This window comes from Camelus bactrianus, chromosome 9, assembly GCF_048773025.1.
Source record: "Camelus bactrianus isolate YW-2024 breed Bactrian camel chromosome 9, ASM4877302v1, whole genome shotgun sequence".
Lineage (NCBI taxonomy): Eukaryota > Metazoa > Chordata > Mammalia > Artiodactyla > Camelidae > Camelus > Camelus bactrianus.
This window is the reverse complement of record NC_133547.1, coordinates 8,087,266-8,366,492: the sequence shown is the minus strand read 5'-3', so window position 1 is coordinate 8,366,492 and position 279,227 is coordinate 8,087,266. Positions and strand designations below refer to the sequence as shown.

At 47.6% G+C, this 279,227-nt stretch overlaps 10 protein-coding genes, 1 non-coding gene and 1 pseudogene across 23 annotated transcripts; 4 read left to right on the top strand and 8 right to left on the bottom strand.

Moving 5' to 3' along the window:
- Positions 1–4,713: 4,713 nt before the first annotated feature.
- On the bottom strand, positions 4,714–8,209 carry PTGIR (prostaglandin I2 receptor). Its single transcript, XM_010946851.3, has 3 exons — positions 8,092–8,209; positions 6,923–7,802; positions 4,714–5,881 (listed from the first exon to the last, which is right to left on the bottom strand). Exons 2-3 carry the CDS (start codon positions 7,688–7,690, stop codon positions 5,495–5,497), a joined length of 1,155 nt encoding a protein of 384 aa, XP_010945153.1. The 5' UTR covers positions 7,691–7,802; positions 8,092–8,209; the 3' UTR covers positions 4,714–5,494.
- Positions 8,210–14,408: 6,199 nt separating this feature from the next.
- Positions 14,409–18,558, bottom strand: GNG8 (G protein subunit gamma 8). 8 transcript variants are annotated; one of them, XM_045510615.2, is made up of 4 exons: positions 16,334–18,558; positions 15,451–15,536; positions 14,922–15,007; positions 14,409–14,598 (listed from the first exon to the last, which is right to left on the bottom strand). In XM_045510615.2, the coding sequence occupies exons 3-4, from the start codon at positions 15,003–15,005 to the stop codon at positions 14,470–14,472; spliced, it is 213 nt and encodes a 70-aa protein (XP_045366571.1). In that variant the 5' UTR covers positions 15,006–15,007; positions 15,451–15,536; positions 16,334–18,558; the 3' UTR covers positions 14,409–14,469. The 8 variants fall into 8 exon arrangements, with proteins under 8 accessions (XP_045366571.1, XP_045366568.1, XP_074225474.1 ...); XM_045510612.2 differs by having other exon boundaries at positions 14,922–15,010; positions 16,334–18,554; XM_074369373.1 differs by having other exon boundaries at positions 17,818–18,419.
- Positions 18,559–23,849: 5,291 nt separating this feature from the next.
- On the bottom strand, positions 23,850–32,819 carry DACT3 (dishevelled binding antagonist of beta catenin 3). The gene is made up of 4 exons (XM_074369369.1): positions 32,470–32,819; positions 27,370–27,466; positions 27,054–27,206; positions 23,850–26,108 (listed from the first exon to the last, which is right to left on the bottom strand). Exons 1-4 carry the CDS (start codon positions 32,716–32,718, stop codon positions 24,712–24,714), a joined length of 1,896 nt encoding a protein of 631 aa, XP_074225470.1. The 5' UTR covers positions 32,719–32,819; the 3' UTR covers positions 23,850–24,711.
- A 5,990-nt stretch (positions 32,820–38,809) lies between these two features.
- Positions 38,810–68,634, bottom strand: PRKD2 (protein kinase D2). Of its 2 annotated transcripts, XM_074369366.1 has the most exons (19): positions 68,352–68,634; positions 67,648–68,063; positions 65,208–65,346; positions 62,032–62,163; positions 58,999–59,153; positions 58,662–58,884; positions 56,870–56,947; positions 56,641–56,794; positions 53,446–53,563; positions 53,099–53,176; positions 51,475–51,733; positions 49,906–49,958; positions 49,687–49,759; positions 48,948–49,054; positions 47,959–48,120; positions 44,295–44,393; positions 40,882–41,149; positions 39,578–39,663; positions 38,810–39,272 (listed from the first exon to the last, which is right to left on the bottom strand). In XM_074369366.1, the coding sequence occupies exons 2-19, from the start codon at positions 67,885–67,887 to the stop codon at positions 39,060–39,062; spliced, it is 2,637 nt and encodes an 878-aa protein (XP_074225467.1). In that variant the 5' UTR covers positions 67,888–68,063; positions 68,352–68,634; the 3' UTR covers positions 38,810–39,059. The 2 variants fall into 2 exon arrangements, with proteins under 2 accessions (XP_074225467.1, XP_074225466.1); XM_074369365.1 differs by having other exon boundaries at positions 67,648–68,634.
- On the top strand, positions 66,591–66,663 carry TRNAT-AGU (transfer RNA threonine (anticodon AGU)). The gene has a single exon. It is a non-coding gene; the product is annotated as a tRNA-Thr (tRNA).
- A 2,418-nt stretch (positions 68,635–71,052) lies between the features above and the next one.
- On the bottom strand, positions 71,053–95,783 carry STRN4 (striatin 4). Of its 2 annotated transcripts, none has more exons than XM_074369367.1 (18): positions 95,463–95,783; positions 88,612–88,715; positions 88,036–88,109; positions 87,008–87,086; positions 85,009–85,206; positions 83,555–83,696; positions 80,087–80,246; positions 79,407–79,520; positions 78,960–79,075; positions 76,935–77,110; positions 76,783–76,830; positions 76,310–76,431; positions 74,961–75,131; positions 74,668–74,808; positions 74,121–74,219; positions 73,845–73,931; positions 72,253–72,488; positions 71,053–71,982 (listed from the first exon to the last, which is right to left on the bottom strand). In XM_074369367.1, the coding sequence occupies exons 1-17, from the start codon at positions 95,742–95,744 to the stop codon at positions 72,319–72,321; spliced, it is 2,283 nt and encodes a 760-aa protein (XP_074225468.1). In that variant the 5' UTR covers positions 95,745–95,783; the 3' UTR covers positions 71,053–71,982; positions 72,253–72,318. The 2 variants fall into 2 exon arrangements, with proteins under 2 accessions (XP_074225468.1, XP_074225469.1); XM_074369368.1 differs by having other exon boundaries at positions 78,960–79,054.
- Positions 95,374–104,939, top strand: FKRP (fukutin related protein). Of its 3 annotated transcripts, none has more exons than XM_074369370.1 (3): positions 95,374–95,409; positions 96,907–97,037; positions 101,267–104,939. In XM_074369370.1, the coding sequence occupies exon 3, from the start codon at positions 101,306–101,308 to the stop codon at positions 102,791–102,793; it is 1,488 nt and encodes a 495-aa protein (XP_074225471.1). In that variant the 5' UTR covers positions 95,374–95,409; positions 96,907–97,037; positions 101,267–101,305; the 3' UTR covers positions 102,794–104,939. The 3 variants fall into 3 exon arrangements, with proteins under 3 accessions (XP_074225471.1, XP_074225472.1, XP_074225473.1); XM_074369371.1 differs by having other exon boundaries at positions 95,376–95,409; positions 96,976–97,037; XM_074369372.1 differs by lacking the exon at positions 95,374–95,409 and adding an exon at positions 95,915–96,173 and having other exon boundaries at positions 96,976–97,037.
- A 2,550-nt stretch (positions 104,940–107,489) lies between these two features.
- SLC1A5 (solute carrier family 1 member 5) lies at positions 107,490–120,303 on the bottom strand. Its single transcript, XM_010946858.3, is given in 9 exon segments — positions 107,490–110,108; positions 110,110–110,278; positions 111,843–111,977; positions 112,129–112,323; positions 113,122–113,355; positions 115,149–115,315; positions 116,245–116,292; positions 116,716–116,758; positions 119,012–120,303. Coding segments are annotated over 9 exon segments (1,626 nt in total). The 5' UTR covers positions 119,581–120,303; the 3' UTR covers positions 107,490–110,042.
- A 13,859-nt stretch (positions 120,304–134,162) lies between these two features.
- LOC141578699 (small ribosomal subunit protein uS8-like) lies at positions 134,163–134,864 on the top strand (annotated as a pseudogene).
- A 14,388-nt stretch (positions 134,865–149,252) lies between these two features.
- On the bottom strand, positions 149,253–157,205 carry AP2S1 (adaptor related protein complex 2 subunit sigma 1). The gene is made up of 6 exons (XM_010946859.3): positions 157,191–157,205; positions 156,571–156,756; positions 153,932–154,081; positions 150,162–150,275; positions 149,845–149,904; positions 149,253–149,637 (listed from the first exon to the last, which is right to left on the bottom strand). Exons 2-6 carry the CDS (start codon positions 156,571–156,573, stop codon positions 149,536–149,538), a joined length of 429 nt encoding a protein of 142 aa, XP_010945161.1. The 5' UTR covers positions 156,574–156,756; positions 157,191–157,205; the 3' UTR covers positions 149,253–149,535.
- Positions 157,206–164,300: 7,095 nt separating this feature from the next.
- On the top strand, positions 164,301–273,898 carry ARHGAP35 (Rho GTPase activating protein 35). 2 transcript variants are annotated; one of them, XM_074369362.1, is made up of 7 exons: positions 164,347–165,182; positions 201,217–205,092; positions 216,557–216,701; positions 259,128–259,205; positions 261,009–261,140; positions 267,735–267,840; positions 268,707–273,898. In XM_074369362.1, exons 2-7 carry the CDS (start codon positions 201,409–201,411, stop codon positions 269,062–269,064), a joined length of 4,503 nt encoding a protein of 1,500 aa, XP_074225463.1. In that variant the 5' UTR covers positions 164,347–165,182; positions 201,217–201,408; the 3' UTR covers positions 269,065–273,898. The 2 variants fall into 2 exon arrangements, with proteins under 2 accessions (XP_074225464.1, XP_074225463.1); XM_074369363.1 differs by lacking the exons at positions 259,128–259,205; positions 261,009–261,140; positions 267,735–267,840; positions 268,707–273,898 and adding an exon at positions 221,624–255,909 and having other exon boundaries at positions 164,301–165,182.
- A 134-nt stretch (positions 273,899–274,032) lies between these two features.
- On the bottom strand, positions 274,033–276,714 carry LOC105062556 (thymosin beta-4-like). Its single transcript, XM_074369364.1, has one exon. The coding sequence runs from the start codon at positions 276,001–276,003 to the stop codon at positions 275,794–275,796; it is 210 nt and encodes a 69-aa protein (XP_074225465.1). The 5' UTR covers positions 276,004–276,714; the 3' UTR covers positions 274,033–275,793.
- Positions 276,715–279,227: the final 2,513 nt, after the last annotated feature.

The following is a 279,227-nucleotide window of genomic DNA, read 5'->3' as shown; positions in this document are numbered from 1 at the left end:
AGAGACAGTCCAGTGGAATAAAAATGCTATATTCAGTATCTTGTAATAACCTTTAGTGAAAAAGGAATATGAAGACAAATATATTTATATATATACATGACTGGAACATTATGCTGTACACCAGAAATTGACATTGTAACTGACTGTACTTCAATTAAAAAAAAAGGCTGCTTACCTTCACCTGGCCTTGGAAAGATGGAGAACCTGGCAGGACCCAGCCCCAGGGGCCTTCCCCTGGCAGAGAGGAGATGGGTCTCGGCTGGATCTTCCTGGTGTGGGCCGGTCACCAGACCCCAGCGCTGGGGGAGGGGAAGTTGAGACCAGCAAGCCATTTTCCAAAGCCCCAGCTTTGGTGCCCTCTTCTGCCATCTGGTTGTAGCTTGGCATTGGTACAGTAGAGATGGGAAGGTGTCACAGGTAAGAGCTTGGGGTCTGGGGCCGACCATTGTCTCCAGCACTTAACTGTATGCGTGGCCTTGGGTACATGGCTCTCTGCCCTTGTCTGTAAAATGGAGCTGTGACAACACTGACTTCCAGGGTGAGCCCAGTGCCCACCGAGTGCCCAGTGAGCAGGAGCCGTTCTTTGTTGGGTGCTTCCTACTCCACAGGCTGTTCTCTAAGCTCTGAACCCACGATCTCATTGACTCATTCAAGCAACCGTTTGGGCTGGATGTTATCAGTCCCCATTTTGCAGACTAGGTAACTGAGGCCTAGAGAAGGGAAGACACTACTCCAAGGTGATGAAGCAGAAAGTGGCACAGCTTGAATTTTAACCAGATCTGGCCCAAGGAGTCCATGCTCTCAGCTGCCTGCCTTTAGAGGAAATGGTCTTTTTTAAAAAATTTTCCCCTTCAAAAAAGATGACTTCAGGTAGGCCAGAGAGAGCAGTGGGAAGGCCTGGCTGAGGCTGGGGTCACCGTGGTGGGGTCCGAGATGGAAGTGGCCCTCTTAGCAGCCAGGAAGCAGCCAGGATACCTGTGGAAAGTTCTGGTCTTCTAGTTGAGAAGAAGACAGATTTTGGTGACTCAGAATCGGGCTCCAAACCCAGTGTGACCACTCTCTGCCCTGTCTGTACATTTCCTGAGCCTCAGGTCCCACCTCTGTCACTTCCCACCTGGTAATATTGAAGCAGTGACTGCACTTCTTTGTGCCTCAGTTTACCAGTCTACAAAATGGAGAATAATAATCGTCTCTAAAAGGAGAATCATAAAAATATCCCCCTCAGAGGGTTGCACCAGGCACTTTCTAGACATCATCCAATTTAATTCTCACCCAGGCCAGTGTGAAGTCCTAATAAAATTCAATCCCCATTTATGACGTGTGTGCGCCCTGGTGGGCAGGTGAGCACGAGATAAATTATCAAGAGCTGACAAGAAAGGAATGGAGGCCCGGGCAGGTAAAGCCTCTTACACCATGCTTCTTGGAAGTGGCTGGGCTGGGACTGGGAACCCCAGATTATTTGCATCCCAAATGCCCACTCTTAACCACCGCATTGAATTTCCTGCACTTGGCTACTGCTCCTCGTTTATTTCCCTCCTTGGGCCCCATCTTTTGAAAGACGACTACTCCCAGACAGTCTGCATTATTTAAAAAATCATGACTTCTCTTTCACATTCTTTAAAATCAAAGACACATAGAAGGCACTCTGAGCTTCTAATGGACACGGGGCAGGCACTGGGAGGGGGCTGACGGAGAGGAAGTCATTTCCAATTCAGGCTCACAGATCTGCGGGGTCAGCTCAGAGCCTGTTCTAAGAAAGTGGCTAGACCAGGGAACACGTCAGGAATTGCCCAACCAGGGCCCACGGGAGGGAAATCCAGGTACCCCTCACTTCCTCCAGCGGAGTGGGATGCTGTCGAAGGCAGTGGCTCTGGGACCACTTCTAATTGTCATTCCCAGTGTGGCCAGCAGGTGGGGCAGTAACTATAGACGGCCCAAGAAGATCTGAGACTCCTAGAGACCCGCCAGGGTGTGTACAGGTGTGTGTGCTTCATCTATGGGCCAAGCCTGGTGCTCCAAAGTCAGAAGTGAGTGAAGAAATGAAGTCAAAAGTACATAAAGTCTCAAGGGAGACAGACCTGTTTCCAATGTGTCACTTCTTGACCCCAACCCCAGACTAGGGCAGGCGCCTCCCTTACACTGTGTTCTTGGTATATTTCACAGCTTGTAAATTTGTATTTTTGCTCCTTATTATAATACATCTTCTGTGATTATTAAATTGTCACCCCACTGGATTGTGAGCGAGGTAGGGCTAAGGCGGTGTCTGTTACTGCTATCTTCCCAGCAAGCACTGAGCAGTCTTGAGCCCAGAGCAGGCTCAAGGGAATGGCTGTTGAATTAAGGAATGAACAAGAGGCAAAGGAAAAAAGTCATCAGAGGCCAGAGTCGAAGCTGTAAGCACAACAGAAACCCTCTTCTTTACTTGGCTCACTTTCTTCCAATCCTTAGGTCCTGGCTCAGGCATCTCCTCCTCCAAGAAGCCCTCCCTGATGTCCCCCTAGACTCCACCAACCCCCAGCCCTGCCTACTCTGAACTGTGAGCCCCAGGAAAGCAAGGCCAATGCCCTGTCCCCACCATCACGGGGACTAACCTGATATACAATAAGCCCTCAATAAGAATGAACAAAAAAGTCTGAGCTACAGCAGACTGCAGGGACGGCCATCATGGAGCCCCACTGAGGGCACCAAAGAAAGGAGTGATTAAGTCTTCAAGGAGGAGGAAGAGCCTAAGCAGGCCCTTGAAGGGCAAGGGTGTTTTGACAGATGGAGAAGAGGAAATACTCTTACAGGAAGGGTGAGCTCAGTGAGCAAAGAAGTGGAGGCCCGAAAGGTCATCAACTGTTTGGGGAAACCTCAGCTGAGCAGGGAGCATGGGAATTGGCCCTTAGCCTCCAGGCAGTAGGAGCCCTTGGAGCTCGGCGACAGGACCTCCAGACAGAACCATGGCAGACAGAGGAGAGGCTACGTGGGCAGTCAGGGATCCAGAACCAGCTGGGAGAGAGAGGAGCTCTCCAATCAGCCTGCAGGGGGTGTGGGCAGAGGGGGCGAGAGTTGTGTGAAAACCCCCGCCCTAGCAAGCGGTGTAGACCTCCAGGCCAGAGCTGGTGGGAATCTGAGAAAAACAGTGGGATGCAGAGGAGGGGGCAGGCCCCTGAGATGTGAGGCCCAGTGGGGAAAAGCCAGCAGAAAACCAGCTTAATCCTTGATAGGACTGATAATGACCTCCACCTCAAATGAGGATGCTGTGGGTTCCAAAGCCCAGCCAGCGAGTGCTAACAGGCTAGAACCCACCCACCTTCTGGGGCAGCGCCCCCGGGTCCTGCCTGGACAGGCAGCCCCGCCCCTAGCTCTCTGGACTCCTGCCCAAAATGCAGCCCCTCCACCTGCTCTGTGCACCATCCTCCAGGAGTACCTCAGGCCGGTTGCCACTGAGGCTGGGCTGGGTATGGTAACAAAGGCCGGACCCCACCTGATGTTTCTTGATCTCTCTCTTTTTTTTTCAGTCTTGTCTTAATATACAAGTCAACATTCTCCTTCTTAAATTCAAACAATATAGTATTATTCTGACAAGTCTGCTATAAAAATTTCCCAACTTCCTCAATTGTTTTCCATAACGACATGAGTTTTTTTTTCCTTTTTATTGTGGTAAAATACCCATAACATAAAATTTACCATTTCAACCATTTTAAAGGGTACAAGTCAGTGACATTTAGTCCATGCACAATGCTGTGAACCACCACTATCTAGTTCCAGAACATTTTCATCACCCCAAAAGGAAACCCCATGCCCATGAAGCAGTCATCTTGACCTATTTTTAATTCTTGCAGACACCCCTTCAAATGAAACATAGTGACTGGAAGGAAAAACAAATGTCAAAACAATGGAGAAAGGTGTTGTTTTGTTTTCAAACCACTTTTGCCCAGATGCCAAAGACACAGTCGCAACAACAACAAGGGCAATAACAGTAACGTGTCTCGTGGGCTTTACCCTGGGCCCTGCGCCACACTGCTTTCCAGGGGAATCGTTTCATCCTTGGCACAACCTCGTAAACTAAGCGTGAAATTCTGATCACCATTCTAAGCAACGGGAGACCAAGTCACAGAAAGGAAAATTCACCTGCCCCACAGTGATCTGGGTCAAGGAAGCAGAAAGACAGACCTGCTCCACCCGGCAGGCTGCGCTTTCTCCTCGCTGTGTGACCTGGCAGCGCGTGACCAAGGCCCTCTCTGGACTTTGATTCCAGCCTTGCAGTGGAGAAGGACTCACTTTGGCCACTGCTATTGTCTTTACAGGGAGCTCAAGCCTCACCTACTTCTCTGCCTGTCCCCAGGGGCAGATTTCTTGTTTTAACCCTGAAGCAAGTGAGAAAGGGGAATTGGGGCTGGGAGGAGTCTGGGGGCTTTCCCTTTCTCTACCACCCACCAACCACCTGAAGAAGCAAGTCTTCCTTTACCCCGCTCACTCTCAAAAACCCTTGGCTCTGTGCCTGAGGGCAGAGGATGGCAAGGAGAAGTGGGGAGGTGTGGGTGGCTGGAAATCACCCCAGCAGTCAGAAGGGAAGATTGAAGGCTAGAAATCCCCCAAGGAATCCAGGGTAGGGCTGAGACTGGTCTGAGTCCCCTACACCTGGTAGAGTCAGCACCCACTATTTGTTGAATGAATGAATGAGATTTTTGTGAGGGCTCTAAGGACACAAGAGGTGAGGTCAGGCTCTATGAGGAGGCAGTTATTTATTGAGGGACAGACACAGGACTTAGGTCTGAGTTCTTGGGCCATCCCTGGGTTCCATACCTCCCATTCAGTCATCCTCCAGCTTCTCCAGCTCCCCAGCCACCCATGGCCCCACCAGCCACATCTTGCAACCCACCAAGCCATGTAGTTTCCTTTCCCAGGCATCTGTCCAGTGGTGTCATCCACAATGCAAGTCTCCCCTTCCTCCCAGCTCCCCTGGGGGGAACAGGGCTCCCCAGTCCGATGGGGAATCAGAAGTAAGAGGAGGAGGGAGCTTGTCAGGGAATCCCTGGTACCCAGGAGGCGGAGAAAGGGTGGCTCTGGGAGTGGGCTGGGGGAGGGCAGCCACTCCCCCAGGGGAGTGGTGGTGGGTGACCAGGGCACCTTGAATGAATGAGGATCAGAGCCAGAACTCTAACCAGAGCAGACCTGAGCACACAGAAGCTGCTGGGAACTGTTCTGCCTTCTAAATATTTAGACAGTGAGATGGATGGGCTAACAAGGGCCAGTCCAGGCCGGCCAGGCCACTGGATATTTTGAGAGAACTGTTCTTTTTATTGTTCCCTATCCCTCTCCCACATCGTGGCCACCCTGAAGGAGGAGAAATAGCAGCTGATCACCCCCTGAATCCAGGGGGTCAGGGTTCTGGCAGGCAGGACTCCAGGATCCATCTCTTGGCTTGTTCACTCACAGCCATCAGTCATGTCCCTGAATTTCTGGCTCCTGCTCCCGGAAGACAGGGCAGGAGATCATGGGGCAGATGTCAGCAGAGGGAGCAGGCAGCCTTGGACCCCACTTTGGACGGCATTCCCACGGTGCTGCTGGATGGCTGTGCAACTGGCAAGGGTGGCCCCTGCCCCTCACCCCAAGCTGACAAAGGCACCCAGCTCCCCTCCTTCCCACCGAGAGTCGTGGGGGCCCTTGAGTCCTTCCTTCCCAAGGCAGGCTGGGAGACAGCTGCCTGTGAGGGATCTTGAGCAGGCCTCAGGGCCAGACAACAGAACCAGAGCTTGAGCCGCTGGAAGACAGCCTTGCGGAAAATGATGAAGACCCAGGGGTCGAGGATGGGGTTGAAGGCATTGAAGCGGAAGGCGCGGAGGTCCCACGTCTCACTGCTGTCTGGGGCAATGGCCTGGGTGAAGCCGCGGATCTGAGGACAAGAGGATGGCATCAAGAAGCACCCAGGAGTCTGCCCCCACCCACACGCCTCTCCCCACTCTTGCTCCCCTCCCCTCACTTGCACACTGGCAGAAATGGGGTGGGGGTGGCCTGTCGGAAAGGGAAGGAAATAAGATGAAAACTAAGTACCAAGTGCATCCTGGGAGCAGAGGGAGAGAAAGCCCCAGGAAACAGTCAGCAGAGCCCTAGAAGGAAAGAGATGGGGCTTTGGGGCCGAGTCCCAGGGCTGTGCCTGCGTGCGTCCAGTCTCTGAGTCATCCATAACCCCCAAAAGTTTGCTGACCCTCAAACCTAGCCCAGCGCTTGCATTTTCCAGGAAGAGAAAATGAGGCCCAGAGCAAAGACAGGATAACTGGATACCAGGGTACCAGGGCTGGTCCTGCCACAATTTGGGAGAGGCAGGTCAAGAGTTCCTACAGGAAAGGGGCGAGGCCAGGAGATTCCAAGGGCAGATACATGGATGGGGAAGTGGGGACTGTGGTCAGTCGTGGGGAGATCAGACTCGAATCAGAGGAGCACAGGGTTCAGACCTGCCTCTGTGAAATCATGGGCAAGAGACATCTTCACCCTTCACCTGTAAAATGACAGGAAATTTGTCCCCATTTCTTGCTAAATGCTGGTGGAATGGATGTATAAGGTCATTCTGGAAATTATGGGAGAAAGAATATCTAAATCATTTCTAAACCATTGAGGGTGGACAGAGAGCAAGTGCTCAGTGAATGGTGACCTTATTATCACTACAGGGGTAGGGGAGGTTGGTGGGGGGTTGAATTGGAGGGGGTGGGCTGAAGATGAGAAAGCGGGGAGACAAGGGTCAGGAAGAATCAAACGGGGGCAGAAGCAAGTGGGGAGAGACTTCTCAGGAAAGTCTGGAGTTGTCTGACCCTGGACAAAGCCTCTGACCTCTTTAAGCCTCAGTTTCCCCATCTGTGAAATGGGCAAAACTGATGGAGGACAGAGCCAGAACCCACCCTGCTCCCCACTGCCCACCCGAGCTGCAGAGGGGACTCACCGTGAGAGGCAGGGAGCACACAGTCATGATGCCGGTCATGAGGGCCAGCAGAATCAGGTGATCAACCTCATCCTCGCCAGTCCGGGGACCTGGGACCAGCGAACCCTGGTGGCGCCTCTGCTGGCGGTACATGCGGCAGAGGCTGAGGGTGACGGAGCCGTTGCAGAGGATGATGGCGGCCACCAGCAGGGCCACGAGGCTGGCATAGGCCAGAGAGAAGGCACAGCCACCCAGCTCGGCCGAGCGCATGCGGATGAAGCACCAGCTTCCCGGGCAGTACTGCTGGTGTTGGCCCAGGCCCAGCAGGGGCAGCGAGCAGAAGACAGTGCAGAAGGCGTAGATGGCCGGCAGCGCCAGGCGGGCGCGGCGCGGCCCGTCCAGCTGGGCGTAGAGGTAGGGGTGGCTGAGGGCCAGGCAGCGCTCCACGGCCATGGCGAAGAGGATGAGCGTGGAGGCCAGGCCGAAGAAGGTCATGGCGAAGGCGAAGGCGTCGCACAGCGTCGGGCGGCCCAGGGCCAGGCCCAGCAGTGAGCTGTTGCGGGCGTAGGCCACGAACACTGCCGGGCTCAGGAAGCACGTGCCCAGCAGGTCAGTGACCGCCAGCCCAGTGACCAGCACCGCGAAAGCCGAGGGGCGTGATCGCCGTCGCGCCCCCAAAATGCCCAGCGCCAGCCCATTGCCCACCACGCCCGCCACAAACATCAGGGTGCTGGTGGCCGGGCCCGCCGAGTCCTGCACGTACGTGAGGTTCCGGCACGAATCCGCCATCCCCAGCCTCTGCGGCCGGGACTGGAAGGGTCCCTGGGGTTGGAGTAGGGGGAGGAGGAGCCCGGTCTGCCCCTGTGACGCCCACCACCGCCGTCCTGGGTCCTCGTTGCAGCTGGGGTAGGGGTAGGCGGTGTCTCAGTCAAACTGCAGTTCTGGTATGTGCGTCTATTTCTGTCTATTTCTCTCCCCTCTGCCTTCTTCAGTCTCAATCTCCCCTACTTCTTTCCTTGCTCACATCTGTCTCTCTGTTCCGTCCCTGCGTCCCTAGTTCTTTCCTTCTCTGTCTCTGTTCGTTCCCTTGCCCAGCCCCTCTGCCTCTCCCTCCCTCTCTCTCTCTCCCCACTCACAGCCTGCTACACTCTTCTCTGCATTTCGGCTTTCCCAACCCCTCCTCACCGCACCTCTGCAGCCTCTCTTACTCCCTCCTCTGTCCCCTTGCTCCTTCTCTGGAGTCTTGCTCTCTGGGTCCGTCTCAGTGTGTCAGCTTCTCCCTACTTCCCTCCCTCTCCCTCCCTCCCCACCCATCTAGCCCCGGCTTTTTCATTTCCTCTCTGCCCCGCCTTCCCTCCCCCCTGCTTTCTCCAGAGGCCCCTTGGCGCCCTCCCTCCTTCCCTGGCGCTCTCCCTCCATCCCCCTTGCCCAGTTCATCCATCTCTCGCCTCTGCCTCCCCTCCCTGTGTCCTGAACCACCTGCCACCTCCCCACACTCAGATCTCTGCCGCCCTCCTCCCTTCCCAGAATCACCCAGTGGCCCAGGGTGGAGATCACCTGAGTCATCATACTCCCTCACCAGTGGGGACCCAGACAGGACCTGAGGGACATAGCCGACCAGTCCGTAAGGCTGTCTGGGGTGGCCTCTGGCATCTATTCTGGGCGCAGACCCCAGGGTTAGGACATTGCCCAGAGATTGAGAAATGACCAGGAAATTCCTCCCTGATGTAGTGTTTTCCAGGCACAACTGAGATTTCTGTTCCCTGGACACAATTCACTTGTTCCACAAGCCTGGGGGAAGAGGTGGCTTTGCCCAAGAAAAGAATGCCAGTCCTTGGGCTCCCAGCTCTCACGCTTACCCAACTGGCAGAGCCCTGGGAAGGGAGTGAGGTGAGGAAAGAGGGATTTGGCATCCCCTGGTAGGGAACAGCATCCCCAGGACTTGCTTTTCGAAGGGGAGCCCCGTCTGGCCCTCTTGCCTCTCACCCAGCACTCCCAGGCTCCAGGCCAAGCTCTTGTGATCTTGACTTCAAAGAATAATATTTTGGCCACAGACAGCCATCCAGGGCTCCAACATCACTGTTCTTTAATTTTTCCCACCCCTCCACAAACATACCCCTAGCCACGTGGCTGCTACCCTCCGGCCAGTGTGGCTGACCTGTATTTCCCAGCTGCCAGCACAGAGGTTACCGACCCTTGTTCCTTCTGAGTCGATGGCTTCCCATGTGGCCTCTCCACCCCTAAGGCTCAGATGAGAACTTGGGGACCCTCTCAGACACCCCTTAGGTTTCAGGAAGGCAGTTTAATTATAAAGTCAGGGTCTCACTCCATTTGACTGGAGTTTCTGTCCCAATTTGACCACCTCCTTGGTGTGTGATGGTCCCAGGCCAGGGTGGGAAGCCAGTGGACCTCAGTTTCCTCATCTGTCTATTGGGATGATATCGGCTTCCTGGGCCTGGTGGCTGACCATGGCCAGTGACCCATCCCAGAGCCCTCTTTATACCAAGGAGAGAGCCTGTGCTGATGTTGGATCACATCCAAGGCCAGGAAGGATGCTCCCAACCCCAAGGGATGGACATTGGGCAGCTTTAGGCTTTCCCTCTCCATACCCATTCTCCTCCCTCATGACCACAATTCCCTCATCCTCTCACCTTTCCCGTCTCCCTATCAGTCATGCCCAGCTGGCATTGCCAGCTTCCACCAGGATGGATGCCCCAGCTCCAGCCACACCAAGTATTCCGAGAGCGACCACTCAGCCCTGCTCTGGGGGCTGCCTGTGTGAGGATCTCAGGCCTCCTGACCACGTGGTCTCCCCCTCATGCTCTGCAGTCCCCAGGCAGACCAGAGGGAACTCAGGAAGTTCTATCATATTAATGAATGATGATGCCTGGCAGGCGTGTGTCCTGTCTCAGCATCAGGGGAGTTGCTAGGGTGTGTAGAGGGCGGGGAGCTCTGGTTCCCAGAGCCTCCCTCCCACTGGCTTCCTGTCCCCACCAGGCACTGTAAAGCACTGAGGAAGTCCATGCTGGGCGTGCTGCTCATGTGCCTAGTGGGGCCTCAGACATGCACCTTCCCCCCACCACACACACAAGGCCTCAGTTGCCCCACCTTTGCCCCTGGGGGCTGGGAGCCCTTGCAACCCTGACATTGATTCTGTGCTCCAGAACAGGTCAGAGAGGTGGTGACTGTTACTCATTCTTTATGAGAAAACTAAGGGTCCCGGGGTCTATGCCAGTGTTGGACACTCTCACCTTCTGGGGATTCCACCCCCTCAGCCTCCTTCCCATGGGCCGAGCCCACTGCAGGGGTCACCAAGGGTTCTGCTTCCACCCAGGTGCCCTGGGGTGAAAGGTCACCCTGACTTGGCTGGGCTAGGGGGTGGGGTGGCTTCCAGGGCTGGGAAGAGCTGGGGGAAGGAACAGCTCTGGGTGGGTGAGTCAGCACCTTCCCCCTGCCGCGCACCGCTAAAAAACAGGACTTGGGCCTCTTCCCCAGAGGGACCCTGGGGCGGTGAACAGAAGAGGCAGGACAGCCCAGAGGTGACTGGAAATGGACATACAGCACCAGAGGGCGAGGGGAAATGGGCACCCAGGATGGGGTAGGCTAGGGCCTGCGGATGTGTGAACTTCAGATGTGGGTTTGTATGACCTAAGTGAGCATCGTATTAGCATGATGAGCGTGTGTGTGTGTGTGTGTGTGTGTGTGTGTGCACCAGTGGGTGGTCATTCTTTCCTCTTAAGTCTCTTTGTGCATCTGTATCTATTGGTGTGTTCGTGTGTGTCTGTTGGGGGCCCACATGTTTCTTTGGGGCTGTGACTGCCCACATGTGTCTGTATGTGGAGGGGTGGCCCGGTGCAGTGGAAAGAGAGTGGGTCTGGAAGCTCACATCCACCACTCACCAGCCACTGGCCGTGTGACGCTGGGAAAATGACTTCCCCTGTCAAAGCCCTGATAGTCTTCATCACGTGACTGCCTTGCCCTTGTTGGGATGTTATGTGAAGGTTAGAGATAAAATTCACCCTGCCTGCCTCCAGAAAGCCCTCAAATTGCTGTTGGGGTTGTTGAATAACCCCAGCAAGGAGCCCTCATCCATTCAAGGTGTTTGGAGGGCTGGGGGTGCAGAGGGGCTGGGAGGGCACCATCCAGTGGGGCATGGTCCCAAGTGGCCTGCGACCTGTGATGGGAGTGGAAGGTTCTAACTGGAGTCTGGGCAGGCCCTCTGCTGAGTCATTCCATCTGCGTGGGTGTCCTCAAGAGGGCAAGTACCAAGCAGGCCAGGAAATGGGACCTGGATGGCCTGCCAGCCAGTGCCTCCAACCACCAGCCCAGGCCTGCATCTGGATGTGCTGCTGACATAAGATGCCAGCCTGCCCTGGGCCTGACCCTCTGCTGACTCCCTGGTTTCCGTCCTGATCCTGCCTTGGGAGGAAGATGGCCCCACCTCATATCCCACACATGCGCCACCAGCTGCTCATGCCTGACAGGCCTGCCTGTCATCTGTGCCCACTCCCTGCTGTGAAAAGCCGCTGTTTATCCATCCTGACCCATTCCTCCTTAGCAGGTCCCAGCCCCCTGAAGCTGGAGGCCAGTTTTCTCTGCCCACCTCCCTTTTCTCCACCCCAAAATGGCCCTTGCCTCCCTCTGGCCATTGGGTGGTGCCCTCTGAGCCCCTCTGCATCCCCAGCCCTCTGCACACCTTGAGTGGATGAGGGCTCCTTGAACGAATAACAACCCCAACAGCAATTTGAGGGCTTCCTGGAGGCAGGGTGAATTCCGTCTCTAACCTTCATGCAGCATCCCAACAAGGGCAAGGCAGCTATGTGATGAAGACCATCAGGGCTTCGATAGGGGAAGTCATTTTCCTAGAGTCACACAGCCAGTGACTGGTGAGTGGTGGAAGTGAGCTTCCCTCGCCTGCTCCTGGTGTCCCTTCTCTGTCAACTCTGCCCTGCCTTTGCCTGGGCTATGCCCTTCACCTGGGATACCCTCACTTCTGTCCTTCAACACCTCCAGCCCCTCCTGAATAGTCATCCTTTGGCTCCTCCCACTCTGACCTCAAGCCCCAACTGGCCAGGTGACATCACCTCTTTGTGCCAGTTTTCTGTGCCTGGAAAATGGGGGTAAGTGGAGCCCTTTCAAGGGCTACCATGAGAATTAAGGGAGATGGGACTTGTGAAACCCAACTCCTGAGCACTGGGATGCAGAGGGAAGACAGCTGGGGGGGCAGCCCCCAGCCCTGGGGTTTGGGGTGAAGGGGGAGGGAACTGCTGGGAGCAAGCATTTCCCCAGGGGTCCACCTCTCTGCTGACTCCAGCCTGGGTCTGACCCCAGCTGGGGGTGGCAGGAAAGAGCAGCGGGGAACCAGAAGCTGGTGCTGCAGAGTCATATCCGCTAATGAGATTAAGCCAGTTTGGAGGCTGGTCACCAGGGACCTGCTCTGTCCCTTCTGGCTTCTGCTCCCTCCCAGCCTCAGTCTGAGTGCACGCTCACCCAGCCCCCTTCCTCCTCCAGGCAGACATTTCCTCCCACCCCTTGTCACCCACCAGGCCAGCCAGTCCCATTTGCTTCTCTCCAGCTTCCATTCCCCAAGACGAGCTCTAAGATCCCAGGGCTGAAGAGTCTAAATCCCAACAGTCCAGGCTCAAGAAAACCTTATACTCCTGAAGTGCTGGACTCCAGAATCCTAGCTGGACAATCGGGCAGGACCCCAGCATCCTGGCCCCATGGGGTTCCAGACTGCAGAATCCCAGCCCTCTGAGGTCCAGAGATTCTAGATTCCTTGGTATTTCAGGGTTCTAAGATGCAAGGATGCTGGATCTCTGAAATTCTGGAATCTTTCTGGCAACTTCCCTTGCAGCATCCCTCCTCCTGCCCCCCCACAGCTCATCCTTGGCTCTCTCTGTCCCCCAACTCCCCAGGGGCTCCCACAGACATGATGCAACCAGGCCGGAGCCAACTGAGAGGTGGGAGGCAGGAGGGAGATGTAATTACAGCTTCTCCTGCCTCAATTCAACAGGAAGCTCAGAGTTGGAGCCCAGGGGACCCTAATCCAGTGCAAATAATGGGGCACTTGCCAGGACAAAGACACAGCCCCGCTCTGGGGAGGCGAGGCCCAGTGAGCCATCTCCATACAGATCCAGGGGTGCAGGCCCAAGACAAGAGGGAGCAAGGAGAGAGAAGGGGTCGTAAACTCAGTGGCCCTCAGACCGACCAGGAAAAGTAATTAACCAAATCCGCATTCACTCAGTCTGCATTCTTTATTTTCAGCAGAGACACAGGTTCAAGATATTTAACCTTTCTCTTCATTCCACTGTAAGAAGCCCCTGGCACAGCTGTGATAAGTAGCAACTAATCCTGAGCCTCCTTAACCAGGTGACAATAGGGTTTGGTGGGGACTTTGGCAAGCTGGAAAGCCCAGGGCCCATCTCACAGCTCTGGTCACCCTGCGGGGTTGGACAAGTCTGAGGACACCCAGACCTTCCAATCCGGAAGAAGCCAGAAACATGTATTTTTATGTCAAGCACTCAAGTACTCCTATTTAACTGCAGGCTATATATGTCATGCAGACCACCTGTGTATGATGTGGGAAAACAGGACAGGAAGCAGGGCTGCCACAGTCACCCACATCCCCAGAACAAAGAAAATAATTGTTGAAGGAAGGAATGTACACACTAATTTGTCTCCTCTCCCTCCCTGTAGCCACACTTCTTTCTTCTCTGGGTCCCCAAGTTTTATTACCACCATGTCACATCCCATCTCAGATGTCCTCCCCCTCCAGGAAGCCCTCCCTGACCCTCAAGCTGAGTCAAGCACTCTCTCTGAACTCTCCCATCCCAGCCCTGCCCACTCCGAATTCTCACTATCTGGGGACAGGTCTGTTTCCCGCCCTGGATTCCGAGCCCCAGGAGCCCAGGGCCAGGGCTGTCTCAGTCATGGCTGTGTCCCCACTTTCATCCAGCACAGAGCCAGGAGTGTTTGGGAAAACGAATAAGAACAGAGAAAAAGTTCAATGCTTCAGGATAGAAGTGGGCCTGTGGCAGGGAGGATCAGAGGTGAAAAAAGGGAGGGGAATCATTCAGGGGATGAGAAAGGTGGACACTGGGGATTCAAAGAACCTCCAAACCAGGCAGGAGGAGAGAAGGGATGCCAACTTAGAGGTTCAGGGGGTGCCAGAGTCCAGACTTCACCCCGTTATCTCCTAGCTTGTGACTTTGAGTAAGGGACCTCCTTTGGCTCAGTTTCCTCATCTGTAAAATGCATGTCATACAAGTAGCCAGCTGGGGCTGTTGGGACGATTAAATAAATTCAGGATCGTGGAACATTCTTTTGAGGCCAGAGCTCAGAGTGCTCATATCCAGGGTACCCCATCCCCATCCCCATCCACACACCCAACACCCCACCCCGACACTACACACACACTTAGAAGAGATGAGAAGGGACACAGGCTCCCAGACGGTGGCCCCAAGCTCCACGCGTATCTCAGTTTCCCCGAAAGCACAGGCACCACCACAGTCACCACGTTTATTGGGTTCATACTTTGGCAGGGGAGGGTATACTGTCGGGAGGGCTCAGAGAAGGACGCAGAAGAGGCGCTTGTCACGGAAAGGGTTCTCTGCGGCAGGTACCGGCGTCATCAGCGGGTCGTCTTTGGCGTGAGTCTCGCAGAAGGCCAGGAGCTCTGCCGCAGCCTGCGACACCTGCGGGCATCCGGTGAAGTCCACGCCCAGCCCCTTGCCTGCCCCTCCATTACCCGGACCCGCCCCGGGTCGGGCCCCCGCCCATTACCAGACCCTGCCCCTTTGTCCAGGCCCCTTCCGTTACCCAGCCTGGCCACGCCCCACCCCTTATTCGGTTCCGCCCCCTTGTCTAGGCACCCCAGCTCTCCGGGTCCAGTCTGTTTCCTAAGAGGATCTAAGGGGATCTCCTCATCACCTCTCAGCTCCCGGCCCCACTCCCAACACTGCCCAGTCCAGACCCCAATCCCGGGGCCCCTGCCTTCCTCCCTACGCCGACCCAGCACCTTCATGCGGTCGATGTTCACCTCCAGCTTCAGCTGTTCCACCGTCTTCCGGGCCTCCGCGATCTTGGCCATGTTGTTGGACATGGCTGCTGCGGGGAAAGGGTTAAAAGCTGGGAGTCGGGGCTGAGGGGTAGGCTAGGGCAAAGCTGATTCCCTAGATAGAGGTGGCGTTGGTGGTGGGACCCAGTAACAGGGGCGTGCGTAGAAGGGCCCACGAATGGGGTGCCCAGAAACAGGTGGAGGGAGGGACAGGAAAACAGAAGAAAAGGGGAGAGATGAAGACTCGCACAGACGGGGAACCAAAAAGCCGGCTGAAAGGGAGGCAGATGAACAGGGAGGAGAGGGGCAAGAGGAGGGATGGAGGGGTGCACTGATGGGGTACCTCGAGGTAGGTAGGAGGAGGAACAGAGAGAGGAGAGGGAAGGCAGGAGGAAAGCACAGATGGAAGGCTGAGAGACAGGTGAAGGGAGGGACAGAAGGACAGGGCCACAGGTGTTGGATCAGGATCCAGGGATCCAGGTGTCCTCACCTCCCAGGGATAGAGCATGAGGCAGGAGGGGGCCCCTCCCAAGGCCAATTAGCGGTGGCTCCAGGGAGAACAAGGAATTAAGATCGCTGCGGGAGGGGCGCAGAGGGGGCCTCATTAGGGCTTTGGCAGCAGCTGCCCCCTCCGCCCCCCTCAGGGAGCCCCCCACCCCAGCCCTGGCCACCTCAAAGGCTCCTCCGCTCATTAACAGCCGGAGAGAGCACTGGAGAGGGGGGCCACCCAGCCATGACTGGGAGTAGGGCAGAGGATGGAGAGAGGGACAAACAGAGGGGCAGAGGAAAAGACGAAGGGACAGAGAGACAGGCACAGAGGGAAATAAAGAGACTGAGGAAGGATAGAAAGATGGAGAGATGGGGAAGGGATGACATGATGGAGGGGGCAGAGAGAGGGAAACAGAGGGGTAAAGAATTGTACAGAGTGATTCAGGAGGAGAGAAGCACAGAAGAGACAAAGGGACAGAGGGAGGATAGAGAAGGGAAGATGGAAAAAAAAGAAGGGAAGATGGAAGAGTTGGGGAGGGATGGAGTGATGGAGGTGGTAGAGGATAGACAGAAGGAAAAAGGGAGCGGTAGAGGGAGGGGCAGTGACGGAGGAGAGAGAGGCACAAAGGGGATAAATGGACAGAGGACAGAAGGAACAGAGAGAAGGAAATGGAGGGGCAGGAGAGATGGAGTGATGAAGGGAGACAGAGATGGGTAAATGGAAGGACAGAGGGAGAGACAGGCTGATGGAGATGCAGAAGTAGAAAGTCATTCATTCACTCACTCACTCACTCATTCATTCATTCCCAGGCAGACGGACTGTGACAGGATGGGGCAGAGGGATAATTTGTCGAGCTGTTGGGGCCAGGACCAGAGCCTCCTACCTGTTGCTGCTCAGAGCTGGGATGGCGGGCCAGTGGCAGAGGCTGGGAGGCAGCGTCTGGGTCCCCTGCAGCCCCGCCCCACCCCCTCTCCCGGGGCACAGCCCCTGAGGACCCGCCTCCTCCTGCCACTGCCACCACCATCTCCATCACCCTGACCGCCTCGGGTCTGTCTAGGTCCTCTCATCATATCTGTCTGTCCCCCTTTGTCTTTCTGTTTCTGTGTCTCTCTCCTTGTGTCTATGTCACTCCTGTTCTCTGTGTCTCTCTCCTTTCCTCTGTCTCTCTCGGTCTCCCCTCTCAATCTCTGTCTCTGTCTATATCTCTGTCTCTCTCTCTCACACACACACATACTCACACACACTCAAAGGTAAAGACAGTCTCTAAAGATGTGCCCAATGCTCTGCTGTATTTATTCCACAGTGACACAAATCTCTGTGTGTCCCACACAGCCTCTCACTCCATGACATGCCCTGCCACCCTGTCACACCCACCACCTCACTGTCACCCCATCACAAACGACACTCTCAGCACACAGACTCACCCTCACAGTCCCTTGCACAGAGAAGCACCAAATCTCGCTGTGTCACCCTATGCTGCCACACTGTTTTCTGAACCACCTGTGTTTAACACACAACCTCCCACAGCACCATAGTCACACGGTCTCTCAAAATGCCACACGGTCCCTCACAATCTCTCCGAGTGTGGCCCATCATCACCCACGACATCTCACACAACCAGTCAGACAGACTGTCTCTGAGTGTCAAGCACACACAGTTCTGCACAGTGTCAAACACAGATCTCATGGTGTCTTGCCGAGCTCACATCGTCTGTATCACCCACCACTGTCACCCTCACACCACAACCTTCCAGTGTTACACACTACTTACTTGAGATCTCTCTCGTATACCCATCCGGGTGCTCTGGACAGTTGCACACTCTCACGCATTGTCATGACCTTGGGTCAGTCTCTCAATGTCCCACGTGATCTGTGTTACACACACTCAGTTTCTTACCCATCATCAGTGTGACGGACATATCCTGTCTCACACTCACACGGTCACTCTGTCACTCCCAGTCCTCCCCCCCCCCAGGCCTCTCACACCTCCTTCTCATGCCATTTCTTGGTGGATCACACCCATTCATTCTCACCCTCGCTCACACATCATCTGCCCATGTGACACGCATAACTCTCCTGGTCTCGCCGTGTCACACACTGTCAAACACAACCTCTCACCCACACATAGTCTCTTGATGTCACAAACAGTCCCCCAAATAGTGTCTCAGGCATACCCAACCTCACGGTGTCACACGCAGTCGCCTACAGGTCATCTGTCATTTCACATACACAGTCATACACAACCTCTTGGTGTTAACATTTCACACAGTTGCACCCAGTTTCTGGTTGTCACATAAAATCTCACAAGGTCACACAGTCACACGCAACCTTTGGCGTCACGCGCGATATCGCAGTAGTACACACTCACATAGTGAGTCTCGGCGTCACACCATCTCCTAGTGTCACCCATGGACACCCACAGTGTCTGCAATAGCTACGCACACACTCAGCCCGCTGTTCTCTCCTGACAGTCCCCTGCCGGCCACACGGGGGTGCCCGTGCTCCGCCAAGCCGCCCACCCAGCCGGCTCCAAAGTCGTAGGAGGAGGTGGAAACCAGGAGGGCAAGGCGCCCCCGCGGCGGGGATGCAGACTAGGGAAAGACACGGAAGATGAAATGGGACACAAAAATCAGAAACACGAGGAGGGAGACTCAGGGAGAGACTGAGAGAGGCAGAGAGAGAGATAGGGACACAGACGGCAATTTGGAGAGATAGCGACCTAGGGACTAAAAGAGGCCGAAACAGGCAGACGGTTGCAGAGAGAGACAGGGACATAATGACATGTAGGTACAGGAGAGACACACAGACAGAAAAGTACAGAGTCAGAGAGAGGGAACGAGAAACACAAACACTCAGAGACACAGAGCCGGGTGGAGAGACAGACACCGCAGACCGCGCCCTCTGCCGGGGACCCGACGGCGGAGGCGGGTCCTGCAGAGGCGGGTCCCGCAGAGGCGGGTCCCAGGGGCGTGAGCTCGGGGCGGCCAAGGGGGCGTGGCGGCTCGGGGCGGAGTTTAGGGGGGCGTGTCGGGCGGGTTGCTAGGGGCGTGGCACGGGCAGGGCTTGCCGTGAGGGGCGGGTCTTGGGACTCTCTCAGGACCTCGCCACAAGAGAGGGCTGCGGGAGGGGCGGAGCCCGAGCCCTGGGAAGAAGACGAGGTGGAGAGAGGAGCATCTCTACCGCAGTCAGCCCATTCCAATTCGATTTTTACCGCCTGGACAGGGAAACAAGACACCGGCCTGGGTCCCTGGTCGCGATTTGATGGGGCATATCGGACCCTGGCTCCCCTTCCCCCTATCCGGCGGGAACCACTGGGCCAGGTGGGGGAGGGAAACCAGGCTCACATCTGGAAAGCATCAGGCGCGCCGGACGTGCCAGGGCCCGGGGCCCGGCTGCGGAAGAGCAGAGGGGAGCTAGGGCGCCCCAGTCCCCCTCCCTTAGCGGGGTCGGCCGGCGCCGGGGAGGGGCCTGGGCGTACGCCGAACCTCGGCGCCTCCCGCAGCTGGTTTCCATCAGCATTTTTGGCGCAGGCAGCCCCCAAGGAGGAAACACAGCTTAGAGCGGGGGAAGACAGGGTGACGACCCAATCGCCCCTCCCTCTCTGACGGCTGCCAGAGGCTGGGGGCGGGGGAGATGGACAGGCGGACACTGCTTGAACCCAGAGTAACCTCCATTTCTCTTCCGAGTTGCGGATCTCAGCCGTCTTTCTACCCTAGCATAACCTTAGTCTCCGGATGTTCAATCCTGCCCTGTGCTGCACAGGAATCCACTAGCCTCATGGCGATGGTCCCCATTGATTCAGTTCTGACTTTAATTATTCAAGAAACGTCCAATGAGCGCCAACAATAATTCTAGAACGGAATACCCAATCTCTACTGGACATTTCCACATGAATGTCTGGCGTATCTCAAAGTCAGTGGTCCAAAACTGAGCCCCTGACTGCACCCACCAAACCCACTCCTACCGCAGTCTCCTTACCACTCCATCTCAGTTGATAGTAAATCTTTGGGGTCAGTCTTGCCTCCTTCTACCTTTCTCACACCCCACAGTTGATCTAGCAACAAATCCCATTTACTCCATCTTCAGAGTCTGTCCACAATCCAGCCACTTCTCACTTCCCCTGCTGCCCCCACTCTGGTCCAGGCATCATGCTCTCCAGCTCGGACTATTACAGTCGTTCCTCACTGGGTTTCCAGCCTCTACCTCTGTCTCCCTCAGCCTATTCCCCACAGAACAGCCAGAGGGAGCTTGTTTAAAACAAAGTCCCCGGGTAATAATAGTAAGTGTTAGCGAGAAGGTGGAGAAACCAGAACCCTCATACACTGCTGATGGAAGTGTTAAATGGTGCTGCCACTTTAGAAAACAGTCTGGTAGCTCCTCAAAAGATTAAACTGAGTTACCAGATGACCCAGCAATTCCACTCTTAACTATCTACCTAAGAGGAAAACAACAACAACAACAACAACAACAACAACAACAACAACAAATGTTCACACAAAACCTTGTAAGTGAATTTTCACAGCAGCAGCATTATTTGCAATAGAACCAAAGTGGAAACAACCCAATTGTCCATCAGCTGATGAATGGATAAACTTAATGTGGTCTATCCAAACAGTGGAATAGCATTGGGCAGTAAAAAGAAATCAAGTGCTGACCCAAGCTACAACATGGATGAACTTTGAAAACATGTTAAGTGAAAGAAGCAGTTACAAAAGACCACATACTGCATGATTTCATTTATATGTCTAGAACAGGCAACTTATAGAGACAAAAGTAGATTAGTGGTTGCCAGGAGTTGAGGAGGCTGGAAGATGACAGGTAAGGGGTGCAGAGTTTCTACATGGAGTGATAGAAACGTTCTGAAATTTACTGTAGTGATAGTATAGTCACATTGATAATACACTGATGGGTGGGAGGGTATAGCTCAGTGGTAGAGTGCATGCCTAGCAAGTATGAGGTCCTTGGTTCAATCCTCAGTACCTCCTTTAAATAAATAAGTACAACCTAATTACCCCCCCCAATGAAAGACATTGAAGAAGACATAAATAAATGGAAAAACATCCTATGTTCATAAATTAGTAGAATTAATATTGTTTAAATGTCCATACTATCCAAAGAAATCTACAGATTCAGTGCAATTCCTATTAAAATTGCAAAGGCATTTTTCACAGAAGGAGAACAAATAGTCCTAAAATTTGTATGGAACCACAAAAGACCCTGAATATTACATACATTACAAAGCTATAGTAATTAAAACAGTCTGGTACAGGTGCAAAAACAGACACAGATCAATGGAACAGAATAGAGAACCCAACATAAACCTACACATGTGTGGTCAATTAATTCACAACAAAGGAGCTATGAATATACAATAGAGGAAAGATAGTCTCTTCAATAAATGGTGTTTGGAAAACTGGACAGCGACATACAAAAGAATGAAACTGGATCTCTATCTCACACCATTCACAAAAATTAACTCAGAATGGTTTAAATACTTGAACCTAAGACCTGAAACCATAAAAATCCCAGAAGAAAACATAGGTGGTAAGCTCCTTGACATGGGTCTTGGAGATGATTTTTTGGATTTGACACTAAAAGCAAAGGCAACAAAAGTGATAATAAACAAGTGGGACTACCCAAATTAAAAGCTTCTGCACAACAAAGTAAACCAGCAACAAAATTAAAGGGCAACATACAGAATGGGAGAAAATATTTGCCAGCCATATACAGGATAAGAAATTAATATCCCAAATATATAAAGAGAGCCATAGCAAAAAAAAAAAAAAAACAAAACTGATAACAAAATGGGCAGAGGATCTAAATAGACATTTTTTCAAAGAAGACATACAGATGGCCAATAGGTACGTGAAAAGGTGCTCAACATCACTAATCACCAGGAAAATGTAAATCAAAACAACAGTGAATTATCACCTCACCCCTGTTAGAATGGCTATTATCAAAAAGACAGGACATAACAAGTGTTTGCAAGGATGTGGAGAAAAAGGAACCCTCATGCACTATTGGTAGGAATGTAAATTGGTGCAGCCATTATGGAAAACAGTAAGGAGTTTCCTCAAAAAATTAAAAACAGAACTACCCTAAGATCCAGCAATTCCACTACTGAGCATTTATCTGAAGAGAATGAAAACACTAATTTGAAAGGATATATATAACCTTATGTTCATTGAAGCATTATTTACAATAGCCAAGATACAGAAGCAACTTAAGTGCCCATCGATAGTGAATAAAGAAAATTTAAATATAATGGAATATTATTCAGCTGTAAAGAAGAAGGAAATCTTGCCTTGCAACAACATGGATGGACAAGTGAAATAAGTCAGCCACAGAAAGACAAATATTGTACGGTCTCACTTATATGTAGAATCTAAAAACAAAACCAAAATTGAAGTCATAGGTGCAGAGAACAGATTGATGGTTGCCAGGGGGTTTGGGGGGGATGGGCAAAATGGGTGACAGGGGTCAAAAGCAAATTTCCAGTTATAAAATAAGGCATAGGGTGTAATGTACAACATGGTGACTATAGTTGTCACTACCGCATTGCACATTTGAAAGCTGCTAAGAGAGTAAATCTTAAAAGTTCTCATTACAAGGAAAAAAATTTTTTTGAAACGAAAGTCATTGAACTGTATGTTTTGTTTGGGTGAATTTTATGGTAGGGAATTATATTTCAATAGAGCTGTTAACCCCCTCATCCTCCCAAAACACCTAAGTCCTTTTTCTGCTCAGAATTCTCCCTAGAAGTAAAATCACCTCTCTAGGAGTAAAAATGAAATTCCTCATCATGGCTCACGAGGCCCCATGTAATGTAGGGGTCCCAACGGCCCTCTGCCCCCGTCACCCCCTCTCTCCCCCTCACTCACTGCTCCAGATATGCTGGCTTCTAGCTATTTTGCCAACACATCAGGCACCATTTAGGCCTCAGGGCCTTTGCACTAGCTGACCTCTCTACCTGGGGTGTTCTCCCCCATGATATCCACAAGCTTCACTCTCCCACTTCGTCCAAGTCTCTGTTCAGATGTCACCCAAGCAGTCTTTTTTAACGTAACTTCTGTTTATTGTTACTCTAAAGGAAAATGTATGTTTATTCACACACACCACCACCCACATCTACCAGAATGGGAGCTCCACAGAGCAGGGACTTTTTTTCTGTTTTGTTCCTTACTGTAACCCCAGTGCCTTAGTGGGCACTAGAGACACGGATGAGTACAGCAGAACTGGTCCCTGCTCCCTCAGAGCTCAAAGGGACAGAGAGGTGGACCCACCCATGTAGAAACACAGGTCAAAGCAGCAGTAACAAATACCCATTCTTCAGACTGTAGAGTCAGGTGGGGGTTGGGTCCTAGTATGGGCTTCCTCTTGCTGTGTGACCAGGGCAAACAATAGTCCTTCTCTGAGTCTCTATTTACCCAACTATGAAGTTAGTATAATGATTGGGCTTCCCCAATCGAAAAATGGGCAAAAGGTGTGAACAGGCAATTACAAGTGGGCCAATAAGCATCCAAAATGTTGTGTCACCACAAGAAAATAGGGAGAGAGACATGCTAATTAAAACGGAACACCGTTTTCCCCCCTAGATTGGCAAAATGAAAATGATTCATAGCATCTGTTGTTTGGTGAAGGGGTGGAAAAATGGGCATCTCAGAAATTGCTGTTGGAAATGTCAGCTGAGGGTAGTCTTAGTGGAAGGAAGTGTGACTGTGTCAATTAAAAAAAATTTTTAATGATCGTATTATAATGACCAAGCCATTCTATTTCTAGGAGAGGATCCTACAGAAATATATACATGCACAAAGAGGCATGTACAAGGACATAACTGCAGTAAGGTCTGAAATAGCAAAGGAATTGAAGAGCTGACTATAGGGTTAGATCATGGGTCTCCCCCATCCCATGGAATCTTACACAGCTACTACAGTGATAGGAAAATATATCATCTAAATTTAGATGAAATGAACAAAGTCCTCAAAGAATTCGACTTAGTAAAATGGACATAAGAAGAAATAGAAAAGCTAAATAGTAGTAAACCCTCAAAAAAAGTCAATTCTTAATGAAAATCCTTTCCATAAAGAAATCTCCAGGCACAGATACCAACAACAGAAACTAAAAAACAACATGTACATATAGTTCAAATTATGTAAATATATAGTTTCACATATACAGAGTATAACTATATGCATATGCATATATATAGTTCTGTATATTTATATAGTTACTAAGATTAATATATGTATGCAAACACATGGTAAGAAATGCTACTGAGACCCACCCTGGGATCCGCCATCTGGTTCTGGACACCACCATATCCAAAGCAAACAGTAGTTGCTCAATAAATATTAGTCCCAAGGAAAAGCCCATTTGAGTACAGAAGGAGAGTCCACCACATATGTAACACTGTGCATTTATTTACAAAGAGGCTAGAGAAACACACAGATTCTGGCCCCCCTGTGCACTGGGGAGTCACCATCGTCATAATAAATACAGTAATTTTAAAAAAAGAAAAAATACTTAACTGGAACAGCTGAGGGTCATCCTGGGCTCCCCCTACTCCCTCTCACAGTGGGTGCCACGAGATAGAAGCCATCTTACTGCCCGTCTTCTACCTCCCAATCATCCATAATTGTCCAGGGACGGAGGTGAAAGCGTCTTTCTAGGTGTTACCAATTCCTACTTGACCCTCAGAACCCCAAAGTCAGTGCTCCTTCCCTTCCCAGGGCACTCCGCAGGCACCATCTGGGTCAGACAGAGTCTTCTACTGCGGTGCCAAGGGGATTTCCTAAGGGTCCAGGGACATGGAAGGGGGCACTTTGTGAATGAGGAGGGGGGCCATATCTGCGCAAGGAAAGGAGGAATAAGAGGGCTCAGTGAGAGAAATGAAGGGGAAAAAAACAGACTAAGTGTCTAAAAAAACAAAAATGGGGAAATTCAAACTGAATTATCCCTTCTGCATACCATAGTACACCCACAGTACAGATGAAGAAAGTGAGGCCCACAGAGAGGGAGCTTTCTTGCCCAAGAGCCGCACACCCAGCAGCTGAACTGGGTCAAACAGGGCTCCTCCCCCATTCCTCCCTGTGGTGGAGGGGGAGCCTTTTTAACTAAGACTGCAGTGGATGGGGCAGTGAGAAAGGGTCTTTGGAAGCAGAGAAAATGGTGGTCTTTGGAAAAGGGAGGTGTAGAAGGGTCAGTGATTGAGGGTGTGGTGGTGCAGAGGCCATGAAGGAGGAGCCCAAGCAAACCTCTAAACTCACACTGTAGTCATGACCTTGAGAGAACCCGAACGGAAACGTAGTATCTTTTTCTTGAGCGCATGGGAAGCCTTGATCTTCACAAAGACTTTGGCAGGACCCGCGGGCGCCCCTCCACCTGCACCAGCCGCTGGCCCAGAGGCCGCGGTGGCTGCCACTAGCTGCTGCGGCCACACGAGGCCACCGCTGCCATCAGAGTCGCTGGATGCGGAGCTGAAGGCAGGAGACTCCGCCTCACTGGCGCTCGATTCACTCTCCCCGTAGCCGCCTCCGACGCCGCCTGTCGGCCCCCGGCGTCCGAGGGGCCCCAGACGCCCAGCCGAGCACTCCGAGTCGCTGCCTGCGCAGCCGTAGAGCAGACGGCGCTGAGGAGCTGACGGGGATGGGCCAGGGGCCGGGGCTCGGGCGGTGGGGCCGCGGGGACGGCCTCGGCGCCCATCGGCGGCGTCGATCTCGGCCGTGGAGCGCCAGCGGCGGCAGGACCCTGCAGCCTGAGCCGCGAGCGTGGGTGCCGGACCACGGCGAGGCCGCGGCGGCCGAGGCTCTTCTCGTTCAGCTGTGGGGTACTTGGGGGGGCCTGGAGGAACCGCGGCGGCGCGGCCTAAAAGGCTGGTCTCAGACTGGGAGCGCGCGGCCTTGCGAGCCCTGGGCGAGCCCCGGCGGCCTGTGGCCTCGGTCATGCGTCCGCGGCGGCCCGCGGCTCGGGGACGCTCCCGGGGTGGGGACTGCTCCACACTGCGGCCCCGGGTCAGTGGGGGCGCTTTGCGGCGCGCCGCGCGGCCCGGGAGGCCGCGTGTGGCGGCCTGAGCTCCCGGGATGTACTGCGCCTTCACCAGGCGGCCCTCGACCGGGCTGTCGGGGGGTGAGGGGATAGCGGGCGGCGCGGAGGGCTCGGGGGCCACCTCCGACTCCCACGGCGAGGCCCAAGAGCGGCCCAAAGGAGCCGGGCTGGCGGAACGGACCCCCGCGCGCTCCACCGGGGGCTCGGGCGCGGGCCGCGCGCCTCCGGGGGGCGGGGACGCGTCGGGTGGCCGCTGGCGCACGCTGTTCTGGCGCCGCGGGCCCCCGTCCGCGCCCCCGGGACTGGTCCGGGGCTGGCCCGCCCCCCGGCGGCGGCGCCTGCGCAGGAGCGCCGAGATGTAGCCGTCCAGGGGCCGCCCCACGCCCGCTGCGTCTGGCGAGTCCGCGGGAGGACGGCCGCACGGCCGCGGGCTGCGCAGCGCCACGGCGTGCAGGGGGCTGGGCGTCAGGAAGGGCCCCGCACGGGCCCGTCGCTCCGCCGAGGAGCAGGCCTCCGGGCCCGCAGACCCCGCTGCTGTTGGGTAGGGCGCAGAGAAGGACCGCGGCACAGCTGCCCGAGCGCCCACCGCTTCGTGTGCGCTGGGACTGGCGTCTCCTAGGGGAGGAAGGCAAAAAAAGGAAGAGAGTGGAGAAGCTCTCAAAGCCCTTTCTCAATGAGCCTAGGAAGGGCAGACTGCCTACCGCCTCCTCTACTCTCCCACTCCCATCAAAACCCTGCTCTCACCCCTTCCCTCATACCAGGTTCATGACAGAACTTCACAGTGGCCCACAGGACCCTGCATGGTCCTTCCTGCCTCTGCGTCTCTGACCTCCAACACTAACCCTTCTCCTCTATGTTCATAGGTCTCTAGCTACACCGACCTCCCGATGCACAAGCCAGTCACACTCCAGCCTCAGGGCCTTTGTACTTGCGGTTCTCATTGCTTGGACCGCTCTTCCCTCAGGATACCTGCTTGGCCCACTCCCTTACCTGCTTCAGAGCACCACTCAAATGTTACAGTCTCAGTGACGCCCTCCCTGGCCGGATTTTATAAAAGTGCAATTCTCTCTCCAACTCAAAGGGGCACACCCTTGTCCCTTTCCCTAATTTTCTTTTCATGGTACATGTCGGTATCTAATATCCTATATATTTTACTTACTTATCTTGTATATTATCTATTTCTCCCACTAGAATGTCAGCTTCCTGAAGTCAGGGATTTCTTTACTGCTGTATCCCTCTCCCTAGGATATGTGCTAGGATAGCACATGGAAGGGACTCAGAAACAGCAACTTCTGTTTACTGAATGGCTACCATATGCCAAGTTCAGTGCCTTAGGGCAGAGTCAAAACTTCCCTGTGAAGTAAGTATTGTTCTTAATCCCATTTTAATAGACACAGAAACAAAGGCGCAAAAAAGAAGCAACATGCTCAAAATCACAGAAAAAGGGACTGTCACAGCCAGAATTCGAATCCAGGTCGGTCTGACTCAGCTGCTTGTGCTCAAAAGCATCCTCTTACTGTCCATTCCCTGGCTCTCGGGGTCCAACACCACCCACCTTACCTAGGGACTTGGGCCTCTCGCTGGCATAGATGCCCCGGGGTTCAGAGGGACCCAAGCGTCCATAGGAGCCAGATCCAGAGAAGCCACTGTCCCCACAGAAGGTCGAGGGTGGTGAGTCTGGACCTCCTGTAGAGCTGGGGTCTTCATAGAAGCCTAGATTCCAAAGAAAAGGGGAGACAATCAGAGGGGCCTGGAAGGGGAAACCAGGTGTGCGGAAAGGAGATCAAGAGGCAGAGAGAGGAGAGCCTGAGACACAGGAGACAGTGGGAAAAATTGGGATGTCCAGGCAGACCCCACTACCTGTAACCATGCTCACCTGAGCTGCGCCCGCTCTCCTGTTCCAGGCCTCCAGACTCCAGGCTCAGGTCTCCCAGCTGCTGGCCCAGGTCCCAGATGAGCCCAGGCAAGGCCTCCTGAGGAGATGGGGAGAGCAAGATGGTCAGAAGACACCTCCCCACCCCCGCCCAGTCATCTGCCAACTGGTCCCTTATTCTAGGAGTTCATGGGCAGAGCTTTGCTTTGACAGTGAGGTTCTGATTTTGAAAAGGTAAAAGCAGTACCCTAGTACTGCTTCCAGGATCTGCCTCAAGTTCTCTGTTCCTTCACCCTTTAGAAAGTCCTTCTGGCTGTCTAACTCCAGTCCCTCGTGCTGCAGCCACCTCATTCCCTCTTAGGTGTGAGCGATAAGGCTTCGGAAGGCCCTATCACTTGTTCCCTCCCCATCAGCTGTTCCCTCCATCTGGTGCTTATGGCCCCATAACCCCTATGAGAATGTCCTGCTTTAAGTGTCACTTCAGGTCTTCTTGCTGTAAGGGCAGTTCACTGCTAAAAATTGGTGTTCAGGACTAGCAGATCTCTTAGCCATCCATTGGTCTGCCTTCTACTGGTCCTTGGTTCTCCCTTCGCAGATGCTCCCATCTCTCCCCTCTGCCCCTTATCATCAAGGGAAGGTCCTTTTGCAAATATCCCACAAGTCTTTCCTGCTACAGACTGACTCTTTCCCTCATTTGGATAAAATAGGCTGACCATAACTCATATAAGTCTTTGTTCCTCCTCTCAAAGAAAGAATCCCCTGGTGCCTACTGGAAAGTCCTTCTTTGAGTCTAGCCTTAGTGGTACTGCAGCAGCGAGCCCCAGGAGGTTCCTTTGCCCCAAGCAGGGATCACATCCTCCTCCTGCCCTTGCTCCATTCCCACCCAGAAGTCCCCAGCATCTGCCACAGCCCCTCTTTCCCGTAAGAAATTTCTCTTGAGTCTACACTGGATCCTTCTTGCTGCAGGGAAAGACCATTTCCTATCAGGTGTGAATAAATGAGGGTGAAAACCCTTTAAGGGGAGTGGCTGGTGGTGGGAGTAGGGGCTGAAACAACAAGATGGGGTCTCCAAGACACTAGGACTTGGATCCTAGTCTCACATGGATCTGGGTGAGGCCAGAGGTGGCGGCAGCCTCAGGCTGACGGTTGACCCTCAGACAAAAGCGGCTTGTCTGGACGGCAGGCGGCGAGAGGGAGGGAGGGGAGGAGGGGGGAGGGGCTGAGAGGGCAGACGCCCAGCCTTGCCTATTTAGGGCAGAAAGACTGGCCGGCTCCCCCGCAGACACTCCCCCTACCCTCAGCTTCCTACTCCCGTGGCTGCTCTCCTGAGCCCCAGTCCTCACCCCTCCCCCCAGAACAGAAGCCCCCATCTGGGCTTGTTTACGGGAGGAAAGTCAACAAATTCTCCACCCTGGGCGCCTGCCCTGGGTGTACAGAGATGCTCAGGGTGGTGTCATCTTTGAGCAGAGCCCAGGAATGCAGCCAAACTGCAGCATCAGGGGTGGCTAAAAAACATCAAGGGTCACCCATATACCCCACGTCCTGTCCCCCACTAATCCGTGCCCTTGCTCTGCTTTAGCCACACTAGCCTCCTGGTTGTTTGCTGTTTCCTGAACCTGCCGCGCATGCTCCTTCCTCTGTAGGATGTTTCCCGACATATCCTCCTGGCTCACTCCCTTGCTTCATTCAGATCTTTACATGCTCCCTTCCCTGACCACTCTTTCCAAAATAGCTCTCGATCATTCTGCACTTGGGTTGCCCCGCTTTCTTCCTTACATAGCAGTAATGACCTCCTGACTTAAAAGGACCTATCAGGCTGTCATTTATTTATTATCTTTCTCACTAGAATGTCAGCTCCAGCCCCAGGAGGGCAGAGATTTTTGTCTGTTTTGTACACGGCTGTGCCATCCCTTACCCCCACCCCACCCCCACCCCACCCCAGTGCCTAGAAAATCACCTCGCACAAAGTAGGTGTTCAGGAAGTGTCAAAGGAAGGAAGGAAGGAAGGAATACAGTAGAATACAATACAGCGGTTAAAATGGAGTGAGGCAATTTCTATATAGAACCATCACCAAGATATATCGCCAAGTGGAAAAAGAAAAGTGCCAAATGTGTAAAGGTGAGTCAGCACTACCTGGGGGCCGTGTTAAGACCTAAATTACTGGGTCCGGCCTCCAGAGCTTCTGATTCCAGGTGGGAGCCTGAGAATTTGCATTTCTAACAAGTTCCCATGAGATGCTGCTAATCCAGTGGGTCACAATTTGAGAACCACTGCCACGGTCTCTGGGACCTCATCCAAGAAACTGGAATTTGTCAAAAGTAAAACTCTACATTTCTTGGTGTGTAAACTGTTTCTGCAGATAGATGCAGGACTCACACCAGGGTGACAACGGTGGTGATCACAGGGGAGAGTGTGCATTTAGGGGGTCAAGGAGGAATGAGGGGACTAGATGGTAGGATGAAGTGTTTAGGGAGGCCTGGCTTGGAGTCAAATTGTTAAGGTTCACACAGCCACTTCCCAGTTGTGTCACCTTAAGCAGGTTACTTCAACTCCCTGGGCCTCGATTTCCTCATCTGTAACATGGGCATCATTCAACTCCCTCTGCTAAGGGGTTGCTGTGAGGATTAAATGAGTTTAAACAGCAGTTCCTTTTAAGCACTTAATAAATGCTGGCTTTTATCATTACATGAAAGCCACGAATTTCTAACAAGGAAAATAGAAAATCATGTTTTACTTGTGTAATTAAAAGTAAATGTAAAAACATGGGTTTTCCGGTAAGTTCTCCTGGTCTAATCTCAGTTCCTCCACTGCAGGGAAGAGCAGGAGTTGGGGAGAGAGACAACAGAGGCCTCCTCCTCCCCTGTGCCTGGAACCCCCAACACCCCTCCAGTCTACAACCCCCAGTTTGTAAGTCTGACCTCATTCCTTCCAGCTGTAAGGGGATGAATCTTTAAAAGACCAGAAGATACTTGGCCTGAATCTGGCTCCCTGCCTACCCACAATGCCCCTCATCCTTTTTTTTTTGCAAGCCCTTCTGCAAGTGGGTCTGAGGCCATCCAGCTCAGGCAGGTTTAACATGAATGTGGTTCAGACTCCTGGAGACCTCTGTGCCCAGACTTTCCCAGACCTTTGCTCCCCCCATTCACATACTCCTTGTCTGTATCCATTTCCCTTTATCTCTGTAGGAAATTCCTCCACAAGTCTAACTTAAGTCCTTCTTGCTGGAAAGGGACCATTTTCCTTGGTGGAAGAGAACACGATTCCTACCCTCATTCAGGATTCTTGCTGCTTTTCTCCGAGATACCCCAATCTTTACCTGCATCCCCATCTTTCCTATTAGAAACTAATCAACTCTGGCTTCAGTCTTTCTTGCTTCAAAGGGAGTGTATTCCTGGGTGGGGGCGGGTGGAGGAGTGAGAGGGGTAAGCATCACACGACAGAGGCTCAGGGATTAGAGAAGGCCCCCACCCCCAATTCGGAAGGACCCAGGAACCCTCAACACCAGAGGAGTTTATATTTAGCGCTTCTCTGCTCCTCCCTCAGTGGCGCTGTCTCCCTCCCGTTGCCTGCCACCGCCTCCTCCCTGACGCTGGGACGGAGCTTTGCCTGGAGATTGTGGGGGAAAGAGGCCTCTCCACTACCACCTCATGGCGGGGATACTGAGGACTAGGGGGTAGACAGAGGGGCAGAGAAGGGGAAGACTGAGGCAGAGAGAGGGAGAGGCTGAGGGACAGGGAGGCAGGACACTGCTGGCCCATTCCAGTGCCTTCTCCCTTTCCTCCGAGGGGTGGGAGGTGCCTTCCTAAGCCTGGCCAGCTTGGGGTGGGGTGAGCTGGTGAAGTCCCCCACAATGCGTCTCTAACTTTGGGAGGGGGTGGGGCCTCCCACAGCTGTTTCTGTTTCCAGAGAAGAATGTGCAGGGTCCCTCTCCCGGCCGGGGGGAGGGGCTGGGCATGCAGCCCCAGAGTCTGGCTTCAGCCTTTCTCCCCATTCCCCATCTGGGGAGGGGGCAGTTGAGGTCAGCGGCAGGGAGAGCCCCCTTCCCCCAACCTCGGCTCAGGTTTCCCCAAACGGGAAGCTCTGGCCACACACAGGCTTGGGGATGGGATCAGCCAGTGGAGCCAGGGTCTGGGGCCTGGCAGGCTAGGGGGATGGGAAGAGAGAGGGACAGAGACTTGGGGCAGAATGAGAGAGATGCAGAAATGCAAAGGAAGACCAGGGAGACAGAGGGTTGAAAAAGCCAGAGACACACACAGAAAGTCACAGAGCTGTGGCAGTAGGGGGAAAGAATGTAGGAGAAAAGACCCAAGAAGAGGTTGGGAGAATTAAGAAATGACATAGAGAGGGGTGATGCTCCTTAAGTTATTCTGGAGACCTCTGCCTCATCTTCCACCACCAGAGCTCCCAGGGAGTCTAGAAGTCAGACCCCCATACTCCCTCAGTCTGCCACCTCTTGGGTGAGGCCAGGGCTGGGGCCAGGTAGGAAAGGAGGGAAAGTGTCACCAGACGGTCAAGATCACCGTGGGGTCCTAAGGGACAGTGAGTCTCCTCTCAGCAGTAATCCCTCCCTCAGGAGGCCCCAGGATCCCCTCCCCCCACCCCGCCCCCTCTTGAGATCTCCAAGCACACCAGGACTTAGGGAAGACAGGAGCCTTGGTATGGAGGCCCGAAGGGGGAGATGTGTGGATTCCGCTGTGTGACCTTGGGTGAGTCGCTTGCCCTCCCTGAGCCTCAGGTTTTTTCTCTGTGAAATGGGAACTATCACCCTCTAGCCCCCAAGCTGCAAGAAGACAACGCCTGCCAAATACTCAGCGCGGGCTTGACACATACTTGGCGCCCAGATGGATTTTCTTTGGGGAAGGGGTGTATGGAATGGGCCTGTGCATCACACCAGCGTCTGGCGGAGGCGACGCAGTCCCCTTCCCCAGTTTGGGGGCGGGGAGGCCTGATCCCTCCCGCCGCCCAGACTCTCCAGCCCCACCCCCTCTCCTTTCCCCCGCCTCCCTCCCCCACCCGGACGGGTGTCTGAGCATCCAACCGAGACAGACAGACAGACAGACACAGAGGCGGGCAGAGGGACGGACGGACAGGCGGCCCCTCACCAGCTGCTCTTCCAGAGCCGCTGCGGCCCGGCGCGCCGCCGCCGCATCTTCGTCCTCGTCGGCGTCCTCCTCGTCCTCGGCCTCTGCGCCCCCCATTCCGGGCTGGGCCAGCCGCAGCGCCTGCTGCACGCGGTACTCCTGCCTCTCTCGGAGCCAGTGTAACTCGCAGAGCCCGGCCAGGCTGCCCTCTAGCCAGCCCCGTAGCCTACCCCGCTCGGGGCTCACCGGGAACGAGAAGGCCCGGATCATGGCTGCGGCCCCCCGCCCCAGCCCGGCCGGGCCCCGCGGCCACCCCTCTCCCGGTCCCACCTCCCCGCCCCAACAACCCGCCTGCCCGCCCGCCCGCTGGCCCGGCTGTCACCGTCTCATCTGCATAGGAGCCCGCCCATTGGGCCGCCCACCCGAGCCTTATCTGCATGGCCACGCCCCCGGCGACAGAGCAACCGTCGTCTATTGGCTGGTACGCTCCCTTACGAAGACACTTGCTGTGCACCCGCGCCCCCAACGCTACGCATGCTCACAACTGCCTACTCGCCCGGCTGACTGGCCGCCTCGCCACGCCCCCTCTCACACTGTCCTTTGGGTCCTGGCCACGCCCCCACGCGTCACAATGAAACAAGTCCGCCCTTTCCCCAATGTCATTGGTCCATGTCTCCCAGCTCCAGCAGATGGTTCCGCCCCCTTCGGGAGAGCTCTGACTACTATTGGACTGTCCCGTGAGAGGGGCAGGGGTAATCTATAAATAGAGAATGGGTCCACGTGACGTTTTGGCAGCTGCTCCTTCCCCTCACCCTTCGTAACTCTCAGCTTCGGAGGCTGCGCCGGGGGCAGAAGGGATAAGAGAGAGTTCTGATTTTGCCTCCTCTTCCACGAAGCCTTCCTAGATACTCAACTGTAAAACTAGAGGGCCAGGCCAACTAAGACCGACATCCTCCCCTAAAATTATTTTTCTAAGTGGGGCCGGCTTCGCTGACATACGACCTGCTAGAAGGGTCACCGAGCTTGGTTTAACACTCTGATGTTATTGTCTTGAAATTCTTATTTTGTGAACAAGGTGCCCTGCATTTTCATGTTGCACTGGGCCTTTCAAATTAGATAGCCAATCTTACTTCTAAGAGTCTAAGATCGATCATGTCCCAAATTCTGGAATTACAAGACCCTGGGTGTAAGATTTTATGATTCCACCGGAACAGAATCTAAGCTTCTTTTGTCTCTCAGATGCTGCGAGGCTTTGCGCTCACCGTTCTACGATTCCAGAGGCCTTTGTTCTACGTTCTAAGAGGCTTTGTTCTCTGGCTTCTAAGATGCTCTGTTCTCAACGTTCTGTGGTTCATAAGAGTCTGAGCCTGACATTCGTTTCCAAGGTTCCGTCCTCCCTCTCCGGGCTCCGCGAGCGGGGCTGGCGCCCCCTCAGGCGGCCAGCCTGTGTCACTACGCCGAGCGTACGTCCCTACAATTTTCAAGATCTAGCGCCAATATTCATATCATTGTCTCATATAGACCTTGACTCCCTGAAAACCAGAGCCCAGAAGACGAGGACCCTCCGTTTTTTATGATCCTCCGTGCACCAAGTGACCTTCTGGCCCTGAGTTGGAAAAACAGCTTTAGTGACTGAGAGCAGATTCCGGAACCAGAATGCCTGGGGTGAGCCCCAGGTTTGCCACTTTCTAGCTGTGTGACCTTGGGAAACGTGCTTAACCTCTCTATGCCTTAATTTCCTTAGCTGTATAAAGGAGGTCGCATTATTGCCTGTCTCAGAGTTGTTACGACGATTAAGTGAGATGTTTGTCAAGTGCTTGAAGCAGTGCCTTCCATGTATAAAGAGCCAGAGAAGGGTCTAATAAATAAGTAAAAAATCATTTAAAGAGTCCTAAGGAGAATAATGAGCTGGATTTTAGTAGAGACAAACTTTACTCAATCTTCCTCTTGTTTAAGATGGACTGAGACTGTCCTTAAACTGCCTTAATTTACCAACAATAATGAAAGCGGATATGGAGAGCTCTCTCTCAAACAAGATTTTCTTAGTAGTTAGTGTCTGGGGTGATGTCAGGATTGGTTTTGATCCCTGCTGTTTGTGCAAGACCCACAGAACCATTTGTTATGTAAAATGCTGGATCTGGAGCTGATTTAGGGTTCTGGTCACCAGCCATTTGAAGATGAATATTCCTAGGAAGATAAATAAAGAGAGAATTATTAATAGTTGAATAAGGGAATAAAATCAAGATTTGAGACCAGAGGGCAGCTAGTTGAGAGTTCCAAGTAGGAGGTGAGGAGAGATCCTTGGCTGGTGAAGTCAGAACAGCGGTAGCAATTTTGTGGATTTCCTTGTTGGCCTGTTGATGTGGATGACGATGGTGTCTGGAGAGTTCCACAACCCACAAGTCTCTCCCCTGGAAGCCCCTAACCTGGGTCCAAGAGTTGCCCAAACATGGTCAGGGTCCATATTAAATACTTGGAGTTTACTCCCCAGCATTTGGTTTCCTGTTCCAAGGTTTCTGTGGGTTCTAATGAAAAAAGGAGATCACGGGCATCCTGAATCTTGTGTTCTCATGATTGTCAGCCTCTGCAGGATTTGACAGGTCTCTTATGTTTATGAGGAGTCAGGGCTGGACAGGAGAAAGCATGAAGTTTAGGTATTGACAAAAGGGAAATTGAAATGCTGATCAGGACTGCAAAGTCTCCACATGTAAATTATCCATCATCAGGGGACAATTCAAGACTCATGGAAGTAATTGCCTTGTTTATTTGAGTGATCAGAAAACAAAGGTTGATTAAAGGTGGAAAATCAAGGAGAAGATGCAGGATCATGAGATGAGTCACAAGAGGCACGATGCCACTGATACAAAGAGAAATTCTTGGTGGCATCAGTTGACTTGGGATTAATAATATTTTGATCTCTGGAAAACCCTGGTTGAGTTCAATGAGGAGGTGGTTCCTGCCATTAGAGTTGTTACGGTGTCATTTATTGCGTAGAAGTTCAGTGATTACAGAGACTGAGTCCCATGAAGGGGCCATTATGGAAGCTGAGGAAGAAGCATGTGAATCCTGATTCATAGATGGTGAGATAGGGAGAGCTTCCTATAACAATCGAGCACTGAGTTGGGAGGGGTCTTGGAGAGGGGTATGTGGAACAACGCTGAATCCATCTGCAACAATCCTATTTCCAAAATCCGGTCACATTCCCAGATACTAGTGGATAAGTCATATATGTATATATTGGAGGGGAACACAATTCAACCCACAACAGACCCAGAAACCATTGGAATTGCGTATTAGTCTTGGGTGAAGATGAAATTAATGATGGGGTAAATGCATTCTGCCGATAAGGTTTTACCTTCAGGTGCAACGTCATACCCTAAATAGTGTACTTGTGACTGTCAAAGCTTTAATTTGTCCCTAGATACCTTGCATCCCTCTGAGCCAGGACCTGGAGTAGATATTGCGTGTCAGGGAGTGAGCTGTTGGATGAAGAGGGCAGACGGGAAGGTGATTAGAGAGGAAGCGCGAGGGAAAACCAAAGTTCTGGTTTACACTGAAAGTCTGAGAAAAGTACACAGGAGCTTCAGGGAATCCTTGAGACATACCTGTCCCTGAGTAGTGTTGACTTTCCCAGGTGAAAACCAAAAGGGATTGTGAATCACAGTAGAGGCATGTGAAAGAAGGTGGAGATGTGGGTTCACACAGTACAGTAGATGGTGTTGGAAGGTAGAGAGAGGCCAGGATGGTGTTTGGAGTGGAACTCTCAGGAACCAAGGTTTGACTGTTTTATTTATGGCCTAGAGGTCTTGGACTAGCCAGTACCCCAGCAGTAAGTTTGGGGTTCTTGACAGACAATATGGAAGTGTTGCAGGGGCTGGAGGGGGGTGTCCGGAGGCCTTGAATAGTGAATGGGTTGAGGCCTTAGTGGGCCTCTGGTGTCAGACTTGTTGAGGTGGTTTCAGGAGGGGCGCATGGGAAAAATCGCTTTCCACTTTCAGAGGCTCAGCCTCCAAGATGCACCCTATGTATGTTGAGTTGGAGGCCCAAAGAGAATCGGGAACTTGGGTCAGCATATCTTGAATCTATGGCCCTAGGGGAGAGGTTGATGGTTATTTTAGAGGGCTGGGGGTGAGGAAGATGAATGATCTAAGATGGACAGTTGTTGCAGTCAGGGACTGTGAGAGACAGGCTCACCTGTGAATCTGAAATCTTAATGTTCCCAACTGACAGAATATCCCTTGCTGAAAGATTTATTGGAGTAGTTTGAGGAAGAAACTGCTTAGTAAGGGGCCTAATGAGATGGAGAGTGGCTTAGACAAGGGTAAACAGTGTGGCATCTCATGGAAATCATTGCTGGGTACTGAGGGAGGAGAGGACTGGGAGGACTGTAAGATACTTAAGAGGGTGGGAGTGGCCCCTGTATCTACAAAACTGGTGGTAGATTGCCCATCAGTGAGGATGGGCATTTCCCTCTGTGGGTTGAGGGGTATTTCTGGACACAAAGGAGAAAGTCTGCTGGGAGTCACTGGGGAGACCAAATCTCAGGCTCAAATTCCTTTTTGTATTTTAAAGCTGGGCAGTCTCAAGTCCAATGTCCCTTTTCTTTACAGTATCTATAGATGTCTCTATCAAGATTAGGTTTTGTGGTTTTTTGACGGCGATAGGATGGATTTTTAAAAATTCCTTTTGGCGGGGGGTTAATTAAGTTATCTATCTATCTATCTGTCTATCTATCTATCTGTCTGTCTATCTATCTATTTAGATGGAGGTACTGGGAATAGAACCCAGGACCTTGTGAATGCTTAGCACACATTCTACCACCAAGCTATCCCCTCTCCCTCTAGGATTTTCTTTTTCTTTTTCTTTTTCTTTTTCTTTTTCTTTTTTTCCTTTTGGTCTCTAATTGTTTAAGTAGTAGGACCTTAAATTGGGTTGTGTAGATTTGGTTTTATCTGCATCCTCATGATGTTGGGCTCTTTTGGAATTTGTAATCAAAGCATTTTGCCAGTTAACATTATGTTTTTGATCTTGTCTCTAATTTCTGGTCTCGGGATGTTAACCAAACTAGTGGCCAAGATAGAAGCAATGTGATTGTCAAGGATTGGGCCTGAGTAGTCTACACTCCTGGACTTCAGACCAATCTTTTTTGTTGTCGTTGTTGTTGTTAATGGAGGTACTGGGGATTAAGCCCAGGACCTCATGCATGCTAAGCCTACGCTCTACCCCTGAGCTATACGTTCCCCCTCCCAAGACCAGCTTTAGAAGGAGAGGCATTCAGGATGGAGTCTAAGACATTCCCCAATAGCGTTGTCTCAGATGATGCCTCGGAGGTGTTCTGGCTCATTTGGAGATCCTCATTGACTGAGGTTCATTTAGCTTTTTCCAATTAAAAGCTGCAACTCTGGAACCGACCAGCAGATGGTCTAATTGATAATAAATTGAGAAGACAGGGAGAGTAAGCTCCCGGTACCTAGCCTAAATTGGCTGCTAAATACCGCCGTATTTTTATGGGGCTCAGGAAAATCTTTAACTGTAATGTATAAGTCCGAGCATAACCAGGATGTAAACAGAACTTGTTCAAGTGCATGCTTTCATCACTTGCCTTCAGCTGCAGGGCCAAAAGTCCAGGAACAACGGGGAGCTAGGGAACTGGAGGGCAGGGGTCAAAGGAAAGAGGTTCCCTCTGCCTATAACCTCAGGGCCAAGGTGAAGCATAAGAAGCCAGCACAGAAGAGCTGCCTCCACAGACCCCCAGGCTTGCTCTAGGCTGCCCCACCCTCTTGGGCTCTCCCATTCCAGCCGGCTCCACTCTGGATCATGTCTGTCTCCCAACTGGACAGTGAACCCCCTGAAGATGGGACCTAGGCTGTCTCCATCACCACCGTGTCCCCAGCAACACCTGTGCCATGTGACAAATGGATGAACCAGCAAATGAGTGCATTCACTGTGTAGAGAAGATACCACATCAATTTAAGACAATACTATTAACTATCAGCTTTCTACTGTGGACCAGACTTGTGCTAACTGCCTTGTTATTATTATTAATAGTGGTGGTTAGTAGCAACAACACCAAATAAAAAATAAGCCATTAAGCTATGAGATCGTTTGCTTTTCTCTAAATCCCTCACCCTGCAATCGTACTCTTTCCATCTCTCCTCCATTACTCTTCCCTCTCTTCGTTATGCTCTCCATACTGCTCCCCTTTCTAGTCTTCACTCCTGGCAGTCCTCCCTCTCTATATATGTTTAACCCGGGTAGTCCTCCTTCCAATACTCCTCTTCCTTCAATGCCCCCCATCCCTCCTCCATCCCATCTTCTTTCCAGGTGAACTCCATCTTGTTGAACAACAAACTAAGGAGAGTACAGTGTGGCCAAAGAACAAGGCCATGGGGCCAGAGATGAGCCCATTTTAATTGCTGGGGAATTAATTTTGTAAATTAACCCCGGCCCCGACACCACCCCGCCATGCCCCTCCCTCGAGGCGTGTCCCATCCAGTTTGGGCAGGAAGCTGCTTCCCCTAGAACAGTTCATCGCTGGGATGGTGAGAAGGGCCGCTCTTCGAGGGCGGGAGGACAGCACCACAAGGCAGCTGGGGCGGGATCACCAGGCCTCAGAGGAGGCTGATGCGCTCCGTTAGCCCCTGCATCTCGTGGTCCTGGGGTGGGAAGATCCCACCAAGCTCCCCGTCGGCTGGCAGCCCCGGCCCGGGCAGTGGGTGCTCTGCCACAAACTGCTCCCAGCGCGTGTCGTCACTCTCATGCGTGATGTACCGCTCGCCCATCTTCCCCTCCAGCTCTCGGAGGTCCAGCCACGTCTGGTATTCCTGGGCCCAGGAGAACAGGGGTTAGTTCTGTGCCGCACCAAGGTAGCCAATAGTGCGCTGCCAGTGAGAAGCCGGGTACCAAGGAAGATGAAGCCACACCCTTCACAACCCATCCCTCCAATTAGTTCCACCCCCTTCTACAGCCAGCCAATGGGAGGCTCAGCCACGATCCCTATCTTCGGAAAATGTACCTACATCCATCACTACCTGCGCAGCCAATAAGAGATCTGGTTCCACCTCTTCCTCTAACCCAGCCAATGGGCCAGCCCCTCCCGCTTCGCTCTCAGCCCCGCCCCCTGCATCACCTGTAACCAGGGGTGGCTGAGAGACTTGTCCACGCTGTAGCGCTTGCGCATCTTCACCTGCAGCAGGTTGTTGATGAGGTCGATGGCTGCACAGAAAGGAGACAGCTCAAGACCTGCAGGGTGAGGGACCACCCCTCCTCCAACAGACCACCCCAGCCTACCTGCCTGTTTTCCAGGCGTCCTTCTGCACTGACCCAGGTGGACTGGAAGCCTCACCTGCACTAATCACTCACCCATCCATTTCCTCATTAAATTACATTTATCTACCCGCTCCCTCGCGCGGCACACACATGAGATCCTACATCTCTTCACCAAGTCTCTACCTCAGTTTCTTCATTCCTATGTCACCTTCCTAAGTTTTGTCACACACAGGTACACACAGGTAAACCTGTGCTATTCTTCACTTAGTATTTTTCTTTAAGCCAACTCATTTACCCAAGCTTACTGGGATATGGACAAAGGAAGTTGGAAAACATTGTGTATAATATGCTGCCATCTATGTAAAAGGGGAAATAAGAAAATATATGCCCACATATCAGCTCACATGTATATAAAAAGAGACTCGTAATAGTCATTGCCTTTGGGAAGAATGGCAGAAAAAAGAGTAAGAGAGAATTTTCACTTTAGACACTTTTGTATATACAAAAATTTGAACTATGTACATAAACCCTGTAAAAATTGGTACATTTTTGTTTTAAATCAATTCACTCTTTTTATCCAATTTACTTTTTTTTTTTTTAAGTGGAGGTGCTGGGGATTGAACCCATGACTTCATGCATGCTAAGCATGTACTCTGTCACTAAGCTATTACCGCCCCCTCCAATATAATTTTAAGGTGAAAATGAATTACATAAAATGGTAACTTTACATCACCCTAGTCAAGGGAAATTCAAACATCACTTGCCATATCCACAAAAATAAAATGGGTCAAAACAATAAGATGCCAGTCACCGGTTCCCTGCAGAAGGCTCAAAGATGGAGGCCTGTTCTTTACGAAAAGGAGGCTCATCGAGTGTCAGGCATTCAAGACAAACCAGCATTCATCCAAGGCTCCCTCCTTGATCATAAGCCGCGAAAGAAGGCCTCACTGTGTAAACCCCTCTGAGGACAGGCCTTCTCCACACAGGCTCCCTCACATACATCCATCCACGTTCAAAGTCACTCATGTCCCGGCCCCATCACTAGACTCCACCCATGCTCCAGGCTTTTTCAGAGCCCATCCTCCTGCGGCTCCGCCCACTTCCCACCCCACCCCCACCACAGGCCCAGCCTCTGTGCACAGGAGTAAACGGAGTCCCACACACCTCCCGCGGAGATGAGGCTCCAAGGGCAGGCAGGGTACATGAAGGCAGCATTCTGGATCTGGTCCTTGATGTCCTCGTCCTCATTGAAGGGGAACGTGCCGCTTAAGCTCACGTACATGATCACGCCCACTGACCACATGTCCAGCGAGCGGTTGTAGCCCTGGTTGAGCAGCACCTCGGGCGCCAGGTAGGCCGGCGTGCCCACCACCGAGCGCCGGAACGACTTCTCACCGATGATGCGTGCGAAGCCAAAGTCACACAGCTTCACCTGCAGAGGCGAGGGGTGGAGGGTCTGAGTGGGTGTAGGGGCCGCCCCTTCCACCCCTCCCCAAGTGTGTCCCCACCACGATATTCCAGACAAAATCACAGGCGGGTTCGAATCCAGGCTCCTCTTCTCACTAGCTGGGTGGCTCTGGGCAAGTGACTTCCTCTCTCTGTGCCTCTGTTTCCTCATCTTTGAGGAGGAGAAGCATACTAGCGCCTATCTCATAGGGCTGTAGTGAGGACTGCATGAGTCCATCTGTCTAAAGCTCACAGGACAATAAATGCCTGGCATGCAGTGAGGGCTCCCTGCCACTATACCTCTGTTACGTGGAACAAGTCTCAACCTCCTCTTGCCTCTGTTTCCTTTTTTGCATAATGGAGACATGCTAAAGTCCCTACCTTAAAGGGAAGCTATATGGATTGAAAGAGCAAATACGTGGAAAGTGTCAGGAGCAGCGGTGGGCACACAGCAAGCCTTGGTGATCTCAGTGGAGGGACCTAACTTCTCCCAGCCCCAGTTTTGTTATCTGGATTGGGGATGTTAACAACAGCTGCCTCTCAGGTTTCCCTGGGGGTTAAATGGGACCCAGCTTGTAAAACACTGACCATGGTATCCAGACAGTAACGGGTGTGAAAGTACCTTGCCTTTGTTGGAGGCAGTCTAGGGTCATGAAGAGGTTTTAGAGCTGGCAAGACAAGACCTGGGTTCAAGGTCCTGTCTGCGGCCTAGCAGCCCACAGGCAGCTGCCACTTCTATTCACATACTATCCCTCCCCTACTCAAAACACTTCTACCGACCTTACAATGAATAGTATTCAACCATAAGAAGACATGAAATACTGACACATGCTACAACATAAATGAACCTTGAAAACATTAACTCAAAGAAGCCAGTTACAAAGGACCACACATCATATTATTGCATACGCCATTTATATGTATTGTTTATTCCGTTTATATGAAATGCCCAGAATAGGCAAATCCACAGAAAGTAGATTAGTGGTTGGGGGTGGGGGGATGGTGAGATTGGAGGATGATGGCTAAGAGGGATGAGGTTTCCTTTGCAGTGATGAAAATGTTCTAAAATTGATTGTTGTTACACAACTCTGAATACACTAAAAGCTACTAAACTGTATACTCTAAATTGGTGAATTGTATAATAATATGTGAATTATATCTCAAAAAAGCTGTTAAAAAAACCAGAAGTACAGTTCTTTCCATCACAGGGCCTTTGCATAGGGTGTTCCAACTGCCTGGAACACTTATCCCTCCCCAAAACTACTCTTTCTTCAGATTGGTTTTTTCTGACTCTCCAACTGGGTTATACAGTTACATGAGCTCATGGAACTGTGTCACAGAACTCATCACAGATATACTTACATTTCCGTGACAAATTTGATCAACACTTGCTCTTCCCTCTATGATCTGTGCTGTCTAATATGGTGGTCACTGGCCACATGTGGTTGCTGAGCTCTTGAATGTGGCAAGTGCAACTGAGCAACTATTATTTATTTATTTTATTATTATTATTATTATTTATTATTATTATTATTATTTTATTATTATTATATTTTTAAATTATTATTATTTTGTTTTTGGGGGGAATTATTAGGTTTGTTTATTTCTTTATTTTAATGGAAGTAGGTACTGGGGATTAAACCCATGACCTTTTGCATGCCAAGCACACACTCTACCATTGAGCTACACCCTCCCCACTATTTTTTATTTAATTTTAATTAATTTGCATTTTAAAAGGGATCCTGGATTTATTTATTGGAAAACTTGTGAATATGCTTGGAATAACTCGAGTGTGTCAGTTTTCTTTTCTGACTGTTAATTTTATAAACTCTAAGTACAAAATTAAGTATTTCTGATGGAAATTTTATACCTGAATTAAAGAATATTTTATTAATGTTTATGTTGATTACATGTTAGAAAGGTATTATTTAGATATACTAGGATAAAGTATATTATTAAAATTAATTTCACCAGTTTCTTTTTACTTTTTAAAATGTGGCTATCAGAAAATGTAAAATTGTAGATATGGTTCATATTATATTTCTAGTTGGGTATTATTGCTCTAAATTAGGATTTCTCATGCCCAGCACTATTGACATTGGGGAAAGATAATCCTTTGTTATGGGGCTGTCCTGTGCACTATAGGATGTTCAGCATTCCGAAATGCCAGTAGCAACCCCCCACCACCAAAGAGTTGTGACAACCAAAAATATCTCCAACATTGTCAAATGTCCCCTGGGGGGCCAAATCACCCTCAGCTGTAAACTGTGGGCAGAGAAATGGGGATGTCTTTACTTACCACAGTTCCAAATGCCCTAGCATGGATCTTGGCACATAGTAGGCACATAATAATTTTTAGTTGATGACTAAAATGAACTTTTAAAATGGAATGAACGAAATGATTGAAAAACACAGATAATAAAGAAAAAATTTCACAGGGATGTGGATAGTCTAAATGAGAAGCTGTAACTAAAGGCCCTTAAACACAGTAGGCAAGTAATAAATTGTAGCTGTGATAATCATCTGCCTTGCTCATCTGGCTCTGCCCCAAAGGGGTTCTCATCAAAACTGTTTTCCTAACCAACCCACAGAAGAAACCACCAGTTGCCCCCCAATATCTGTTCTCTGCTTCTCCCCTTAATAAAAATCCTGACTTTAACAGGCCGCATGACCACCCAGAATGAAACTACATTTCCCAGATTCCCTTGCTGCCAGCCATGACCACATAATCAAGCCCCAGCCAATGAGATGTGAGAAGTGCCCTGTGCAACTTGAAAGTATTGCCTCAGGGAAGGAAAGAGGTGTGTCAATTTCCTCTCCCTCGTTTCCTTCCTCCCTCCCCTCTATCCTTTCTCCCCTATTATCTTTTCACGATGGAAGGACATCCTGGACCATGAAGACCAGGCAACACCATGGAGAGGCCAGAACAAGACAGCAGGAGCTGTGGTCCCCAGCACCCTGGAACTGCTTTTTCAGCCTCAAAATGCTTATGCTGGACCCTACACGAGTGAAAAACAAGGCACTGTTATCTTGAGTCTCTGTGTTTGATTAAGCATCTTGATTAATACAATCCCCACCCCCCCCACCAGTGTTGGATGGATTTCCCCACATCAGGAGGGGACATATCTGACCTGAGGAAATGGGTCGGCTGATGCCAGTAACACGTTTTCCGGTTTCAAGTCACAGTGGACAATGTTCTTGAAGTGAAGGTGTCTCAAAGCCACCAAGATCTGAGGGGAGGAAATGGTTCTGGTAAGAAAGTTTGAAAGGTCCCCACCCCAGATTCCACCTTCAGCAGCCAGCCCTCCGAAACCCATCCATGCCCCTCTCAGTATCCTAAAGATGTCCACCAGTGCTAGGAAAGGCACTGGAGCACCAAAGAAGAATCTCAAAACCCCAGGACCATTTCCACCAGAGATAGCAGTTGGATATATGATTTTAGGAAGGCTGAACTGGAAGATCCTGAGGGTTTGGGAAGATCCTGAGACCCTCTGGCATGTGGATCCTAATGAAAAAGAGCTATGATCATGGAGGTACTATTGTGCGATTCGATTTTTTTAAAATGTATTTTTCATCCATTAAAACACTGAAATATGAAACAATACAAACAATACCCATACGACATGTTATAAATCAAATGTAACACCCTTAAGAGCTGGGGGATTCTAGAGCCAGCCTACCAGGGTAGCAACTCTGGCTCCCCACTTCCCAGCCTGCTGCCTTGGGCAAGTCACTTTACCTCTCTGGGTCTGTTTACTCACCTGTAAAATGGGGGTAATAACTCCTCATGGGTGGAAGTGAGCTTTAAATGAATTGAGGCATATAAAGTGCTTCAGGCAGTGTCTGGCACAGAGCAAGCACTCCATGTGAGCTATTATTGTTGCTGTTTTTGGTTAGTAATTTTGTGATAGCCTGTTGGTGAATATATTTCTGTGTGTGTTTCAAATAAAGCTTTTCCTGCTGTATCTGTTAGTTCAAGAGTATTCTATGACAGCAAGGTGAGCTGATTTAAAAAAAAAAAAACTATTGGGGAGAGGGTATAGCTCAAGCGGTAGAGTGCATGCTTAACATGTATGAGGTCCTGGGTTCAATCCCCAGTACCTCCTCTATAAATAAATAAATAGACCTAACTACCTCTCCTGCCACAAAATTAATTAATTAATTAATTTTAAAAAAACTATTATCATTTGTAGCCACTTATCTGTGGGAACCATGATTTTCCTCAATTCTGTGTCACCTAAACAAAATATCAAATGTACTGCACATACAGACAGATGGAAGCATGAAGCTGTAATCTGTATCTTAGAACTGCAATATATGTGTTTCTCATTGTTTTCTCTGGGTGACTTTCAAGTATGGAAATGCTATTAGAAAGCTTCTGCTGAGGTCCAAGTTCCTCATTCTACAGACAGGGAGACTGAGATCCAAAGATGTGTATGGACATCCTCTACACATCTTCCGTTTTTTGTTTGTTTGTTTTGTTGTTGTTATTGTTGTTGGATGGGGGAGGCAATTAGGTTGGTTAATTAATTAATTAATTAATTAAATTAATTAATTAATCAATTAATTAATTAAATGGAGGTACTGGGGATTGAACCCAGGACCTTGTGCATGTTAAGCATGTGCTCTATCACCGAGCTATGCCCCACCCCCAGATCTTCATTTTGTTGATTTTCCCAATGCTAAGTAAATAGGGTGAAGAAAGAGGGCAGATTAGAAGCCAGACAGATCCAGAAGCAAACCTCAGTTAAATCGCTGCCATGCTGTGTGATGGATGAGACCCGGGAACCTCCCTCCACCTCAGTTTTCCTCCTCTGTAAGATGGGGGTTAGAGTAATACCTACCTCACAGGTGCTTGTGGAGCCTACACAGGTTTATGAGGTAAAGGGCTTAGCACAGGACTTGGGGTGAGGCAGGCAAGAGGCAGAAAGCAGACATCTGCAGAGAGAAAGACAGAAGAACACAGGCAAAAAAGAGAGGAAGAGATGAAAGATAAGGGAAAAAAAGGAACCACCTCGGTTGCTGAAGGCAGGCAGTTTTTCCCTCTCCACCTGAAGTCTGGATGAGCCTGCCTCAGTGGGTTTCTGTCCCCACACCGCAAGCCAGCCTGACAAAGGCACACAGCTTGGGAGAGCAAGGGTACTGGGCCTGAGAAAGGAAGCCAACACAGGGGACTTTGCAACCAACAGAGAACACATCCCGGAATCAGGTGTGGTACCAGCCAAGTAAGAAGGTCTTTCTAGGAAGGCTGTGAAACCCAGAAAATGCAATGCCATGAAGAAAATGAAGAGGAACACAAATACTGGGATAAAAGACCTGAACGACACAAGTGACAAAGATCCAGTGTCCTTCACATACAAATGGCACTCACAATTAAATAAGAATAATCCAATTGAAAAATGGGCAAAAATTACATAAAGCAGAGGCCAATAAACATGTGAAAAGAGGCTCAACATCATCCACGGTTTTTCAACCACCAAATGAAGCCACATGAAATAATCTTTTTCCACCTATAAGACTGATGGGTATATTATCCATGGTTAGTAAGGAGTGAGAAAATCGACACCCTCAAACTCAGTTGGTGAGAACAAAGACTGAAAGGGGTTTTAGAGAATAACTAAGCAACATCTTTTTTAAAAAAATGTAAAGTACATTTCCTTTAACTCGGGAGTCTACTATTTGAAACATGTTCTACTGAAATTCTCCCACCAGGGACTGTCAAATGTTCACAGGATGTGGTTTGTAGTAGTGGAATAGTAAAAACTACTTATATGCTCAGCAACTGGGGAATTTGGTAATATCTGCCATGCGATGCAATTAAGAAAAAGAGGAAGTTCTGCTAACTATATACTGAAATAGAAAAGTCTTCCAGAAGCACTATTAAAGTGAAGGAAGTAAGAAGCGGAACAACATACAGTGTTCTATGTGATGCGAAACCAAGTAAAATGCACTCACGTGCGCACATACACAGGTAACACAAGTTAGTTTGACTTTACTAGTTAAAAGCACAGTTCTGAGGCTTAAATCCCACCCGCTGTGGGACTCTGGGCGAGTTACTTAGTCTCTGAGCCTCAGTACAATGGGAGTAATAATGGCCACCACCACATAGGGTGCTATGAAGACTAAATGAACTACAGCAGTGAGGCACACAGTAAGCGCTCACTAAAGGTTAGTGATCACATTATTTATCATTATTATCAGCAGCCCCCATCCCAGCCCTGCCCACTCTGAGTGATCACTGTCCAGGGCTGGGCCTATCTCAGTCACCACTGTGTCCTTGGCACTGTCCAGTATGGGGCCAGGCACGGGCAGGGGTTCAGGCAGTGTTTGCTGAACAATCTAATAAGTGAATAAATGAATGCACTCCCCAGAGAAAGGCCTCTCTCCCCTCCTCTTTTTCTACATGAATAAAGCAGGCCCCAGGAGGCTGACTCACTATACAAAGTAATAAAAAATATAAAATAATAATCATTTATTATTTTCCTATAATAAGTTATTACTGTTACTTTTCTACTTATTATCCTATTCTGTTTCTATTGTTATTACTCTACTATTATTACTCTTAACTGTTCTATTATTGCTCTATTATTATTTTAAAGTTATTACTCTAATTCTTTTCTGATTGTTATTATTACTCTATTATTACGTTTTCTATTATCTGCTATTATGAGTACCAGCCAGAGTCTGCCTGACTTTCAGGGCACACAGGCCCTCTTGCAGGGCAGGTGGGCTGCGAGGAGTGGAGGCTGGTAGTGGGCGGGAAGGTGGGCAGGGTGATGGGCAGGGCGGGCTCACCTGGGTGATGAGGAACTTGGTGAGGCGCTCAGGCAGCCGGCCCTTCTCACTGGAGAGGATCATCTCCAGCATGTCCCCATGCAGCTTCTCCATCACCACGAACACTTTCTCCGGCGTCTCAAACATGCACTCCAGGTTGACGATCCCCGGGTGCCGCAGACTCTGAGGTGGGTGGGGTGGGGTCAGGACCCAGGTCACCCATGAACTTGAGACCCCAGAGGCAAGCCACGGGAGCAGATGGATGACAAACAGGAAGAAGGATTTCCCCGGAGGGTAGCCTGCTCCTTCCCTGGGGGTGGCATTGGGGGAGGGGAAGAGGCTTCCACAAGCCCAGACAGAAGCACCCCTCCTGCACCGCCCAGTGAACATAAAGATCTTTTTATCATGAAATGCTGGTAAAACCCCAGGGTCGAGGGAGCGAGAGGGCAAGCGTGGAGAAATGGGAAGGAGCTTCGTATATCTCTAGCTTTTAAATCTGGGCCTCCTTCCTCTTCTCCCAGCCCTTTCCTAGCTGAACCAAATCTCTCCCACCCAAGTCCCCATTCAGCCTCCTCCCTACCCTCCAAAGGCAGCCAGAGGGATAGTTCTAAAGTGCAAACATGACTCTGTTCCTTCCTTGCTCACAATCCTTCATGGCTCCCCAGTACCCTCAGGAGAAAGCCCACAGGGTATGGCCCCACTCTGTTCCCTAGCCTAGCTGCCATCACCTATCTACACATAAACCATCTAATAATCTTGAACGCCTTCAAGTTCCTAGAAGATGTCACATTCCCTCTCACCTCCAGACCTTTGCATGGGCTGCTCGCTCTGCTCAGAACACCTTCCCCACCCCTTCATTCTCAACATGCACACTGCCTCCTCTAGGAAGCCTTCCCTGACCACCCCTAGACTGGATCAGTTGGCCCCTCAAAGGAGGAAGTGGGAAAGGAAGGCCTCTACTGGGATTGGGGTGGTGGGGAACAGAGCTGGGCCACAGACCCCGGGGTCACCTGCAGAATGGCCACTTCATTCCGGAGTTGGCTCTCCTGCTTGGTGGGGAAACGCAGTTTGTCGATGACCTTTACTGCTACATCCCGGCCTGTCTTCCGGTGCTTTCCTGGGCAGGGGATACAGGAGGTAGGGGGTAAGGGGAGTAGAACCTTCTAGTCCTGGCAAGAGGAACCCCCACCACCACCACCACAGCCAGAGCTGGGTAGAGGTGGGTGAAAAGCCATCTAATGGGCCCCAGGAGAGATGTGAGGGGTGGGGGGCCCTGGGAATAAAGGGGGAATGAAAGAAAGGAAAGACAGAGCTCCTAGGAGAGGAATCTTAAACATGGGAAACTAGATTTGTAACAAATCAGAATCTAGCACCCCGCTCTGTGGCCAAAAGGTGCAGAATCCACCCTCCCTATCAAAAGCAGGAGAAAGTCACTGGCCTTTCCCAGGGAGAAAAGCTGAGCCTGCAACCACCTGCCCCCAGGATCTCGCTTTCTAATCACTAGAAAAGGAGGTAAGCATGTGGCCAAACGGAAGGGAAGGTCCAGAGCCCAGAAATCCCCAAGACCCCTTTCTGAGTTAGCTCTTTTTTTGTTTGTTTTGTTTTGGGGGGGGGGTAGGTAATTAGGTTCATTTTTTTTTAATGGAGGTACTGGGGATTGAACCCAGGATCTTGTGTGTGCTAGGCATGTACTCTACCACTGAGTTCTACCCTCCTCCACCCCTGGGTTAGCTCTTGATGTGTTCTTACCGCCATAGACCACTCCAAACTGGCCTGAGCCCAGCACCTCGTCCGGGAAGATCTGGTAGACAGTGGCGATGTCCTGAAGGGTGGGGATAGGAAGGGTCAGGGGTGCAAATGGAGATGGGAGCGGTCAAGGAGACTGGGGAGGGCAGGAGAGCTGGGAGGCTGTTTGGGAGGGGGAGAGGGAGTACATCCTTGGGGGCGTGGGTGTGGGTGGGGTCTCACCACATTCTCTTGGATCTGGCTGTTAGACACAGAGATACTCAGAGAAGCTTGTCCTGGGGAGAGGTAGAGGTGGAGGTAAGCGGATCCCAGGCTCAGGATCACTTTCACCCTTAACTCCAGAGGCAGCCTCTGGAGCCAGACCAACGTGCAACTTCAGGCTACTGAGTGACTTGTCCACTATGAACCTCAGTTTTCTCATCAAGAAAAATGAGAACAATAAAAGCACCTCCCTCCTCAGTCCAGTGAGGAGAGGAAACGAGATGTGCTGAGGGGGCTCAAAAAGCGATGTCCTAAAGGAGTTCACAGGGCATTTCACTCTGTGATCTTAGCACCAAGGGAGGTGTGATGATCCCATTTTCCAGAGGAGGAAATTGAGGCTCAGTGGGAAACTCCAAACTGACCCCAGCATCTTACCTGAATGTGCCCCAACCAGAGCCAGGCATTCCCAAAATCTTGATCCTTCTGTCATTTGAACATCTGTCCCCTCCCTGAGGAACTTCTGGGTGGTCCTTGCCCCTCAGCCTCCTCCATGGTCACCCTGCTGCACTCCATTCTCTTCTATTTACCCTCCACAGGGAAGCCAGAGGGACCCTGCACAACCCAGACCCCCATCCGTCCCTTGCTCAAAATCCTGCCATGGCTCCCCAGCGCCCTCTGGAGGAAGCTCAAACCCCTTACATGGCTTAACAGGCAGGGTCTGGCCCCTGACCTCTTTGACTTTACCCCTGTCATGTTCTTGGGTATTCCCGCCACGCTGGCCTCCCTGCGGGGCCTCGGATACTCCTATCTCTGGGTCTCTGCTCTGCCCTTCCCCTTATTCTGGACTTAGTTATATCCTCCTCATCACTCAGTCTCAGCTCAAATGTCACTCCTGGGGCCATGTCAGTTTCCTCCACCACATTTCTATGTCCCACTTGTCATTCGCCCAGGATGATCTGATGAATGTCTGTCACTCACCCAAGATTATGAGCTCCACAAGGCAGGAACCTGAGACTCTGATCATCCTTTGCCTCTGCCTGAAAGGATTTCCCATTTCCTTTCCCTTCATTTCACCTCTCCTCAGCTTCCAGGTCTCAGCTCCAATGTTGCCTCCTCCAGGAAGCCCTCCTGGACACCCAGGCTGGGACCCCCTCTGAGTTCCCAGAGTCCTCGGCTCTCCTGTCCCAGCCCTGCCTACTCTGTTACTGTCTGGGGACAGGTCTGCCTCCCTTACTAGACTGTGAGCCCCATAAGGGCAGGTCCTGGGTTGTCTTGGTCACAGCTGTGCCCCCAGCATTATCTAGCACAGGCCAGGCACAGAGGAGCATGAGTTAAAAAGTCTGAACTCACAATTCAGAGGCATCATTACCACTCAGGACAAGCAAGATTCAGAAAAGAGAAGTGACATGCTCAAGGCCACGTCAGGTCTGGGGGCTTCATGATTTGGACCCTGGCCTGCTGAGTCCAGAAGCCACATTCTCATTCTCCACTCTGCCATTCCCTACCTTCCCCCTGGCTCTTCCCTTCCCCAGGACCCCACCCAAGCCCTCCGAGACCCATCCTCCCAGGGACTGGGGCTGGGGGACTTACTGTGGGGTGCATGGCCTGGGGCGCTGGGTGCATCCTGGAGGATGACGGGCATCAGGGCCTGACGGATGGCTGTTTCCCAGCCCCGGGTGGCCTCAGCCCCATGCCCGCTGGGCCCTCCTGGGGCCCCTCCAGGAGTTTCGCCCACAAAGTAGGTGGCATTGGCAGTGACAATCTCGAAGCAGTGTGGGTTGGTGCCTGGTGGCACGAGGCTGAAGTTCTGGGCAGGCTCCACAGTGAGGATTTCGGACAGTGGAATTTCCTGGCAGGACACAGAGCCAGTACAGGTGAGGGCTCAGGCAGATCCTGGGGCTCCCCACTTACTCAGAAGAGCACACATAATCCAGTGTCAGTGGGAAAGGCCTGCTTTGAATGGAGTGATCAGGAAAAGGCTCCTGGCAGAAGCTACATTGAAGCAGAAATCAGAAAGGTAAGAAGCCAGCTGGTGGAGGAATAAGGCGGTTGGGAGGAGCACATGCAAAGGCCCTGAGGTAGAAAAGGCTTGTGTTCATGGGACATGCCATATTCCCATTACATGGATAGTGCCTAGCACACAGTAGGTGTGTCACATTTGATGAATAAATAAAGGCATCAGGCTACAGCCAGGCCATGCAGGGCCTCATGGACCACAGGGAGGAGCCTGGGCTTTGTCTCCAGGGCCCTGGGGAACCATGGAAGGATATGGAGCAAGGAGGGGAGCAGGTCTTTCTGGCTGTGCATGGAGGGCAGATGGAAGAGGATGGGACTGACACAGGAGACCAGGAAGGAGGCAGAGGGGGCCTGGGTAGGAGAGAAGGTACATGGGGAGGAAAAAGAGTGAGCCTGGAAAAGTGTTGAAAGGAAAAGGAAGGGAGGAAGAAAAATGAAAGAATGAGAAAGGGAAACTCATGTAGCAAATAAAACCTGGAGGCAGAGATGACTTAATGGGATGCTACTTTAGACAGCATGGTGTGAGGAAGATGGGAAGGATGAGAAGGAAGCAGCCATAGGAAGTGTAAGGAAGATGCTCAAGAGCAGGTGAACAAGCAAGGCAGGCACCTGGATTTTATTCTAAGGGCAGTGGGAGCCATTGGAATGTTGCAACGGTTTTAATCGACTCTTTTGGCTGTTACATTGGAAAAGATTCTGAGGGCGAGGGCAGAAGCAAAGGCCCAAGGAGACTGGCTGGAACACAGCGCTGGTGTGGGAGGTGGTGACGAATACAAAGAAATAATTTAATAAGTGAATTATAAAGTAATAGTGCTAACACGCTTATAATTATTGGGAGTTGAATGGAGCTTAACATATGCCTGGCCCTAAACTAATCCCTTTGTGTAGATTATCTCTTTGAATTCTGGCAACAGCCCTGAGGCGAGGATTATTCTTTGAAGCTTTTTACAAGATGCGGGGTGCAGAGAAGTGAGGAAACTTGCCTGGGTCCCCCAGCTAGAAAGTGATGGAGCCAGGATCAAACACAGGGTAGGGCGTCCGGGTGGGTGGCACTTGCTGATGGGATGGAAGCGGGGAAGCAGGGGGTGGGCAGAGGGTGTGATTCGCAGGTATTTGGCCGAAGCAACTGGGAGAGGAGGGGAGAAGACAGTGGACCAAGACAGGAGGTCTGGGGGAATCTGGGAGCCAGAAGACCTACCTTGTAGTATCTGTTGGTCGTGTTGTTCTGGAAGAGCGTGATGCACTTGCAGTCTAGACGCCAATAGTGCCGTTTCCTCTGTTGGGAGAGGTACTTGAGAGAGTGAGTCCACCCTCCAACACCGTTGCCCCCCAACACCGTTAGGGCTCCAGTTCTAATCCCACCCAAGCCCCGCCCCAACCCTAATCCTGCCCCTCCCTTTAAATCCTGCCCTGCCTCCTTCATTGCCATATTCAACCCCTCTAATTCTAGCTCTGCCTCCAGCATGACCCCACCCATCCCTGACTCCAACCAGCCCCGCCTCAATTTTAGCTCCGCCCCCGCGTGGCCCCGCCCCACCTACTCACCAGTGTGTCCTTGTTGCTGTAATGAACCACCCAACCCTCGCGCAGCGTTGTGCTGGATTTCCGTGTTGTGTGTCGCACCGACTGCACCACCCTCATTAGGGGGATGTACCCCAGGGAGCTAAGGGTTGGGGAGAGGGAGGTGTAAGAGATTACAAGCAGAGAATAACCATAGCGCCTGGGGCCACGGGGTTGGGGTGGGGCACAGGGAGCATCTCTGAGCAGCCAGGGGTTTTTGGCCACACTCTTTCCCCCTGTGGTTTCCAGATTTCTCATAATGAGGAAGGGGACTCTTGGGAGGCCCACATTAAGAGGCTAGGTTCCGAAGTCAGGCTCCCTGGCAAATTACCCAATCTCTTCATGCCTTAGTTTCTCCAGCACTAAGGGGGTTGCTGTCAGAGGGGAAACATTTCTTAGCTTAGCACAGTGCTTGGCACACAGTGGGCCTCCAATAAGTGCTAATTAGTATTGAGCCCATCAATTGTGGAGTCAGCTGTGACACTGGGCAAGTGGCTCAACCTCTCTGTGCCTCATTTGTCTCACCAGTGCACATGCTATTACTACAGTGAGGAAATGAAGGCCAAGAGAAATTAGGTGACTTGACCAACTCCAGAACCAGCAACCTCTTGATCCTATGCTAGACCTGGACTTGGGTGGCCCTGGCCACTTCTCTTTGCCTGAGACTCAGTTTCCTCATCTGTGAAATAGTCCACCTCTCCCAACAGCCTTCCCCTCCAAGTCCCTGTCCCTCAAGGTCCAACTCTGAAAGCCTACAATTCTGTTACTAAACACTCTCAGGAAAGACCTGGGAGAACCTCTGAGGTTCTAGGAGGCTAGGGTCAGGTGGCACTAGTAAGAAAGTTTCGGTGACTATTGTGACCTGCACACCTATACTCCCTCTGACCTCATCTCCCATCCTTTTCCCCTCACAGTCACTGCTTCAGCCACACCAGGCTCCTTGTTATTCCTGGAACATGCTTGATCCTACCTCAGGGTCTTTGCACTTGCTATTCCCTCTACTTGGTAGGTTCTGTCCCCAGATATTTTCCACATGGCTCCTTCCCTCCCCTCCCTCAGATCTCTTCAAATATACCTCCTCACAGAAGGTGCTTTAATGACCCTAAGATAACATGTCCCCCTTCTCTATCCCCTCTCAACTTTTAAAATTTTATTTTTGATAGCAGTTATCAAAATCTCCCATCCAAGTCCTAACCAGGCCCTACCCTGCTTTGCTTTCAAGATCAGATGAGATGGGGCGGTATGGACGCAGACAGTGGTTATCAATAGCTGATGCTATGGATGCACTTTTTGTTTGTTTCGTTTTTTTCCCCTTATCTGAGGCACTGGGGATTGAATCTAGGACCTCGTGCATGCCAAGCATGCACTCTACCGCTGAGCCAAACCCCCATCCCTATATGAATGCATTTGTTAGCTGTCTCCCCAACTAAAGTGTCTGCTCTAGGAGGCCAGAGTTTTACCTGTTTTGTTCACAGCTGTGTGCTTGGAGTCTAGTACCATTGTGCTCATTAAATATTTATCGATGTCCCCCAGAAGTGGCAGAACCTCTGCCCCATGTTTACACTGCCCTGGCCCCCTGGGGCGAAGTCTCAGCTCCTCTCCTTTATTAATTATTGGCCAAAGCCCATGAGCCTCAGTCTTCTAACCTAGAAATGGGTATAATGATCCTTATGGTCCTTATGAAAAGAATTTACTTCCAAAACAAATTTAGTTTAAATTGATGGTTGTTGAATTCCACAGGTTACAGTCCACACATGTATGTCTATTTCTACATGTATTACTGTATTAATACAATGTATTAATTAATACTGTATTAACATTTTTCTAGGGGGAGAGATAAATTAGGAATTAAGATTAATAAATACACACTACTATATATAATGTAGATAAACAACAAGGACCTACAGTATAGCATCCTGTGCTTTTACCCCTGCTGCCTTCCTGCCTCCTCGGTACAGTGATCTCACACTCACAGAGGAAGCGGGGCTTTGTCCTAGGCACTTGGAAGACAGATGAATTTCCTTGTCCTCAAGCACCTGAACTCACATTCTCATGGAGTTGGATATGAATTCCAGTTCTAATTTAAAATGTGTAATCAGGGGGAAGGTATAGCTCAGTGGTAGAGCGCATGCTTAGAGTGTACGAGGTCCTGGATTCAATCGCCAATACCTCCATTAAAAAAAAAATGTGTGGGAACTATATTCAATTTCTTGTAATAAACTATAAGGGAAAAGAGTCTGAAAATATATGTATATTTTCTATATACATATATAACTGACTATATATATTCAGATATATAAATGAATCACTTTGCTGTACATCTGAAACTAACATTGTAAATCAACTATACTTCGATGAAAAATAAAATTTAAAAAAAAAGTGTAATTAAGTAAAAATGATTATTTTTCTGAGCTTCCATGCCAGAAGAAAGCCACTGCCTGTCAGGTCTTTGGGGATATTTTCCTTTTCCTATTTTACAGATGGGTAGACTGTGGCACCCAAAGGAGAAGGGCCTTACTTAAGGCCACACAAGTCAATCCGAGGCTAAAGTGATTGAAATAAAATGGATATTTTGCCTTCCTTTTTAAGATTTTAGTGCTCTGAAATGAGAGTTAAAAACTGTATCACTCACTGCGTACCAGCCACTGTTTTAGGTACTTGATTTGTATTCATTCATTCCATCCTCACAACAACCCTATAAGGTAGATACTACTTTATCCCCGTTTTACTGATGAGGAAACTGAGGCCAGTGAGGTTAATCTCTTGCCTAAGGCCATACAGTCATCTGGGTCCAGAGTCCACATTTCTGCTCACTCTTTGTACTGTCACTTTGCCATACAGACTGTTTTTGGAAGGACCCACCAGGACCCAATCTCAGTGGTATCCTCTGGGGACAGGGGGCTGGGCAGCTGGGAGACAGGGAAGTGGAAGAGGTTAACAACATACCTTTTGAATGACTGTATTACCAGTTCCAAAAAAAGAAGTACAATATAAATTAAAATACGGTTCTATTAAAACTTTTTGAAAAGGTCAATCAGGAAGACCAGTTCAATTAAACAAGTAAAGTTTGGGTACTTGAAAAGGTTCGCCTCAGGAATCTGGGGAAATTTCTCAGTACTGGGTGACATCAAGCCATCGTGGGGATGGGGGAGGGCCTTCGCCAGAGGGGGCCCTGGGTACCTCTGCGCCTTGCCTCCCTCGCCTTCTTCCTCCTCACTGGCATGGAGGGCATTTTCTGAGTGGGAGCCTGGGACGAAACCGGAGTCATCTGACTCATCGGTCAGGGAGCTCTTGTCCGCCTCGCTGAAATCGCTGGCCTCCTCCATCGGCACATCTGGGGGGACCGGGGCATCAGAGGGGCCTCCGCCCAGCCCTGCCCGCCTTTCCCGCTCAGCCCCCAGCCTCTTACCTCCGTTGATGAGTGCCTCCCCCAGACAGTCATTAGGGACGCGGGTGGCGCAGCGTTTGTGACAGTTGAACTTGCAGTCTGGCAGGAGGACAGGGAAAAGGGAGACAGGTGGGAGAGGGAAGAAAGAGGTCACCTCTAAGGGCTGACTCGACCCCTAGCCCCCCTAGTCTCAAAAGAGTTTGCTCTGGCTGTTTGGGGCAGGAAAGCTAAGTGACCCTTCCCTGGTTGTTCCTCTCTTGAAATCATAGTTCCCAGCTATGGGGAGGCTCAATTAAATAGAAGCCAAATGCAGTGTCTGTGATTTACACCCCTATGACCCTAAGGGTCTAGAGTTCTGACAGTGTAAATGTCCATCACCTTAGACTTCTACAATTCTAGAATGTAATAGCACCTAACATGCTATGATTCTAGACTTTAGACTCCTGAGGGCAGGTTTCCCAACCTTTGGCACTATGACAATTTTTTTATTGTGGGAGGCTGTTCTCTACTTCACAGGACTTTGAGCTGCGTCTTTGACCTCTAAGCACCAGATGTCCATAGCACCAGCCCCATCTGACAAACAAAAGTGTTTCCAAGCATTGCCAAACATTCCTTCCTTGGGCAAAATTGTCCTTGGTTGAGAACCATTGCTTTATATTTTGATGATTCCAAAGTTTTGGGATGCTATACATCAAAGATCTGAGACTAATTATGTGAAAACTTATTTTTCTAAGGTCCTATGATTCTAGATTTCCAAGACTACAGAGTTTGATGTTCAAGTTTCTAGAACTCTACACATCTGTGATTCTACAGTTCTATGATTCTAGATTGCTAAGATTCTTTGATATCTGAGATTTTAAAATATATCTAAACTCTAGTATTTGGTGACTCTACAGTTCTTTGATTGTAGACTTTGAATCAGCCTCTAGAATCTGATAGTTCCAAAGTTTTAGGATTCTGTATATCCAAGATTCTAGAAGTTTATGTTTCTATGACTCTTTAGCTCTAAACATCTACAATTCTAGAATTTGATTTTTCTGATGAATTCTTGAATTTGATGACTCTAACTTTTTATGGATCTAGACTTCTGGTATTCCAGAATTCGATCATTCAAAGTTCTGGGATCATAGATTTCTAGGACTCTAGGATTCGATGGTTCCAAGGCTATATGATTCTAGACTTCTAAGACTCAATTTTGTTGCTTTTAGGTTTCTATTACTCTCAAATCCTATGATTTTAAAGTTCTAATATTCTGAGAATCTATAGTTTGATAGTTCTAAGATTTATGAAAGTAAAGTTCTGATTCTTCTTGCTGAATCCTGTGATCCAGAATTCTTGAAACTTATGTTTCCAAGGTTCTCTGACTCAAGAATTCTCAAGTTCTACAGTTTAAGAATTCCATCCTAAGTGACATATGAATCTAGATTGCTTGCTTGCTTGCTTCCTTCCTTCCTTCCTTATCTAGGTACTGGAGATTGAACCCATACTAAGCATGCATTCCACCACTGAGCTATATCCATTCCCAGAATCTAGATTTCTAAGGTGCCAGGATTCCAAGGTGCTAGGATTCCAGAATTCCAAAGGTTCTAGAATGCCAGGATTCTGGACGCACCCCCTTCTGAGGCCCTGTGCTTCTAAGGATCAGAACATAAATTCTGTGTCCTGCCACAAGCCCAGCTGAGACCCTAAGCCTGTGTGTGTGTGTGTGTGTGTGTGTGTGTGTGTGTGTGTGTGTGTGGCTGTGGGTGGGGTTCTGGTGTTCTGACTCTGTCCCTTCCCACCCCAGCCCCCAACGTGGGGGCTCCCCGCCTACCTTTGCACTGCAGGCCCTGGCGAAAGAGGCCTTTGAGGAGTTTCTTGCAAGCCTGGCAGACGGTGGGCCGCGTGTAGCTGTGGATGAGGAAGGTGTGTGGCACCTTGACCTTGGAGAGCAGCATCTTGTCCAGCTCGATGGGGCGACCCGTGTAGGATGAGGCAGAAGAGGAAGAGGACGATGAGGGTGGGCGGCGAGGGATGAGTTCGGTGGTGCTACGGCTCTATCAGACAGTGAGGGAGAAAGGAACACCTCAGAGCATTGCCCTGGTCCCTGGGCCCCGCCACTCCCCAGCCTCCAACCCTCCCCAACCCTCCCCACTCCCCCAGCTCCTCACCAGCTCATCAGCCATGCAGGGCAGGGACTCAGAGGTGCTGAGGCGCACCGAATGGCCACTGGCCAATGACGTGGACGACAGGCGTCGCTTGCGGGCCCCACTACAGTTGTTGGGGATGCTGAAGGCGCAGCGCTTGTGGTAGTTCAGTCCGCAGCCTGTAGGGGGCGCCAGAGACGGTCAGAGACATAGCCTCCAATTTGGGCGCCAAAGCTCTACCCACCTCTCCTTTTCTGAGGAACTGGAACAGATCCCTCAGGATGCCTCTTCATAGTGTGATTAATGTTAACAAAAACCTGCAAAACCCAATTCAGGCAGATCTGCTAAATGGCCAAGAGCCTTCGGGAATGAAGGTTTGGGCCACCCCACCAGGCAAAGCACCACAAGAGGGTGAGATGCTGGCTGAGGGCAAAGGGAATATGGATCCGGTGGTGGCAGGAAGGAAGCCACAACCATGTGCCAGCTGCAGACATGAGGACTGTCCTAGTTATAAGTATTTCTTCCTTACGCTGTTATGAACATGTGTCTACTAAATATTTTTATTTTCTTCCTTTTTTTACCCTCTTATCACCTAACATACGATATTAACAATAACTTACATCATGATTTTTAAGTTACAGGAGATCAAAGGAGAAGAATGAACATCGCCCAAGGACATCATCTTCTGGGGAAAGGGTTAGCGCATTTTTGGTGGTACTCAGGGCTGCAGTATCATATTAGGTAAAACTGTGACTTTGTTATTTCTTTTCTTTTCTATTTTTAATCCTTGAATGACAGAGCCAGGATAAGCTTGTCATTTCCTGCTGGACTTCCTGAACGCTTCTCCAATACATCTCCGGTGATTTCAAATGATTCCAAGATGGCTCTCTGTTCTGGAGTACAGAATGTTGCTCTAGCCTTTGGAAGCTTCTCTTGGACACCTCATGAAGCCTGTCTTCTGGCAGACCACCTGTTAGAGACTTTCTATCACAGTAGTTCATCTTAGGCACCGTCTCAATTGCATGATGGGCCATTGCAGAGACAAACTTGGGGAACGCTGTTGGTGAGATGAGAAGAGTTTCAGAACTGCAAAGAGCCTTTGCGTCCAGGAAAACCATTTCCCAGTTTTGAGTCACTCATATGCTTCACAGAACTTCAGAATCTCATCTCTGACTCCTGGTATGAGTATCAGGGTAGAATCAAACTCCTGTAGGAAGGCATCAGTGGCATTAAGGACAGGTATTTGGGCCTCTTTTGGAACCATATGAACTTGGACCATCCTCTGTGAGGCTGAGCCAATGAAGTCCATTTGGAGAATGGCCATTAGAACTTGAGGACACCGGGGTTGCGCCATGACAAAGGTTACATATACCAAGACATCAAGAGTTGGTTATGGCATGTGGACGATGGCCATAGTGATAGCAGCTTTGAATGTACTAAGTTGGGTTTCTTTTGCAGGCCTGATATAGCTATTATCGCTAGAGTTCTTAAATAATGCCACAAGTATATTTAAATAATGCCTTAAATAATGACACAAGGGCCACATGATAACAATCGTAGATGATGCTGTGGGTCATCCGGAACAAAGGGTATCAGAGACTCTGAATTTCTATATGAGCCTGACAGCCACAAAACTGGAGATCCTGAGACAATGGAACATCTGAGAATATGCCTCTAAGAGAGGGGTGCACTGAACAAACAATGGGGGTGCCAATCGTCATTGTAGAACAGATGGTTCTCATTTGCTGTAGGTAGAGCTGAGCTGAGGTGGGTGTGCGGCTTTCATCCACAGGGGAGGTGTGATCTCAGTGTTCACGCTCAGAAGCATTAAAGACGGAAACAGTTAACCTGCAGATGCTGACACTTGGGCTTAACCCTGAGACATCTTGCCTCAAAGGAACACAATGTGTTCCTTTATTTTCCAAAGAATTTAGGGAGATGTGCATGGATGCTTGTTATGGACTGAATATCTGTGTTCTCCCCAAACCCATACGCTGAAGCCCTAATCCTCAATGTGACTGTATTTGGAGATGGGGCCCTTAAGGAGGTCATTAAGGTTAAATGAGACCGTAAGGATGGGGCCTGATCAACGGGGCTGGGGTCCTTATAAAAGAGACATGAAAGATCATGCTCACTCCATGCACCACATGAGCACACAATCAGATGTCAGCCATCTGTAAGCTATGGAGAGGGCCCTCACCAGGAACCACACCCTATGAGAACCCAGATCTTGGACTTTCCAGCCTCCAGAACCATGAGAAATAAATTTCCATTGTTTACACCACCCAGCCTGTGGGTACTTTGTTCTGACAGCCCTAGCCAACAGAAGTGCCGAGCTGACAAGAGGTGGACTCTGATGGTCAGCTTCACGTGTCGCTTGGCTAGGCTAGCAACCCCAGGTATTCAAATATTAATCTACGTGTTACTGCAAAAGTATCTGGAGATGTGATTCAAACCCACAATTAGTGACTCTAAGTGAGGGGCGATTATCGTAGTTAATCAGAGTGGGTTTGTTTCAATCAATTCAAAGGTTTAAAGAGCAGAGTTGAGGTTTCCCAGATGGAGAAATCCACCTGTGGGTGGCAGCTTCCAGCTTCCGCTCCTGCCTGAGAGTTCCAGCCTGCCTTTCCTGACTGGCTGCCCTGAGGATTTCAGAGTTGCCAGTGCCCACAATCCTGTAAGCCAGTTCCTTCCAAAAATCCCTTAATATATGCCTCCCTGCTGGCTTTGTTTCTCTGGTTGATTCCTGACTGATACAGGCTCCGCCCTCTTCCCCATCACCCCTTTTCTCCAAGCTCTGCCCCTTACCTCTCGGTCGGAGGTCCACCCCAAAGCCTCCACCCCGAACTGAGCCCCACCCAGACCCCGCCCTCCACCCTAGCCCTGCCACTTGTTCCCACCTCCAGTTCCTCCCCCAAGCCCTGCCTCTGGGCGGTCACCTCTCTCCCAGAGCCCCACCTCCTGGCCCTGAGCTCCACCCCGGCCCCGCCCTCATGCCCGCGTCCTACGTCTTGGCCCCGCCCCCAGCCCCCCCACTCCAGCCTCCCCGCTTCTCACCATCACACTTGAGGCCCTGGCGCACTAGGCCGAAGAGCATCTCCCCGCAGTGGTCGCAGAAGGCAGGCGCTCGGTAGGAGTGCACCGTGAGGGCGTGCGGGCGGATCTGGAAGTCCTCGAACGTGGCCGAGGCTGCAGGCAGCAGAGAGGGGCGGATGGTGAAGCCCGGGCCCGCGGAGGCTATTTGAGCCTCCGCCTTCCCAGGTTCCTCACAGTCCTCCCAGCTACAAGGTTTCATCTTTCCTTCAATCCTTTACTCACATACTACGTTCTACCTGGGTTCAAATCCCTGCTCTACCACTGGGCAAAACATTTAGGTGCTTATGCCAGGTACTGGGGGGAGGAGGAATGGGGAGTTGTTTAATGGGTACAGAGTTCCAGTTTTGCAAGATGAAAACAGTTCTGGAGGTTGGTTGCACAACAATGTGAACGTAATTAACCCTCCTGAACAGTAGACTTAAAAATGGTTAAGATCGTAATTTTATGTTACAAATATTTCATCACAATTAAAAACAAAAAACAACCCACAGATGCTTGCGTCCGACCCTCAGTTTCTGATCTACCTGGACCTGGGGAAGAGCCGAGTCATCAAGAGAAAAAAACAAACACCTATGTATCTCGCTTTTCTCACCCTTAAAAGTGAATCCAACAAATATTTACTGGGCATTGTTCTAAGGGGTAAGGACACCATATAGAACAAAACAGACAAAATCTCTGCCTGGCCTTTAGTGAGGGAGATAGAAAAAAAAAAAAAAAGATTCCTATTTAACAATCACCCAGTGTAGCAGTTACTCTGTGCCAGGCACTGCTCTGAGTACTTTTTGATATTAACAAATTTAGCCCGCTCAAGAGTGAAGTACATCCTATTATTATCCCCATTTTCAAGACTGCAGCACGGAGAGTTTAGGCATTTTGCCCAAGGTGTCACAGCTAGCAACTCGGAATTGAACCCAGGTCAGTGTGGCTAGAGAGTGCGTGTTTTTAGCATGGTACTTACTGCCTCTCTGAAATTGTTGAGTAAGAAAATATACTGTAGGTGAGAAGTCAGTAAGTGCTTAGGAGAACAAATAAGCACGGAAAGGAGATAGGGAAGATGCAAGAGGTACAGTTTTAAATAGGTGGTTAGGGAAGGCCTCGTTGAGAAGGTGCCATTAAGACAAAGGCCTTAAAAAGGTAAGGGTATGAGCCAGGCAGGAATCTAAGAAATGCCTAGTATGATAATATCCCTTTATAGTTCTTTCTTACAGGTTAAATGAATAAATGGAAAGTTCTTAAAACAGTACCTGGTACATAGAAAATGCTCAATAAATGTTAGCTATTATTTTAAAAGTTTCATCTTTGGACTAACTCTCGTTCCTCTCCTCACCCCCAACTCCCCGCCCAAATTTCAGTCTAGTGTTAACCATTTTCCTTGGTATTATGCAACGTTCTTCTATGTACCAAGCACTGTTTACACACTCAGGATAAAGCTCTGCACAAGATAGATTTATAGCCCACTCTCAGAGAGCTGACATTCTACTGGGGAGAGAAACAAGAAACATAAAAACATAAAGAAACAAGGAAATTTCAGGCTATGGAGGAAATGGCATTCAAGCTGAGATCCAAATAACAAGAAGGTCCTAGCTATGAAAATCTGGGATTGGGTCAGGGGTGGAGAGAACAGCAAGTGCAAAGGCCCTGTGGTGGGAGGGAGCTCAGAGACAGACAAGATGGCTGGGACAAAGAAAGTAAGAAGGGCAGTGTTAAGAGGTGAATTCGGGGAATTTGGCAGGAGCCAGGTTCAGAACAGCCTTGAGACCATGTTGAGGAGTTTGCATTTTGTTCCAAGGGTAATGGGGAGCCACGGGAGGATTCTGAGCAGTGGCGTGGCATGATCTGACTTACGTGCTACTGCAATAGTCTAGGCAGGATGTGATGGTGGCTTGGACCTGTGGAGGTCGTAAGAAATGGATAAAGGTAAACCCAGTAGGTTTGATGAAGGACCAAGTGAAGGGGTGAAAGAAACAGAGCCGTCAAGAATGGCCCAAGGTTTGGGGCATGAGCACCTGGGTGAATGGTGATACCCTTCACCAAGCTTGGGAAGACTGTAGGAAGAGCAGACTGAGAAAGGGAAAAATCAAGATTTCTGTCTTGGACAGGCCATCTCTGAGATGCCTAGAGGTGCCCAGTAAAAGTGTCAGGGAGATAGCTACATGAACCAGACTTGGATCTAGGGGAGAGATCAGGATGAAGATAAAAATCCAAGGATCACAAGCCTCTAAGACAGTATTTAAAACCTGAAAATAAGTTCACCAGGGACGTAAATCCAAACTTCTAATTGTCATCCATCCATTCAACAAATTTTACATTGCAGTAGTCAGGGTAGGGGCAGGAGGCAGGGGGAAGGGGAGGGAGGCAAGGGGAAGGGGAGGACATACAGCCATGAATAAGGCAGGTACCTCCCACCCCCCACCCTCCTGAAGGAACCAAGGGCTATAGATTCCTCTAAGTGCTGAGAGCTTGCCCATCAATAAAATGGGAAAGGCCAGTTGAGGGGGCTAGATTCTGGTTGAAAATACAGGTGCCCAGGTTTCATCACAGGCGGCAGAGTCTTATTTAATTTAGCATTTCATCGAGAGGAGACACAGGCAGCAGAATACTTTTAACTGTATATCAAAGTGTAACATAGGTCTAGAAAAGAACACATCAGAAGTGCACAGCTCAAAGAATGGTCGAACTGTATACACTGTGTTACTAGCTCTGATGGGTAAAGGGAAGTTTAGATCACTGTGCCCACCCCCATCCGTCCAACCAGCTTCTTCAAAGGCACCCATTCTAGTGGCTTCTAACAAAATAGCGTAATTGTATCCATCTTCATGCTTCATATATGGATACAGTATGCAGTCTGATGTCTAGCTTGTCTCTCAGCATTAGGTGTGTGAGATTTATCCACGTTGTCCTGGACTGTTTACCTTCAGGGCTGTGTAAATCCCACGATGCGCATGATCACAATACATCTGCCCATTCCAGAGCAAAAAGCTCCCGAGGTGATTCTAATTTGCAGCCAGGGCTTACAGCCGCTGGCCCCTACCTTTAAGAACCAAGTTTCTGGGCTCACCTCCCCTCCCCTCCCTCTCCTCCCGATGCCCTCCACCAGGCCCCCTTCCCTTCACCCCTAGGTGGCCTGGGCCTCTCACCCGACAGCACCACCTCCACCAGGTCGCCCTCCTGGATGTCGCTGGCGGATCTCACCAACTGCAGAAGGTTGGCCGACGTGGGATCATGTTTGAAGAGCAGGATCTTGTCATAAAGGCCATAGAAGCCACACTCGGGGAACTGAGGGGCGGGAGAGGGAGGTGGTGACGGAAAAGCTCAAAGCTGCCTTAGGCAGCGGTCTGGAACCCTCCTGGGGCAGAGCCGCTGTTTCCCCCGGAAACTCAGAGACCCCGCAGCCCCTCGCTTCCTGCCTGCTTCCTCCCAAGCCCAGCTAGAGTGGGCTAGGGTGCCAGGGCCCCAGGTGTGCTGGGACAGAACACTGGCTGGAGTTCGTCGGCTTTGGTAGCAGGACTAGAGAACTGGGTGGGTGGAGGGAGAGTGGCTCCAGGAGCGTGGGCACCTAGAATCTTCTGGGGGTGGGGGGAGCTGAGTGAGCACCCCTTCCATCATCTGCCCCCACCTCTCACTCCCCCCAGCTTCTTTCCTAGATCTATTGTTGTCCCTGTTACCTGGCTCCAGGCCCAGCAGTGGGGCTGGGCCAGCTGGAAGGAGAGGATTTAGGACTCCTGGTTGGGGGGTGGGGGGTGCTTACGGAAAGGCTAGAACTCAAGGGAGCTGAAGGTAGGCAGGGTGCCCCCCACCCAAGGTCCCGAGGACCCAGGTGTCCCTGTCCCCAACTTGGGGACGAAAGGCAGGAAATGAAACCTGGTAGAACAGAAAGTGAAACCGCCCAGGTGGAGCATCTGGAAGGAAGGAAAGGGGCCCGACCACACCTGGACAAGGAGGGCAGAAAATAAAACTGGGGTGAGGCCTGAGGGGGAAGGCTGAGGATTTGAGCATCGAACAAAGAATTTCACCCAGGGGACAATCTCCCCTCCTCCTCAGCCTGTTTTCCCAAGGAGCAGGTTGAGTTGGGTGTGGGAGCTGGGCCTGCTGGTTTTGAGGTTTGGGGGGATGGCACAGAAAGCTCTGTCTGCTTTTGTTGCGGGGAGAGGGTCCACAGGTGCCCAGGACTGCCTGGGAGGTCTTTCTCTAAGCAGTTTCCTTGTCTGTAAAATGGGGGAGTTGGCCCAGTTCCTAGTGTTTCCTCTGAAGCCCAAAGAACTCATTTCCAGGAGTCTGAGAAGATTCTAGAATTTGGATATTTGGGGATTCCAACACGTTCACATTATAGAATTATATCGTCTAGATTCCAAGAAATTGTCATCATCCATTTGTTTTAGGATTTTAACAACCTAAATTAGCAGTAATTTAATATTTTTAATGTTCTAGGAATCTGACAAACTAGGATTCTAATATCTGAACATCTTACCATTAAGGGGTTTCAACAACCCAGCATTCCAAAATGCTAACATGTTAGGGGAGGAGGGTATAGCTCAATGGCAGAGCATGTGCTTAGTATGCACAAGGTCCTGGGTTCAATCCCCAGTACCTCCATCAAAAAAAAACCCCCACAAAACCCAATTACCCCCCAAAAAACACCCCAAAACAAACAAAAAAACTAACATTTTAATGCTCTAGAATTCCAACAATGAGGGAATCTAATACTGCAACATGTTTCTGTTTTAGAATTTCAACAGCCTAGGTTCTAACATTTGAACATTTTAATATCAGAGGAGTTCAATTACCTAGCAGTTGCATAGTCCAACAATTTTTACAGTTCAAAATTCCTACAATAGAAAAGCCCACTATTGTAATTTTTAACATTCTAGGATTCAAGCACTGAGTCCCACCTGATTCCCCCTTGCCATGACCCCCAGGCCCCCGATGACCCTGGCACCCAAAGCTAAGAGTGGGGCGGGGTTGGAGAAGGCCCGTTTTCACAGGCCAGCATCAGAACTGAAGGGTGGGGACACTCTGATCAGAAGAGGGGACATAGACCTCAGAACCTCTGGGGATTGCGAAGAGGTACCGGCCCCTCCACACACACCTCAGGCCTGGAGGAGGACAGAGACTGGACTCTGAGACCTCACTTGCCCCCGGCAGCTAATGCAGGCACCCACAGCTACACATGTCACCCAATCGCCATGGCCAACCCGGCTTCAATTTCTACTGTTTCCACCAAATGGGAGGCAGCGGATGGGCCTGGGTGGGGAGGTTCCCCCACTTCTGCCGCCCCCACCTGCCCCCTCCTCTCGGCTTCTACACCTGCCCAGCCCCTCCCTTCCTCCCTGCAGTCTGCAGGAAACAAAACATGCAGGGACATGCAATTTGGGGAGGACTCTGGGGCACCCCACCCCGACCAGGCCTCCTGAAACGAGTAGTGAGGTGAGGAGGCAACTGCGGGCCAGTGCCCCACCTCCACCCACCAGTTGCCCAAGGCTTAGGCTCTCTCTCCCCCCACCATCATGCCGCGCTGGAGGTCACCTCTGCCAGAGCCTCCCACCTCCAGACCTCTCCCCAAGCTGGATGTGTCCTCACCTTCTGGTCCACGATGGAGCAAGCCAGCTGCTTCACATGGGCCAGCTCGGAGGCGGTGGGCAACAGCACAAACTCGCGAGTTAGCCCTATCTGGATGTGGAAGGAGACGCCCGAGCCCGGAGCCGGGACATGGGGCAGCAGCGGTGGTGGCGACTGAAGTTCCAAGCCGCCAGAGGGTGGAGGAGACCCCGGCCCGGGAGAGCCCGGGAGCCCGGCGCCATGGGAGGGGGCCGCGGCCATAGGGCGAGGCCCAGGACCGGCCGCCCGGCGCCCACCCGGGATCCGGCTGGAGGAGCCTGGGCAGGGAGGCTCGGATCACTGGTGGTGGATTGTAAGCTGGTGGTGGGATCGCGGGGATCCCGGGGATCCGAGAAGAGAAACCTGGCAGGCTGAGGGGACTCAAGGATGGTGGGACCCTGGGAAATTAGAGAAAAGGAATCTAGTAGATCAGACGCCCACCCAGGAATCAGGGATCACAGAGGATCAGAAAGGAGAAATCTAATAGTTTAGGGGACCCAGCGAATGGGAGATTCCAAGATATCAAAGAAAACCTAGTAGGTGGGGGTCACAGGGCTCAGAAGAGCCCAGGATCCACAGGACTCCTGGAGAAAGACGGGATAGGAAAGGGAGCAGGGGGAGCCAAGAATCTAGTGGCTCTAAGAAGAGGATCCATTTAAGAAAGGGGCCCGAGGTATTCACCAGACCTTGGGGGTGGAGAGCAGCAGTCTTTGAGTCGGGTATCGAGTGGGTGGATCCTGGGGATCGAGTGGATGGATCCCGGGGATCAGACGGCGGGCCCGGGGATGGGCAAAGGGATTCCGAGGCCGGGGTGCTAAGGAGGGAATCTCACGGGTCTCGGAAGTTGGAGAAAAATTCGGTCGGGGGCCGCGGAGAAGGGGGTGTTACCGGCGGTAGTGGGGTGGCGGGGGGTCAAGGGAGGGTGGCCGGGCGCCTGGCACCCGCGGCTATTTTTTCCCCCTCCAAAGTTTAACTCGGCGGCAGCGGCCCAGGAGGAAGTGTCCGGAGCGACGGCGCCGTCGGCCAATCGGCGCCGGCCTCGGTGACGTCAGAGAGGGCGGAGCCTGCTGAGGGGCCGGGGGCGGAAGACCCGGGCCGGCCCAGTGCCTTCGAGTAGAGGGCGGCACCTCCCTGGCCCGGGTTTGGGGACCTGGGATAGGAGATGCGGGGTAGGGAGGCTAGACAGATTTCTCCCCCCAGTACACCCAAGTCGGGAAAGTTGACGTTTCCCTGAGCTGGAGAGGGACGGGCGAGCCACCCTCTCCCCCACTACAGGTCGCGAGGCCGGGGCTGAGGAGGTGCCTGGCCCTTTAAGGAGGGGGGCCGTCTCCCCGGGCCTGCATCCGGCGCCCACCGCAGGGGAAAGGGTGGGAGATGGTGTCAGGTCCGGCCTGGTCTCTGGGCTGGGCCTCCCCCTCTTCCCAGAGCGTAGTCCTGGCTTCGCACCCGCCTGCCCCACGCCCCAGCCCATTCCACAGGTGGGAAGACCGAGGGATCCAGATGGGTAGAGGTCCTAGCCTCGGGTCTGTCTTCAGCAACCTTGGCCAAAGTGCGAGGAGAAAACTGGAGGGGCCAGGGCTGGGTTACTTGTACTGGGAGAGCCAGGCACAGGGCAGTTGGAGAAGGGCTGTAGTGTCCATCAGCTCCTCACTCCACCCCAGTCCTTAGGATGGTGAAGCGCCAAAGAAAGAAAGGCCTGGGGGTGAAGGGAAGGGCCATAGCAACCAGGCAGGACCACACACCCACACCACTTCATAGACGGAGAGCACGTTTTTCTCCTGGGGAAGTGGGCACGTGTTTCTCTGTGTGACTTTAGGTTGGTGGCTTCCCTCTCTGAGCATGTTTCTCTAGCTATCAGATGGGACGATAATAGGACTGACCCCAGAAGGCCTTTGTGGGGATTAATGAGATTGTGGAAGGGTGCCTGGGACACAGCAGAAGTTCAGTAATGGCTGTTCAGTTGTGACTATAATGTGCTGAGATAAAGGGGTGGGCACCTCAAGCACTCAGGTGTTTATGGGTAGGTATGGTCATTCAGTAGGTATTGACTGAGGGCCTACTATGTGCCAGACCTGTCATAAAATATCTCTTCCAGCCCATTCAGGAGCAATTCAAACTTGATTTCTCCTCCCCAGTTGATAAGAGAGTGGCTACCATTTAGTTTACATACAGGAAGCTGAACCCTCAGAGAGGCAAAGTGACTTGTCCAAGTCACCAAGGGAGTTGCTGCCACCCACCCTGCTTTGAGAGGCCAAGGCCTGGTTGAGCCCCAAAGGCATCCCAATAGCGATATGCCATGGCCACCTGGGCTCCAGACAAGCAGGACTTGTTGAAGATGAGGACCTCAAGATGAACCCCCCCTTCCTGGTGAAGGGCTGTTGGGGGCAGCTGAGGTCGGTACAGTAGCGATTCCGTCACCACATCCGGGGGCTGACTGGGGCTGGGGAAGGAAGTCTGAGGCTGGAGTGAAAACCTAAACCACCACCTGGGGAAGCTGCGCAGAGCCCAGAAGGATGAGGGGGGAGCGAGGCAGGGTGGTGCCCGTAGCTGGGCCCCTGTTGGTGGTTGATGGCCATCAGCCCACCCACACCCTTTGTCCAGACGAGTGGACAACCATCCAGCCCTCGACAACCTAGGAGGTGGGCAATGCTGTCACACCTGTTTTACAGAGGATGCTGAGGCCCAGGGAGGGACACCTGAAGCAAATTCACAAGGGGCTGGGAACAAAGTCTGATGACCTGCTGGGCTTTGAGCAAGCTCCTCGAGCCCCCGCCTCCCATCCTCCATAACACATGCGTAATGCTCCACTCCCCACTTCTGAGGTGGTGAGGACCTAGTGAGGCGGCATGTGAAGAACTCAGCACAGGGGTCTGGCTCTTGCTAAGTGCACAGCTGACCACTGCGATTCAGCCACCTTGGAGCAGGAAGGGGATGGAGTCCTCAGGGTGCCTGCAGTGAGGGGTCAGCTATTTGCATCCACTCTCCCTGCAGGCACAGGTGTGGGGAGGGGAGGAAGGGAGTGACAAGGACTCTAGGTTGGAACTCTGGCCTCACCACCAATCATCACAAGTGGCAGAGCGGGGGATCAACGAGTCTTGAGCTGAACTGTCACATCACATCATCTGCTAGTCAGGGCTCTGCTGCTGTATCCCCTGGGGAGGGAGCGCTTAGGGACAGAAAGGAGGGGCACAGGGAGATTCGGTCCTGTGCCCTCACTTCCGTCCCTCCACCCACACTCCACCCGAGCTCTGGGCCCTTCTGGTCCCTGCACCCTACCACAAAACCCCAACCCATCATATCCCCTCTCCAAGCTCCACCCACCCTGGCAGAGCCAGCTACTCCTCCCCGAAAGTCCCCAGTCCCCTCGACAGTCAGCACTGCCACCCATCTTACTCCAAAGGGTTTATTAAGACAAGTTTCACATACAAGTCCAGGGCAGAGGGGATGGGGCTTATAAACAGGAACCTGGAAGGGGGCCAGAGGGCACAGGGTGGAACCAAAAAAGAGTGAAATAAATAGAGGAAGAGAGTGGAGGGCCTGGAGGGGAGACTGACAGACTATCACACAGTGATAACAACATGGGTAGGGGTGGGGCTCCATTAAAATCCCATTTATTTATACAGATATACAGGGAGTTATGGGGGACTGGGGGGACCCCACTCCACCCTCCATGCCCCAGGGAGGGACAAGAGAAGTCCATCTCTCCCCATGGGTGACCCCATGGGGGTCTGGGGGGCTGCCCTTGGAGAAGTGTTTGGGGAGGTAGGGGTGGGCTCCTCCCCCAAGGGCATCACCTGCTCCTCAGGCAGTTACTGGCCCTGGAGATGTTGGGTAGTGTCTGGAAAGCTGCATTGAGGGAACTGGAGGGGAGGGGAGTTCACTGGGCACACTTCTGGGGTGGGCGAGGCCCAGCACTCCCACTGATGATGACCCGGCTCCCACTGGCTCCAGGGCCCCTCCCAGCACGGCTCCCACCCAGGTCCCTGGAGGTGGAGAGGAGGGGTCAGGGGTTCAAAGAGAGAACCTGGCACCTTCTGGCGTCTTGGAAAAGCTGATCCCCAAGGACACCCAGCCCTGGTTGTGTGGCCCCCGAGAAGGTAACTCAGAGACCTGGAGTGAGTGTCAGGGTGAAGAGAAAATTCCCAGAGGCCATCCTGGAGGAAGATTCCTGAAGGAGGCCACTCCCTGGCTGGGTGCTCGGGGAAGGGCAGGCCATGGGGAGGGCCTCCTGAGGAAAGGGCCGTTAGCACCACCAGGCTCCAAGGCAGGCAGGGAGAGGCCGGGCCTCCGGGCCTCCAGACTGAGGCTGGGAGTCACCTATGGGAGACAGAAGGGAGGGGAGACTGGACCACGACCTCCAGGGTGCAAAAGGTCAGGCAGCTCTGGGCCCCTCCAGGCCTCAGCCCCTCCTCTGAATGCCCAGGGGCTACCCTGGCAATTCTCACAGGGCATCCCAACTAGGATTTCAGGACATGGAGTCCTCTGGAAATGCAGGCGAAGGGGTGTATTTGAGGGCCCCATCAGGGGTGAGAATGCAGGGGGTTTCCTCCTTCCGAGGCCAAGCCTCCCTCCTGTCTGGCCACTCACCTCAGTCCCACCTGCCTGGCCCCACTTCCCAGCCAGCGTGGCGGCCTGGGCGGGGCCAGGTGGGCATCATACGAAGACCTTGGCCAGGGCATCAGCACCCGCGCTGGCAATGAGGGCCTTGCTGGGGTGGCAGGCAACAGCGTGGATGGCCTCCTCGTGCTTTTTGCGGTGGGCCGTGATCTCCTGAACGCATGTTTTGTTGTCCAGGCTCCAGAGACGCAGGGAGCAGTCATGGCCTGTGCAGGTGTGGGAGCAGAAGGGGCTGTCACCCAGCAGCACCGGGTCCCCCGGCTCCTTACTCAGACCTGTGCCCCTAACCCGGCCTCACCCAAAGGACTCAGAGGCAGGTGGGGGCTCGATCTTCTGCCAGGTCACCTCCAGACGCCCAACAGGAAGGACAGCCCTTCTGTCCAGGCTATCATGCAGCCACCTAGTATTTACTAAGCTCCTGCTGTGTGCTGGGTGCGGGGGCAGTGAACAAAACAGGCGAATCTCCCTGCCCCTGTGGTGCTGACACTCCAGTGTGGGAGACAGAGTAAACAAGACAGACCCAACAAGTGCTGTGAGCACAAGTCAGTCAGTGAGAGGACCGTGTGGCCATGGGGGTACGGCAGGGGAAGAGCCTTCCAGGCAGCAGGGACAGCCAGGGGAAAGTCCTGAGGATGGGCAGCCTGGTGGGGGCGGGAGGAAGGAGGTGAGAGTGGGGAGCAGACTGGGCGGGGCCCAGGGCCACGAGCCACTATGGGGAGGTGGCCTGACACGCATTACCAGGATCCAGCAGGCTGCGAGGGAGGCTGGTTCTATTTGTCCCTTTCTGGGGGGACCTGGGCCCTGTCCTGAGTCTTCTCTGCTTGGGCTTGACCTCACCACCATCTGCTCGCTGGGCTGTCCTCCTCGGAGGCAGCCGCTAATGTCCTGGGGGCCCACACCCTCTACCACCACTGCCACGCCTCTGTGTGCTCGTGAGCTGGCTGGCTGACACCCCAAGCAAAGTATGACGCTGGGCAGCAGAAGTGAGAGAAAGCTCTACCCAACGGCAGGCTCAGCTGGTCAGGCCTCTGTGACTGCCAGTGCACGCCCTTCACCCCCAGGGGAGCTGCAGCCCCTTTTCCACCTGCCCAAGTCCCACCCCATCCCTCTGAGAAGTAGTCACTGGGGCTCAGTGCCTTTATCCACAGAGAGCAGGTGGCGCCAAAAGCTAAAATCCCTTGTGGTGATTGAGTTAGATATTCAATATCACTTTGCTGACCAAGTGAAGTGACTTCTCTAGCCTCAGTTTCCACATCTGTACAATGAGGATGACAGCACCAACCTCATAGGATTATTCAAATTAAATGAGATACTGTAGGCAAGGGCCTCGGGGCACTCTGAGTGCACAGTGCTTTGCTGTCCCCACTATGACGACCAGTTATTCCAGCCATGGAGAGGCTCCCAGCCCTGCTGTGACAACACTCCCACCAACTCCCCAACTCAGGAGGCCCCCAGGACACTCCCTCGGGACCAGGGCCCAAGTCTCTTCTTCCTCTCCCCAGCAGGAGAGGAAGGCACATGCCCTTGCTTGCTCCTTAGGAGCCAGGAAGCTCCCGACTTACTTCCTGACATCAGGAACACGCCACTGGGGTCCACAGCTAGGCAGGTGACTGCATCCAGGTGGGCAACCATTGAGTGCACAGATTTCCCTGCAGGGAGAGAGGGTGGGCGGCAGGTTACTTCCCAACTCTGCACCTTGCCTGGGAAGGTGAAGGGAGGACTCGGGGGGACACCGAGAGCCTCCAATGTGGACACCAGGAGTTGTGCTTCGGAGCCTGGTCTACCCCTGCCCCTCACGAACACAAGTGAGTGGGGGCACCAGGAACGCTGGGTCTCACCTGTCCGGTTGTCCAGGAAGCGGATGCCTCTGTCATCATGGGCGGTGATGGTGAGGGGCTGGTTCGGGTGACTCACCACCTGGTTGATCTGGGTTGGGCCTGGGAGGAAAAAGAGGGAGGGGAAGAGGTCAAGGGTGAGGAGGTCAGAGAGACCAGGACAAAGACAAGAGGAGAACCACGGTCCCACATCTATCCTCTGCCTAGATGTTGCACAGGGCTGGGCACCCCAGCCGCTGCCTTCCCTAGGCCCCGCACTTCATCTGTGCAGTAGACACCGGGCGCTGCCTTGGGTGGAACAGAGGGATAGCAAACATGAAGACGGCCTATCTGCTCCCCCAAGCAGTCCCTCAGAGTGTCTCCCTGCAGCCCTTGTGAGTGCCTCGTGCTATTCGTAAGGGCAGTGACCGAGACCCTAACTCCTTTCTGCTCAGAGTCCCCAAAGGGGAGCCACCTTCTGCTGACGGGGCATCAGGTCACCAAAGCCACAGGAGGAACTGGGACCCTGGAGACATTCAGACCCGAGCCCCTGGCCCCAAGGACCCCTTACCGCTGTTCCCCCGGGAGTCCAGTGTGAGGAGGGCATTGCCAGCTTCCACGTCATACAGGACGGTGTCGCCAGAGCGGAAGGATGCCACGATGTGGGCAGACTCGGTGCTGGTAAAGGCCACTGAGGTTGGGATCCCGTGATCTGAAGGCAGAGAGGAGGGAAGGCTACCTGACAGCCCCAGTCCTACCCTGGGGGTGGGGGACAGGAGCTGTCCCTCCCCTGCGGCCTCCAGCTCTGGATGGCCCCCGTGCGAGGTATCAGGGTCCCCACTACCTCCTCGTCCCTCTACTCACCACTGGCTGTGGAGAAGGTACAGAGGCAGGTTGGGCTGCCGCTGCTGGGGTCCCAGATGCGGACTGTGCCATCGGCAGAGCAGGAGGCCAAGCGCTGGGAGGTGGGACTGAAGGCCAGGCCCCACACAGCATCCCCATGGCCCTCCAGGACGTGGCTCAACACGCTCGGGTCTGGATCCGCCGGAGGGAGGAAAGGGCTGCGTCAGAGCTGCTGGCCCCAGGGTTGACAGCCTGGGGCCACCGGCTCTGCACTCAAGTCACCTCTTCACCCAGGTTCGCACCAAATCCTCACGCCCCAGAGGCGCTCCCGCTCCGACCACAGGCTGGGCCGCAAGGGTGTCAGGGCTCTGAAGGCGCCCAGAGTGGAAGCTACAGAAGGCAGGACCCTGTTCCCTGTCATCCCCCCGGCCTGAGACAGTGCCTGGCACAAAGCCGCTGTTCCATAGAATTTTTAGGACTTACTTAAGGGGACAAGAAACAAAGGTAGCTCTGTGGCCCTGAGACCCTTTGCAGCCTGGCCCTTGCAGGTGGCCCCACCCTTGGTCCCCACACTTTTCTGCTCAAGTGCACAGCCTTGCCCAGTCTCTCCAAAGCCCTTGGTCATTCCCCTCCCGGGTCACTCGAGTCCACACAGAGTACTCTGGTCTGGCCCTGCTGACACCCGAGGTGTGACAGCTTGCTTGGCCCAGAGCAGATACTGCCTGGCACTGACCCATGACTTCTGACAGGGTGTGACTATTCCTCAGAAAACAGTATACAGTCCCTGAAGGGAGATGCAGACCTCTAAACTCTGCCATGACAGGCCGCAGCACAGACACAGAGCCATGTTTGTGACCAAAGGGGTCATCAAAAGAAGTGTCAGAGGTCGGGGTGGGGGCAGACACTGAACAGAAGCAGCGAGTCTGGTCACTTCTCTACCTAATCTTCAAGTATGAAGCACAAACTCCCTACAACGTGGCTCAGATAACTGCTCCCGTCCCCTCTGTTCCACCTCCCCCTAACCCGCATCTCTGCTCAGCCATGTAGACACAGGCGGAGCAGAGCACCAAGCACCACCGGGCTCACCACGCCTCTGCCTGGGCTGGTCCATGGCCCCAAAGCCCAACCCCAATCAGCTCCTCTGGGAAACCCTCCCTCTCTGCCACCTCCTGCCTCATTTTGTCCGACCTCAGTCATGCACTGAATCACGCTGTCCCACACATCACCAGGCTGGGAGCCCTCGACATCCCCGCCCCAGCACCCGCAGTGTCAGGCCTGGGCAAATGCCAGAGGTGTTGGCGGAACCACTGGTGGGATGATGGGATGGATGGTGGGGGAAAAGGAAGGCCAGGGGAGGGAGCTGTCCTCACCGTAACCATCATAGGGGTCCATGTTGAGGTCTGGAATCTTCCAGCTGTGGATGCGGGCATCTGCCCCACCACTGTAACAGTACTCACTGTTGCTGCCCACAGCTACTGCCAACACGGGGCCCCTGGAGGACATCGAGGTGGGTGAAGAGGGCAGATAAACGGCTCCGGGCTCGCCCCTCCCCCAGCCCCTCCAAGGGACCTTGAAGTGCTCCACTGGCATTTTTCAAGAATGGCCAAAAGGAATTCAGCCTGAGGACCTCTGGTTGTGCCCCTGGGGCAAATGGCCTGTTCCTGTCCTCCTCCGAGGGCTGTGCTGAGAACCAGCTCCAGGAGCACGGCAGGGGAGTGTACAGAGGGTCACGGGGATTCGGAGCCCTCCTGCTGCCTGGCCTCCTGCCTTGGCCCCCTGCCTTGGCCCCCTGGGATGGCTGTGAGAGGGCCAGGGGTCAGTCCACCTTGGGGCACTTGCCTACCTGTGAGCCCGGAAGGCATGGATAGGTTCCACGTCCAACGCGGCATTCCTGTGGGGAGGCAGAGGAGCCGATGTCACCGGGAGCCCTTTGTCACCCTGACCCCCTGCGCCCAGAAGCCCCCACCCTCCCTACACTGGGGCTGTGGCTCTCACTTCTTGGCCGTGACCGCCTTCTGCAGGTTCCAGAGCTTGAGCGTGCCGTCCTCAGAAGCGGTGAGCAACGCCGACTGGCTGTGGTGGAAAGCCAGGGAGCGGATGCCATCGTAGTGTGAGCGCAGGGTGAATTTGGGGTTCCAGGTCTTCTTAAAGGCATCTTTGCTGTCAGACAGCTGGGGTAGGGGAGCTGCCTCAGTGTCTGCTCTCCACAGACAACAATACCCAGGGCTGTGAGCTCTCGCTCCACATCCAGCTCCACACCCAGCTCCACACGGAGCCCCTTACAGACTGGCCCCCAGCCCAGGCCCTCTCCCACTTCCTCCTTGCCTGAAGCATCCTCCCCCTCCCTCAGCAAGTTCCTGCCGTGTATAGGGACTGTGCTAGCTTCTGGGGATCTCACAACTCAGAGGAAGCCTGGGGGAGACGATCAGATCATCTTGATAGTGCAGAGGATTACAAACTATAAACTAGGAGCAGCGCCGTGAATTACAAATGTGCTGAGAGGCACCAGGTGCCCACCCTCCTCTGCAGGGGTCTGAAACACTTTCCTGAGTAAGTGACAAGCCAGTAAGACTTAACCAGATAAGGGGAGGGGATTGAGGACAAATACTGCATGTGCAAAGTCCCTGAGGCCAAGGCAGCAAGAGTGGATCCCGAGCCTGAGAGGAGGCCTGGGATTCAGGAAGCAAGGGATAGAATGGCAGGAGGAGAGGCCCGGAAAGTCAGCCAGAGCCACATGGTGGCCCACACTAAGAATGTGCATCCTTCCTCAACAACAGGGTAGCCAGGGAAGGGTTTAGAGCAGGGAAATGACACTGCTTGTTCTGGCCACCCCATGAGGGGGCCGGAACAGGAAAGACAGAAGTGGCTGCAGACAGAGAGGTGGGAAGAGGTCCCGAGGGAAGTCTCTCAGGGACAGGTCAGACACTGAGACCAGACGCTGGGGAGTGGAGAGGGGGACAAGCGCACACAGTAGGGAGAAGCTGGGGAGTAGAATCAACCCCAGAGATGCCACACAGATTCTGGTGGGTGTCGCTCCCCAGGTGGGGGACTCGGGGAGGGCCACTCAGGAGAGGAGAGGAGCAGATGGCCAGGCAAGCCTCAGGGCCCTGCCCCAAGGCAGGGAGCACTCCTGAGGAACCCCTTCATTTGGGCTGTCCACCAAGGTCCTCACTTCTGCCACAGCTGTTTAGGGCCAGAGGATCTACCCTCACACCCACACACTGCCCCCCAGGTGTCATGTCTCTGGGAGAGCAGAGGGGACTACAGCACACTCCCTGCTCAAACCCTCCGCCCAGCCTCACTTCCCAGCACCCCGCAGCAGCGCCCCAACCCTGCTAGGAACACCAACCACCTGCAATCCCGCTAGAAGCTGTGGTAAGTGCTCCACCAGAGGAAAACGCTCATATACGCCTCTTTCAGATTCCCAGATAGCCAGAGGCCTGGCCACGGGTTCCAGGCTCAGGACACTGGCCTGAAGGTCTCCCTTCATTCCAGCCCAATTGCCCCACCAGCCTCCATGCATATCAGATTGGCCCAACTTTTTGTTTTATTTTGTGGCTTGAGGTCGCCTTCCCTTCAACAGTTGGCTCAATGCCCACCTCCTACACAGACTTTCTTACTGGCCCAGCTGCTGACCCAGCACCCCCTCCTCTGATACTGTATTTTGACTCAGCGCCCCCTTCATCCCTGCCTCCTACCCATGTCGGGTCCTGAGCTCAAGGTGCATGTAAGCCCCAGGTGGGAGGGAGCATCGCCTAGAGAAGGAGCCTGGCAGCGTGATTAAAACACAGGCTCCGGAGTCTTCTAGGCCAGGCACCTCAGTGACCCAGGCCAAGTCCCACCATCTGTCTGCGTCGCACCCCTATGTGACACAGGCTGAGCTGTCAGATGATCTCACGTCGTCCTCATGTGTGAGGGGCTGAGCACAGGCCAGGCACACAACCAGAGCCGAGCCAGTCCTGGCACTGTGCAGGGCACCCAGTGGGGGCCTGTTGGGGATGGGGCACCCCAAGAACTTACATCACAGCTGAGGTCGTTGTCGTTGGTGACGGTGAGATCTGCCAAGTCCCCCAGGCTCACCTCCCCGCCCCCGATAGTGTCCATGATGAAAACGTCTGAGGAGAAGCCAAAGGAACCTGGTAGGGGGAGGGGAGGGGGGAGCAGAGAGGGGCAGGGAGAGAGAGAGAAAGACAGAGAGAGGCAGAGAGAGAGATAAGGAGTGAGAAAGAGACAGGGAGAGAACAAGATCAAGAATCACAGCTGGAAAGAAAGAGAGAGAGACAGACAGACAGACAGGGCAGGACAGACAAAAAGAGAGGGAGACAGACAGACGAACTTTTGGGACAGGGAGGCTGCAGACTAGAGGCTGGGCCTCGACCTGAGGACACAGAAGCCCTGGGCTTAGCTCTGCAGCCTCCCTCTGCCATGGGCCCCTCAGGACTGGACCAGGATGGAGGGGCCTCTTACCTTCGTGTGGCCGGGGCTGTGGTGTGCCAGGAGGCGGGCCAGTCACTTTGGGTGGCAGCCCATCCACATCCCGAAGGTCGGCCAAAATTCCCTGGAGTTTGACCCGCCGGCTTTCTGCAGGGACAAAGAACAGGGCAACAGTCACCAGTTCAACTCAGCCACGTGCAGGATGCCTTCCCCACCACCGAAAGCCTCTCCTGCAACTGTGGGGAGGCTGGGAAGCCCTGGGCCAGGGGTTGGGGTGGGGGACAGGCAGAGGAGACAGACCGAAATGAGACCCTCCATGGGCTGCCCCTGGTGGGGCCTCAGTCCCCAGCCATCCTACGTGACCTCTGAGGGCCTCGGACCTCAGAGTCACAGGACAGGAAGAAGCAGCAGTCCTGCCCCATCGGCCTCCCCGCTCTGCATCCTGTTACCTCCCTGAGGTCCACCAAGAACTGGCCACTCGACTGGAGGGCTGGAGGCCCTGTCTCAGGAAGAGCTGGGCCTGCCTGTGTCCCCACAGGGACTTTCCAGGGAAGGGGAGAGGGCCTGGCCACCATGGCGCAGGCCTCCTACTCTCCCCAGCCACCCTCCTCTCAGGAAGCGTATCCGTCCGGTGGAGACCCTGGGGCAGGAAGCAGCTGCAGGCAGCTGTGTGCCCGCGATGAGGAAGGCTGGCCAGAAAGCCCTCAACTCACCCAGTTCATGGTGGGTCCCCTCCCCAGCGCACCGCCGAGGGTCTGGAGAGCCCTCCCCATCTTCTCCTGAGCCCAGAAAATCAAATTCGTTGATGGCATCCTCTGAGTCGTCCTCCTCATCTTCGTCCTCCATTTCAGGCACCAGGGCCTTGGAGGGCAGCTGGGGCATGAAGAAAACCAGATAGAGGTCAGGGGCTCCTGCCAAGAGCCCATGCCTGCCAGGTGTCCACGAACAGAGGTGGGATTCCTGACCTCCGCCCCTCCACAGCGTCGGGCCCCAAGCCCGAACTTTGACGCCGAGCTCCCCCTGCTGGGCGCCTCTGGGGCTGCTCCTCACTAGGGAGGGGGCAGTGCCGGGCTCCAGTCCCATTCCACTTCCTCCACCTCCAGCTGTGACCCCCACAGGCAAGGGCCCTCCTCCTGGCTTTTGCTTAGGCTGTTCTGGCTCCTGCCCCAACCCCCATCCCCCAAACCCACCACAGCACTTCTCATGAAAGAACATCAGATAAGGCAACAGCCTGACTCAGGGGCAAGGGAAGATATATCTGTGTTTATGGGTGTACATGAGCGTAGGGAGTCACACAATTAAAGTAAGAACAGACTCACAGGTATAACAGTAATAATAAACGCCCTGTGCCCACCTCTACGCGTTATTCAGTGCACTGAATTAGCGTCACACATGATTTCATGACCCCCTGAATAGTTCTCATTACAAATGAGGAAACTGAGGCTGAGCAGAGGGCAACCCCTTGCCCCTTATACCAGGTTCAAGCCGTTCCATATACACTAAGACAGCTCTAGGCCATGAGGTTCTCTGGGGTTTTCTAAGTCTTCCTTGTAACTTCCTATATCAGCTGAGTTTTTGTTTTCTTATATAACAAGCAGCAGCTACTTTTAGAATGAGAGACGACACCTCGGTTCCTCCATTCTGAGAAACAGAATGCTGGGCAAGTGAATGCTGTGTTTGCCGAGTTTCCCACGGTTGGTCTTCACCAGGGGTAAGAGCCAAATAAGGCATCTTGTTTTCCTCAGTTCACAAGCCGGGACCCCATCCCAGACATGTGAACTCAGGAGCAGCCTCGCATCTGCGTTTCCCCACTCGGACACCTTTGATACCCACCCTTATGAAGTGACACTGTTCACCCCTCGTGGTGTAAGCACCACTGCATTTTACAGTGTCATCAGGGTGCTGTGTCTTTGGAACCACAAAGACTGCACTTAAATGGCTTAAGGGAGTTCTGAAATTTTCAGACAGTTTTGATGTCTGACTTCTGCCTTAAGTGCTGGCTTAAGACTGGGACTCTCAGCACTGGGATTCTGAGACCAGTGGACAAAAGTACCACCTCTTCCAGGAAGCCCTCTCCCTCTTAAGTGTTCCCTGCCTGGGCCCAGCCTCAGTCAGCCTGTGAATTCCTCAAGGGTGGGGCTGACCCCCTCCCACAGGCTCCCGAGCTGGGTCTGGAGGGTCCAAATTTGAAGACAACCCCACTAAGACATCCTTGAAGGGACAGCCTCTGGCCTGCATGGGAGGCCCAGAGGGATGGGACGTGGGTGTCTTTCTCTTCCTTTCCTGGAGAAGACCTAGGTCAAGGTTTAGACAGCATGCCCAGAGAGGCAAAGGCGGGGGTCAGAGCTCTACAGGGGTGTGGAACTGTATCAGGTGCTCTGAAGGGTCCATGAGGCAGGCCTTGTGCGGGGCTGTTCCACCATCACTGTCCAGGCTGTTAGTGCCAGGCCACCGCCATGCACTGCTCACGCTGCCACTGCCGAGCACCCAGAGTGGCAGCCACGGGCTCTCCATGTGCAAACTCATTTTAATTAATTAATTTCTCAACAACTCAGAGACAGGGACTATTAGCCCTGAGACTGAAAACAAGACAAAATCATGGGCCCAAAGTTACACAGCCAGGCCAGCGGCCACTCTGGGAGTCACAGTCTGGTCACTGAAGGCCAGATGTGTGGAGACAGAGGGCCTGGGGAGATGTGAGACCCCTATATAATGAGCCACCTCACAGGGCACGTGGGGCAGACGCAGTGACAGATGCAAAGGCCTAGAGGGTCGTGATAATTTCTAACAGGAGGAGCAGAGGAGTAGGAAGGTTTCCCATAGAAGGCTGAGGTGAGACCCGAAAAAGGAGTGACAATCCCAACAGGGGGCAGAGGAACCAGGTGTTCTGGACCAGGGACAGCATCAGAAACTCCAGACTCAGAGACACCCCGCATTTCCTGTAACCCCAATTCCAGTGTTCTGGCTCTGTGTTCCACTCCACTCGGTGTGTTCACTGAGAACCTAATCTTCCTGGGACCCTGTGCTGAGCCACGTTGGGGACACTGGAGACAGAATGGAGGCCGGGACTGACCTGATCCCTCACGGGCAGACCTTACACCAGACAGGAAGGACCCTGAGTGGTCTGGGTCAGGATGGGGGAGCCCGCAGGGGGCTCCTGTCCCTGTTGAGGGGAGGGGAGCAAGGACGAGTCAGAGATGGCTTCCTGGAGGAGGGAGTGTGTGAAGTGAGTCTGAGGAGGGAGGGACAAAGTTTGGGGGGGAAGGCTGGCTTAAGGAAAGCTCCTGAGGCCGCCTCCCACAGGCCCTCCTACATGGGCACAAGTCCCTGCCTCCTCTGTGGCACATCTCTCTGCCTGTGACTCCCTTTAAGCCCACCGCTGGCCACAAGCCCCTCCACGTCGGTACCGGACTCTATGTTTCTATATCCTTGCGGCCAGCAGAGAGCTTGGCCCACGAAGGCCAAGACTGATGTTCACTAGCCAGAAGAGACCACGCCATGCCTAAGGACAGCACAGTGGCTCTGGCAGTTAAGAAGCGGGGTGAGATGTGGTGGGAGCCAGGTCTCAGGCCCAGTTGAGGAGATCTGGACTCTATAGTCAGTGGGCAGTGTCCCTGGGCCTGGGTCCTGACACCAACAGCAGACCAGACACTTACATCCTATGAAGTCCCCCACCAAGCCCTACAACCTGCTCCAGGCTGAGCCGTAGCCCCTACTCAGGCTGAATTCAGGGTGCTGGGGAGAGAACAGTAAAAGACCCACATCGCCTCTGCCTCACAGAGCTCATAATCTACTTCGGGAGACAGAGAGCCAGAGCTATGTCAAAAAATTTCCAAGTGTGACTGTGGTCAGGCTAGCCTGAAGGAGAAAGCACTGTGGGAGGGCTGGCCTAGCTTAGAACGGCCTCTCGGGAACATCTGAGTCGAAGACGGGAGGATGGAGAGAGTGACAGGTGCAGGTGGAGAAGAGGTGGCCCTGACAGGATAGTTCTAGGCACCTCTGAAGGTTACTAAGGCAACGGCGTGGCTGGATAGGAGATGGGGACTCTGGGAAGAGATGTGATCAGGCCATGGACAGACCAGGCCCTAGAGTAGCCCCGACAGCGCTCGCAGGAGCGCTCTGGTGCTGGTTCACTCCTCGGAGCAGGGCTAGGAGGGCGCCCCGCTGGCTCCCGAGCTCACCTTCACACGCTGCTTCTTGTGCTGCACGCCATCCAACTCGTCATCCTCGTCACTGTCCTCATCCTCGCAGTTCTGCAGGAAGGGGATCTGCTCCAGCACCGAGCCGCCCAAGCGCTCTTTGCAGTCTTTGCCTGCCGCATTCCTGCCCACGACAGGGGTGCAGAGGGAGCGTTAGTCCTGCCAGGTGACAAAGCTCAGATGGGAGGGTGCCAAGGCTTGGTGGCCAGAGCCTGGACACAGCTCTGAGAGGAGGGGCAGAGCCACCTGGACCCCAGAGGAGCCTCGACTCTGATCATACCCAAGGCTCCAAGCCCAGCCTCTGGCTGACAGATGCTCCCTACAGCCTGAACCCTCACTGGGACCCCAGACTGCACCTAACTCCCTACTGAGCTCTGACCCACCCCCCGAGTTCCAGAGGATGAGCCCCCAGCCCTGACTACAAGTCTCCCCGCTTGTGCTGAGTCAGAAGGGGAGCCAGGCGAGAAAGTGCCCCTGACTCAGCCGCCCCATTCCCACAGCCCGGTCAAACCACAGCGCAGGCCAGGCGAGCGGCAGGGAAACACTCAGCAGGAAAGAGGAACCGGTCCCTTTATGAACACTCGGGCCCCTGACCACCTGCCCGGCCATGGGTGAGCCCACACCCGCCCCGCTGACAGCCAGCGCTCCAGTGTCCACGTCCACACTACTGTCCACACTACTGGCTCCTACGAGATGACAGGTTTTAGCCAAGGAGGTATTTGCCAAACCTGACACCAGGATAGAAAGGGGAACAGAATTCGAAGTTCAGATAAATGCAAACATCCTCCTTTTCTGCCACTGGCTGATGCTCTAGAGAGTTGTCAACTGCGCAGGTGTATGGTTGCAGCCCCGGGAGAGAGAGTTTTCCTCCGAGTTGCCAATACAGTTCTCACTTCCCGGCCTCCTATTTGTGCAGTGTCCCAGCTCAGTGGCCGGACACTATTCCCTGCATTTCCTCTCACAACACTAGCTGCCTCGGACAGGCCTCCAGTGCTGCTCCCCTCCCGGGCCCCTAGATGGGCTCAGCCCTCAGACCTCCTCTCTGCACCATCTATACTCCCTGCCCCAGTGACTGCCGAGTCCCAGGTGCTAGTGAACTAGAGGTATGCCCCCTCTACCACGCATGTCCATCCTCTCTTCCCTGACATTTGCAAGAGTCTCCTAACCAGCCTCCCTGGCCCTCCATCAGCCCTACTTCTCGAAGGAGACCAAGTATATCAGGTGATGTCGCACCCCTGCTCAAAACCACTGGCTTCCCACAATTCTTAGAGAGTAGAATTCCAGCTCCTTATCGTGGCCCATGAGGCCCTATTTAATGTGACTCCTGCCATTTCAGCCTCACCAGACCACAGCCCCAAATGCTGACTTTCTGACACCAGCCTTTATCAGGAGGGAAGAGGCACAGAGGGGTGCACCCACCAGGCCCCAGGGCTCACCTCTTGATCTGCTCCTCGATCTGTTTCACGAGCAGCGACTCGCCACCACTGAGTCCCCCGGGGCCCGGCGTGGCCCTGGGGCCCCCTTCACTGGGCTCCACAGCCCCGTTGAGTTCCAGCGATCGGCCCAGTAGGGACCGCACACGCTTGGACCGCATGTCCAGGATGGTGTCCGTGTAGCCTACCTCTTCCAGGTACCTGCAGGGAGGCAGAACCAGTGCGAGTTAGGTGCCTCCCGGCTTCCTGATACACTGCGGGGGCAGATGCAAACTGTGACAGTCCTTTTGGAGAAGCAACTTAAGACTATACACCAAAACTTTAAATAAGCATTTTCCGGACCCTGCCGTTTCACTTCCGAGACTATTTCCAGTGGGAGCCTTTATACACAGGCACCTTGCTGTCACAGATGCTTGTAGACATACCGTACGGGAGAGCCAAAACCCAGGGGCCAACCTACATGGCCACTGACAAGGACTATGGAAGCAAATTACTGATGGGACACTAAGCACAAGATAAATGAGGCAGAGTGCCAAGGAGAGATGGCTATGATAAACATCTTACCGAAGACTGTTATGTGTTCCTTACAGTTCAGGTATTTTAAAAAAAAACATGCATTAAGTATAGAGTGCACACACACACACACACATTTGTACTCTGCTCCCATCAGGCCTAGAAGGATACACACTACACGTTTAACAGCAGTGACCTCTGGAGAATGGGATTAGGGATATTAACAGGAACTTTTGCAATTTCCTCTACTCTTACAAATGAGCATTTATTACTCCTGCAATTTAAAAACCCAAAGCCAGCTGGGACTAGTCTAAAAGCTAAAAAAAAGGAAAAAAAAATCAACAATCGGTATCTTTGGCTTCAAAGGACTAGGGGACAAGAGTCCCTTGCTGGTCCTCAGGAGGCACCGCTAGAGTCTTTTTTGTTGACCCTGTCCTCATCCCTCTGGGGGCCCAGGCAGCAGACGGCATCTGCCTTTGCCTGCCTGCCATGTCTGGTGCCTGTGTGTGTCCGAGGCCTCCCCGCCGCCGATTAGCTGTGACCTGACAGATCACAGATACCCTCTCTGCACCTCGGTTGTTCATCTGTGAAAATGAGGGAAATGCTAGCAGCCATACCACATGGGGATCGATGTGAGGAACCCCCATGTGCAAAATGTTTAGCACGCTGCCCGGCACATACCTGGAACCTGGCAAAGGCAGCCTATGGCGATTATTCTTGGCGGGGGGTGGGGTGAGTGGTCACTGTTTGCACACACTGAATCTAGTGATTGCACTTCCAGATATTTAGCTTAAGGAAAGCAAGCATATGGACAGGTAACTTCCTGGTGTTTGTCACACTATTAAAAACACTTTCAGTGAAATACAAAAGAAGAGACTGACCGTAGGAAGTTATGATTATGATTACAGTGACAGACTTCATACAGGTCTTTCAATGATGCAACATAACTAATTTACGTGGAAAGATGTTCACAACACTTAGCAAAAGCAATGCATTACAAAACACTGTGAAGGGGAAGCCCCTGCTCTATAAAATACACACACACTCACGCACACACACACACTCACTCACGCATGCACGCACAAATACATATCCACAAACGAGATAACCTATGTGCCAAAATGTTTACAGGGGCATGAAATTCCTGTGTGATGGAATTATGAGTGATTTTTATTTTTTATGTGTTTCCCAAGTTTTCTAAAACACCCAAGTCTCTTTAATAAAAAGTAATTTCACATTACCCTTGGGGAAAAATGGCATGGAGGCATTTGGAGTTGCTTTCCGAGAGTGGGGGCCCCACATCTGCCTCCCTCACTCCCCCAGGCAGGGCTCCCCCTACAGGGTGACAGGTCATCTCAGCTGTAGCCAGCAGGGATCCTGATAGGTCAGGGTTCCCAGTGGGGACAGGAAGCACTGGAGTCTTCGGGCTTATCTCCCAAGCCAAATGCGTCTCCCCTCCCCCTCCCGCCCCCCTCCCCTGTACACTCACTGCCGGAGAAGCTGCCGCCCCTCCTTCCACACCAGCGGGCTGTTCTCCAGGGTGACTGACTCTACAGGGCCATTGGAGACTGGAGGGTGGAGAGAAGGAAGGCAGGCTTAGAGCGCCACCACGCACCACCACCTCCCCCATCCTCCTCACCCTCAAACCCCAGTCAGTCACTGTCACAGGTCCTACAGAGTCACTTCTTGAGAGTGTTTGAAGCCTACCCTCTCCCCTCTGTACACCTCCCCAAACCAGTCCCAGACTATCTTCAGACCCAGATCTAGTTCTGTTATTTCCCCACACAGGAAACAGGCTCAGTTCTAAGAGAATGGGCAGACTCACTAGGTTCAAGTCTGGCTCAGCGACTCCCAGCTGTGTGACCCTGAGCAGGTTAGGTGACCTATCTGAGCTTTAGTTTCCTCTTCTGAGAAATGAAGTTAATCATCATAGCCCCTACTCTTGGGACTGTTGTGAGGATTAAATGAGATAATCTATTTATTTTATTCATTGAATATTTATGGGGCATCTATTACATGCCCAGTCAATAAAGATCCCTGCCCGTGTGGAACTCACAGTCTGGCAGGAGAAGTCCGACATGAAGAACAGTGATCACAGGTCACCCAGGCCCTCACCTGGCTCACACCCCCCCCCAAGTCCTGGTGCTCTGGGACACTCCTCCCCGGACCTGGAAAGCCTTCCCTGCCTCCTGCGGTGAACTAATGCCTCCTTCAAGGAGCTTAGACTGTCAGGGACCTCATGTGTCTATGTCTATGTCACAGAGGGACAGCAGGCAGGACTTCCAGGATTCTTCACCCACCCTCTCTGTCCCCTGAGCACCCAGCAGTATCTGGTAGAGCAGCCCACAGGAAGGGCCCTGAGAGTGAGACCCCGCCCTGCCCCAGCCCGGCCCACCCTGCTTTCTGGGGAGCAGAGAGAAAGAGGTGGCCCATCTCCGCTCTCCTGTAACACATTTGGTTCTGTTCGGGGCGGGGGAGGGGGGCGGTAGGCAAGCAGGGAGGATGAGGGGTGAGTACCTTGTTCTGACAGTTCTGGTTTCTTCTCCCCTGGGTTCAGATCTGTCCCGAATTTCAATTTATGATATTTGGCCCTAAAAGAACAAACAATTAACAAATGAGAAACACAGGAGAGTAGACAGGGCCAGCCCTTGTCTCAGGAATCCCAAATCCCAGGTTTGCCCTCTTATCCGCTCTCCTGCCTCTGACGCTGAGCTGCCCGATTAGGAAGCAGCCCCAGCGGAGGAGGCGTCACAGATGGCACTGCGAAGAGCCCACTCCTTGGAGTCAGGCAAACTGGGCTGCCATCCCAGCTCCAGAGCCCTTGAAGAAGTTCTCGCCCTCACCCTACTGGAAGGGACAAGTGAGACAAGGAATGTCCGGTATTTGGTGTTATGAATACAGTTACTAGTTGTTTACCCTGAATCCCACCTACTACGTCTTGCTGTGTCCTCCTCTCCTAGAGCCATGCAGAACTGGATGATGGGGAAGAGAATGCTTGATCCCAAGTCTCCCTCAGCTGGAAGGTAGTACTGCCAGCTCCAAACCTCCCATTGGCCCTGCCTTGAAGGCAGGACCACGGACAGCAGGGCTCACCTCTCCTGCTTCAGTGCGTATTCTAACATCTTGATCCGGCGCACCAGGTCGGTCTTGAGATTCTCTTGCCCCTTCCTTTCTCCCTGGAGGAAGGCCACCTGAGCCTGCGGGGGGGGGGGGGGGGCGGGACGGGACAGAAGGAGACAAGAAGACAGCAGGGCTCAGGCTCACTGATGTGTGTCCCTCTCTCACTCAGGGACAATAAACTGCAGCCCCACCCCTGCAATGACATGCGGAGCTACTTCAGGCATGAAGACCCAGAGCTGGGGTTAATGGAGCGGTGAGAAGATGTGCTGGATCTGTTTCCATGCCGCCCACAATGGGAGAGCTGAAGAGAAGGCCTTAAGCCCTGAAATTAAATGAGGACAGCTTGGGCCTAACTTGGTCCCCGCCTTTTCGGGGGAAGTCGGATCAGGGATGAAGGCAGGGGAGGTAGGCATTAACAGCCCTGGGTTCCTCCTCCCCCAGCCCCAGGCAGGTGCTATCCCTGAGGTTGCTGGTGGAGGTGGCATCGCACTATTCCTACCAGAGCATCTGTCTCTGGGAGGCGTAGGAAGCTACTTCTGGAGTTTAGGGACAAGAGTGGGTGGCTCGGCTCAGCTCCCGCTGCATGCAAAGGCTTTACTGCCCGACCCCCACGGTGGGACCAACCGTCCCACTGGAGTCTGTCCAGGGTGAGGGAGATGTGCCACAGACATGACCCAGGACCCCTGCCAACCACTTCACACTGTCTGCTGGCATGCACTGCCCCAGTCTGCTCTGGTTTCTCAACAGGTCTTTCGGAGACACCGGGCCAACTGCCTTCGAGGCAGGATCTTGGACTCTGACCATGTTCTGAAAGTCCTGTGCCAAAGCCCTGAGTGCAGGGCTCATCCTTGGCTTCTCCCCAAGTGCGCCTCTGTTCCAGGCTGGGACTGCCTAAGCTCCAGGCCTGGCCACTTATGCGCTGCACATTCTTAGGCAGGTCTCTGGCCTTCTCCTCACCTGTTTCCTCTTCTAGAAAATGGGGCTCATCAGAGCACCTGCCCCTCATGTGTTAAGTCCTTTTCAGTCCAAGGCCTAGCACAGAAGAAGAGCTAATAAAGGCCACCTCCTATTTCTTAGACTCATCGAGCAGAGATGCCTTCTGACCCACCAGCAGCTGCGTCTTCCTGGAGCCAACCCTACCATGTCATGTGCTTACTGAAGAACTTCAATAGCTCCACCAGAAGCCCCCAGTCACCCTAGACACCTTGTCCAGGCTGTGCCCCTTCCCAAAGGCTTACTCCAGAACTGTCCATCATTGGTGGCCTCTCAGATGCCCACAAACATGCCTCTCCCTGTCCTTGGGGCTCAAAGGGCCCTGACCTATCTGCCCCTGGCACTCAGAGCACACCATGGCCCGCTGCCCACAGGCCTACCATCAACTCTGTCCTGCTCCAGGGACCAGGTCTCTCCCTCAGGTCAGCAGAGAACCAAACGTGTGCTAAGTAATGACGAGCACTGGCCAGGGCCGGGGACCAGGAAACAGGCGCACTCAAGACATGGTCGGTGGAGCCATAAACTGACAAACCCTTCCAGTGGGCAATCTGGCCACATCCACAAAAATATTAACCACACATTCCTTTTGTCCCAGCAGCTCCACTTCTAGGAATTTAACCTATGGGCATAATGGCAATGGTAGGCCTCCTTTTGAAAAAATAAAAAGGGATATACATACGTTAACGTATGACAAAAGGATCATTCATTCATTCATTTACTCCACAAATATTTACTGAGCCCCAACTATGTATCAGATGGACAGAGGATACACCACTGAATACGATGAGTTTATTATATTCTAGAGAGTGTGGGACAAACAACAAACAACATACATACCACAGTTATGCTTTGGGAAACAAACCCCATCTGTCCATTGAGAAAAAGGGACTCCCCCTGCCCAAGATGTTTTTCTCTCTCCACTTTAAATCAACCCATATGTACATAAATACCTAAGGCCAGACAGGTGGACTCACATGTGATCAACATCTCAGAAGTTTGAATTTCTGTCCTTCGTGTGCCTTCTCAGTCACCCCAATCTACTCTGCCTGTGAGTCATTTTAGGTCGGGGGAGCGGGGAAGCGGCGGGGAAGAAAAGGTGGATCACTAAACACAAGCCCCAAGTTACCACCTTCCTGTGATCCTGCCCTCTGGGCTTCTCTGTTAGTGAGCGTCTGCTTCTCAGCCCCTGTACAGCCTGCTGAGCGACATTCATTCAACATCCAACACCGGTGACTGCCTGTGACAGGCCAGGAACTGCCTGAGGCACTGGGGAAGTAATAGAGAAGACGAGTGCCTCCTGTCCCCACAGAGCTCTCAGTCCAGTGCAGGCAAGAGCAGAGTAGGCGACAACTAACATATATGGTGACCAGGGCCCTGGGGAGGGAGCACAGGATGTTATGGAAGGAGGGACCAGCCACAGGGATGGAGTGTAGCTGGCAGAAGACAGAGATAAGAGTTGCATGGTGGCGGGCTTAAAGAACTCTAAAAAGGCCAGCATGGCCACATTAGAATGTGTAAAAGGGTTAGTGAGGAAAGTCAAAGAAGCTTGTAGGCCTGATAAAGGATCGCAGACTCTGTGAGCAAGTTTGAAATTTATCCCAAGAGCAGAGGGGAAGCTATGGCAGGGTTCTTTCCAAGCTAAGGCGAGATGTAATCAGAGTCACATGTTACAGAGGTAATTCCACAAACTACAACGTGGAGAACTGATAGCTGGGGTGGGGGAATGAGAGCTAAACCAGCAGAGAAACCAGTCACAAAGGAGGCAATTCCAGAAATCCCAGGGAGAAATGACAGTGGCCCAAACTAGGATTAGGCAGTGAGGGGGCTAAGTGGGTTAAGGTGATGAGGAGGTGGGACTGATAATACCCGGTGACCCTCATCTGTTGAATCCAGGATCACGCCCAGCCCTCGCACTGGCTCGGCCTCTCCGCTTCATCTCCCTACCCCCACATTAAGCCCTGATCTCCCCTCTCCTGATGACTATGTGAGGCTCACACTCGGCCCATTCTGCTCTGTGGTCCCCTTCCCAGTTCCTCTGGCAAAGAAGGGAGAAAAGAGAACCAGAAACATGGGGGTGGTTGAAGTGTCCTGAGCTGGTGGAATACCACAGAAAGGGGAAGTGTCGGTGACCAGTCCCTCCCACCCTGCAAACACCAGCAGCCACCGCTGCCCAATCTGCCAGTACGTGGTGGGCCAGCAGGTAAGGCTGCGATCTGGAAGTTCTCTACCCACCATCTCCACCACTGCCATTCCCTCTGGCCAGACTGTTGGAATACACACGCCCCCGGAACCACTCCAAGACAGGGCTGCCGCCTCTCCTCCGGCTGTTCCTTTTCCACCTAGGCGACATTGGAAAACCTTTCCCGAGGGGCCTCAGCATCTCAGTCCTCCAGGACTGCTGACTCTCTGCATCCCAACCTTCTGTCCCAGCCCCCTCCCTGGGCGGGCTTCGGTCCCATCTGGCCCTGCATGTCCTGTACTCCTCCTTCCCAAGCTCTGGTGGCTCCGGGCAGGGCTGAGTCCCCATGGACCCCTCAGGGCCCCTTGTGAGGCTGCAGGTGGGAGGTGCCAGCTCTGTACCTTCTCCACTGGCAGCTCACTTGCTGCATCTCCAGATTCTGTCCCCCACCCCCCACCCCAGGTTCCTCTTGTCCTCAAAGAACTCGCTCCCCTTCCCAGAAGTGCCGCAAATCGTGGGCAGAGCCACACAATGGAAAACTCAACTGCATGTGAACGTGTAGCATTCTCTGTCGCCTCCTGTGCAGACCAGCCTCCTCTATTAGCCTGGAAGTTTCTGAAGGGCGGAAACCGCATCATCTCCTTCTCGCAATACACCAACCTGGCAAAGTCCTGCTTACCATCAGGCTGCGTCTATGCCACCTCCCCGCTCCAATCTTTGGGCATCTCCTGGCAGGACCTCATGGGAGGCTGTCTCTCCTGCCATTCCCACACACTTATTGAGCACTGACTGCAGAGCCACAGTGGGTCCTGTGCCAGGAACAGCTGAAGGCGGCTATTTGGAGAAAAGGTATTCAGAGTTCATCAGGAAAATCTGACACAGTCCAGGCCTTAAAGGATGTCACAGAAGTCACACCTCTCTAAGTGATAAGTGTTTGAGTAAAGGTGCATAAAAAGAGGTGCTGCTGGGAGTGTAAATGTGGAGCAATTTGGCAGAACTAATCACCATTTTATAAATACATCTATTCTACCATTCCACCCATCTAATCTGCTGTATACTCACATGGGAATATACAGATATTCACTGCAGCCATTTGACGGGCAAAAATTGGAAACAACCTAAAAATCCACCAAGAGGGCTCAAACTAAATGAGCTATGGTACAAACAACGGCAGAATGTAGTTTTCGAAAATAATGAGAAAGAGCTCTCATGCTGATATGAAAGGAACATAAAGACACATGAGAATGTGAAAAGTCACAAAATGATGCATGAAATATGATTTTGTATATTATGCACATAGAGCTGAACTACTTTTAAAGCAATAACAATTAGGGAGGAGAGAAGGGGAGGAAACGGACGAAGCAGGGTGGCGGGGCTTTCCTTTTTTACTTATACCCACAGACACCTCAGAGATCTTTGAATTTTTACTATGGTAAAAAGAAAACAGAAGTACAAAGTAAGTGATGCTGGAGCCTGGACAAGGGAGAGCATAACTAGGTGCTATCCACAACTTCCTCTCAGACTCCAAGAAGGGCCACTAAGTGTGGGAACAGACACGTTTTTTCTCTTGCTTGTCTCAAAAATGAGGAGGTGGGGTGGTGGGTGCTGTAGGGTGCACTGGCATGAAGTCCCAGAGACCAAGATTCAATCCCTGCTCTGCTCTGATTACTTGGATGATCCTGGGGAGGCCACTGAGTTTCCTTCCAACAGGCATCTCATTTGTCCTGGGCATCGGAGAGGTATAGAGCATGGGCTTGAAAGCCCACAGACCACCCCTGCCGCCCACAGGCTGTGATCCTAGATAAATCACTGACCTTCTCAAAGTCTCCATTTCCTCTGCTGATTATTAAAAAAGGGGGGTGGGGTGGGAGAATAATATCACTCACCCTCCCGAATGCTGCAAGGATTAAATGATACCATGTATGTGAAGTGCCTAATACAGTCCCTGGCACATAATATGTGCTCAATAAACAGCAGCTGCTATCACGATTGCAGAATGAGGGCAATGACATTGGCCCTGCCTACACGATGGAGTACTGAGAAGATTTAATAAGATGTCCCCTGAGAAAGACCTCCAGAAGCAGAGATGGGACACAAAAGCGAGAGGTACTTACATAAGGATTTCTCCCACTCCAACACAAGCCTCAGCTATCATGTAGCTAAGATCCCTATTGGCAAGGGAGAATTGTAGGCTGCTTTCTTTATTCATCCTAAGGACAAAATTCTAATCAGATATTTTATTTGGGTTCCCACTTCAACTAGATAGGAACCAGCAGATCAGAAGGGGAAAGATGGGCTGCTAGAAGCAGGTACTGACTTCTGCTAATAATACCTCAGCCTGGGGAACCCTCAGACTCCTCGCAGCCCATGCCTGGACCCCTTTAAATCCTCACAACTCTGCTATCCAGGCTCCCCAGGACATTCTGCAAGCTGACCCACACTTCTCAAGGTCACAAAACCCAGCCCACCTCCTCAGCTTCTTTCAAACATCATCCCAGAGCACAAATCCTCTCCGAAGCAACCAAACCATAGGGTCCCTTCCCAAAAACTTCCACAAACGCATCCCACCCTCCCTCCACCCCCCACCCCCGCCAGAATCCTTCCTCTGGGTGCCTTCCTGCTTTATAAAATGCTTCCCCTGCCATCCTCCAGGTACCCCCATTCCTCCGCACTATCTTCATCCACCTCCCATCTCCACAGTTGGACATGTCTGGCTGCCACTTCTGACTCCAGTTAGGGGTTCTCCACCTGACATCCCACACATTTCCCATCTCAGGGCAGTAGCCCCCACTCCTTCACACCCTTAAAGAGTTTCGGCTCTCAAGCGCTTCCAACACAGCCTCCGAGTGCCCGTCCTGGCCCCGTCCATGCTTCCACCCGAGACCCCTTCCCTGCACTCGATAGCCACGCATGCTAGGGCTCCCCAAAGTTTCCTCCTCAGAGGTTAGGGCACACACTTTCAACTGGCGCCCATCCCCGCCCCCAGACCTTGCTCTCTTCCCCAGAGTCCTCACAGAGCCATCTTTCAGTCCCTCCGGTCCAAACGCTCCGAAACACACCCGTCCCGAGCTCCCCGACTTCCTCTCCCTACTCACACGGGTTCCCCGCCCCAACCCGCTCGCTCCCAGCGGGTCCCAAGTACCCCCACCCCTCGAAGCCCCCTCTCCCACCCAGTGTCCATCCGGTTCTACCTCCAACTCGCACCTGGTCGGGGACGAAACGGGAGTCCCTGGGCACCCTCCGGGTTTTTTGCTCACTCCCATACAAGACTTCTCCAACCCCTCTCATCACCCTTTGCTGACTTCTCTTGGGGGCCCCTCGGGGCCTCGAGGCCACTCTCTCAGCAACCCTTCGGCCGGTCGGATCACTCCCACTCCCCACTTCCAGCCGGTTCTGGTCCCTGCGTCCCTTCTCTCGGCAGCCGCGATCGGGCCCTCCTGCCCCGGGGTCTCCCTCCAGCCACGAGCCGCCCGGGTGCCCTTAGGACCCCCCTCGGACGGCCCCTCACTCTCGCTCCGGGCCGGTCGCGGTCCCCTCCCGCCCCCCCGGCCGTCCCGGCGGCCATTGCTCCAAGATGGCGGCGGCGGCGGCGGCGGCGGGTGAGGCCGGGCCGGGCCGGGCTGGGGGTCTGGGGTCCCGGGGCGGCGCTCACCTGCAACTCGGCGCGCTCGGCCTCCCAGCGGGCCTTCTCTGCTTCGAAGCGCGCCCACTCGTGCTGGATAAAGTGTAGGATCCCGGGTAGGCTCAGGGGCTCTGGTCCCGCCGTGGGACCGGGGCTGCCTCCGCCGCCGCCTCCTTTAGCAGCCGGGCCGGGCCCAGGGGTAGGAGCAGAGACCGGGGCCGCCCCCGTCGGGCCGGGACCCGCGCCGGAGCCGAGCGGGCGGCAGGAGGAGGCGGCGGCGGCGGCGACGGCGGCCGCTCGCTCCTCCATCATGGAGGCCCCGGGGCCGGCCCGCGCGCCCGCTGTGCCTCGCGCGCCTGCGCGGCCGCGCCAACACTCGCGCGCGCGCTCGGCGGGGACCGGGGCGGTCGGTGACGGGAACGAAGTCGGGCGCGCGCCTCGCCCACCCGGGTCGGCCCCGAAAGCGCGCGCGGGATGGGCTGAAAGGGGCGGGGCGGGAGCGCCCGCCCCAGGGAGGGCAAACGCGACCCAGGCCCGGAGAGAGGGTCGCCCCTGGAAAGCGCGGGACTTTGGGAGGGGAGGCCTTCGGTCCTCCTCCTCCGGCTTCGCCCCAAAGAAAGATTCTAGCCCTCTCCAGACCCAAATACCTCCTCTCGACAGTCACTATCATTCTTTGAGAGAAAGGGCGACCACCAGGGATGGTTTCAGCAATGGCCTCATCCTTTCTGATTCCTGGCCCAGGTCGGTTGTCATGGTAACCTTCCCCAGTCTGGAACACCCTTAGCCCCCCCTTCCCCCATCTTTGTGGTTATGGAGCTCCAAACCTCTCCTGGCCGAGCACCAGGAGGAGGTTGCCAAGGTAACCCAAGTCCCTGGGTTGTCCTTTCTGCCCCTCCTCTCATTGGTTACTATGGCAACTCCACCTAGCACTCAGGTAGAAAGGAACCCAGCCCCAAGGACACTGATTGCTGAGGGAAACCTCTTTCCCAACCCCTCCCCCAGCCACCCAGTTGGCATTACCATGGTAACTATCTCCCCCTTTCCCATCGTGGGAGGTCCAGGGACCAAACCAACCAGGTGTTTTTATTTAGAGGAGGAGATGCTCTGCTGAGGAGTAGTTACTATGGTTACAAGGCCTGGACCATCCCCAGGTTGATGAGAAACAGGCAAGGCAAAGTCCTGGTTGCTCTGGTGATGGGGGCAGTCCCCTTTCCAGTGACCCTAGGAACCAGGCTCACCAAGGTTGAAGACATTTTAGGATTGTTTCAGGATGGAGTGTGTCTAGGCAAGAGGTTGTCATGGTAACACCTTCTGTCACTTCTAGCCCTACCTTTCTGTACACATTTATGAAAGAAGGGATGGTTATATCCCTATGACATCCTTACCTCCCATTCATAAGATGCTTCAGGTGGTGCCTGAGCGTATGGGACTTAAAGAGAAATGATTCCCTGACCTTCTCATTCCCACTTTGTAGGTAAGATGAAATGGTGCTCTATTGTGTGAAATTGGCTGATTTGGAGTTTTCTGGTTCTCCTTTCCTCAGAAGTGCAGCTGAGCTGGGCTGGGACTGTCCCCCTGGAGCTCCTTCAGCCTGCAACCTAGGAGGTAAGAAGCCCCTCAGTGTCACCAGCACTCATGTGGAAACTGCCCTTGTCCCCAAAAGGTTTTTCCACATATCACTCACTTTCTCTACCCGTCACATTCCCATTCTACAGATGCAGCAACTGAGACTCAGGCCAGGTGAACTCTGGCCTGAAATGAATCGGGGTGAACTTAACATGGTTTTGTGGGCAATAGAGAGACAGTCTCAGCTTAACTACCCTCTCCTCCCCTGACCACCTTTTTTCTCTCACGCCCCCTGCTGGTTTTCTGCCGTATCTGTAAGTTGTTTGGGTGGTTTTTGTCTGTCTTCCCACCTCTGGAAGGCCTGCCCAATGACTGCCCGGGTCATCCTGGGTCCCCAGAACACAGAATCTGGCACAGAGGGCACACAATAAATATCTGTTTGTTGAGTTAATGAGTTGAATTAATTAATCAGTGTGCGGTATTCCAGTCTGAAAGCACCTGTCAGGTTAGGGCTGGGGAAAGGGCTTGTCTCACTGAAGATGGGCTGGGAGTTGGGCTGTCTTTGTGTACCCAAGAGAGACAGCAGAGTTTACTGGTTGAAAGCACAACTCTGGTGCCAGCTTGCAGGGTCAACTCCTGGGGCCACCAGTTCCCAGCTATGTGACCTTGAGCAAGTGACTTCACCTTTCTGTTCCTCAGTTTCCTCATCTTTAAAGGTGCTCACAATGTGAAGATTAAACAAGTTAATATTGGCAAAGTGCTTAGAACAGGGTCTGGCACGTCATGAGTGGCTAGAATTGTTGACATTATCCTATTACTATCCTTCAAAATCATCATTTCATCCACTTTGTCCCAATGAAGGAGTTTTGCCCCTTACAGCTGGGAAAGCCAAGACTGACCTTGTCAGTGTACCGGATGATTCCTCACTCTTCCTTCTCTGGTCCCCCCACCTCCTCATCTGGTTCTGATACCTGCTGATCTTTGAGAAACTGGTTTCTGCCCTCTGTCCTGTCGGTTACCTCCTGGCCCAGAATTGGCCAGACAGCATGTGGGGAGAGCCAGGGCCTGGGGGTGGAGACCTGGCTTCTGCTTCCTTTCTCTCTCTGAGCCCCAGGATCCCCCTCTGAATAATGGGAGTCAATCATTCATCCCACACAAATTTACTGAGCCCCTGCTGAGTGCCAGGTAGTGTGCTGTGTTCTGGATATATGGCAGGGAACAAAAGAGACCAAACAATAAATAGAACAAGTGAAATCTACATGATAACTACTAAGGGAGGAAAACAACACAGGGACGGGGCATAGGAAGTATGTGAGTGATGGGGAGATGCAGTTTTAAGGAAGGTGGCCAAAGGAAGGGCGTAGTGGCCAGGTGACATTTGAGCAAAGACCTGGAGGCCAAGGAAGGATCCATACAGATAACCTGGGGGGAGAGTGTCCAGGCAGAGGGAACAGCAGTCTCTCAGGTGTTTGGTCGCCCATGTGGCTGCTGCTGAGTGAGTGAGCACAGGAACATGGGGGATCATGTGGGGCCTTGTGGGTCACAGTGAAGACTTTGGCCTGTCCTTTGAGTGAGTCTTGAGCCACAGAAGGTTTGAGCAGATGCAGGACGGGATCTAATTCAGGGTTTAACAGGATCCCGCTGGGCTCTGAGTGGGGAACAGACTGTAAGGAACAAAGGTGAAGCAGGAGGATGGTCCTTTTAGAATCTAAGGGTCTCTTCTGTGCTTCTGTGTACCTAAGCACTAAGGTTCTAAGATTTTTAAGACCCAGAAGATTCTGTGGTTCTAAAGTTCCTCCCCCCACAGTAACGTGAGTTGCATGGGGGGTCAGGGGAATTGTTGATCTCTGTGTTATGTGTCTACTGTCGTGTCTCCCATGCCTAGGACAGTGCCTGGTATGTTGTAGGAGTTCCCCAAATAGATGTTGAAGGACAGAAGGGAGGAGGGATCAATCTACAGTCCAGAAGGCAATCCCAAGGCACTAAAGAATAAGAAGTCGCCCTCAAAGTGCAACTCAGGTTCTTAGGTGACATCTGAGTTGGGTCAGAGAAGGGCAAGCAGGCCTGGGATGGGTGAAGAGGGGTGGCAGTGCATTCTTGGTGGGAGAGAGAGAGGAGACAGGCAGACCGGGGCAGGGCCCCAGGCTCACAGCCTCAGCAAAGAATTTGGCTCTGGGGACCTGAGTGGGCTTTACAGAAGCCTTGCCTCTGGTCACCATCTTTTCACCAAGTGCATTTTCAGTGCCCAGCCATGTACTGGGAACACAGTGATAATAAAGACAGCCTGGATCTCCCCTCTTGGGTCTCACAGTCCAGTGGAGCAGACAGCCCCAGCCCCAGACAGTGCCAAATAAGAACAGGCAGCGCAGGGACTCCAGGAGTCCAGAGGGGACTTCTGACCCAGCCTGCAGTTCAGGGAGGGCTTCCTGGAGGAGGGGCCGTCTGAGCTGAAGACTGAGCATGAGTAGGAGTTCTCCAGGAGAAAAGAGGCATAAATAGAAGGGATGTTCAAGAGGAGACTCTTCCAGGCAGAAGGAACAGAATATGCAAAGGCTTAGAAATAAAACCTGTTTGAAGAAAAGTCCAAGATGGCTGAGGCATAGAGTTCGAGGAGGCATGGCAGGAGATGGGGCTGGAATGGTGGGCAGGCAAGGGCCAGGTCACACAAGGCCTTGTGGGATGTTGTAAGAAACTTACACTTTTCTCCCCGGGGCACTGGGGAGCCATGGCAGATTCTGAGCAGGGAGGGAGATGTCAGATTTGTACTTTATGAAGACCCCTCTGGCTGCCATGAAGGAGACCAGGGGGAGGCTAAGTGGGGATCTGGGTGGATCCAGGTTGAAGGGGGAAGTTTGGAGATGGGGGTCAGAATATTTAGGAGGTAGGAGGATTAGCTGGGTCTCTGATGTCCCCCTCTCAGGGAGAGGCGGAACCTATGAAGATCCTTCATGGGGAAACTTTTTCTGAGTATCTGCTTAGAACCCAAGGTTAGTGATTCCTTCCGTACTGGAGACCAGCCAAATCTTTAAATTCTGCTGGGGACAGGGAGATAGCGCCATCTGGGGGTTGTTTAGGAGTGTAGCCAATGAATAGAGGTGGGGGGGCACCCTACTGATAACAGCCTCTTTTGATGCTGCAGCCCACAAGACTTTAATAAAAATGAGCTTTTAACTGTTATAAAATACACATAACAAAATTTTGTCATCTTAACAGTTTTTAGGGGTATAGTTCAGTAGTGTTAAGTATATTCGTGTTACTGTGCAATCTCCAAAACTTTTTCATCTTGCAAAACCGAAACGCTATACTGATTCAACAACTCCCCATTTCTCCCTCCCCACAGCCCCTGTTTTTATGAATTTGACCCTTCCCATTAAAAAAAAAAAAGATTAACTAGCAGCCAACATTAAAAATTGGAATAATTCTAGGGGGGAGGGCATAGTACAGGGGTAGAGGACATGCTTAGCATGCACGAGATCCTGGGTTCAATTCCCAGTACCTCCATTTAAAAATAAATAAATAAACCTAATTACCTCCCCCCCAAAACAAAACAGAACAAAATTGGAATAATTCCAGCTTAAAAAAAAAACATTTCTAGCTTTTCTTGCAAAACCAAAACCATCTGGCTGGCCACCAGGAAAGACATGGCTAGATGGTCCAGGATTTGAGGAATTGAAAAGGAGGCAGCAAGGAGGGTCCTGGTGACCAAGGCTCTGACCCAGGGCCAGGGTATGGGAGGGAGAGATCAGGGGTGGCTTCCTGGAGCAGGGAATGGTCAAGAAGGTGCAAGTTGGTCTTGGGAATGGGGTCCTTGCATTTATAACTGAATTTGAGTCTGAATGAGAAGTTGACAGTGAATAGAAGGGTGGTATTGAACAAGGAAGAAGGGAAGATGATTCGTTTGATAAAAACTTCCTGAGCATCTAATGTGTGCCTGGCTTTGTGCTGGGTGGCCTTGGGGAACCAACAGTGACCAAGATAGGCTCAGGACCTGCCCTCATGGGTCTCACAGTCCAGTGGGAGGACACAGACTGGTCCCTACTCAGTAATGAATTAGAATGGTAGGCTAGACCCGCGGGACCCAGAGGGCTGAAGGAGCCCTGAGGGGGCTGCATGACCCAGCCTGGGATTAAGGAGGGCTTCCCAGAGGAGGAAGAGTCAGAACTGAAACCAAATAAGGAAAGGGCTAGGAGAGGGAGGCAAGGCTGAGGATGGGTCGGGGAGTTTCTGACAACCAGCTCCAGCCTCCCCTTTCCTTCCCCCCTCCCCAGGATACCCGCGAAGCCCAGCTAGGGCCTGACTACAGCCCCATGCGGCTCACCCGCTGCCAGGCTGCTCTGGCAGCCGCCATCACCCTCAACCTCTTGGTGCTGTTCTATGTCTCGTGGCTGCAACACCTGCCCAGGAATTCCCGGACCCGGGGCTCCCGCCGTGTATCTGCCTCGGGCCCCCGCGTCACCGTCCTGGTGCGAGAGTTCGAAGCCTTTGACAACGCGGTGCCAGAGCTGGTGGACTCCTTCCTGCAGCTGGACCCTGCCCAGCCGGTAGTGGTGGTAGCCGACACGCTCCCTTACCCGCCCCTGGCCCTGCCCCGCATCCCCAACGTTCGCCTGGCGCTGCTCCAGCCTGCCCTAGACCGGCCGGCCGCAGCCTCGCGCCCCGAGACCTACGTGGCCACAGAGTACGTGGCCCTGGTGCCCGACGGGGCGAGGGCCGAGGCGCCTGGCCAGCTAGAGCGCATGGTGGAGGTGCTCCGAGCCGGAGGCTCACGCCTGGTAGCCGCCCCCGTCGCCTCGGCCAACCCTGCCCGGTGCCTGGCCCTGAACGTCAGCCTGCGGGAGTGGACCGCCCGCTACGGCCCGGCGCCCTCTGCATCCCGCTGCGATGCCCTGGAAGGAGACGCCGTGCTTCTCCTGCGCGCCCGGGACCTCTTCAACCTCTCAGCACCCCTGGCCCGGCCGGTGGGTACCGGCCTCTTCCTACAGACCGCGCTTCGCGGCTGGACCATGCAGCTGCTGGACCTGCCCTTCGCGGCGGCGCGCCAGCCCCCTCTGGCCACGGCCCACGCGCGCTGGAAGGCGGAGCGCGAGGGGCGGGCGCGGCGGACCGCGCTGCTGCGGGCGCTGGGCATCCGCCTGGTGAGCTGGGAGAGTGGGCGGCTCGAGTGGTTCGGCTGCAGCAAGGAGACCCCACGCTGTTTCGGGACAGTGGTGGGCGACACGCCGGCCTACCTGTACGAGGAGCGTTGGACACCCCCGTGCTGCCTGCGCGCGCTGCGCGAGACCGCCCGCTACGTGGTGGGCGTGCTGGAGGCCGCCGGCGTGCGCTACTGGCTGGAGGGCGGCTCGCTGCTGGGGGCGGCCCGCCACGGGGACATCATCCCGTGGGACTACGACGTGGACCTGGGCATCTACCTGGAGGACGTGGGCAACTGCGAGCAGCTGCGGGGCGCCGAGGCGGGCTCCGTGGTGGACGAGCGCGGCTTCGTGTGGGAGAAGGCGGTAGAGGGCGACTTCTTCCGCGTGCAGTACAGCGAGAGCAACCACTTGCACGTGGACCTGTGGCCCTTCTACCCCCGAAACGGGGTCATGACCAAGGATACGTGGCTGGACCACCGGCAGGATGTCGAGTTCCCCGAACACTTCCTGCAGCCTCTCGTGCCCCTGCCCTTTGCCGGCTTCGTGGCGCAGGCGCCTAACAACTACCGCCGCTTCCTGGAGCTCAAGTTCGGCCCCGGGGTCATTGAGAACCCAGAGTACCCCAATCCGGCTCTCCTGAGTTTAACGGGAAGCAGCTGAAGCTCCAGCGCCTGCTCCTGGGGTCGGGAGAACATTCGAGCACAGGGAACTGTCCTTTGTCTTGGTGCCGCTGGCATTTGGTGGACGGGCTAGGGATGCCAAGCCGCCTTGCAGGGCCCAGCACAGTCCTGGACATCAAAGACGCGCCGTGCTCAAGCGTTCCAGAACTGGGACTGCGGGGCTGGGACAGAGTTTTGGAAAGAGAGGGAGAACGAGGGTAGGTTATGGGGTCAGACTGTCGCGATTCAGGCCACGGCTCTTCCACTTACTAGGTAGGTGGGCCTGGGCAAGTGTCCCAATTTCTCTGTGCCTCGGTTTCCTCCAGAATTCAGTGTGGGCCGTCAGTGTCTAGCACACAAAGAGCCCCAGGACACTTGGCTGTTGGTGTTGATTCTACCACTAGAGGGCGTCTTTGCCCTAGTTTGAGGCCCAGGTGACGGTTACCCGGGACCGCTGCTTTACGGCTTTCGCAGTCTCTTGAGCCTCTGGTCTTCTCTCTAGTCTCCTGCGCCTGGCCAGACAGGATGACTATCTTCCCTTCGTTCAGAGAACCTCCTTCCCTCCTGGGAGAGCCCTGTGAGGTGCATGCTGCTCTTAACCCCACCTGCAGAAAAGGAAACAAGCTCAAAGCTCTGAGATGCCAATGTGGTTAAGTATCAGATTCTGGATCCCAGCCCGACTCCATTTAACTGTTGTACCTCATTATTTGAGGTCTCTGCACCTGTTGGCCCACTCACAAGGTGGGCTAAACGCTAACCCTAGCTCACACTTACTGTGCACTTACTGTGTATCACGCATCGTCTCAGTGTTTCACATGGTGTAACTGACATCCCTCGCCTGGACCCTCCGAGGTGAGAGCTGCTGTTATTTTCATTTGACAGATAGGGAAACTGAGGCCAGGATGGTAAAGTCACCAGTCCAAGGTCAGACAGCTTGGAGAGTGTCAGAGCAGGGACTTGAACCCAGGCTGCCAGTCTAGAGCCTGCACTGAAGTTGTCCACTATGCCCCTCCCTAGTCATGGTAGACGGGCTTTGGGAAGCCAAACCACTTAGCAGGTAAAGCGATGGCCTTCCTCTTGTGATCTTGCACCTAAGAGAAAATACTGTTTGGGCATGTACCTCCAATATATGTATTTATTTATAAACTATATCCAGGTACTACTCTTTCTGTATATTAGTAATAAGGGTTAAATTATTCCATTTTAAAATTAAAAAGAAATAGAGAGGTCTTCATTTAGCTGCCTCATCTCAATGACTTCTGGCACACAGCCCTTGGGTCTATGCACCTGGCTTTGAGACCACAGGCTCTGAAGTGGGAGAGGCCTGGGTTCAAATCCCAGCGCTGCCACTTCCTCCCACTGAGGCTCAGACATTCAATCCTGACTTCTTATAACACAGACTCTGTTCTTAACCACTGAACCTACCAATGGCTTGCAGTCTGTTAGGTTCCCAGGGAGCATTCTGGAAACATGGAGATGATTTGGGTTATCACTGTGATCAGACAGTGCTCTCAGAATGCATGGCCCAAGGATGGAGATGTCTTACAATACATACAGGGCACCTCCACAATGAAGCAGTGTCCCTTGTCACGTACAGTTTTAAAATGTCCCATTGAATATTCATGAAGGATAAGTGATGTTCAAAATATTTTCCCACTGGTATGGTAATATAAATACATATATCAATGTATGCATCACTTTAAAAAATACTTTTAAATTCTCAAAATAATCAAAATTATCTATCTATACATATTTAAGTTGTTGCCAAGAACATAACTTGAAGCTCAAATCATTCTTTTTTTTCTTTTAATGGAGGTACTGGGGATTGAACCCAGGGCCTCGTGCATGCTAAGCATGTGCTCTGCCACTGACCTATGCCCCTAACCCCCTCAAATCATTCTTCAATTATTGTAATGGTTTTGTTTCATTTAGAAATTGTTGGTGTGATTTCTTGATTGAAACAGCTGTATATGTATATACATAAATAACATTATCTATATATATGTTTGTATATTTATTTAAAATAACCTTGTCTTAGCTGTGATTTCATAAGGGAACCACATCAAATACTTCTGGCAACTTCCTATTAAATTGAAAATCATTAGGGACTTGAGACTAAATAGATAAAAAATTTCTCTTGGCATCAACCACAGTGTTTTGGTGTTTTCTTCTCTCTGCTGTTCCTGAACTAACAGCAATTATGTTAAAACTTTTCCAGCCCTTATAATATTGACTGACAGTTTTGTATATTCAATATTATCAACTAAGTAATGAGATGACAGGAAACCCAGCACAATTAACTTGAGCTAATTAGTTTGTTACAGTAGTATTATTGACTTTCACCATTTTAAAATGACTCTTGTTCTATTAACCAGCCAGAAGTATTTCAATATTTTAACCAGCACATCCATAACTAGTGCAAACTGGCGAAATTTTAGCCTTAGTTGGAAAAACCTGGTTAAGAATGATCTGAGCCCAGAACTTAACTCTCTCCTCGTGCAAACACAAAGTCCTTTTTGTAAGGTTTTCATAGGTTCTCAATTTTCTAGGAAGTGCAACTACCATGTAAAACGAGGGACGCTTGTACTGTATTTTGTTCAAACCTTGGCCCAGGATTGTCAACAGTTTCAGAAAACTTCATTCCGCCTGGTTCTTGGTAATCCGACACCTCCTCCCACCACATGTTTACAGCGTTGCCAGGAGCTGCCAGCACTAGAGGTGTAAATGTTTGGCTGCCTCCTTGGGTTCAGGGTAGGTGGCCTCACACATCTGCATTTTGAAATGCGTATTATAAATTGCTATCCTTTTACTTCTCCTTTTTCTTTCAGTTCGGACAGTAAGGGACCATTTTTAATATCATGTGCAAGTGGGTTATATTACCCATGAACTTCATTTTGAGAGAGTCAAGAGGACTTTCCCAGAGCTGACATTCAAGCCAGCACATGCACTGGTGTGGCCACGCCTGTGCTCTAGACACAAAAATATTAAATTACAGTTATTAATCCGTTGGTAATGGTCACTACCAGGAGTCCCCTGTTAGTACCCTCCTGGCTCTCCCTGGGGACCTCCTGATCCTCCCCCTGACCCAGCAGCCCAGGGGTTAACACTAGGCACAGTGGGAGGGAAAGGGGCTCCATGTCCCATAGGCTGTTGCATGGGCTGATGCGCTTACCAAGTAGTAAATATTTTGCAGACATTGTAAAATATTTGTTGCGAAAAGTGGATGGCGTGCAAAGACATGTTGACAGATGCACCTTTATGCACGATACCTCCAAACTGGAAACCACCCAAGGTCCATTAACACATGACATGAACTGTATGTCTTGCACATCCAGACCGGGGAATTCTCCCCAGAGATTAAGGGGGGAGGGGGAGGAATGAACTGCTGATACATGTAAAAACATGACTAAATCTCAAAAGCATTATGCTGAGTAAAAGCTGACACAAAAAGCTATACACTGTGAGGGAGGGTATAGCTCAGTTGTAGAGTCCATGCTTAGCATACATGAGGTCCTGGGTTCAATCCCCAGTACCTCCATTAAAAACAGTTTAAAATAAATAAATAAACCTAATTACCTTTCCCTACCAAAAGAAAGGGGGAAAAAAAAACTACATTACTATATGATTCCACAAAAGTGAAATTCTAGAAGAGAGAGAATGACTTGTGTATTTTGATTGCGGTAGTGGTTTTTCACAAGTCTACGTATCTGTCAAAAGTCATCCTGTCTGCTTTTTTCCATTTTGTTTTTGGGGGTTTTTTGGTTTTTTGGATTTTTTTTTACTTAAAAATTTTTTTAAAATTTTTAACTTTTTCCCCATCATCTGCTTTGATGGATGCAGTCTATTGTATGTAAATGAACACCTCAATAAGGTTGACTCCCAAAAAGCAGAAGAGAGGGTCCCACAGGCCTAGAAACACTAATCTGTCACTCGAAGACAAAGCTGAGTCCTTACCCTGCCTCCCCCTCATCCCATCACTCTGAGCTTGAACCCAGGCCCAAGCCCAATCCAAGGCCAGCCCCAGCCCTCCCTCCCCAGCCTGGCTCCTTCAAAAGAGTAAGCAGGGTGTCCCAGTAATAGGAGTGGATGGGGCAGGGAGAAAGGGAGAGATAGGTAGGGGCTGGGCTCCAGGCAGTGGCCGCCCAGGTGCTTTTTCTTCTGCTCTTATCAGTGGCCTTTGGGTGAGGTGTAACAGAGCCATTGTTGCCAGAGGGGACATCTGGCAGCACCCGCCCAAAGTCACACAGCTGGTAGGTAGCAGAAGCAGGATCTGCACCAGGGTAACAGCCTTTTATAACGAGACAGCTCTGTAGCTGGAGTCCAATTCATTCATTCTGTAAATGTTGAGTACCTACTATGTGCCAGGCCTGAGGCCATGCTCCGGGCGTATAGCGGTGAACAGGACAAAGCTGGCTCCCTCATGGAGGGCACAGCCTAGTAGGGACCAGGTCTGGGAGCCCCTTAAGGCCCTATGCACACCAAGGAGGTTTAAGATGGTTCCGGTCTTTCTATACGACCTAGGCCAGCATTATAGGCACTAGTGGCATGTGCTCAGCACATTTTAAAAGTAGAAAAAAATTGGGTAAGTACTGTTTGGTGGAATTTGGACCAGTTACCTATTCTTTGTACGTACAACGTCTCTACAGATTGTACGTGCAAAATAGTGTGGATGTAATACATACCTCTTTAAACAGATATCTCATAATCTAAATTTAATTCATTCCCCCAGAAAAGCATTAAATAGGAAATTGAGGATACACCATTTCAAGCGGGGAAAATAATGTACACCAACTCCATCCTAAAACTCCAACCGATTTCCCCAAATATCATTCAACACTCTTATTAAACACTTACATAACAACCTACCAGGTTCTGGCATAATAGAAAGCATGGAAAACACCAATTACTTAATTTTCCAACACTTAACGAACTCATTAGTGGCTGTGTGTGCAATGCCCAAGAACTTTGCCCAGAATCAGATATGAATTCTATTTCTCTGCCACACAGCCACCGTGAGTGGTAACTAAATAAACCCCCCAAAAAGATGCTAGAGCTACAAGATAGCATCTCTAATTGGCCCCAGATTGGTGGTGCTTCCAGGCACCTGGCGGAAGTCAACAGAGACCTAGGGAGGGGGACATAGTATCAGTAACATGTAACACACTTCAACTGCATGCAAGACACGAACCTGTTAGGACAGGTGAGCTGTAGCGGGTGTCGGCCGCATCCATGATGCACTCAAGGCTGAAAACAATTGCAGGGAATTTTTCTTGGGAGGGGAGGCAATTAGGTTAATTTATTTGGGGGTAATAGTAATTAGGTTTATTTTTTTAATAGAGGTACTGGGGATTGACCCCAGCGCCTTGTGCATAGTAGGCATGCGCTCTACCACTGAGCTATACCCTCCCCCTTAGGCTTATTTATTTTTCGATGGGGGGGTAATTAGGTTTATTTATTTATCTATTTTTAATGGAGGTACTGGCGATTGAACCCATAACCTTGTGCATGCTAAGCACTCACTCTACCACTGAGCTCTACCCTCCCCTCCCAATTATTTATGTATTTACTTATTGGGTGGGGGCAGGTAATTAGGCTCTTACTTATCTTGACAGAGATGCTGGGGATTGAACCCAGGACCTTGTGCACGCTAAGCACACACTACCACCGAGCTATCTCCCCGCCCTCCATGGCAGGTTTTTGATTCAAACAACAAACTTGGGAGTTAAAAAAAAGAGCAAGTCATTACTGGGGCTACTAGGATAGGGAGAGTTAAACTATCAAGGGATCCTTCCTGCGGAAGTGGTTACAGTGGGAAATGAATTTGTCATGGATTGTACAAAATTTTTTACTGGAAGATCACATGCATAGGGTATATTGTGCACACATCTTATGTACCCCAGTTAATTGAATGTTTACATCTGGGTCAGCAGCAGCTCTATTGAAACAGAACATTTGCTGCTGTGGAAAGTTCCCTTGTGCCCTCTCCCAGTCTATAAATCCTCACAGGTCACCATGGTTCTGATTTCCCTCACCATAGACCAGCTTCGCCTGTTCTAGACCTTCATATAAATAGAATTATCCTGCTTGTACTGTTTCCGGCTCCTTTCACTCAAAATACTATCTGTGAGCTACATCCAAGTTGAGTATATCCATACTTTTTCTTTCTTTTTTTGTCAAGCAGTCTTCCATCAAATGAATGAATTATACCAGCTAATCCAATTGATTCACTTATAAATTTTGGCAATTACAGAGAGCAGCTATAAACACTTATGGACCACTTTTTGTGTGAACAGAATGTCTCATTTCTCTTGGATAAATACTCAGGAGCAGGACTCCTGAGCACCATGGTAAGTAGATACTTTAATGTACACTTTGATGTTAAAGTGCCCAGCTCTTATAAACTACCCAGTGATTTCCAAAGTGACTGGACCATTTTGCATTCCCACTAGCAGTGCATGAGCTCGGCCCGATTCCACGATTCCACATCCTCATCCCTACATTGTATTGTTTTTGTTTGTTACCATTCCAATAAGTGAGTGCCATCTCATGGTGGTTCCCAATGGTGTTTTTTGATGAACAGATATTTTATTTCAGTGAAGTCCAATTGATCACGTTTTTTGGGTTGTTGTTTGTTGTTTTCTGCATGGCTAGCCCTTGTAGTTGAATTCTTAAACACATCTGATTAGATATACGTGACCATTTTATTGCTAAAAATGTCCTCTGGAGTAACCAGTATTTGTCCTCAGTTTCCTAGGAGTGTTTCTGTTACTGTGGAGGGAACAGATGGCCTGGGGACAAGGTGGAATGTACCATGGAGAGCCACAGAACACACACATACAGAGCTAGAGCTACAGCCACCAAAATAACCAGCAAAGGAACCAGCAACCTGTCAAAACATCCTTCTGCTCAAAGAGGGCAGAATTTCCCATGATGCCCTGAGCCCCGAGACAGGGAGGCCAGGCAGGTTCACAAGGTGGGATGGGGAGGACACTACTCCATCTTACTGTTTCCTAGCCTCAGGTGGGGACAGGAGTCGAAGATTGGGGAGATTTGGGGACAGACTCACACATACATGCATATGCTTAGACCCCAGCAGCGAGGCCCCTCACATCGGATGTCAGGGAGAGAGGCTGAGGCTGGTGGCTCCCCAAGTGTGTGTGCAGGGCTCCCCCAAGAGGCCCTGTTTGTCTGTTCACCCACCCTGTATGATTCCAATGTCCAAAGCACCTCCTGTCAGAGCAGGGACGGTCCTACTGGGATTTACATGACTGATTCCTTCTCACAGGGGTCAGCATCCCCAGCAGGTCCCGGATAGTGTTTGAGGAGAGGGTTGCCTTCCTCGGCGGGGACAGGCAGGGGCGTCTCACTCTTCACCTGGATCAGCTCGGGCACTGAGCTACGACACTCTGTACGATCCACGTAATTTTGAAGGAGTCCCGCCCCAAAGGCATCACCTTCCACATTGAGGACAGTACAGGACCGGTCCCTGAAGGGGAAAGAGAAGGAAATAAATGGGAAAGGAGGGGTCAGGCCCCTGTGCTACTCCTCCTAGACCCAGAAACTCACCCCTCCATTCTCCTAGGATCCCAAATATCCCTTCGTCTAGAACCTCAAAAGATCTTTTTCTCTAGAATCCCAGAAGTCCCCTAACCACTGTCTTTTCCCTGAAATCCCAAAGTGTCCCATTAGGTTTTCTCTGACTTAGAACCCCAAAGGTCTTCTCCTCGCCTGGATCCCTTAATGATCCTTCTTCCAACAAAACACAAGATTTGTTCCTTCTAGAACCTCAAAATTCATCCCTCCCTTTTCTTGGAGCCCCAGAAAACCCATTGGTGCCTCCTATTCCTTCTGAAATACTAAATTCTCGTCTACAGCCGTACTACCCAGAATGTGCCTGATCTTGTCTGAAATACTAAGTTCTCCCTCAGGCCTTTCTCCTCCCTGGAACCCTAAGGATTTTCCTTCCTCTTTATACTTTTTGTGGGGATGTGTTTGTGTGTCATTTATAAAAAATCATGCTGTAACTCACATACTGTAAAATTCACCTTTAAAAGCATACAACCTAGTGATTTTTCATTTATTCAGAGTTGTGCAGCCATCCCCACTATTTAATTCCAGAAGACTTCATCACTCCAGAAAGAAACCCTCGTCCCCCTTAAGCAGTCATCCCTCATTTTCTCCCATCCTCCCAGCCCTAGGCAACCACTAATCTACTTTCTGTCTATAGATTTGCCTATTCTGAACAGTTATAAATGGAATCATATACAGTGTGTTCCTTTGTGTCTGGCTTCTTTCACTCAGCATGTTTTCAAGGATCATCCATGTTACAGGATGTATGTATCACTGCTTTATTCCATTTAATTGTAGAATAATATTCCTTTGGATGGAGAGATGACATTTTGTTTATGCATTCATCAGCTGATGTGGGCATTTGAGTTGATTCCACCTGTTTGCTATTATGAATAGTGCTGCTGTGAATCTTCATACACAAGTCTTAGTGGACCGTTTTTTTATTCTCTTGGGTTTATACCTAGGCATTGTATTGCTGAGACACACGGTAACTTTCTACTTAACTTCTGAAACCAAACTTTTCCAATTATTTATGTTCTTAGCAGCTTCATCATAATAGCTAACAATTATGTAGCACTTAATACGTACTGTTCTGAGTAGTTGTTCTAAGAGAACTGCATGGATTAAGTCATCTAATCCTAAAGGAGAAACTATTCTCTCCATTTTACAGGTGGAGAAACTGAGACACAGGAGTACTTGCCCGAGGTCATAATAGCTAGCAACAGTAGCTCTGGGATTTGAGCCTGGCCTAAGAGTCTGCTGTTAACCACTGGGACATGCTACCTTTCTGGGGTTCCTCTTAGAACCCCAAAGATTCCTGCCTTCCCTCTGATTGGAACACTCAAGGTCCTATCTCCTTTCTTCTAGAACTCCTTCTTTCCTTTCCTATTCTGCCCAGAGATTCTCAGTGACTCTCTTGTTCATCCTCTTTCTCCCAGGAGTACCCCTGAGCCCCACTGAAGCCCCGAACCCCTACTCACACTAGCCAATCCACAGCCAAGATCAAGGAGATGTCATGAACCGGCAAGTTGACTGCCTCAAGGATGATGGCTAAAGTGAGGACACCTCCAGCTGGGATGCCCGCTGCACCCACACTGGATGCTGTGGCAGTGACCCTAGGGGAGGAGAAAGAAGGTCAGGTGAGGCCCTTCAGGAGTGGGAGAAGCTATCAGGAGGGAGAGGGACCTGCTCCTCCCAGCATGTGTCCATTCTCAGGGGAGGGGTCAGGTAGATCGAGCGTCCTAGCCTTAGCCACCCCACACTCACAGGATGGTGATAATTTTCACGAAGTCCAATGACTGCTGGTTGAGCTGTGCAATGAACACTGCAGCCACACACTGGAAGAGCGCAGCTCCGTCCATGTTGACAGTGGCACCGATGGGAAGAATGAAGCGGCTGATGTGCTTGGCCACGCCATTCTTCTCCTCTACGCACTTCATCATCAGCGGCAGAGTGGCTGAGCTGCAAGGAACCAGAAGTCCCAGTTAGCTCTAGCTCTCACTGGCTCCACTCACCACTCAAGCCACGCCCCCATCTATCCCCACCCCCACCCCCGTCATTCCCTGGTCCTGGCCCTGCCCACACAGCGCCACAACCCTCTGCAAGCTCCGCCCATCAGTCTAGACCCCGCCCCCTTCCCACATCCCTAGGCCTCCCCTCCCCCACCCCTTGGCCCTCAGCCCTCCCCAGCTCTCCGTGCCCTTCTCTTCCTGGAGCCAGAGTGATCCCACAAAATGGAGGCATTCTAAAATGTCTGGCGTTTTGAACCCTCGGGAGAGTACTGACTGCTACTCCTCAAAATGCACACAAAAATTCATACCTAAATTCCAGAACGTCTGAGGTCTCACTGACGACCTCCCAATCTCTACTAATAATAGACCTCGACTAAGATGACTATATTCTTGGGGATGTTGCCATAGGGAGGGTGGGGTTCTGAGGGGACAGGGCCAGCAGAGATGAACAAAATACCCAGGAGAGGTGGAAGGAGCTTTGAGTGACTGGATCCAGGGTAAAGCACTAGAGTCCCCCAAGGCCAGGCCTTGGGGCGGGGAGGGGTGTCTCAGGAAGGGAGAAATAGATCTCTAAGGCAGTGGTTTCCTAACAGCGGGAGGGGGTCCAGGGCCTTATGAGAAACTTATGAAAGTACATATGGCCCCAACCCAGATTCAATGTCCCCAAAGACAACATTTCAGGGGTCTTTAGACATCTGATGCCTGCTCCAGGTCCCTTAAATTTAAAAACTCTGCCCCAAGGCCCCACCTGGAGGAGGTCCCGAAGGCAGTGGCGAGCGGCGTCATGATGCCCCAGAGGAAGCGGTAGGGGTTTTTGCGAGTGAAGAGGAAGTAGATGAAGGGCAGCACCAGGAACCCGTGGATGGTGTGGCCGAGCAGGCAGCAGAGGATGTATTTGCCAAGACTGGTGAAGAGCATCCCCACGTCCTCCATCTCTACGATCTTGCCGGCCACCAGGAACATGATACCCACAGGAGCATACCTAATTCCCCAAGAGACAGTGCCACCACTGATCACAGGGGCACCCAGGGCCAGGCACGGTGCTTAGCACATGACCTGACCACATTTCTCAGCCTCCCTTGAAGTTAGGAGGCGCCCACAGCACTTCCTTGAAGATAGTGCAGCTGGGAGATCAAAGAAGCCTGGGTGCTTCCGTAGCCACACGGAATAGTACTCACCCACCAGACTGGGACCTAACACATGATCAGGAAATAAACACCCACCATGCATATCATGTACGTTTTCTGGGTTTGTTTGTTATAGCAGCTAGTGTGACTTAAATCCATACAGTCTCTCACTGTATCATGAAAAATAAAGACCATGGCTCATGTCTTGAGGACAACTCCCAGGTATGAAGCTGAGCCTGACTGTGACTTCACCACAACCCTATGAGGGAGCTCCTATTTTGAGCCTCTTGGCAGGCATTGCTGAATTAAACAAAATTGAATAGGCTTGTAAAACAGAGACCATAATGCTCCCAACCTCATAGGAATGCTGGGAGGATGAAATGAGATGCCAGTTGAAAGGAGTTGAAAGCCTTTTGTACACAATAAGCAATCTATAGACTTCAGCTGGAATTATTATCATCTTCTCCTGGAGTAAAGATCTCAAGGGTCCCAGCCAGGAGGGCTCCCAACACCACCTCCTTGACTGCCTGATCGCTACGGCGACTTGTCTTCAAATCCATTCTCCTCTTTAGTAACAGAAGGAAGGTACCATTTCCCAGCCACCTGTGCAGCTAGGTCTGGCCAAACGCCCAAGTTCTGGCCAGTGTGACGTGCCCAGAAATGATACAAGTACTTGATAAATATTAGCTAAGTCTGTTTACTGTAGGCATGCTATAGGTCAGGCATTGTCCCGAGAACTTTACACATATTAACTCGCCTGTACCTGGTACTATCAACGTCATTTTCCAGATGGGGACACCAAGGTCCAGCGGGAAAGCCACTTGTCGTAGGCACACAGCTAGGATGTGGCAGCGCCGGGATGGGAACCCAGGCTGCCCAGTGGCACAGCCTGGTCTTCCCCACACACCACCCCGCCTCTGCGACAAAGTGCTCCTGTTCTACCCAGCAAGTTATCAGACGTCAGCTACACCAGAATCCGGGATTATACCAGATGAGGGGTGAGATTTGTGAAAAACACAGCAGCCCTAACCCATCTCCTGATTTCTGACCTGCGAGACCCAGGATGGGTCCTGAGAATCAGTGTGACACCATGTGGAGATGAGACAGGCAGAGTTGCCAAGGGTGAAGCCAGAGGCTTCTGTACCTGTTTTTTTTTTCTTTCTCGTCTTATCTGAGGTTATTTAAGAAAGCTCATACATGATGGTAATAATCATAGCTAACATTAAGTGAATGCCTAGTAGGTGCTAGACATTTAAAGCACTTTCTAAGTGCTCTACCTGTGCCTTAGTCACTCGTCTCATTTGCATGATAACCCTATAAAGCAGGCAATATTTTTAATCGTCAATCCAAAGGCAAACATTTGATGACACTGAAATCTCGAAAACAGATGCGTTAGCCAGGCTGTGGCCACAACTCAGCTGTCCTACCTTCCCATAGGATCAAGAAGCTTCCAAGTTCAGTCTTAGCTCTCATGGAATACAGTTCTCATTTTATAGACGAGGAAATGGAGGCACAGAGAGAGTTAAGTCACTTGTCCAAAGTCACACAGCCAAGGAAGAGTCGACGCAGGGTTTGAATTTAGGCCATCTGGCTCCAAGGAGCAGACAGAGGGTCGCCCCACCCCACACCCCCAGACCCCGCCACCTACCACATGATCCAGGAGACCAGCACCATAGTGGCGTCATTGAAGGAGTTGAAGAAACGGATGAGCAGCTCTCCTTCAGGCCCCAGCTTCCGCAGGGCCACGCCGAAGACGATGGCAAACACCACCAGTCCTAGGATGTTCATACCCTCCACTTCACCCCCCACAGGCACCTTTGGGCAAGAACAGATGGGGACGGGAGGGGCCGATCAGTCAACCAATACAGTCACCGAGGGCCTGTCCTGGGCACTGCTGGGACCCAGCAGTGATAAGACAGTTCTTCGGGCTCCTTCCTCCCAGGTCCAGGTCCAGGAGAAATAGACCTGTCACCAAGGACCACCCAGAGTGGGAAGGGCTAGAATGGGAGAACCCAAGGGAATGTAGGAACTGAGGAGGGTGGTACTGCCAAGCTTGGAGGGAAATCAGGGAGGGCTTCCGGAGGCAGGGGCTGAGACCTGGAGAACAGTAAGAGTAAATCAGATAAAAAGAGGGGTCTAGAAGATTCTAGAGAGAGGTAACAATATGCGACAACCTAGAAATGACTCTAACTTAGGTGCTCAAAGAACAGAAATTCACAGTGGCTGGAGTGGAATGGGCCGAGCAAAGTCACAAGATGAGGCTGGGTGGGCAGCTGGGCAGGGCCGGACCTCATAGGGCCCTGTGGACTGTGGCGAGGAGCCTGGGCTTTCTTCCAAGGGCACCAGGGAGCATGTCAGGGCTTTAGGCGTGAGAGGGGCCGGGTCAGGTCCGTGCTTTGAAAAGACCACTGGAGCTGCCAGGCTGAAGTAGGGGTTGGGGCGGGGGGGGGGGGGCCTGGAGCAGATCAGGAAGGAGGCCAGGGCAAGTTAGGGTCGGGGAAAAGGGGAAAAGAAGAGTCTGGACCCAGGCGTGGCTGTGGGGAGGGAGAAGAGAGAGCAAAATGGAGATTCTAGAAAGGAAGAAAAGATAGGAATTGGGGAGGGGCTGCAGAGAGTTTAAAACAAATAGCACAGCAAATGTCAGAATACCCCAAGGGCAGATAAGACTGGGATAAGAACAAAATGAAAAAATCAAGAGGATGGGCCATAGGGTGGGGCCCCCACCACCCATCCGCTGCTCTTACCTTCACCAGGGTTTCATCAAATGGTATCTCCTTATAGGAGGTAGCATACTGCAGAGGGGAGGAGGGGTTGGAAAGAGTCAGTATCAACTGTCTTCAAGGCTCCCCCAACTCCATCCTGGCACTGATGATGCTCCAAGTCTGCCCTAAGCATCCCTTAAATGTGACCTCATTCTATCCCGCTGGCAACCCTGCTGTGGTAGGATAATTCATACCCCCATTTTCTAGAGGCGGAAGCTGAGGCACACAGTGGTAAAGGCATTTGCTAAGGGTCACACAGCTAGAATTAGAACTCCAGAGGGGCGTGGATGGGTTTCATTCAGAAGTCACCCAGGAACCCTGCAATATTGCCCATAAATATCTGGGCCTGTGTGTTTTTCCAGGTACTGCCCCAAATCAGGCACCGAGGGGCTGCAACTGGCCGTCTCCCTCCCTGCCCACCCTCCACCCTGAGGGACACCCCCAAGGACTCACTGAGCGAAAGGCTGCGGACACCAGGTTGGAGGGGAAGATATTTCTGCAGAGATAGACATGGGGGGAGTATTAGATACCACAGGAGGAGGTCAGGGGGGTCAGGGGGGCTGGGTTTGCCTCTGGTTGGGGAGAAACTTGAAGGCCCCATTTGTACCCAAATGTGTCTCCCCCTAATGCCTCAGCCAGGTTCGGCCTGGCAGAGATGGACCTGGATCTGCACCTCTTTCCAGGTGTGGGGAGTCTGAGCTGGACTCCTAGGGTCCCAGGAGGCTCGTGTTCTAGCCTCAAGGGAAGGTTGATTGAGGGTGAGGAATGTTAGCTTCCCAAGGTAGGCCGGGGCAGGGCTACGGGGCCTCAGCTCCACCCCAGCAGCACACTTAACACCCTGGACATCTTGCATCAGCTACTTCCCCCTGGAGGCGTCAGAAAAGGGCTGGCTGGTGGCTGGCGGGGTGTGGGGAAGATCTGAGTGTGCCAGGAAGGGGTAGTAAGAAAGCCACAAGTATGGCTGTGTTGTCATGAATGTGCGTCTGTGTTTACGCGGCTTTCGTATGAGGGTGTCTGAGTGTGACTACGTGTGCAGTGGCGTGCATTCATCCCCACTGAGCGACAAGGACCCCGTGTGTCTCGGGGTGAGACAAAAATAACAGCAAAGGTATCTCCCGGCGCTGTGCTAAGTGCTTTAAATAAATCAACTCATTGAATCCCCGCAACAGCCCTCAGGACCATGTACCATTATCCCCATTTCACAGGAAAGGAAACTGAAGCACCGAAGGTGAAGAAAACTGCCTGGCTAGGAAGTGGCAGAGCTGGGACTTGAACCCAGCCAGCTGGCTCTATAATCCTAACCTCAACACCCTGCTCGACCAATGTGGCGGGTGTACAGCTGTCAGTGGTGGTTGGTTAACAGTTTGTCAAGGGTTGGTATCTGGTTGGGGGGATGCGGTTTAGTGTCCAGATATGTGCAACCCTGTGGTGTGTGGCCTGGTTGGTGTGTATGTGAGTATGTATGTGCCCATCTATGAGTGGCTATTTGTGCTAAAGAGGTGTTAGTTTCCTGTGTGTGTGTGTTAGTATAAGCTCGCGAGTCAGTGTGAGATGCCACAGCTGTCGCTGAGTGTGTCCAGCTGCGTGTCAGCTGCTTATAAAGCTGTGTGGCTCTGAGGGATGTTCCAGCTAAGTCATTAAGTGGCTGGCCAAGAGAATGACATCTCTTTTGGCACAAGGGGATAGCCTGTACACACAAACAGCCTTCGAGAGGGTGTGCCTGTCTGCCCTGTAACCCCCTAGGACAACCAGGGCTGGGTCAGGACCCAGCTAATCTCCCTCATCCAGGAGGTGCCCACCCACTGTAACTTCTGGACACCAAGCCTCCCTGGAGTCTTCCATCTCAGCCTGCACTGGTGCCCCAAGAGGCTGGGGGAACCCTGTTCCATGACATATCATTTCCTTCCCCTACTTTCAGGAAGTCCCCAACCCACCTGGAGACACTGAATCAGTAAGCCTCAAAGGAAAGGCCATCTGGACCCAGCAGAATGCCCTCCTTAGAAGCGGGGAGAGCCATTTTGGCGGAGGGGAGCAGAAGCCAGAAGGAAAAGTATCTACCCCCATTCTGGGCAGCCTAGTGTGGGGGAGGGTGGCCGGGGACCAGACAGAGTCGGAAATGGGATGAAAAGTTTGCAGAGGTGGACAGACTACCAGGGACATATAAAGGGTCCAGCCCAGCTGAACTGGGTGAGGAAAGGAGGCTGAGAAAAGGACCTGGCTTTGTCAGGGTGACACGTGGTGTCGGGAACCCTGAGACTGGGAAGAGTGTCTGGGAGTTGCTCCTCATCCAGGGCTCCCCAAATTTTATCTAGACACTGGACTTAAATCTTTATCCAGAAGCCCCAACCTGGGGCTCTTAGCCACCCCAGATCCCCTTCCAAGTTCCCCTCTGGATCCTCTCCCCTCACAGGAGTGACCCTCTTATGTACCCCCAACCCCTCAAGCCTTATTCCTTCTCCCTCTATAAGACTTCCTTGCCTATCGCCCTCCTGTGGGGTCCCAATTATGTAGCAAGATCCTGCCTTAAGAAGCCTCCTCTAGGAGTCTGTCTCACCCTCTGCATCCTGACCCTCAAGGGGCCAGACCTCCCCCAACTATTCCACCCCGTTTTCCTGAGGCCCTGAGGAATATCCCCAAACCTCGCTCCAGTCCACTTGGAGACTCCCGCCAACTCTAACACACGTCCCCTCCCCACGTGGCTGAAGCACCCCCTTCCCCCTATTCCTCCGCGGAGGGGGCAGGGTCTGACCTCACAAGATCCAGGAACGAATCGAGCACCTCCTTGCTGGGGGCTTCTTGCACCGAGCCGAAGGCTCCAACCGAGGCGTTGATAGCTGCGAAAGCGGCTCCCGGCTGCAGCGCGAGCGCCAAACCCACGCCGAGCGCAGAAGCTAGTATTGTGGTGACCAAGAAAAATAGCAGCGCCCAGGCGCCCAGACGGCCGAGCGCGCTCGGGTCCAGGCTGGCGGCGCCACCGATCAGGCTGCACACCACCAACGGCAAGATGATCATCCTTAGGAGGCGCAGCAGCAACTCGCCAGGGAAGGCGAAGGCAGCCAGGCGCGCGGGGCCCAGCGCTAGTGCGCCGCCGGCCCCCGACACCCCCAGCCCCAGCGCCACGCCCAAGACCACCGCCACCACCGTCAGCAGCACCAGCAGGTTGGCTCGAAGGCAGCGGCACACCTGGTTCCGGGAGCCGCAGCTGCCGCCTTTTGCTGCGCCTGGGTCCTCTAGAGGAACCAACGCCGAGGCACCGTTGGCGGTGGGCGCCGCCGCCGCGTACGCTTTGGAGTCTCCTTTAGGTGAATCGGCCACCATGATGATCGCCCCGGGGTTCCTTAGCGCCTGGAAGCTGGGAGCGCTTAGGAGCGCTTAAGGCTCCTTCCCGGGACGCTGACTTTCCCTAGAACTGAGTTAACGGAGCCTGGAGGCTGGAACTTCGGAGGGTTCCTTGGAGTTGTGAGTTCACAGAGCCTAGGTTCCTTGGCTCTCGGAAGCTGGAGTGTTTGAAATTCACTAGGCTGGACGCTGGGGCTCCTCTACTCTTCCAGGCTGTGTTTGGCGCTCAAAAGCTGGGAGGTGGGAGTACCTGGGGTTCTTGGCACTCGGGGTTAAGTTTCTCAAGCTGGAACCTGGGGTCCTTGGCACCGGAAGGCTGAAGACGTCAAGGAGGCGGAGGTCTTCAAGAGGCTAGTTATGTCTCGGTGGCGCAGATCCGGGACTCCTTGATCCGGGCGTCGGGGACCCGGGGTGCCTGGGTCCTGGAAACCGAAGGCTGGGGAGCCTGTCTGGGGGCCGGAGGACAGAGCTCCAGGAAGAGCGGAGCCAGGCTTCTGGGCCGGGGAGGGAAGAACCAGTCCCCTGGGTGCCGAAGGCGGCGGCGGTCCGGGATCCCGAGAGGTAACAGCTGTTAGCCAAGAACGGACCTCATGGAGCGCCGCGTGGCTCTGAGGCGTTTTGGCGGAAGCTGCCTGGATAAAGAGCCCGGGGGCGAGGCTTGAGAGATCAGGGACATACCCGCCCACGCCGATTGGTTCAGAGCCCTCCAGCGGCAGGGCTTAGGCCGAGATAGGGCCAAGTCACCCCGACTGAAGGCAGAATAAGAATGGCTCTGTCCAGGGGCGGGGCCAGCGGGGCGGGTACTAAGGGAGCGGGGCGTTGAGGTTGAGGGTTGGTGTGCGTAAACTACAAAAGTTCCGGCGCGAGAATCGCCAAGAAAGTGCGGGTGATCCGCGGGTGGCTCATCTGCAAATCAGTTTAGCCTGGAACTCTTTTCCTGCCCTAAATTCTGGTCTTTTGTCCCTTCTCAGAACTTCAATTCTCGAATGTAAAATGCAGATCCCTCACGTGACTGGTGTAAGATTTAAATGAGATGGAGTGATTTATTTAATCATGCTAATCATTTTTAAAATAAATGTTCACAGTTCAGAACCCCACATGCATCAATTACTGGCTATTATTATATTAAGATTGTAATCCACTTCCCCTTAGATATGCAATTTGCAATTCATCCATTAAGAATTATAATTCCGTTTAATGACTGTGCTAATGATTTTGCTTTCACCAAATATTTCCCTTTAACTATGAAAAATTTCAAACATAAAAAAAAGTTTACAGTGGACATCCATATGTCCACCACCTAGAACTTACAATGATTTCACCATATTTCTACATCATACTTCTATCCATTTATCTCTCTATCCAGCCACCCATTCACTGTCTTTTAACATATAAGTCAGTTGCAGATATCAGTGCACTTTGCCTCCAAACACTTCATTATGCATTTATGAATCGGAAGTTCAATATTTGTATGTGGGGTCCTCTTTTTCTCACAAAATGCACAAGCCTTGAGTGACATTTGCTGGGTTTTGACAAATACATATGCCTGATTTCACTGGAATCCTCATAACTGCTTGGTGAGGTTGGTCCCTGCTATTATACCCAGTCTCCAGATGTGCAAAACTGGAGCTTATGGCGACCAGGGGAAGTCTCATGGCTTGAGGCCCGACCTGGGGAGGCCAGGTGTTGCAAGCCTGCCTCTCAAGGGCCTAACCAGACTTCCTCTGCTGCTTCCTTAAAGGGAATCAGTTATGATTCCCTACTCCTGTTGGCTGTATTAAAATTCTAATTCTTTCTCCACCTGGCCTGTTCTCTGACAACATTATCAGGTGTTCACACTTGCTCAAAGACTACAGATAGTGATCATCGAAGAAGCTTCCTTCTGAAGCAGCTGTGGGGCCTGAGGCAAGTCACAGCCTCCATGAGCTTGTCTCCACATCTATAAAAATCTATAAAATGGGAAGAATAATAAAAGCTCAGAGCTCAGACCTCCTTGGGTGCTGAAGATCAAATGAGATCTTATGTTCAAAGTTAACTACTATCATTAATGTTGTTATTGTCATTTTCTTTTTTTTTAAACACCTTTATTATGGTACGATTCCTGTACAGTAAATGACATACATTTCAGATGTACAATTTGGTGAATTTTGATAGATGTATACACCAATGAAACCACCACCACAATCAAGATAGCTAACATTTCCTTCACTCCCCAAGAGGTGCAAATTTCGAATTCCTGATTTATCCCTTCCCACCCCCTTCCTCCCCCTGTAGCCATAAGTTTGTTCTCTATGTCTGTAAGTCTGTTTCTGTTTTGTAATTTGTTTCCTTTTTTTAGATTCCACATATAAGCAGTATCATATGGTATTTTTCTTTCTCTTTCTAACTGACTTCACTTAGAATGATATGTCATTTTCTTTCTTAAAGATTGAACGGGAGGTTGTACTGGAGATGGAACCCAGGACCTCCTGCATGCTAAGCATGTGCTCTACCACTGAGCTGTACCTCCCGCCCCTCTACTATTGTTGAAGAGCATGATTTGGGCCCCAGACCAGCTCCAGATGCTGCTGGCCCCTGATGGTGAGCTATTCCTCATCATTCCATCACTGCGAGCTCTAGCCCTAGACCTGCTTGGAAAGGAGCTTTGAGAGCTTGTGATGATATTTTGCAGGACCTGAGGCATTGGGACCAGGCCAAGCTGGACATTATTTACCCAGGATCTGAAAGACCTACTACCCAGGCATGAGTGTCCTTGCGGACCTCCTTCCTGGGTCTCTTGGAAACTCTCCTTTCTCAAATCCTCCCAGCCTTCACACCACCTACTTCAGAAAGCATTGCACCCTCCCACCCTTCTAGTCTGAAGTCCTATTCATGCCACAAACTCATGTTAAACTCCTACATTTGGTCCTAGACACTGAGAGCATGGACACTCAAGCCACACAGATATTGGTTAAAATCCTGACTCCACCACTTACCAGCTAAGCATCCATTTCCTTATTTTCCCTAGAGACCGTTGGAGCATAAATTTGATGGTGTACACAGTGACCCTCAATACAAAACACAAGGCAACAATTCCCAAGCATGCTCTTCATTCCACAAATATCCCTGAAGCCCTTACAAAGGGCCAAGTACTGTTTAAGGTGCTGGAGATTCCACAGTGAAAAACAAAAATTAAAAAAAAAAAAAAAAACAAAAAAACAGACAAAACTCCTTGCCAGGACGGAGGAGGGACAAGAAAATGAATTTGGGGGCTGTCAGGTGGGAATAAGGGAGTTAGTGAGACCAGCTCATGGCAGAGAGAGATGGAGCAGTGGGGATGGACCACTCTGAGGAGGCGACATTTGTAATGAGAAGGAGTCCACTGGGACAATATGCAAAGAACATTCTAGTGAAAAAGAAGAGCGGTACAAAGCCCTGAAACAGCAGGAAAGGCTTTGGGCCTATTTGATGTTATCTAATCTCTAATAGCCTTTGAGACCTCTCCTGTTTTACTGATTTGGAAGCAGACGGTATAATGAGGTTTGTTGTGGCCCAAACTCCTTGCCTTCGGAGGGGTATTTGAACTCAGATGTCTCCAACCCCAGATGGCACCCTCAACCCTTACCTGACACCCCGGCTACCCCTGCAGTAGGTTCCTCCCCAGGTAGAGAGACTTTCTTCAAAGGACCATCATTTATTCCGAGCACAAAGTTGGGCCCCATGGTGCTAGGGACCCAGCAATGACCAAGACAGTCCTGGCCCTAATCTGCAGGGAAGCACAATCCAGAAGGGAGACAGACCCATCCCCAGACAATGACAACATAGAGAGAGCAGAGCTGGGATGGGGGAGTCCAGAAGGAATGCTTGACCTGGACTGGGGGTCATGGAGGGCTCCCTGGAGGAGGAGGAATCCCAGCTACGACAGGAAAGAATTAGATCAAGCCCAGGAAAAGAGTGTTCAGGGTAAAGGGAATAGTATGTGCACAGCCTCAGAATTTAAAAGAGCCTGGAATGTTCAAAAGCAGGGATCTAATCTAGTCACCCCAGTGGCTTCCCTCGGGATAAAGTTCAAACTCTTTAGCCAGGCTTCTGTCTATTCAGTAATTCATTCCTTCAATCATTCAACAAACCACATCCACTGAATGGAACACTGAGCGGCATTGAATATAATGAGACAGGTGGGGAACTGGATGGAGGGCAGATTTTCGTAACAAATCAAGCGGTCAAGAAATATTGCTAAGGAGGTAAAGGCAAGGTGGGGGTATATAGGACAGGGCATCATATCATCTACGGGGGAAAAAAAACAAATATAAACAGCCTCTGTGTCAAATGCATTGACTGTCTCTGCAAGAATTCACACAAACTGCTCAGAGCCGGGAGATTTCAGGAAGGAAAGCTGTGACACTGTAAAACTGTTTTCTCATCTCACTGCTTAGCAGCTGAATGACTTCAGGCAAGTCACTCAATCCTCCAGCCTCAGTTTGCTCGATAGTAAAATAGGGTTAAGAGTAGTACCTGCCTCTGAGGTCATGGAGGGATGAGCCAAGTTCATGTGTAGAAAGTGTTTTGGATGGTATCTGGCAAACCACCATCTCATAGTATTTTAAGCTGTGTTGATTCTATCTAAGGGTCAAAGTTAAAAAGGCCTCTTGTGTGAGCCTCAAACACAGACTCACAGGCTGGTGCTTCCTCTGCCAGGAATGTTTAGTTCCGGTTGGGGCCCAGCAGCTGGGTTTCAGATGCTGCGGCAGCCAGCAAGCTCCTGGCAGCCCTCCTGGTAACCAGGGCCCCCGGGTCTAGGCAGGGGGCCCCCAGGCAGTTAGGTAACAGGGGAGTGGCCGGGCTTAGCCTAGTCACTGCTCACCTACTCTAAGCATAAGGGTGCTAGATGGGGCCAAGAGGGAGGGAGGAGGCTCCAGGACTCAGGGGACCCAAGCATCCCAGAACCTTTGGGAAGTGCGGTCTGGGTCCTGGCCAAGAGGGCAAGGTTTGAGGGTTTGGTTCAGTATTGGCCAGGAGTGACCCACCCCTTGCCCTCCTCAGGCTTGGAGAGGAAAATATACCAACTGGTCTCAGCTAGCTTTCCTCCTATTCAGCCAGACCTCCTACCCAGATTCAGATTTCATCATCAGGCGGAAAAAAAAAAAAAAAGGCTGCAGGAAGGAGGTGAGAGGGTCCAGGAGGAGGCTGGGCTGAGCAGTGGGAATCTGGACCCCACCAAGCAGGAAAGCCCTTCTTGGCCTCAGTTTGCCTCCTGTGAAATGGGTATTGTTCTGAACAGTGCTCTCCCTGAGAGGAGGTGTCACACCAGGAGGGACTGAGTAAACTCCAAGGCTTCAACTTTCTCCATCATACCTGTGATCAGGCCTCTCCGCCTTCCTTAGATTTGCTTTCCTGTATTCATTCAGCAAACCATTTCTTTTTTTTTTTTTAAACCATTTCTGTTTACCTATTGTGTGCCCAGCCCTGTGCTGAGTGGTACTGGGGACCCAGCAGTGGCTGAGACAGGCCAAGCTCCTGTCCTCTGGGGCTCACAGTCCAGTGGGAGAGACAGACAGTAATGACCCACAGTGAGTAGGGCTGGAATGGAGGGGCCCGGGGGGAAGCCCAGCTTGGGAAGTGGGGTCAGGGAAGGCTTCCTGGAGGAGGAGACCTCTAAGCTGAATTTTATTGTATTTTATTTATTTATTTTTAATAGACTTTATTCTTTTAGAGCAGTTTCAGATTCACAATAGAATTGAGCAGGAAATACAGAGAGTGTACACATAGCCCTCCCCACCCACACATATATGCTCCCCTACGCTCAACATCCCTCATCAGTGTGGCATATTTGGTACAATCGATGAACCAGCATGGGCACATTATTATCAACCAAAGTCCATAGTTTATATTAGGGTTCACTCTTGATGTTGTACATTCTATGGGTTTTGACAAATGCATAAACACATGTAGCCACCCTCTGAGCTGAATTTTAAAGGATCTCAGAGCCGGCCAGTGAAGGGAGGAGGAAAAGGGTGCAGGCACAGGACACAGCAAGGGTGAAGACTTGGAGGTGAGACATCTATGAAGCCATGAATAGTTCTGTTTGGTCAGAGTGGAAATTTCAAGGGGAAATGTGCTGAGAAATGAAACTGGAGTGGTGAGCTAGATCAGGCAGGCAGAAATAAAAAGCTGCAGGTGTAGCTCAGTCGTAGAGTACCTGCTCTGCATGCATGAGGTTCAATCCCCAGTACCTCCATTAAAATAAATAATACATAAATAAACCTAATTAACCCCCCAAAAAAGAAATAAAAAGGCTGAAGTTAAAATCATTCATTTAACACATCTTACCTAAGTACCCAGCCCTTTGCTGGGTCCCAGCTCGGGTCTGTGTAGGGTGGCCAAGGTGGGTTCTGCCCTGTCTTATCTTATTGTTTCTTAAACTTACCAAGTCTCATAGGGTCCATGGTGCGTTAAAATGCAGATTCCTGGGCTCCGGGGCTAACTTTGAAAGGCAGGAAGGAAAATCCCCCACCTGCCCAGAAGGAGAGGAGAATGAGCCAATCAGTGAACAGCACTAAAGACATCACACCTGCTGATTCCAGAATTCTGCTCCTTTGATTGGAATCTGAGGGCTCTTAGCACGGCCTGTACATCTATGTAATCTGTATTTTCTTTTTTTTTTTAATTTTTAAAATTTTATTTTTTGTTGAAGTGCAGTTGATTTGCAATCTTAGTTTCAGGTGTACAGCAAAGTGATTCAGTTATACATATATATACATATTTTTTTCTCAGATTCTTTTCCATTATATGGTATTACAAGAAACTGAATATAGTTCCCTGTGCTATACAGTAGGACCTTGTTTATCTATTTTATATATAGTACTGTATATCTATTAATTCCAAACTCCTAATTTATCCCACCCCTATATTTTCTATATTTTCAAACCTCAACCTCGGGCATCAACCTATTCGTTGGGCATGAAATAAAGGAATGAATCCTGAGTAGTTAATTTTTTAAAATATTAGCTAGAGCATGCAGATACTAATATACATAAAACAGATAAACAGGTTTATACTGTATAGCACAGGGAACTATATTCAATATCTTGTACTAACTGATGGTGAAAAAGAACATGAAAATGAATATATGTATGTTCCTGTATGACTGAAGCATTGTGTTGTACACCAGAAACTGACACAACATTGTAAACTGACTATACTTCAATAAAAATATATGTGAAAAAAATTAACTAAAGCATATTGTAAAGTAATTATTTTTTCATGAAATTATAACGTACCTGTGTGTGTGCACACCTGTACAGCCACATACTGCATTGCAAGCAAAATATACATTCTCTTGTTTGTATCAAGTGTCTCAAATTCGAAATAGTTTGAAAAAAATATTCCTACATGATCTGCCCTCTCCTCAACTTTCCCATCCTATTTCCCCACCTCTTTTTCTCATATGCCTTTCTCTTCACTTAAGATCTTCAGATCCCCTGAGTCTTCAAGACCCTGAGGCTGGCTCAGGTATCCCTCCAGGTTCTTCCAGCGCCCTGGCCTCCCCTCAGACCATCCCTGCTCACTCTGAGTGGTCACTGTCTGGGGAGGTATCGGTCCCCTCCATTGGGCTGGGCAGTGGGGACCATCTCAACCAGCGCTGAGTCCCCAGCCTTGCCCGGCATGGGGCCAGGCGCATAGTAGGGACACCAGGAATGTGGGTTGAGTCTCTTGGAGGAGACAGAAACGTTGGGTCCATCAAGGCCAAGAGTCAGGGGAGTTTCATGCACTCTGGCCTGGCTGGGCAGCTGCAGTCAGGGAGACTGGAAATTGGCCCAGACCATCTCTTCCTATCTTTCTAATTATTTATTTAAAAGCTGGCTTGTCTGGGCTGCTCTGCCCCGCCTCCCCCAGCTGCAGGCTGTCAGGCCCCTGTGGCCTGTGGTACAGTGGTGTAACTCAGGTTTCCGAGCCCTTTGCAAGCAAAGGCCCAGAGCAGGGGTGTCTGCTGCTGCCTTCCCCACTTCCCCTCCAGATTTCTCCAAGGCCATACGAGCTGTTTTCCAGGGCAGCTGCCCCTGCCACCACTCCAGGCCCTGCCCTGGGACCCCCCAGTTGTCAGGAGACCTGGAGAGAAAGACATCTGATGCTTCCAGGGAGGCAGGATAGGAAAATGGTCCAAGTTGCAGTGGGTTGGGGCAAGAGGTGAGCCCTCTTGCTTCTTAGCGGTCCTTGGATAAGGGATTCCATCCCTGAGCCTCCTGTCCTTTGGTCTGAAACAGGATGGAAGTAGTTTCTACCCCAGAGGCAGCAGGAGAATTAAACAAAGCCATGTGGCATAAGCCCTTAGCATAGGCCTGGACAGTGTAATAAGAGAAAAGTATGCTGGAGAGGCTTTTATTTCTGTGATTATTAGCTTTTCCCTTTAGAGAGCCCTGGTCAGAGGCGAGCTAGGCCACACACTGAGGAGTATGAGGGGCTACAGGCCTATCCTTAGGGGTGTGAGGGGACCCCGTCCTGTCAGGAGTCAGTCCTGAGGGCAGATAACCACACAGTGTGTTTTTGTGACTGTGTAAGCGCCATTTCTGAGGGCGGTTGGCCCAAGGGACCAGGACATTTTGAGTCTGGAGACATTGCCACCCAGAGAAGGGAGAGGCAGGAGCTAATCAGAGTGGGTAGGAACATGGCCCATTTCAGGGGACAGATAGCAGATTATCAAAGTGGCTGCGATGTGGAATTTACGAGGGGTCATGGTGCAAACTTTCTCTTGCAAGAAGAAAGAGACAAGGCCTGACTACAAGGGGTGCAGGCCTTGGGAGAACCTGAAGGCTTCATCCTGCAAGCAGCAGGAGTCATCAAAGGTATAAGTAGCAGAGTGACACAATCAAGCTGGCATCCTTAGAAGAAGCCTCTGCCCTCTGCCCCATTTGCTGGTGGCTCCATGGAAAGGCATTAGGCAACAGGCATTAATGTTAGAAGGTCCCATGACTTTTGACACAGCAGTTCTTCGAGGGATGGATTCCTCAGTTATAGCTGCGCATGTGGGAAATCACAGCAGTGATTTGTGTTGGCAAGAGACGATGCCAGCCTAGCACTCATCAAGAAGGGACCAGCATAATCCATCATGGTCCATCCATGCATTGGAATACAAAAGAACGAGCCATTTCTGTATGCATTTCAGTGATGTGCTGCTAAATGTTTAACCGCCTGCTCTCTGGGAGAGGAAACAGTCCTGATTTGTAGCGTTTGCCAATGTCTATGGTGTAAATACTCCTACCATGGCTGATTCTAAGCTACTAACATTACATCATTGAATGCAGAATTAGAAGATATCCTCAGTTCTTCACCATTGTGTGGTTTTCATAATGTCTAGACCAGAAAGCAGTAAAATGTAGAATAATAATTAGGAAGTGATAAATTGTGACTACTTACCATCGTTATGTATATGGAATTTATTTAGTTGTAAGTGTGTATAATTTAAGTTTTAGTAATGGCTATGTTTAACAACAGGCTTGCATATACAACAAGTTTCTTCTGTATAGCACAGGGAACTGTATTCAATATCTTATAGTAAACTATAATGAAAAAGAATATGAAGGGGAGTGTATAGCTCAAGTGATAGAGCATCAGGTACAAGGTCCTGGGTTCAATCCCCAGTACCTCCATTAAAAAAGAGAAATTAAAATTAATAAACCTAATTACTCCCCTCTGCCAAAAGAGAAAAAGAATATGAAAGCAAATATATGTATGTATATGTATGACAAACATTATGCTGTACACACAAAATTGACATAACATTCAAACTGATTATACTTCAGTTTAAAAAATTAATTAATTAAGAAAAAACCAGGCTTGCAAAATTCCCAGAAGTTTAGCAATCAGCCCTTACAAACTGTTACAAGCCAGCCCCAGCACACCATTGAGACATCTCCAAGATGAGACAGCAAAACCAATTTGTGGCCAAGACTCTAACAGGATTGTATGTCACCCCGCACAGACAGACTGTCCCTCTTACTCCTCTCCAGCCTGGTCTGGAACACTTCAGGCTCACTTCTACCTCAGGACCTTTGCACTTGCCATTCCCCTCCTTGCTGTTCCACACTTACCCCACGTAAACACATGACCCACAGTCTTTCCTCCTCCAGGCCTTTGCTTGAATGTCACATTTATGAAGACCTTCTCTGACCAGCCTGTAAAAAAAAATAGAAACTTTCCTGGCTCCTCAACACTTCAGCTTCTTTGCCTGCTGTATGTTTTATCAACAGCACTTACTGTGCCATCTGACCTACTATGCAATGTTAAAATGTACCGGTCGGCGGGTGGTATAACTCAGTGGTAGAGCACATGCTTAGTTAGCATGCATGAGGTCCTGGGTTCAGTCCCCAGCACCTCCATCAAAAAAAAAAAAGCACTTGTCACTTTAGACAGTATCTACTGTCTGTCTCCCCTACTAGAATGTCAGTTCGATGAGGGCAGGAATTTTATCTGTTTTCTTCTCTGCTGTGTCCCCATTGCCTAGAACCGTGCCTGGCACATAGTAGGTGCTCAATAAATACCTGTTGAATAAATGAATATGCTCTTTTTAATTTTTTATACGATTTTGAAGTTCCTTTCCATTTACAGTTATTACAAAATATGGGCTACATTCTCTGTGTTGTGCAATATATCCTTATAATCGTACACCCAATAGTTTCTACCTCCTACTCCCCGCCTCCTCAAAATGAATATGCTCTTTTTTGTGTGTGTGTGTGGGGGGGTAATTAGGCTTACTTTTTTTCTTTCTTTCTTGATGGAGGTACTGGGAATTAAACCCAAGCCCTTGTGCATGCATGCTGAGCTGGCACTCTACCACTGAGCTGTACCCTCCGCACCACTGCCCTGCCATGAAAGCACATGTTTTTGCTTGTTTTTTTTTTTTTTTATGAGGGGGAGGTAATTAGGTTTATTTATTGACTTCCACTTGGAGGAGGTACTGGGGATTGAACCCGGGACCTCTTGGGTGCTGAGCATGCGCTCTATCACTTGAGCTATACCCTTCCCCCACAGTGAATACACTCTTAAGTAAAATATCAGGTGCAGAATCATGTGAATAGTCCCTCATCTGTACTTACATATGACAGACTGGCTCTGGGAGAAAATTCAAGAAACTGGTGGCTCCAGTGCCTCACAGGAAGGGCCCCGGGGGGAGATGAAGAGATGGCTTTCACAGTATCCCCTCGTGTACCCTTAGAAATCTGTGCCATGTGCCTTTAATTACCTATTAATTTTTTTTCAAGTGTTCTATTAAAAGTACTGCCTTGGGCTGCTGTGGGGAGCTGGGACGTGGAGGAGGGGGAGCCTGGGCCAGGAGGAGGCCGGGGCACTGACCCAGGACCGGGGACCAGCTGGGGCTGCCAAGATTTCATGTCCTGTTCCAGAAGGTCCGGTTCTGGAATGTTCTGCACAAAGCCCTTAGAAGGCTCTGGGAGGTGAGGCCTGTCCCTCAGGCCTGGCTTTTGCAAGCCAGACAGGCGGGTCTTCCAGAAAGGCATCTTGCCCAATTCCGCCCCCACATAAAAAGAGCCCAGCAAGACCCCGCCTTCTCCAACAGGCCCCTGGATAAAAGCTTCCCTTTCTTCCTCTCCTTCTTCCTTCCCACTGATCTTCTGCCCTCCTCCTGTCTCTTCTCCTTCCCGCTTCCTCTACCCTCCATCTCCCCCTCCCTCCAGTCACGTATGGCACGGCCTCCCCCAGCGCCTCTGAAACTCCAGCTCTCTCTGTATCATGCCTTTGCCTGTGTTGTTCCCTCTGCCTGGAACTCCTTCCCTCTTCCTCTTCACCTGACTCTGGTTTCTCCCGGAGATCTTAGCTTGCTTTGTGTCACAAAGATTTACCAGGAATCAACTTTTTAGCAGGCGCCCTGCGAGGGATTAGGGGGCAGGTGCTGAGAGGTCACATCCTAGCTGGGAAGGGCAGGAAGCAGAGGGGTCAACAGAAACTAGAAACAAGGGGATTCTTAAAAAGAGCTAAATGCTCCAAGAATTAGTGGTCTGCTGGCTGAGTGAGGAGAAGGAGCCTGCCTGGTGAGGAACTGGCAAGAGAGAGCCAGGAGGAGGGAACAGCAAGTGCAATGGCTCAGAGGGTGAGACCGAGCTTGGAGAGTTCAGGAATCAGAGAAGACCAGTGTGGGCCTGATTTGAGGGAGTGAAGGAAGGTATCATCAGATGTTGCTGAAAAGGTAGGTTTCCATGAGGGATGTCATGTCTGAGGAGCTTGGCATCTCCTCCTCCAGGAAGCCCACCTTGACTGCATCAGGCACCACCCCCTCCAACCCTAACCCTGTTCACTCTAGGTTGTAGCTCTCTGGTCACTGGCCTGTCTCCCTCACTGCCCTGTGAGGACAGGGCCAGTCACAATTTTGTCCCCAGCCATGCCCAGCACATGCCTGAGTACACTACAGCTGCTCAGTAAGTGCCCTGGTTATCCCCAGGAAGGCTTGCCTTCTCTGCCTCCTTGCATCCCCTCTCCCTACGCCTCTCCCTGACCCAGCGCTGACACTAATGAGCTCCACACCCAGCCCAGCCTCTTTCATCAAAGGCTCATGTGGGGAGGATGCCCAGCCTCTTTTATTCGATCCTCAAAGGCCCATCTGGGGAGAGGCCCAGCTCCAGTCACCTCTGACGGGCTGCAGGCTTGAGCTGAAGGCTCTGAAGTGGTCAGATCAAACACCTCTAGAACTGACCCTGGGCTGGGCCAGTGTAGGGGAGGCTCAGAGGAGATGCCAACTCCCAGACAGGAGCCTTCCAGGATGGAGAACAGAGCGGACGCTGGGCAGCATGTGGAACCAGCCAGGGGGCCCATTTGTTTCCCATCATCATAATCACACAGCTCCCAGTTGCTGACTCAATTTGTGCCAAGTACTGGGCTAATTTTTAAAAAATAATGTCACTTATTAATTTAAACAGATAAGATCTGGTAAGGGGACAAAATTCAGAAGACTCAAAAGGCCTCTGGGAGAAAGTAAGTATCTCTATTCACAATTTTCAAAGGCTGGGGGAAAAGCGCCCCTCACACTGGGTGGGGGCAGCTCTAATTTTTCAACAACGTGTATCTGCTATCTCCCTAGTTCTCCTTCTTGGAGGCAATTATCATTACCAGTTTCACCAAAAATGTTTGTTCAAAAAATATTTATTGAAGAAAAAAGAAAAAAATTTATTGGGCACCTGTTACATGCCAGGCACTATTGTATGGGCTGAAGCCATAGTAGGGAACAAAAGAGACTGAAGTCCCAGTGCTCATGGAGCTGGAATACTTATGAAATAGACAGATTGACAGACAAGGAGAATATGGGGTGTGTCAAATGGTGAGATATTCTGTACAGTAAAATTAAGTACAGGTGGGCAATAGGGGCTGGGGAGTCCACTTTTTTTTTTTTTTTTTTTGGTTTTCTTTTATAGAAAGGCCAGAGGAAATCAAACAGCAGTTTTGTGTGCTGGCAGGGATGATCTAGATTTTTAGTTCTAGAGGAGAAGCCGAGGAGAGAGGAGAAAATAGCTGGAAGATTGTCATTGAATTGGCAAGAGAAGGCTCCCTGGGCCCTACAATACATTCATCATTCATAGGCAAAGTCTGTTTTCCAAAGATGGCCACAGCAATCTCTCCATCCCACATACTCTTACAGTGTGACCTTACAGTCTCATGGAGTGTGTCTTATGTAAGATTATGTTCCCTCCCTTTGAACCTGGGCAGAACTTTGTGACTGCCCTGACCAATGAAGTATGGTGGAGGTGAGGCTTCCAAGGATACGTCATCAAATGCCAGGCACTTGCCACGTGCTCTTAGGGCATTTATTCTTGGAACCCATCTGCCATGCTGTGAGGAAGCTCAACTAGCCCACAAAGAGAGACCAGACGGAGAGGTTCTGAGAAGATGCTCTGGCCAACAGCTCAGTTGTCATCCAGCAACAGCCAGTGTCATCTGCCCAGACATGAGTGGTGACTCTTCCAGCTGATTCTAGCTCCTAGACATCAAGTAACCCCCAGTCAGCAAGTCTTGCCAGCTGGAGCTCTAGATATCAGGGAACAGAGACAAGCTGTCTTTGTTGTGCCTTGTTCAAAGTCCTGACCTACAGAATCCATGACTGTAATACATAGGTTGTTTTAGACCCCAGAGTTTTGGGGTTGTTTGTGATACAGCAGCAGATAACTGATACACCAAGTAATAAGAGGAAATGTGGGTAGATGAGTGGTAGGAGTCTGGGGAAGTTTTCTTCTGATGGGTTTTCTTTTCTCAGTGAAGTAGGAAGCAAGGTCCCCACTGAAAATGGGCAGAAGGGGAGGAAGTGGAAAAGTTTGAGGAGACAGGATAAGTTATTAAAAAGTCTAGGAGAGGGGTGAGTATAGCTCAGTGGTAGAGCACATACTTAGCATGCACGATGTCCTAGGTTCAATCCCCAGTAAATCCATTTAAAAAAAAAACTAATAATAAATAAATAAATAAATAGACATGATGACCTACCTCTCCCCCCAAAAAAATTTTTCTTAAAAAGAGAGAAGTCTAGGAAACAACACAAGCATCCATCAAAGAATGAAGGGACAAACAAAATGCAGTCTATCCACACAATGGAATATTCAGCCACCATCTTTTTCTGTCACCATAATGTCCCAGCCAATGTTCTCAAGAGCATTCATAATGCCAAGGAGAGAGGCACACGCCAAGTTCTTGTTAGGCTACACTCCAAAGTCATTTTCCAGTTTCTAATTATGATGATGAAGCATGGTTACATTGGTGAATTTGAAATCATTGATGATCACAGAGCTGGGGAAATTCTTGTTGTTCTCACAGGCCTGTCCCATTAGTTTGGATTCGTTGTACCAACGACCACAGCTGGCATCGTGGACCAAGAGGAAGCAAGACAAAAAACACATAGGAGGGAAAGTCCTGAGACTCTTTTTTTTCCCTCGGAATGGGACACATACAAATAAAATACCTCAATGGAGGAAAAAAATGAAGTGAAATTCTGACACCTGCTGCAACACAGATGAATCTTGAAAGTCTTATGCTGAGTGAAATAAGCCAGACACAAAAGCACAAATACTGTGTGATTCCAGTTACATGAAGTAACTAGAATAGGCAAATTCACAGAGACAGAAAGTCAAATAAAGGTAACCAGGCTCTGGGAGGAAGAGGGTGTGGGAAGTTGTCGTTTAATGGGTACAGAGTGTCTGTTGGGAATGATGAAAAAGATCTGGAAATGGATAGCAGTGATGGTAGCATTATATTGTGAACGTGCTTAATGACACTGAATTGCACATTTTAAAATGGTTTTTAAAATGGAGAATTTTATGTTACGTGTCTTCTACCACAATTAAAAAAAAAATTAAGGGTACTGGAAGAGCAAGTGGGCTGGGGTGAATTGCCAGGCAACACGACCGCCCCCTGGAGGTTCATGATCCTGAAGTAAAAGTGAGACCCGACCTCTGTGGTTCTCCAGCCTCCAGCAAGTGCAGCCCACTGTAGGCAGAGAGTTGGGGGTCTTCTCTCTGAGACTGTTGAGTTAGAGGGACCAAAAGGGTTGAGGGCGGTGCAAGTAAAGAATTGCAACGATTAGTCGCAGGCTCTGTGGTGGGTGAGGGTGGAGTAGGCACGGCGTGGGGTGGGGGTGGGGGGGACGGGGAGGCCGAGACAGTGGAAAGGGGTCCAGTTAATGGAATGGAGGTCCTGGGGAGTTTTTCAGTCGGTCACCTGATGGATGAGCTGGGAAAGTCCAAATGGTGGGGCTGGTGGGGGGTGCTTGATGTTGAGATTGTGGAGGGAGCCAATGTGGTTGTTAGTTGTGACAAGTTGTCTTCTCTGATCCCAAAAGGGAGGGAGGGGCTGAGGAAGAGGGGAAGGCAAGGTCTATGGGGGAGAAGAGGCCAGGGTACTGAGGAGCCAGTGTGCTGGAACTGTCATCTTTGTGCATTTTGAAATGCCCAAGAATTAGGACAGGAAAGAGTGGCAAAAACTGGAGACTGAGGGCCAGACAGCTGGGGGGTCCAGTTATTGTAACCAGCCAGCCCAGCAGGGTGACTCCCCTGAGCTATTTCTCTCTCACATCACTCTAATTCCACCCAAAGGGCATCTGGCTGGAACAGACCTCGCCATCCTAAGGATGTGGGGTCGCCATGGCAACACTATCTCCATTACTTAGGGCCAGTAGGGTGGGATCTGGCATCCATCTCCACGGAAACAGCCAGGCTCACATCCTGGAAGGAGAGTGTCATTATCCGGAAGACCTTTACTGGTCTGGGATTCTTTCTCTTACCAGCCTTACTTCTTCCTCTAAGAAGCCTTCCAGGATTCTTCCAAATCTCTCCACTCCCCCTCCCTGCCCGCTTCCTGTCCAATCTGGCTTCCACCCTGGATCCCTGATTTTGGGAGAGGAGGAAGCTGTAAGAGCGGAGTGGGTGTAAGAGGTGTCAGAGAGTTCATGGGAGAGATAGTTCATCAGGAAAACATCCAGAATATTTATTCACTCAGTAAATTTTTTTTTCACTCAATAAATATTAATTGAAGACCCACTAGCCAGAAACTGCGCTAGCGCTAGGGACGTAGTGGTTAAAAAAAAAATGAAATCTCAATCTTCTTGGAGCGGACATTCTATTAGTAGAAGGGAGACAGATAACAAGTAGACTAGCAAAATACAGAGAGAAGCGCTGTCAAGTAGAAATAGAAATAGAAATAGAAATAATAGAAATAGAACGGTCGGGGGAGGGTCTAGCTCAGTGGCAGAGCGCATGCGTAACATGCACACAAGCGGTCCTGGTTCAATCCCCAGAACCTCCATTAAAAAAAAAAAAAAAAGAATGGAAGCCCCATAGACAATTTTTACTTTTCTGATAGCCACATAAAAAAGGTTAAAAGTAACAGAAATTAATTTTAATAATACATTTTATTTCACCAATGAAAGTAAGCAGAATAGTGGCCCCAAAATATATTCATGTCCTAATTCTCTGGACCTATGAATGTGTTACCTTACAGGACAGGCGGACCTGCAGCTGTGACTATTTAAGGATGCTTGAGATGGGGAGATTATTCTGGATCATCTGGGTAGACCCCTTGTAATCAAGGGTCCTTATAAGGGAAAGAGGAAGGCAGCAGAGACAGAGAGAGGGAGATGGGATAACAGAAGCAAAGGTTGGAGAGAGGCAAGGGAGTAGAGCCCCGACGAATGTGGGTAGCTTCTAGAAGCTGGAGAAAGGAAGGGAACAGATTCCTCCCAAGAGCCTCCAGGAGCAAGGCAGCCTTGCCAACACCTTGCTTTTTAGCCCTGTAAGACTCATTTCGGACCTCCGGAAGTGTAAGAGAAAAATGTGTCTTCAATTGAGCCTTCCCATTGAAGAAGATCCAGAAAAAAATAAAGTGCATGGCAACCATTTTTCTGCTCAGGAAAGAGAAATCCCATAATGTGAAAATTAACGATTGAAATTAACCTTCGATGACAGCCTTTGGTCCTGATGCAAAGTAAAATCTTTCAGATGATGCATCTCCAGATACATAACAATAGAATGGTTAAAATTGAACCAAATAACAGAAATCACAGAAAACTTTGTCACTGTTGTAATTGCCATATAATGCCCCACTAATATTGAAACTACTCTCTCCCTAGACAGTGAAAAGGAAGATGGATTCACAATTTGAGTTGGGAGATTACTACTGTTGGTTTTCCTTCTCCAAATCCTCAATATAAAACTTTACATTATGTTATTTGTGACAAAAAAGAAAAAATGAACTGATGTGAAATTCACTTGAATTAAAATGGAAGTAAACTTGTAAGGGGAGGGGCGCGGATTTTTATAGAGCTTTAATCTCCAATGCCCTCTTCCCCGACTTCCCAGAGGTGGGTGAGTGGGGCTGAAAGTTCCAATCTCCTAATCACTTGATTTTTCTGGCGACCAGCTCCATTTTGAGGCTATAAGGTGACCCCACACTAAGTCACACATTAGCATAAACTCGGGGATGATCAAAGGGGCTCCTTACGGATAATAAAAGACACTTCTGTTACTCAGGAAATTTCAAGGGTTTTAGAGCTCTGTGCCAGAACCAGGGACAAAGATCAAATACATTTCTTATTATAGCACAATCTCCTCCCTTCAAGTCAAGGACCTCAACCCACTTCTATTCGAGTGTGAGCTGATTTTAGTAACTGGACTTGCAATGAATAGAATATAGCAGAACCAAAGGCATGTCACTCCCCAGATTGGGTTATAAAAAGATTGCAGTTTCCATATTGGGTCCTCTCTCTCTCACACATTATTGTCTGCTCTAGAGAAATTCAGCTGCCGTGTGTTAAAAGATAAATTGAGGCATATACAACATGTTAACAGCTTAATCAAGTACAACTCAAATTCAACCAGGCAGTGCCAAACTCAAAGTGGTTAGGAACACTCTACCTACAGGAGCCAGGAAAGACTTTCTGTAGAGAAGACATGAAAACAAAGCAAGGAGATTATTTGATTGGCTATAGCTTAAGCATTCGCCTTATTTGGGAAAGACTTGTTGGCTGTGATTTGTTGTCCTTGGGTTTTGTTTAGTGTTTTCTTCCTTCCTTCCTTCCTTCTTTCCTCCTTCCCTCCCTTCCTTTCTTTTTTTTTGTCCTTGGATTTTGATTCTTACTGTGGACAAAAAAATGTTGCCTGCCATTTCAGTAAACAACGAATGTCACCCACCATCAATCCATCAGTCATGGCAGCCACGCAGACAGTGAGCCCTGTAGGGAATTCAGGATGGAGGGAAAGAAGACACTGGTCTTAGATAGTTAAGACGTGTGGGAGAGGATGTAACTCAGCGGTAGAGCGCATGCTCATCATGCACCAGATCCTGAGTTCAATTCCCAGTATCTCTATTATGAAAAAAATAAACAACAACAAACAAAATAAAACCTAATTACCTCCCCCCACCCAAAAAAAAAAAAAGACATGAAGACTGAATAGATAAGGAATAATTTCAGTGAGCCAGTCTCTTGTATCTTCCCATACAAAGAGAAGCACTAAAATCATTAACCTAAGCTGCCTGCATTTTATGATTAGCAGTAATCTTTTGATCTTTGACTTTTTTTTTTTCAGCAAAAACTCCTATATAGCCTGGCTTCTTCCATACCTCTTCAAAGTAGGCCCTCAGAGCTATCTGAAAGTCAGTGTCCTGAGCTGTGGTCTCAGGAAGGCTCCCGAATAAAACATACCTCGCGACTTTTATGTTGTACATTTTCCTTCAGTGGACGTTACCTTGAGGCATTTGAGGGCATGTCTGGGTTTGCTTAGGTAGTTTGCACTAGAGCCACCCCAGTCTAACAGCTTCCTTTTTTAATTAATTAAACACACATCATGAGGACTCTCAGGAGAGGCTCACAGGCCCAGCCACAGCCCATGAGGAACTGACATCCCCTGCCATTAATCACCTGAGTGGCCTTGGGAGCCAATCTCCAGCCCCACTTGAGTCTTCGAATGACTCTGGTCCCAGCAAACAGCGTAACCGCAGTCTCTTGAGGGACCCTGAGCCACAGCTGCCCAGCTCAGTTGCTCCTGGATTCCTTACATCCAGAAACTGTATGAGATAATAAACATTTGTTGTTTCAAGTTGATAATGTGGGGGTAATTTGTTATGAAGCAATGGATAATGAATACATAACCTCAATAACAGTTGAGAAGAAAAAAACCTTCCATGGCTCCCCAGTACCCTTGGGACAAAGCTCAAACTGCTTGCCATGGCCTATGACTCCACCTCCTCCCTTCATCCACCCCTGCCGCCCCCCTTTCCCTAGGCCTTTTGCACTTTCTGAAGTATAACATCAGGGTTAAAGGCCAGACTCAGAGTCAGACTGCCTGCAAGCGATTCCTGCCTGCAATAGATCCACTGCTTACCAGTGATGAGACCTTGGGGAAATCAGTCACCCTTCCCTGTGTGTCTGGGTGTGGTGTAGTGATTATAAAAGCTGTTTTCAGTATTCCAGGCTAGTACGCATTTTTAAAAATTGAAGTATAGTTGACTTACAATGTTGTGTTAGTTTTGGTGTACAGCATAGTGGTTCAGTTATATATATATTCTTTTTCAGATTCTTTTCCATTATAGGTTATTAGAAGATATGAATATAGTTCCCTTTGCTGTACAGTAAGTCCTTGTTATTTATATATAGTAGTGTGTAGCATGCTGTTTTTAATCACCAAAATACTCATATTTTCTGCTGTAATATTTCTTGGTAATGTCACAAGGGCATCAGTGCCTTGAGCTGCATGTAGACTGTTGCAGACGACCTTATAATTCCAGAGAAACTAAACTTACTCATTTAGAAAGTCTGACCACATACATTGTGGTGAAAAACCTTACGAGAATCTGTTGAAAGACCACTTTTCGTGGTTCCCCAGAGGGGCCAAACAGTGCTTCCTCTTTTTTTAAATTAAACTTTTTAATTTTGAGTTAATTGTAGATTCATATGCAGTTTTGAGAAATAGGAGGGAGAGTGTAGCTCAGTGGTAGAGCATGTGCCTAGCATGCACGATGTCCTGGGTTCAATCCCCAGTACTTCTGTTAAAATAAATAAATAAATAAACCTAAATACCTCCCCCCCAAAAAAATTTTTTTTAAAAAATTTAGAGAGCACGTGGAGAAATACAAAGCAAAATGCCAAAATGTTAGCAAGGGTTACATCTAACTGGAGGATACATGAGTGCTAATTGTATTAGTCTTTCAACTTTTCTAGTATCTGTGAAATTTTCCATAATAAAAAATTGGGGTGTCGGGGAGGGTATAACTCAAGTGGTAAAGCACATGCTTAGCATGGGCGAGGTCTTGGGTTCAATCCCCAGTACCTCCTCCAAATAGAAATAAATAAATAAACCTAATTACCTCCCCCTCATAAAACAAACCAAAAAATATTGGGGGAAAAAGTTTTTTTTAAAGAAATAATACAGAAAGATTTTGTGTGCCTTATACCCAGTCTCCCCCATGGGAACATCGTATAAAACTATAGAGCAGTTCTCCTTATTCAAGTTATGTTCTATAAAGTTACTGCAACCCTGAGTTAGCAGACGCTGAACCACTGCTCCCGGGCCAACACAGGGGTAGGTTCCTGTGAAATTTCGGCCAGGACATTTCATGAACCTGCCAATATATAACTTTACTGTGTGTGTTTCTGTTTGAAGATACTTCCTGCAATGTACAATGTTGATTCTCTCATATTGAACTCAGGCCAACAGCACTATGACTAGTGCCTGAAGGAAGTTTACTTAACACATATAAAAGTCCTAAGGGTAACAGAGAGGGTATAGCTCAATGGTAGAGTGCATGCTTAACATGCATTAAAAAAATAAGTAAATAAACCTAATTACCTCCCTCGTCCCCCCACAAAAATTAAACAAAAATCTTATTTGGGGATGGGAGGGATAAACTAGGAGTTGGGGATTAACCTATACATAGCACTATATATAATAGATAACCAACATGGACTTACTGCACAGCACAGGGAACTGTACTCAGTATCTTGTAATAACCGCTAATGGAAAAGACTGAAAAAGAATATATGTATGTATATATATCTGAATCACTTTTCTGTACACCTGAAACTAATACAACATTGTAAATTATCTAGACTTCAATTTTTTAAAAAGTTAGCAGTTAAAAAATAAACAAATGGGGGGGTATAGCTCAATGGTAGGGCGCATACTTAGTATGCAGGAGGTCCTGAGTTCAATCCCCAGTACCTCCAATTAAAACAATAAATTAAAAGAAATAAAGGCAATCTGTTTTTTATCTGTTTAAAAAAAAAAATCTTCTGTATTTTCTTCTCAAGGCACATCACAGCCTGCTTAGGAAAACAGGACAATTCCTCACCACTATGGGTTGGGAGTCATTTTAAACTGCAAAATCACCAAAAGAAAAAAAAAGGCACAAAAATGTGAAAAACGTGGCACCAAATAGACCGTGAAAGGGATGCTTGTTTACAGTGTGAGAGCTGAAAGGAACAGGCAGAGCTTTGCCTCGGTCGACCTCAGCTGGGAATGTGTGTGTTGGGCGACTCAACTTTTTTGGCTTCTCTGCTCATGTCTGGAAATGACCTCGAAAGCACCGGGAGCGCTGATTTGGGTATTTTTCCGGATCTGCATTCAAAAATGGGGAATCTGCAAATAATGAGGATCCACTGGCTGTTCAGTACCACATCCAGGACGCTGAAACTGATGTGGTCTGGAAATAGGCATTTCCCTCGCCAGGATTCCCCCAACCCCCAGCTCTTTTATAGCCACACCCACTTTCTCTAGTTCCACCCTCTCCTTAACCCCTGGGGACCACTAATCTAGTCTCCATTTCTAGAATTTTGTCATGTTAAGAATTTTAGCTGGGGGTGGGGGGTGTAGCTCAGTGGTAGAGTGAGTGCTTAGCTTGCAGGAGGTCCTAGGTTCAATCTCCAGGACCTCCATTAAAGATAAATTTAAAAAAAATTTTAAATAAGAAAATAAATAAACCTAATTACCTCCCCCCCTCAAACAAACAACATAAATAAATAAAAATTTTAAAAAGAATTTTATATAATTCCATTTATGGAATCACATAGCATATAACTTTAGGGGGGTCCTTTTAAAGTGTACAATTCAATGGTTTTGGTTTTTTTTAATTTACTGTTTTTTAACACATTCACTGAGGTAGGCAATCATCACCACCATTAATTCTAGAACATTTTCTTTACCTCCCAAAAGAAACCTCGTACTTCTTAGCTGTCATTTCTCTCTCTCTCCATCCTTCCCAGCCCTTGGTAACCACTAATCTACTTTCTGGGTCTATGGATTTGCCTATACTGGAGATTTCATAGAAATGGAATCATAGGCTATGCGATCTTTTGTGTCTGGCTTCTTTCACTTAACATAATGTTCTCAAATTTCATCCATGTTGCAGCAGGGATCGGTACTTCATTCCTTTTCAAGTCTGAACAATATTGCATTGTTTGGACCTATCACATTTCTTTTGTCCATCAGCTGATGGGTTGAACTTGATTCTTTTTTTTTTTTTTTTTTTAACAGAGGCACTGGGGATTGAACCCAGGACATCATGCATGCTAAGCACCCACCCTACCACTGAGCTATACCCACCCCTAGAGCATACTCTTAAGGTCTGAAACCCACGGAGAAGATGGAGATCAAACACCATCTTTCCTTTTTTTCATTCCAATAAAAAAAAATATTCGTGTTACTAATAGCATTTTTCAAAATATGTGCAGAAATACTGGTTGAATCTCCTTCACTGACAATGCCACAGGCAATTGTGTTCTGGTGTTTGTTTTGGATGATTGCTGGGAATTTGATGGCTCAAGGAAGCAAGGATTCGAAATCTTAAAGGTAAATATTTTCTCTCACTCAATGCAGCTGCTGTTCTAAGTGCTCGGTGCCTATTCACTCACTTAAACCCCCCAATAGTCCTGTGAAGGAGAGGTTGTTATTATCCCCCCCATTTGACAGATGAGAAAACTGAGGCTCTCTCCTGAGCCCACACAGCCAGTGAGTGGAGAGGCTGGGTTTGAACCCAGGCCATCTGGCTTGAGTGGCTTTACTGTTGGTCACAGCTCTAACAAATTGCACAAAGTAAATCAGCATTGAGGAGGTCCTGGCATCACCTCCAGAGGCTGACCAGCCTGTCATTTTGTGACTCTCACGTTCAAAGATTCAGCGATTCTAAGGCTGCCTGGACACCAGGGAGTGGGTGGATGGATGTTAGGACTCTTGGGATTTGCTTCCAAAAAAATGCAGGGGTGGGCACTGGATGGGGTAGGGAAGGCACAGGGTGAGCCAACGAGTTAATAATGGAAAACAAACAGTCAAAACAACATCAGGTGAAATGAGGATGCTCAATCTTTCAACGAAGGCTTTGGCACAGAGACTCTCCAGCACCAAAGGTGAGAGGATGGCCCTGGCTGCAGACAGACCACCTTCAATCCCAGATCTTCCTGGCTGTGTGGCTCCAGCTAAATAACTTCACATCTCTGATCCTCAGGCCCCTCCCCTGCCCAGCTGGGGAGACGATCCTGACCTCATTCAAGAGCCTGCACCTCCAGGGCTGACCTGCAGCAAGAACTTGACCAGTGGGGTGGTCTTAGGTGAGTGACTGCCCCCCGATCCCGTCTCCTCATTTGCAAAATGGGACAGTCATAGCACCTAGCTTTTATTGAGAAGATTCATTTGTTCATTCATTTATTTACTACTTATTGAGCATCTACTAAGCCTGATCTTTGAACATCTGCCCTTTAAGGCATGGGAGTAGACCAGTGAACAGGGCCCAACTGAGAAGGTGATGTTTGAGCAGAGACCTGGAGATGAGGGAATAAGCCACACAAAAATCTGAGGGAAGAGTCTTCTAGGCAGAGGAACTGCTAATGCAAAGGCCCTGAGGCAGGACTGTGCCTGGTAAGGTCAAAGAAGAGCAGTGAGACCAGTGTACCCAGTATAGAGTGAATGAGGGGGAGAGGGAGGGTGATGATGTCAGAGAGCAGACTGGGACCTTGTGGGTCCTGCTGAGTAAGACAGAAGCTACAGGAGGGGTTTGAGGAGGGAAGTGACATCATTCATTTCCTGTAAAAGGATTCCTCTAGCTAGCTAGTTGGGGCCAAGGGTAGAAGCAGCAAGGAGGCAACTGCAATAGTCCAGCTGGGAGATGCTGGCGGCTGGACCAGGGTGGGAGCTTGGGAGACATACTTTGGATACGTATTGAAGGTCAAGCCAACAGAATTTCCTGCTGGCTGGGATATATGGGGTGAGAAGCAGAGAAGAGGCATGAATCTCTTCAAAGTTTCCAGCCTGTGTACCTGAAACACGGTGGTTTTTATGCCATTCAAGGAAATAGGCTACTCAAAGCGCTCAGTGCGGTCACATACCGGAAAGTGCCTGACCTGTGCTGTGTCAATTAAAGATGTTGTCAGCCAAGGGCAGAATTGCATCACCAGGAAGGAAAGGCAAGTCTTACCTGGTCAACTTTGACAAGACTCTGGCAGGTGTCAGGCATGGAGCCAGGCTTCCACCTCATATCTCCCTCTGGGCAAGGCTGGCCTCTCCCTTCCCCAGGTCAGAAAGAAAGAATCTCTCCCATTTCCACCTTGAATTCACTCTCAGCCAGATTACTGAGGCTCCCAAATTCTTCTGCCAGGCCTGTCTTCCCTCAGATTGCAGACAACTAATATGCCACATCTCAGCTGTTCTGTGTATGGTGTGAGGTAGAGGGCCAATCTACCCCCATGTGCATAACCTGCCTCCTTTCTCCATCTTCCAGGACTTCTGATGTTGTTTTCCCCTCCCTCTTTTGTACATTTTCTTATTCGGTTGTTTGTCTTTTTCTTATTGGTTTGTAGGAGTTTTTCGTATATTATGAATATGAATCCCTCTGTCAGTTACATGTGTTGTAAATATCTTCTCACAACTTGTGGCTCACCTTTTCATTTTGTTCATGGTATCTTTTGATGCCCAGAGGTTTTACTTTTAATACAGTCTTTTCTTTTATGGTTAGTAGTTTGTGTATCCTAAGAAATCTTTCTCTCCAATATGGCCACAAAAAGGAATAACGAGGTTCTGTAGGTACTTCTTTGGAATCACCTCCAAGGTGAAGAAATTGTGTGATCAATATGCCATCATTTGCATTGAAAGACTGGGGGGGGGGATGCTCATATTGCTTCCCCAGGCATAATGTGTATGTGGAAGGATAATTCTTGGTTATGCCAGCGGACTCCAAGGAGGGGAACAAGGTGGTTGGGGGAGAAAGTTTGAGGGGCACATTTTTTTTTCTCACTGTATCCATTTTTGACCTATCAAATTTTGAAACAGGAATGTATCCTTTCAAAATCGAACTAATGAAGATTTTTACTGCAACAATCCTTAACCTCAAGGTCACAAAACTATCCTCTCCTAATTTCTTCTAAACATTTTGTTTTGCAACCCACTGGGAATGACTTTAGTGTATGAGGTGAGGTAGAGCTCTGACGTCCCACCCTATATGGATAACCCACACCTTTCCCCCATGACCTGAAAGGCGACTATCAGATCTCCACGGTCTGTTTCTGGGCTCTCTTTTTTGTTAATCTGCTCATCTAATGTTATGCAAAACCATGGTCTCTTAGTTGCTAAGGCTGAATAATAATGATCTCGATTACTGGTTAGGCAAGCCCTTTCATATTCCTCCTCAACATTATCTTGCCTTTTCTTGTAGCTTTGTTTTCCAACATGAATTGGTTTCCTAGGGCTGCTTTAAGAAAGTCCCACAAACTGGGAGTGTTGAACGACAGAAATTTATTGTCTCCTGGTATTTCTCTCTGGAGGCTAGAAGTCCAAGATCAGGGTATTGCAGGGTTGGTTCCTTCTGAGGAAAAAAAGGAACTTTCTTCTGTTCTGTTCCCCACCTTTCTCCTTGGTTTGCAGATGGCCATCTTCTCCCTGTGTCTATTCACTTTATCTTTCCTCTGAGCCTGTCTGTGTCTAAATTTCCCCTTCTTAAAGGACACCAGTCCTACTGGATTAGGACTCACCCTACTGTCCTCATCTTAACTTGATTGATCACCTCTGTAAAGACCCTATTTCCAAATGAGGTCACATTCTGAGGGGGTGGGGGTGGATTCTTTTGCCAGGGGGAGGGACGCAATTCAACCCACAACACAACATAAACTTGATCATCATTTTTTTAAGTATGGAGAGATTTGGGGGGGGTGACTACTGAGTGGAATTACATTAAATATAAGATAAATCTCCATCTCTGAAAATCTTTCCTTCTTCTTTTCTTACGTTTGGGGGGGATCTCTTTCAAACATCTGTCCCCTGAAAGGGAACAGAAACATCCTGCCTCCAGCATTCTAGAAATCTAGGTTCCAGTCTCATCTTATTGTGTGTCTTGAGGCAAACGGAATTCCCTCTCAGAACCCACATTTCCTTGTCTTCAAAGAGAAGAGAATTTTCGCTGTGGCAGTGATAATGCTGATAGCTACTTCAAAGCCTCATTCTGCAAATTAAGTGGGGTTAAGCCTTTAAAAACCTTAGAACCTGTGGGTCCTGGTTTGAAGGAAAAGCCGGGCTGGGCTAACAAGATAACTCACAAATCTAAGTATTGGAATACTGATCTGAGTTCTGCTGGACTAACTCATAAATCTAAGTTAATTAGTGTTGGTTTGCTGATTCCCTGTTCATGTTTTTGTTTTTGCTAGCCAGCTGGATTTTCAAAGAGATAGATCTGGCTTTGGAATGTTCGTTTGCTGCCTCCCTGCCTCCTCTTTTGTGATAATGATGCTGCTAAAGCTGTTCCCTGTCTACTGGCCGAATACCCCAAGCTTGTATTTAACCCTATAAAACCTCATGCACACATCTTGGAGGTGCTCAGAGCTTCAGAGCAGAAGCCCCTCTGAGCCCGCCGGCGTAATACATCTGAGTACTCCAACCCTCCGAGTGGGGCTTGTTTCTTGGCTGGCCTGTCGTTTCCATAACACTGGAGCAGACTGGAGTCAGTAACAAGCTTCTTTGTTCGGTGGCTGTCTCAGGTTTCTCTCTGTCTCCTCCTTCAACACTGAATTTTCTTAAAAGCTCAGCACTGAGTCTTGCTGGTGCTTAGCCCATATGCACCCAGGATTGCAAATGCGTGGTTTAATCTGACAGCTAGACATGTTTTCTTTGACCCCGTATTTAAAAAAAATTTTGTTTCTAAGCAGACATTGAAACATGAGAAGATGTCACATTCAAAAACCTCTTGATGGTCAATGTCTCTTGAAAAATCAGATCCAGCCATACTGGGCCCACATTTCCCCAAGGCAACAGAGAGCTGAAGTGGAGTAGAAGCCACAGGTGGGCTCCAGCTCACAGGCTCCTTCAGGGAAGGAGTGGGAGTTTGGGATTAACACTACTATATACAAAATACATAAACAACAAGGTCCTACCATATAGCACAGGGAACTATATGCAATATCTTGTAATAACCTATAATGGAAAAGATTCTGAGAAAAAACAAATATATGACTGAATCACTATGCTGTACACCAGAAACTAAAACATTGTAAATTGACTTACTTCAATTAAAAAAAATTTGGTTTTAAAAAGATGCAGGCAGAGATTGTCAAGATGTAGCCACAAGCCAAGGAATGTCAGGAGCCACAAGAAGCTGGAGGAAATAAGGAAGCATCCTCCCCCAGCGCCTTCACAGGGAGCATGGCCCTGCTGACGACCTGATTTGACTTCTGGCCTCTAGATCCACGAGAAAATCAATTTCTCTTGTTCTAAGTTACCCAGTTTGGCGTCATGTGTTAGAGTGGCCATAGAAAGCTAATAGTCTCCACGTCCTCATGACCTCAGCACCCTCCTCCAACCTGCTCTGTCCCTGTCCCAGGAATGACCTCGCCTCCCACCCCATCCCCCAGCCACAGATCCAAACCTCAGCCTAGATGCCCCACCCCGACCCTCACCCAACCAGGGTGGTCAGTCTCTAAGTCTTGTTATTTTAAGCCCCTAGGTTTGTGACCATTTGTGATAGCAGCAGTAAGAATCGCATACACTCTTGTACTGATTGTGTCTGTAAAGGAATTCACCTCCCCAAGCCTCAGTGTCTCACGTGTGAAATGATGATGATGACAGCTGGGGCTCACTGTCCACCTGTGTAAATGTCCCATGTCTCCTGTCTCTCACCGGTCCTGGCACACAGCAGGCACTTAATGTCTGTGCATGTTCACTGATGCTATGCACGACCCTAGATTGTCCCAGGGTTACCTTATTCACTCCTCGGGCATATCGCGTGAGATTAAAAACCATAGTGGGCCCATTTTCCAGATGAAGAAACAGAGGCAAGACAGAATAAGTGACTTACCCAAAGGTTACACAGTGTCTGTGTGGCTGAGCTGGGATGGGCCTACCTCCTGCAGCCAGGAGACCGACGTGAAGCTATGTCACTTTAATAAGAGTGGATGTGGCATGCCTGGTGTTGTCCTCAGCTCTGCTGAGGGAGCTGCTCCCCGTGCAGCCAGCAGTCATCACTCTGCTCTCAGTGGGCATGGGGGAGGGGGATATGGCCACTCCAGGGGCACTAGAAACACACAGGGGTGTTTTCTGCTGTCACCATGGCTGAGGGCCACTAGGTGCTGCCATTTGGCAGATGGATGCAGACAGTGTGGCCCCATCTGGTACAGTCTTATACTGGGAGGAATCATCCCACCCTGAGTGCTGGCACTGCTGTTGCCAAGAACCACCGAACACTAGGCCCAGGGCCCGCACTGACCACAACCTAGGGTCTAGTGGTTAAAAACGAGGACTCTGGAGCCACCTGCCTGGGCTCAAAACAAACCTGGTCCGGCAGCAGACCAGCTATGTGACCCTGGGCAAGTCTTTTAACCTTCTCTGAGCCCAGTGATCTCACCTGGAAAATGGAGCTACTCACAGTCCCCTCTTCATGATCTCATGAGGATTAAGTAAGGTCACAAGTGACAAGGCTTAGAACAACGCCTGAGACATTGGTGTTGGCTGTGAGCATTGTTATTTTCGCAAGTGCCTGGTGTCTAAATCTGTCACCCTTACAGTCTCGGGGGGCTCTCTGCGGGCAGAAGCAGGTGTGAATGCACCTGCCCCTCCCCTCTGCCTCACTGAGCACGAGGAGTGTTTGTTGACTGCCTGGCGCACTGATGGTGGGGCATGCGGAGTTGCCCATGGTTTCTAGGGAAGACAGGTAAGGGCTCGAGGACATAAGGCCAGGCGGGGACCACAGGTTTATTGGGGGCTCCACGCACGCACTCACAGCATCACACGATGACAGTATGGTTACTCAGTACACACAAGATGGCCTCCGCCCACATCTGGGGCCCAGAGGCCATGGGGTGCAGCCTCCTCCCTTGTGGCCCAGACCCAGCTGGGTGCCTTCCTCCTGGGCAGCTGAGGGAGAGGGCGGCTGGGGTGGGCCCCCGGCCTGGGAAGGGGAAGCGAGCAGGCTAGTCCAGGGAAGGATCGGGGCAGGAGGGATGGCCCACCCTCACTCCAGGGACTGCAGCATCAGCAGCTGTTTGAGCACCTTCGTTTGGCTGGTCTCGCGGATCTCACCGGCCAGGAACATCTCGTCCACGACTGTGTAAACCTGAGCGAAGGGAGGTCAAGGGGAGACCCTGGTGTGAGAGGGGGACCCACCTAGGATGCTGGTCTGAATCTTTGAAGATGGGGAGCTCTGATGCCCGAAAGCCAGGGGACAGACCTCAGTGGAGGCACTGGGGTGGCTGTGGGGTTCTGGCCCACTCCTCCTTCCCCTCCCCTGGCTCCCTCATCCTCATCTTCACCAGGGACCCACCTTGTAGAAGTTGAACACCAGGTCCAGTTCACAGACATTGTGGAAATACTCATTTAAGACCTGGGAGAGGGAGACAGAGGTGGTAAGAGACTGGCAGGAAAGACACACACACATACACACATAGGAATAAAGGGCATCAGAGAGAAATGGCAAAGACAAGTCAGAGCAACACAGAGGAAGGTGGGGAAGACAGAGACCAGAGGAAACAGTGAGGTGGGCAGAGAAAGACAGAGTCCCCCATCCCGCTGCCAACGGGAGGGCACAGAGGGCCGGTGCATCCCAAGGAGACTAGACACGGCCCCCGCCCGCCCGCGCACCTCCACGAAGTTGTGGATGGCCTCCAAGTAGGCCAGGTTGTTGTCGTTGACGTCGACACAGATGCAGAAGTAGAGGCCGGCGTAGCGTCGGTAAATGATCTTGAAGTTCCGGAACTGTGGGGCAGAGAGGCGGTCAGCAACAGGGCGTGCCCAGGACCCGATGCCAAACCATCTAGTCCTTCGTTCCCTGTGTGGACCCTGCTCTGGGTCTGGCCCTGTGCTGGGGACGCAGTGGTGGCCTGGTCGTCCCTGTCTGGGGCTCACAGTCCCGTGGAGAGAAAGAGATTCACCCACAGTCATCCTTTGAGTGAGCAGGGCTGGGCTGTGGGAGCCAAGAGGAGGCGGGTAGCGAACCCAACCTGGGGGTCTGGGAGGACTTCCTGGAGGAGGGGGCATCTAGACTGAGAGCTGGAGGATGAGTAGGAGTGGATGGGCAGGAGTGCTTTAGGCAGAGGAAACAGCCTGTGCAAAAGGCCCAGGGCTGAAAGAGAGAGGCTAAGGTATCCACAGCATCCAGCCCCCTTTCCTTGGCTCCTTGTTGCCTGTGGAGAGAGTCAAATTCCTTAGCCTGGAATTAATCTAGACAATCATTCCACAAACAATGCCCAAGTACCTGCTGTGTGGCAGGCTCTGTGCTGGGCGGTGCAGACTCATGCCTTGTAACCAAGGCAATCCCAGCCCTGCCTTTAACTGAACTGTAATATACATATAAATATTACTACAGTAACACATAAATGCAACATATAAATATTACTACAGTAACACATAAATGCAGGAATAAATAAGCATGAACCAGTGATGCAGACTCAAATTTCATATGCATGTGTAAGTAGACCCAGCAATAGACAGAGATAGAGCTATGCAGACTGGCTAGGAAAGCATGTCTTTGGCCAAAATCTGAAAAACTCAGTCTGGCATATGTGTGTGTCGCCACCTGGTGGCAACCGCAAAAGCCAACACAAGTGCCTGGTTTTTATCCTTTTTTTCCTAGCTTATCCTAGCTTTGTTAATTTCTATACTTGGAGTATGTTTTCTAATTCTGTTACAGTAGTTCCTGCACATAGTCTATGGGTTAGTAGTATATATCAGGATGCTAACTCTACTTTTTTTTTTTTTAAACTGATACAGATACATGATCAAATGTTTGAAGGCCTCTGCTCTGGAGGGGGTGGTTCAAGACAGGAAGCCTAGAGGGCAGGAAAACTTTATCTGGAGGCATTACCAAATGACAGTCATAGCTGGTGTGGCCCCAGCAGGATCTGCCCCTGAGCAGCACTCCTCTTTTGTTGAAATTCTCCCTTTCCTTCTGTCACCCTCCTGGTTCTGTCCTCTGTCACCACTGTGTCCCCAACACTGCCCTGCACAGGAATAGACATTGGAATGGGCTTCAATTTGGAGGAACCTAATATCTGAGGGCCAGGCACTCTCACCTGAGCAGCTGGCCTTTCTGGCTGCTCCTGTCTATTGGGGCCTCACTACCCCACCTCCAGGTCCCTCAGGTGCTGTGACTTTCAGCACTCAGTGTGGGACCTGTACTGTGCCACAGCAGGACACCCCAGGGGAGAGGACCTCCCTTATGTCCCCACTCCCTTTTCCTCACTCCTCCAGGCATCTCAGCTGGGATGTGAACAGACACCTCACTGCTGATCTTCACTTCAATCTGCTGTCCCGAGTACCGCTGAGATGACGACAGCGCCCCCTACTGACAGCCCTGTTTTCTTTCACACTCCTTATCCAATCCTTGGCTCTGCAGTTGGCTCTACTTACAAAAAGCTTGTCGCCACCCTCACTGCTTCCACGCAGGTTCCAGTCACCAGTGTCTCTCACCTGGACCACAGCGATCCCCTTTTGAGTGGTCCCCTGAGAGGGGCCCCTAAAGCCTAAGTCAAGTCAGCTTATGTTCCCCCTTAGCTCAAAACCCTCCTGTGCTTTCTGTCTCACTCAGAGTAAGAGACCAAGTCACCACCACTGCCCACAAGGCCCTGAACCTTCTGCTTCTGTCATCTCTTTTATCTCATCTGCTCCTACCATCCTCCCAGGCTCACTCCACCTCAGACACTCTGGCCTTCTTGCTATTCCAGGAATGCCCCTGTATGTTCCTGCCTCAGGGCCTTTGCACTTACAGTTCCCTAGGCTTGGAATGTCTTGCTCTCAGATACCATTTTCTTTCACTCCTCAAAGCCTTCAGGTCTAGGCTCAAATGTCCCCTCTTCAATGAAGACTTCCTGCCCAAACCATTTAAACCTGCATCCCACCCCACCCCTCCACCATGCTGCACACACCCCAGCAATTCCATCCCCAGTAGCTGCTTCTTTTTTCTCCCTGGCACCTATTACCACCTGATATACTATATCTTCACTAACAGTCTCCTACCGACTAGGAACTGTCAGCTCTCCGAGGGCAGGGACTCATGTCTGTTATGTCCCCTGCTGTATCCCCAGTGCCTAGAACAGTGCCCGGCACACAGCAGGCCCTCAATAAATATTGGTTGAATTCTATCAGATGGTCAGCCTGGTCTCTTGAACAGGTTAATACCTCGAGACTTAAAGGTGAAGGCATCTCAACTAAAAGAGACAAAGAGACAAAGAGACAACCAAAAGCAATGCAAGATCCTTGACTGGCTTTCAACAATCAGCTTTGATGATGATCATGAAATTTAAATATTGCTTGGGTATTAAAGCAGTAATATTAAGGAAGTATGATTCATTTTATCAGGCCTGATGATGCTGTTTTAATGTAAGGAAGTGTTTATTTTCTGAGATGTTTCCTGAAATATTTAGGGATGAAATATCATGATCTCTGTAACTTAATTTAAAACACTACAGCAAGACCTAAATGTTCACTGACAGATGACTGGATAAAGAAGATGTGGTATATATATATACACAAAGGAATACTATGCAGCCATAAAAAGAAGGAAATAATGCCATTCACAGCAACATGGATGGACCTAGAGGTTGTCATACTAAGTGAAGTAAGTTTGACAGAGAAAAACAAACATTATATGGTATCACTTATATGTGGAATCTAAAAAAATGATACAAATGAACTTATTTACCAAACAGACTCACAGACACAGAAAACTTATGGTTATCAAACGGGAAAGGTAGAGAGGGATAAATTGGGAGTTTGGGATTAGCAGATACAAACTACTATATACAAAATGCATAAACAACAAGGTCCTACTGTATAGCACAGAGAACTACATTCAATATCTTGTAATAACTATAATAAAAAAAGAAAAAGAATATATATATATATATACGTATAACTGAATCACTATGCTGTAAACCAGAAATTAACACAACATTGTAAATCAACTACATTTCAATTAGAAAATAAATAAATAAAAACACCACAGCAAGTGATGGTTCGTTATACCATTCTCTACACTTACGTGTTTGAGTATTTTTATAGTAAGTTTTCAAACGGCACCAGCAAAAAATAATTCTTGGGCCAAAAAGAGAGGAAAAGCTAGAGCAAAAATGCAAACTCTTAATACTGATGATATCTGGGTAGTTGGGTGTATGGGTCTCCAGTTGACTTCTCTCTCATTGTAGTAACCTGTATGTTAGAAATTTTTCACAATGAGAAGTACCCGCAGAAGGAAGAAAGACAGAAAGCTAAAAGCCTTTGAGTGAATGAATGTGGGGAGGAAGGAGTATCTGAGGAGTTACTTCAATCAGAGGTTGGGCAGGAGGCTGGGAAGGAGGGGTCAAAAGCAAGCAGGGGTGGAGGAGTGGGAGGCACTGTGAGGGGGCATCTGTCACCTCAACGAAGTTGGTGTGTTTGGCATCGCGGACAGTGACCACGGCGTGCACCTCCTCAATCAGCTTCTGTTTCTCATCGTCATCAAACTGCATGTACCACTTGGCCAGGCGCGTCTTGCCTGCCCGGTTCTGGATGAGGATGAAGCGGATCTGGGGATAGCACAGGGACGAGGAATTGAGAGCGAGAGCGGTAGGGAGGGTGGCCCAGGGCTGGATGGCCCTGCCCAACAGCTCCCCCTATCCCCACAGGGGAGAAAGGGTCCCCATGTCCCTGCTGCCTGCCTTCCTAGGGTCTTGGCCACTCCTCAGAGCCCAGCCAGGCTGGCCTGGCTACATGCTTCCACCGCAGGTCCCTGTAGTGCCCCAGGGGAGTGATTTCTCTTCCACCAACCAACTCTGCAGTCAGTTCTAGGGCGCTGAGTCTCAGTCTCCACTAACTCTTGTTGGCCTGGCCTTAAACTAAAGATCCGCCCCTGTCAGCCTCAGATTCCCCACTGGCAAAACAAATTTCCTTACAAGACCTATCTTGTCTGGATGTTTTTTTTGGGGGGGGGAGGTAGGAAACTAAGTCTATTTGTTTATTTATTTATTTATTTATTGAGGGGATTGAGTTTGTTTATTTGTTTGTTTGTTTATTTTAATGGAGGTACTGGGGATGTCTGGGGGTTTTTAAGGTTAAATAAGTTTAGAAATTTATGATTCTGAAAAGCCAGCTCAACTGTCTTAGAGCTACTATGAACACTGAACAAGTTGATCCCAGAAGTGCTTAGCATAGTACCATGCAGCAATCAATAAAATTAGCTATTATGACAGAGAGGTGTTTGACCAAGTGTCTAAGAACACAGACTCTAGAGCCCAAATGAATCCTGGCACTGCCAACTGTGTGTCTGTGGGCAAGTCACTTAACTTCTCTGGACCTGTTTCCCCTTCTGTATAATGGACATAATGAAAGTACTTCCCTCATAAGACTATTGCATGAGTTAATAAACATAGAGAGGGGAGGGTATAGCTCAGTAGTAGAGCGCATGCTTAGCATGCATGATGTCCTGGGTTCAATCCCCAGTACCTCCATTAAAAAATTAAAATTAAAAAAAATTTTAAAGATTACCAGGCATGCCAATGAATAAATAAATAAACAAACAAATTCACCTAGCTAGGAGGCCTACCTTTGGGCCCAGTTCTGTTTGAGACAGGTGTGCTTGTACTCATTTTATAGATGAAGAAACTGAGGCTCAAAGAGAGGAAGTCACACAGCCAGAAAGCAGAGCTGGGAGTCCAAAGGCTTATCTCTAAACCCCTTTACCCTGAAGTATCTGAGCCTCCGCCTTTTCATGAGAGTCCACCCTCTTTCCTAAGCCTTATTCTCCACACACTCCATCCCTCCTCCCCCAACCAATCAAGCTGGACGGGAACAGGATATTACACTCTCCTTCCAAGAACCCCTTCTGCTGAGCCAAGGAAAACCACTTCCTAGCAGGGCAGGGGTCCCGGCAGGAAGAGACAGGGCATGTGGTGGGGGTGGGGGTACTCACACCAGGCAGCCACAGCCTGTGGGCGAAGCCTGGGATATATGGGGCATAGAGGGAGCAGGGAGCAGAGCTAGAAGCAAGCCTACAGAGCTGAGGGAGAGCTCTGCCTCTTACCCCCAGATTTCCACATACACTTCTTCCTGTTTCTCCTCCCAATTAGAATCTCTCCACCTCAGGGAATTCATCCCGAGAAGTCTCTTCCCGCCTTAATCGTTGCCCCTCTGATGCCCCCCAGCCTTCTCTGTCTCCAAGCCCCCTATCCTGGAGTTGTTCCCTTTTGACTTCCGCTCTCTGGGTTTCAGTGCCCTCTGTCAGGTCTCCTCGCGCTCTGTCGGGTCTCTTCATCCCCCGAGAGGAATACCAAATCCAATGCCCAGTTCTTGCTCCAGAAGTCCCAACCCCATCTCTCAAACTTCCATGCCTATTCCTTATCCTCCAAGACCCCTCTTCTTGCAAAGACCTATTTCATAGCTCCCCACTCATTTCTAGTATCCTCTCCCTACTCCAAGACTTCTCCCTTTTATAGTACACTCTCCCTTAATCTGAAGCCCCATTCCCTACAGTTGCCTACTTCCAGTGTCCAGTCTCTTCTTGAGATTCTCTCTCATCAGCAGTATCCCGCCGAGTTCCAGCACCCCCTCTCCGCCTGCAATGTCAGCTTCCTGCCTCAAGAGACCCCCTCTCCTATTCCAACGTCCCCCATTCTTCTCCAACTATCCTGCCACACTCCCAGAGAGCTTTTCTCTTGGGACACCCCCTCCCCCATCCAATTTCTTTTTCCCTCCTCTGAGATCCTGCCTCGTGAGTTGCCTCCCTGTTTCAAAACCTTCCAGCCATCTCCAGTGTCTCCGTCCCAAACAGCCCTCTCCCCTTGCCACCTGGTCTCCAGAGACCCCCTAGCCTGGAGAGCCCCAGTACACTCCCATGCCCAGGATTACCGCCCAAATCCCCCCTTCCCCGGCCTCTCATCGGCCCCAATCCCGAGAGCCCGCGCTCGGCCCAGACCATCGCACCGAGGCAGGGGGGGCTTGTCAGTATCCCACCAAGCCTCGAGAACCTGCACGTGGACCCACCCTTTGCCCCTCCCCAGCGTGGGCGCGCCCCCGTTACCATGACGACGCCCGTCCAGACCCCGGCGGCCCCGGTCCCGCGGCTTCTGGGTGGCTTGGGCTCTGGCAGCTGTTGGGGGACCGAGGGCTAGAGCGGACTTCCGGCAGAAGAATTCGCCCGCCCTCTAGCGCACAGCCCGCTGGGAATTGTAGTCCAAAGAAAGGTTTCGCTCGTCTGGGCGGCCTGCTGGGGAAAAAGGACGGTCCCCTTTCCCAGCATGCTGTACGACAGTCCTTTTCCTACCACACCATTCAGACTCCAAGTGTATGCTGGGTGCTATGGGAGAATATCTCCTCGGAAGACTACAATTCCTGGCATGCTCGACAGCCAGCTAGGAGAGAGTTGCATTTTGGGAAATACAGTTCCATTGGTCCTCCTTCTACTCCCCTTCCAAGACGAGAAGGACAGGCTGGGAATTGCTGTTTGAAATAAGATACTGCATTGGGGGTGCTAGAAATGTAACTGTCTTTCTCTGCTCACCCAGTGCTTTGTTTAAAATATGTTGAGTGTTTTCTGTGGGAAACGGACAGTGGTTTAAGAGCATGAATTTGGAAATCGGAACTGTGTGCATACCCCGCTGTTGCATTTCTTAGTTGTGTGACTTTGGATCAGCAACTCACCTCTTAACTTAGTTTCTTCATCTGTAAAAGAGGAATGATCAAAGGGTCACCTCAGTAGGGTTGTTTAAAACATCCGTAAGTTTCGAAAGTACTTGCACAATGCTCGGCACAAAGTAATTGCTCAATAAATATTAGTTAACATCATGAATGTTCACTGTTAACATACATCAGATATTAGGGGTCTTCTTACTTCCTATCCAGAGGACACTTGTCTTCTATCAGTTACTCAGACAGATCAAGTGCTTTCCCACCTCCGCTCCTTTTCTTTGCACTTGCTGTTTCCTGGAAGTCCTTCCCCCATTTATTTGATGGCTGTCCTCTTCCTTTAGTTTAAACACCACCTCCATAGACCGATATAGAGGACCTAATATACAAAAGTTCCCCTCTCCCACCCCTAAAATCCTCTAAATCGGCAGTTAGAATGAGTTTTTAAGCCCTTTTATAACTGTTAATGATTTTATTTTGTGTGTATGTGTATGTGTGTCTTATCTGGATCTCCCATTAGGAGATAAGCTGTTGAGGGCAGGGACCCTGTCTATTGACTGTATATACATCCCCTAGAACACAGTGGCACATAGTAAGCCCTCAGTAAAGGTACTGATACTGAGGGGAGACTTATCCTACTAAAAACAAAGCATCATAGAACAATGTAAATTAAAAGTGTAGTATTGTTAGAAGAACCAACACATAGCTATTGAATAACTGTAGGGGCAAAAAGAGGTCAGAGATCATTTCTGTCTTGTGTGCTGATCCATCTCCAACAGGACTGGGACCAGGACCAGGTAAGCAAGGTGCCCAGGGTGCAAAATTTTAAAAGGCACTCACTCTTAGATGCTAACCCAGCTCTTGAATGAGCCTGAAAGTGAGAACCTGGCTTGCCTCTCCTGGGTCCCAGTCCTGATCTCCATGCTCAACTTAGTGCCTGGCAGAAGTCTGGTGTTCAACAAACATTTGCTGAATGAATGAATGAACAGTTACCAAGAAAACAGACACTGTTTCCAACCTGACAGCCTTCGTGTTCTAGCGAGGGAAACAGACGTAAATGACATATGCAAATAAATAAAAATTACTGAGCAAACAACAATAAGTATTTCTGATTTCACACAGCTTCTATGAGTCGGGAATTTGGGAGCAGCTTACCTGGGTGATTCTAACTTGATGTCTCTCATGAGGCTGCAGTCAAGATGTCAGCTGGGAATGCAATCATTTGAAGGCTTGACTAGGGCTGAAAGACCTCCCTCCCCAGGTGGCTCACTCATAGGGTTGGTTGATGAATGCTGGCTGTAGGCAGGGCCTCAGTTCCTTACCAGGTGGCCCTCTCCACAAGGACATGTGAGTGTCATGTGGCAGCTGTTTTCCCTCAGAATGAATGACCCAAGAATGGGCAGGGCAGAAGCTGTAATGTGTTTTATGAGCTGGCCTGAAAAGTCACACCCTGTCATTTCTACAGTATCTTATCGGTACACAGAACCGCCTTATCCAAGGTGGGAGGAGGGGATCTGAATCTATCAGGCAAGAATCAGTGTGATCCATCTTGGAGAACTGGCTACCATCATTCTAATAGCAGAGGCAGCTGGCCTCACTAAAGAATTGGGGACAGCATTAGGCAAAGTGCGCAAGCAGGGAACAGACTTTGTGTCTGTTGTCAAGAATCTTACGGCCTGGGTGGTTTGGAGTCTGAGGCGATATTCTGCAGATTTAGACAGAAAGGACCAGTTCCAGCACTTTCACTTTAGTATGGACCATGGAAAGACTCTCTCCTTTAGGATGTCATTACAGCATGCTCATCATAGGGACAAATTGGAAAGAGGCAAAATATGCATCAGTAGGGGAAAAGCTAACTAGTTCAAATGCAGTCACATAAAATATGATGTAGGAGTTTAGATGAATGAAAGAGATCTCTATGAGTTGATATGGACAATCACTAAGACATGTTGTTGGAGAAACAAAGGAAGCTGCATAGTGATACCTACACATTGTATCATTTGATTTTTCTTTTTATTTCTCTCCAATTTTTTATATAGAAAACTTCCATATCTACGAAAAAGCTATAATGGGGGTGGGGCTAGCTCAGGGATAGAGCACATACTTAGCATGCATGAGGTCCTAGGTTCAAACCCCAATACCTCCATTAAAAAATAGATAAATACACAACATTGTAAAATAACTATTACTCAATAAAAAAATGTAAAAAAAATAGATAAATAAATAAACCTAATAACCTCCACTCACACACACAAAAAAAATGAGCAAAGGACTTGAATGGATATTCTCCAAAGAAGATATACAAATGGCCAATAAGCACACAAAAAGATGCTCAACATCACTAGTCCTTAGGGAAATGCAAGTCAAAACCACAATGAGTCACTACTTCACAACCATTAGGATAGCTATCATCAAAATCAAAACAACAACAACAACAAAGAAAATAACAAGTGTTGGCAAGAAGTTGGAGAAATTGGAACCCTCATTTATTGCTGGTGGAAAGTGAGATGGTGCAGCCATTGTGGAAAACAGTTTGGTGGCTCCTCAAAAAAGTTAAACATAGAATTCCCATATAATTCAGCAATTTTATTTCTAGGTATATATACCCAAAGAATGGAAAACAAGAACTCAAAGACATACTTGTGCACCAATGTTCACAGTAGCATTGTTCACAATAGCCAAAACCCCAAATGCCCACCAATAGCTAAATGGATAAGCAAAATACAGTATATACAAAATATGATATATTATCCAACATTAAAAAGGAATTAAGTTCTGATACATGCTACAACATGGATGAATCTTGAAAATATTATGTTAAATGAAACAAGTCAGACATGAAAGTACATGAGTTATCTGGAACAGACAAGTTTACAGAGGTCGAAGCAGTATATGGGTTGTGTGGGGAAGGGAAATGTCTCAGTAGTAGAGCGCATGCTCAGCATGTACAACTCCTGGGTTCAATCCCCAGTACCTCCATTAAAAAAAATATATGGGCTGCTAGGGGTGGGGGGCATGGGAGAGAGGCCAAAAGGGGAGTTGTTGTTTGATATGTACAGAGCTTCAGTTTGGTATAATGTAAAAGTTTTGAAAATGGTTAGTGGTAATAGTTGAACAACAGTATGAATGTACTGAATGCCACTGAATTGTATACATAAAAGTGGTTAAAGTGATGTTTCATGTTAATTTTACTACAATAAAAAGTTATATGATTTATGTTAAAAAACAAACAACTTTACAACTCAATAGGCCCTATCAGCACCGTGGTACTATGTTCTAAGAATTTTTCTAAGAAATTCATTTATTGAAACCTCAAAATAACACTGTGAGGTAGGTACCAATATTATATACTCCATTTTACAGATAAGGAAATTGAGGTACAGAGGAGTAACTTGTCCAAGGTCACACAGCTTGGAATTTGTGAAGCTGAGATTCTAGTTCAGACATTTTGGCTCCAGAGTTAATGCCTCTGGCCACTATACTATACTGCATTAGTGCAAGTGTATAGAGAGGTCTGGAAGAAAACACACTTCTGGAGAGACCAGGGTATATGGTTGGGTTGTCCAAGGAGACTGCATCTTATCTGGGGTATTTTAAATTTTTTGTGAGGAGAAGAAATTCATATATTATTGGTAATTAAAAATAATTAAAATAAAATATAGAAAAATGGGCAAAAGATTCAAATAGCATTTTCACAAAAAATGCTATTCAATGGCATGTATATATACATACGAAACAATGCTTAACCTCATTAATTCATTTATCACTGGGGAAAGACAAATTAAGACCACAGTGGGATACCACTACACCACTATTAGAATGGCCAAAATTAAAAAGATGGACAGTACACGTGTTTGGGAAACTGTGGAGCAAGCGGCTGAAATTCTTGTGCACGTCTCCAGGGATGGAAGTAGGTATATCCTCTTTGGGAACCTGGTTGAAAAAGGAGAACACATGCACATCCTGTGACCAGTAATTTCACTCTGAGTTACATACCTAGCAGAAATGAGCGCAAATATTTACCAAAAGTCACGTTCTGGACTGTTCAGAGCTGCACTATTCACAATAGCCAAAAAGTGGAAACTACCCAGATGCTCACCAACAGTAGAATGGATAAACATATCGTAGTTCCGTCACACCGTGGAATACTTCACAGCGCTGAGAATGAATGATCTACATCTCTACAAAGTAACGTGGATGAATGCAACAAACTATGTTGATAAAAAGAGGCCACTTATTGTACAATCCCCTTTATAAAAAGTATTAAAGCAGGCAAAAGTAAACTAAAACAGGCATGGAAATTAGGATAGAGGGTCTCTTGTGCGGGAGGGGAGTGAGTGAAAGGGGACACAGGGGGGCTTCTCAGAGACTGGTCACATTTTTTCTTTATCTGGGTTCTGGTTACAGGGATGTGTTCTCTTGTGACTGTTCATCGAGCTGTACACATGTGTGACTTGTGCATTTCTCAGTATGCATGTTATAATTCTACTTTTAAAATTCATGGAAGTTGGGAGGTTCATCATCTATCCATCCATCCATCCGACATATGGTGCGTGTCCACTAAGTGTCAAGCACTGGCCAAACCCTGGGATTCTGCAGGGAATCCAGGCATCCCCGCCTTCCTTGTGATTGGCTGATCTTGCGGCCAATGGCAGAAGAGTTCACTTCTCTAGGACATCCCCTGCAGCAACAGCTAGCAGAAGCTTCCTCAGCTCGGTTTGTAGGCGGCGCTGTGAGCTCACTGACTCCTTGGCTAAGCGCAGATCTGGTCCCCACCCTCTCTCTGATTTCTGACTCTGAGGAATGGAGAGAGAATATGCTCCAGCACCTTTACCCTCTTTTCAAAAACTCTTCTGTGGATTTTTCTGCCTGTGCATCTCCCCGATTCGGGTCCAGTTCCCGCCTCGTATCTACTCCAGCTCCACGGTTCGTGTGACCCCCAGTCCTAGCTATTCGGCCCTCCAGGGCCATGCTTGGAAATTTTGACAGTGTCCCAGGCCGGCAGTCGGCACTTCACTCTGTCGGCTAATTGTTTACTCGCTTGTCTATTTATCCTGCAATGGAGGTTAGCCGGGTTCGCGGAGGCGGCTGCCCCCAGGGAAGCCTGCTTCCTGTGGTTGGCTTGCTCAGCTAACACCCGCCCTCCTGTGCATTGGAAAGAAATGCAGTTAGGAAGGCCCTCCTTGATGGTTCTGTTCCTCCAGCCAGGGAAACTCTGCCTGAGTCCCTGCTTTGTGCCTGGACCCGTGCTAGGAGCATCAACGGTGACTGAGCCAGCCCCTACCCTGTCCTCAAGAGACTCAGTCCAGTGAGAGAGAAAGACTTACCACGAATTAGGGACAACCCAGGGTGGCCTGGGCTTGGTTGGAGGACCTAAAAGGGCCGTAGCAGCCTGGAGGAGGTGCCTAATCAGGCTAGCAGATCAGGGAGGGCCTCTCAGAAGAAGGGACAGCTAAGCTAATATCTGAAAGAGGGGTAGGGATTAGTCATTGAACAAGGAATTTGTCTTGGCTACCATGCCCCAGTGCCAGTTATCATCTCCTTTGTTTAGCATTGGATTCACTCATTTATTCATTAACAAGTATTTAGTGTGGGCCATTTGCCAGACTGAGGAACTAGCCAAAGTCTCTGCCTTCAGAGGACTCACACATAAGATAATGATGTCAGTACAGAACTTCAACCCCTGATGGAGTGCTATGAAGAAGTACTTGATGCATAGTTATCTGACCCTGGTTGTTTAGGTTTGAGTCTCCTATCAGCCACTCACTAGCTGTGTAACCTCTCTGTGCCTTAATTAAGTATAATAATACCTTTAACCTATTTGTAAGGTGTTGTAAGGATTAAGTGAGTGCTTTAGAATGTTGCCTAGCAGAAAGTGCCCATTTTTTATCAAAGTATGAGGCGTCAGGCCAAATCTGGGAGACCACGCTGAGGAAGTGACTTCAATTGAGAGTTAAATGAATAAGGCAGAACTGACTTGCTCCAGAATAAGGAGAGATGAGTATCTGAATCGAGTGAGCCCAGTCTTCTCTCTTCTCTAGGTGCTGGCAGTTCACAAATTTTCCTAAGCTTGGAAGGACCTAGAACACTGCATTGGAGTTATAAACACATATTAATCTGAAGTAGGGGAATCCAATGTCCTTTCTTCTGTCTTTCTGGTGTTCTCAAGTGGTAGATCTCAAAATCACTTACAAACCAGGGTTTGCAGTGGCAGCCTAAAGAAAATCTGGCCCACACACTGGATTTGTTTAGCCCACAGTGCTAAAAACAAACTTTAAAAAACATGAACGTCTAAAAATCAAATTTCATGCATTAAAGTGTTAAGTTTAAAAAAAGGTGTGTGTGTGAATGAAACCAATCCTAATCAGTAATTAGAAAAACTTTATTTAACGGGATGCTTTAAACTTGAGTGCGTGTAATTTATCAGCGTTTATAGAGCAAGGCATGATTTTCAGCACTTTACAAACGTAACTCATTAAATTCTCACAACAAACCTTACTAAACAGGTAAGATCATCACTCCACTTTTTAGATGGAGGGACTGAGTAAAGAAACTAAAAATGCAATTAGCAGCATAGACTTTCTTCATGCATTCCTTAAATATTGACTAGGGTTCCCAGAACGTTCATCTTTCACGGTTCCTACTTCCGGAGGGGTCCCAGAGGAACCCCTCTTCAATTCACAGGAACTCAAGGGTTACAGCGATGCTCCTTCCCATCACTACTGTTTCCCCTCCGGGGACCCGAACTGACATTTGATTTGCAGTCATTTGCACAATGCTGACTTGGAGGCCAGGGCTACACAAGGGACCAGGCCCTCGCCCCTCTCCCGGGATCAGGTGATCACAGAACCCAGAGCAAGTTGTAATAACGCGCGTAATGCCTGCAGATTTTCTTCACTGCCAGGGAAAAGAGCACGCGCTCCTCAGCCCCGCCCATTCTTCCGGAACGACGAATTGCGAGGCTTGGATTGGTCTAAGGCGGGCCACGCCTCCTCGTGTTCCCCAATCAACTCCCTCACTGGGTGCGCTCCCTCCTCCTCAGCCCCTCCCCACCGCCCCACGTTACGTCGCTCCCTCTCTCGTCCTCCGTTATCCCGGGGGCTGCGGCTCGCGCGGCAAACCCACCTCCCCTTGCCTTTCATTGGCTGGTCAGGTCCCGCGCGAGCGGGATCGCGCCCTTCGCCTCCGCCCTCAAAGCTGGGCCATGCCTTTCCCTTTCTGGTTTCTCCAAGAGCCAGCGCGAGGTGGGCATCGGCTGCTTCAGGCGCGCGCAAACACGGGCGCGCCCGCCTGCCGCGGGCCACTCCCTCCGCCTCGCGCGAGTAGCTGCGGCGGCTGGCAGCCCCTCCTGCGCACGCGCACTTGCCCACCCAATTCCCTCTGCTCGGTCGCGGGTCCCCTCGCGCTTAGTCTCGCGCCGCAGCTATCGCAGTAGCAGCACCTTCTTGGGGCGCACGCGCACTGCATCCCCCGCGCCCGTTCCCTGGACGCAGGAGGACGCAGGCCGCCGCGGTGGCAGTGAGCCTTTGGGGCGCGCACGCGCTTTCGCTTCTCCCTTGCCTCGCGCCAGTTATCCCCTCGCAGCGCGCGCTCGGGGGCCGTTATCCCCCTTCAACGGTCCCCGCGCCACGCACGCGCAGTAGCAACGGGCGCGCGCACGGGAGCGGCGGCCGCAGGAAGGAGGCGCCGCCGCCGCCGCCGCCGCCATTGCGAAAGAGGGAGGGAGCGAGAGAGCGAGGCTGGTCCGCCCTCCCCCTGGTTCCCGCCCCTCCCCCCTTCCCCTCCCCGCCCCCCGCCCCGAGGGAGAGCAGCGGAGCGGCGGGAGGAGGAGGTGGAGGAGGCGGAGGAGGGAGCCCGCGAGGGAGGGTCCGCCCGGCCCCCCGCCGCCGGAGCTGCCGCCGCCGCCTCAGCCGCCGCTGGACGAAGAGCAGCAGAACATGGCGCCGGGGCCGCCGTCGTCGCTGCTGGGATCCCGGAGGCCGGGGCCGCGCTGAGGGCGCCCAGCTGGTGAGTGCGCGAGCTCGCGGGCCCCGGCGGCGAGGCCGGGCGCCGCCCCGCTGTGGGGTCCAGGGGGAGGCGGGGACCGCGGGGCCCGGAGCCCGCGAACAATGGAGGAGCCGGAGGGGGAGGGGAGGGAGGGCCCCCCAGTCCCCTGGGCCCCGGCGCCCCCGCCGCTTCGCGCTGCGGCCCGGCCCGCCGGGGCCCGCCTGCCCTTCGGACTTGCCCCTGCCCGCCCCAGCCCTGCCGTCGCCGCGTCTGCCCCCACCTTCCAACCCATTGGGATCTCGGTGTCTGCCTTGGTCCCCCACCCCCTCACTTCAGCCACTCTGCTCCCAATTCTGCGTCTCTTCCGCCCCTCAGTAATGCCCTTCGCCCCTCTTGGACTCTGCAGTGCTCATGGGACCCACCTTCTTCGTGACTCTTCCGCATCTCTTAATTCTAGACCCCCACTTTGATATTCGTGACCCTTTTGCCTTATACGATTCTACTCTCACCACCCTGGATTTGTCCCCTTCTTTGACCCATCTAGTGTTACCCTCCTCTGTTGCACCCTCAGGAGCTGTCCCTTTAGGACCTGCGATTCCACCTCCTTGGAGATCCATACGAGACCTTGTTCGTCTTGACACTGCTGCCCTCATGTCTTTTTCTTGGACTTAATTCCACCTCCCTCTTGGGCCCTACTGCCCAGTCACAAGACCTGCTGCACCCCTGGGCTCTCTGACCCTTGTCTGCCTCACTTCAGTCCCCTGCCCCCTCTCGGACTCGGCTGCACCTTGCTTGCCTCCTCCCGTACTCAGATCTTGCTCCCGTTTGCCATTCAGAGCCTTTCCTCCCTTCCAGACCTTTCTGCCTCTCCACTTTACCCCTCGTCCAATCTCAGATCTCGCTGAGCCCTCCAACCTGCTTGCTTTCCGACTTTGCCTTCCACGAAGCAGCCTCCTCCCCCTTCTCTGACTCTGCAGCTCTCTCATTTCTACCACTCACTTCTCTGACCTTTCTCCCTAACTCAGTCTCTCCGCAGTCTCATGCCATGCAGTTGCCAGTTGTGCTCCAATATTCTCCTTGCGGTTTCTTCTTCTCTCCACCTCCTTATTGGCCAGCTTATAAGCTGTTCCATTCATTTGCGCCCCCTTCTTTTGACTTGTCTCTGTTTCAGTTCTTAACAGCTTAAGACCTGCTTACAGCCTCCTCTGTTGCCGAATCCTGTTCTCTCCATTTTGGTCCTTCTTGGATTTGCCTTTTACTTCACCAAACCATTGGTAATTTCTGTCTGATCCGTAGCTCCTTTCCTTCCCATACTGCATCTCATACCTGCCCCAAATGCTTTTTGCACCTGCCCTTTCATTTGTTCTGTTTTGCCCCATTCTCTCTATTTAATGTTTTCCTCTCAGCTCTGCCCCTTTCGGAGCTGTCCATTTGTTCACCAATTTTTTGGACCCATTTCAACTTTCCTACTGCTGTCCCCTCTTGGAACCATCCTCTTTTACCCTGGTTATCTTGTAGCTGCCTCGCACCTCTATTGCCTCTCAATTCTAAGTTTTCCACCTTATCTTCTCTTTCCCCACTATTTTGATTCAGCTACCCCTCTCCTTTCTCGTATTTGTCCTTTTTTTTTTTTTGCCCTGCCTCTTAACCTGTTTTTTGAGTCTCTTTTCCAACTCTGCCTAGTATAGAGATGTTTTCTCAACCATTCCTACCTGTCATTACCCCAGTTCCCTCTTGGAGCTGCCTCAGTTCTTGGCTAGAGTCTCCCTTTTGGTGTCCCTCTCCCAGTTCTGTACTTCATTGCCTTGTTTTCTTCCTTGTTTTTTCTTTCTTCTTGTATCCTGCTAGACTCCTTCCCGTTTAGTTCCAATCAGACTTGTTTCTCCCAGCTCCCCCCTCCTTGACCCGCCCATTCTCCACTGAGTGCTTTCCCTCTTCAGATGTGCCTTTCTCTAGTCTCCATCCCTCAGCTTTGAAGAAGGGACTCGGTTGGGCCTCGGACTCTCCAGGCTCTGATTTAGACTGCAGATTCTCTCAGCATGCTGACCCTGAGGGTTTTATCTCAAGGGATCCTGTGAGATCTGGATAAATAGGTGAAGGTTGGTTGACTGGTTACTGCTCTCTGGAGTCTGGGAGTGTCTTCCCTATTTCCCCCACTTCTACCAAGGTTATGGTGATGGGAGTGGATCTCTTCCCATTGCCCAGTTTTCTTTCCCACTCCCATTTTGTTCCCCAGACCCTTTGGATCCCTGGGCTTTGTAGCTTTGTGTCCTTCAAAAAAGGAGAGTGCGGCTGCTCACAGGTCTGTCATCTCTTTCTCACTTTCCCTCCCTCCTCTGAGCTATTATAAAGAGACAGTTATACCGTCTTCCACCTCCAAGCCAGCACCGCTTGGGAGAACTTTGGAGTGTGCTTTTTGTTTTTTGTTTTCCAGCTGACAAGTATATTTTTGTTTTATCCTTGGCTGAGGAAATGCCAGTTCTCAAGTATTTCCCAATCCCACCAGAGGTTATGGCCGCACTTAGGGTTTACTGCTCTAGGTCTGCAGAAGCTGCCTTCCCTAATGGTCTCTGGTTTGCTGTGTGACCTCCGGGAAGGGTTGGGGAGGGTGGGCTTATTTTTTTTCACCTCTGCTCCCGGAAGAATTCAGCTTCCTGGTCTTCAGAATAGTGAGGGCCTGGGTTTGGAAAGGCCTTTGTGATTGTTTGTTGAAAGAGAGAGTGCCAAGTGTCACTCAGATTTCTGCCCTCTGGTATTGCTGGCGTTCCCAGCCACAGGAGCGGAATGCCTCTAGGCAGATCCACGCTGAATTTGGGAAAGGGAGAAGGTTCATTGCTGTATCAGGAGTATGTGGGTGGGCCCTGGCACTACCCAGGCCATTTGATAGAGTGAGAAATGGGTGTCAGGAAATGGCCGATATGGTTGGGGTTTTGGTTTATTTCCTGGGAAATGTACCTTAGCCACCTTTCCTTCAGCTGCTTTCTTCAATGATCTTATGTTGGGGGTGGGGATTAGGAAATTCATTCAGAGGAAGAGGTGGTTTTTACAGAAAATCATCCAACTATTTTCCTTCCTTAACTTGGGAGAGAGAACCTTTTGCATGTTCTAGGTTTATTTATTTTATTTCTTAAGTAAATCAACCTCCTGATTTTTTTCCCCCTGTGGCCCAGGTCAATTGCATATTAAAACAGCCGTCCAGCTGTGAAGGAGAATTTACTGGAAGGACTTTCTTAACTGAGCTATGATCAAACTTTGTTTACTTCAGCACTTATTTAGAAGTAGTTCTCTGTGAACACATTTGAAATAAAGAACATGCACTATCATCTACAGAAATGGACCATTGACTCATCAAATATTAGGGCATTTGTACATAAGACAGTGAAGGAGGCTGGATAGTAGATCTGTATGGCTCCTTTACCTTCTGAGTTCTTAGGACTTTAAATTTTGTGACAAGCAGAGTCTGATAATTTTAATTATCAATGGCATTTGCTTTCACCATTATTGACTTTAAGAATTTTGGTTCATTTCTGTTAATTTCTGAATTTTGGCCTTGTGATGATCATGATTAATTCTCTGAATTTATTTGAGTTTATGTCTCCCATGTTGGTATAAATAGTTGTTTTTATTCATAACTTGGAAGTGCCATCTAATTAAGAATAAAAACAATTGTGTATGCAGAACCACTTAAATTTGTGTTCCAGAGTTTTAATACTGCTGACAGCATAGAAAGTTTCTGCATGCTGAAAGCCTAAGTTTATTTTACATAATAGGAAGAGAGGAAACATAAGAACAAAGAGCTGTTTTTTTCTTCCTAAACTGGTAACTGATATTCCAAAGACTGTCAGATTTCTCTGATAGTAGCAGAGTCTCCAGCTCCTGTATCAACATTTGCTTTCATGATGGAATTGGGTGCAACAGAAATCTAAGGTGGTAGCCTTGGCCTTCTGGAACAATTAATATGCCAGTTGGGGGTGGGGTGTGGAGCAGGCGATGGTGACAGACAACTGTTTTTAACCTAGTAACATGTCTTCAGTTGTTCCTTGCCCTGCCTAGAAAATCTCCATGTAACTGGTCTGATTAAAGTTCCTATCTTTTTATACTAACCTTTCTTTTTGACTGTGTCCCCTCTTCCTTCCCTATTGCCCCTTTTTTTTCTTGGTATGATGAAGGTCAAAGCATTTGGGACAATAAAAAATCAAAATAGTCATTCCTGTTGATACTGGACACATGGAAGAAGTTTTCTATGTGCAGATCCATGGGCCTGATGGTGACTTTTGGCAAAGACAGTGTGGGAGGAGTGAGGGTTGCACAGATGATTGATTGTAAACTGTAGCCTCGTAGGTATTTGGTCAGTATGTGATGTGATGAGGAAACACATCAGGTTGATACATTGGAGACTGAAAAGGTGAGAGTGGTTGTTCATGTCCCTCTGGTCTTGTCTGCTTTCCCCTCTTTGGTCTGCTGTGGTGTTCCGAGAGGTGTTAGGTCTCTTGTAGGGCCTTCCTGTGATCTGCTTCAACTATTGTCATTCACCAAGTAGCAGTCTAAACAGTGTGTTAGTATATCCAGTCAGTGTGACATTTTATTGATCATCTAGTTCAGTTGTTTAAAATTTCTTTTTCACGGTTTATGAAATAGATTAACTTGGAGATTCTCTGCTTAAAGAGGGACGGTAACTAGCAGAAATCCTTTGGGTTTCAAGCAATAGTTTGAAGATCTGTACCTAGTCTAGTCTTCTCATTTACAGATGGGGAAATGGAAGGCTTGCTAGTAGCATGGTGACAGGCTTCCTGTCGTAGTTGAAAGAGTCCAGGGCGTACAGGCAGGAGACTTTCTGGCCTTAACCTAATTAGATGGAACCTTGGACAAAGCGCATTCACCTCTCTGGGCTTCACATTCCTAGCCTGAAGTCTTGTGTGCCATCCAGTTCTGATTGTAGATCCTTGTCCTGGATCACATACCATGTTAGAGCTGGGAGTGGGACCAGACTCCTGGTGCTACTTTTAACCGCTGCCCCCCACCTCAATCAAATCCTGTAACACAGAATTGGCCCAGAGTAGGGAAGGGGGCTCTTTCCCTGGGAGATGCAGTAGAATGAATTGCATTACCTTTGTTGCATGCTTTTTCAAATATAAAATGAACTCTTGCCTCTTTTTCAGCTATTTGGTTGAAGATTAGTTTGTAATTTGGGGAGAAAGGAGCATCCAGAGTGTATCAGCTACATAACTAAAACCATGTATCTCTTAAAAACAATGTGGAATTTTTCAGGCTGAGTCACTGTTGACATAGGCTCTCTCAAATAGCAATGGCAGTAGCGCTTCAGTTGCTGGTATTAAGAAATGCAAACAAATCATTTATGTTCATCTTCCTGAAAATTAATTTGTTTCATTTTTGATACAGTGCTTTATTGGGCTTCATCTGTGAAAAATTCTTAAAAATAATATTTGGCATCTGTCAGTCTAGTTTTCATTTACTTGCTTCTCTGATATTAAGAAACACCATGAAGTTGTTATATTAGCAGAGAACCAGGTCCTTTCAGCCATGAAGCATCATCATAGGAAAGTAATATTTATTTTAGTTGAAAATAGCCAGATTTGCCTGTCTCATTCCTTTATTGATTGAACATTTTCATTTTATGAATTTGTGGCAGTTGTGACAATTGCATTATGCATCTATATAGTATAGGTATTTCATACTTTTTTCGCTCTCCTAGTGTCTCTGCATTCTTATTTGGAAAATGTTCTCTTACTCATCACTATTATAATATTTGCACTTGGTAATCAAAGTTGAACAATTGAGAGACAGCTTCCTATGGTATAAAGAATGTTGAATTGATAATAAGAAAATCTAGGTTCTACAGCTTACTGCTGTGTGACTTTGGCCAAATCATTTTCACCTCTCTTGACTGCATTTTCTTCTTTAGAAAAACAAAGGGGTTATACTCGTTATTTCCAATGATTTCCCACCATACCTTGTACATAGTAGGCCCCCACTACATACATGCTAATTGAAGCCAAGCTGGTGCCAAAGCATTTTTCCATTTTTTTAGGGGGGGGGGCACAGTGGGGGAGATGTGTGCACTGACTATAATGGCCATTTTTAGGCTTGAAACTCTTAGATGGCATGCCCTCCTGGTCAGCATTTAATCCCTATACATACATACACGCATATTTCCTAAGTGTCTTGAGCAGGGCCACACAGCTAATAAGTGGTAGGGCTGTGTTATAAATCCATGTCTGTCTAATTCAGAAATTTATGTTTATTTTATTAGATAGTCTTGTCTCACTGGGATATAAGAATAACCTATAGTTCCGTCCCCTGAGGAATTGGTAGTCAGTTATAAATAATTAACTATACATATAATATGGAATGGGGTGAGGGAGGTAAATGTTGAATAGACTATTCTGATTAGTTTCTGGCTCCTTGGGAGTCAGTCCTGTATTAATCTTAAAGATATTCATATTCAGAGACTGAGCACACATTAGGTTCCATTCTTTTCAAAAGAATCTACAGCCACATATACCAGCTTGTCTTTCTAGTCAGTACAGTATATTGAAAAAGCTGAGCATTTCATTTCTGACCTGGATTCAGACCCAGGTATAACAGAACTGTAAGTAAATTTGTCCAACAGAAAGAAGAAAGAAATGTTTGGTCATATAATGATCTTAAATCTGTATTTTCTTTGGCAAATAGAAAAGTATCTGAACAGGTCCTAATTTCTCAGATTTTCTTCTGAGAAAACTTTCTAAGCACGTAGAAATGTACAGATTAAAAATACGCTTGCCTCTTGACTTATTTGTGTAGAGCTCCCTATAATGCTTTTTTTAAAAATTGCAATTCAAAAAGTTATTAAATAATGTTGGGGTGCAAGAATGTTGGCCAGCTACAGCTAATAGCCTCCTGAAGTGTAAAAAAAAAATTGTTGCATGGTACTTCTCTCCATCTCTATTTAAAAAAAAGGTCGAAACCCAGGCTTCATCTATTACAGCCTGCACTACTTAGGAATAAGACAAAGGAAAATGATTATCGTTAATTGCCACTGGCAATTAAAAAGGATTCTTTGTTCAGTAACAAATTGATTGTGTACAAATGAAAGTCAGCACTGCATTAATACAAGATTATTAGATTCTTGAAATCAGCATCTTCAGCTAGAGTGGCTTTCACTTCAAGGGAATTGTTTCACTGGGAATAGTGTACCTAAATGCTTGGGGATAAAAGATATCACTAGGTCTTTATTTTTCAAAAATGCTTGTTAAGTTTGTAGGTGGAAGGCTGGTGGATGCTGCTTTTGTGGTATCTTTCTTTTTTGGACGGGAGGGGTGGGTAATTAGGCTTGTTTGTTTGTTTAATGGAGGTGCGGGGGATTGAACCCAGGACCTGGGGCATGCTAAGCACACACTCTACTACTTCAGCCTCCCCCATTTTTCCACACAATTCTTAATACATTGGAGACTATTTAAGAGTCTATCTGTAAGGCACTTAAGTCATGACTTTAATATATGAATGTGAATGTGTAGGATGATATTTATAACTTTTCCAAATTTATTCAAGATAACATGTCTGATAACATGTCTGATATCAAATGGGATAACGGTGATCTCATACAAATTACAACTGTCAAAAGCTTTGTGTAGTAACAGATATTCCCTATTTGTGTTGTAACTCCAGATTTTTGGGGGTCTCTCTGTTTACTGGGAATTAAAAGGAAATAGGTAGTGGTCACTGCTGTGACATGATGGGCCTGTCAGGCACGCAAACTGATGTGAACTTTCTGGAAATGGTGTGGCAATGTTTTAAGAGACAAACAATCCTTGATCTAGTTATAGGTATTTATGGACCAAGAACTACAGATGAGGACTGAGGTTTTATACAAAAATGTTAATTATAGTGGTGTGTATTAAAAAGGAAAGAAACAATCTCAATGTTTTAACCTTAAGGGGATAGTCACTTTATGGAAAAGTCTGGAGTCATGAAAAAAGGATGTTTTTGGAGAATTCTTGACATGGGAAGGTGCACACAAAATAAAATTAAGTATGAGAAAAAAGCAGGGTATACATCTATAAACAGCATGGTTCCAGTTATTTTAAAATACATATGGAAAAAAGTGGAAGAAATATACTGAAGTGTTAGTATTTATCTCTATGTTGTAGAATTTTGAATGATTAATTTTTTTTCAGAGTTTTCCCAAATTTTCCACAGTGATTTCACTATTTTTGATTTGGAGAAAAAAGGTTAAACTATTCTTTTTGTTTTTTTTTTTTCCAGTGTGGTTGTATTATGTTTGTTTTTTCTTGTAAACATATGAAGGAAAAATTGAGCTGAGAAGCAAGAAATTAGTAGTAGGGAGATCTGTTGGACTTTAGTACCTTTGAAGGTAAGGCAGTCGCCCTTTCTTAGAACAATAATTGAATTAATTATAGCAGTTAATTTAACAACAATATTCTTATTGAGTACCAGGAGACTCCTGAGTGTTCCCTCATATCCTCCTCATGATAATCCTCTGCTCTGAGGAAGGTGGTGCTTCATTTTCTAGCTGGGGAACAGAGGCTTCCTGAGGGAGCCTGCCCGAGGCCACAGGGCTAGTAGGTCCCTGCAGCAGCCAGGTTCAGAGCCTTTGTTCTGAGCTGCTGCTCCCTACACCTTCTCTGGTATACTTTACACTTAGCAGAACTGATTTCACCCCAGAGATGAGGAGAACTAAAGTCAACGGCTGATAGCTGTAGCTAAACCCTCAGTTCTCTCTTCAGCAGGGTGTTTCCCTGGCCCTCAGCTATGCATGTTTTGAAGGAGCCATCAGTATATTAATTAATTTTCCTTTTCTTGGTCAAAATCAGGAATGGCCATGAAACTAGTTATATCATCCCTTTATGGGCCAAAAATCTTTAAATAAGGTTTAAATATTTTAATATATTAAATATATGTGATTACTTTTACTTTAATATTTAATAATTAAGGACTGTTAAGCAGAAGAGGGAACAAACTAGTTCTCTGTAACTCTGGAGGATAGAGGTATAGAGAGACAAGTTTTATTTTTCCTTTTTCCTCCCCATTCAACCAATGTTTAGGTGTGTATACTGTTTAGAGTACCAGTTATACAAAACATGCCTCCTCCTCTTTCAGAGAGCTTATATGCCATTCATAAAACAAAAGCAATTCTTCCGTTCAGGTAACACAAGAAACACCCTATTTCTGTACCTACCAGAAAGTAAAACAATTTAGGGGGCCAGTGGCCTGGTTTTTTTTGTTTTTTTGTTTTTTCCTGATCTTATCTGAAAGAATTAAGCGTGACTAAACATTTCAGTGTAAGAATGTGTTGACTAGGAAGATAGATTTCATCTTACTGTAACAAAGAACTTTTTAAGAAAGTGGTCCAGGTTCATGTTTTGCCTTGAATAAGGAATAATTTGGAGATTTAAAAATTTACTTTCTTTGTTTTTATTGTTATTATTTAACGAGATATTTGCATACACACATACCTATGTATTTACTGGTTATTCTTTTCATGAGGGAGAGTACTTGCCCGAGGTAGCAGCCAGTTTTGGGGTCTTACTGGTGTCCCACACATGTCAGTGTTGTAGGTCATAGGCCAAATAGCCATTGTTGAGGTCTGTTTGCTATTCATGGTGTTAGGACTGAGGCCTCGGTTGAGCTTTCTCTCATTATGACATATGGCCTCAGTTTGAGCCCCAGTCCCACCTCTTGTCAGCTCTATACCCTTAGACAAGACATTTAAACTTAAGTGCCCTCAGGCACCTCATCTATAAAAAGGGGAATGTAGTAGTGTCTATTCAGAGGGTCACTGTGCACATTACAATGGGTAGTGTATTTAAGAAGCTTAAGATCATGCCTGGGTCATGCTCTGTAAATGTCATTATTAGTGCAGTGGTTCCAGATTTGGCTTTTACAGACCAGCTGAACAGTGTAGTGGTGGGGAAATAAATATTAGTTTACCAATTTTTAGTTTTGCCAAGAAGAACATTTTAAAAGATATTCACTATTTTGTTAAAGAAAAAGGAACTAATATCAGAATAAAAGATAGCCATTCTCAAGGAAGTTGGCGGCTTTACATGGATATATGTAGATATGTGTTTCTAATTCTCATTTTTACATAGACTGGGGAAGACATTGCCAAAGGCCGGCACCTGTGTGATATTCGGATAGGTATTAAATAGACAGATTAGTGTCCCAGTTCCTCCATTTATTCTGTCACTTTAGGCAAGCTTTGATTTTTCTGAGCCTTAGTTTTCTGATGCATAAAATAAAGACATTAATATCTGTCTCACAGGGTTTTGTGAGAAAATGTATGAAAATGTTTGGCATATAGTAAGAGGTCAATTGATAGGATCTGTTTTTCTGAAATGGTAAGTTAAGTGTTAAGCTAGTTAAGTGAAACCCACTGTGCTGCGTGCACTGGGAATTCCAAGAAGTAGGGTATTGTGCTTGATTGCAGAAGTCTCCTACAAAGGTAGCTTTCTCTTCATTCTTCCCTCTCTCATTTATTCTCAACAAGTCACTGGAGGCACTAGACAAAAACCTGACTGTTGTTCCCCTTTAGTGCTTTTCTATAAGATTAAGCTCAGATCACTAGTGTGGTCTGTAGAATCCTTTACATTTTGGCCCTTCCTATCTTCCCAGCCTCATACTTCTCGGTCTCCAGGACACACTGTTCTTTTTCTACCTCTGTGTTTTTGATGAAGCTGGTTCCTCCTGAGAAGTTCTTTACCAATCCTTCTCTGATTGGTGAATTCCTGCTCATCCTTCAGCATCCTCTCGTGTCCACTGTTTTGAGACCGTTCTTCTTGGGAGCTCTGTACTGTTAGCACTTTGCTGGTGATACTATACATATCACTTGTTTTTGTGTAGTGATATGTTTGTATGGTTCTGTATCAGCAGTCACAAAACACCCATACTGTTCCCTCATCCCTGTCCCCCAGCCACCCAGTTGTCCCCTTCAGAGACATCAGTCTTTACCAGAGATACTCTGTGTACATATAAATAAGCAAATAGAAATATGTATGAGCTCCCCCACCCCTTTACATGAATAGTAGCATACTATAATTACTGTTCTACATCTTTTTTTCACTTAATATTTTGGGAGATTTTTAGTGTTAACATAAAGGAAGCTTCCTTGTTCTTACAGCCTCATAGTATTCCACTACACAGATACACTGTAATTAACCAGCCTTCTTTGATGGGCATTTGATTTGTTTCCAGTTCTTTGCTTTTGTAGTCAATGCTGTAGGGAAAACCTGAATATATGTCATTTTGCACGTGTGAGATTATACCTGTGGGAGAAATTCCTAGAAGTAGAACTTCTTGAAGCTAGGAATTTGTTCTTTTTTGTTTTCCACTTTTTCTAATAATGTGCCTGACTGGTCATGGGTGCCTAATTAATGCCTGAATGAAGAACAGAATAGTCCAGCTGGTAAGCCAAGATGGATTTTTGAAAAAAAGTTGAACACTGATACCCTAAGTCCTGATATCAGGGGTCTACAGCTAAATCCTAAAGCTTGCTGAAGTCCTGGCAGCTGTTCCCCCCATGGCTTTGGGCGTTATAATAGTCCAGAGGACATAGTTGGAGGATGTCTGTGTAGCTCACTCAGCTTGGGACAGATTAGACTTTTCAAACAGCCCTCCCAATATGACAGTCAATACAATATCCCTTTCCACTGTGAGCTCACCCCTGGGGAAATCGTTATACTCTCCAAGTGAAACTAGGTCTTCAGAGACTCCTGCATTAATATTAGCCAATCCTTCCTTAGTCTTTTCTATACACCAGGCACATTTTATGCACTCTACATGTATTAACTGAAAGGAATCCGTGTAATAGACCTCAGAAATAGGTGTTATCCTGTGCCCATTTTACAGATGAAGGAACTGAGGCAGCACATATTTAGGTAATGCAGGTAGATTCAGGGAAAGGAGAGTAACCATACACCCCCACCCCCGTCCCTTAGAAAGTACCAAATTGTTATACAGTTCTATCAGGCTGGTTTTGTGTGTGTGCTCTCTTTTCTCTCTGTGGGGTTAATCACCTACGATTTCACATATTGACCTTGATTATTGGGAAATGTTTCTCCCACTGAAAGGTATTTGGGTGAGCATAGTGTGTTCTTTGGTTTGTCCCCTTGATCCCTAGTTTAGCTTACCTGTTAAAGATTTCCAGAGTAACCTAGCAGTTTATTCTAGTTCCGTTTTCCACTTCTTTTTAGTGAATTCCTAATTGGACTTTATAATCTAGTCTTTTCATCTAAGCTTATTATAGCAAAACACAATCAGAGCCTGTTACCCAGTTCATTTCTATAATGCTTCCTTGAAACATTCTGCTTTTGGTTTTGGGGAAATGGCTCTGGAAATTTTGGTATTGCATGATTCTGAAGGGAAGGGCCAGTGGCATGTGTTTCGTGTCATCAGCCAGCCTGGAATGCTCGCTTTAATAACTAGTTCAAGTGCCTATCTTCCCAGAAGCCTTCCCTAGATCCTTCCTCTGTTTCTGAGGTCTGAATTAGCATCAGGGCTTCTTTTAGATCAGCCTTGTCTAATAGAACTTTCCGCAATGTCCTTTACAACAGCCACTAGCCACGTGTTTCTACTTGAAATGTAACTAGTGGGACTGAGAAACTGAATTTTAAATTTTATTTAATTTTTATTAAACCTTCAGTGGCCAGGGTATTGGGGAGTGCAGATGTAGACTGTATCCTCCACAAGAGAGAGGTTTTTCTTTTTCCTACCTCTCCTAATTGTGACACACAGCCACACTTCTTATGTATTTGATGAATGTTGGGTAAATAGCTCTCAGTGGCTGAATTATATCAGGAAAGTTAAAATATTCCTTAAAATTCTACTTCCTAGGGATGACCACTGTTAACAATTATGGATTTATTTTTTTCAAACAATTGTGTTTTAATTGTAGAAAAAAATCGGCAGTTTTCATTGACATTTCAGTGATTTCTGCACAGGATTCATCCTTGATTCTAGAAATCAACATTAATCAAGGTTTTCGGTTGGGGAATTTTAGGAGTTGGAGGCTTAGAATGTGGGTCATAAATGTAATAGAAAGAAGTATGACTGATATTGTCCAAGTACCTTTAAGAAGATTGTTGTGACATAATGGAATTCTGTCCTAATGATTAGAGTCCTTAGTGAAAATTGAAGAAAGAGGATGAATCATCTTTCTTTCCTCTTCTGTGTCCCAGATGATTTTGCTGGCATTTTGTTACAAGGATGAGTTGAGTGTTTCAGGTGATTTTGGCTTGACTCCTTCTTGGGGTGAATGGGGTGTTTGAAGAGAGAAAGATTAAAGGCGATTTATTACTTGCTCTCAAGACTGAAGAAGTATAAACAGATCTGCTTGAATTTTTCTCTTCCATAGTAGAAGCAGCGTCATAGGCCAAGTTCTTTTTGTAAATGTAGGTGGGAGAAGGGAGGTGGGTGTGTGCACATGTGTGCTCATGTGCACACACATCTTTCCCATGTAAATATGTCAGTTATTTAATTTTATTAAATTCCCTTGAATCTTTAATAGTTCTCCCTACTCCATATCATCTGTTTTGGAGAACTTCCTTTCTGTTCTGAAATGGTGTAGTATTTACATTGAGTGGGCTGGTGATGTTGGGGCAAAGAGAGACATAGATGGAGAGAGAGATAATAAATGATAAAACTGGTGCTCAGAAGTAAAGGAAGGAATTTTTTAAAGTCTTTGAATTAAGTGGAATGTGGCATTGGATCCTGGAACAGAAAAAAGAATGAATGGAAAAACTGTGAAATCCGAATAAAGTCTGTAAATTTAGGGTTTTGTACCAAAGATAATTTCTTTGTTTTTACATGTGTACTGTGGTTATGTTAACATAGGGGAAGTTGGGTGAAGGGCATATGGGAACTCTGTGATATCTGAAATTTTTCTGCAAATTAAAATTATTCCCAAGTAAGGTAAAAAAAAAAAAGCCAGGAGGAGCAAGAGCATTTAAGGGCTGTGACTTCATCTAGGGGGAGTGGGGTCTATATAAATTTCGATTATGTAAGGGCCTTCCAGAAGCTCTGCCTTCTCTGTTCACTTCCCTCCTTAAACTCAGTGTTCCAGCCATGTTGGGTGACAGTAGCTCTCCCAGAGATCCTTGCTTTTGGACCTTTTTGTATACTGTTTCCTTTTTTATGGTATATTCTGCCACCCCCTACCCCCAACTAAATCAAACCAAAAAAAAACAACTTAACTAATTCCTTTTAATTCTTTTTTTTTTCTTCCTTTTTTGAGGAGGAGGTATTAGGTTTGTTTGTTTGTTTGTTTGTTTGTTTATTTAATGGAGGTACTGGGGATTGAACCCAGGACCTTGTGCATGCTAAGCAGGAACTCTATCATTGAGTTATAACCTCCCACTTCCTTAATTCTTTAGGTCTGCCTTAGATTTTATTTCCCTCAGAAAACTTTCCCTGCCTACAGTGGTCAGCCCCTTACCTGACCTCCTGAGTTTAGCCCTAACAGCTGTGTTCTGATTGCCTGCTTTCTTTTCTCCTTATCCAGTTGCATTTTAAACTTCTTGAAGTCAGGGGCTGTACTTTTCATCATTGTATCTCTAAGCATATAACCCAGGAATCTAGGCAGCATTGATGTTCAGCAAATGTTTCTTAAATATCTTCACAGTAAGAAGCAAGACTCCTGCTCACAGCCTCTCAGGCCCCACTGGCAGTTTTCCTCATCCCCTTAGGGCTGCTGTATGCTGGCATATATGCTATTGATGGCCAGATCTGTGCCATAGAGGGAAATCAGGACTATAGAGATGAGAAAGTACATTTTTAACAGACTTACTCTTGTATTTCAAGCTCCCAGGGGTTCAATTTAGGAAAATACTTTGTTTTAAGATCTGCTAGTTATGTACCAGATTACCTTTTCCTGTACTACATTAATTTATACCTCTCTTTACAATAAAAGATAATGAATAGGTTGTTTTAAATCTGTTCTTTAAGTAAACCGTTATCTAGATAATTAATTCGTCAGCTATGACCCCTGCTTGTGAATTTCTTACCTTCTAGTTGGGGGAGCAAAACATGCTTACCCCATAGTTTGTTACTGTGGCTTAATAATATGAATCTGGTAGTGAGGGGAGCAGGGGCTGTTTGTTGTGGTGGCAATGAGACATGGCTAGTACTGGGTCTGCTGCCCCTGTCTTCATTTTCCCTTACTGACTGCTAACAAACAGAAAGGTTGATGAATTTGGGTTGCCTCTAGTTAGGGCTAAAATGCAGATTCTAAGGAAAGGTTATGAACTCAAGGGTCTGTGGAGCCTTAAGAGATTGAGATGGGGGAGTGTCCACGCTGCTGTCAGGAGTATGTGCTGAATTTTGGTTCTGTTTATTTCTGTGGAGAGAGGATCTGTAACTTTCATTTAATTCTCAAAGGAATTCATGACCCCAAAAAAGATTAGAACCACTGGTTTAGAGTAACACTGAGGCCCATGGCCTCATTTTGTCTCCCCTTTATTTCACCGTTTTAGATTGGGCACTGCCTTTTATTTTTCTCTGATACTTATTTGGAGGAGTCTAATGTTGAACATCTAAGTGAGGAGTGTGGAAGTTTTCTTTTTGGAAGCTTGGTATTATGGCTCTTAAGCCTTATCTGTTTTCTCACTGTTTAGTAAAAATGTCATTTATATTTGAAATACTGATTATTGCTTTCCTAGGTCCAAGTAGCTGAGACAGTGGTCATATAAAGATGAGAATGACTAGGTCCTGGCCTTAAATAGACTTTCAGTGATATACAATGTAAGTGCTCAGAAATGGTAGCTAATAGTTTCATGGGAACATGTATCATTTAGTATCATGGCTACAGTCTTGGAGGGTATACAGGGTAGAATAGAACTTTACATTTTATTGAAATTTCACTGTTGATTTATCTCATTACCTCACTGATATGTTGTAAACCTTTGCATGCGAGGGTGTAACAAATGAGGTGCTTGGGGGCCACTGCCAAGCTGGAGAGGCCCAGTTGGAAATACAGCAGTGACTGATGTCCAAGCTGTGACACATGCATTTACATGGAACTCTTTTTAAAGACTGTTGATGCCATTTCCCTCCTTCTGTGGACAAGGTTCTCTTTGCCCTTAGTCACTCAGCAACTATTTATTGGACACCCATAGGGTGTGTAATACTGGACTGGACCCTTGGACTGGACTATTTACTTTCTAGGAGATGGCAATATCTTTTGATCTCTCCCCATAATCAATATGGTGACAAGGTCCCCTCTGCTGGGAGGCACTATAGATGGGCATTGGAAGTCAAAATGCCAGAGTTTCAAACCCAGCTCTGCCATTTTCCAGCTGGGTAGCCTTGAGTCAGTTCAGTTGACTCCTCTGAGCTTCAGTTTCCTCATGTGTATAATGGAGATATAACTACTATACAGGACTTTTGCATTATATTTTGCATATCAACTGCTTTGCAGAGGGCCTGTCACATAGTCAGGCCCAGCAAGTGGAAGCTGTATTGTTACTAGCTGATGGGGGTTATAAATCTTAGAGAAATTTCTTTATTTATTCACTAAGGATTATTTTTTTGTCACTCTGAAGAAAGAGATTCTACATATGTGAGTGGGGGAATTGGGTACTCCTGGTTAGTATAGAAACAATGGTTATGTGTTTTTATTTGTTTGTTTTGGTTCTGTTTGTTCCACAATTTTTGCTAAGGGTAAGTTCTTTATCTGGGTTCCTAAATTTTTTTTGTGTGTAAGTGCGTTTTTCTGAGGGAGGGGGTCCATATTTTCATCACATAGTCAAAGGAATCCTTAAGTTCCAAAAAATTAAGAATTGGTTAATTGACCTATTAGGTTGGTATAATGTCACAGTTGGTACCTTCGATCCTGAAATTATCCATTAGAGTAAAATATTACTGAGAGAACTTTTCCAAATACAAAGAACGTAGTAAGGATATAGAGTGAATACTCAAAAGCTTTTGTGTGCTACACTTTTTTTTAAGCTGAGAGGAAGTGGGACAAGTAGGAAAGGAAGAGAGGTATCAGGAGGGAGTAAGAAACTGTCTGAAGAATTAAATGCTTGCTTCTTGCCCACATATTTCACAGATTGATTCCAGGTAATTAATTAATGAGCCTCCTTTTCCCTGTACTATAGCTTCCAATCAGACTGGATCACTTGTTTTCTCCTGAACATATGTTAGGGTTTCTTAGCTCATTTTGGTCTCTCTGTCTAGACTCTCCCTTCTCCCACAATTTGCAGGTCCAGTTCTCTGTGCTTCAGAGCTCCTTCCTGATGCTGTCTTTCTTAATTATCATCAGCTTATAAATCCCTTGAAAGCACTCAGTCTCATTCATCTTTTATCCTTCAGAGGCACAGTCCTTTTAAATAGAGTTAGGCACTAAATGAAGGGTGTGGAACTAAAGTGAAGAATGATGCATAAGAAGGAACTAAATCTTTCCTTAAGGGAGGAGGAGGATGTAAGTTAAAATTATTGAAAACAGAAAAAATGATCAGTTGCCAGTGTGGATTCTGAGTTCTGGGAGAGAGTTTGGGAAACCCGTTTATAGCCTGAGTGACAGTCTAGGTAGGGAGAAGCCACCCTGAGTTAGGAAGTATGAGTGTGGGGAATGGGTAGCCAGCATTACAGCCTTGGCCAGATCATATCACTTCTGGACTGGGGTTATCCTCTCTGGAAAATGGATTGGACTTTTTGAACAAGTAAGAGCAGTGGTGGTGCTGAGCACCTGCTATGTGCCAAGTACTATGAGAATATGATAGAGGACAACCAGATAAGACCCCCTGCTTCTATTCCAGTGGGATAAATTGGGTGGGTTAGTCCCTCCACCAGCCTTAAAATAATGTGATCTGGAGAATGGGGCACCAACCTCTGCTTGGGACTGTTGTGAGAATTAAATGAGAAAGTGCTTTGAAGATTATAAAGTGCTCTTATTTATTTTGAGTACCCTCCACCCCTCCCTTTGAGCTATAACTTAAACAGATTAGAAATGTTTAAAATGTGTGTGAAGGTCACTGCCAGCATTTTTACATTAGCCAATCCTCAGTGAAGTTTTCATGCATTATTGTAAGCACATTAGCATAGGAAGATTGGATAGAAGCTTTTTGCACCAATAGGAGTATGAACTAATGATCACAGGGTTTAGGTAGATTCAGGCACTTAATTCTTTCCATTATAAGTGAATCCATTAACAGGATTGGGATATAGATTTGTAATACCATCTTCACCAACTAAAAATGTACACTTACTTATGAAGAGTGCATTTACTTATGAATATTTTTTCAGTTTTTCTCCATTGAGTTTGTTTATACCTTCCCCTTCCCCCTTTTCTGCCCTAAAGATTTTAGGCTGACTGGCTTTTAAATTCTTAAATACAATTTCACATTTGTGAAGGCTACATGTTGGGGAAAACCAAAACTCTACTGATTTGGGGCTTTTTTGACCATAAATTCAGGATATTGTTGTTCTTCAAGTGCTTCCATTTTGTGATTAGGATGAGAATTTTGAAGTACAACTCCCTTGCCCTTAAAATTGTCCCCAGATCCTCAAAACAAAGAGCTAATGATGCAGTTAGGGTGCAATCCATTCCCTGTGGACTTCAAGGAAAATTACTTTCCACACAACTCAGAAGCTCATGGAAAAAGTCAAGCTTCCTTTCAGATCTGGTGAAATTTGTCAAAAATGACCTGATAAAGTGGGATTCTTAACCTCAAGTTTAGAGTTTTTGAGTGTTAAGCAATAATATGAAATTTCTAAGGTAGCTTTGATTTGTGAATGTCACTTCTGTGTCATTCTTTGAGCTTTTTTTTTTTTTTCCTTTGAAACTTTAAATGGAAGTGACTTTGTGCAGTATTCTGGTGTTTTTTACTTTTAGTGAAAGGAAAGACTTGGGTCTTCTCTCGCTGTCTCCTGTGTTACATCTAACCTCTACTGTTTTGTGAGTTCTTGGGATTGAGATAAAAGAGATGGAGTTTCACCTACCCACTGATTTTTAGTATGTCTATTTTAATTCTTCTAAATTTGAGACATTTTCTTTGCATATAATTGAATTTTATGTTTGTCCTTACTGGGGGTCAAACCCCTTAGAATTCATATGAACACTGCTGTCCAGTCAGTAAGGAAGAGATACTTTTTCAGCCTTGAAAGAGTATTTCCAAAATAGTGGAGTCATATACCTATTTTTGGTGACTTTTCAGGTGTATTTTCTGTGTGAGTAGAAATGAAGTTTTGCAATTGGTTGAGAAAAAAAAATGAGGTTAAATTTAAGGGAAGAAATTAATAGCGTCCTGTCCCTTCCTTGGTTTGAGAAATGAAGAAAGGTGTGTTTTCTCATAATTTAATGCTCAGATGACTGAAGTCATGTTACTTTTTAATTGTGAATTACTGAAGTTTAAAGACAACCATTTTCCATCAAGTCTCATTTTGGAAATGGTCTTTGTGGTTCAACCGTGGGAGACATTCTGTTTCTTCTGAGTCTTGGGTGACATCAGTGTGCTCATTGAAGAGACAGCATATTGAATCCTTCTGACCTTAGATGAGTCATTTAATCTCCAGTCTCAGTGTTTTTAGGTTTGGAATGAAGAGAATACCTTCCCTTCCCAAGTGGGTTTAAGAAGCCGTAAGACAGGGTATGTAATAGTACTTTGAGCACATACACATTTTTATGGGGAGTGTATTATTAAAGTTTTGCCTCTAGGTAGATAAGAGGCTGTCCCCCTTACAGTAGAGAGCTCTGCTGAAAGAGCAAATGGGTTATAGCAGTCACAGCTTCTATTTTCTCCAGAAAGCTCAAGCTGCACAACTGGTTTTGTCCATTCTGTCTTTGTACCAGTGCAGTGTTGGGGTTAAGCCATGTGCATAGGTTTCAGAAGCAGGCATCTAGGGCCACACAAAGCTAGGTGATCTAGAATGAGTCACTTGATATCCTTGAGTCTGTTTTCTCATCTGTAAATTGGGGATTATAATAGTACCTAACTTGTTGGGTTATTGTGAAAAATGAAATGAAATCACATATGCATATTGTTTATTTGGTACTGTGCCCGGCTTATGAACATTTGCTATTATTATACAAAAGAGATGACTAAATGGGAAAACAACTGGTGTAGGCCTGTGTGTGTGTATTTATAAAGCTAGTTCTAGGGCATCTTCTGTTCCGTCATTTACCCCACTTAACTGTGCAGTGGGAAGACTTCACATTGGCGTGGGACTCCTACTCTTACTGTCTTTTTATTTTTCGCCTGGCCCCAAGAAGGTCCTCAGTAAATGTTAAATAAGTGATGAACCTGAAGACACTCATTGTGAAGTGCTAGGTTAATTATCAGAGAAAGATGTGATTGTCAGTGGTAACTGCTAGATATATTTTTGTATATTCCAGTTTGTTGAGAGTTGAATATCTATGAAGCATTCAGGAAATCCCATTTTATCATACCTTTTCATTTTCCAGTCTGAAAGGAATTTATTGTGCCTAATACTCGGAAAATGCTTTTATTGGGTTGTACAGCATGTTTTCCTATGGCAAGGTTGTTAGAAGTAATAACGGACTAGCTAAAAATGTTCAAGCATTTATCTCTTAGGTATGTTAGCAAATGAAGTATGAAAATGACAGTAGTTGATGGCCCAGTTTCATCAGTCAGCCTGGAAATCAACAAGAATCAAGCTCTTTGTGCTCTGGTTGAAATTTACATCTTCTCTAAGGTTTCCATTTCATGAATTTTTTGTTAATGGAAAACTGGGTCAGCAGATGATGTGATAAAGGGCCATAGGTGTGGTTTTAATAGTTGTTAACCTCTGGAGTTATCAGGTTTTTATTTAGTCTTTTGAAAAATTTACACTCTCCAGCACGTCTTACCCTTATCTAGGTTTAATGTAATGCCTGAAAATGAATTTAAGTTAAGACTTAGAGATGTCTAAGTGATCTCTGAGCAGATTGGAAACACACGTTTGCACCTGTTCTAGATTGAATCAGTTCTTCGTCCTTCTAAGAAAAGTAAACTGTGTTCTGGGCAGTTTTTTGTATTGGGGTTTTCAGGCTAGATCTCCAACCAAAAAACAGAGGCCCTCATCAGAAGTACAGGTTCAAAGGCGGCTTTGGAAGAGGTGAAAATCCCTGTGCTGATTGAACTCTGCCTTTTCTCCTCAGTGGCTGCATCTCAGGACTTGAAAGAGCTTTGGAATCCTTTGTTGAGCGCTTTGGATGAAATTTGTATTCAGGTTGCTTTTTAAAACTAGACTGACTATTTGCTTGGCCTTCACTCCCAATCTCTGTGAATTCCAAAGCTGTATAACAGACATCAGTCAGATACCTAAGAAGTACCTCCTGTTTATGAGGTTCTGGGGAAACATAGAAGGAAACACATAGAAGGATTCTTTCTATTCCCTAGAAACTCGATGAGTCAAAGAGGGAAGTGATAATTGACTTCCTTTAAAAAAAAAAAAAAGTATGGCTAAACTATGCTACAAATGTACACCTACATTTTAATCTTTAAAACTCAAAAATTACATTGTAATATACCTAGGGAGACAGTTTCTCAGATTTCATTTTATTGGATTAAAAAATTCATTCTTTTGCCACTTTATATTTCATTTTCCATCTTAGTTCATATTGCTATTTTTATTTCCTCATTATCAGCTATAGTATCAGTTAACTGTCCAATCAGCAAAGTGGGAACCACTCTAGACACTTCAAGAAGAGAGGGATTTAAATGCAAGGGATTTGTACAGAGGTATTGGAAGGGCTGGAGGAGCAAAAGGAGGAAAGGAGGTGTGTGTGGAGGAGTACAAGGGAGAAGGGTGTTCTTACTCAAAGGTCGGAAAGCTGCCTTTGGGCTGGAGCCCAGGAGTCTGCACTTACAGATTTGCACTTATAGGTGAGCTCCTGACTTGCTGCCTCTGTTGGAGCCATGTTGCCACAGCTCAGCAGAAATCCAGAAGCCAGCACTCCACTGATGCTGTTAGAGCTTGTGGCGTGTGCAGTTGCCTAAAATCCTCTGCAGTTGCTTCACTGCTGCTGCTGCAGACATACCAGAAGCAGGAAAAAGTGTATCCCTCTTCCTGCCAGCCAGTCTCCAGCCTTTGACAGAAACTTGCCAGGTAGCAAAGGAGTCTGGGAAATGTAGTTTGCAGGCTTTTAGTTCTGGTGATACAGAGAAGAGTACAGGAAGTGCAGGTGTGGCCAGATGAACGCTATCATTGCTTGAGGATGATAAAGTCGTCATAATGGGCCTGAGCAAAGAAGCATTATTTTAAACTGATAACATCCAGATAGGTGGAGAAGTGTGGTGACAGTCCAGATAAAGGGTATAGCCTGGGTGGAAATGTGAAAGCAGGAATGTACAAGGCATATTCAGGGAACAGTTTTTCTGGAGCTTGGAATTCTTATTGAAGGATATTTGGAAATAAGTTTGGAAAGGTAGGTTGGAGTCAAACTGGGGTGGAAGTATTGCAACAAAACTGTTTTAAAGGAGCAGTGGGAGAGACCAGTGAGGAAACTCACATGATAGTCCAAGCTTTGGAATGAAAAGGACACAACGGTGGAGTTGGAGAGGAACGGTACAATCCAAGATAAGCTTTTTAGTGGTGTGTGTCAGTGGGTTGGGGCAAGCCATTGGAATAAATAATGAATTCTGGTTTTCTGTTGGTTTTTCTACATAAATTTAATGTATTGATTACTTCATGATCTTTGAAAATCTCTTCTCTTACTTTTTATGCTTTTTACCTCTCTCTGGGATGATGCCTTAGTGAGGTAAGACTAATATTGTGTGAATCTCTCTCGAAGTGGCACTAAATTCATTTTGATCATAAACTGTATTGGTAAATCTGAAACCTGTGTAACCTCTGCAGGGGCCTTGATAACTTCAGGTGACACTTTTGTTACTTGGGGATACCTTTTTGGCTTTTTCTTTAGACACTAATTCACTCATCCCATTTAATAAGTAATTAGGGAGCCAGGGACTATGTACAGTGCTGAAGTTGAACGGGGAATGGAATAGATATGACACTAGGCCTCCATATTCTTGGAGGTAACAATTTAACAAGAAACAAACTAAAGGAAAAATGTTACTGGGCCTTGGAGCCTTTGCAGTTGCTGTTTATTCTGCCTGGAACGCTCTCTTCCCAGATTCCCACATTATTAACTCCCTCACTTTTTTGTTTTGTCATTGTCTGTTTCCATTTGTTAGAATATAAACTCCATCAGGGCAAAGATCTTTGACTCTTTTGTTCATTGCTGTATCCACAGTGCCTAGTGTAGTGCCTCGAATAATAGTAGGTAATTTACAAAAACTCAGTAATTTTTTGTTGGATGGTTGAATGAAAATAAATGAAAAGGGGCTTCCAGGGAATTGAATAAAGGCCACAGTGGGTAGAGTCTAGTGAGAAGGAAGTAGAAGGTGGAGATGAGATCACATAGGGATGTATAGGAATTTGGGGTTTTATTAGAAGGGCAGAGGGAAGCTCTGAGGGCTTGTAAGAAGAAGATCAACAAGGTCAGATCTGTACTTTAAAAAGATTTGCTGCTCTACAGAGTATGGATTGCAGAGAGCAAGAGTAGAGTGGGAGGGAACACTTGAGGCTGTAGGGATCCAGGCGAATCTAGCTTCCTTGGCAGCGGGTTGTGTTGTTTTTTTTTTTCCCCCAGCTGTTGAAATTTGAGTGCCTGTTCTGAGGGTAGGGATTGATTGTTATCAGTCTCATTATAATTGCATGCACTTAGGTTATCCTTGGCCCCAAGGGACCTACCTGTCTTCCTGGAAGAACATCATTGTCCAGCGATCCTGCTGACGGATGAAAGCTGTCAAGATAGCTTGGCTGTGAGGTGCCATTTAACTACTTTGTATCTGTGTGCGCCTCCTCTCCCCTCTGAGATTTAATGACCTAGTTAGGGAGAAAGTCCAGGCTTCTTGGCTACTCTCCAAGTGTTCTACCACTATAATGTTAATATTACCTTTCTCAGAGTTCTTCTGAATCATTTGCAGGCACAGTAAATGGTTTTTTAAACTTTGATTTTGCCACTTTAAAGACTGTACTAGTACTTTCCTCTGTAGGAATTTGAGTTTGATTTGGTTATTTGAAGAAGACGTTTTCGCTTGCCTTTGCTTTTTAAAATGGAATTGAGTAGCCTGTGATAGGTAGGAATGTTTCTGCCTTCTGACATGTTAGTTGGCAAAGTAGTAGAGGCAGCCCTTAGTAAAGGTCACTTTGGAAGAGTATTATTTGGGTACTGAGCATTCTTGACATTCTTGTGGAATGATACAGGTTTATGGCCTTTTTATTAAGTTCTTAAAAATCAAATGGTCTTTAATAAGAAGCAAGCTTATATAAAACTTTGTGACTCTAGACAACACTGGCCTTACTGTATTAGATTATAGAGTATGGCTTGTGCCTGTAGAAGTATGGGTTTTGGAGGGGGAATCAAGAAAGGGGTGTGAAAATCTGTATCGAACATATTCTAGCCCCATCCAGGCAATTGGCTTACTGCAGTCTTAACTGTGTGGAATGTGGACACACAGCTTTCAAGCTCAGTTGCCTTTTGATTGCTCCTGACTAGGCATTTAGCTCTCATGATTCAACTGGTTGAGTTGAACTTTTGTTAAATAGGCAATATGGAAAATGGAGTTTAGTAGCCTAAGTTTTTTTCTTTTAACTCATGTAATTATAAGACTTGACAAGTCATGATACATAGATTTTAATTGCCATCTTTGAAATTATCTGCTCTGTTTTGAATAAGACAGTGGGCGAATATATAAATTCAAGGACTGACAAATTATTACCAAATAACACCCCCCCCCAAAAGAACCCACAAACAACAGTGAGAAAAATCCCATGTTACTCTATTGTGTAAGATTCTTCACTGGGCAAAAAGGGCTCAGGAAAGTGTGTATCATTCCTTCACCCAAGTGTACTCGGGTTGTCCTTAATGAAGGAGACTGAAGGGTTGGTGTGTTTGATGGGGCATTTTGGTATAAACAGGTTATATAAGTTTACATGCTGATACCTGTGCTCTTTAGGGGAGTTGATAACCAGAGAGATCATCCTGTTATGGACAGCAAAATTAAGCCCCTGATAGGCTCTTACACAGTGGGTTTTCTGAGCAGAAAGTTGAAATAACATTAGATGCAGGAGCAAGTGAGTGGTCTGAGGAATTGGGAAGATACATGCAGGAAGTGAGGGAGCCGGATTGAGTCACCTCCGTCCATCACCAGATCTTCTCTTCCTTCTGCAGATGTAGTAGTCACAACAGACATGTTATATAAGTTTTCATTTAAGATTTTAATATACTTGATGCTGTGGGTAAAGTCAGTCTGCTAAGGTTTTAAAATGGCGGTATACTTTTCTGTTCCGTCCTTTCATGTCAGTAAGCTATTTGTTGTACATTGATTTTAAGACTTTTCTAAAGTAGCTGAGATATGTTCCCAGGGCTGTGTGTAACCTGGGAATAGGAGGTGAGGTCAATGAGGGAAACACTCAGTGGGTTTATGTTGGGATGAAACAGTGTAGGTTTTCTGTACATATGTAACTGAGAAAGGTATGTTGTCACTTCATGTGAGCATATTTTTGATAATTTGAACTCAGACATGGTTTTCTGATTAGCAGCCAAATACATGAGGTCAGAATCTTTTCCTCTAGTAGGTAGGACAGCTGTCATGGAAGAGTAGGCTGGACCTGTTTTCCTTCTTAAGTCTGAGGGCTAAAGTAGTGGTAAGAGGTGACTCATTGGTTTTCATGCAAATTACTGGCCAAGGACTTTCAAGGAATGGTGGTTGATAAGGAGGAACTAGTTACTATTCTGGTCTGTTATCTAAGGGAAAATCATGAAGCTAGCATTTTGTAGGAAATGCCATTTATTAAATTCCTTATATGATCACGAGTGTTTTCTTAGTTATTTTTGGACTCCCCAGCAGGACATGTTACTTTTATAGTTTGAAATTTATCTTGAAGCTGTGGGTAGTGGATCAGTGCTATATGGAACGGTAGTACAGCAGAGGCTCATGAAAGTACATATGGTGAGGGACAGATTGGAGCTGTTATAAATGGTGCTGGCTGAAGGGCACTCCTTTTTGTCCCTATCCTGGTCATTTTGATTCTAGAATTTGATAAACTACCCTCTCTGCCACCCACCCATGGCAGAGTGGGGTGTAGAAACAGCCCTGGGATGAAGGTGGGGCTGAGGGTGGGAGAGAGGCTTTGCTTAGAGCACAGGTCTGATAGCAGCTTCTCTGACTTCCCTTTTCCTCTTCAGCTTCCGCATCTGTTCCTGAAGGAGCTGGCTGCCAGCTCTCCCGGTCTCTGCATTCAAGGGGCTTTCATTTGGAGAGACAACAGATCAGTCATCTAGAAGTCTTTTTAGTTGTTAATCCCAAGAAGAATCTTAGAGATTTTTTTTTCAAAAAATTTTCTTCAGTTTTCCTCAGATTTTGCTACTTATTTATCTGCCCTTTCCCCTTGACTGACTCCCTTGACAGTAAGACATCACAGGGTCATCGGTTTAAGTATGGGAAGGAAATTATGGCCTTGAGCACAGTTAGAAAGAATCTGGCTCTCAGGCACTTCCTGCAAGCCACCACTAAATTACAAAGACTGGGCCCTGATGAGGCTTTTCAAAGGGGCGTCTTGACACTACCACTATGTCTGAGTTTCCATCATAAGCAGTTGTTTTTCATGGTGCTTATTATGACCAGGTTTGAAGTGGCCTTTACACGGAAAGCATTTACCTGGTGAGGTGAGGGAAAAATAGCAGACAGATATGGAGGGACAGGGAGTGTACGAAGATTGCTGTCAGAATTCCCTCTTTCAACCCAGACCTGACCATGCCACTCTTGCTCAGAATCCTGCCGGTTTCTCAGAATATGAAGTCCAGACTCTCCTTAGTGTGGAGGGCCCACCGCACAGATTTGCTCCCAGCCTCTCCCACCATACATACTTTATGCTCCCTGTTCCAGTTCTCTGGCCCTGACAGGGTAGTGGAGTGAGAAGACAGGCCTAGGGCGGGGAGGGTGGCTAGGGGTGGGGTGGAGTCAGACCTGGCTTCTGGACCGGGCTCCATCCCTTTCTAGCTTAAGTTGTTCCCTTTCTCTCTGTCTCAGTAGTCACTAATTTGCATAAGTTTCCTGAATGAGAGGAGAAAAGAGCATTTGGGGCACAGGAGGTTCTTTTTGACTCTTGCCTCATGGCAAAATCGTCGGAATTAAATCACCAAATAATCTGATCATTAAATGGTTTGTTTGAACCAGGAAGTCTTTTGAGTGTTTTAAAAAACTATAGAACTTGTAAGTTTTTTTCTTTTTATGTGGGACTCCAGCATATATATAAAATAGATCAAATTGAGTTGCTCTGTTTCAAGGCTGGAAGGTCTGATGTGCCACCTGTTCACCTTTCTCCATAGCCCTGAAGAACTGCCATTTACTTCTGGGGTCCTCCAGGGCACGGCTTCTCAACTTTTCTTCTCATTGCTACAGTGAGGATTAGAGTCACCTGTTTGACATGAGCCCAGATAGAGGCCTAGCGTAGAAGGGGGAGAAAGTATCACAGTGGTTGAGAGAGGACCATGTTCAAATTCCAGCTCTGCTTGCTAGCTATGTGAACTGTGTTTCTTTGTTTCTCTGATGAATTGCATCTTTTTAAAAAAAGCTATAATGAAAAGTGTATAAAATATGAACAGTCTGAACAATTACGAAGTGAATTCATAACTCCTGTGTAACCAACTCAAGTCAAGAAATAGAACAGAAGCTCTGCTCATGTCCTTTTTTTATCATACCTCCTTTCCTAGCCTCAAAGTAGGAACCTGAAATATGATTTTCAGATATTGAGGTGATAAATATTTGAATAAGAAATATTTTTATAATAACTTGTAAATAGTACCAACATGTAATATGTTTTCATTCAGAAATCCAGTTTGTTTTAAACATACTAACTCATAAATCTGTCTCCTCTAGAAAATAGGGATAAGCACCTCAATTTACCAGATTTTATAATATGATTAATTGAGCCTAGGGCATAATCCTGTACTGATTCCAGTCTCCTTCCCGTGTTCTGTCTTGTAACTGTTCAGTTTTTCATCTCTCTCAGACCTCTGCTTTTAACCTTATTTGAAATAAGGCAAGTATGTAAGTAAATGTGAAGGCTAAAACATTAAAGGAGAAATACAAGTATTGATTATGCTTGTGTGAGTCCTAAGTAAGCTCTTTAATCTGTGAATTCAAATTGTTCTCTACTAAAATCTGCTGTATTTAGAAGTTGTTCTGTTAATTCTATTTCCATATGATCATTGTTCTTATCTTCAGTACGAGTGAATTAAATAAACTAAAGCCAACAATTCTTTTTAAAAAAGTTTATACATGTGACATAACCTCTGTGACCTATAGTAGTCTGTCTTAGGACTGGCAATTTGTAGAATAATGCAAATGGGTAGTGAGGAATAATTAGAAATAATGGGCTGAAATCCTCATCTTAGAATGCCATCAAAGGAATAGAATAGTAAGACTTACTATTGGATTTGAAAATAAGCCACCTATTTTTCCCAGTGGACAGAAATGCCTGTTTCTTCATCGAGTTTCCCTCTACAAGACACATTTGGTTGAACAGTCCCTCCACTCTTGTATATTCAGAGAAATTTTTACAGAGAATGTAATTTGAAGAAGCAATTTTTCTACTGAGAAGTTAAAAAAAAAAACTGAATAGATCAGAAGTGCTCAGAAGCAACTGCTGAAATAATTTTATAGGTTTTCTTTACCATTTCAAAAATCAATATGAAATTAGTCTGAATACCAGGAAATTCAAAGGTAAGACTTAGCTATATTTTTGTGTCTTGGTTTGGTTAAGAATCTCAGCTGCTTAAAAAAAAAAAAAAAAAAGAATCTCAGCTCACTGTATTAATGACAGATAGCCTGTGATACTAAGGTGTATTGAGTAACTTCAGTTTTGAATGGGTCTTGGTGTTGCATTTCCATTTGGCGTAGAATATTTTTTCAGGGTATCAGAAATCCTGTGCTGCTGCTGGTGGTGTTCTTAATATAGATAACCCAGAGAAGTTGTGCTGCATTGGTGAGAGATTTCTCATTCTCAGCTTTTGGTTTTGTCTTTGTTTATAGTTGCTTTGATCAGATAGCCTGATCAGAACTCCAGAGCTACCTGAGAGAAAGCTGCTCAGGATAAAGTTTAAGGAAGTGCTTTTGCTGAAAGCCGCTCCCGTCATTCATCAGGAGAATTTGATTTCATCCTGTGAATAACTTAGCTTAGAAATTTTGTTTCTTTGGGGCCAGCTTGTAGAGTTCTGCTTGAGAACTGTGTCGGTGAAAAATGCACTGTTTGCAGAAGTGTGGGCCAGCTTGGGAGGTGAGATTTGCAGTGTAGCTATGTTTTTCCACCTTGGAATTCAGAAGTACCTTTACCAGGGCTTGGGGGAAAATGAGTCAAGAGGTCCATTAAGGGACATTTATAAAAATTATAAATGTAATGTCAGAGGATCTTTCATAGTTGCTCTTTAAAAAATTAACTTTGGACCAGATTATTTTCAGAACAGACACCTGAGTTACCAGTCCTTGAAAACTGTTTTTGACCCCTTTGTGTTTTCTTCATTGGGCTCTCTGGAGAGTGCTGTCCTTTGAGTTTACAGAGGGTATAGTCAGAGCTAAATGCACATATATACCCAGTGTCCAAGAATAGCCCATCTGTTTCAAGACAAGATGGTTAAACACTTAAATCAGTCTTTCCAAAGATCCAGATGACCCATTTCAGAGATTTCCTGTACCCAGAGCCTGGGGATATATGAGATTCCGTGGCTATGAGGAAATCCTCCCTCCTACACTAACTAAATAGGAGTAGGTGTAGATAGCCTGTATTAGCAGGAGCAACCACCAGTGCTATTCTTGCGCAAATATTTACTCTTTGCTTCCTTTGTAATCCATGGTTTTCTGCCCCTTCCCCATCGTATTATTTTAATTTGCACTGGACTGAACGATAGAAATAGAATTGCTGTATTCAGATGGATTTTCTTTCATGTAAGATGATCAACTCCCTAAACTATGTTAATTTGTTGGGTGAGGAGTTGAGGTAGCAGTGTTAACAACAATAAATAACATTGATGGGATAAAAGATTACTTTCATATTAGATTCTCACAGGTAAAAATACTGTCTGTTTATAGTCTGAGCCCTGCTGCCCTTCTCATCTTCTACCTGACATGCGTGAACACTCTGTTATAGTCAGTCTGTCCAAAACATATATGGTGCTTTTCCATTTTGATCACCATAATTCATACCCTTTCATATCTTTAGAATGCTTGGACCACCTCTCCAAACCCTGCCAATCTTTTATGTACCAATTCAAATTTTACTTCTGCTCTGACACTGTTCCCAACCTACCCCAGATCTGAATGATCTCCTCTTCCTTTCTCTGGATCCCAGGAAATGGTCTATGCCTTTTTTTTTTTTAAGTGAAAATATTGTATCTCAAAGTAAATTATAAGATTCCCGCCAGCAAGGACAGTGCCCCATTTCTTCCTTGTTTCATCTCATCATCTTGGATATAAATGTGTATTTGATTTGGTTGATGGACAGCTTGGTTCTCAATTTGAAGGATTAAGGACTAGAGTAATACAAAAATGGTTAACCTCTCTGAAATATTATGGAGGAAGGAGAGATTTAGCTGCTCTGTAATTGGGCCATCCAATGGCTTACCTTTCTTTTACTCAATGCTAGAGGCTATGTTGTTCTTGTTGAGTTTGATGTCATTTCGAAAGACACTTCTCATGTGGTAAAGAGACGAGCAGAACAAGGGCATTACTTCACGTTCTGACAAATCACACAGAGGAAATGACATCTCACACAGAGGAAATGATACACACCTCTGTATCTTGGTCACATTCCTAAAGATTATCATTCCTATTTATGGCTAAATACTCTGACACATTGTACACATCACTAATTTTAAGGGTCAGTAAATTTATCTGGATTTTACAGATGAATGAATTGCATAAGTGAGGACCACTTCCAACTTTTCTTATTTAATTTCTTTCTGTAAAGGAAAACCAACAAAAACCTTAAGAAAGTTTACTTTTAACAGGTTTAACATTTAACAAGATGAAAATAGCAGCATTGGGTTTTTAAAGACTATTTTGTTTTAAAGTCAGTGATTCAGTAGACCAGAGAGTAGTATTCTCTTCTTACCGGCGCTTTTATATCCCATCCTTCCTGACCTGCTTGGAAAGTAAATTCCTTTGAAAAAAACTCTCCTTAAGGAATTTCTCCTACAAGAAAAGTGCTTCCTGGTTAGATCCTCTCCTTTTGTTCTTCTTCTCCCCTCTAGAGCTATGAGTCTTACCATATATCTACTTAATGCAAACATTTTAACCAGCTGTTGATAGTAATTTATAGCTTTGAAAATCCATTCAGAAGTTTAATGTGTTGAGAAGCAGGAGGTATTAAGGGTGCTGTTAGTTACAATGCATATTTCCATTCCTTTGTCCTATTAGAATTAAGAAAAATTATGGAAACAAAGATTTTGCTTCCTTTGCTAGTGGCTATGAAATTATTTTCTTATATTATGTAATATTAAGCAATTATTATACAATATATTATTTTTAGTTTGGTGGTGTTTTGTATATTGCTGGTTGAAACAAAATGCATTTTCAGAATTTATTGGCTGTTCTCATAGGTAGAGACAGTAGTTTGGTTATGAGTAGTGGTGGTAGATCTGTGTCTTATGGGCATTCCAGATCACAGACAGAGCCCAGAAACATTTCCTGGTTGGGGGGTGGTTGGGGATGAGGTTGCGGGTTGGGAGGGTGAAACATACTGATAGAGCTGTCAACAGTATGAACTTTAGCAGTCATAGTAATACCGGATCACAGTGGCATTTCTGTGTCCTATGAAATGTCTACTATCTTGGGAATGTTACCACTTCTTGCCCTGGGTGTTTTGTAGAGGTGTTAAAAAAGAAGACGCCCCTCCTCCTACCTTCCAATTGAGGCACTCCTTGGGAAACTAGGGTCTTTGTTAAACTAGTCAAATAAACAACTCTGGAAGCTTGGTGACAGGTTCTAAAAAAACTCTCAGATGTTTGCATTATGTTTTAATTCAGCATATATTTGTGAAAAAGGATTGAAAATACTCCTGAAATATTATCCTTTCTGAAGTAGTTGACTTACGGTGTAAAATATGAAACTAAATGTTAGGTTCTGTGTTTTTATTTCTCTAATACAAGTAGCTCAGTAAAGCTCAGATAAAAGGAGTTACTGTTTTAAATCATACTTTTTTCCTCCTCTGCTGTAACTCTCCAGTTTTAAAAGGATTAGTATTGGCAGATTATTAAAATAGATGTTCAGGTTTTGCTGTTTGAGTAGCTTAGTTGCCCACAAAGAACACCGATTCCTGTCAGATTTAAACTGTAAAGACATTGCAAAGTCTTGGACATGCCCTGTCTTCTACTTTCTCTTTCTTTGCCTTCAGATCATTAAATTTAGTGACTCAGCTAATTTTTTTTTTACCCACCCCTTAGAAAAGTTTAATGTGTTTGTGACCAAGCACTTAGGGTTATTTCCTTTAAACCAAGTGTTTGAGATGTTTTTAGACTTATAACAGTCTTTGTTTACCGTGTAATTCAGTCCAATTGAGGAACTAGTAAAACTGTATTATCCAGACATCAAAGACAGGCATGTAGGAAGAGTGTACTTCTACCAGGGAAACTATTAGGTTTCGAACAAGTGGAAAGTTACCAGGTGTCCAAAAATTAACCACTTCCATGCCAGCTAATTCTCATTTCTTACAGCTTTTTTAGTTTAGCCAGCAGCATTCTGGGTTTAAAATATCAGTTGCTACATTCTTGAGAGTTGAGAGTGTTGTTTTCTTTGGCATCCTTCAGATAGTTGAGATTTTGACTTGAATGGATTAAATAGAATATCCTGCCATTAAAAAAATTGTAAGTAACAAGGTGTTGAATGAACTATACATTTATGCATTTAAATTTAGTTTAAAATTGAACGTTATCTTTATTTCTTGAGGTTTAAGAGCAGGTTAGGGTTTTGTTTTCCTGAGATTTCTGTGAAGAGAGATTATTTAGCCCACTTTATAGAAGGTAAATGGGATGATTTGCCAGCTGCATGCCAGCTGGTTGCTTAAAGTAGGACCCGTGTCACCAAGTTGCATTTCAAGATTGGTCAAATGGATGACCTTGAGTCCAGCTAGACCCTTGGATGAGGAATTGATAGAGAAAGGCTCTGTTAGGTGAGCATCCTTGACTTCCTTAAACCTTCATCAACATTCCTACCTGAGCCTCTGTTAAACCCGAGTCTCCTCATTAAAACAAAATTGTGTATGTGTACTAAAGAGTAATGCGCAAAAAGCACTTTGATTTGTAGAAATCTTCCCTTTTCAGGTATTTCAGAAGATGTATGTAAACATCTTTCACATGTTCATAAGCATCTTATAATTTTACTTATGTAAGCAGTGGGCGGCTGGAAAAGGTTGGTTTTTTTCCTCTTTCCCTTGGGTATCGTGCTTGCTCCTGGTGAAGTCTGGAACTTGGCTTCCATAGGAGCATGCTGTTAGGTTATCTGGAAGCAATTGCTTACAGGCATTGAGATTTCTCTTTTGAAAATGGTCAGTTTTTACATATTACATTTTGTTTCCACAGAGGGTTTGGCTTTCTGGGTTATCAAAGGAAGATATGGATGTTTGGGAAAGGTCTGTGACCTTCTGAGGTTATCATAGGGGACAACTGTGTTCTCCCATTCGTTACCCCCTTGTATCAGTCAGAATAACGTGTGGTGGTCTGACTTCCTGTGGCATTTCTTATGAGATAGGCTTACAAAAAAATATTAAGCTTGTGGAAATGCTGAGTTCCAGATTCAAAAGAAAATTGCTCTGTTTATTTTAACTTCTCTTGGGGAGTGTCTCAGGAGACTGTTCATTTGGCTACAGGCTCAGCAATTGCACAGTTATATTTGCGTGTGTTAGTGGACTGCAGTGCAGTGCAAACAGTAGTAGCCAGAAGACTGCAGAAGATTTATGTAGAGGCAGCCAAAGACTACATATTTTAGTTGTTTCAGATGGAAAGTTGTTAAAGACTTTGTAAGATATCGTCATAACATTTCATTACTTCACCTATTCAAACCTTATGTTTTTTTAAGTTGCAACTCCTAGGGGGAGGGTATAGTTCAGTGGTAGAGTGCCTGCCTAGCATACACAGGGTCCTGGGTTCAATCCCCTGTACCCTCCATTAAAATAAATAAATAAATAAATAAATAAATAAAAAATAATTCCTCCTCCCTCCCCCCAAAAAAGGTGCCACTTCTCAGCTGCATTCTATGGCTCCCCATAGCCTTTGGGAAGGAATCCAAGCTCTTTGAAAGTGGCTTAATCTGGTCCCTGCTTACTTGCTAACGCATCTCACCGGTCTCCTCCCCATACACACTTTATTTCAGCTGGTTTTCCCATGGGCCATGCATGCATTTTTCTGGGGAGAGAGGAGTTTTTGTACATTTCATTCTTTCTGCTTCAGGTCTCCCCTCAGATGGAACTTCCACCAGCAAAACTTTTCCTAAATCTAAAATGCTAGGTTTGGGGACTCTTTAATATGCTCTAATAGTCATTCATTTATTCACTCCTTCAGTAAATATTTGTGTCAAAACATCATAGGACACAGAAATGAACAAGGTAGGGTTAGGTAGGCCTTTTTCTCACAGGACTTATGTTCTTGTCAGGGAAACTACTTCATATTCACACCCTTAAAAAAAAACTTTATTTGGAAATAATTACAAACTTAGAGAAAGTCGCAAAAATTAAAATAGCACAAAGGAATATCCTGTACACTTTACCTAGATTCATCTATTGTTAATATTTTACCTCATTTGCATTTTTAACTCTCTAGTATGTAGATGTAGTTTTTTTTTTTGAACCAGTCACATACATTATGGCCTTTTTCTTGCAGATACTTCGGTGTGTATTTTCTAAGAGTAGGGCTATTCTTTCACATAATAGTTACAAACCTCATAAATTTACATGGATAAAATACTTTTATCTAATACTGTATTCATAGTCCAGTGTTGTTGATTGATCTACTGTTGTGCTATGTAGGCTTCCTCTTCCTGTCCCTACACTCCTGCCCTGTACAGAATTCAGTCTAAGATCAGATAATTGCCTTTAGTTACGATGTGTCTGTAGCCTCCTTTAATCTGGAATATTTACACAGCCATTCTTTGTCTATTATGATACTGATATTTTTTTTAAGTGCTGACTCCCCTCACTGTAATAGAATCTTACTCATTTTGTGTTTGCCTGATGTTTCCTTGTGATTAGGTTGTGGTGATGCATTCTAAGTCATCAAACTGCATAGTCATGTTGTATCCTCCTGGGATATCACATCTTGAGGCCTATGATGTCCTTCTGGCTCTCTTTGATGGTGATAACTTTCATTACCCAAAGTGTTGCCCAGTTTCTCTATTGTATAATTAAGTATTTGTTTTTCTTCTTCCCTTAGAGAACTAATAAGTAGTATAACAGGAGACACCTCATTTCTGTGCAAAATCCTGTTCCTAATCAAAATTTCCCTCTTAGATTTAGCATCAAGTGATGATTCTTGTCTGATTCAGTATTGAAAACTCAAGTTCTTATTTTTTGCAGTGGGTCATAATTCCTTACTGTACTTAATTATTTTGATGTTCAGTGTCCTGGATTTGACCACTGGGTACCCCTTCAAGCTGGCTTCTGTGTCCTTGTGAGGTGTCCTTTCATTTTTTTGAGCACTTCTTTCCTTTCTTGTACAGCAAGATGTTCCAGGCTCATACTGTACCAACCCTGCCCTAGCCCTGGAGTCAGCCATTTTTTCCAAGGAGCTTGCAGACTTTTTTTAGCACTAAGCACAGTGCTTACTTGTGTGTCTTGTCCATTAGATGATATTATATCGCTCTGAGGGTACAGGTAAGTCAGTCTTATTTGGTCTTACATCTTCACTCAGCTTAAGGCCTGGTACATTTGATGTTTACTATAATTATTTGTTGAATAAGAAAATTGATTTTTACTATCGTTTGGTGATTAAGATTGAGTTCAAAGTTATGATGCTGATAGGTTTTCTTTTTTTCCCCCCATCTAGGAAGAAATGTTGGCTATTTGGCGATGAGAAGTGGCAAAAACTGACCTCGCACTGGTATATAAGCACTATGAGACCTGACACTTGCGCTTCGTGGGCAGCTGGCCCCCACTGATAATGTTGGGAAGCCATTGGTTCCACTGGAGAACACTAATCTGATTTGGAAGTGGCTGATTGTGGCAGGATGTGTCGACGATGATGATGGCAAGAAAGCAAGATGTCCGCATTCCCACCTACAACATCAGTGTGGTGGGATTGTCTGGGACAGAGAAGGAGAAGGGCCAGTGCGGCATTGGGAAGTCTTGTTTGTGCAACCGCTTTGTGCGCCCGAGTGCTGACGAATTTCACTTGGACCATACCTCTGTCCTCAGCACCAGTGACTTTGGTGGGCGGGTGGTCAATAATGACCACTTTCTCTACTGGGGAGAAGTTAGCCGTTCCCTGGAGGATTGTGTGGAATGTAAGATGCACGTTGTGGAGCAGACTGAATTCATTGATGATCAGACTTTTCAGCCTCATCGAAGCACGGCCCTGCAGCCCTATATCAAGAGAGCTGCTGCAACCAAGCTCGCATCAGCTGAAAAACTCATGTACTTTTGCACTGACCAGCTGGGGCTGGAGCAGGACTTTGAGCAGAAACAAATGCCAGATGGAAAGCTGCTAATTGATGGTTTTCTTCTTGGTATTGATGTTAGCAGGGGCATGAATAGGAGCTTTGATGATCAGCTCAAGTTTGTCTCTAATCTCTACAATCAGCTTGCAAAAACAAAAAAGCCTATAGTGGTGGTCCTGACTAAGTGTGATGAGGGTGTTGAGCGGTACATTAGAGATGCACATACTTTTGCCTTAAGCAAAAAGAACCTCCAGGTTGTGGAGACCTCAGCAAGATCCAATGTAAATGTGGACTTAGCTTTCAGCACCTTAGTGCAACTCATTGATAAAAGTCGGGGAAAGACGAAAATCATTCCTTATTTTGAAGCTCTCAAGCAGCAGAGTCAGCAGATAGCTACAGCAAAAGACAAGTATGAGTGGCTGGTGAGTCGCATTGTGAAAAACCACAACGAGAATTGGCTGATTGTCAGCCGAAAGATGCAGGCCTCTCCTGAGTACCAGGACTATGTCTACCTGGAAGGGACTCAGAAAGCCAAGAAGCTGTTTCTCCAGCACATCCACCGCCTGAAGCATGAGCATATTGAGCGCAGAAGGAAGCTGTACCTGGCAGCCCTGCCATTAGCTTTTGAAGCTCTTATACCCAATCTAGATGAAATAGACCACCTGAGCTGCATAAAAGCCAAAAAGCTCTTGGAGACCAAGCCAGAATTCTTAAAGTGGTTTGTTGTGCTTGAAGAGACACCATGGGATGCCACCAGCCACATTGACAACATGGAGAATGAGCGGATTCCCTTTGACCTAATGGATACCGTTCCTGCAGAGCAGCTGTACGAGGCCCACTTAGAGAAGCTGCGAAACGAGAGGAAAAGAGCTGAGATGAGAAGGTCTTTTAAAGAAAACCTGGAGACCTCTCCTTTCATAACTCCTGGAAAGCCTTGGGAAGAGGCCCGCAGTTTTATTATGAATGAAGATTTCTACCAGTGGCTGGAAGAATCTGTATACATGGATATTTATGGCAAACACCAAAAGCAAATTATAGACAAAGCAAAGGAAGAGTTTCAGGAGCTGCTTTTGGAATATTCAGAATTGTTTTATGAGCTAGAGCTGGATGCTAAGCCCAGCAAGGAGAAGATGGGTGTCATTCAGGATGTTCTGGGGGAGGAACAGCGATTTAAAGCATTGCAGAAGCTCCAAGCGGAGCGTGATGCCCTTATTCTGAAGCACATTCATTTCGTGTACCACCCAACAAAGGAGACGTGCCCTAGCTGCCCCTCTTGTGTGGATGCTAAGATTGAGCACTTGATTAGTTCTCGGTTCATCCGACCCTCTGACCGGAATCAGAAAAATTCACTCTCTGATCACAACATCGATAGAATCAACTTGGTGATCTTGGGCAAGGATGGCCTTGCACGAGAGTTGGCCAATGAGATACGAGCTCTTTGTACAAATGATGACAAGTATGTAATAGATGGTAAAATGTATGAGCTCTCTCTGAGGCCGATCGAAGGGAATGTTAGGCTTCCTGTGAACTCTTTCCAGACACCAACATTTCAGCCCCACGGTTGTCTCTGCCTTTACAATTCAAAGGAATCTCTGTCCTATGTGGTGGAGAGTATAGAGAAGAGCAGAGAGTCCACACTCGGCAGGCGAGATAATCACTTAGTCCATCTTCCCCTGACCTTAATTTTGGTTAACAAGAGAGGAGACACCAGTGGAGAGACCCTGCATAGCTTAATACAGCAGGGTCAGCAGATTGCTAGCAAACTTCAGTGTGTCTTTCTCGACCCTGCTTCTGCTGGCATCGGTTATGGACGCAACATTAACGAAAAGCAAATCAGTCAAGTTTTGAAAGGACTCCTGGACTCCAAGCGTAACTTAAACCTGGTCAGTTCTACTGCTAGCATCAAAGATCTGGCTGATGTTGACCTGCGAATTGTCATGTGTCTCATGTGTGGAGATCCTTTTAGTGCAGATGACATACTCTTTCCTGTCCTGCAGTCTCAAACCTGTAAGTCTTCCCATTGCGGAAGCAACAACTCTGTTTTACTTGAACTGCCAATCGGACTACACAAGAAGCGCATTGAACTGTCAATTCTTTCCTACCATTCCTCATTTAGCATCCGAAAAAGCCGATTGGTCCATGGGTACATTGTTTTCTATTCAGCCAAACGTAAAGCCTCCTTGGCTATGTTACGTGCCTTTCTTTGTGAAGTGCAGGATATTATCCCCATTCAGTTGGTTGCACTCACTGACGGCGCTGTAGATGTCCTGGATAATGACTTAAGTCGGGAACAGCTGACTGAGGGGGAGGAGATCGCTCAAGAAATTGATGGAAGATTCACGAGTATCCCCTGTAGTCAACCCCAGCATAAACTTGAGCTCTTCCACCCATTTTTTAAAGATGTGGTGGACAAAAAGAATATAATCGAGGCTACTCATATGTACGACAATGCTGCTGAGGCCTGTAGCACCACAGAAGAGGTATTTAACTCCCCCCGGGCAGGCTCACCACTCTGCAACTCAAACCTGCAGGATTCAGAAGAAGATATCGAGCCCCCTTCTTACAGCCTGTTTCGAGAAGACACATCACTGCCCTCTCTGTCCAAAGACCATTCAAAGCTCTCTATGGAACTGGAGGGAAATGACGGGCTGTCTTTCATCATGAGCAATTTTGAGAGTAAACTGAACAACAAAGTACCTCCGCCAGTCAAACCAAAGCCTCCCGTCCATTTTGAAATTACTAAGGGGGATCTGTCTTATTTAGACCAAGGCCATAGAGATGGACAGAGGAAGTCTGTGTCTTCTAGCACCTGGCTACCTCCTGATGGGTTCGATCCTTCTGATTATGCCGAACCTATGGATGCCGTGGTCAAGCCAAGGAATGAAGAGGAAAACATTTACTCAGTGCCCCATGACAGCACCCAAGGCAAAATCATCACGATTCGGAATATCAACAAAGCCCAATCCAATGGCAGTGGGAATGGTTCCGACAGCGAAATGGACACCAGCTCTCTAGAGCGAGGCCGCAAGGTATCCATTGTGAGCAAGCCAGTGCTGTACAGGACGAGATGCAGCCGGCTAGGGAGGTTTGCTAGTTACCGAACCAGCTTCAGCGTGGGGAGTGATGATGAGCTTGGGCCCATCCGGAAGAAGGAGGAGGATCAGGCCTCCCAGGGCTATAAAGGGGACAATGCAGTCATTCCATACGAAACAGATGAAGACCCACGGAGGAGGAATATTCTTCGCAGTCTAAGAAGGAACACTAAGGTAAGACAGGAGTTTAGGAATGAGTCATAGGAGTGGCTTGCACAGTGTCTTGGTGAGAGTTCATTGATAACGATTTTCAAGGACAGCTTATTCTGGTAAACTGCTGTGTGTGTGCGTGTGCGTGTGTGTGTATGTGTGTGTGTTTACTCTTTGACTTAGCATGAAAAAGTAAACAGCATCTCAGATAGCTACTACTGGTAACTCTCTCAGGTTGTAAGGACCTTGGATAGATAAGCCTGAGTAGTCTTTGTCCAAAACGATAGTTAGGTAATTAACAAAATGAGCAGATCATGTAGAAGTTGTCTGTGTCCTGACAAGTAGCCAAGCCAGTGACAATAATGCTTGGTCTTTCTTCACTAGAATCCAAAAATCACATGCCTTAGTCTTTGACTACTAACAAACGTTTCATCCACACATTTCTTAAATGCTTCTTCCCCTTGCTGATCTGTAAAGGTTGCTGCATTTTAGATTGGGAAAAATTGGATGATTATTTTATTTGCACACATAAATCAATGAAGGATCTTCAAGTACATAAATGGAAAATAAGAACCTTGCCACTGTGTGTTATAAACCTGTCCCATATTTGTAAAATTGGAGAGCCCTCCAGCTCCTTAAGTGAGTTGCTGCTGCTATCATTGAGAGCTTCAGATTTGATTTAGGGACCACAAGTGAGGCAGGAAGGGGAGAAGAAAGAGTAAACCATGTGTGTTAGGAATGTCAGGCCTGTTGTCAGATGTAGTGGAAACAGTCCCAAATGCAGCAGCTGATGAAGTCTTATCTTGTGTGGAATTGCAGTGTGCAGGGCAGCATGTCCTGTCCTCTGGGACTTAGGCTTTGAGGTAGAACAGGTATTTCCCAACTTTTGCTTTTTCTCCATTTAGAGTAGAGGGAATTACCCTTTGTTTTTCAGAGAAAGACATCTTGATGAGACATCACAACAGAACTCTGTTAAATGCTAGCTCTAACTCAGGATTGTGGTGTACAGAGTAATTTCTCTGCATTGAAAGCTTTTGCTCCTTTCTCTACCATGAAGTGGCAGAGAACAGAGTCACTTGTCTGAAAGTGTTTCAGGGAACTTTGGAAGAAAGGTGGCCTAAAACTTAACGTTATTGCAGAACATACCAAATCAGAAGGATTTAGAATCCAGGCTCTTTAGAGAGCTGACAATTCCATTGTAAAATACTATCTGGAGGCCAGTTCTGCAGCATATATTAGTTAAAAGGGCCCTTGGAAATGGAGGAACATGGTGCTGTGGCCCTCACAGGGAAAGCTTGTTCCCTTTGAATCACTTTGTGTTCCTTGATAGCATACAGAATGCTTTTCAATCACCATTGGCCAGAACTTCTGGAAATTTCTTCCTTGTGTAGTTTCATAAAGGGCAGGGCAGTATCATTGTGTGTTCTGTTCACCTCCCATTCTGAACTGAATATTGATTAACACCATAGGCATTCTTCTGTTTGATTTCCCCTTGGTCTGTTTTTCCACTTATATTCCTTCATCTGCCTTCAGTATTTTGTTCTCTAGAGGTTAGTAGTGGGCAGACCCATGGAACACAGTTCTTATTTAGGAAGCCCGTCAGTAGCCTGACCAGCCTCCCAGGATATCCCCAAAGCTCTCATGTTTGATAATACTGGAATCCAAACATTTTGAACGTTTTAACTTTGTTCTCTTCCTCCTCCACTCCCAATGAAGACTGTTGCCAGCCAGCGTATCTCAGTACTGACAGTCTTCTAGTTTGTGGGAGTGTTTGCACACCTGGGAATTAGGAAGGTGGCATAATATCACACAGCGAGTTATAACTGTTTTTCTGACTTCTAGCTGCCTTTTTAATACTGTTGAAAATAATGCTTTTAAAATACATTCCCAGACAAGCTGTGCTTTAAAGAGTAGGCTCAGCAGAAAACAGCTGGTTCCCGTGAGTCTCCGAGAGAGCTGCCTCCATGCTGGTGATGAGCACTTCCTGACTTGGAGCTTCCTTGCGCTGGGCTGCTGGGTCAGCCTGCAAGGAGTGATCGACTTCCCGTCTGTCTTAGTTATGTGGGCCACACCTCTTCAGGTCAAATAAAAATGATACCTCTGGCCCAAGAGCAGTAGCGTGCCAGAAGTCATTTAGGAGTATCCTTTGGAAAGAGTGAGTAAAAGGTGAGATTGTCTTTTCCTGCCTTGGAAAATGGTGCCTTGAAATGAGCTGCTTGTGGCTGCTTTGTCATCCTAATGGAGAGATAAGCAAAGCCTTCATTCTGTTCCCAGTTGGAGCAAACCTCATTAAAATTTGCTGCTGTTAAGAAATCAGACACTTGTTTTACTGGAAAAGCAAGATACCATGGGGCAGAGAATGGCAAGCCCCCTACATGGGGGATTTGGTCTTTGATTTTTTTAATGGCATGACAAAGTAATACAGTACTTATTTGAAGTGAATGGGGAGCCAGTTGGTAATGGAAAACACACTAGTTCCCACTTCAGGCCAGACACCGCTGGGGAAATGGCACAGATCCTTCTTGCCTAGACCTTAGCACCCAGTTGAGGAGGCAGTGAGACCTACACAGCTTCTGAAAATCAGTGGTCTGCCTGGGAAGGGGCGCCCCAGGGTAAGGGATGGGGTCTGTGTTGGGGCAGAGCAGAAATCCTGTGCTAGGGGTGGTTAAAGTAGTGTAGTGTGTGGTGAATAGGAGCTCAGACTCTGGGAATCAGGGGATCAAAGTCAAAATCCTTCACTTCCTTACTGGGCCTTTGGGCACATGATTCACCTCTCCACGTCCTTTCTGTAGCAGAGGTGAACATAGTAGCATCTTCCTCTTAGGGGGTGAGAAATGCAATGAGAGTATGCACTGGAAATACTGAGCATACTACATGCTAGATAAACATTAGTTATTATTATTTAACTTGACCTTGAAGAATGAATAGAAGGAGGTGGGTAAGGAAAGGCTTGAAGGTGAAAATATGCATGTTGTATTCAAGGAAAGGAGAAAACTGGTCTGGTCTAGCTGAGGGCTTGAGGCACCAACATTGTCCCTCCCTTTTTTATAGATTTTAACCCTGTCTGTTATTACTTAGTTGCTTTCTCAGCCCTCATGCTAGAAACAGCCCTAACAACAACAACAACAACAAGCTATGCTGGGGGGGGTACATATGTGATGTGGAGAAAGAAATTGCTCAGTGCCCTTAGCTAATTAGCTAGATTGGCTCCTTACTGTAAAATTGGAGTTGGAGTGAGGGAATCACTTTCATTTCTGCTAGTGAAAGTGCAAACTGTAAAGCTGACTCTCATTCTGGGTCCTTTTCCCAGCTGAACCGTTTAGCAACCCACCCTCATAGTGGGAGCCTTCCGCACTTGCTGAATGAAATTGAAAACCTACGATTGCACTTCAGTGGGGTCCATGAATAGATGCTTTGTAAAGAGTTGTCGCTGCACGTGGTCTCTGTTTCCCAGTGCCATGCGTTTGCAGAGATGCGATCAGGACCAGCAGGGTCTTATTTTAAAGCCAAAAAACAGGCCTGGGGTGCCTTGCTCCACAAAGTGTGCCCCTTGGGCAAGCTCAAATTGCCAAATTTAGTGTGCTTGACCACGGATTTAAAGAGAAGACATTATTGGCTGTTTACCCTTCTATCTGATGTGCTCTTATTTTTGTGTTTAAAAAAAAAAGACAAAACAATGATAAAGAAAATCTTTCACTCACTGTAGCTACCACATGACAAGACAACCTATTGAAAAGCAAACCAATTCAATCACGCATTGTTTGGTCTATAAGGCACCAAGTAACCAGTTTGACAGTTTGTCCCCCCCCCCCCCAGTGAATTGGCTTATTTCATTGGATTCAGTGAATTGGCTGGTTGTTGTGGCTTTGTGTGGACACAGCTCTCATTTTGTGAGGCCTAGAACGGAGTTAGTTTCTAGTGTGAAAAAAAAAACAGCTGGGGAATTGGACTGCTCACTCCCCAGGGAGGGATGTTGCATTTTGACAGACAGGCTGAATGGTATGAAATATGAGCTCTTTGTAACCTTGTAACCTGCTCAGGAAAGACTCTCAGTGTGTGCTTCAGAAAAGGCTAGCCCTACTCAATGAGCTGTAAGGCCAAATAAATACGTTGGTGTTAGAAATGGGTTGGGGTGCTGACTTGACCTTGGGTTTTTTGATTCCCAAAAGAATTCTATCTTTTTAAAGACATGCTTTTGTTCCAAAGTACATGTTCATTTGTTCTTTTAGGAAGGAAACATTCAGCTCACTGCATGGACATTGCTTGTATGCATGGCATTGTGCTGAAGTACCTACCATACGTGTGGTGGTGTTTGTGTTCATCTAGTTTGCAGTCACAGGAATGATAAGAGTTTATACTTGTACTTGCGTGCATTTTGAATGTTACTGAAGTGGAGGTACAGGGTACTAAGGAGTCCTATTGCAAGGAGTTCTACCCTCAACCAGGATACCCAGGAAAGCTCCCCGAGGAAATGATATATAAGGCTGAAACTTAAAGTATGAAGCGGGCAAAGTCAGTGAAAATGGAGGCTTCGTGGGGTGAGCTTTTGAGAAAACGGTATGGAACTTGGAGCAGAAAAGGCACAGCATGTTCAAAGACTTGCAAGAGACCTAGGGTGGCTGCTGCAGAGAGTGAGGGAGAACCGGGCCGAGTAACAGGGCTGTGGAGTCCATCTGAAGGGTTTTGTACTTCCCTACACTTGCTGAATACTTACTGTTTGCCAGGTACAATACCAGGCATTTTCACATCAATTTTTCATCTATTTTTCTTATCAGTCTTAATGGAGTGATTTTTTAAAATCCTGGTCTTAGAGATGAGGAGACTGAGAGGCTTGGTGAGATGAAACATCTTGCCCAAGTTACTGTTGTTCCTAAATGGAGGAGTTGAGATTTTGGAGTCCCAGTCTTCCAACTTCCACTTCCATTGGGTTTCTAGAGTCCAGTCTCCAAGAAAGATGGTAATACTCAACAGCCAGGCACGTATTTGGACCACTCAGTCAGTCCTGTCAGTTTGCTCATTTTGAACAAAGGACTTTGGTTATTGTCTAAAAACATCGATTTCCCCACACTACCCCCTAAGAACAGCATGGTGCTGTTTGTTTCTAGCTTCTGTGTCTACTTGAGTAGAGGACAAAAAAGCCATGGAGACACTGAAATAGCAACTGGAACTTTGAGAAATTGTTTTGAACTGGTGTCACTCATTTCTCAGTTTATTTTAAGCCCAAAGAACTGCTGTAGTTTGTTTTTGGTGACAAAAACAGGCTATCTTTAACTATCTGCCTTAGCTTACAGCACACCTGTTCTTTAAAAAAAAAAAAATTTACAATAGGCAACCCAAATCGATTTTTCAAAGAACAGAGAATTGCTCTGATCTTCACTGAGCCAACTTGTTCTCTACCACCTAGTGGACTGAAATCTTTGTAGGGACTCAGATTATTTCAGCTCATTCAGGAATCACCTCTACTTCCATAGAGAGAGGCCTTCTGAATACTTTTTATCCAGTATTTGAGAGGAGGCAAGCAGAAAAACTGGCCCACAGCTCTGGCCCACAGTCCAGATTTAGTGAGTGTCGAATCAGGCAGGACTGTTAATAAATATTTCCTGGAACTAGTGGACCCCCCAGCTCCCCCCCCACCCCCCCGCTGAGCCCATCGATTGCCTTGGCCATTCAGTCTGAGGAAGCAACAGGGATTGACCTAGATTCATGCCTTTCTAGAGCAAAAAGCTGTGGTCTCAATTTGTTTGGGGCCTGTGAGGGGATGACTGGCCTTTCTTTCTTTTCCCATCATGCAAGAGAGTTAAGGATGCTAGGAAGGCCGAAACTTCGTGCTACTTCCTGTTCCATCCCTATATAAAGATGCTCTAACTTGATGAGTGACCAGGTCATAGTAAAAACTGCCAGCTTGAAGGAGACAGGCTAAATAAGCATTTGTACTTTCATAATAGACTTTACCAGTAAGAACAGATACACCCTCAGGTTTTCTTTTAAACTTGGGCTTTGATTTTTTTTTTCATAGCCAGAAGGAAGAGCACCAGTCAGCCAAGAATACATCTGGGGCACCAGCAAGTAGCTTAATTGAAAGGTCCTTTTGAAGCTGTGTTGGAAATGAGAGAGGATCATCGCCAGAAAGCTATAATGTTGAATATAGAATACAGGAAAACACTCTGGGGGAAACCTATAGTAATGTAGTTTATGGAATCTTTGGGTTTTTCTAAGATTCCTTCCTGTTACAGTTAGTCTAGAGTGTACCAGTACACAACTTGGCAAACCACGTGAGTGACCCTCTAAGGCTTTGCTTATGTCAGTTTCACTCTCAAGAGAAGGAGTTACCCCATTCAGAGGACACTGCCCCTGTTCCAGACTACGTTCTGTACATGGCATTCCTCCTTTAAAAAAACCAGACTGGATTCTGTTTTTTACTTATTAGGTATGTTACCAAGCATCTAAAAGGCTGTGCTCAGTAGTATAACTCCAGTGACCATGTTTTGTGATCCTAAAATCTAGATAAGTAATTTGACTTGAATAAGGATATTTATGGAGAAGGAGAGAATATTTGAAATTGACAGTTTAGGATCACTAAATAGCTCTAAGTGCTATTTCTGTAGAAGATAGAATATTCTTTGTTTAGAAAGGGTGGCTGACCTCTCCACTGGAGCCGTGAAAGACTCATTTTTTTCCTTTGTGGCTCAGTTGTTATTTATCTATCTCTAGATCACCTTTGCTTGCTGTGCATAGATATATATCTTGTCTTACCAGTTAGATTGTAAGTTCATTGAGGACAAGAGATGACTTTGGTCCTAGTATTAGCTGTGCTGCTAGTTTGTTAGACCTTGGGTAAAACTCATTAAAAAGGAAGACTGCATAGATGCCTGCACTTGAGGAACTTAGCCCAGTAGGAAAATGGTCAAATGTGAATGTCGATGACTGTCTCTTTTACAGTGTGCACAGTGATACAGGGAATTGATTACCTCATCTGTTTTTTTAAAAGGGCGTCTGATACAGTACTGTCGATATGAATAAGATGTTCTGAACCTCACCTCCTCACATCCTAGTAAGAGCAACACAATGTTAGAAGAAGAAAAAAAAATACTCTGTACCCACAGAGGTAGTCCTCATCTCATTTAAACTTATAAAAATATAAAGATACATCGCCCTTGTGTATTGTTGGAAACTGTTTTTGTTCAAGAGATTTATTGAGTGTCAATTGCACATTGGGCTCTGGAACCTAGTCTCTTACAGGCGGATAGAAGGAGCCCTTCTCTTTGGGGCTCCTTCTTTGGCTGTTTCTTGTTCTTTGGCTGGCATCTAATCTTCTTGCCCCCGTGGACTTGGAGGAGCTGTGGAGTGGGCTTACCATCTGATAGGTAGGTGACAGACATCTTCCTACTCTGCAAAGTCAGGAATTTCCCCATTATGTTCTTTTCTTGTTTCAGAAAAACCAAGAGGCCAGAGGCAAATTCCAATCACCATTTCTCGGCAGTGCGACACTGGCATAAACTATTGGTTCATTTCTTTGTTTCCTTTGCCACCTGGTTAGTATCAAGACTAAGAATCAGGCGTGTTTTTAAGGAAACTGTGAAATAAAGAACAATGGACTATGTTATTCATTCAAAAAATATCTATCTAAAAGGACAAGGTGAAAATGATTTGAGTTGGTCCAGTGCTTTGTTTATATTGATAGCATTTCATCATGGAGATGGTTCATGTAGGGGAAAGAACATGGAGCGTTGATGTTCATAGATCAGCTCTCTCAGTGCTTAAGCTTCTGTTTTTCTGTTCTGTAAAATGGGGTTAATAACCCTTACTTTGAAGGGTGATTGTGAGGTTTCAGATAACTGTGCAGAGCACCTAGCACAGTGTCTAGCACATGGTCATTCCTAATTAATCTGTTTTTGACTCAGTCAGGCTCTAAACTTAAAGGCGCAGAGGTGTAGATTGTTCTCAGGGCTTGGTTTCCCCTGGCTGAATGCTTTTTTCAGTTCAGCCTGCTAATGAGTGCCCCTAAAAGAAGATGGATGTTGGGATGGTATTATTTTCTTCTCTCTAAGGCCCTGCTGCTGAGAGTGCTCCCCCTACTCCCTAATGAGTGACATGAATCTGACCTGGGACCGAGACATCTGGCAGGCCACTCAGAAGAATGGCATTTCCATCTTGACATGTGCCCAGTAACCCTTCAGATGCCTGCGGTGTTGCTTGTTATATCAACAATCTGGCTCAACTCTTGGCATGCACCACAAAGTCTGATTTCCTTCCTAGGAAGGTTTAGAATTAGTTGTGCAAGAATCCCTGCCTGATTTTGTGACACCCTAGAGAGCCTTCAGTTATTTCAAGGAAGTATTTTGACATTCTATAAAGCAGAGTTTGTTTAAATCTTGGAGAGAGAGACAGAGAATGAGAATGAGTATCAATGTCATTCAACAAGGGGAGTTGATGCTGTTGCCAGCGTTTACGCTCTGTTTTGTAAGTTGAAGTGCTGAACTAGGTTAGATCTTATTAGTCTCTTTGAGGTGAGAGGGATAAGAGCATTTCTCTAATTTAGCCTTTCATCTAATGGCAGTCTCCTTGACAGTGAGTATGCCAGGTAGGTTGCAGCCTCTGCTTTGAATACTTACAGAGCAGTCCTTTCCTTTTTTAACAGCTGGGGTGTTTTTTGTTTGTTTGTTTGTTTTTAATTTATGTGGCCAAAATTGCCTCTTTGTCTTTCTCTTATCTCTCCCATCATGACTGTATAAAATAATCTCTCTTTCCATGAGATAGTCCTGTAGCTATTTGAAATAGCTGTCGTAGTGCCCCATTCTCTCCTTTTGTTTCCAACTTAAAGATCCCTGGTATTTTGTGTGAGTCTTTATTACCTTTAGAAGTTCTTCAGATTGTCAGTGTACTATTAATCGTTTATTTAATGACCCATTTATTCATTATGCATATCCCGGGAACTTTCAGAAGGCAGTGAACCATAGTGGTTAAGAGTGCAGGTTTTGTAGTCAGAACTGACTTTGGCAAGTAACTGGATTTTTCTATGACTCAGCTGCTTCATCTGTAAAATGAGGTTTTAACACCCATACCCCACCCCATGAATCTGGAATAAAATAATACATATAAAGAATTTAAGCAAGGGTCTGGTACATAGTATTCAATTGATGGAGGCTAAATTTTCTAACTTATTAGATTGTTAGAACACACCTCATCGTCTTGTTCTAGTGTTGAGAGGGTGGAGGAAATACACAATTAAAAATTTATTATCTATTTACTAGAACTGTAGTCAGAAGACATTGTAGTGATTAGAAATAGCTTCCTTGCAGCTCTCTTAAAGTTCCACTTTTTATTTGGAAGCCTCAAAGTTTTGTTGAAGGACAATGCTATTGTTATGTTAGTTTTGACAGGCAAATTCTGCCTGTTGGGGTTGACCAAAAGAGTGGCGCTTAAATCCAGATGGTCTTCCTTGTGTACTCATATTCTACAGCTAATTGTTTAAATGGAATGGCATTTCTAAAGGAGAGCGTTGCTTGACTCACTGTTATCCGGGTGCTACACCGTGTAACAGTAGAAAACACTCAGCCTCTCTCTTTCCTTTAGTGACAGCTCACATTGGGCCACTACTGTACGCTAGGCACTGGGCCACTTCCAGTAGGTCATATCATTTCACCCTCACGACCACCTTATGAGGCATGAACTGTCCCCAGGATGCTGAGTTACTTGACCAAAGTCACTTGTCAGTCAGGATTCAAGCCCTGTTAGATTTCAGAGCTTAAATTCTTTATGTTGTACTTCATGTAACCGGAAGATGCTAGGTAGATAGTCTAGATTAGCTAAATTATTTCATGTAAAGATAAATTATAAATCGTTAATTTGCTCCTTTGATAAAAAGTCTGAAGTCAGGGCCTGTTTGCTTCAGGCAGTCTGTAAGGGGAGAGAGCAGCAGCCACTCCCTGCAGCCTGAGAGGCTGTGTCACTGGTTTGAGCAGGAGTGGCCATATGGCAGTGACAGGGCCAGGGCAGGGCAGGCTTTATGGAGTGCCTGTTCTTCTCTGGGACCCAGGATCCATTAACACTGCATTACAGTCTTCTACCCCAGATCAGTGAGCAGGCTGTGTGAGGACTGGATCGCCTTTGCCTCTGGGTTGTCATTTCAGGTAATGGCAGCCAGCAGCCCAGAAATGGCCTTGTTCCTTCTTTCATGTACATTTTATTCATTTTATTCTCGGCTGGGTTTTTTTTTGCCACTTGTGTGCACAGGAAGTCCTCAGTGAATCTCAGACTAAACAGGAAGTGATTTGTTCCATATAAAGAGGTACCAAAAGGAATGAGGGTAAGCGGGATAAGGAAAAGGAATGGTTGACCCTGATCTAGAAGCGAGCTAGCCGTCCCCTTTAGTGGACGTTATGCAAAGGTCCCTAAATCCTTTTAAGTTTATAGGTTGGGCATATTCATAACTAAACCTGCCCTTGTAAATTGATCTCATTAACTTGGAAATGAAACAGAATTGCTGGAAATACATCTGGGTCCAATTACCTTGATCCTATTTTGTTACCTTCTCTTGTATATATTTTAACAAAAGGTCAAAATTTCAGGTGTATTTCTGTGGCTTTAGAAAATTTACCATTTGTCTAGAGCATTTTTTTTCCTCGTGATCTTCAAAATAATAGGACTGAATAATTTTGGAGCAGAATATCTCAATAATGTTTATGAGCATGGGCTCTGGAGACGGACCTTCCTGGGCTTGAATCCCAGCACTGTCACTACTAGTTGGATCATTTAGGCATGTGAGAGGTTTTTCCTTGGTAAAATGGAATGTTGTAGAGTTTAAAAGAAAATAATATCTGGGACTTGCTTAGTACATAGTAAGCTCTCATGTAGTTGCTGCTGCTTCTGCTCTTCCTACTGCACGAGGAGGGTGACTGCTGGGGAGGAAAAGCCAAAGAAGTATCTTATTTGTCATGTTTGATTAGTTGATTTTAACCTTTTCTAATGCAGAAGCCATTGGGAATTAACCCCAGGCTGATGTATCAAAGAAAATTCTTGGGGCTTTCAGCAGAATGCATGCCCTTTCTCTTTTTCTGGAGGAGGAAATTATTAGTTTTTAATTCCATTTTTAATCTTTTTTAAAGAGTTTAGCTTCTTGGAGCATTATCTGTATGGGATGTTTGGAAAACTTCCTGTTTACTCCATTGCACCTCTGATAAAGGATGTTGGGCGGTCATCTCGTGGTTACTAAATAAACATGGCCTGTTTCTTATAAACACCTTTGTTCTGATAGTGCAGTTTCTTGCTCAAGGTGTGACTCTGTGGCAACTTGCCAGCAGCTTGTGTGATACTTGGAATCTAGAAAATACGAAATTAATGAGATGAGTAAACGGGCCTCTATCCTGCTTGGAATCTTTCTAGCAGTTTCCACACCACTGTGAGTTCCCCTCTGGAAGCCTTACTGATGTTTGAGTTGTAAATTAAGACTCACTTTGTTTTTGTGCTTTCTTTTCCTTTTCCTGAACAGAAACCAAAGCCCAAACCCCGGCCATCCATCACGAAGGCAACCTGGGAGAGTAACTACTTTGGGGTGCCCTTAACAACCGTCGTAACTCCAGAGAAGCCGATTCCTGTTTTCATTGAGAGATGTATCGAGTACATTGAAGCCATAGGTGAGTGTTACCTCAGAGCAGATCACAGCTTTCACTGTCTATAGGATGCATTCTAGAGGGCTAAGCCATCTGGAGATTCTGGAATCATTTCTCATTTTCTGTGAGATGCTTTCTCAGAAGAAGCTGAGCAATCCCGACAGCTGTCAGACTTGTGGATCCTCCACCTTCGTGTAGTTTTGAGGTTTGTCGTGCAGGATATGTTAGGCCTTCAAGTGTGTGGGAGCAGTCTTGGTCTCAGGAATGCAGTTATGGCTGCTTACGGTACCTTCTCAGTGCTACCCCAGTTCCTTGCCGTGGCATGCAACCTGTTTGTCCCCTACAGAAGTCTCAGCAGAGAAAGGGTTTTATTTGTCAGTGACTTCAGCACCATAGTGGACACAAATGGTAATAATACATTTTGGCTTAATAAAAGGAATGCGTAGTTGTGATTGTTAACAACCCTTGGCCATCGATCAGGTGCCTGAAATTCATACACTGATAGAATTTTTTCCTGAGGTAAAAATCCAGCTAGGATGCTTAGATATCTTCTAGTCAAGCAGCTGCATTTCAGTTCCCACTGACGACTTGGTGTTATCACAAAGGCCGACTGTCTTAAAACTTTCTGCATTGTTCTTGGATTGTGTTGAAAATATTTATTCTGTTCATTTAAAGCTCCGATAGTGTGTTCCCTTGGCATTTCTTTTGAAACCCCTGGAGCTTCCCGCTTCATGTCATTGTTTTCCTTGATTTTCTCCTGGTTGCTTTCAGAGCTGATGAGCTTTGAGAAGGTGGTTCAGTGGGCACATGGTTATGTGGATTCTTGAGCATTAATAGTTGAACTCAAGAATATAGACTTACACTAATTTGAAACCAAGTTATAGGCTCCCTATGTGTTTTTAATTTCAGTATCACCTGTAATGATATAAGTATTGCATGCTGTGGACAGCTACCAAGCTCTGCTGATAATTTCAGCAGCATCATAGTAAGCTAAGTGATGATAGTGTTTTCTTAGGATGTGTCAAATCTGGGAAAATAGGTTTCAAATTGAAGCTCTCTAAAGACTGGACTTATTTTCACGGTTTTCTCTGCAGTACAGCAGGGTCGAATCACAGTAAGCACTTTGCATAATCATAGCAGACTGGTAGCTTTGTTTAGTCCTTTATGTACCCAAAACCTTTTGTCAGTGTCCATCTTCTTGACATTGGTTTTATATTAGTTTCTTCCTGGCATCTCTCCCTTGGTCAAGGAGAAAATATACAGGAAGCAAGTTTAAGTGATTCAGGCCTCTCCTTGCTGACCAACACTTTGGAGAGGTAGTTTTATATCATTTGGGGAGGCGAGGGTTGGCATGGAAGCCTTTTTTCCTTAACTTGTTATTTTGAAATGATTTCATATTTATGGAAAAGATACCAAAATTTTAAGTTGTAACAAATTGAGAGTTATGACAGTTCTCAGGTTCCCTAAATGTTAACATTTTACCACATTCCCTGTACCATTCTTTCTCTATATATATTTGTATCTTTTTTCTTAAATGTTTGAAAGTTACAGATATGATGCACCTTCTAAACACTTCAGTGGGCATTTCCTCAAAACATTCTCTTTATATAACCACCATGCTTTTATCAAAATTAAGACGTTACGATTAACCCAGTATTAACCTATCTAATCTGTAGATGTTTTCATATCATCAGTTGTCACAGTAACATCCTTTAACAGCAAAAGACAAAAAATATTTTGGTCCTGGACCTAATCTCAGACCATGTGTTACGTTTAATTATCAAGTCTCTTTAGTCTCTTTTAATCTAGAACAGTTCAATTTATCTGTTTTTCATGGCCTTGATAGTTTTAAAGAATACAGATCAGTTATCTTGTAGGAGGTTCCTGAACTTGAGGGTTTTGTTTCTTGTTTTTGATGTTTCCCTATGGTTAGGTTCACGTTTACACCTCCAGCAGACATAGCTGGGAAACAAGGCTGTGTCCTTCTCAGTGCATCATACCAGGTGGCATGTGTTGTCGATTTGTCCCATCCCTGGAGATGTTCTCTTTGATCCCTTGATTAAGGTGGTGGTGCCTGCCAAGCTTCTCCACTATAAAGCTACTCTTATCCCCCTTTGTATAAGTAAGCATTTTGTAGGGAGATGCTTTGAGACTTGCAAGTATCTGGTTTCTTGTAATATTTTCACCCACTAGCTTTAGCATCTATTGATGATTCTTGCCTCAGTCAATGGTCACCTTAGTTTTTCCAATGCCCTAGTTTTGTTTTTGTTTTTTTTTAATCATTTATTAGTTAGAATTCTGTCAGGGAGAGCTTTCCCTTTTCAGGGGGATCCTTTTGTGAATGGGCTCCTTGTCTGGCTCACCTGTGGTAGCACCGGATGCCTGATTTATCCACAGTGTCCACAAGCTGAGCACATCAGTGGTCTTGACCTACCATATGCACTTGCTTCTCTGACTCTTCCACTGTGATTAACTTGTTTAACATCCAGTGACAAAACTATACCTCTCTCTGCTCTTCTACCTCTTCAGCCCTGCCCCTAGTCCACCACAGCCACCACTGGGCTGCTGCTTCTCTTAAAGCTCTATTAGATTGCGCCACTGCTCACCCTGTCACCAAAAAGCTTGGAGCTTCAGAGTCCTCTCTGACTCACCTAATCAGTTCCCAAATGTGTCGCTTCTCCCTTGTCGTCTTCTTGGCTCTGTCCCCGCCACTTCATTTCCCGTCTCACCGTCACCCTCCTTCTCAGTCCATCCTGATTATGTGACAGTTCCTCTATATAAACCTATTCTTGGTTCCTCATTGCCTAGCAGTTGCTGGCACTCTCTTGACTCCTTTCCATACGCAGTACTGCAGTCCTGTTGTGCCGTGGGGTCTGCCTGCTCTCCTGCCTCCGTCCTTTCCTCTTTCCCTCCCTCTGTCCCGCTCCTTCTTTCTGTTTTATACTACCGTAGGCATTAATTTTAAAATTGTTTTACAAGAATACACACAATGTATTAGAAGATATGGCCCAAGCAGAATTTCTTTGTGTTACTCTGCTTTGCATACACCCTTCATGTGGTTTGAAACGTGTCCCACATTCCTGCTTGCCTCTGGAACTTGTCCTCGTTCTTCAAGATTCCCCCACCCCCAGTAGCACGTCAAATGTGACCTCCCTGGTAGTTCTCAGCACGTTTCAACTTCTTGAGAATAGGATTCTCTCTTCTCGTCTTGGAGAGCCTGACACATGATATACGTTAATTGTGGGTAGAATGATTGGTTTTCATCCTGGAGTACCTTAATTCCATTGTTCTCCTCGTCTTTCTTTTTTCTTTTAAATTTTGGTCATATACATCCCCTCATTGGCATTAGTTTGTACTTTTATAGAATTTCAGGAAAAATATTAAATGTGAGTTTAGTGTGTGTGTTGAGGGCAAACTTTTTTCCTCTTTAAAAATTAAAGCATGTTCATTGTAGAAATTCAACAAAAGGCAAAAACTGTGAAAAAGAATTTAAAGATTCATTGATGTTCCACTATTTTCTTGTAGTCTTATCTTAGTTCTCTGCATTTGTATAGGTTTTTACTTTTACATAATTCAGAGTATGTGGTATGATAGTTCTCAAAAAATTTTGAACATAGCTCAGGTAAGACTAAAGAGCCCTAAGTTTACCGGCTTACCTACTCCTGTTTTCCTGTGGAAGAAAGAATTCAGTAACGAAGAGTTATGTTGGAGGACCATTTTTTGACAACCATTGCTTTTTAAACCAATACTGTTCTGTGAGCATGTTCCCCTGTCATTAAATACTCTGTGAAAATACAACTTTGAATTGCTGTACAGTGTTCTTTTACATGGCTGTAACACACGTGTTTTAAACATTTCCCTGTTCTTGGGCCCATGTAGCATTTTCTCCTAGTGTACTTAAAACAGATTCAGTAGAAGAGGCATTTGGGAAGAGTGATGTAGAGCTTCAGATCTGCAGTTAGATCACGTTTGGAATCTCTGTTCTGCCATTTGCTCATCTGTAAACTGAGGGTGATGACAGGACCTGCCTCCTCATGCCGCCGCCAGGGTTCAGGGGACTTGCCTTTTGGATGCAGAGCATGGCACCTGGCACACGGACGGTGCGTGCTGCTTGTCGCTGTTAGCTTCCCTCGTAATACACTTGGTCGTCCTTCCTGTGGCCTATCAGACTACTGTTAAATGTCAATTATCCTTAACTTTTAAATTTGAAAGTGGTAAAACCTATTGAAAAGAGTAGTACAATAATTACCCAGTACTCACCAGTGGTTAACATTTTGCCCTTTCTCCCCATAATATTTATTGTTGTTAAACCATTTGAAAATGAGCTGCAGACACCATGTCACGTCACTCCTGAAAATCTCAGCATATGTCTCTAAGCTTAAGAATTGTCTCCTCCATCACTGCAAGAACATTATCACTTTTAAGAATATTAGCATTAATTCAGTAGTATTTCGTATACAGTTTATGTTTAAATTTACTCAGTTCACTTAGAACTGTATCTGATAGCTGAGCATTTTGTTCTAGGAGTCAATCAGTATTCACAGTGCATTTAGTTATAGCCTCCTTAGTTCCTTTCAGTCCAGAACAGTTCTCCCTGCCCTTTTCTCTTTTTTTTCATGACTTTTTTTTAAAGAGCCTAGACAGCTGTCTTGTAGAATGTCGCATTGTGTGGTGTGCTGTCTGTACACCTCCGTTGTCCTCAGCCCCCTTCTGATGCCACTCGTGGCCACTTCATCACATGGCTCTAGTCTGAGACAAGGGCTGGGACTGAAGACATGGTGGACGGACGGAGCAACAAGACTGCTTCCTCCTTCCCTGGACAGAGCACATCTGTGAATTGGGCATAGGGACTCTGTAAGATTTTGGTGAATGATTGATTGGATGATGTATGGATTAGGGATTTTTTTCCCCAGTTCTAACTGATTTATACTTACATTTTTCTTAAGGAAAGCCTGTGCTGACATCTGACCACCGCATCCCAGCTCTCCCTCTCTTGCTCGTGGTACAAGTTTCCTCATGGTAGTCCAGGCAATCACGATTGGAGGTGATATTCCAAACGAAACTTGTTTGCCAAGACTGCCCTGCCCCGTGCAGTTCAAAGTCAAAAGTCATTGTGTCCCTGTTTTTGTGTCCCATCTTACGCACCTTGGTACTGTCCTCATCCAGGCAAATAAAATATTGCGTCATCACTTTCAAGGGAAGTGCTTGGGAGTTCAATCTCCTGCCGGCTATGGTGAGGCCTTTCGTGCCTCAGGGCCTGTGTTGCTACCCACCTGCCATGTCACAGCCAGTGTCACAATAGAAGCCAAACAAAACCAAAACCTTGTGGTGGAGAGGAAATGGCATGACCGTTATGAATTGGCATAACTTGAACTATCCCTTCACCTTAAAAATATTTTTTATTACAAGAGTAATGTATTTGCTTACTGTAAAAAATGTAATCATTATAAACATAGATAGATGTTATATAGGTATGTATATAACTGTGTAACATAGTGAAAGTCCTTTATAATCCCAGATCTCCAGAAGTAATCAGCATTAATAGTTGGGCTGTGTTTTCTGCTAATACTGCTCCCCAAAATGTTTAAAAACATGAAGTAGTGTACCTGCTGTTCTCCAGCTTGTTTTTTTGTTTTAATTTAATACTGTTGTATCTTGGGCATTGTCTTTTAAAATTTCATCTCCAGGCCAACTGCATTTTAACCTTTGATCTAAGAAGAAGGTGGCAAAGTTGGGTTCAGAGGGAGTCTCTGGGAGTGCAGGGAGAGAAGCTTTGTTGGCAGCCAACTCCGCATTCCAGAGGTGGCCCATGGCAGGTTCCTGTGACTCCCAGGTCCAGCCCCATGTTTTGTGAGTAAATTGCCAACTCCTCCTAAACATGAATCACAGAGGAAGGATCGCTGCCTACTTGCCTCAAAACGTGCTGCTCCTGCTATTACCAGGACCCTGTTGGAGATCCTCCCCCATATTCGTAGGTTAGCTCATAACATTGTGGGTGGAGGTTGGTTCCGGTTTGCACCTGTCTTTTCCTGAGCTTTCTGACCGTTCGTTTATCCTTGTTTAATATTGTCTAAAATTGGAATGTGTTCAAGAAATAACCAGTAGGTAGAACAGCTTTCAGATTGATTTACAGATGCTTTTAGCCCAGTCCAGGCCCAGGGACAACCTCTCTGCTTGCTGTGCTAATAGGATATTAGATTGTTCACTGTCTCAGCTCCGGTTACATGGGAGGGCTGGAAAAGGGCATGTAACTACTGCAGCTGCTCTGGGGTCCCCATGGTGGGGAAGGGGGTGGGCACTGACTCAGGGGGTCAGACTGACTTCACATTTCTGGCTAGAAAGCTTTTTCTTCCATTTTTCATCCAAATGGAAAATTTGTTGGGGCAGTGGAGTCACTGCTGCCCCTCTGTAGCAGCAGGACTCCTCAGTGAGAGAGAACATTGGCCAAGCTAATCTGAGATGTCTGATGCATGGCAGGAAGTAGGAATATTCACTTCTGGACAGAGTTTATCTCACTGGAATTGGGGTGAAGACTTACTTTTAAAGCCTACTCACAATCCTCCTGAGAGTAATTTCTCAGAATAAGTATGCTATCTTTACACCTCACTGTGGTCACAAAACTAAGTTTTTAAATCTGGGGTCTCTGGGCCAGTTTTGAGTCAAGGTTTCCTTCCCGCACTTAGGGAGAAATATCCATGTCCTACCACATAGAAACCTCCTGAGGGAGCGTCAGGTGTCACTCCTGCCCATCCCAAAAGGTCTAGTATCCTGGAGGCTGAATGCCTAGTACCCTGCTCATCTGGGCTCTGCTGCATGTATTCCCCAGGCCTGAAGCCTCACTTGTCAGTCATTTAACTAAAAGTAGCATTCTCTAGGAATGATTTCTTTGAATAATGTGTGAGGCCAAATCTCCTTGTTCCCTTTTTATGTGATTTGTTAACTTTTTTCTTTTGGCTGCGGGAGGGGGCAGGTGACAGTGCAAAAATTATTTGACATCTAGTAGTCCTTTTCTTAATTGCTTTGCTTACTGAGAGGTGACCAATCCCTAGCACCTCTAGCAAATGCTGCAGAGGGCTGAGAAAAAGAACTGTTTCCAGGGAGAAATAGTTTCACTTGGATAGAAAGCCTCTCTTTTGCGCCTTGAATCATAATGTATTCAGACCATACTGTATAAATAACTGGTAGGCTATGGTTTTGTTAATGCATCTTAATTTCTGTTAGTCTCCGTGAAATGAAAAACTCCCTGTAGTCAAGAAAGCCTGAAGCTATTTAAAATAATAATGCCAAAGATGGTCTGCCGTCACGTTAACTCTCCCCATTTTCTATTCTTGACACATTTATTGAGTGCTTGCTATGATCCAGGCATTGTACTGGGTACTTGGCGTATGTGATCTCATTTCACAGGAGGTTGTTTTGTTGCTGTAAGAATCCAGACTTGGTGGGAAGGTGGCCCTTGGGAGGGGGTCAGGGTATATCGCAGTCTTTTATCCCTGTAGGGAGGGCCTCGGTGTCAATAAAGTGTAACCTGGCTAGAGAGAAGGTGGCAGCATTTATTTTCTCTCCTCTTGCTCTCTGAGGGGAATCCTACCCCAAAATCTGGTAACAGAACCAGGACTCTGCCTTTCAAGGCAGCACCCACCTGGGCACAATATTATGGTTGAAATTCACATTTGTTTCCGAAAGCCCTTTGCTGGAAGGCCTGGAATTGAGCCACACAACCCTGTGTTGGGGTTTTAGTGCCTACACTTTGCAGGCTGTGTAATGCAAGAGGGGTTTTTTCTGTCTGCTTTCCAGGGACACTCCTTGATGGGCAGCAGAATTGGGTCATTCAAGCTTGACCTCTCATCTCTAGTTGAGTAGGAGAATCCAGATACTGCACCAAGTGGGTAGAAAGCCAGGAATTTCCTGATAAGCTGTTAGTAGATCTAAAAATACTTAGCGTACCATCTTTTGATTGGAGGGGGTAGATGGATGGCAGATTCCATTCATTCAACAGATATTTATTGAATTAATTTATTAATATATTAATTAGTGTTTGGCATCATGTTGAACTAATGTTGCCTTATGATGTCCAGGGGTAAGAGAGAGAGACATAATCACACGAATGAATAATTAATTCAGACAAGGAACATTGTTGGATTTTAAAATCACTGGAGACTAAAGCAACCAACAGGAAAGACCAAGTAATGATACGGAACAGTTAAAACCCTCGCCACACCGCTGCTGTTGAGGTGCATAAACAAACTAACTGGTCCATTTATCCACTAGAATACTACTCACAGGCCAAAAGGAATGAGTTACTGCTACACGTAGCAACATTGTCAGATCTCAAAATCATTATATGCTGAGAGTGACAGAAGGCAGACACAAAAGACTACAAATTATGATTCCAATTACATATGGCTCTGGAAAATGCAGACTAATCTTTAATGACAGGAGACAGATCAGTGGTTGCCTAGGAGCTAGGAATGGCAAAAAGAATTGATTGCAAAAGGGCATGGGAAAACTGGGGGGTGATGGATGTATTCCATATCTTGATTTGGTGATGATTTTACTCATGTATGTATTTCAGAATTATCAAATTGTATACTTTTAATGGATACAGTTTATTGTATATAAATTATGCCTCAATGGTTGATTTTTTTTTTTAAATCACTGGGGCAAAGTATTGAAGAAACTTGGTGTTTGCATGGTCTCAGAATACCACTCAGCATACTAATTACTAACTGCAAAGGGGAAATGTACCTTTAGAATGGAGAGAGATGGGAGTTACCACTTTAACAAAGTGATCAGATCCTCAGTAGCAGTTTAGCCTAACACTGTGCTGCCTTCTTGCCAAAAATATTTCATCCTAACCTTATCATGAGGAAACAATCAGACAAATCCAGAATGTGATATATTTTGCAAGACAGCTGGCCTTGACTCAGTAAAAAAGGTTATTGTCATGAAAAAGAAAATTTGGGAGCCTAATGCAACTTTTGCATTTGTAACATGACCCCTTTCCCATTCGAATAGCCAAGTGTTAAGTCCATGAGCTTTTGAATCACCTCTGGTGTTCTTGACTTTCCCACATGGTATTTGGCCTTAAACTGTCTAAGCCTCATTTTCCTGTTCCTTCAAACTGGGAATAAAAATAATAGCTCTTTCAAAGGGAATTTTTTACAATTAAATGAACTCCTGTTTTCAATGTTCTTAGCATAATGACTGGTACATAGTAATCACTTCAGTTGATGTTGGCCATCATTTTGGTAGCTCCTGTTATACTGACTTGCTGTGGTTGTGGAAATCCAAACAGGACACTTCCCCCAAGTAGTAATAGATGAGACTAGACAATGTCTGTAGGCAGTTTCTTAAAACTTCTCATTGAAGTGTAGTATCCATTAAGAAAAGTGCACCCATCATAAGTACAGCTCAGTGTGAATAGCCACAAACCGAACACAACCTGTGTAACCAGTACCCAGAGGAAACAGAAGATGACTAGCCCCCTCTGAAACTTACCAGAGATAACTACTACCCTGGCTTCTAACAGTTATAGAATAATTTTGCCTGCTTTTGTACTTTAATAAGGGAGTCATACCAAATGCATAGTTTTGATCTAGCTTTTTTCACTCAACATTATGTCTGTGAGATTCTTCTGTGGTTGAATCCGTAAATTTACTCATGGTTGTATGAATCATTAATTCTCATTGCTGTATACTGTTTCATCATATGAACAGTCTATAGTTTATTTATTCATTCTACTCTTCATGGATATTTGGGCACTTTCCAGTTTTGAGCTGTTAGGTATAGTGCTGCTGAACATTTTTGTACGTGAATTTTGGTACATATATATGCACTCACATACTTCGAATATATACCCAGGAGCCAGGAGTAAGGTAGTTTTCAATAATTAATTTTAGCATGTTGAAGATGTTGGTTTAAAAGATGTCTTGAAGCAATTTCAGTCCCTGAAGGGGTAGTAAATCTATGAGGCTGAGGCTAAAGCAGTAAGGGGAATCTCTGTGCTACTTATTTATGGCTTTGTGTTTCCTGTCTTTTAAGGGGTAAGGGGCGTTCTGGCAAGGGTGTATGTGGGTGCACAAAGCTGTGTTACACATTCTTCTGGCAGCTAGATCATTCCCATTTGCAAAATGTGCCTGGCTGGGAGGATCTTGAATTCTTCCAATACCTTGTGTAGTGGTGCAGCCCTTTTCTATGCTGGGGCTCTCCCTGTGGTTTTGAGTTGAGACTGTGGTTAGCACAGATCTTGATAACCCTGTGGCTTTTACTTGATGGTCCATCATAGGGCATTGCTCCCTGATTAAGGTTTATCCATTTGTAGCAGAGATAAGTAGGTGTGCTTATTGACACCTACCAGTGAGATTCTAAAATGAAAGGTTCAGCCCTGTGGGCAGTTTGTAAGGGGAGGAAGGGTGAGGCAGTCTGGAAGCTAGGCTGTTACCCTACTGTCTCTGAGGGTGAGCATGGAGCCCTACAGCTGTGGCTGGAGATCAGCTTGTCTGCTTTGTTCTCAGGTCAGGGGTGGCCCACGGCTCCTCTGTGCCAAATGGAAGCCCTCTATAAAAATGATCTTTGACAGAATGCTTGGAGCTGTGACCTTCCTCCTGATTGAGCTCATTTGCCTGGGTAAATGATCAGAGTGCTTTCTGCATGGCAGATTTAAATTTCACCACTAATTGAGGGTAGCATCTTTGGGGAGAAACGCTTGCCATTAAATCAGAGGCCTTTGGGAGACAGCCTAGCAACAAGCACTTCAGGGCCAATGATTAAATGGCAGAGAGTGGAGGTGGGGAGAGGACAGAGTGCAACTGTTATTAGTTACTGGGGGACAGGCCACGGAGAAGCCAAGTGAGAACTTCTGCCGTGTGCCCGTGGGAACTGTGTGCACGTGCAGTACACGTTGTGTATGTTTTGGGTGGCCTTTTCCCCCCTTTTTTCTTGCTGCTGACCAATCTGTACAGGATGAACCTGAAGCCGAACTGCCTGGATTTAAATCTCCATTCTGCTGTTTGTGAACAAGTGTTTAACCTCTCTGTGACTCAGTTTCCTGGACTATAAAATGAGGACAAAGATAGTACAGTACCTGGCAGTTTGTAAGTGATCAATTAGCATTTGTTGCTGCTGCTCTTATCATTGGCACTAAGGTGCATCTTCCACTCTTGTTGGGCCTCTCAGCTTGCTGGAGCACTCGTTCAGTTGCCAAGCCCTGCTGTCCACTGGACTTTGTTCCCTTACCCCATGTAGAGGCACCTCGCCTTCAACATCCAGCCCAGTCCTCCCCCTCCAGGGAGAGTAGCCCGTTGACGCACTCCCCTTGTTGAATTTCAGAGGTCCTGATAGCCAGACGGGTCAAGCATGGACTTTGGAACCAGTTACACTCAGTTCAAAATCCCAGCTCTTCTACTTTTCTTAGTTAAACTGCTTCGCACCTCTGAGCTCTGTGCTTCCTCTGTAAAATGCAGCTACTGATAATACCCACTTTATTAGGGCTGTGAGGATTGACTGATATTATGTGTATAAGGTGCTTGGCCTGGCATATAATCAACATTCAGAAAAGGGGAGATTTTGTTATTTTGTGGTGAAATTTTCAGTATTAACTTCTTGCTTGTCCTCTGATTATTTCATGGGTTGGTTTTGAGTCCTTTTTTAGACGTTCACTCCTTACAGTCAGGGATGTTTGTTACATGTTGTTTTAAATCTTCTCCATACTTACTCGGGCTGTGATAAATACTAGGGAATCTTTTTCCACAGAGCTATCTTCACCTCCATTTTACTTCACTTTTTAGATAACTCTGCATTTATTTCTCTGCCTGGTTCCAAAGTGCCAGAGGAACTCCAGTGCTTAGAACTGCGAGGCTCCTGTCCTCTTCTCATTCATTCAGCACAGAGAGATTGAGCACCTTATATACTGTGTGCTATGCACTGTTCAAGATGCTGATGATACAGTATTGGACAAAAGAGATAAAAGTCCTTGCCCTCATGCAGTGTACATTGCAGTCTAGTGGGAAAGACAGTGATAACAAAATATAAAGAATCTTAGTGCTTGAGAGGAAAAAAATGAAACAGGAAAGTGGTATGTGAAATGTCTAGGGTGAGGGTTAAAATCTTAGATACAGAGGGCTGGAGGAGAGTCATTGATGAGAGCCTAAAGTGAGGGAGGGACGGAGCCATGCCATTACCTGGGGAAGGGACCTTCCAGAGAACAGCAAGTGTAAAATTCCTGAGATTGAAAGATTCCTGGTAAGGACCATGGCTTTTACTTTGAGTGAGGTAAGAAGCCATTGGAGAGTTTTGAGTGAAGGAACAGTAGTTAGCCTTTGTTTAATAAAATAACTGGCCACCATGTGGAGAACAGCACTGACCCTTGAGGACTTGAATGCACTTGATCTAGCTGCCTTTCTGCAGATCTTTCTCCACTCTGCCCTTCCTTTCTCACCCATGCTGGCAGGGGTTCACCTAGACCTTTGCTTAGACCTGAAAGGGTGGATGGAGGTATATAACTTTAGCATGGGAATAGCGTGGATTAGAGCCCAAACTGGAAGAATGCAAGAAATGGGAAGTAGATGGGTTACTTCCTGATTCTGACTGGCTTTTCCAACCTCATCTTTCTTCACGCTTTTCAGTTTCATGCCTCCACGTCTTTACTCATCATTGTTCTGTCTCACATGTTATTTCCCCTCCCACCTGACAAATCCTCACTCTTTCTAAAGCCTTCCCTCTCTAAACATGCCTGTTATAGCAGATTTCCCCATGTATTAAGGTTAAATGATGTCATAAGGGTGGGGCCCTGGTCTAATAGGATTAGTGTCCTTGTAAGAAGAGACATGAGAGCTCTCACCAGAAACCAAATTTGCCAGCACCTTGATCTTGGACTTCCCAGCTTCTAGAACTGTGAGAGAATACATTTCTGTTATTTAAGCCACCCTGTCTATGGTATTTTGTCATAGTAGCCCAAGCAGAAGAACACAGATGGCACAGTAATTGTTGCAGACATCAGAACTCCTAAGATCCTTAAGGTATGGACTGATCCTTTCTTCATTTATGTATCCCTGTGGAGCCTAGCCCTCCAGAGACCGCAGCCAGGGATCTTTGTGTTTACATGACCAGAAGAGAGCAATTGGGTCAGTAAGAATGGGAATTGAGGCAACAGAAAGTCAGAAGGACTGAGGCTGCTGGAAGAAGACATGGAAGAATATCACTTGAGAATCCTGGTCTAAAAAGATAAGCTCACTCTTTTGTGTTGCTCTTGGCTCTCAGGTGGTTTATTTGTTTGATATGTAAGATGATTTGGGTATTGGACAGTTGAATCCCACTTTTTCAAACAAAGATGGTGCAAGGCCTTGTGATTTCACACCAGTTTTGTTCCTTCACCCTTGGCTGGAATCCTTTGTCTGCTTGAATTTGGTGGCCTCCCAACAGTTTAAAACAAACTCACACAGTTTATCTTTTCAGGTAATCTGCAAATTGGTTGAAACAAGATCTTTCTAGTATGTAGCTCCTGATAACTGCAGCTACAATCTGTGTTTCTTTTTTGTGATCTGTTTTTTGTGTTTCGAAAGCCACAACAGTAAACTCTTTCTTCTGTTGTGGTTGTCAGGAGCCAGCATTTGGGCTCTGGCAGCAAGAGATTGTTTTTTGTGGAAACTTAATCTATAATGAGGTACTTCACTTCCCGGCCTGGGCACTCTGTGAAGAGCATGTATTCCTTTATAACTCATGAAGAGAATGAAGGACCCCAAATCTGGGTAAATTCAAAATTCTTCCGGGCCTTGAAAAATGTAGGTTATGTAGTAGTTGTTGTTGTTTCAATATCACTAAGACTAAATGAAGAAAAACAAGGTGAAAATACCAATCTGAATTGAACTAAATATAACAACTATTGATTTTAAGAAGTCCCTTAGCTCTAAATTGCCCCTACCCATGTGATAACAGCTCTGGGAGGGGGGGACAGTACAGTAGTAACTGTAGGTATTAATGACAAGTTAGGCTAGTTTGGAAAACATTAAAATGGGCTGAGTGTGTATCATCGGAGGGAAGGAATGTGGAGGTAGCTGTTTTAACAACAGTAATGATGAGGATAATTAACATTTAGGAGGCCTGGTTCTAAGCTCTTTATAAGCATTATTTCATTGCATCGTCACAGTGAGGGGTAGAGCCCCAGAGGAGCTGTCCCTTGCCCACACACAGCCAGCCTTTCAACAGCCTTCTTGGCAGCAATTAGGTAAGGCCGACAATATCTTCCTAATCTGAACAAAACTATTTCATATTTCCTGTGTTTTGGGTAAGGAATTTCCATCTTCATAGTGATCTTTGAAGGAAAGGACTTACACAGCATTTAAATAATATAAGCAAGACTACAGGGGAACTTCTTAAACCACTTAGGGGAAAAATGGTTGTGTTTTTTACAAAATGGAAACTGCTTTATTATTGTCATACTTTTCTTCTTGAAAGATACAGAGAAGAAAGTAAAAATGAGCCTTAATGGTGCCACCCAATTATAACCGTTGTTTAAAAAGACAGATACTATACAGCATAGTGGTTAAGGCAACTCACTGGAATCAATCTGTTTGGATGCCAGGCTTAATTCTGCTCCTTATGCGCTCTGTGATCTGGGGCAAATTCTGTCTTAGTTTCCTCATCTATTAAATGGGGATGCTGACAAAAAACAGTATCTGATATATCCAGATATCCTCTTGAAAGTTAACCAACTATTTCTGAGCATTTGAGAAACACTTGTTTATAGCTCTCAACATACTAATCACAAATGACTTAACTATTATTAAAGCAGACCTTCTAACACTGCTTGCTATTCAGATGGTACAATCCTTCATCTTTTTTTTTCCTTGAAAAGTCTGATTTAAACTATTAAATGTATAGCTTAGATGATTTATTCTTCCAAATAGGCTTTCTCAGTGACTTCAGATTTATGAAGTTGGGCATTTTGGTGTGGTGGCAGGGTGATTGATGGCAGGCATCCAAACATCTGACTTTTAGTTCTGGATCTGTCATTCACTCATGCAGGCAATAAGAATCTTCAGTAGTCCAGAAGACAATGAATGGGATATGGTCCTGGCCCTTAGGACTTAGCAAATGAGAACGGGGGAATCAGTACAGGAGGAGGGATATGCCTGTGTTCAAGACCATGAGAACCCAGAGGAGGGAGCTGGGGTCCTTTCATCTCTCTTATGCTTCATTTCTTCAGTACGGAATGGAGGTGCTGTCTGCCTCACCTGTGCTTCCTGATATTGAAGATGACAGGAGGGACACATGGAAGTGTTTGTAAGTTATGAAACTTGGCAGCTGTTCTTGTATTGTGGTGTATTGGTCTCATAATTTGAAAGGTAGAAGTAAGGCCTTCAGTTACTCTTGAATAGGCATGTGCTGGGTGACGTATCTCATCTAATCTTTACAGCAGCCTTGTGACCCAGACCATCTAATAATGCCAGGAAGATTAGAGGTGATTGGCAGCCATGCCTTCCCAGGTAGAGCGGGATTATCACAACTTTGGTCATATTTCTGGCATATCTTACCTATTAAGAGGTTGTCATTTTGATCATGGTCTGTATCTAGACTTTTTGATTTGGTGGGCCAGTACTGTTATCCTCAGCATTTTGGCGGTGACAGAGGGTTGCCAGCTTTTTGTTCTGCGAAACAAGGATATTAAATTTTTTTAAACTATCTTTTATGGCTGTTATTTCATAAAAGGGAGAATACTTCAGCAATCCCAAAGTAGTAGGAAAGATGATTTCAGAATATAGGCTTCGCCCTCTATTAATTTTTTTTAAATCATGTGTTTGATGTAAAATGTGCAGTGATGTAAAATGTGCAGTGGGACAATGTGCAGTGAAAAGGTAAGTCTCCCTCTAAGCCCCCCACTCCAGTTCCTCTAAACTAGCAAACTTTTTTTATCTGTATATAAGTTGCAGATACCTTGTTTGATTTCTTTATAATCTTTCTTATAGAATGTATTCATTTGTTTTTACATTTGAAGCTTTTATTGTTTCCTTTGTCTTCTAAGCTTTTGATATATTTAGAAACATTTACCCCACTCCAAGATTATTTTTGAAAGTCTACCATAGCTCTTCCCTATTTTACATTCTCTATGGTTTTATTTTTATCTGAAATTCATTTTGTGAAAGATGCAACTTTATTTCAGATGTGACAGCATTGTTTATTGCATCACCTATCTTCCTAATTTTTAAAGCTATTTGTACACATTACAGTATACACTACTGAATTACAATATGCATTGGAGTGCCTTTCTGAACACTCTCATCTCATTGATCTAGCTAGCTAGCTACCCATCCATCCATGTGCCAGAAATACACTGTTTTAATGACTGAGTTTATAGGTAGCCACTTTGGAATTATCTTGGCTTTTCTCACTTGTTTAATTTTCTTTATGAAGTCTTTTGTAATCCTGCTGAGATCATATTAAATCATACATTTACTGTTGATATCTTTATGATGTTATATTTTTGTTGTTCCTCAGGGGCATTTTAAAACTTTTCTTCATATAGTTCTTGGCTTTTGTTTTTTTGTTGTTTTCTTTTTTTTTAGGTGCTTGTTTAAAAGGGAGAAATAGGTATGTGTTTATATAGATGAAGGCTTTTGATTTCTGCATATTAATTTTGTACCCAGACTCCTTACTGAATTTTTTATTGCTTATAATAGTTTTTGAAATTATTCAGTCAGCTCTATTGAAATATAATTTACCTATAACAAAACCAATTATAAGTGTATACCCAGTGAGTTTTGACAAATAATGTACAATTACGTAATCACCACCACAATCAAGATATAGAACTTCTTGGGTTTTTTAGGTAAATAAGTTATAGCATCTGTAAATAATTATATATAATTTACCTCCTTTTCCTCTGATTTCCCCCTCCCCCCCGACTATATTGGCCAATATATTTGTCCTCCAGGATAGTGTTACATAATGCTAGTACAATGGATAGCCTTATTTTATTCCATGCTGACTGTAGTATTTTTTATTTCATTTATTATTTATCTATCCATCCTTTTTTACTAAGAGTTTTTTTGGTTTATCAAGAGTAGAAATAGGGGGTAGGGTATAGCTCAAGTGGTAGAGTGCATGCTTAGCAAGCATGAGGTCCTAGGTTCAGTTCCCTGTACAATAGATTAATAGATAAAACCTAATTACCTCCCCCTGCCAAAAAAAAAAAAAAAGAGTGGGGTTAAATTATATTGAATATCCTTTGAGCTTTTATAAAAATGCAGAGATGCCATCATAATTTTTCTCTTTTGATCTATTTGGGAATATATTAAATTAATCTTCTACTGTTGATCCACTTGAGCAGTCCTAGAATAAATCATACTTGGTGTGACATAATGGGAAATAGATATTTGGTCTTTATCCCCAGGTTCTGGCACACAGCTCCTAAAACCATTGATATCTCTGGACTGATGAGTCTCTTTAAAAGCTAGGGTTGACTGATGACTTGGGGCCCCTAGATAGCTTCAGGATGCGGCTGGTCACCAGAAAGACCAAGACAAAATTAGAGGGTTGGAATTTTTAGCCCTATCCGCCAACCCCTGGGGAGAGGCAAGTGACTGGAGACTGAGTTCAGTCACCGAAAGCCAATAATTTAACCTGTCATACCTACGTAATGAAGCCTACAGAAAACCCCTAAATGATGGAATTCAGAGAGCTTCTTGGTTGAGGTGCTGGGAGGGTGACATTCTCTGAGAGAGCATAGAAGCTCCATGCCTCTTTCCCTACACCTTGCCCTATGCATCTCTTCCATTTTCCTGTTCCTAATTTGTATCTTTTATAATAAACCGGTAATATTAAATAAAATGTGTTCTTGAGTTCTTCGAGCTGTTTTGGCAAATTATCAAACCTGAGGAGTTGTGGGAACTCCTGATTTATATCCTGTCATCCAGAAGTACAAGAGGCCTAGGGCTTGTGACTGGTGCCTGAAATGGGGGCCAATCTTGTGCGACTGAACCCTTAACCTGGGGGGTCTATGCCAGTTACAGGTGTCATTAGTGTCAGAATTGAATTGAATTGAATTGTTGGCCGTTCAGCTGGAGTCCAGAGAGCTGGAGAATTGGTTGGTGTGAGAAAAAACCCACGCACATTTGGTGTCAGAAGTGTTGTGAGTAAAAACAGAAAGCTGGGTTATACCTTATTATTTTTAAGTGTACTGCTGAATGCTGTTTGCTAATAGTTTTTGCATCGGTGTTCATAAATGAGGCTTTTCTGTAGGTATTTTTTTCCTCTTGAATGCTCAAAAATGTTTCTGTCTTTATATTCAAATGACAATTTTGCTAGATATAAAATTGGGTTAGCCTTTCTTTCCTTGTGGACTTTACAGGCACAGTTCTGCTGTCTTCCAGGGTGGGCCTTGCATTGGAGAAATCTGAGGCCAGCCTGTGTTTCACCTGATGCCACAAAGATTCTTCTCTCTCTCTCTTTTAATAAGTTTTCCAGGACATACCTTGTTAATTGCCTTAAGTTTTTCCTGGAACATAGTGAGCCCTTTTAATCTGTAGATTTGAGTCATCCTAACTTCTGTTCTTTGTGTCCCTTACAGGGTTTTCAGCAATGTCTTTTCTTTCCCATGTGTTTTTTATTTCTGTAATGGAAAAAGATTTATTTTCTCTTCTACTTCCCTGTGCTCTGCCGCTAGATGTTTTATCTACTTTTGTTGTCTTACATCTTTTCTAAGTGTATTTCTGCTTTATATGCTGTTTCAGAGAGGAGATTGCATTATTCATTTCTTTTTTAATTCATGGGAATATATTTTTATTTACTAATGGCAGCATTTTTGATGAATGTTCTTTGCAGTTTGTTTTTCTTGTACTTAAAAAATTTTTTATTTTATTTGTTTTTTTGCTGGTAGTCTTATTGGAGATCTTGTGCTGGTTCCTTTTTTATTGTGATTTTTAAAATGTATATAACAAAGTTTATCATCTTAACCATTTTTTAAATGTACAGTTCAATATATGCTAGGTCCTTTTATAAAATTATCATTCACCTTTGAATGAGGTGATTCCTTCCAGTCTAGCAATTTGTAGAAAATTCTTCTGGGGAGGGGCTAACCTAGCAGGAGTTTTTCTTAAATATTCTATATGTGGATATTCTAGTAGCCTTTCTTGCCCTCAGACATCTGGACTTGGCCGTTGTAATGCCCCAGGCATCTCTCTCTGCCACCCTGCCTCCTTGATAGACCGCTCCCTATAGGTTTGACTTGTGTGTATGAGTCTTCATGTCAGGCTGAGTCTGAGGGAGCCTCAGTCACCAGTCCCTGAGCCAGTTTCCAGTGTTTGAAACAATGGATTGCCGGTGTTGCCTGCTTAAAATGAAGCGTTTACTTTTTAGAAGGAGACTTGCATGCTTTGTCTGACATCTGTAATAACAGGCATTCTCTCTGATCGCTTTCCCACACCCTTAATTGACCTTTACAGCATTTGGTGGTTCTTACTCATATATTGGGGTTTGGGGTCACAGATGTCTCTAGTTTTGTCAAAGACGTGATGTTTCTGTTTCTCATTCTCCTGGTTGCTTTTGTGTGGTTCTCTAGAGGAGAAGGGGTAAAATCTTTATTCTGCCATTTTAAAATGAAGTATAATCTCCTAACTTTAATAAATTTAGCATTCTGAAAAATTCATTTTTATACTCATTTTTTGCCTCCTGATGAGAACTTCCTCACTACTGATGATTGGGGAATTGCTGCTTTTGTGTCATTTAAAGGTAACCTGATCTTGTTGAGGGAGGGCTTGAGGGCTTAGTGAGAGGGATGTATTTAGACCCTTTCCAGCATTCTCTCCATTAGCCTAGCTATTTCTGTCTCCCTCTGATTTTATTAGCATTTCAGTTAGATCTCTTTCCTCGGTTACCCATCTTCTTGTGTGTATATATATCACTATGCTGAGAAGCTTGAGAAAGATATGTCTCCTTTATGATCCGGCAGTGTGTGCTGCAGGAGTAAATGCAGACCAGTCTAATCACCAAAACAGGAAGCTCTTTGTGAGCTTTTAGGTAACAGATCCCTGTGGTTTCCTTAGACCTTGTAGTATGGAGAATTGCATCGATTTTTATTTTTTAGTCTACATAAGGAAAGTTCCTTTTTAGGGAATAGATTTTCTTTTTCACTCCAGCCTTAATTATTACTGTCATTTCTTTAGCTAAATTTTTTATTTTCCAGCTGGCCATAGTATCTCAGTCAGATTAGACCAGGTTAAAATTTCAGTAGCTTAAAAGAGCAAAGCTTTTTTTTCCCCTTCCCCTCACCCATGATGTCTGTTCTGGGAGCTGTACTCTTCATCGTACTCACTCAGGGATCCAGCTGATGGAGCAGCCACCCTCTTGAATGACAGTGGGTGCGAAGGGAAAGAGACCCCTGGGGGAATCTCACTCAGCAATTAAATGCTCAGCCTCACCTCACTTCTACTCATAAGGCATTGGTCAGAGCTGGTCACCCGGCTTTACCTAGCGACAGTGGGGCAAAAAGAATTTATTCTTTCTTGTTCTCAGGAAAAGAGATTGGGACATTGGGAGAAGCACTAATGATGACCATGGCTACCTGTCAGTTGTTTGAGCAGAGTTGACAAGTGTTCCATTTTCTGGAACAAGTGTTTGTATTTGTACGTTTTTCTTTTAGCATGCTAGTGGATCAGAGCGTCTTTGCCTAGCTCTGCGTAGAACTTCCTGGATGATTGTGCAAAGGGAGGAGGTTGGGAGCTGATCTCCTTTCTCTTCTGCATGATCTTACTTAATCCCCATACAGCCTTATGAGACAAGAGACTATTGTTTTCCTGTTTTAATGATGAGCTGCTACTGAGAAAAATTAAGTCATTTGCCCAAAAGTGGCTTAACTAATAAGTAGCAGATGTAGATCAGCTCAGATGTTGATCTGTCTAATTCCAGAACTCAGGCTCTTAATCTTCTTTATTTATGTCTTAGGGCCTGAGTGCCCCCAACTTTTAAATGTAAGGCTTATTGGACTAGCTTGTCTACAACGGCCTTCCTGACTTAAAAATCTGCCTACCTTCCTATAACTAGCAGAACAGCCCTGGTTGTCTGTGCTTTGAAATGCTAGCCCTTACAATATTTGGCCTTTCATAGAAGCAGGGAACCAAAGCCCGAATAATTTTTAAATGGAAGTCCTGATATGGCAGAGAAACATGATTCATGGCAGTACAAACCAGACTTCTCGTGTTTGATTATAGCGTGGACCTTGGCAGCCAGCAGTTGTGGTGGCTTGATAGTTTCCGATCAGAATGTCCAGAGCCAGCATTCTTTGTGTGTGGGGATATATGCACAGTAGAAAGGTGCTTTCTTTGGCTTTCTAAGTAAATCTGGCAATTAGGAGCCCAGCTTTTAAAATAGGTCAAACTCAAGACTTTTTTTTTTTTTTTTTGCTGGGTCCTAAACCTAAAGGTTTCTACTCTTTTTTTAAACCATTTGTTGTTCTTGTTGTCAAACAGATGCTCCTTGTTAAAAATAATCAAAGGCAGAGTGTTTAAAAATTGGTGCAAACGTGTGCTGTTGGTGGGAATATAAATAGATGTAGCCATTTGAAAAGGTAATTTGGCAATATCTTAAAAATTTTAAACTTGTATGTTCTCAGTCTCAGCCTTTGGCCCTTCTGGGAATTTGTCCTATGGAAATGTTTGCATATGTCCACAAAGGTATGTACAAGGATGTCTATTAATAGAATAGTGCATCCACATGGTGGAGTGCTAGGCAAGTGTTAAAAATATTAGGTTTATCTAGCCAATATGGGACTATATGTCCGTGATTTATTGTCAGGTGGGAAAAGCAAGTTGCAAAATAACGTTTGTAGTGCGATCCAGTTATAAGGTGGCGAAAACCTGTGTATGTATGCTTCTGACTCGATGTGGTGAAACATAGGGCTTTTACTATTTACTCTCTGTGTAACTACTATATTGTATGAAAAGAAGTTTAACAATAAATATATATTACTTTTAAAAGATGAAACTGTATAGAATTGTTTGAAGTAGAAAAGTATAGTTGCTTCGTCATTCCTCGCAGTTTTATCTGCTGTTAGGAGTTTGAGTGGTTCCCTTGCAGAGATTTATTTTCTGTGCATCTACACTAGTATCATGTGCACAATGTGTTTGTAAACAGTTGGAGCAACACTAAACATACTGTTCTATGGCTTGCTTTTTTTCCACCTAAAAAAATAATTGTGCATATTTTCCCATACTGGTAGGTATAAACCGCTCATTACTACTATCACTCCTTTCTCCTCTTCTGCTTCAGCGTCCTCCTCCTCCTCCCCTTCACTGCATAGTATTTCTTGGTCTGGATAGATCAGAATTTATTTGCTGTTGAGGGACATTGTTTCCATTCTTTTGTTATAAACAGTACTGCAGTGGAAATCTACCTGTAGTCCTGTGACACATACAGGTGTACAAAGCATCGTAGGATAAATCCCGCAGATTGGCCTGAAAAGTGCTTTCTATATTTTGATGGGTATTGCCAAAATGCTGTTCAGTGTGTAAGGGTAAGCACAATGTTTTTTAAGTGGTAATATGTTAGAATTACAAGATGCCTTAAAAATCGTCTAGTTCAAAAAAAAAAAAATCGTCTAGTTCAAGGGAGGAGGGTATAGCTCAGTGGTAGAGCACATGCTTAGAATGCATGAAGTCATGGCTTCAGTCCCCAGTACCTCCATTAAGTAAAAAAATAAATAAACCTAATTATCTCCTGCCTCAAAAAAAAAATTAAATATTTTTTAAAAATCATCTAGTTCAACTCTCTATAACATGGGTGAATCTCACGAACATGTGGAACAAAAGAAGCCAGAAACAAAAGGATACATGCTGTTTGATTCTATTTATATAATAAAGAGAAACAGGAAAGATTTACCTATGCTAACAGTAGTTATCCTTGGTGAGGAGTAGAGACTAGAAGGGGGCTTCTGGAATGCTGGGAATGTTCTGTATATTGACCTGGGTGCTGTTTACATGAATGTGTTCTGTGTGTGAAAATTTATCACTGTGTACTTCTCCATAAACTTATAAATATGTATTATACTTCACTGAAAGTTTTTTTTTCTTAACATCTAGTCTAACTCTTTGGTTTTGTACATAAGACCCCAAGAGTTGAAGGGGTTCCTCCCTCTCCTGACAGATGTAGCTGAGGTCTCCTGAGAGCCTTATGCTGGAAGCCAGAGCCCCAGCCTGTCTTGCCAGGATTGGACTGGTGATGCTGTTGGCACTCGTAAAGGCTGTGAATACTGTGACAGTGTCTCTTACCTTGAGGCCCTTGAAGAATAATGGTGTGTCTGAGAGCCTGCTGATGTGTCAAAATGGAGTTTCTGGTTTTATAGCTCACTCTGCTTTGTTTGGGGAAATCCTAGCACAGGCCTCACACGCCCAGTCGATTGACAAGCTCAGGTTTACGGCTGAGGAAAAGTCCAGTTCATTCCAGCCAGCCTCTCACTTGTGATTTCTTTGACTTAAGCCTTCTTCTCATTGCATCCTAATCTGTACTTTTTTCACTGCTTATTTCTAATTGTTTTCAGGCCAGTCCCTACTTCAGATAATTGTATCTTTTTCAGTAAAATTGTTTGTTCAAAGTAAAAAAAAAACCAACAGATTTCTGCATTATCCTTCCTGGCCTGCTTTAGGAGGGTGGGGGAGTGGTAGATTCCAAGGAACTGTTTGCATGTTGTGTGACTCCAAGGTGGGTGATTTTTCAGCATCCAGGATTCCTTTATTTTGCTGTGGAGATTCTGTCTGCAGACTTTCTGTGAGACAAAGCATAGTTGGACATTTGAGCATTTCCTGTGGTCAGAAATTTTCCTTGTGGTCAAAAATTTGATTGAAGATTAGGATGTGTTCAGAGCACTTGCTGGCAAGCACACACCTATCAGCTTTGCTCGTGCTAGTAGCACAACTGTGTGGGATGCCGTGTTGATCATGAGTTAGAAATCATGACTAAATTACAAGAGCCAGCCTTCTTAATATAAGATAGCCTTACTAGCATGGTCTGTTCCATGTCCTCACAATACTAAGAGATTTGTGCAAACTTTAGGTAAGTCTGTAAAGTCCAGACTGGCCATCTCTTAAATATTAAACATTCCCGACACATGGAGGAAATGTTAAAGATAGTTATTCATCTGTTGTAAAGGGGCATTGGTAACTACAGTGCTGGAGGAAAACATTCCAGGTATGATATTGAAGACACACCAAATTGGTAAGTTCTTATTTTGAACCAGATGGGGCCTTCTTTAAGCGGGCATTCAGAAAATTCACTCCAAGCCCCTAGGCTACCTCACCTCTCTTTTCCCTTTTGTTTCCCTTCATCCTCTGTGTCCCCTTCTCCACTCTGGCCTCAGCAAATCCATTTGTTATCAGAGATCCAGCTTGAATCATGCCTTCTCACTGACTGACCATCCTTATTTGTGCTGGCCTCGCCTTCCCTCTTCTGGACTTCAGTACCAGTATTGTATGTGTACACTACTTAGCATTTGCCATGTTCTACCTTTTGGCTTATCTTTTATTGTCTTGAATTTGATTACATGTTTCACATCTTTACCTCGTCTCCCTAAGTTGTCACCTCCTGAAAGGACATGACAGTGTTGGTGATTTTTGTATTCCCACTATGCATGGGATTTAGTATAGTGTCACCCAGGTAGTTTGCTTTCAGCAATGATTTATTGCTGTGATGCTCTGTTCTAAATGCCAACATACATCATATATCCTCAGAGATGAGATTATTATAAAGAGAAAATTGAATTTCTAATTTATTTTGCAAACTTCAGCAGGTGGCATCTTTCATATTCCTTTACGCACAACCATAGGTCAACCACCACTGAGAAACCATGTGACAAAATTATTTTCAAGTTCTGACTGATTAAGCCAACCCTCTGAATTTGAGGCCATATTAGTTTGAGAGGGCAGTTTCAGTTCAGCAGAAGAGTTGATGTGGCTTGTTGGAGCTTAGTGGAAGAAGATTTTTACCTGGGTTTTAAGATCAAAATGTGAATTCTTTGAAAAGAAAGAATAGGCACAAGCCAACATGGACCCGGGGTGGGACTAAAAGTCAAAACCTTGCAGAAATGACAAGTAAGTCTTTGGTAGCCTGTCCCCATATGAAGCATGGACCTAAAATGATTGATTTCCTTTTCATATTTTTATTCAGGTATCTTTTGTATCCTTCCTCTGTATTTTATGGCAATTACTTTATCAACTATTAAATCTTAAAAATGGGGTCTTTTCTAAGATATTTGTTTTACTGATTTGACTTTCTTTTTATATCAAAATCATGTTTCCTAAATTCTTATTTTATAGTGTTCTAATAACTGATAGAATTAATCATTTTTAACTCTACTTCCTATCCCCCTATTTGCTCTCTTTCCCACAATATTCTATAGCCTCACAAATGTTTAGTTTTTTGCCATCCTAAAAGAATAATAAGGACCTATTATGTGCCAGTTCCCCTTAGGTGCTGGAGGTTCAAAGATGAGTAAGACAGTTCATGTGGTCCTCGCAGGGCTCTCCGTCTAGTGAAGATTACAGTCAAGGCCAAGCTAGTAAAGGAAATACTTGGTGGGAGACCTTCCATTTCTCTGCAGTCCCACTGCCCAGCTTCAAGTACACCCAGCAGCCACCACAGTGTGCAGGGCCCCCATCGCACCTGCCTCCGTGTGGTATTTTCTGCTGGCTCTTTTAAAGATGGTTTTGCTATTTTTTTCCTTTTTTGCAAAATGTCTTGTGATTTTTTAAAATTATTTCCTTTAATGCATTTTAAACATTCCATTGAGATTTTTGTTTGATTTATGTTTAAAATGCAGCTAAACTTCTTTGTGTAGTGTATGGTCTTTCAATCCAAGATCATAATATCTCTCGGTATTTTTTCTCTTCATTTTTCTCAGTCATTGTAGTTGTTTGTCTTTACTTTCTCAGGTTGATGAGTCAGGTTGAGTGTAATTAATTTGTCAGTCTGTAACTCTGACTGGACCTGTTGAGTACAAGGCATTTTCAATGCTGAGGACATCCCGAGCCTAAGGCCAGGTCCTATCAGAAAGAGAGCTGCACAGAAGAGAAAAAATTAATAGTACTAGTTCACAGCAGTGAGTTTGCCTCACATCTGTGAAGCTGAAGCATTAGGTGAAAGTCAGAGAAGGAAGGAAATCCCTTGAACTGGCTTGGTGCATGTCTGGGCTGGGGTCTTGGCTGAAAGATAAGTTGGATTCTATAGCAGAGAGGATGAGGAAGAATCTTCTAGATAGGGAAAGTGGACTGACTGAGATTCAAGTGTAGAGGAGAGAGGTGCGTTTGACCTTGGAGCTGTGTTGCCCTGGAATCCTCCAGGTGTCAGGCTCTGGCTTTTAGACTTGGCCAGGGCTTTTCAGACTCTGTGTCTTGGATCCCTAGGATTCTAAGGAAGCGCTTCTGTGTGGAAATGGGGAAGGCAGACCACCAGGACTCTGGGTCGCTCACCCTCAATTTTCTGTTTAAGATTTTATTTGGGAAAAGGCTTTTGGTGCTCCTGAGAAAGCTGGTCAACAAGCTTGATTCCCCTTACAATCGTCAGTGGGAAAAGTAGGGTTTGAGGGTTTTATCTGAGAGAATTTGCTGAAGCTCCTGGAGGCTGCTCCCTTGTTACGTTCCCACAGCAGTCAGCGTAGTCAGTCAGTCCTGTTGTCTTTACCACTTAAGTGGGTCTTGAATCTGGCCCTGCCACTGCAGTTAGTCTAACTCTCTTCATGATTATGATCATAGCTTCTCAGTAGTTTGGTCTTTCTGCTTCTGGTCTTATATCTGTTCAATCCTTTATCCACACTACTGCAAATATCTCTTTAAAATAAATCAGATAACATCACCTTCCCCTGTTTGAGAATTCTTCAGTGGCTCTCCATTACTTCCAGGATAAAGTTTAATGCTGTTGCCAGAAGGATCAGCCCCTGTCCATCATCTAGCCTTACCTTTTGCTATTTTTTTCATCCACAGTGATAAACTTCAGCCTCACAGATTAGAACTGCATGCAGCTTCTGACGCTTTTGTGATATTTCTCACCCGCAGCGCCTTTACTTGCTGTTCCCTTTCAAGAGTCCCCTCCCGGCGTCCTTCTCTGGCCTACCCTCTGAGCCAGGGCCCACCACCCTGTGTTCTGTGGTGCTCTGTGCAGTCTGTGTGAGCACTTACACACTGGACTCTGATTGTCTTCCTTCCTCAATGGATCCTAAGTTCCTTGAGGGAATGGACTGGGTCTTCATCACTGTATCCTCCAAACCAAGGACACAGGGCTCTAATAAATGATTATGAATGAGTGAATGGTGTAGATATTCAGAAGACCTCTTCCTTCAAAAGTGCCATTCAGTAGAATTGTGGAATTGTATCCAAAGAAAGAGAGAAGTAAAAAGATCCATATAATACTAAGGTCTTAAGCAAGGTTGCAACATGTGCGCGGGAACAAACTTCCTTGTGTTCTTAGTGTGAGGGGGAGAGGGTGTGTTGCTAACAGTCCAGGGCATGTGTGTGAAACTTTCTTAGGTAGGACATTTAAATAGAGGAGCTCAGAAGGAAAGGAGCTGCAAGTCAGCAGAGCAGGGGGAAGGAAAGCGAGTGAATCAGGCAGCCAGGGCTAATGGGAGACTTGGTGTCCCGAGAGTGAGGCTGGCCGTGAAGATTCAAAGGCATGTTTCCTGAGTTTAGGGAGAAATGTCTATAAATCACTTTAGAATTTAGGGTTAAAAATAATGTGGAGAGGCAGCATTATTCATTATAAGCGAAGAGTGGTAACAACTCAAATGTCCAACAGATGAATGGAGAAACAAAATGTGGTCTACGGTGGAATATTATCCAACCATAAAAAAGAAATCTACACATACCACAACATAGATGACCCTTGAAAACATCATGCTAAATGAAAGAAGCCAGTCACAAAAGACAGATTCCATTTATCTGAAATGTCCAGAATAGGCAAATTTATAAAGACAGAAAGTAGATTAGTGGTTGCCAGGGGATTCCTGGTGGGAGGAACTGATTGTGGATAATGGGTGCACAACTCTAAAATTTACAAAAGAAACCACTGAATTGTATACTTTCAGTGGGTGAATTGTGTGGTATGTGAATTATATTTCAATAAAACTTGTAATAATAACAATAGTGATACTAATAATTTTAAAAATGGAGACTGGGTGTATAGGTATTTTACTCCAGGGGTGGTGGAGGAGTACTTTAAATTTTTCAGTCCACAGAAGAAACCTGTGTTAATTCAGAGGTCCTTAGAGAAGAGACCTGCTCTGACAAATATTCCTCATTGCCTGGCAACTTCTCTTCTCCTTGGTGCACTCTGGGACTGTTCGAGGTAGTGTTCAGCGGGCAGGAGCAAGCGGGGGCTGGGTGGAGACAACATTGGAGTCTCCATGACTCTAACTGAACATTTACATCTGGTTACATCTGGGATAATCCGGGCAGCAATGGGCAGACCATTAGTGAACACCCTTCCTTCAAGGTGAGAGAGCTTGGCTGTCCTGTCCTGAATAACTGCAGAGTGAATTGTTGTCTGTGGGGTGTTACCAGCCTCAAAGAAGCAATCAGTTTTCTCTCCTCACCCTCGCCCTGTGAAAAAATCTGCTCATGCCATGGTTAGATGTCTCTGCTACAAGTATTCTTGGGTTGGATTTGGCTTCTGAGTTTATTTCCATCTTTGGTTCTCTGTCCTCTCTGTTTTCAGGAATCCTTTCCTAAGTACCCGCCCTCCCACTTGTCCAAGGCAAGGGAAGGTGTCACTACTGGCAGAACCAGTAGGCTCTTTGCTACTGATGTGCAGCCCTGTTGTAGTGTCACCGCTCTGCATTGTCTTTGTCACTTTGCTTCTCTGTTCCCTGCAACACTGCTAGACTGTAAGGAACTCAGAGCAGGGACTGTCTCTTCTTTGCCATCACCTGGTACGGCACCTGACATGTAGTACGCACTCGGGTGTTTATTGAAGGAATAAGTGGATTTTTTCTTCCTGTGTACTAAATTAGATTAGGTCAGATGAGGAAGGAGTCACTAAAAACAAGATGAATTCTTAAGGATTGATCATTTAAGAGATCTCTTATTGGCTAGAGTCTCTCTATACTTTTGCTTTCTTCTGCTTTTCTTTTTCCTTGCCTAGGCTCTTATACTGCATAAAGTTTTGTTTCACCTTTGAATGCTGTAGGGTGCTGCTGCCACAAGAGCCATCTTTGAAGTTTGCTCAAGTATTTGTTGTTCAAGGGACCTAGTGCAGTTAGAGCTGGTAACCTGGGGAGAAGCAGATTCTCAGGCCCCTGGAATCTGTGACTTGAAGGACTGTGCAGGTTTATGTTTACTTAGGAGTACACAACCTAGGGACTGTGGATAGTCTCCTGGAGGTCTGCGAACTCCTGAAAATTAGGGCAGAGATTGTACATGTGTGTGTATATGTGTGCGTGCATGTGCACGGTGGATGGACCAGAATCTACAGCCTTTGCTAGGTCATCAAAGTGAGGGGAGCCTCCTCCTCCCAGAAGGTTAAAGACTACTGTGCAGCCAGGTGTCTGTGGAACACCTCTGTATGATCCAGAGCAGGCCGGGCTGGTGGCACACCCTTGTCCTTAAGGACTTGATGGTTCAATAAAGGTAAAAGGATTTGACCTTAAACCACTTAGAGCTTACAAAAGAGAGGTCAGAGAGGACTGGGAGGTAGATCTGTTGGGACTTAAAGGATGAGTAGGATTGACGTGATTGAGCCTAGATCAAATAGTTTTCTCTTCACAGCTCTTCTAAGACTGGAGGTCTCATAGCTTCCCAGTGATTCCATGCAAATTGGTGGCCCAAGTTGGTTATAGTTCACCTCCAGCTTTACTGTGTGCCCCTCCCCTCCCACTGGATCCTTTCCAAAATGGAGAGTCACTGATCTCGTATACTCATGACAAACAGCAGTAATTGCAGCTAATAAAACTGTTTTAATGTTTCAATGCGGTAATGTTAGCTCCTGGCTTCATTTCCAGTATCTTGCCTCCATATTACAGATTGAAAACAGACTACCCTCTTGGGTACTGGAGTTTAATAACTCCCTCAGTCTTATCCCTTCCCGCAGAGAGATGGCCTGGTACATGTCTGTCTCCCTTGAGTTTTCACAATGACCTCAAGAAACAGACGCCCAGTGTCAGGGAGCACTTTGATGGGTGGTACACAATTCCTCAGAAAACACCAATCCAGTCTTACCTGGAACTGCCCTCCGAAAAACTCCACCAAACTAGTAAATGGAAAATGGCTACTAAGTGTTTGGAATAAGAAATATGCATATATTTTCAGCTTTATAACTAACTGAGAGCAAATTACAATGTTGCCCTGATGGGAGACAGCGGGACAAAAGGCCAGACTCTTACATGAGCTGATTTCCTCCAGCTGTTGGTGAACTCCCAAATTGCTTAATCTAATTGGGAAATGCTCTTTATTTAGCCCTAGCATGCAGCGCAGAGCCTTTCACAGAGAGGTGCCAAAGCAGCATCTTTGGGCAGCCTGACAGGTGTGACCCTCCGTATAGTACACGTTCCTTAACTTCCTTGAGTCTGTTTCCTTAACTGTAAGATGAAGATGAAAATAGCTTCTTTGCAAGGTAGTTGTGTGTAGTAAGGGAGATAATTTGTACCAAGTTCCAGCTTGGAGCTCAGATTGCCCAATGCTAAGTGTTTCCACGAGTCTCATCTCATTCTCATAGCAATCCTATGTAAAGATACAACTTCCAATTTTCTGATAAGGAGAATGGGATTCAGAAAGATGAAGATGGGAGCTGGGATTCCAACCCAGAGCAGTTACCCTTTTGGCCATGGTGCCTTCCCTCACTGGGGTGATTTGAAGCCCAAAGAAGACAGATCAGTTGGGTTCTGGCAACTAATGGAGCAGTGGGATCGGGCAGCTAATGTAGGACTCTGCTCCCTTATACCAGTATCCTTATTTCTCTCTAACTGTATGAGAGGGGTTTTTTCCCCTCCTGAAGCCAAATCTGTGGGGTCTTTTCCAACACCACTTGTCCAGCTCTCTGACGCCAGCCAGGTGTCCTGCAACTCAGTTCTACCTGGAGTTATAATCAGACTCTACAGGTTTAGGGGCTCAATCCCACAGGACTGCCCTCACTTCACATGCCAGTTGCAAGTCCCCAAGTTACCCACACTTTGTTTGACCTGGCCATGAAATCGGGGGCTCCCACAACCTCCCCCCAGGTTCAGTAATTTGCTGGAATGACTCAGAACTCAGGAAAATGTTATGCAGTTGACCCTTGAACAACACAGGTTTGAACTGCGTGGGTCCACGTCTGCGTAGATTTTTTCGGTAGTAAATACTGTAGTACTACACCACAGTTGGTTAAATCTGCAGGTGCACAAACACAGATACGGAGGAACCACAGATACAGAGGGCCAGCTCTAAGATTTTCAACTCTGTGGAGGTTCAGTGCCCCTAACTCCTGCATTGTTCAAAGTTCAATTGTGCTTACTATTACAGTTTATTATAAAGGATACAACTCCAGAACAACCAAATGGAAGAGATGCATAGGACAAAGTATGGAGTAAGGGACCCAGAGCTTCCTCTCTGTGTCCTCTCTGGGCACGTCACCCTCCCAGCACCTCAGTGTGTTCACCAACCTGGAAGTTCTCAAGCCCTGTTGTTTGGGGGTTTTTAGAGGTTCTATTACGTGGACATGACTGATTAAATCATTAACTGTTGGTCATCGAGCTCAATCTCCAGTCCCTCTCCCCTACCTGAAGGAGTGAGGGTGGGACTGAAAGGTCAGATAACCCTATAATCAAAGCTTGGTCTTTCTGGTGACTAGCCCCCACCTTGAAGCTATCTAGGGGCTCTCATTATCATAAACTCAGGTGTCTTTGGAAGGGGTTTGTTATGAATAACAGAAGTTGCTCCTATCACTCAGGAAATTCCAAGAGTTTCAAGAGCTCTGTGCCAGGAGCTGGGGACAAAGACCAAATAAATATTTCCTATTATACCACACTGCCCCTTCCCTCCCCACAGAGTTCCTACGTTTAAGACCTTGCCAGAGGACTTCCTCTGCCCCTCTGTGGGCACCTAGGGCCAAAGAGGCCACTGTCCTCTGAGGCTGGGAAGGAGCATCAGGAAGAGCCAGCGCTGGGCCAGTAAGCCTCTCGTCAGGGTGGGGAGAACTCTGCTCGTGCGGGGGCTTTTTCTCCCTGGAGCACCTGACACACTTCGTTAGCTAATCTCCCATGATTTAGAGGACAGTATTCATCTCAAATTAGCACTAATCCCCATTTATAAGAGAGGAAACAGATCCTGGAGTTCTTTGGGCAGAGGCCACTCACAGCCATCAGGATGGAAAGGACGCACATTCCAGCCCTTTCATGTGTGCTTCAGGCTGGTGAAGCCGTGAACTTCATAGCATCAGACTGAACAGATTCAGGATTTTACGAAGTTCCTTCACACTTCGGAAACAGCCACCCTAAAGCCTCCATACTTCCATCCACATTTATCATACCCTCTTTCTAGAGCTACTGTGGAAGAGATTTGGTGGGACTGGAGCTGTTAAATCTAGTCAGTTATTTCCCTGCAGTCAGCCTAGATCTCTATAATTCTGTCTTTCAGAGAAGGCAGCTAATTTCAGTACAGATACTCCCATCTATCACTATAACAGTTTAATAGGTGCAGTTACAGCCTGAATACACCAACAGGCTTTATGTGAATAATTGCCATATTTATACTGCTTCGAATTGATGATAAAGTGCTAAAATATGGGGTATGTGGTTTCATGTGCTGTGATTTTTATAGGGGTTCTATGCTACTTAATCTCTCCCTCCCCTTATAATTCTAGGTTTCTTAGCAAATTGCTTTCTCATTATCCACATGGTTTTAAAACAAAGCTTTCTCCACTTTTTTTGACTATCTCCCATGTGCCCATTTCTCACCACCTTCCTGTTTTCTGCTTGCTTGTTAAACACCAGTCACTTGCATTCCAAAAATGCCTCCTTGCCGTAAAAGCAGGCAGTCAGCTCCACTTTTGCCTCTTCCAGATAAGCAGAGTTCATGTAGCTTGTGACTCGGCATTGCTAGCAGATTTCCTCGGGACCCAGTGCCCTGATCAGAACAGCATGCCCTGGCAAACTGCCTGGAGAGCCCTGCAGCCAAAGAGAAGTAAAGCCTGTTTCAAGAGTAATCCTGCCCTTCCATCCAAGACAGAAATCATCTGGGTGGAAGCCCGAATCCCCAAGACAGTTTCGACAGGCCTATCTTGTGTGGCTGTTTGAGTTGCACTTTCTTTCTTCACCACAGGCAGCCACGGGAGACACCCCTCCGCCCTGAGCCAGCTGAGAAGAGAGGAGGCTGTTTGCCCCATAGGGCAGTGCCGCAGGCTCTCCTGTAAGAGTGGCCCTGGGGGGGCAGCACCCACTCTAGACAGAGGGCCCTCACGCTCTCTCTCTCCGTCTCCCTCTTGTGTGTGTGACTATGTTTCTGTCCAGCTTCTAGGAGTGGGTACAACCCTCTTACAGGGGATCCCAGCCAAAGCCAAACCATTGCCCTGCCCTGTAAAGGTGAACACCTCAGATGGGAGACCACACTTACAGCAGCAGGTGACTTACCCTGGTGAGATAATGAATTCACCAAGTCCCTAGGACTTCTCTAGGGAGTTGCATATGCAGGGAAACCAGCCTGTGAAGGAAGGTGGGAGCTGGGTGTGCTTGTTCATGAAGCATCTCTGTGCTGGCCAGGCCTGAGGCCAGTGTGCCTTGAGGCACGAGGCTGGTTGAGAACAAACTGCTTCAGTCCACTTCCTTCCTCTTCAGCCAGAGAAAGTGCACCTTTGTTTTCAGGCATTTACCCCTCCTTTCTACGAGTAGTTACCGAATGCCTTCTCCAGGTATGCGTTACTGTGCCAAGTCCATCGACGCATAATCAGAAAACATGCCTGTTCTCTGCTAGGAGGACCAACATTCAGCAAATAATCACACAGCTGAACAGTGACTTTCCCAAATTTTGCCCAGTGCTGTATAGGAAAAGTATGGAGGTAGAGGAGTGCAGGGATTAAACACAGGCTCTGGAGTCAAGGGGAACAGTAATAACGGTTGTATATAGCTCATGGGGCTGTTGTGAGGGTGCTGAGAATGCATGTGAAGTTCTTATCAGTATGCCTGGCCCACAGGACATTGCATAACTGTAAGCAGTTTTTATTATCATAACAGACTTAATTTAGATCTAGGGGTCCATGGAGACTTCTGAGGAAGCAATGTTTAGCCAGCCAAAAGGTGGAGGTCAAACTAGAAGGAACAGCCTGTAGGAAGGCTCTGAGGCAGGAAGGGGTCAGTGCTTTGAGGCCCTGAAAGGCCAGCGTGATCAGAGTGAAGTGGGGAGAGAGAGGGCACAGGGCCAGGCAGTGATGCAGGCTGCCCAGGCCGCGGGTGGGTAAGTGTGTATTTTATCCTAGATGCAGAGTGCAAGGATGGTAGGCTAGTGAGGACCATGATCGGCTGTTCTGCCGGAGTATTATAGACTGCTAACCTATGAAGTGTCCTTTCTTAGTAAGGAGAGGCCAGGAAAGAAAGGACACTGGGCTATGGTTGGTGACATCTTTGAATCTTTCATGGTTCATTGGGAATCAGGATCCTGAAAAAAGTTAACCTCTGCCCTCATGAATCTGTTTGTGACCTCTAGGGGCTCTTCTGCTTGGGGGCCTGCTGTGGAAGGGAAATTGGCCCTGTATGCACAGAGGTGGTGGTGATGTGTTGTACCTGTGTGTCAGTTTGGTTGTTTCTTTGTTGGTAGCCCTTTGTTTAGTCAGTGAGATACCCACCCCCACCCCATACCCCCACAGTGGTGGCACTAGCTCGCCTCGGAGTCACACTGCCATCACCCCTGTGCCACTAGGCTTGAGTGTGCTGCTGAAGTCACACTCGGAGCTGGAAGGATGCTCACATTTTTGGCAGGAGGCTCTCCCAGCTGCTCCTGGCTTTAAACATTCACTGCTGCTTTGCAGAGTGCAGTCTGTTCACCTCAGTTATAGGTAACACTCTTCTCTCCCCTCCATCCCACGCTGCCCAGAATGAGCAGCACCAACTCTAGGCCAGCCTGAGGTTCACTTTGTCAGTGTGGTTTCTCAAACGCATCTCTTGGGGTATGCATTTTCTTGAAAGTCAGGAAAACAACACAGCCCCTCGTTTGGCTCAGAGCAAGGTCCAGAAGCCCTCTTTCACAGTTAATGACAGTAAATACATGGATAGCCTATAAAGGATCAGCCAGATGCTAGAGCCATATGATGCTCCAGACTTGGTGTGATATTTTCATTTCTTTCCCTCCAGATCTCTTCTCTCCCTTCCTCCTCAGCCTTGAGATTTATGACTTGGCTGTGTGTACATACAATGGTGCTGGAAATTTATAAAGCCACAATGCCTAGTTGTGAGGCTAACACCCGGTCAAGCAGTCATAATAGAGTGCTAGTGGCATTCTGTCATGGGGAGAAAGGTCTGGCCCTGCCAGAAACAGATCTTGATTGACGAGGGAATTACCAAGAGAAGACAGCTAACAAAGGGGCACTGGAGGGGCCAAAGTGACCCTAGTGTTCAAGTAATAGAAGAGCCAAAAAATCATTCCAAGCACATCCAAAACAGGAAGGCAACAGGGAGATCTAGTGGGGATTCTTTAATGTTATCAATAGTAGAACTTCATTGTAGGAATATAGCAGGGACACTGTCCACTGGCTGCTGTCCACTGGGAGAGGAGGCAGCATTTTTTTTCTGGCTCTCCCTGCTTATCCTCCAATTGACAGATGAAAACATTGAGTGGGGTGCAAATGAAGAGAGGAATGCGTATGATTAAACAAGGAAGGAATGGAAAACCCTTCTAACCCATTGTGAATCTGGCATGTATAGGATGTAGCCTCCACATAATATTTAAGGGATAAGGGAAGCAAGAGTTAACATTGGAGGTTGTAGCATAACATTTAAATGCACAGTCATTCAAGACAGACTCAAGTGGGCCAGTTCAGATCCTACCCCCACCACTTACCCAGCTCTGTGGCCCTGGGCTTAGCCTCTCTGCACTTCTGTTTGCTTTCTATAAATTGGGAATGAAAATCATAATATTTACCTCAAGGAATTACCGGGTAGGTTCACTATGTTAATTCTAGTGATGAGCTTAGAAAAGTGCCTGGCACATAGTACACCCTCAGCAAAAGTTAACTGTTATTATTATTGTTTTACTATTATCATTTCAGTGTGCAAGTTTGTATTACTTGCTTTCATATGTGTGATCTCAGTATTCACAGCATCTTGATAGAGTCATTAATAAACAACCCAGTTTTTGAGGAGGAACCCAAGGCTCTGAGAGTGATTCATCCTCGGTCACCCAGCAGCTATAAGACAGAGAGCCAGGATCAAAACTGAGATCACTTTAGTGTCAAAGCCCATGCATGCTTTTGATATTTTTCTGCAAAATGGCTTGTTTTGGCTGAGCCCTCAGAGCCGGCCATGCCTAACGGCAGGTGCTACTCTCAAAGCTTGTTAAAGTGTAGAGAAAAGAAAAAAGTGGCAGGCATTATGCTGTGGACTCTCCATAGGTTATCTCATTTATTCCTCGCAGCAGTCTAAGATGGTGTGTAATCCATTGCAAAGTCAGATGAGCAGAAGTTAGAGGTAGGATTCGAACCCATATCTCCCTGACAGCAAGACTCGGGTGCTCCTCCACTTGCCAGCTTGCTTTCCACTTAGATCATTAGGATAATAGCTACTCCCTTAGCCCTGTGCTAAGACCTCATTAAATGCACCCCCACTAGGGTGCCCGATGGGAACTGTTCTGTGTTGTTCAGAGAAGGAAAGGCAGGAGCAATTGCCCAGTATCTTACAGCTAGTAAGTAACTGCTCTGATTTTTTTTCAGTGATTTACAATGTTGTGTTAGTTTCTGGTGTACAGCATAGTGATTCAGTCATGTGTGTGTTCCTTTTCCTATTCCTTTCTGATAATAGGCTATTATAAGATACTGAATTTAGTTCCCCCATGCTATACAGTAGGACCTCATTGTTTATTTCTCTTATATATAGTATTTACATCTGCAAACCTCAAACTCCCATTTTATCCCTCCCCACCCAAGTAGCTTCTGATTTTGACCTAGGTACCCAGCTGTACCCTTTCATCTTCCATTGAGGTGGGGGTGCTGCAGTGTGATCCTCAAAAGGAGATAGACTGTAGAGGTACTGTTGGCCTCTGACCTCAAAGGAGGGCTTTTTACTCTTCCTGAGAGGTCAGTCCTCTTCAAGACAATTTGGATTTTATGCTCAAGGGAGTTTCCTTTTGTCCCTGTGTTCTCAGCACCCTTCTGGCCTTGAAACTTAGCCTGCCTGAGACCTCTTGGACATATGAAGGAAAAGGAGAATCATCTATTAGATGCAGCTTCATCCTCCTTAAAAGTTGACAGAAGTAGTTTAGTAGTCAAGACCTGTCTGGTGTAGGGCATTTTAGAGCACAGGCAGCGCTAAGTAAAATTTTTTTTAAGAACTAAAGTGCTGAATTTGACATCTAAATATAGATAGTGAAAAATAAACAAGTCAGAGTTTGTCTTGGAGGAAGTATTGGTTTGTTGCTAGAAAGGAAACTTAGAAGGAACTGAGTCCTGGTGTGAGTGAGTGCACAGTCTGACCCAGGCAGACCGCGGAAAGACTTCTGGCCAAGAACGCTGATGCTCAGAAGTGGTGCTTGGATCCAGGGATAAAAAGTTGTTCAGACATTTCAGAAAAATGAGACACATACCAGAGCAGAGGGTGATTCTGCCCTTGGTTTCCAGGCTCCTGCAGGTTACCTGTCCATTTTCCTCGTGCCCCTGTGTGCCGAGTACCACAGGCATCTCTCTGGAGCTGGGGTCAGTGGCCGCCAATGTGACTGGGAAGTCAGGGCTAAAATCTGCCAGCTCTGAGCCCATGGGGAACGCCTCATGGCTGACAGTGGTGGACCATTTAGCCTTCCTATGTCACCAAAATAGTTTTGAGGAAGTCCATGGCCGAAAGCTCTGTAAAGGATCTTATCTGCCATGTTGGTGCTCAGCAAATATTTATTGAGAGAAAAAATAAGGACTCTGCTTTTCTCTTTACTTTTTTTAATGTTCTTTTGAAAAATCATACATGGCTATGGTTTAAAATAATGTGTAAAAGACTTGCTTATGTATAAAAAGCACCAGTTTTAATATTTTATAGAAATGCTTTGTTCCTACAGTATCTGCTATTTATTTTCCCTTGTGTATTCCTCCCTGCTCCATTTTATTGAATCATAGATTTTAAGAGTCAGAGAGACCTTAGAGGTCTGGACCATCTTCTAGAGTGGTGACAGTTGTCCAAGTGTGGTTCCCTGACCAGCCAGCATAGCGTCACCTGGGAATGTGGGAAATGCAGGTTCTTGGGCCCCACTCCAAACCGAAGGGAGCAGAAACCCTACTATAACCAGCCCTCCGGGGTGATTCTGATGCATGCTCAAGTTTGAAAACTAGTGATTTAAAACATAGTAGTAAAGGAACACAAGCTCTGGAATCAGATGGGATTCAAATCACAACTCACTGGCTCTCCGACCTGGTGCATGTTACTTTGCCTCCTAGCCTCTGCCTTCCCACCTGTGAAGTGAGATGAGTCATCACCTCTCTGAAGGGGCTATTGTGAGAACTGATTTAAAAATGGATGGAACACACTTAGCATTATTTATCTCACACATAGTAAGCGTTCAGTAAATGGTTTCTTACAAGATACTGTTAACTGTCTTCGTAGACCAGGTATTAATCTCTTAAACAGCAGCCCAGACAGATGGCTATTCAGTGAGGAGAGTCCAAAAGCTCTGGCCCATTCCACTGAATGACAGCTGCAGCTATTGTTATTTTATATATTGAGAGAATCTTTGCCTTCCTTGGGTGGAGAGGGTATAGCTCAGTGGTATAGCGTGTGCTTAGCATGTATGAGGTCCTGGGATCAATCCCCAGGATCTCCATTTAAAAAATAATAGTAATAACAGTAAATAAAAAGCCTGATTACTCCCCTCGCAAAAAATTTTTTAAAGAGTATTTGCCTTCCTGTCATTTCCATTCTTGGTCATAAACTGTTCTCTAGAACCATTGAAACAAGACTGTTCTACATAGAAATTGTTGAGATTTTTGAAGATAGTGACCTTGGCTATTCTGAACTTTCTCTTGTTCTATTTCCAAAGATTAAAAGATTCCCAAAAACCAGTAGGGCTGTGTAAAACAAAAAAAAAAGAAAGAAAAAAGGCCTATCGCTGTGACTCTGCTATGATAGTGGGTCTTTGGAGACTTACTGTGTAGAGATGCCTCAGAGTTTAAGGTTGAAGCTCTCTCAGGTGGACCTGTGGGCATGGAGTAGACCTTGTGGCTAGAGGGTACTGCTCTCTGCTGGCAGGTGGGAGACAGAGTCATCCCCGGAGTGTTTCTGTGTGGGCCCCAGGATACACACCCCTTGGAATCCATCATCTCTGCCCGGGAGCCTGCTCCAGGCCCCAACCCGCCCCTTTTCCTGCTCTGGTCTTAGAATGCTTGGCAGGCTGCCCTGGTTCTGTCAGGCGTCCTAGTTCTCACCTAAGTGGCTAGCCGTCTGTTTCACTAGCAGCCTTCACGGGCGTTTGCAGTCTACTCTAAGGTTTTTGTTTTTATTTAATTGATGTCTAATTAATAGTTGTGAAAAACTGTACTGGCCAAGCAAATGATACCTTTCCTAAATTATGCATGGTGTTGGGTAGGGCAGTGGCAGGATTACTGTTTTAAAATGGGATTTCGTAAAAGAAACACATGTCCAGATTACAGGAAGTACTGAGTTGGTGATTAATTGATGCTGTGGAGCTGGCCTTGTGATTTCAAATGCTTCCATTTTTGTGATCATCCATCTAGTGAGGTTTTATCAGGCCCACACCTCTGATAGTTTCCAAATAGCTAGTTCGCAGTTTTCCTGCTCTGTGATACCAGGGCAGGTAGTCATTAGGAGGCAGTGCAGAGGCCTCCTCGTCCATGCTGAAGGTCAGGGTTGCCAGATGATGAGTGGCCTGAGGCTGGATCAGGATCTTGTGCTGTTGAGAGAGTGCCTCTCCATACTGGGGCTCAGGAATTGTGGACATTGCTACTTCATCGGGGACTTTTAAAGCTCCAGCCATTTGTACCATTGTTTTCTTTGCATTAGAGAGGGCTGGTATGCAGGTAAAGAGAAGGAGGGTAGTGATTTTTTTCAACTTAGGGGGTGAAAATGTTTGAATCTGTTGACACCTACCCGGGGCTTGCCAGAATGTAGGTAATTTCATGTCTACACATGTGACATGTGTTGCCTGAGATGTGGATTAGGTAGAGACTTTAAATATGTCTGAGTGGAATTTAGAATAGTCACTGAGAAGAAAGAGACCATTGTAAAATTACTAACTAGGGATGGTGAACAGGGTCCATCCTGACCTCTGACTTTTGGAGGCTGACAGAAGTAGGGGGAATGCACCATCTCAGAAGCCACCCGGAATACTGAGGGCCCGTGGGCTTCACTCAAGTGTAGTATTTCTTCACGAGGTGGAGGTGGTTTGGATCCCAGCCTGGTGGTGGATATATGTCCAACATCTTCTGGAACAGTGTGGAGGCTGAAGAGTGGCAAAGGCCCTGGACGCTTAACAGCTGTGCAACTTAGGGCGAGGACTTCACCTTTCTGAGTCTCACTTTTCTCATCTGTGTTCTGTCTCTGTCCAGTAGCTCCTACTGTAAGGGGTTGACAGTTCTATGGCATCATCATTCATCTAATAAATAGTGAGTGGTGGACAGATGTGGGAAAGCGTATAGCTGAGGGCACAACATGATGACCACGCAGGAAATGTTAACTCCAAAGCGGATGCATCTGGGGCGTCAGGTCTGGATAGTGTCTGCACTTCTCATACCGAGTACAGTGATGGTAGCTCCTTCGTGGCTGGGCATTGCACAGTACGGTATCCTTGGGGTTGGTCCATTAACCTCCTTTTCTCTGGGGTGAGAGGCCTGTGTGCAGTTAACAGCTTTTAAGCCAAGGAATTGATGACTTTTGCTTTGATGTTCTTTAAAGTTAACCTGCCACCAATCTGGGGCCCCAGAAATAGGCTGACAGCTTTTATCTCGCCTGATGGGCGCCTCTCCAGAGGCAGCGATTATAGTGATAACTGACGTTGAGACACTTGGCTCTCAGGAGCCTCCTAATTGACTTCAGGGCCTGGTCCTCTCTCTACTGTCCACACTGCCTTCTGGTATTCAGTGGGGGCTCCAGGGTGCTTCCGCAGTGCCCCCTCAGCTAGCCAGAGTTGCTCGAAACCATAGTCTTCAGAAGGGACCCATGGTTGGTTTGGCCATGGGATCCTGTCTTGGTTTTCACAGTGACTTCATTGTTCTTTAGACCCATAGTCTCAGGTGCAAGAGTGGACTTCCTTCCCAGAGAGAGGCAGAATGGAGTCGAGAGACAGTGCGTGGAGTCCACTCCAAGCTGAACAGAGCTTCCTGTGCCGAGGGGTGGGGAGTGGAGGGAGTCAGTCTCTTACTTGATACTTTATATTCTTCTATATTGTTATTCAACTGAATTTTAATATTGGGTTTTTTCTCTTGCCTAACACTATGTACCAAGTAAGTTCCAGAAGGATTGCAGAGTTAAATGTGTTTTTAAAAAATTATAAAAGTAGAAGAAGGAGGAAATAGAGAATATCTGATCCAGGGACAGGAAAATCTGCTCTAAGCATAAAAACAAATGATGACATCATAAACTGATCCTGAAAACCTAAAAATTTTGAATTATGTATTTCAGATAACATCAGTACATAAAATTAGAAGACAGATAACAAAAGAAAAAAAAGTAAAAGTATATAACATTAACATAGTCAGTTCCTTAATTTTCAAAGACTTCTTTCAAGTACAAAATGGGAAGAACCACTCCTGGTAGGAAAATGAACAAGGGCATGAATTGGAAGCTCACAGTGTAAAAAATACACACTGGCAAGCAAGAGTGTGTTAGCCTTACTAGCTATCGAAAAACATAATTGTGGGTTATTTCTAACAGTGAAAACTTGGGAAAGTCTAAATTATTAAGAATAGATTTTCTTAAGTTGTTATATGCTTTGATGTCTTTAAAATCATGTTGTAAAAGAACATTTAATGATTAGAGTAAGTTCCTAACATGCTTTGTAAGTGAGAAGGATAGTTAAAACTTTTTGTTAAAAAAATTAAAATTCAAGGGTGTACATTAAAATGTGGACAGAAGTTATCTTTGGCTGAGGTACTTCTACATTATTTTAATTTTTACAAAAAACAAGTATTTTTAAGTTTTTAAGTGAAAAAGAAAATGGATGAAAGTGAGTTGAAGCATTTGGGCAAGTCAAGAGTGCTGAGCGCACACCTCTCACAGTGCGGGCCTCACGGACTCTCCCTCTTTCCTGAGTCCAGCCCTCCTCATTCTCTGCTCTCCACTTCCTGCTCCTCAAACACCTGCTGGTTTCTCCTCAGGACTAAGCACTGAAGGCATCTACCGGGTCAGTGGGAACAAGTCAGAGATGGAGAGTCTGCAGAGACAATTTGATCAAGGTAAGACTACAGCCCAGTCGGGCATCGGAGGCTGGAGCCAGTCAAAGCAGACATGACACCCAAACTGCCAGTGGTGCCCCTCAGGGGTGCTCCTGCCTCAGCCCCAAAGCCAAGAGGTGCTGGCTTGGTGACAGAGAAAGAGAACATATTTGGCCCAGCCTTGCCTCCACGGTCACACTGCCCCAGCAGAGGGGGAGCAGACCATGTCATTGCACAGAAGCATCCTCCCTGCCAAACCTGGGCTGCACCCCCACATCACCATCCACAGACACTTTTCCAGCTCACCCTGGCCCATGCCTCATTCCCCAAGAAAGGGCCTTGCTTCCCTTGCACTGGGCCTCGCAGGGGTATTTGCAGGCATGTGATGTAAAAGTTGGGTTGAGGTGACAGTCTTGTTTCGACAGGGCCCCAGGAGTACCCTCAACCATAACTGCCCTCCTCACAAAGTGCCCGTACAAGAGAAACAAAGCAAGGGAGCATTTTGTGATTAGCTGAGCTTTGGGCCTCAGACTCCCAAAGCTGAACTCTAATAAGTTAGACTGGCTCCTGGCAGGGATTTCTGCCTCCTAAGCTGGGTCAGGTCTGAGAGGCCTCGAGCCAGGTGGCCAAACTCTACCCTTGAGACCTGAGCACACTGTGGGATGAGAAGTCACACCCACCATGCCAGAGCAAATGAGCTGAGGCAATAAAATTCCACAGCTGCCACTGGCCAGAGAAAGGTGAGCTGAGGATCAGAGTAGGGTCCAACTCAGCATGTGGCTTGGCCTCAGGAGACCAAGCCCAGCAGCGCACGCGGGCCTGCAGGATAAAGCAGCTGTACTGGGAGCAGGCATCCCGCCCAAGCACCCGGGGAACCATAGCACTTCATGTAGCCATGGTCAGTCTCTGCTGGCTGGCATCAGGAGGAGGTTACCCATTAGAGAAAGGAAAGATGTGTTAGTCTTGTGGGATAGGAAGCATGAGGTCAAAATGAGGGTCTTGCCATACTTGGGTATACACTTGTATGTCTGCCAGAATCTGTGCCAGTTTATACCCCTAGATGGAAACAGCTGATGTCTATCAGTAGATGTGATTTCTTACAAATCAGAAATGCCATAAAGTATGTAGAGAAAAATTAGAGACAGAGGTCAGTGGTGTCATAAGTGGAAGGGGCCAACAGGGGAAAAAATGGGTTTCCTTACCCTACCACCATAAGGAACAAGGATGGAGATGGCAGTCAAGCTTGTTGGTAAGAGGGGAGCGTATAGCTCAAGCACTAGAGCACATGCTTAGCATGCACGAGGTCCTGGGTTCAATCCCCAGTACCACCTCTAAAAATAAGTAAGTAAGTAAACCTAATTACCCCCTCCAAAAAAAGAAAAAATTAAAAATAAATTTTAAAATAAATAAAGATTGTTGGTAACATTTTTGTAATCCATCAGGAAAAGTAAGCTGGCCTTTTGGGAAAGCCTCTTCTGTTTTCCCTGAGCAGGAGGGTGAAAGGAAAAGGTAGCAGCAAATCCAGGCCTGACAAGGGGGCTGCACGGCACAGGATGGGGGTGCAGCTCTTCCACTCAAAAGCTGGCCTTGGAAGGTTGGGTGTCAGCTTCAGTCTGCGAATCTCAGAACTTCTTTTTAGCAGTGCCCGGGGATGCTACCTTCTGTCCAATCTGTGATAATCCTGAGTCCCTGTCGAGGCACCAGGCCTGCCCTGGGCAATATCCCTGGGTCCTCAAAGTTTCCCTGCTTATCCCAAGCGCTAGGTTTTCCTTGCTTCTACCCAGCTTAGATTGACCTGGCCTCACTCTCCCAACTTCCTTTCAGACCACAACTTGGATTTGGCAGAGAAGGACTTTACAGTGAATACCGTGGCCGGAGCCATGAAGAGCTTTTTCTCAGAACTGCCAGACCCTCTGGTCCCCTACAACATGCAGATTGATCTGGTGGAGGCACACAGTGAGTACTGGCAACCCAGCCTGGCTTGTGGGCCCCTGACCCCACCCCAGGCTGACTGTGTTGGGCAGATTTGGGGGTGGGGTTGGGGAGCAACATAAGCATGGGTCCTGCTGTCAGAGAGCTGACACTCTGGCTCTCAGGACTGAGGTTTGAAGGACGTAAGGAAAGGGAACTAACAAGATGACACCAAGGGGACTTACAAATTAGGCTTCTGCCTTTGTAGACCAGAGGTGCTTCTCTGAGGGTTCTGTCAAGAAAGTTGCAGGTTGCCCCAAAACTCCATGAGTTAAGAGCCTGGTTTTGGTGTCAGACTGGGGGCAAATCCCTGCTCCTTTGTTTGTTCAGTGTAAACATGGCCGACATAACCTTCCCTGACCCTGAGGTTCCCGTTACCATCCCTTCTATTTATTAAATGGGGTTAGGCGAGGTCTGGAGGCACAACTATGTAACAGACCTTTGAAGTGATAGGTATTACTTTCCTTTTCCCTCCTCTCCCTCTCTGCTCTCCTCCCATCTCTCATAGAAGGCAGTTGACATGTGGTCTGGGGCCAGATAGCCTCTGAGGAAGCCAGCCTCTGGAGGGAAGGGGACAGCTCCAGTGGCCCTGACCAGATGATCACCAGAGGCTGCAGCAAGTTAGCACCTCTGGTTTTAATGATCACCTTTGCACACCATCCTGCCTGCACCTCTGGTGGGCCAAGACCCCAGAAGCAGCCATGGCTGTGGAGGTACAGAAAGGAGTGTCTTTGCCAGCAACCAAGGGTGTGGGGACGTGGAAAGGGAGCTGTGTTCCCTCGGCTCCCAGGACATTAGTCTTAATCTTGTCACTGCCCAACTCAGAAGGAATTTTAAGCAATACAGTTTACTCACAAGGCTGATGGTGTGGGCAGAAATTGGGAAGAGGTCACAAATTCACAGGACTTTTAAATCCTAGGTTATAGACTGTTAGTGGCTTCAGGAAATAGAAGTGCTGACGGAAGCCTACCCCTGAACTGTGGAGGGGTGCCCCTGTCAGAACCTGACTTCTACCAGGGCTGCTGGGACCCCAGAGTCACCATTCCATGGTCTGCATTTCCCGTGATGTTTGTTTCCACAGCCTGGGTGCCACCTTCATCATATTTTATGCACCCAGTCTTGGTGGATTGAAATCCTTCACAGCCCCTAATCTTATCCAGTCCCACAGGGATGGGGCAGAAGCACATAGTTCTGGGACTGTCATAAGGTTCTCTTGCCTTCTTACCTGTCTGCCTTCTCAGGACAGGAGTCTGGATTTCTCCAGATCAGTTAGGGTGTGTGGGATTGGTGCCAGCATCTCTGCTCTGATCCTGCCACCCAAAGATAGAGATCCTCCCAGCAGTCACTTCTCCAGCCAGCTCCAGTCTGGCTCAGGTGTGAAACACATAGGAAATCTCTATCTGGAGCCAAATTTCTCTCCACCTAAGCTAAGCTTGTCTCTGGGCAGAAGTTAGGAAGAGAAGGTGTGGGCTGGTACCCAGCTTGCTGTAAGGCTGGAGGTTTCTGATAGCATTTGTCTTGACTTGGCGCCACCTAGAGGCTTATAGGGTCCTGGCACCCAGCAGAATCCCATTGTTTCTGCAGAAATTGCTGACATTGACATCTTTTTGTTTTTGGAGGGTTGTGTGGGGCCAGAGAGGAAGGTGTTATTGATAAGTAATCAGCTGCCCTTCCTATAGCAGCTTCCACTGCTGAGGAAGGGAACTTCTTGCTGCTACTGCAGCCCAGAAAAGGGTGGAGATTTTCCACTTCCTCTTCCCATTGTGTGTTTCCTGTGCCCCAAGCTAGTCAGATGGAACTCCGTTGTCTTGAAACTGGTAGAGGGGAGTGTATCTCCCTGACAGGGCACCTCTCACAGCCAAAGCAGCTGAGTGAAGAGTGGGGCTGTGTATCTCGGGGGCTGGGTTTAGCTGAGCCAGAGACACCAACCAGGCAGTGCCAAAGTTAGTGTTAAGGGACATGGAACAAAGATGCTCATGCCCAAAAGTAGCTCTTCCCAGCCTGGCTGGTTTCCATGGCAACGTCAACTTGACCAGCTCTTTCCACTTAATACCTAAGAGCTGTTGTGTCTGTATGTGTTCAGGGCTTGGAGATGGTTTCAGATCCCATCACAACAAATACCAAGGTCACTGTCAAATTGTTCTGTCAGCTCCATAATCTCACAGTATTGAACATTGCTGAAATGGTGTCTACAAATAGAGTTTTTGTGATTATTCACCAGTTACCTTCCTACCACATTCAAGGAGATGTGTGGGAGATTCAGAAATGAGTAACAGCAGCAGCTGAAGCCCGTGCTGCTTCAGGAGTGGCGAGCGGGGGCGTGCCCTCCTATGCTGCCCTTCCCCAGCGCACGTTTAAGTTATGGGCCAGAGGGCATGAAGTGAGCTGAGCTGGAAGTGCAGAGAATGCAGAGAGGAGGGAGTGAGGTAGAGGGCCTCATGGGAGAGATGGCACCTGAGCTTGGCTTCAGATAGGACCAGGATCTCAGGAGGCAGCGAAAAGGGCCTTGAATTCCATATTCTAGCGTGCCCTCACACCTCACCCAGCTGTCAAGAAATACTATCATTTAATCTTGCTCCGGATCTTCTTTTCCTCTCATAACCCACCCCACCACCACTTACCTGGAATCCCTCTGGTCCAGCCAATCCCCACACGCCCTGTCCTATGTCTCTTGTGTGAGAAGGGGCCCTAGAGCTGGCTCTGTCTCAGTCCAGAGACTCTGAGCCTGAGGACCTTTGGCCTCTGGGCCCCATTAACCCCATAACTGTTTGAAGTTTTCTGTGCGCATCTTAGTCTACAGAGAAGACCAATATCTTTCATCAGAATGTCAAAGGGATGTATGACCCAAAGTGGTTCAGAATGCCGGCTTAGCGTCTCACCCTTTTCCGTCTACAGATGAGACAGCTTAGAGCTAGAGATTAATAAATGGCTGATTTGCAAGGTCACCAGGCGGACCAGTCTTGCTGCTTGCTGAACTCTGGTTCACGTGCTGCCTTGTGATGTTGCTTCTTCTGAGATCTGCTTCCTTTTGTCTGTCTAGATAGCTGCTTAAGGTCACAGGGTGTTCCTCGCCTCCTAGCACGTGCCAGGCTCTGTGTGGGGCAGGGCTGGACAGCAGTAGACAGACGAACATGCAGTCCCTGCCTCAGTCTGGTGGGGTGGGAGACATTGAACAGGTTCCTGCAGGAGGAGGACACTGAATCTTCCATTCTGGGCCCAGCAGCATGAGAGTTTAGTCTTGGGCTCATCTCCCACCAGGAGAGGTGGGGGTTACCCGCGGTGCGCCTGCATGCATCGCTGAGGTGGCTGTGACCTCAGCCGGTATTTTCCTCTTTTGGTGGTGCCGGTGTGCAAGGTGGTCAGAATCCATTGAGGATTTTCATCTAGGCACTGAGTTGAGTGGTAGCAAATCCAAACCCAGAGCCTGGTTGACAGCCTGGGTACCAAAGATGGCAGCAGAGTGGCATAGCCAGGGCAAAAACAGGGTTTGGGATCAGGGTCCCTGACCTTGGACCAGTATTCTTACTCTTTGAGCCTTGTATACTGTGATGGATGTGGTGTGCTAACCTCTGAGGTCCCCAGTGACCTCTGACTGTCCCCTCCCCTTCCTCCTGAGTTGGGGCCTCAGTTTAGTTGCCTGGTGGGTATTCAGACTTTGTCTTGATTCAGCTGGCCTCAAAATGCCTCTTCTGACCCTGTATTGATGTCTCAGGTGACTGACAACCTAATTTCAAAACTATGGTATGTTAGCTGGGTGGGCCTAGGCCCTTATAGAGACCCTCACCGCTTTCAAAGGGGATTTTTGAAGTAGGTGAGGGCTCTGAGCATGGTGGCAGGCAGGTCATCCAGAGCAGGCGTGCTGAACTTGGAGACAGAGCTTGGTGCCCACCCCTCCTTCCCTCACCAGCCTTGCATCCTTGGCGTTGCCTCTAGTGTAAGTTTTCTCAGCCGGCGCGTGGGAGAAACCAGCTCCACCTTCACTTAGGCCGTGGGGGGCCGCACCAGGAGTAAGTGAAATCGCCCTGCCAACACTCTGGCTCTGCCCGGAGGTAAGAAATCACTGGTGTCATTGACAGCCATAACAGCTAGTTTGAGCCTGGAGTAAGTCCCTTAACACTGGCGGGGGTTTGCTTGCTTGAGGGAAGACAAGTCAGAAGGACAAGGTCAAGTCCAAAGGACATCTCGAGGTGGACCTAGCTTTTCACATGACAGACACAGGGCTGGCTTCGCACTTGGAGGCTTCACGTTGCTCTCCTTGCTTCCTGCGGTCTCTTGATACTCCTCAGCTCTGCCGAGCACCTGCGCCACACAGCTATGGGAGAGGGGGAGGACACGCGGGGCTTGACCATCTGGGTCCCTGTTAGGCTCCTAGCTGATGGGCTCGGCAAGGAGAGGGAGGGAGGCTAACGTTCCTGAGGATGGTCCCTGAATCACTATCCAGACAGGTTCTGTCACCCCCCTTCCCTCCCAGTCCCCCCAAGGAAGAGGGAGAAGCAGCGGCCATCCTTATGGGCCAGCAGGTGGAAAGGAGAGGGGACATCCTGGCAGGCAGTGGCATTAACAGCCCCATTTCCTGCCTCCAGCCAGGAGGACAGGTGAGGCTGAGCTCTTACATGAAGGTGCTTAATGACAACAAACACAGCTGTGTGTCTGTCATACAGGCACCTAGGAGAGGCCTGCACCAGACTGCATCTGGAAGGAGGCACAGTTTTATTAAGTGAGATTCTGAGCCGTGCACGTGCTTCTTTTGTGTTATTCAGCACAGTCGATCGTCCTCCCCAGAGCAGTTTACTTCTTTTAAGTAAACTTCTCAGTGAAATTTAACAGTAAAGGATTTTGAAACTCAAGGCCAGACAAAAAGTGTGCCCTTAATGTTGGACCCTTAAAATAAGTCTTGGGATCAGAGAAATGAAGCTGATAATGGCCCCACATAATTAGCTCCTGTGTTTTTCTTAGTCATTTTCTAACAGACAAATGTTATTTTAAAATACTTTTTATCAAGCCACACTCTCAGGTCAAAACATTTGCCCGGTTTCACGCTCATTAGCCTGCCAGCGAGAGTGCTCAGTAGCTCCATCCCTGCCATCTCTGCAGCCTCCCCTTCCACCAGTTCCCTGAGACTCAGACCAGCTGCCAGCTGCTTCTCGTGTGTCTGGCTGTTGGCTCTCTGTTTCATGGTGTGGTGTTGCCGAGTAAAAGAAGCACTGTCCTCAGCCCCTTTTTACAGTCAAAGAGAATGACGCTTAGATGTGTCACTTCCCCAAAATCATACATCTCCTGACTGTAACCCTTTAGGCATGTCACCTACTACAGAGATTTTTAACTCAGGCAGCCACAGGCTTCCTAAAGAACACATGGGTTTGGGGCATCTGTGAAGCTCTAGGAGCTGTAGGCAGAACTATACACAGTTTATTTTTAGGAGAGGTGGTTCAGAGCTTTTATCTGTCCCGAGGAGCCCATGCCCCAGACAGTTAGGAACCATCATATTTCTTTCTTTTTGTTTGTTTGGGGGGTGGGTTCGGGTTATTTATTTATTTATTTGGGTACTGGGGGTTGAACCCAGGACCTGGTGCATGCTAAGCACATGCTTCACCACTGAGCTATCTTCTCAACCCCGGCTTTGGACCATTTTTGTCCCACTAGCCCAGGACGGCTCTCCCAGCCAAGGCAGGTCAGGTCCAGTCCACTTAGGAAGTGGGAGTCTGAACCCCAGAGAGCACAGTGGTCCCAGCTCAGACTTTGCAGCCAGTTAGACAGGATTTGATTCCCAGACCGAGGGGCTGATTTCTGTAGCCTCTCTTGGCCTCAGATTCTTTATCCTTGAAATGGGTTGATAACAGCCCCAGCCTCATAGAATTGTGAGGACTCACTGAACCAAGCCTAGCATGGATTAGGCTTTTCATTTGGGTTAGCTTGTTTTCCCTTTCTCAGTACATTGGGATTCCACGATGGGCAGAGTACGGGTGGTAGTGGGGGCAGGGGGTACGCAGTCCTTTTGATGAACTACATAAGAATTCCCCCACTGTTTCCATCAGCTCTTCCACTAAGGAGATATGTGGAGGGTCCCTGTGACTCTAGGAAAGGGACAGAGGCCTGGTCTTGTGACAGACTCCCTCCTAGACTGTCTGTTGGCATGGGTGGGTGGCTGTGCTCACCCGTCTGGTCAGGAAGCCAGGAGGCTTTCTGCATTGGGGTGCCTGTCTCCAGGGGCAACCGGATGAGCAAAGAATGGTGCTCTTTATGATAGAATCTCTCTGGATCGTGGAGTCTTGGCTTGAGGGGGAGGGGTCAGGAAGCCCCAGGCGTACAGTGCTTCCCTTCAGCAGGGGCCTGGGACACGGAGGTGGGCCCGGGCCCTGGCCCTGTGCCACTGCCAGGTGTGCCGCCTTGGGCCCCGGCTTGCGGGGAGAGGATGGGGTTGGCCTTGTCGAAGGGCCTTGGGCTGCCCTTTGACAAGGTACAGTACCCAGTGTAGCCTTCCTTGGCTGCCGGCCCACTGGTTTCACCAACTGTCCAGGACCAGTATCTGCTTTGAGCTCCAGACCCACCAGCCTTGGTCTTGGTTTTTTCTTTCCTCAGAAATCAATGACCGGGAGCAGAAGTTACATGCCCTTAAGGAGGTACTCAAGAAATTTCCAAAGGAAAACCATGAAGTCTTCAAATACGTCATCTCTCACCTGAACAAGTACGTTGCAGGGCTTGCTTATTTGGTCTTCCCTCCTTTGAAAACCTCCAATCAGGGCCAGTCAGCCGCAGAATGGGGCTGATCAAGGCTCTGTCCTCAGCTTGGTGGCAAGGCCAGCCCAGCCTGTCAGGGTGCTGGTCCACCTCCCCAGTGCGGGCACATCTGGCTCGCTGAGAAGCATCCGAGGCTTTTGGCCCCTCATCTCAGGTTTTTGTTCTGGTTCTGTCTGAGGAGAGGCCTGGGTACCCCCAGCACATCCGAAGTCCTTTCTCAAGGATCGGTGTTTGCTGACTGGTGTATGACAGAACACTGGGCTGAGACAGATGTGCCGTGTGAAAGAGTGAACTCCAGTCAAGCAAGTACAGGGAGCTGCAGTCAGGAGGCCTGTTAAACTGAATGGTTCCCAAATGTATTCACACACAGAATAGATTCTTTTTTCCAGGCAAACGTATTCCTCTCTTGACAGAAGTGGTGTTTTATGGAACCCTGGCTTGGGGGACACACACATTCCCTCTCTCTGCACAACCACAGCATTGTCTCCCACTGGGGACTTGGGGGAGAGTCCCTGAGGCATTCTGCCCACCTGCGGGGCTTGCGGGGGCCTCGGGTGAGCCAGGGTATCAGAGCCGCTCCTCAGGGCCTGGCCAGGTGGAGATGCTGGAGCAGAGGACGGGGCTTGGAGGCGCTCAGGCCTCGACTCCCAGGCCAGGGCCATGAAGAGCTGTGCTGGGGCGTTTTCTGTTCTCAGGCTGCGGGTGGGCAGGCAGGGAGAGCAGCCAGGGCGGCAGTGACCATGAGCACAGGTGGTCAAGACCAGGGCCCACTGCCCTGCAGAGCTCTGACCTTGAGTTTGGTGTCACCTGCAGAGTCAGCCACAACAACAAAGTGAATCTCATGACCAGTGAGAACCTGTCCATCTGCTTCTGGCCCACCTTGATGAGACCCGACTTCAGCACCATGGATGCCCTCACGGCCACGCGGACCTACCAGACAATCATTGAGCTCTTCATCCAGCAGTGCCCCTTCTTCTTCCACAACCGGCCCATCAGCGAGCCTCCCGGGGCCACGCCCAGCTCCCCCTCTGCCCTGGCTTCCACCGTCCCCTTCCTCACCTCCACACCTGTCACAAGTCAACCGTCTCCACCCCAGTCGCCTCCGCCAACCCCCCAGTCCCCGATGCAGCCACTGCTCCCCTCCCAGCTTCAAGCCGAACATACGCTGTGAGCCCCCGAGGCCCGGGACAAAAGGAGACAAGGTCTTCTTTCTTTGATGGTGGCATTTGGCCTTGAACAGAACCAAGTCTACTGGACAGGGGTGAGGAGGGTGTCCCCGTCTCCTGTCACCTCAAGACCTGAGCAGTAGAACCAGCCAGTAGTCCACCAGAGGCTGGGCCATCCAGTGCCCTGAGCCCAGCACTGCAGACCCGGGGCTGGCTGCAGGCCACAGCTGGGGCCCTGCCCTTTGACTTGGACCCTTTTGAGGACTGAACTAGCCCAGCAGCAGCCCCCATGGCCCTCCACATGCTCACTTCTCCCTGGACCCCTCCCCCATCAATCGTGCACACCAGCCTCAGGGCATCCGCCCACAGGACAGAGCTCTGGCCTTGGCTGGGGTGGGGAGGAGGAGGTTCCAAGATTCAGGCTGCCCCAGAGCAGGGCCGGCAACCCCTAAAGAGGACACTTCCCGTCCATTGCGCCTGTCTCTTCCCACCTTCCCTGTCTGCACCCCAACCCCAGTCAGGGGGTGCAGCCTGATTATCAGCCTCCTGGGAACCCATAGGCCATGGCTCTGCCGCCCCAAGGTACAGTGCTGAGGTCATTTGCCCGGCAGAGCAGAACGGAGGGAGGGTAGCTTTGTACCTGGACTGAGAGAGTGCAGCTTCCCTCCACCCACCACGCACCCCCCTCCCCACATCACAGGCTTCAGGGATATATTCCCTTTAAAACAAAGGAACACTGGAAGAAAAATGGAAATTTATCCCTCCAATAATTTTTAAGAAGAAAAGGAAGAAACTACAGACCTCAAGATTCAGCTCTCTCCCCACCTCTGCTGAGGGCAGACAGGTGGAGGGTGGCCCTTGTCTTTGTGGCAGCAAAACAAGGATGCCCGGGGGTGGTTGCCTGAGAGCCTGTTGGGTTCCCACTTAGTCCTGACACTAGATTCCCCCTCAACCCAAGAATACAGTTTGAGCCTTTTGTGGGAAAAGCTGGGGAGACCAGCTGCCTTGGAACACACTACAGTGCTGTGGGAACACTACTGTGTGCGTGTATGTGCACGTGGGGGGTGGGGGCCGCTAGGGGTTTTGTTTCATGTATTTGGTGTTGAAGTTGAATCATTTTCATCCTGGGCTGTAGGTGGTGCCAGCCTGGGTATTTCCGGGAATGGGGCGATGTGGGGGGAACTCTGTAGTGTGGTGGTCAGCTGGTGCCACATGGGGCCATCCTTCATGCTCCCAGGCCTTCAGGGCCCAGAGGAATGAAAGGCACAAAGGCCACCAGTTGTGAGGAGGGTCTTGTGCCTGCCTGTCACCATCCTCACCCCATGGCCATCCCCTGCCCTTCTGACCTTTCCACTGGCCCCGGGAGAACCCTTCTCATGCCTCACATCTGTCCCCAAACACAGCAGCCCTGCTGAGGCCGCTCCAGATACTATCTGTCCCCACTCCCCACACGGCTGGGCCGTGGCCTCTGCAGTGGAGAAGCCTGACACTAAGGTACCCCGGGCGTAGGGGAGTGGGGTGGAGGGCCCGCACACCACACAGTCCTCCGGGTCTCTTTGCACTTTAAGAAGCAGCACCTACGGTATGTTCGAGGATGCCTGGGTCGCCTCAGCCGGGTGGCCTGACAAAGTAGGAGACGCCTCGGAATGATCTCGGCCACTCCCAGCCCCAGATGCTTCCTGTTGGCTGTTGGAGGGTGGGAGTAGGCCCTTTTCTCACTAATTTCTTCCTCTGGATAAGCTGGATATCTTACCATTTGTAGTTCTTGTACGGCAAAATAAGGTGCTTGGGAAAACTAAATTACACCTGCAAGTTTTACTGCCCCCTTAAGGATACAAGTCAAAAAACAAATCCAAGGTACATAGATGCTTTATGTAAATGATGGATGATGGATTGCTTTTCTGGTGCATCTGTGCCTGATGCTTTAGGTCAGGGCTTGGCTGAAAGGTGATGTTTATGTTTAGTTTTAACTGAGATTGGCCTGTGTTTCTCGGGCCCTCCACCTCCCCCAGCTCTGAGTCCAGGCTGGTGAGGTAATTACTCCATTGAGTTAATCTCCGCCCTTTTTTCTAGGTCATGTTCACCTACTCCCAGTCACCCCTTCAAGGTATTGGGTGGGAGGTGGAAGGGAAGCCATGGAGGTGGCCTAGGGCCACTGTCTGTTGTGTGAACTAAAACTGAAGTAGCCCAGTTCCCTCCCACTGCCCAGTCTACACTGCCACCTCTTTTGAGCTGGCACACCAGGCACCTGTAGCCTGGCCTCTGCACCAGGAACTTCACAAGCCCTCAACTCTCCTCCTTCCCCAGCCACTCCTGTCCCTGAGACTGCATAAACATGTAAGTGGTAGGTGATTATTCCGGAAGGGGAGGGGGCACAGTAAGGGACAAGCACCTGTGCTGTGAAGCCCTACCCATGCGGGAGCAGCAGAGACCAGGCTTCCACAGGGCAGCCTCTGGTCTCTGGGGAGCTGCAGGGCCCCTTCACACACCTGCACCCCTCCTTCCCGTGTCTTGCAGGACTTGAGGGGTGCGCCATCAGGGACTGGTGGCTGGTGCCCTAAAGAGCCACAGTTGGACAGGAAGCTCTTGGGATCTCCTTAGTTTCCTCTGCTAACTCTAGCTTCTCATTTTCTGCTGCTTGGGCTGGAGGACGTTTCTCAGTCATTCTGAGTTATCATTGCCACCAAGAGCAGAACTGGGCCCTGGGCTTCAGCTTCCAGTTGGGGGGTGGGGTCAGCATTCAGATCAAATGGGCACTTAGAGGGGGCCCACGACGGGGACCCATGCATTGGGGCATGCTGACCTTAACTGGAATGTCCCACCCCTCCCATTCATCTAGCATGTTAAGCTCTGGAAAGTTCTTTCACAAGTCATTGTGTGAGCTGCACCACAGCTCTCTTGAGTTGAGGGAGTGGCAAGCATTAATTAGCCTTGGCCAAAATGGATAAGCAGGTCCATGGGGTGTCGGACATGCTGCATGCCCCACAGCAAAATAGTGGGGCGCCCAGAACCTCTCCCTGTCTGGTGTTCTTTTTACATCCACGAGAGTGTAGACACCACGTTTGGAAATGAACAGCCCTTGATTGTAAGTGTAAGGCTATTCCGGATTTGTGACACTGATGCTTCCACAGAGGGAAGTGGTCCAAGGTTAGGAGGCGTGGTTTGTGAATTTGCCCTGAATTCTTGGCTATGTTGCATATTGGATATTACAGTGCATTTATTCCTACATTCTGTCAAGCCCTTCCTGTCGTGACGTTTTGAAGAGGAATGCTAAAATGTTGAGTACTGTTTCCTGGGTTTTCCTACACCCCACTGCCACCTTGGTCTTCCTGCTTAAGGCAGGAAGCAGACTGCAGGTAAGATGAATGCATCTGTCTTCACCAGGGTGGATGGAGGGTGACATCCTAAGGGCAGCACTCTGGCCAGGGAGGAGCTACAAGGGATGCCTTCCCTTGTCCCTGTGCCTTGGCTCCTGGTTTTGGTGGGGGTTGCTGGGGCTGGAGGGATGCCCTGTGCCCTAGGCCACAGCTCTTCCAGCCTCAGTCCTGAACTCCAAAACCAGCCAGCTGCAGCATTTGTAGTCAAAGGTCTTGTCCATCTGTGCACTCCCCAGTCTCCTGTGAGGAGAACCACACGGCTTGGGGTTAGGATATCTGCCAAAGGAAGTGTCAGCTCAGCCAATGGCTGCTTTTCCAAGAGAAGAAAGTTCCAGGGACTTGGGTGGGTTGCTGGGGACCAGGCTCCCTCTCTCCACAGTCCTCATGTGCGTGGTGTACCATGGGCCCAGCTTGCTGGGGACAGTCACAGGGATCAGTCCCAGGCGCTGCTGACCACAGACCTTGGATGGAGGAGTTGCCTTCACTCCTGTTGCTTGGCAGGTTCAAGCTGCTCATTTGTGCTTAGGGGAAAGGACGACTGAGCGTGTATGCCGGACCCGAGTCACATCACTGACTGCTGGTGATCACACCAGAGAAGGCCTGGTGTGAGGGAAAGGCCATTCTCTTCCAAGGGCCTGGGCCTCTCCCCGGGCTGGGCCTGCCGTCACTGTCTTAGAAGGGAAGGATTCTTCTTACCTCCTCCTGGGAGCCATCTTTCAACTGGCCACCGCCTGCAGACTCCCCCAGGGTCAGAGGTGGCCGCCCGCAGCTCCCTGCCCCGCAGTCCAGCAGCCCGCCTGCGGCCCGCTCCAACAGTGATGTCACACTTGAGTGTAGTCGAGACAGGGCGTAAGTTATTGTTTGCATACAAAAGAATCATGTTCCCTGTGTACATTTAAAAAAAATGTCAGAATTGTATGGGAATAAAACTTGTTTGAAAATTTGGAATAGTGCTGCTGCCAGCTTATTTTTCTGGTACTTGTATTTTCACATGTTAAATGATCTTTATATATGTTGGATTAACAAATATTTTGAGTTTCCTGAGAAAGAAAACATATTAATGGTATTGAAATGTGTTAGTAGTCTGGCTGTGTGCCCAAAATTCTGTTTCGCAGCAAAAGTGGAGAACTGTATGTAAAGAAAGTATAACAATTATTTCATTGTATTTTAGGGGCTTTAACCAGGACATCCTCTAGTTGGTGTTAGGAATGTTTGCTTAATTTCCAGATTTTTTTTTTAAACACATCGTGGGTTTTTTGAGGCTCCAACCTTATTAGTGCATGGTCAGCCGTCAACTAAGGCTGAGGCATCTCTGACTGAGGTGTTTTTGTTTGGTTTTGTTTTTTAAAATCATGTATTTGCTACAAAGTATTGTAATTGTCTCAATGGGAATGGTGTAAAAAACTGAAAAGGCCTTATGTGATATGTATCATAGTTAATAAATCAATCTTGTAAAAAACCAGACCTGAGAGAGATGAAGGTGGCCCCTCCACCAAGGGCCCGGAGCACACCCCCAGCGGGCGGGCCCGCGGTCCCATGGGGACACTGGCTCCATCCTCAGACATCGGCAGGAGGAGCACCGTGGGTCTCTGGCCAGGGGGTGAGAGGGCCCCCAGCACCCCAGGAGAGGAGCTCTCAGTAGAGCCAGGCCTACGGGGAGCTGCCACCTCCGGTCCTGGGACTGCTGTCAGGAGCCCCTACCTGTGCGCGGCCGCACCAGCCTCCTTCCCTGTCCCCTGGCAGGGTGGGCTGCTTCCTCGGGTCCACAGTTATTCCTGCAGTTTACTTCAGGTTGTCATACAAAGCATCACCCACAGACCCCTGTGGCCTCAGGGACCCAGAAGGCCAAGGAGACAGCAAAGCTCCTGTCCTTCCCTCTCATTCCCGGTTGTCTGGGCGCAGGCCACACCAGTGGTGCAGGGGTCGGATGCCAGCTTTACTCCCGGGTGACCCAGGAGAGCTGGCCTTAGGACAGCACCTCCAGGGATGGAGGTTGGCCGCCCCTCAATGAAACCTCAGCCACTCAGGCTCGGCCTGCTCTGTCCCTGCTCCATCCTCACCCCTTCTTCCTTCTAGGCTCTCTAGGTCACCTCCCAAATGCCACCTGCAGCCACGACCTCTCTGTTCCCACTGCCTCCATTCTGGCCCCAGGCCTAACTCTAGCTCGCCTGGACTCTGATGGGCCCCCACACCTTCAATGGCCTCCCTGCCCTCAGTCCTCATTCCCCAGTTATTCCAGAAGGAAGACCTGTGGTAGGAGTGGGGACTCGTCACCTTACAAGATGCCCCTCTCCCCTCCTGTGCCCACAGCAGACACGGTCATCGGTCACAACACTCCCACGGAGCTTGGGCCCTACACGCCTCTAGGCAGCCACTGCCAATCAGCCAGCTGGCACTGGCTTCTCCCTGGGCAGTCACTCATGCCTGCTGGGGGCCAGCCAGGGTCCCCTCCCTCTGGACCCAGCCTGCCTGCCTCCCCCTCCTCCAGTCTGTCTCCCAGCATCTGTCAAAATCATTCCCATTCTGAATGCAGTTTGGTTGCTTCCAGCTTCCAAGTCTTTGTACTGTTCCCTCTGCCTGGAATTCCTTCTATCCACGTTCCCCCAAACCTCACCTCTGCCATTCAGAGCCTTGCCTGTCCTTCAAAGCAAGTCTTCCTCTAGAAAATCTTCCAGGATCCTTTCAGATGTTGACTTACCCAACACCTGTTTGCCTGCTACCAGGATTTATGTGACTCCCATAAATGCTTCAGCATTTGTCCTTTTTAAAAAACTTTTACAGTATACAGTTGGTACTCAATATGTGTGCCAACGTAAGTCTGTCTTTTGTCTCTAGTTCTTGATGTTCAAGTTACATGTAGTTGTATACTTAAACCTCTCAGCCACCGTCCACCCAAGTCAAGAGCTTCGAGGGGGCCGGACCTATGGCTCCCAAATGTGTCCTTTCTGAATGCCTAACAAGGGGCCTTGAACATGGTAGGTCCTCGGTTTTTTGTGGTTTTTTTGTTTTTTGTTTTTGTTTTTGTTTTCAGGTTTTAAAACTTTTTATTTGCATATTTAAAAAATTGTGCATTCAATAATTAAAATCATTTGAAGAAAAAAAAATGGCACACTGATTAAACTGCATTTTACAGTCTGCAGGACACCTTGGACCACCTTGCATTTCACTCTAGATTTCACTGTCGACCCACCCAGCTTCCTCCTTCACCAACATGCAAGTTCTTTTCCTTCCCTGTCTGCCAGACAGGCAGATGGGAGAGGCAGGCGCAGCCTTCGTTGTCAGTAGTTCACCGTTTTTGATGTGAAAAGGGGAGCACAGTCATTTCAACTTGATCCAATCTCTTTGCATCTTACAAAGTTAAACAGCTAAAAGAAGTAAAATAAGAAGGTAATGCTTGTGGAATGTACAGTGCATATTGGCGGCACACGTCTCATTTGACTCGCCTGCTTGCTTCTCCTGTTCAATTGTTTCTTTGGAAGGCAGTGGATTTTTCTCTTGCATTTCTGTCTTCTTCAGTTTTGACTTACCGAATTTCTCAATCTCAGCCATATCGGGTTTGTCAGACATGGTTGCAGGCAAAGCGGAGCGAGGAGCGAGCGAGCTGAGTCCAGTCTATGCAGTGGGCACTGCCGAGTGCCAGTCCTCAGTTTGTAGAATACAGCGATGCATCTCAGCCTTGCCCTTGACTAGAGGCTCTGTCTATAAGCTGACCTCTCCCACGTGACTCCAGCCCAGCCCTCCACTGCAAGTGCAACATTCCTGTCCACCTGCCTGTGACACTCGACTTGGTGATTCCAGCGTGACATCTACAACCAAATCCCGACCCCTTTGTCCAAACTGTTCCCCACAAGCCAGAATCCCTGGAGGCCTCCTCGGGGTGTTACTCTCCCATTCTCATCAACCGGGCCCACCTCCAAGATCCATTTTACCTTCCACCATTTTCCTCCTCATTTCCTGCCACCCTCTTGATTGAATCTCACAGCCTCCTCTCTGGCTTCCCTGCCTCCAGCCACACCCCCTCCCTTCCATCTCCTTGTAGCAGCCAGAGAGAGCTTTTCAAAACAGATCTGGCTATACCACCCCCGCTTAACACTTTCTGGGGCTTCCCAGCACCCACAGAGACAAACTTCAGCAAGTCCTGTGAGGCCCTCTATGGACCTCCTTGGGAGTCTTATTACATTTGTAGCCCGTGATCCAGCTTTCTGATTCCCTGAGGGTCTGCACACCTCAGGCCTTTTGCACATGCTGGTCCCTCATGGAACATTGTCTTTCCCTCCATCCACCCCTCCTTGCTAATTAACTCCCTCCTTAACCTTTAGCTTTCAGCTCTGTGGACTCTTCCTTGGGAAAGTCACTCCCTCCCCGTAAACCAATTCCTTTGCTTTCAAAGAAAAAAAAAATCTTCTCTTCAGCAGCATTTTCCTCTGTTTGTTACTCATTCAGATTGTATTTGCCCATTTAACACGTATTTCCTGAGCATTTACTCGGTGCCAGGCCCCCTGGGACCTAGCCGGGAACTGACCTCTAGTGCAACACAGTAAACAGGCAAAGAAATGAATGTATGTATGCTGTGATACTGAGCGCGAATAAGGTGTTAGGAGGGAGGATGTGGATTTGGCGGAGTAGGGATGTTATTTAGGGTGGTCAGGAAGACCTCTCTGGGGACGTGACATCATTACAGCGGGCTGGGACCAGGGTGAGCCACTTGCCTGGGGTACAAAACTTAGAGGGACACAAATAGTGATCAAGATAAAACATATTTCAACGCATGTTTTAAAACATCAAAGCCAAAAAAAGTCCATGATGATCAAAATTTTAGATAAAAAACAGATTCAATAACAGTGCTGTGAAGCCTAAGGCAAAAAGAGAAATCAGTAAGGCAGCCTGGAATCCGGAGGGAAGTGATTAGACCAGAGCAGGGACAGTGAAAGTGGAGACAGGAGGTGGGAGTCCAGATATTTTAAAGATCAGGGCGACAGAATTTGCTCAAGATTGCACGTAGCTGTGAGAAAGAGGAGGTGGGATGACTCCAGGGTTGACACAAAAGTATCTAATTACCATCTGTTCCCAAGCTGCAGCCAGCACCTAGCACTTACTAGGCGCTCAGGAGCGCCCGGCCGACTGCGGAAAGTGGAGAATGCGGCGTTACTCCACGTGGCCGCCAGGGGTCAGCAGAGCGCCGCCCTGCCCAGCCATGTTCCGGCCTGGGGGCCTGGGAAGCGTTTTAAGGGAGGGGGTTAGGAAAGCAAGAAGCAGTGGGGACAGGAGGGGAGGCGGGATCTGAGAATGCGGTTGGGAGTGTCCCAGGAGCAGGCTGAGAAGCAGGGGGATGAGCTACTATTCCTGGCCTTTCATCTAACTATCCATCCATCCATTCAATCCAGGGGGCCAGGCCACACAGGGCTTCATAGGGCAAGATAGTAAGCTCAAAGTTTGGCCTGAGGGCACTGGGGAGCCATGGGTGTGGTTTGAGCATGGCAGAAACTGGGTCGAATTTGCAGGACGAGGGAGAAGAAGGTGGGGAATTCAAGAGACACTGCTTAAAGGGAACTCTGCCACCTGGGTGGAGATTAAGGAGCACTCAGTCGACATAAGTATCAGTAAGACAAATCATATTCATCAAAGCTAAGAACATTTGAAAAAAGACACAAATGAACTTATTTACAAAACAGAAACAGACTCACAGACATAGAAAACAAACACGGTTATCAGGGGAGAAAGGGGATGGGAAGGGATAAATTAGGAGTTGGAAATTTACAGATACTACTATATATAAAATAGATAAACAAGTTTAAGGTGGGGGAGGGTATACCTCAAGTGGTAGAGATGTATGCTTATCATGGAGGAGGTCGTAGGTTCAGTCTCCATGGAGGAGGTCCTCGGTTCAATCCCCAGGACCTCCTCCAAAAATAAATAAACCTAAATAATTACCTCCCCCCCAAAAAATGTTTAAAAATAAAAAGTTTATACTGCACAGCACAGGGAACTATATTCAGTATCTTACAGTAACCTATAATGAAAAAGAATATGAAAAGGAATATATATGTATGACTGAAACATTATGATGTACACCAGAAACTGACACAACGTTGTAAACTGACTATACTTGAATTAAAAAAAAAAAACTAAGAATTTTTGGACACCAACAACATATCAGGCCCTATTTTAATAATTTTTCATGTATCAACTCAATTTTCACACAAACTCTACAAAGTAGGTATTATCATTATCCTCTTTTTCCAGCTGAGGAAACCAAGGCACAAATGGGCCAAGTGATTTGTCCAACATCACAAGCTAGTAAGTGGGGGTTAGGATTTGAATCCAAACCCCATGGCTCTTCCTGTGGCTGCTGTAACAAATGACTGGCTGGCTGGCTTCCAACAACAGAAATGTATTCTCTCACCGTCTGGAGGCCAGAAGCCCCAGATCAAGGTGTCAGCAGGGCTGTGTTTCTCCAAAGGCTCTAGAGGAGAACTGTTCCTTGTCTCTTCCAGCCTTTGGTGGCTCCAGACGTCCCTTGGCATCCCTCCAATCTCTGCCTTGTCTTCAGTGGCCTCCTCCTCTTTTCCCCTTTGTATTTCTCCTGTCTGTCTCCTCTTCAACCTCTTAGGATTCTTGTCGCTGGAGTTAGAGCCTGAGTTTGGACTTTAGAAAGATGAATTCTTTCTGTATTCATTCTCTTAGTACTTATTTCTCTCACTAACATTCTATTTTTGAGATGCATGTGGTTGTGGGGCACAGTGGCTCATTTATTTTGGGAGTACTGTCAGATTATCCCCATTTTACGGATG

Coding starts and splice junctions, on each gene's coding strand:
- PTGIR (XM_010946851.3), bottom strand. CDS start 7,690: ATGGCGGATTCGTGCCGGAACCTCACGTACGTGCAGGACTCGGCGGGC. Junction 5,882..6,922: donor TGTGCTCCCTGCCTCTCACG/GTGAGTCCCCTC, acceptor TCTTGTCCTCAG/ATCCGCGGCTTCACCCAGGC.
- GNG8 (XM_045510616.2), bottom strand. CDS start 18,224: ATGTCCCTGTCTCTCTCTGCAACCGTCTGCCTGTTTCGGCCTCTTTTA. Junction 15,537..17,817: donor GTGACGCCGAGACTCACTAT/GTGAGTGTGTAC, acceptor CCCCTCCCGCAG/CGATCTTAATTCCTTGTTCT. Junction 14,599..14,921: donor TGAACATCGACCGCATGAAG/GTGCTGGGTCGG, acceptor GGATGCCCGCAG/GTGTCGCAGGCTGCGGCAGA.
- DACT3 (XM_074369369.1), bottom strand. CDS start 32,718: ATGATCCGGGCCTTCTCGTTCCCGGTGAGCCCCGAGCGGGGTAGGCTA. Junction 27,467..32,469: donor CGGCTCTGGAAGAGCAGCTG/GTGAGGGGCCGC, acceptor CCATCTCCTCAG/GAGGCCTTGCCTGGGCTCAT. Junction 27,207..27,369: donor GGAGAGCGGGCGCAGCTCAG/GTGAGCATGGTT, acceptor TTTGGAATCTAG/GCTTCTATGAAGACCCCAGC.
- PRKD2 (XM_074369365.1), bottom strand. CDS start 67,887: ATGGCCGCGGCCCCCTCCCATGGCGCCGGGCTCCCGGGCTCTCCCGGG. Junction 56,948..58,661: donor CCAGGGCCTGCAGTGCAAAG/GTAGGCGGGGAG, acceptor TCCTCCTGCCAG/ACTGCAAGTTCAACTGTCAC. Junction 39,273..39,577: donor TCAGCCACCCCTGGTTACAG/GTGATGCAGGGG, acceptor TCCTGGGCCCAG/GAATACCAGACGTGGCTGGA.
- STRN4 (XM_074369367.1), bottom strand. CDS start 95,744: ATGATGGAGGAGCGAGCGGCCGCCGTCGCCGCCGCCGCCGCCTCCTCC. Junction 79,521..80,086: donor GGGGACCCACCATGAACTGG/GTGAGTTGAGGG, acceptor TTGTCCCTGCAG/AAAGCCGGCGGGTCAAACTC. Junction 77,111..78,959: donor ACAACGACCTCAGCTGTGAT/GTAAGTTCTTGG, acceptor CCCCTACCCCAG/CTGTCTGACAGCAAAGATGC.
- FKRP (XM_074369370.1), top strand. CDS start 101,306: ATGCGGCTCACCCGCTGCCAGGCTGCTCTGGCAGCCGCCATCACCCTC.
- AP2S1 (XM_010946859.3), bottom strand. Junction 149,905..150,161: donor CCATCCACAACTTCGTGGAG/GTGCGCGGGCGG, acceptor TCCCTCTCCCAG/GTCTTAAATGAGTATTTCCA. Junction 149,638..149,844: donor TGGTGTTCAACTTCTACAAG/GTGGGTCCCTGG, acceptor CCCTTCGCTCAG/GTTTACACAGTCGTGGACGA.
- ARHGAP35 (XM_074369362.1), top strand. CDS start 201,409: ATGATGATGGCAAGAAAGCAAGATGTCCGCATTCCCACCTACAACATC. Junction 216,702..259,127: donor CGAGTACATTGAAGCCATAG/GTGAGTGTTACC, acceptor GTTTCTCCTCAG/GACTAAGCACTGAAGGCATC. Junction 261,141..267,734: donor TGATCTGGTGGAGGCACACA/GTGAGTACTGGC, acceptor TTCTTTCCTCAG/AAATCAATGACCGGGAGCAG.
- LOC105062556 (XM_074369364.1), bottom strand. CDS start 276,003: ATGTCTGACAAACCCGATATGGCTGAGATTGAGAAATTCGGTAAGTCA.